The sequence below is a fragment of the Tenrec ecaudatus genome, chromosome 11 (assembly GCF_050624435.1).
Source record: "Tenrec ecaudatus isolate mTenEca1 chromosome 11, mTenEca1.hap1, whole genome shotgun sequence".
NCBI lineage: Eukaryota > Metazoa > Chordata > Mammalia > Afrosoricida > Tenrecidae > Tenrec > Tenrec ecaudatus.
Genome location: NC_134540.1, coordinates 2,341,916 through 2,574,562, shown reverse-complemented (window position 1 = coordinate 2,574,562; position 232,647 = coordinate 2,341,916). Strand labels below are relative to the sequence as shown.

Below are 232,647 nucleotides of genomic sequence, written 5' to 3'. Positions count from 1 at the left end.
CGGGGGACGGGGCGGGGCCATGAGCGGCCGCGTGCGCGCCAGAATCGGGGATGGTGAGGAGGGGGGCGGAGCCCAGCGGACGCGCGCGGGAGGGCGGCGGGGAATAGTGAGCGCTCGCAGGGCGGGGCGAAGAAATGGGCGGGCGCAAGATGAGGCGGGGCCAATGAGAATGGAGGAGCGTACGCTGGACGGGGCGGGGCCTAGAAAAATGGGCGGGGACGAGGTGGTGGGTGGGTGGGTCGGCGCAGGACGGGGCGGAGCTGAAATTGGAGGGAGCTTGCAAGATGGGGCGGGCAGTGGAGAATGGACAGCGCGCCGGGCGGAGCGGAAAGGAGATGGGCGGGCATAGGACGGGGCGGGGCGGGGCTAAAGTGAATGGGAGGAGAACGCTGGCGGGGCGGAGAGAATAAAGTGGGCGGGCATAGGGAATGTGGTGGGAGGGCGCCGGGAGAGGCTGAGGAGAAGCTGCCGGGAGCACGCAGGGCGGGGCAGGAGAAAGAAGGCAGGTCTGCGGTGGGAGAGGGGGCGGTCGCAGGGCGGTCGCAGGGCGGAGGCCGACTCTGGGGGGCGGGCGCAGGTGGGGCGGGGGGCGGGGCGCGGGCGGGCGGGCGGGCGCGCGCGGCGGTGCGCACGGCCGGCAGGGGGCGCTGCGCCCCCACGCCGCGCTCTGCCTGCCCCCGGTGCCGTCCTCGGCGGTTCGATTGGAGCAGCCGCCGAAGAGCGCTTGGCGCCATTTTGAAGCGGAGAGGAGGAGGAACGGCCGGGCTGGCTGCGGAAGGGGGGGGGAGGAGACGAGTGGATGCGGCGGCGGCGGCAGGCCTGGGCGAGCAGCGGCGTGAGCGGAGCGGCGAGGCGGGCGCCCGGAGGTAGGAGCGCCGGGTAACGGGCCTGAGCTCGCGTCGAGTGGGCGCCGCGCTCCCTTCGCCGAGGCCGCGCTGTCTGGTTGAGGCGCCGCCCGCTCCCCGGGCTCGGCCGCGGCGCTGCCCGCGGGGGGCAGCCATGGGGGCGGGGAGGCGCCGCGGGGGCAACTTGCCGCGCGGCCGGCTCAGACCCGCGCGGGGGTCCGCGGGAACAGCCGCCGCCCCTCCCCCGCGGCCCCGGGCTCCCGGGTCCCCCCGTTCCGGGCCCCTGCCCGGCGGGGGCGGGCGGCTGCTACGGTGCGGTCCCCCTTTCCCGGCTAGCGCCCGTGGGCTTCCCCCTTCTTGGGCGCGTGGTGCTGCAGTGGGGTCCCTCTTTCCCGCGGTGCCCCTGCGGTGCCCCCGCGGGTTCCTTCCTGTTCAGCTCCCCGCTGCTTGGGCCCCACTCCGGACCCACGGTGCTCCTGTGGGGTCCTCCCTCCCTTCCTGGGCGCGGGGTGCTTCAGTGGGGTCCCCCCTGTCCCGGGGTGTCCCTCAAGTTCTCCACCCCTCAACCTCTCGCCCGCCCCTGGGGCCCGTTTCTGGGTCTGCAGGGTTCCTCTGTCCCCCCCACCCCCAGCATACATGCTCCTGTGGTGCCCCCTCCCTTCCTAAGCGTGGGCTGCCCCCCGTGGGCCCTCTGCTCAGCTTCCCGCCGGCTGGTCCCGCATCCTGGATGCGGGGTGCTCCTGTGGGGTCCACCCTTCTGGGGGCCCCATTTTCCTGGGGAGGATCAGACAAGCGGGCTCTTCTGGTGGGGCCCTACCCATCTCGGGAGGAGGGGCACAGGGGGTGCTCTGTGGGACCTCCGCATGCAGTCATCCTGGAGGCAGGTCCCCCTTTCCTGCGGGGAGCCGCTTTTCACACCCCCTCTTTCCTAAGGTCTCTGGGCTGCTGGAGTGGAATGCGCCCCAGGGAGCCAGCAGGGTAGGGACCAGGGTTTCCCTGAGTTAGTGCCCTCCCCCTCGCCCCCTTTCCCTCAGTGGAGGCCGCTCCAGGCAGCTGGCGGGCTGGCCCATTCTTTAGGACGACAATGCCAGTGGGAGTGCAGTTGTGAAGAGCTCACACCTCCCACAACACTTCACAAATGGGCCAGGAGAAAAGTGTGTGTGTATGTGTGTCTGCAAGAGTCAATTCTGGGGCTGAATCTGAACCCCAGGGTGCATACCTTCAGAAAGTGGGTGCCACCACCCTCCTTAGTGCCCAGCGTGAGAGGCTACATCCCCTCCTCCCCGCATCCTGAGCATCCAGGCTTAACCCCTGCTGAGACTTTGAATAACGTCTTGTGCATGAAGTGATGGATGGACAGCGGTGTTGCGCATGACCCCACTCATTATTAAGTCATTTCCACTTGGGACTCAGCCCTTCCAAGGCCGGGGAATGTGGCCTGGAGGGAGGTGAGGGTCTTTGTGATCAAACTTTGAGGGGCAGAACCCAGCTGGCTTATCTAGGGAGGCTCACTCTACACAAACCCTAGCTGTCTGCTCAACAATGGGACCTGGCGAGGTGATCCACGATTCCCGCCTGTAGCTCCACGAGAGGGTTTTCTAGATTTTCAGCTGCTTGTCGTGAAGAAAAAGAATGGAAACCACAGCTGCTGAATGAAGCAAAGGAGGGCTACAGAGGGCCTTTCCTGGCCAGGGACCCCAGCATGCCTGTGGTGCGACTGTTAACCTTGTATCAGGCGCTGAGTGTAAAAACAAAACCCCCGAAACCCCAAGCCCATGCTGCCAAATGGATTCTGACCCATAGTGACCCATAGTAGGACAGACTGGAACCGCCCCTGTGGGTTTGCGAGGCTGCAGGCCTTTTCAGGAGAAACAGCCTCATCTTTCTACCAAGAAGCGGCTGGTGGTTTTGAACTGCTGACTTTTAAATTAGCAGCCCAACTTATAACCCACTGCTCTGCCAGGGCTCATCAGAAACCCTGTATTACATCACTGAGTGGGGAGGGACCAATGACAGTGATGGCCTACTGCCATCGGATTGTTGATGATGTTTAGTGACCCCGTACAGGAGCCCCCCAACTAAACTGTTAGGGAGCAGGCAGCCTCACCCTCCAGGGGAGGAGCAGCTGGTGGGTTCAAACTGCTGGCCTGACACACATGAGCCGCCCAACTCAGGCACCACCAGAAAGCCAAACTAGAATTCCTGGTCCTGGTGGTGAAAACGTGGGGGAGGGTTGCAATAGGCAACCTGTTCTGTTCCGATAAATTCAGTCTTGGAAGCAACGTTTAAAATGATTCCCACATTTTGTAAGTTTTGCGTGTATTTGTATGTGTATGTAAAAGGGGCACTTCAGGCAATCTTTTATTGCTGGAATGCGTAGGCTTTCCCCCCTTCCTGATTCTGAAGGTTTTGCAAAACCGTGTTTAGCTTGGAGGTGGCAGCATTAACTTGAGTGAGGTAGCTTGCCCTGCCCTGACTTTTTCAAAGACTCTGGAAACGCCCTTGCCTTCTTTTGTTGTGGCAATGCCCCCCTCCCTCGTGGTTGTTTCTCTTCCTGTGGCATGCCCTCCCCCTTAGCTGTGCCCCCTGCATGAGGGGCAAGCGGGTGGGATTCTTGGTGACATGCGGGGATTACGCTCGTCTGGCGTGGAATTCTGGGTGTGTGTCGGGTGGGAGTGATGTGGAAGCTTCCGTTGATTTGAAAACTGCAGTGCAAAGGCAGTGTTCTCCGGGGCAGGTCTTCTGACTTGGAAACCATGCCGATGAGGGACATGGTGGGATGGACCTGGCCCCAAGGGAAGGGCTGTTTGCGGAGAGGGCGTGCTTTCTGTGGCTCTCTCAGGGAGCTGAGGAACTTAGGGGGCTTCCACGGTGCCGCTTCACTTTGATTGCAAGTTCCCAAAATGAACGACAGAAGCACAAGCGCGAGGGCGCGTCCTGGGTGTTGCCTGGAGGGGGAGAGCGTGTGAGGGTGGGTTTTCCTAGCTGGGGTCTGAGACCCGGACGCAGTGGTAGATGGTTTCCAGCTCATGTAGGTTACTCTGGAGCAGTGCTTCTCCACCTTCCTCATGCCGCGACCCTTTCATACAGTTCCTCAGGTTGTGGTGACCTCCAACCATCAAGTTATTTTTGTTGCCACTTCGTAACTCTAATGTTGCTACTGTTATGAATCATCATGTAAATATCTGATAAGCAGGGTGTATTTTCATTGTTACAATTGAACATCATTAAAGCATAGTGATGAATCACAAAAACTGTGTAATTAAATACTGTGAGATATTTATTTCTAATTATAAATAAATGAAATTTTATTTTGAAGCATGGTGGAGCATGGGTAACAGTCTTCATGCCCCGTATGTGTAGGTGGGCGTGTCTGCATGTGGACGGACCCGCCTGGACAGGGATAGTGGAATGGTGTTTTGGTTCCTAAGACCCTCGGAAATGTTTTCCGAGGGCCTTAGGTGACCCCTGTGAAAGGGTCATTCGAACCCCAAAAGGTTGGAGACTCATAGGTTGAAAACTGCTGCCCTGGAGGAAAGTTGGTGTGTGTGTGTGTGTTTTGGGGGGAACATCGAAGCCAGATTGTAACGGAACCTATCTTCCCAAGGTCACAGGCATGGTCATGTGTGGCAGGCAATGCCCTTAGATCTTCTGGAAGCTTGGAGGCATCCTCCTGGTCTATTTAACTTTACTCAAGACTTGGGTCCCTGCCCCCTACCCTCTCATTTTCTGTTCATTCAACCCAGAGAGGTTACGAGTCTGGCAGAGACTGCCTCAGAGATTGTGTCAGCTGACAGATAACTTTTAGCGGGTCTGTCTCGGAAGTCCATCAGGCCACCGTGGTGTCTTGTGCCTTGACGTGGCCCACGTTCCCTTGGTGTCTGAGAGGCTAGTAAACCAGGCTTCGTCGGAAGAGTTGCTGAGTTTTATTGTGCTTGTGTGTATGAGGTGAGAGAGAGAGAGTGTGTGTGTATGTGTGTGTGTGCGTGCACACACAAGCTTGCTTTTAAGCTTAGCTTGCCACGTGTCACTTGACACTTCTAATCACAATAGATTTTGGACAAGACTTTGCTTGGCATGAATATTCCAGCTTGGGAGTAAGAAAAATTCCATAGAAACCTAGTTTGGAAAAACAAAGCCAAACAAAACTAGTACCCAGTAATTTCCCAGGGAAAGTGCGTTTTTTAAGCTAAATACATTTTTTTGAGAGGAAGCATGTGCATTTCACACACACACCCGTACTTCACCAGGAATGATGGTGGCAGAATGCTCTGGCTGAGTGTGAGTGATCTTTGCTGAAAGAAGCGGTGAATGTATGGAACTGTAACTGGTTCCAAGTTCTGACTCTGGGAGGGGTGGGCCGGGCCAGCCCTTTCCTGGCATTCTACTAAGAACCTCCGGGTTATAGCCATTTTCGACCCCCTTCGCCCCAGTACATCAGAATTAGGAATACGTTTTTGCTCCTGTGAGTCGCTTCCGTCTGCAGTTCTTCAGTATGGTAGTTACGGAGATCACGTCCATTCACCCCAAACCAAACCCCCTGGCCGTGAGTAGATTCTGACACCCAGTGTCCCCACGGGACAGGCAGACCCAGGTTTCAGAGGCTGTGTTTTATAGAAGCTGACTGTCGGGCCTTTCCCCCTCCCTGGGGCTGGTTTGGGTCCAAGCGCAACTCAGCACTTTAGCTACTGCACCATTGGGGCTCCTTCAGCATTACCTTGAGTGACAAATGACACCATCTCCCTGACTGTGCCCAACCCCCACACTTGGCTAACCTCCCCCAGAGAGTGACAACCTTGTATTGAATGAGTGGACCCTCCCTCAGTGGGCTTTGAGCTCCTTAACCATAGCCTCAAACCAAACAGGTTGCCCCTCGCGGGTTTCCAACTTGGTGACCCTATAGAACAGGGTTGCACTGCCATCTCCCCAGAAGCAGGTGCCCCGCTCGTGAATTCAAGCCACTGGCCTTTCCCTTGGCGGCTGAGAACTATCACCACTGCACTACCAGGGACTGCTCTGGCAAGTTTCAGTTGTAATCTTAAACCTATTAACCTGATTACTTAAAATGTATCTCTAGTAGATATTGTGTGGTAGTGATTAGACATTTCTTCCAAAACCCCAAAACCAAACCCACTGGTGTCGAGTTGATTCGGGCTCTCAGCAGCCACTTTTTATAGGGTTTCTGAGGCTGTAGATCTATACAGGAGCAGGCAGCTTCAGCTTTCACTCGAGGAGGGCTTGAACCATTGACCCTGTGGCTAGCAGCTCAGTGCTTAACCCGCAGCGCCACCAGGACTCCTTCTTGACTGTTCTACCTTGCCCCACAGGATCACTGTGAGTCGGCGCGGACGCGATGGCAGTGGGTTTTAGGGAGCAGTAATTGGAAGTACTTGAGTTATATCTGGGAAAACCTAACTGGAGGAGGGTGGGGTGGGGAGTGGAGGAAAGACCCCTGGAACGGGATTTTTTTCTGAGGCTTGGGCCCTGGCTTCACAGCAGGACCCCACTGCCTGACCCTCTGATGGTTCATACAATGACGCCCCCCCCCCCAGTTTCGCCCCTCTTCTTGCTGTGGGACACATTAGTAAGAGAACAGGAAAAGGGGGGCATTGTAATGGGCTGGGGTCTCTAGGGGAGAGAGGTGGTGACCTCTGGCTCTCCTTTCAGACTTCAGAGGGAAGCTTCCACCCCCACAGGGACTCCGGGCTGCTCTGAAAGTCCCCTGGGCCTTTCAGCAGATCGTCTTTGGTGGTGGAGTCGACTGGGCAAAGAGGGGTCAACAGTGCTAGTTAGGGTCTCTCTCTAAGGATTGTGTCAGACCAGAGCCACTGCCATTGAGCCAGTGCCAGCCCACTGCCTTCCGACGTAGGCTGTCATTCTTTACTGGAGCAGGCAGCCTCGTCTCTCTCCCTCAGAGTGGTAGGAGGGTTTGAAACACCACCCCTGTGGTTAGCTGTTCAATGCTTACCTCACAGCGCCCCCTAATTAAAAACGTGTGTGGTCAACAGCACAAACAATCCCTGGAACGGGGAATAGAAAAGGGCATGTAAGTTGCTCCCCTTCTTCCAGAGATTGACGGCTAACAGTTTGCGTAGTGTTGGTCATGCGGTCCCACCTGCATGCGTGTTCAGGAGCTCTGGTGAGGCCGTGGACCCAGTGTTGCCTGAAGGCTCATGGGTGGCTCAGACCCACCAGCTGCTCCTGGAGGGGCGATAAGGCGCTTGCTCCCATGCAGGTTTGCAGCCTTGGAAACCCTGGATGGGTTGCTTTGAGTTGGACTCAGTGGAGTGTCTTTTTAAATGTCCATGTTTACTTTTGAACAGTTTACACGGATCCTGTGACGTGCTATGGTTTCCTTTTCTTGCATTCCCCCCCTCAATCTGACAGAATGGTTTGCTTATTGGCACTTGTTGATCAATATAACACAACAGTTGACCATGGCTGGGGTGTTTTACTGTACGTTTACCGCTGTGGAGGCGATCCCGACTCCTAGCGACCTTCTAGCATAGAGTAGACCTGCCCCTGTGTGTTTCGGAGGTAGTCCATCTTTGCCTAGTCTTTTCTCCTGGGGGCTGGCCTCACTGATGCCATGGTGACATGGCTGTGCCCTCGCTGCCTTTATCTGGCTCCTGCCCAGTGACAGACAGTGAGATGGTGTGAATTCGCACCAGGCAGCAGTGTCTGAGCGCTGCTGCTGCATCTTGGTCAGCACTGGCTGGGCTTTGTCAGATGTGAACCCCCTTGCCAGGCTTCTACCCCCACCCCCACCCCCGCCCCCGCCCCCAGGTATCCCACAGGAGAAAGACGAGGCTGTTGGGTTCTATAGAGATGTAGTTTCAGAAGCCCACAGGCAGCTCGGCTGTCCCATAGGGTGGTTGTGAGTCGGAGGTTGACTGGCTGCGGGGTTGGTTGGTTGTGCTTTGGAGGCTGGTTCCATAAGGGAGGGATGCTTGGAGCATAGGGAGGGTCGGGGTGAGGTGGGGCAGGGAGGGGCTGAGAGAGGAGCATTGGTGCAGATGGATATGGTCTAGGGTCAGCCTTACTGCCTCCCCACCTGTTTCCCCACCCCCCCAGCCAGGAGGACTGCCACTGAGTTATTTTGCTTCCTGGAGGAGGTGGTTACCTAGCATAGTGTCTCAGTTCCTCCAGGGATGAGGGGTCCGTAGTTCCTGACATCATTAGTTGCTGGTCTTCCTCCAAACCAGCCACCCGGGTCCAGCCTCCTGCCCAGTGTCTTTAGCCCCTTCACTCGATTAACCATGCCAGTAGGACTCCTCCAGAGTCTGGGGTGGACAGGGTGAGGTGCCCAAGGTGCTGAGAAGCAGATACTCTGGGAGCCTGGGCACCTGCTTTGGGAGAGCAAGTCCTGTGCCCTGTGGCTAAAGGCCACCTGCGTCTTGGAGCACCTGAGACAGAGGCAGAGCTGGTGGGCAGGCAGGCGGGAGCGCAATGGCGGCCTGTGTGCGTGCAAATAGGGCCTCCAGGCTCATGGCCCTGTTGCCCTCTGCCGGCATGAGCTGTCCGTGAGGCCTTGTCTTGCCAGGACTCGGTGTGTCTTCAGCTGGAAAGTGGGGCATAGTAGCCAAGATCTCTCTCTTCTCCAAACGATTTTATTTAGGAGCTAGTCATGCCATTCCATGGTTCAATCAAAGATCTCTTTTTTAAATCATTATTGTAGCTTTCAATAATGCTTGGAGTTTAAAAAAAATCATTTTATTGGGGACTCTGACAGCTCTTAAAACATTCCATACATCACTTTTATCATGCATATTTGCACATATGTTGCCATCATCATTTTCCAAAGATCTCATTTTGAAAAGCAGCTTTCCTGAGGTCTGTCAGGCAGAGCTGCACTTCACCCACTTAATGAACTTGTGAAGCCCAGTGTCATCAAGAGCACACAGGTCTGTGTCCAGCCTAGACAGCTGCTGCCCTGTGAATGCAGCCCGGCTGGGCCCCTGGGCCCTCATTCCCAGCCCCTCTGACCACGAGTTTTTAGGATGAACCCTGAACCACTGTCAACGAGCTCGTTCCGGCTCCTCACAACCCCCTCTGACAGAGTCAGACTGCTCCCTTAGGTTTCCAGGTCTGGGTATCTTGATGGGAGCAGACTTGCTGGTGGGTTTGAACTGCCGACTTTGCTGTGAGCAGCAAGTGCTTAGTTCACAGCTCACCGATTCTTAACCAGTGCCCAGTCATGGGGTGCCCAATAAAGAGCGATTCTAATGGGCAGATACCCGCCTGGGTAGTGTGTGTCCCTCTCCAGAGCAGGGGAGACTGGTCGGGCCTGGGATGGTCAGTCCGGCCTGCTGTCCTGAGCGGGGAGCAGTCCCACTGCACAGCACTGGGCTACACTCTGGTTTCAAGTGGGGTGTGGTCCCCCTCTCCCCACTCCCTGCATCTCAGGAGCCCACACTGCTCATGATTGGAAGTATGTTCTTTTGTCTTGAAGGGCTAGCGCCTGTGGGCCTGGTTTTTAATGTTATTTTGAAATCTTAACATACTGTTTGTCACACTCTCCCCCATACACAGACTCATACCCTTGGAAACCCTGAAATACATGCAGGAGCTTCCACAAGTTCATGGAAAAATACTGTCACCTTTTAAATCCACTGTCCCACAAACTTCCTGAAGCTTTTTGTACATGTGTCAATCCCAGATGAGAAAGACAGGTAACGGATAATGGAGTGGTAGGGTTGCTAGGAGTTGGCATCCACGTGGTGGGAGTGAGGTTCTTTACTGACTTTATTGAGGCGTAGTTAAAATGCATTGATTGAAACGGGCAGCTCCTGGGCACTCTCTTCGAGCGGAGCAGTGATACCCTCTCAACCCACACCCAAAGGGAGGCACAGACCCTTTCTATTATCCTAGAGAGCCCTCCGTTCACCCACCTTGACCCCCCACCTTCTTATTTCTGTCTGCATAGAGCGTGTGTGCTCTTGCACCAGCTTCGTGGCTCCGCGCATGCACGGTAGTTTGGGGTTCTTGGTGTGAATTTGTTTTGATGGCTCAACAGTATGCCACTGGACAAGTGGGTCACAAGTTTCCCCCCTTTGTTGGGTTGAGGGGCATTTGTTGGGCAGAGTCCAGCATTTGACTGTCAGGAGCAGGGCTGCTGTGACACAGTGCACAGTGCAGGTGCTCTCACTTCTCTTGGGCAGATGCTGGGAGCAGAACTGCTGTCTTACAGCCAGATGTCCCTTTACTTTCTGAGAGATGGCCCTGGAGTTTCTTAGAGTGGCCCTTGCATTTGACAAGCCCACTCCAGTGGACAGAGCTGATCACCTCAACTCTACTGGCCTTTGGGAAGTCAGGCTTTTAAAAAATTAACCTTTCAGGTTGGTGTGTGGTGTGTAGTTGGGCTGCTGACTCTAAGAGGAGGCTGCTCCCGGAAAGATTCACAGCCTCGGAGACCCAGTCTAGGATCGCTGTGAGCTGACTTGGACTCCATGCAGAAATAGCAGTAGCTGTGTGTGTGTGTGTGTGTGTGTGTGTGTGTGTGTGTGTGTGTGTGTAGTGGGGTCTCCTTGTGGCTTTACTTTGGTTTGCTCTGATGAAGCATTGCTGTGAGTCGGAATCGCCCTGGTGGCAGAGTCCCCATGGCCTCTCGGCTGGCAGTGAGCCTGGACTCTGATTCAGGATGCTCTGCCCCTCTCCACAGGCTGGTCAGCAGTGAGAGCATCCCCTTGTAAACTACCTCCTTCAGACTTCTGCACACTGAACAAAACGGGCTGTTTGTTTATTCTTGATTGGTGGGCATTCTCAGTATGGTGGCTTTCTTTTTTTGGTAATCACTTTATTGGGGGCTCTTACCACAATCCATACGTACGTCCATGTGTCAAGCACATCTGTGCTTATGCTGCCATCATGAGCCGTGTGCACAGGGTGTTCTGTTCCGTCTAGTGCTCGTTCTTGTCCTTCATGGCATCTTCCTGAGCTATTCGTTTTATTTCAACATAGCACTGTGGTCTTTTCTTTTTCTGTACTGATAGTGCCCGTGAAGCGTTTGTAGCTAAAAGTCACAGGAATGTGCAGCACTTGCTTATAGAGGCTCCTAATTTTGGTTTATACATAAGGGGTTATGATCAGTGCTGGGCGTGGTTTGAAGGAGGGTTGAGGTTTATTTTTTTCAAGTGCTTATATCCAGTTGATCTAGTACCATTGTGTGGGGAAAACATCTTTATAGCTTTTGTGCCTTTCTGCAGAATTGTTTGGTGGCTCAATGGGTAAAGCTCTTGGTTGCTAACTGTAAGATCAATGGTTCAAACTCGGTAGCTGCTCTGCAGGAGAATGATGAGGCTGTGTGCCCCCGTGAAGACTTACAGTCGTGAAAACCCTACGCAGGACTGCTATGGGTCGGGGTGGACTCGAAGGCTGGGGTCTTAGGTGTATAGTAATGGAGAGAAGGGAGCCATGTTGACACAGTGGGTTATGGCTTGGGCTGCTAAAGTGACCACTTTGAAACAGTCGGCTGCCCCAGGGGAGATAGGTGTTGAATATTGTCAAATGCCTTTTAAAATATGTATTTATTGAGGTGATGGCATGTTTTTTGTTTTTTACTGTCATCTGATGAATTACATTTACTGATTTAAAGAAATCTTTTACAATATTTTATTGTCCTTTTGGTGAAAGGTCCACAGCAAGTTAGGGTCACCTGACTGACTGACTTCTGCATGACCAGGGGCACGAACTGCATTCCGCATGGTCCGTGAACACCCCGAGGCTCCTTCCAATGGCTCCCTTTCCAGCCCTCCCCTTCCCTGCCTCCTCCTCAGTCTCCCAGGCATGACCTCTGACAGGAGAGCAGCAATCTCGGGCAAAATTGTTGGTTTTACAGGACGACTTGGTAGTTAGCCAGAAGGTGACCCCACAGAAGTGGTGTTGCTTCATGGTTTAAGGAGAGTCCTCTATCTAGCAGGCCCAGTAAAGCTTCTACAATTTTGAGCTCTATTAGATACTTTGCTTTTTTTGGTTGTTGTTGTTGTTGTTGCTATTCTTCTATCAGGATCCATCCATGGTATGTATACCTGATCAGGATGGTAGGGAGTGGTAGTCAGCATGATTATTGGATTTGGAATATTAAACCAGCCCTCCATTGCTGGAATAAACTCACTTGGTCATGTATTGTTTCTTTGATCTGTTTTTTTATTTGGTCTGCTAATGTCTTGAGGCTTTCAGTGTCCATGCTCATAAGACATGCTGGGTCTGTGGTTGTAATCTCTTATAATACCCCTTACTGCGAAAGCTCTGCCAGCTTGTGAATCCCATTTGGGGAGTGTTTGCTCTTTTAAGAACAATTTTATATAAGATTGGTAACACATTTTTAATGTTTGATAAATATCTGGGCTTTTCCACCCCTGGTGGGAAGTGTTTTGATGTGGTTTTCTTATCATAAACACATTGTTATATAGATTTTGTGTTTTCTTTTACATTTCTTTGAAGAATTTATTTCATTTAAGTTATCAGCTATATTGGCACAGAGTTAGTAATTTCCTTGGGATTCTTTTAAAAAAATCATTTTATTGGGGGCTCATACAACTGTTATCACAATCCATCCATCTATTGTGTCAAGCACATTTGTACATTTGTGGCCATTATCATTCTCAAAACATTTTCTTTCTACTTGATATCATCACATTTTCTCCCTCCCTCATGAACCCTTGATAATTTATAAATTATTATTATTTTTTCATGTCTTAAAACTGACCAATGTCTCTCCCTGGGAGTCTTTCGAAGTCTGTAGGCTCTGTAGTGATCGCTCTTGTTTCCGAGATAATAGTTTGTATTTCAGTCTCATCTTTTCTTGATTATTCTTGCTAGGGGTTTAGCAGTTTGTTTCTACACCGTTGTCTCCACTCATTTATCTTTATTGAGTTTTGCTCTTACCCTGATTATTTCCTTCCTTCCTGTGGACTTTGGGTGTGATCTGCTCTATTTGTAGTTTAAGGTGGACATTTTGATCCTTCAGTGTTTTCTTAATATAGGCATTTAAGTTGCTAGCTTCCTCTAAGTTTACTTAGCTACATTGACGTGTTTACTTTTATTGTTCAGTTCAAAGTATTTTCTAATTCTCGTGATTTTTTTCCTTTGATTTGTGGATTATTTAGAAGAGTGTTGCTTGCCTTCCAGATATTTCAGGTTCTCCCAGATACCCTGTTGTAATAGATTGCTAATGCAGTTCTTTAGCCAGAGCACATACTCTGTGAGATTTCAGTCTTTGGAGCTTTATGGCATAAGGGGTGAGTAAGTTCTGCGTTGGCCTGCTGGCTAAGCATGACGTGAGCAGTTGGAAACCATCACCTCTGGGGAAGAGGCAGTAAAGGTGGCAGACTCAGAAATCCACAGGGGCGGGCAGTTCTGTTCCCCACCTAGGTCCATGTGGGTTGGAATCAACTCAACAGCAGTGGATTTGGCTTTGTTTTTTAAGGATCCCTGGTGGTGCTGTGGGTTAAACATTGGGCTCAAATCCAACAGTTGCTCCTCAGAAGAAAGATGAGGTTGCCTGGTTTTATAGAGATTTACAGTCTTGGAAACCCACAGGGCCAGGTCTGCTCTGTCCATTTGGGCACTGGTAGTTGCAATAAACCCGGCAGCTATGGGTTTGTTTTGGTATTTTATGGCATAGTGATATAGTGAGTTTTATTTTGGGCTGCTAACCGCAAAGTCAGCAGTTCGAAACCACCAGCCACTCCTTGGGAGAAACATGAGTTACAATCCCATGGAGGTTTTTGTTGTTTTAAAATATACATGCTCGTACCGATGAAGAACACAGCTTTCCCCCAGATCCTGGATGCTTCCTCCCCCCAACTACCATCATCCGAATTCTACCTTGCAGGGCTGGATAGGGCTGAGGTTGTACACTGGTACATATGAGGGCTTGAGGCACAGGGAATCTAGGGTGGATGATACCTTCAGGACCAAGGGTGTGAGGGGCGATGCTGGGAGAGTGGAGGGCGAGTGGTTGGAAAGGGGGAACTGATTACAAGGACCCACATGTGACCTCCTTCCTGGGAGAGGGACGGCAGGGAAGGGGGGGAAGGGAGACTCCGGATAGGGCAAGATATGACAAAATAACGATGTATAAATTACCAAGGGCACATGAGGGAGCGGGGAGTGGGGAGGGAGGGAAAAAAAATAAAGAGGACCTGATGCAAAGGGCTTAAGTGGAGAGCAAATGCTTTGAGAATGATTGGGGCAGGGAATGTATGGATGTGCTTTATATAATTGATGTATGTATATGTATGGATTGTGATAAGAGTTGTATGAATCCCTAATAAAATGTAAAAAAAGAAAAGAGAAAAAAAAAGAAAATGATTAGGGCAAAGAATGTACAGATGTGCTTTATACAATTGATGTATGTATATGTATGGACTGTGATAAGAGTTGTATGAGCCCCTAATAAATTGTTTAAAAAAATAAAATATACATGCTCTGTCTATCTGAACATGAGTTTTTGTTTGTTTATAAAAATTTTAATGTATATGATTGATCCTGTGAACATTTGTGGCCACTCGCAGTGTTTTTCTGCCGATGGGTATGGTGCTGTGGACGTAGTGCTCAGGTCCATGTTTGCTGTGAAGGGCTTGCAGGGACGGGTAGGCGTGTGGGCCGCCCAGTCACACTGCTGCTGTGGCACAAAGCAAGCTTGGGCAGTCCGTGGGGCTTCACCAAACCTTCCCTGTCTTGTACTTCCTCTTCCCACCCACTTTTGGAAGCCGCCTTGGATGTGAATGAATGGGACAGGCTGCGTTCTGATAAAACTTTTACTTACAAAAACAATCAGAGGGCCACAGACGGTGGGCTATAGCTTCCTGGCCCCTGGTCAATTCTCAGCAGAATGACAGGGTTACAGTCTTAGAAACCCACAGGGCGCAGGTCTACCTGTTCCTGTAGGGCCACCAAGTCATCATCAACATGATGGCAGTGAGTGAGTGAGTGATGTCTGTTCCCAGGGAGCGCTGAGGTCGCAGTGGGTGAGCCTGAGGCCACTAGCCCAGAGGTGTGTGGTTCCAGCACTTCCTCTGATGAGGAGGAAGAAGGGCTGCTGCTGCTGGAAAGGTGTGCAGGCTCGTCAACGCCGAGGGGCGGGTCTGGTTTTGATTTTCCTGTGATCTTCTCTGTACAGCTTGCCTTTGCCTGTGCAGCAGTTCTGCAGAGTGTGCAGAGCTGGGATGCGTGAATTCTCCACTTAACTCTGTCACAGTTGGCCAGATACTTGCTCAGGCAGCTTGTGCCTTGAACCCTCAGATTAAGAGCTTTCCCGTGAAGGGTTTTTATGTCCTCTCGGTGAATGAATTGTCCTTTGTACCTCTGGTAAGTCTCTATCTTGAAGCCCCCTTCGTCCTATGACAGTAACAACCACACCAGGGTACTCGTGACCACTGTGCTTGGTGACCAGTGTTAAAGGCCAGGCCTGCGTATCAGTGGAAAGTATGGCTCCTGAAGGTAGTGTGGTGTGGGTGGCCCTGTGGCATCTGCTACAGAATCCTCTCTGCTCTTGAGTGAGGCAGCGACTGCCACTCTGCCTTTGACGTTTGTGTGCTGGCCCTCAGTCAACTGTGTGCTGTGTGTTCTCTGTCTGGTCTCTTGACTCTTCCTTCACTTCCAAATACCATTTTAATGTTCTATTTAAGGTTTCTGCTGGCTTCTTAGGCAATTCCACTTTCTACTTGTGTGTGTGTGTGTGTGTGTGTGTGTGTGTGTGAGAGAGAGAGAGAGAGAGAGAGAGAGAGAGAGAGAGAGAGAGAGAGAGAGATATTGCTTGCCCTAGGGATCCAGTGCTCATCATCAACTTGCGCTGTCTGTGGAGCACTCTGTATGGAGAGAGAGAGACCTGAACAAAGGTGGTCCATTTTAACTTCTGTGCTGTTTATTGGCAGGCTGTGTTTGACTTCAGTACTGCACCATTTTTGCTTTAAATAGCTCCCTTTTGATCAGGAATGTAAGAGGAGAGAGAGAAAGCCAGCCTTTGACATGTGCTCACGGATGTACTGTTCCTGGGTTTCTGCTGCAGCTGTTGATGGTTGATGGAGGACTAGTTTAAAACAGGAACTTGTTCCTTCAGAAGGTGAAAGTACTAAAAGCAGAATGCTTTGTAGCTCACCCCTCAAGTGTGGCCAGAAGAAAAGTTAGGTGGGTGGTACCCGCGGTATTAACCTGCATCTTCATGGATTGAAGGTTATAATGCACAGCCCAGAGGTGACAGGTGGGCCCCTTCAGTCCTCTCCACGTGGCCTAGCCTCGAATGACACCTGTGTGCCTGGAGTTAGAGCAGCACAACCTCTGGGACTGGCACTTGGGACTTGCAGTGCCAGCTTCCACCCAGTGGCAGGAGTGGTAATGTTGATGCGGGGCTGGCACCAGCAGGGCTGGTCAGTCTGAGGCCCCGAGGAGCCTTGGAAACTCAGGGAAAGGCTGGCGCTATGGGCATCCCCTGGAGCCTGTGCTGACAGCAACGCTCTCTTGCCTGTCAGATTTCTACCTGTGCTGGAAACCAGGCAGCAGTGCCCCACTCAAAGATGGTAGCTGACTGCCTGCTCTGAGTGGAGAGCTGCATCTGTTCAGCCTAGCTGGCTGCCATCTTTGAGTAGGGCACCCCTGCCTGTTCCCTAAACCAACCCAAACCCTGCCCACTGCCGTTGTGTCAGTTTTGGCTCAGAGCTACTCCATAGGACACGGTGGAACTGCCCATTGGGTTTGTGGGACTAGGAAGGCAGACTGCCTCAGCTTTCTGGAAGGTGTGGCTGCTGGATTCAGACCACAGTCCCTTCTGCTTGGCAGCTGAATGCTGTAGCCTCTGCAACACCATGGCCCCCTTTGTGCCCTCCTTGGGGCCAAATCCCAGCCACACGGGGTTTGGTTGCCGTGCAGCTCGCAGCTGCCCTTGTTTCACCGCACGACAGACCCCTAACACGGTTTTGAAGTCTTGTCCTTACGGGGGAGATGAGTTGTTCATCTTTGGCTGATGTTCATTTCCCTCCTGGCTAAAGGGAATTTGCCACTTAATAGCTCTCCGTTCACTGCCAGGAGATGAGCATAGGTGGCCGGCAGAATGGGTTCATTTAACACGCACTTTTTCCTACCAAAACCCAGGAGGAAATGCACGTAGCCACTGGGAGGGTGGCGCCCCGTGTTAATGCCCCCGGCTGTGTCATGGTGGCTACAGTTGTCATTCTAGCCACCTTTCCAAAGGATAGTCTGGCAAGCACCTCCCCCAGTCTGCTGGGGGCAGTGGGTGGGGGACAGAGCTTTCTTTCGTGTCCATGGACTTCCGTCACTATGTGACAGTGCCCAGTAGGTGCCTTGCTCCCTGGTCAGTCTTACTCTACCCATAGTTCCCTGAGGGTTAGGTCTGCCACCCTGTCAGGCCTGTAACAAACCCCCTTTGCTGGTTGAGGCATTGGCATGAAGAACCCTAAGTGACCAGGTGGCACTCCTAGCTTAATGGGACCACTGTTGTGTCCCTCGGTGGAAGCAGATGCCCCTTGGGCCTGTAAGAAGTTAAAAGGATGGGAGAAGCAAGGAGGAGGGGAGGAAATGGAGGTGGGTACAACCAACCTCCCCCACCTCCCACTCCCCCAGCTCACTGCCATCAAGTTGATGCTGATTCATCTCAACCCTGTAAGAGAAGGTAGAACTGCCCTTTTGGGTTTCCAAGACTGGAACTTATTGTGGGAATAGAAAGCCTCATCATTCTCCCGAAACATACCTGGTGGGTTCAAACTGCTGACCTTGTAGTTAGCGGCCCATGTGGTGACCCACTCCACCACCATGGCACCTGCAGCCCACAGCAGCACACTTTTGTGCTGGTGGGCACAGCCGGGATGAAGAAGACAGGGAAGGGACAATAGAATTGCTAGCACTGTGCCCTTTGTGCTCATGCATGCAGGGTTGGCTGTGTCAGGAAGTGGGGGCTGTTCTTCCAGCACGGAGTGTCCAGGTCAGAGAAGTAGGAGGCGGAGATGTCCATCAAGAGGGAGCATGGCCTGATATCAGCGAATATCATTCTTTTTGGTTCTTGGGCATTAGTGGAGATCCCTGCGCCCAGATCCGTGCCAATGTCAGAAGTGCAGCTCCTTGCTGGCTTTCATTCTCCCACGTGCCATCGACTGTTGCAGAACAGGACTGCTAAGTAATCCTGAAGGTAATGAGATGCGTCAGTTCCATCCCTCACCTAGGGGTGTACCACAGGGGCATTGCTAATTTGGAGGTCACACATTGTGTTCCTAAGAATGGGAGCTGGGAGACATGCCGCCTACATGTGAGTCTTAGCTGGACTGCTGGCCATTAGTTTCAGTGAGCAATGGAACAGCCCAACCCCCGCCTCCCAACACCCCATACCTCTCCCATAGCTCAGTGAGTGTCTGACTGCCCTGAGCATATGGACTAGCTGTGGTCAGCCAGGCTGCGGTCCTGCTGACTGGTTAGACTTCCCTCTCTGGGCAGTGGCAGATTTGCTTTGGGAAGATGAGCTGGTGGCAGAGCAGCTGGGCACATTGCCAGGGGCATGGATTCAGGTGGGAGAAAGAGAGAGAGGCCACATCTATAATCCTTGCATAAGACTCATCAACTCGATCTGCTTCCTCCCTTGTAAAAATGGTCAGATCAAGGCTACCTGCTTAAAGGAGACCGGAGGGATCTGATAAAATGCCCCGTGCCTGATGTAGTCTATGGACTTCTCAGCCAGTAGTAGTTCCTGAGAATATACCATGGACTGCCGGAAGATCAAACAAATCTGTCTCGCAAGAAGTACAGCCAGAACGCTCCTTAGAGGCAAGGATGGTGAGACTTTGTCCACGTCCTTTGGGCACATTGTCAGGAGGGCCCATTCCCTGGAGAAGGACACCACGCTTGCTGAAGTGGAAGGGTCGTGAGGAAGAGGAAGGCCCTCGATGAGATGGGTCACTAGAGCGCTGCACCAGTGGGCGCGCACACGAGAGCAGTCGTGAGGATGGCGCATGATCAGGTTGGGGTTCATTCTCTCGCACACGGGGCTGCTATGAATCAGAACTGACTTGATGGTGCCTAACTACAACAGGCTGTAGATACCACATTTCTCATGTGTTTGGACCAAGTTCACAACACACAGCAATCATGCTTGGTCAAGTGGCGGGTCAGAGAACAAAGTGACTGCAACAGGCGCTCAGACATCATGAGGGTGAGGAGGAGGAGGAGTGGGCAGTGTTTTGTTCTGTTGTACATGGGTTGCTGTGAGCGGGAGATGACTCGACAGCTCTTATAACGACAACAAACAACAACAACACGTGTTACATTCTTACTCGAGGTGTTGTCGTAGCTCGGGGGCACTGTTACCATCTCTCCTCCTTACTGCTGAGGACACATACTGAGCTGCGTAAGGTACTAATGTGCCAACATAGGTGGAGGGCCCAACCTTTTCTTTTTGTTTAAAAAATGTGAAAAACATAATTCTTTCTGGTGGGAGTCCATGCAATAATTTAAAGTGCAGGCTTCTAGAGCTGAGCTGCTTGTGGCTGATTCCTCAGAGCTCATGCTTAGAGCTTTCATCAGTTGTGAGCGCTGTATCTCGTGTGAGGTAGGGGTACAGATGAAGTCGGTACAGATGAAGTCTTAATTATGCTGATAACCTGTTCAAGCACCCTGTTGAAACAACCATTTCCCTACATGTGTGGACATTCTTGTCAAAGTGCAATTGACTGCACATGTGAAGGTTTGGGGCTCTCATTTCTTATGTCTGCTTCAGGGGGTTGTGGTGATGGTTTCAGAGAAGCATTGGAGCAATAACTGCAGTTGATGGAGGCTGCCTGCTCCCGTAAAGGTTCCCAGCCTTGGAAACTCATGGAGGGTCACTGAGTCGGAATCCACGGGATGGCAGTGAATGGGCTGTGTCTTTCAAGCGAGAGCCATGCTGTCTTGACCATGCAGCTGTGGAGTGCAGGAAGGGTTGAATCTAGTCCCTGTGAGTCCTCCAACTTTGTTATCTGGGTCAAGATTGGACTATTAGGGATCCTTGAATTTCTTTATGAACTTCAGCATCAGCTTGTTAGTATCTACAAAGGAGTCTGTGAGCCTGAAGCTGAATTTTAATGGTTTACTCATCTGTCTCTCAAGTGTTTATTGGTGACCAATTTCTAACAGCCATCTTTGTTCTACAGGAGGGAATGTTTAGAATAGCCGAGAGGGTCAGCCAAGGTCAGGGCCAGGGGTCCCCAAGATGGGCCTGGGAGTTGTTCAAGGCCAGGGTCAGTGGCTTATGCCCAGGCCCTATGACTTGTGGCATCGGGCTCTTGTCCCCAGGCCCGTCCCCACTCGTGACTCATCTTCCTGTCTCTTCCTCTCAGCACCCATGAGAGGCCTTGAGAGCGCTTCTCCAAGGCCGTCGTAGTTCAGGGTCCCCCAGAAAAGACAGATTTGACTGGTGCTACTTTTCTCTTGCTGTTGACACATGTATACGAGAAACTCGTGAGGCGTTTGTGGACAGCTTTATGAGTCTCTACAAGATGAACCGGCCATGCGACCACCATCCAGAAAGCACTGCCACCAACAGCCCTGAAGCCAGCCTGGTACACCTCCCAGGGGCTGTGCCCTCAAAGGGTTCCTGCTGTTCTCACACTTAGACTTAAATACATGGGGACTTCAAGTCCGTGGAGAGAGCCTGTTATTTTCCCACAGACTTCTGGGAGCCTCTGGTTCTGTCAGTGGCCTTAGGCTTTAGGGCCTCTGTGTGTCTGCTAGGCACCACTGGATTAGGTCCCCGTGAGCCTACCTCCCGCCCCGGCATCACTCAGTCACTCCAGTGGAGGGAGCCATTTACTAGTGCCACTGAAGCAGAGCTGAGCTTTGGAGTGAGAAGTGTGATGGTGTGAGCAGGGGGACAGAGATGGGCTGGGGCACTGTGAGAATTCATGACACACAGCCCTGGCGGCCCAGTGTCTTAGGCTCCTAATGGAAAAGTTGTCGGTGGACCCACCAGCTTCTCCGAGGGAGGACGAAAAGACAGTCTGTTCCTGGAGCCCCGTGGGAGAGCCATGCTTGGGGCCGCCCCCCATTAAGGCCCTGTGAGTGGTGATGGACACACAGCAGTGGGATTTTGTTTACCGATTGCATGGTTCTGAGTAGACAGCTTCTACCCGGACAGACTGCACTCAGTCACTTTGTATCTTCCTGTGGCTTTTAGTATGTGGTGGCATTTGTGTAAGGAATCTGATGAGAAAACCAGAGCGCTCTAAAAAATAGGACGGAACATGAATTCTTCTTGGTGGGAGGAGGTGATCAATGTGGGCTTCTGGGTGAGCTGTGGAACTGGGTCCAGGGGATCAGTTAGTAAGTGGACCGGCCATGCAGTGGTGGTACTGCTTCTCTTTGTCTTTGAGCCTGGGCACTGCTTGTTGACAGCTGCTCTTGGGACGAGGAAGGCTTGGTTCTTGACACTTCACCAGTCCATGTGGGTTTTGTGGGCACCCTTTCTTGAGGGCACTCCCTTCTACGTGGGCATGTGCCAGGGCATAGCTTCCCAGACTTATTTGGCCTACCACCCCTTTTCAGAAAGACACTACTGTGTAGCTCCCTAGCAAGTAAAAACATTTAGCCCATCATCCAGAAGAAAGGGTTGTCTCTGCTTCTGCAGCCCCTCGGTCAGTCCAGGGCTGCCTCCCAGGGGGCAGTGTTGTCCACTGTTGGAAGCGCTACTGTAGTGCTTTGTTGGTCACTTTGCTTCTGGGAAACTCTGCTGATGAAATTCAATGTTCTTTCCCAGATTTGCTCCTAGGGGTTGAAATCCCCCTTTGGGATTGAGAGCGAGTGGCAGGTCTTTGGCTGCTGTGTCCGTTTGGTGCCGTGTTGACGGTTCGCACAGGAGTGGGATGCTCGGACTGGCGCTTCACTTGATCCTTTCCCCAGAGAGGAGCTTCCGTCTAGGCTTACAGGTGACCTGAGGGCAGTAGTTTCAGGGCTTCATCCAGCTTTCATGGCTTTGGTAATTCTGCAGTCTGTGAGATTTTGGGATTAAGTTCAGCATTCTCCTTCTTTTGATCAGGATTGTTCTTGCAAGCTTTGATCAAAACTCCCAGTCATGGTGGCTGGTCACCATCAGATCTTCCTTCTGGTCTCATGGCACAGGACCCAGTCATTCATGAGAACAGTTAGCCACATGGTCTGAACCCTTCTCCTGTGGCCGACTCTCCCCTGCCTCTGTTGTCCAGGTGAATAGGGGCCAGTTGTGCGTTAGAAGGCCGCCTACAAAGTGTTCAGACCCTACCCAGTGCTACCCAGGGAACTAGGAGGTAGAGCCCAAGCACAGACCATAATGCTGTGTTAACTGGGTGGATGTCCAGGAGACCCGTGAGAGGATCAGATCCCATCCGGTTTTTAGTTTCACAGAAGCAGCCTCAGTTGTGGTGGTCATCATTATTGTGACTATGTTGCACCACTTTTGTCAGTTCAACGTTTTACAGGGGGCAACCCTACCATTCAATGATGCCATTTTCCCATCACCTTCAAAACTGCCCCCCCTTTCCCAACTTCCTGCCCCGATAGCCACCCATAAACTTTGTTTTCTGTTCATTTGTCTTTTCACATAAGTGCAACATCTGCCCTTTTATCGTTGATTTGTATCTCTCAGTATCACGTCTTCCAGCTTCAACCACGCTGCACAAGACTTTGTCGCCTCCTGGCGGAATGGCACGCCTTCACTGTATCGCCCCGGTGTAGCCCCTGGCCTACTGCTGGGTGTTCAGGGTCTTTGTACCTTTTGGTTGTTGTGAGTGGCGCTACAGTGGACACTGGTGGGCAGCCTCATGTTGAGGCTCTGCTTTCAGCGTCTTTGGTTACATACCTAGGAGTGAAATTTCTGGGTCACATGGTAGTTCTTTCAGTTTTCTGAGGGCCCACCACACAGCTTTCCACAGAAGCTGTACCATTATGTGTGTACTCCCACCGTCTATGTGTAAGGGTTCCTGTCTCCCCACATCCTCCCTACCATGTTACTTTCTGTTTAAAACAGCCACCACCACAACAAAATTACCTGTGCGAGTGGTCATGAAATGACGGTCTTTGTTGTGGTTTCTAGTGTTCTCTGATGACAAAGGAATTGAGTGTCTTTTCTTGTCTTTGGCAGCATGTGAATGCTTTATTAGTGAAATGTCTGTCCACATCCTTCTACCATCTTGTGATTTGGTTGCCATTTTGCTGTTGTTGGAAGTTGTATTTATCTACAAGGGGCTTCAAGAAGTCTGTGGGAAACCTCAGTTCTCTCCCAGCCCATTTCTCTGTCAGCTTTTTGAAGGACCTCCTCCTGGGCTGGTTATTAGATTCCTCTCGGGGTGTGATTTCTAAGGTGGTCTCCCAGGTGGAGGTGGGTTGTCTTTTTTCACTTTTGTGGTCAGTCTTTTTGATGAGCAGACATGATATTTTTATGGGCCTCTAGCTGTTGTGCTTTCTTACCACAGTAGGCAGTCCAGTGCTGCAGTCCGACAGTGCCACCCTGCTTTTCCTTCTGCTTTGTGTATGGCGTGAGGCAGGGATCCTGCTCCATTAACTGTGTAAATTGAATACTCAAAATTGGGGGGGATGACGGCATGAAGTGGTTGGTTTACAAACTTTCATAGGTGGGGGAACATATTCAAAGAAGTATAGGATTAAGGTGTTATTTAATTGCTATCACGAAGCCGAGGAATTATGTACAGGTGCCAGGTTGGCAAGGGGTGGATTGAGGTAGTTTATTGTGCCAACCTGGCTGATGAATACATGTGAGGTTAATTGAAGGTCAGAGGGGTAAATGGCTCGGTGAGCCTCGCCTTTCTCTAATCCTCGGGTCTCTAGCTTTGTGATGGTCAGACTAGAGTGGAGCTGCCTTAGCCAGTTCCCTGCTTCAGCTGGCAAAGCTCACTTCCTGCAAAACATCCCTAAGGAGAAGCCACATAAATGTACCTACCCCAGTGCAACCCTGGGTGCCGGAACAACCGTGTGGAGACCCCTGCCAACGCTGAGATGCTTACACATTCACTGATTTGGCTTTCCTCCTGCAGTCGGCATCATTGTGTGTGTTTTGTGAGATGGAGGAGGACTTTGTGGATTGGTGTTGGACATATGGGTTAATGTTGGACTTGTGGGCTTGGGCAGCACTGGGTTGGGATGTTTTCTTGATGCGTACTTACCCTTTATATAAAACTCTCTTATACATGAGTTTCTGTGGATTTGTTTCTTTAAAGTACCCAGACTAATGCAACTTGAGTTTACACATTTGGGCCTTTAACTGTTTTGAAATTTGCCTTGGGTATGGTCTGAGGCAGGGATCCTCTTTTTATTTTTTATTCCGTGTGTGGAAATCTAGTTTCCCCAGCACCACTTCTAGAAGAGACATCTCTCCCCTATCTGATGGACTTTTGTTCAGCCAGCAGACCATAATATCAGTATATAAGAGAGCTTCAAAAAATTCGTGGAACCACCTCCCCCTTTTATGTGTGTTTTATATTTTTTATCCAGTAGGGCCTGTATTTTATCAAATGTGGTTTTAAAAATTTTCTACATTCAGTTGAGATAGTTTTCTTCATTCTACCTGGTGGAATTATACTGATACATTTTTTCCAGTTAATAAATCTTACATAATTGAGATAGGTTCATTTTTTATAGATTCAGTTTGATTGTGATAAAACTAAATAGTTCAGTGTAGTAATCATTAACCACATATAGGCATTTAAGTTAAAATAAATTAGATTTTAATTTAAGAAATCAGCTTCTCAGTCTTGCAAGCACATTCCCAGTGCTCGTGTGGCTGAGTTGGACTCCAAGCCACCCTGTGGGACAGAGCTGAGCTGCCTGGAAGGGTTTCCAAGGCTCCCGGTCTTTATGGAAACCAACTGCCTCATTTTCCTCCCATGGAGCGCCTGGTGGATTTGAACCGCCCACAGTTCACTTAGCAGTTACCACATAACTACCACACCACCAGGACTCCTGCCTCTATGTCTAGTGGCTGTTGTATTGGACAGTCCCCATTATTGGACCTTTGTGCCATCATGGAAAGTTCTTTTGGGTTCCACCGTGGATAAACTCTTTTTTTCTGCTGTAATTTGACTGGAACAGTTTGACGAAGTCATCATGTGCTTGCTCTTGAGTGTCGTTCTCATGTCATGTTGGTACGAGTGCTGCAGGAAGAAACAGGACCTATTCTCTCTCTTCCTGTTCTGGGGGAGAATGTGTAGGAGAAAAGCGCCCTGTTCTCTGTGGATCTGGAAGCGCTCGAGCAGCCTGATGATTTTCGGTGGGAAAAGGTTCACTCAGCTCCGTTAAGTCACTGGTCTGTGCAGTTTCTTTTCACTCTCAAAGTGGCTGTTTCCTGGGTTTCTCTGTGAATTTCTGTCATGGAGTGTTTGGAGTTACTGGTACAAAGCCAGGAGCCTGCAAGCTCTGGCCCTGGGGCTGCAGGCTGCTCTGGCAGCTTCTTGGCAAGCCCCACGCCACACCCACTCACCACCTTGGTGGTCAGAGGACCATTGTGACGGGGAAGGTATGAGACTCAAGTCAAAGCCATTTGTCCCTGGCACAGTTCCTGTGTCTTGAGGGCACATTCTTAGGAGTGGGAATTCTGGATCTGTCTGGGTTCTTCTGACTGTTTAAGGAAGCGCCATGCCGTCAGGCCCACTACAGCCCAGTCTTTGCACAGCCCGGCAACATTGTTTGTTTCCATTTTGCATTTTGGTGCCATTATTGTTTGGGTGAGATGGTGTCTCCCGATAGCTTCGATTTGCACTTCCTCAGCAGTGGGGCAGTAGGTTAAGCACCAGGCACCTAACGGAAAGGTTGGTGGTTCAAGCCCAGCAGCTCCTTAGCAGGAGTCAGCCTGGCTGGACGCCAGGCAGTGCCGGCTGGCCGTGAGTGTCTCTCCGTGCTCTTTGGGCTGGGCATCTCTATAGGTGGAGCGCCTGTCCTCATTGTCCTCTTCGGGGCTGAGGTTTGGCGTTTTCTGCATACTCAGGGACACCGCCTGACGGCTGAGCCCAACGGGCTTTCCTCAGAGCTTGCTTCACTTTTGTGCAGTCTCCACGTTCCAACAAGTGCGCGAACTACAACACTGTTCCCTCAGGTTTTAACTGTGCTTTCTGCGGCTGCTCTTGGCTTTATTCCACCTGCCCGCGCTGCATGTGCTGGTGGTGCAGTGGGTTAAGTGCTGGCCTGCTAAGGCTGGTGGTTCAGACCCACCAATGAGGCTGTCTGTTTCTGTCTTGGAAACCTGAGAGTAGTTCCGCTGTTCTATGGGAGGGGTGGTGGGGGTTTCTGTGAGTGGGAGCTGACTGGGCTGCGGGGGGCTTTGTTTGGGGGATTGGATGCTCTGATTCTGTCTGCACCCTGTGGGGACTCATGGGAGGTCTGTCTCTTAGACTTGTCTTGTCCTGATGCAGTTATCTCTGCTTGAGGCACCGGTGGTGGCCGGTGTGGGCCCTTGAACCAATGTCTCAGGTCTGGGCATCTTCTCCAGGTGACCCTGGAGTGATCCAGAAGTGGGCTGAGGCAGGCTTGTCATAGTTCGTGGCTGGGAGCATAACACCAGGGCTTGAGTCTCCCGCAGACAAATGAGCATGTGGCCTCCAAACCCCGAGGGACTGACTGCTGCACCCCCTCCCTCAACACACACACACACACACACACACCCCTCGCCCACCTGCCTGCCAGTGAGTTTGGTTTAGTTTGCTTGAGTTCTTGCATTGGGAGTCCACCAATTTCCAGTGCCCTGTGCACAGTGGAAGGAAGCACTGCCCTGCCATGAGCCAGCCTCGCGGTCTGCTCCGTGTGAGCCCAATGTGGGACTCACTGTGTCAATAGTGCGTCTCCTTCAGCACCCACCTTTTCTTTTAAGCCTGATGCCCTTCTCCAGGGACTGGGCCCCCATATCTCTCTCCCCCCCCCACACACACCTTTTCTTCTAAGCCTGATGCCCTTCTCCAGGGACTGGGCCCCCTGATATCTCTCTCTCTCTCTCTCTCTCTCTACTGGGCCCCCATCTCTCTCTCCCCCCCCTCCTCCCACACCTTTTCTTCTAAGCCTGATGCCCTTCTCCAGGGACTGGGCCCCCTGATATCTATCTCTCTCTCTCTCTCTCTCTCTCTCTCTCTCTCTCTCTCTCTCTCTCTCTCTCACACGCGCGCGCGCCTTTCCAATGACTGGGTCATTGATCTTGCAAAGTTCTGCCATGCTGCCCCAGTGCCACCAAAAGTCTTAATTTCCAGTGGCTGATTTGACCTCGTTTCCACTAATGAGGAGCACACAGACTGCATGTGTGATCAGTTTCAGGCACAGAGGTTGGTAAACTACTTTCCGTGTTTCCTCACCGACTGGCAGTCCTGGTGGGTGTGTGAAATTGAATAAGCCTTTCTTATTAATTGGTCTTCCATGTAGGCACGTGGCTGTTGCCCTTCACAGATAGCATCTCATGTCAGGCTTAGTCGTGAAATGTTCTTTTTGACGATGAATATGACACTACATTGCATCATTCTGGTAGAGTGGATGCTTGTCGGATTCAAAGTGGCCAGCACCAGTTTCAGCCCGCAAGCCTCGGATAGCGCCCTTTACGTGGTCTCTTTCCGTTCGACGACTTCCCGTTGTCCTAGACTCCCGCTTCTCACATTCCATGTGCTGTGCTGAGTGGGTGTCTGCAGCAGTGGCCTCCCCGCTCGGTCGTGCATCAGCAGAGGAGGGGCTCCATCCGGGGCATGAAGGCCGGTACCCCTGTGAGGAGACAGCTCTCTCCCAGTTGTGATTTGAGTGCCTTCAACATGTGGTGCTCCGTTCCTGCACTGTGTTAGACGGTGGTCTGCTGCTGGCCAGGAAGGTTTTGTTAAAGAAGTAGCTCCCCAGGCCCACCACGGCTGACTCTGCACGACGACCCTGCTGGCTTGTGAAATACCAGTGACATAGGTCCCTTCCAGCATCCTGGACACAGGCCAGTCACCCCAGTAGGACACTGACAGCCCAGCTTCCTGGCCAGGGGAATGGAGCTGTGAAGAGGCAGCCAAGGGCCACCTTCTGTAAAGCAGACACGCTTCCTTAAACAGGTAACAATACAAGGCAAAAAATAAGCCCTTCTGTTAGAATTATTGGACAAAACTCAGTTGAGATTAACTGAGAAACATACTAATAAGAAGCGAGAGCAGAAACTGCAGTAAAACCCTTGTTTGTGCCCTAAAGTTAGCCTTCACATAGCTGTGTACTATAGCCCCGATGCACTGTTGGCCTCGAGGCCAGCGGTTCAAACCCACTAGCCGTTTGTGAGAGAAAGATGAGAGAGTGCTCCTATGAAGGTGACAGCCTCGGGGGTCCTGTGGAGGGTGGCTGTGATCGGACTCGCTGCGATGACAGTGGGTTTTGGGTGTTGGGCACCTTCAGGTGCATTCACGCACCGTAGTGGCATCACTGCTGTGCTGTAGGACACGTGCCTGTAACGTTAATGAGGGAATTACTCTCTGGGAGACTTGGTGGTGTGGTGATTAAGCACTTGGCTGCAAACTGAAAGTTTCCCAGTTCAAACTCAGTCGTGACTAAAGGAAAAAAAAAAAAGACCCACTGAAAAGGACCCGATGATCTGCTCCTATTGCAGGTGACAGCCGAGGACTCACTCTGGGGCTGTTCCCCGGCCCAAAGGGCCACCTGGTCACCTAGAGCTGTAGCTACAGGTGGCATCTGCGGAGCCTGAGCAGGTCTGGCACTGGCTGGGGTGTAAGGCTGGGAGCCGAGCTGGGCACAGTGTATGGGGTAGAGATCAGGGCAGAGACTGGGAGAGGAGGAAAGCGGCCAGGTGTGCAGCCCAGCACAAGGCCCAGGGTGGCCAGAGCCCCACTGGATTACTGGGAGCAAAGGAGGAAGGGGAGAGAATGTGGGCTTTCCTTGCGGGGTGTGGCTGGGAGTTGAGTAGCTGGAGGGGTTTTGGGTGGTTGAGCAGCTGGGCTGCCCCATTCCCTCCCACTACCTCCGTGAAACCCTGCGCGGCATGTCTGTGTATGCTGTGCAGACAGGAGGAGCCCTGGAGAAGCCTGCAGAGGCTGGCGTTGGTGTGCCTTGGGAGGGTCATCAGTTCATGCCCACTCGCTACTGCTCAGGAGAAAGATGAACCGCTGCAGAATCCCACGGAGGCATCTCTGGTCTGCCCTCTTGAGTCACTCTGAGTCAGAACTGACTCTTTATGCTGGGCTTGGTGTTTGTGGCTCTGGTGGCAGGGCTGGGTTGTGATGTGTGGAAGGTTCCTTTCTTACAGTGAACTACCCCACGGGGTTTCAGACTGCCCGCCAGCCCTCTTTCTCAGGCAACTACTCCATTGGTTTGAACTGGTGGCTTTTCGGTTGGTAACTGAGCCCTTAACCACTGTGTCACCAGGGCTCCTTGCAGTAAGGTGAGCACATAGATCTGGCAGTGGACGTGTGAGGGAGTTAATGGCTGCAATCTGAGTGAGCATATACTGAGAGTGGGGTGTGTGTGTGTGTGTGTGTGTGTGTGTGTGTGTGTATTCTGCCTTCCATTTCCTTGCATTTTCCTACCACCTTGTGCAGCCTCCAGTATGTGCTCTAGGTTGGATATGCACAGTGAAGTAGGTAGTTTGTTCCCGAATGTCTCTGTAGGACAGAGTCAAACTGCCCTGTGTGGAAGCAGGCAGTTTCCTCTTGCTGTCTCAGAACATCTGGTGGATTTCAACCACCTAGCTAAGCACTGTAACCACTACATTCATCAGCGCTCTGGTAATGACCTTAAACCCAAACCAACTCACTGTCATTGAATCCATTCCGACTCTGAGCGACCCTGTAGGACAGGGTAGAACTATCTGGGTTTCCGCAACTGCTATCTTTACGAGAGTAACGTCCTTCTTTCAAGGAATGTCTGCTGGTTTCGAAAGGCTGACCTTCCACTTAGCTCAACTCGTAACCCACTATGACATTAGGGCTCCTTTATAATGACATTAAAAACCTCCCAACTCTCTGGCATCAAGTCGATTGGGACTCCTAGGGCCCCCATAGTACAGGGTAGAACTAGCCCTGATTTTCTGAGACTCGTCTTTCTTCCCTGAAGCGCCTGGTGGTTTTCAACTGTGGACCTTGCCGTTTGATGCTGGCCAGAGAGAGTGAGTGAAAGATGTGCACTCACAGATGGTCCACTCTCTAGAAGGCGTCCTTCCAGGGTGGACGGGTTATGTACTCCACGTCAAGTAACAAAGGGTAGTCCACGCTGAGCTGTGGGTCAGTAGCACACTGAGAAAAGGTAACTTGTGACTGATTTGCAGGAGCATATGTTAATGTGGTCCTGAACTAGAGGTGAGTCGCATAATGACTTTTCTTTCTGGTCTCAGCACAGCCCCCTTGGCTATCTAGTTCTCTCATGCCAGGAGTGTGCCATCCGCTGGGTCCTCAGACAGGCCCATATTTCCGGAGGGCACCCTCTGCTGGTTACACAGGAGACCAGCCGGGAGAGGCCTTCCTGCTGTGGTACAGGTCTGCCCGGCCCAGGTCTCCTCAGGCTTTCCCACCCCCACTCAGGCTGGAAGGAAGCAGGGGACCCGGGAGGATAGTGGGGCTTGATACAGACTTCACTGGACCACTTGTGGGTTTCCTTGGAAGGTCACTGTGAGAACGGTCACCCAGATGTAGCAGGACATCTGATGGCTCAGGCTCGATCCCAGGCTCTTCGTCAACCAGCACTTTGACTTTTTCTTCCTTCTCTGGAAGGTTCTTCAGCATCTCTCAGGAAACAGCAGTGATTCCACTGGTCTGTCCCTGCTTCCTCAGACTGTCAAGTCCAAACCGACAGCGGCCTGCCTGCCAGGGTTCCTGGGAGCAGAGCCGATAGCTTGAGCTTGCTCCCACCAAATGTTGGTGTGGTTTAGAAGGCACTGGCCATTTTATGTGAATGTACGCACGCATGTACAGGGTCGACAATGCAGCAGTGAGTTTGGGTTTTTTTGAGTGGTGGTGGTATAAGTGGTTCAGTCTTACAATATTTTCGGGCGTTTTACTTCTTGCAAAATAGATTCCAAAAGTGGGGAAATTCTAGGTCCTCACAGGGCAGGAAGGGGCCTCCATTGCTCTCCTGGAATTTGGTGTTAGGCGTACAGTGTGCCTGTCTGAGTGATACACAGGTTACCTGGATGCAAAGTTCATTCTGATGCAGAACGCTTTTCCAGGCATTATTCTTTTGTTAAGGATAGTTCCCATTTTCTCCTTTAGGCCCATCTGCCCCACCTTAAATGTGAATGATTGAGGTGTTTCCAAAGCTGAAAGCAATTCCATTAAAGCACGACTCACCCTGACCTGTTCCCATGGATTCCTGGGAAAACGCCAAATCCCTCTTGCTTTCCTGTTCCTGGCTTTATTGTGGCCTTCCCTTTCTCCGCCCACCTTCCCCTCCTCTCTTCTTCCTACTACCTTGCTCTTAGGTGGGTCATTCCCCCAAGGCCAGTCAGAAGAGATAGATAGGGTCACCTACAAACTGTTTACTTCCAGGAGATTCAATGGGTGTGCTATCTGGGCATTCAGTTAGAAATTGGGGGGTGTTGAGATACCCCAGACAAGCACCATCATTGGAGTTCTTCCTTTCCAGCCTGCCTCGACTCTCATCTATGTCTTCATGGCCCTCTCCCTCCCCTAGCTGACCTCCAACCCTTCCTTCATTGGTCTGGGAGACCCACAGAGGCACGGCTGCTGCTGCTACCAGATGTTTTCTGGCCTTCACTTATCTTGTGAACGTCAGGTCTACATCTGGTGTGTCTGTCTGGGAAGCATTACAGCCAGAACGCTCTTTAGACTTCTGCCATCTGTCTTTCCCCGAGCTGATCTGTCTTTACATGGGACTGCCATGCTTGTGTGATCTGTTCTTGGGTGACCTGTTATATTTCCTTAGGCCTTGTTGGCCTTTTTCTGCACCTACGTCATGTTATCGTCCTAAGTGGTTTGCTTTTTTTAAAATAATGGTTTAGTTGCTTACCGCAATCAGGCTTCACGTTCATTTTTCCTTCTTCACCTGGCTGAGTGAGGCTGGGTTGTCCAGGGAAACAAAACCAGTGGCTCTCATGGATGTCTGAAAAAGAACTGTACGTCAAGAGGGCATCCCAGTCCGTCCAACTCAAGTCCGTGGGTCCGAGGTTAGCTGGAGCCCTCCTCAGACTCACATAACTGCAGGCCGATGGTGTAGAAAGGTGAAGCAAGTGGGAAGCGGGGAGATCATAGGCTGGTGGGTGCAGAGTCACGTGGATCCAAGGTCAGTGATGGGAGCTTGGCAGGGTGCTGACTGCTCTCCAGGCCAGCCGGCCTTGTGGGCAAGGAGAGAGAACAGGCCACGCCTCCAAGGAAGCAGCACCAGGCTATCTGATTGACAGGTTAGACTCCACCCTTACTTTTTGATGCAGGGTCTAGTCAACATAAAATGGAATTGTCACACTGGGCTGTTGCATTTTGTATTTCCATGAAAATGGTATTTTATGCTAATCTACACAAACAGCATGTAGCAGCATTCCATCCATTTATGTGTCTCACGTGATGCTAAGGGTTACAGAAAGGCTGGATTCCACGGGAATTCCAACTTCTGTACTGCACTTACCCTTTAGATCAGGATTCTTTATAGAAGCTTTGCTCAGAACGTTGAGCTGCCCACCACCCAGTTCTGGTCTTGGGGCAGAGCAGGTTGTTAGCCACACTCCCACCGCCATGTCCTGTCCTGTCATGGACCCCTCCTCAGTGCCGTAGGAGGACAGACCAACTGTTAGACTGGGGATGGCTGCTGGTGAGCTTTGTTTTTCTTATGTGTGAATAATTTTATTGGGGCTCTTACATCTCTTACAACACTCTACACATCCGTTGTTATCAAGCACATTTGTACATACATTGCCATCATCATTTTCAGAACATGTTCTTTCTACTTGAGTCTTTGGTATAAGCTCCTCTTTTTTCCTTCCTTTTCTCACCCTCCCACCCTCGTGAACCCTTGATAAATTATAAATTGTTATTATTTTCATATGTTTACACTGTCTGGTTATATGTCGAGCATTGCGATCGGTTTCCCCTTCCCTCTCTCCCCCTACCCTCATGGTATTGCTACTCCCATTACTGTTCCTGAGGGGTTAATTGTCCTGGATTCTGTGTGTCTAGAGCTCTTACCTGTACCAGTGTACGTGCTCCTCTGGTCTAGCCGGGTTTGTAAGGTAGAACTGGGGTCATGATAGTGGGGGGAGGAAGCATTAAAGACCTAGAGGAAGGTTGTGTGTTTTGTAGGCGCTATGCTGACTTGTGCCTTCCTTGTGACCCTTCTGTGAGGGTATGTAAAGTTGTCTACAGATGGGCTTTGAGTCTCCACTCCCCCCCTCATTCACCTCAATTGGATTGTTTGTTCTGGGTCTTCTGATACCTGATCCTGCTGACACCTCATGATCATAAAGGCTGGTGTGCTTCTTCTATCTGGGCTTTGTTGCTTCACTACTAGATGGTCCCTTGTTTGACTTCAAGACTGCTGGCAAGCTTTTAAGACCCCAGGTACTATGCAGTGAACATATTTATTATTAGATCAGTTACTTGGGAGAGCTAAGGAAGCCGTGACCCAGACGTCCAAGCCAAGGAACCAGATCCCGCGAGGCGCTGGGTGGTTCGGAAATCCGCAGCCTGTGCAGTGGCTCTGTAGTCTTGTGGTTGGTTTCCTTTTTGCCGGTAGAACTTTTTATAGGCACGAAGCTTATTGACAGTGAGTACAGTACTGAATCAGTCAGTCAGTCCCCCATTTCCATCACCTTAAACAGAAACCCGTGCCCTGCACGCATCAGTTCCCCCGTCCCCCTTAGGTGCACACGCACATGTGTTGTTCTGATGATGGTTCCGGGTGACTTTTCCGTTCTCATTTGCATTGCCTCCTATCTTAAGTGTCTGGAAATGGTTTATTTGTCACTGAGAGTTGTCAACGGGACCAGTACACAGAGGTGTACAGATGTGACAGCAGCAGCGGATTGTGGGATAAGATGTACTGCTAAGATCCGACGATCTGAAGTGTGGTGTGAACATGTGGCCATTTGGGGACTCTGGGGGTGGTATGTGTCTTTTGGGCAGAAAGTACCTTTTGGGTCAATACAGACAGGCAGTTTCCTGGGCTGCGGTAACAAAGTACCACAAAGTGGGGCTTCAAGCAGGAATGCCCTTGCTGGAGGCTAAACCTTGAGACTAGGGGTGACAGTTGGGCTGATGCTTGCCGGGGGAAGGCGCTCTCTTGCCCGTTCCCACTCCTGGTGGCTCCAGGCCTTGTGGCTGGCCCTGCCATTGGACTCCACAGACCTGCTCTCCTCCTTTTCTAGGTTGGCTTCACGTTCACCCTCGGACCCTGTTTACAGACAAAGTCCTGTTCACAGGCTTGCAGGCCAGGCCTCCGGCTTATCTTTGTGGGCACACAGGGACATCTTGGTGTGTTAGATGGCTTTGCACCAAGGCAGGTCTGTGTGTAATCAGACACGCAGCGAGAAGTGGGGCATTGCTCCCCACAGCTCCCCGCCCGCGAGGTCCAGTCACAGCGGAGCCTCGAGGCACCTCTTCTGTAGCTGGTCCCTGAGCAAAGACAGCACTTGTAGATCCCAGCTCGGGCTCCTGTCTGAGTCCGCCTTTGTTCGCTCCAGTGTGTCCCCGGGGCCCTGCAGGGAGGCGACCACCCTTGGAGTCCTGGGTGGAAGCGACTCGTGACCCAGGCTTCTTTTTGTTGTGGTGTGGGTGCTGTGCTCCACGGAGCAGTCCTGGTGGCTTAGTGGGCTGCTCATTGAACTGCTAGCCACAAGGTCAGTAGTTTGAACTAAACAGCTGCTCCAGGGAGAAAATGGAATCTGCCTGCACCATAAAGATGTAAAAAGTCTTGGAATCCCCCAGGGCTGATCCCCAGTATCCTGTGGGGTGGCAATGAGTCAGAATTGACTCGAAGGTGGTGAGTTTGGGGTTTGTTTGAGGCACTACTCCAGATTCCTGTTTTACCTCGGCTCCAGCTCATTTTGCCTTTGAGCTTTCTCTAGCTGTGACAAGCATGCTCAGTGACTTCTAATTCCCTTCTTGTGGTTTGTCATTTTTAGTTCTGTCTTTTCCCTGAGTCTTCTAGTTTACTGCTTATCATTTCTAATTTACTGCACACATGTTCAGCCTGGCCTGCCCCGGCTTTAGGATGGCAGGTGTGGGAATACTACGCTCTGTTTGGTAGTTTTAGGTCTCTGTGAGGGCTCTCTGTTGGTGGCTTTGCTGGTCTGACCTTTGGGATGGAGGGGCCTCCTGGGTAGAACCTGAATGGACTTGCACCTTCACTTCTGGGGCCCAAGCCAGGTCTCATCAGGCCCATTAGGCATTGTGAATCTCAGCAAACTTGGTGGCATTTGATCACCACCCCACCCACCCATTATCTGTTCTGCCATAGTATCCCTGCTTCCCTGCACTGAAAGCCCCTAAGCACCCTTCCTCGGACTGAGCCCGCCTTCTCTGCTGCCCCTGCCTGCATGGGGAGGGCTCAGGTTGAGCTCTGGTGCCCCTTTTTCCTTGCAGGTGCATTTAAGGTAGGGGTGTGTGTGTGTGTGTGAAAGAGAGAGAGAGAGAAAAGAGAAGAGGGGAGAGGAGGAGAAAAGAGGAGCGGGAGAAAAGAGATAGCATAGCATTCTTTAGTAGCATCGGGAGGGTCTCCTAATTTCCCTTCTAACTTGACAAATTCAGATGTCTCTCTTTCCCCATGAAATCCCCAAACAGAACTCTTGGCTTGTCAGGATTGGCCAGGGCACTGAGGGCAGATGTGGGCACAGTACCTTGGGGTGGGCTCCACTGTGTCTCTGGGCTCCTGTCTCTCTCAGAGTTTGACCTGATTGGTAATTAACTTAGATGCCTTAAGAGGAAACTTTTTTTGGTTTCTCTCTCTCTCTCTCTCTCTCTCTCTCTCTCTCTCTCTCTCTCTCTCTCTCTCTCTCTCTGTGTGTGTGTGAGAGAGAGAGAGAGAGAGAGAGAGAGAGAGAAGTGCTTTTATTCTTTTCAGTTGGAAGGTTAGTAATGACTAGAAATAAGATGGAGGGTTTTCTCCTTTTTCCTTTTGGGGAGTAGGCTCCCTGGAGAGGTTTCCATCAGGGAGCCGGTGTCTTGTGGGAGCGGCAGCCAGCAGTGGGGTTGGTGGCCTAGGTTGCGCTCCGTGGTTCGCGCTGACTGGCTGACAGCCTCTCTGTCCCTGTTTCAGGGGAAACCACAGTTCCACCATGGCTCATTCAAAGTCGAGGGCAAATGATGGGAAGATCACGTACCCGCCCGGTGTGAAGGAGATCTCCGATAAGATCTCCAAGGAGGAGATGGTGCGGCGTTTGAAGGTGAGTGACGGTGGGTCCACTTCAACCTGCCGAGTGAACTATCCACAGCAGCCGAGGAGCAGTGTCAGGGACTGGGCTGAGATGAGGTGCACTGGGGCTTCCGGGTCAGACGTCCCACTACTCTTAGCCTCTTTTCTAGAGAGAGCAGCAGGATTCAAAGTGGGGCGATGCTGATTTTGGGCATACCCTGGTAAATGTGTCAGGTGTGTCAATTACAAGTACTGATGAACACCAAGGCGGCATTGGTTATGGAATGTCCAGTGGCCCTGTGACATTTTAGCCAGAATAGTCTGAAATCTCTCACTCTATTTGGAAGGGATTCTAGGTAAAGAAATAGTTCCTTGAGCCCAGGTATGGTTTTTCCTTTGTCACCGTTCATAACGCCCCAAAGCCATTCAGACATTTAAAAGTAATAGGATGCACACGTTAGGGGACTCACCTAGAACTTTTTAGCCTTAAACTCATGGTCCTGCCGGCCAGGAAGGTTGGTCCACAGTGTACATGGGACGGGAAGTCTCAGGAAGTCCTCGAATTCTCCCAGTAATGACTGGTGCATGAGGCTAAGTTTAATTTAACATCCAGTTAACAGGAATCGTAGGACAAGGACAAGCAGTTTGCCCAGTGTTTAAAAGGACAGTCTTGGAGGGGCCTGGTCCTCTCGGACAGACCCTTTTCTCGGGCACTGAGAGCGGACCTGTGGGCATGGTTGGAGCGAGGCCTCCTGGCCAGAGGGTGCTCTTACCTGGAGCGGTGTCTCAGGACTGGATGAACATTTTGTTTGTGCCCTTGTTTGGGTAGATGGTCGTGAAGACATTCATGGACATGGACCAGGACTCTGAAGAAGAAAAGGAGCTCTACCTGAACTTGGCCTTACATCTCGCATCAGACTTCTTCCTCAAGCATCCTGATAAAGATGTCCGCTTGCTGGTCGCTTGCTGCCTGGCCGACATCTTCCGGATCTACGCCCCCGAAGCACCATACACGTCCCCCGACAAACTGAAGGCAAGTGCCGCCCACACCGCCCTGCACGAGACACTGCTTCCATCTGCCCGGCTTGGCCCCCGGTTGGGGCTGACGTAGATGAGAGGAGTGTCTGGCTCCGTTGCCCTTGGCTGTAACAGCCTCTTGGAAAACCACTTCTGGGTTTCTGGAGCTTATGTTTGGAAACAAACTTCTGATCCTGAGCGTAACGTGCGGACTAGTGTGGCGAGTTCAAGCCTTCCAGTGCTCTCTGTGGCCCTGGGCTCTACTCCCTCCGGCTTCCCTTTCCCTTCTGAACTTTTGTCCCGGGACAGGCTTCATAGTTTGAAGTAGCACAGTCAGCTGGATGCTAGATTTCTTTCTCTCTCTCTTTGCAGAGTCTGTAGAAAAATGACTGACTTGGAAATGGGATTTTTTGAATATATAGGTGCACCAAGTCAAATGTACTGCCATGGAGTCGATTCCAACTCATACATAGCGATCCTATATAGCATTTCCAACACTAACTCTTTAGGGAAGTAGACAGGCTCAGCTTGCTTTTGCAGAATAGCTGGCAGGTGTGAACCATTGAATCTTTGGTTAACAGCCCCATTCTTAACCCTTAGAGTGTCTAGGGCTCCTCTGATGTATGTATGTGAATATACATGTGGGTGTGTGTGCACAGATACATGCATGCTTCTCCCCACCCCACCCAATTGATTGCTTTCTTGTAGAATGCTCTCGCCTGATTTTGACCTTTAAACTTTACAAGCCCATCACCTACATTTCTTCTAAAAGAATCCATTCTTCCATTTTCATAATTTACTCAATGGCATTGAGCCCATCTCTCCCCGTACACACAGGCACGTGCAGTCAAAAACACACAGCAAGTAGGGGAGAGATGAGGGAGAAGCAAGTCAATATAATAGCTGAAAAATTTTTTCTTAGGGATTCTTTTAAAATAACTAATCTGTGTGACCGCTTGTCTTTACTTTTTGTTGTCCATGAGATGAAGGTTTACAGAGCAGATCATCCGTCTTCGTTCCACAGTTAAGCACATCTTGCTCCATCTCATCCGTTGCAGTCCATTCAATGCACCACATTGCTTATCCCACCTTCCCCCTGTTGAAGCTGTAAATTAAATTCAACTATTATTACTTTACAATCGCTACTGATTCGTGTCATTTCCCATTTCACAAAGAGTGTGCAGTAAGATGCACACGAGTGAGGCAGGGGGAGAAAACCAAGTGACAGCACCCTGTGTACCAACACACTTGCCAGTGTCACAGCGTGCTGTTGTGAAGGACATGAAATCTGCTCCGCGATGTCTTGGAAGCCTGAGCAAAAGGGAGACGTCGTGGATCATTGCAAATTAACCACCTTTCCACTTGTCTGTTTTGTTTTGAAATGTCAAATTTTCAAACATTGCCCTGCGATAGTGTTATGTGAGAGGCTTCAAGATGTCTGTGCGAAAAATTCCATTACGGTGTCATTGCATTTTTCCGCAAGCTTCTTGTCGTCTCTTCTCCTGGTCCGTATAGCTTGCTGCTCCGGCGAACCCGGTAAGGTCTCAGTGGCAGCGGTTTTATCACATCACCATCAGCCTCAGCAGACCTTCTGGTAGCCTTGTGTCCCAGTCTGTTCTTCTCGCCTGTTGTAAGCCCCGTGCTTCTTCCTCTCCTTTGCGGTCACAGCTGACGGTTTTCCCCTGAAGGCTAGTGGTGGTAAGACGTTTGCTGTCACTGTCATCCACGCGACAGCCCACTTCAAAACTTACAGCCAAACGCAATGTCACAGGCAGACACCCATGTACGAATCTGCACATATACAGCCTGCGTCCCCCGTGTGCTAAGTAATTCATGATAACGGCATGTGAGTCTTAGATGAGCTTTGGGAGTCTATTTGTGTTGGCGATCTGACCATGGCTTTGTCTCCTCTTCTGAAGGATATATTTATGTTCATAACAAGGCAGTTGAAGGGGCTGGAGGACACAAAGAGCCCGCAGTTCAATCGGTATTTTTATTTACTTGAGGTAAGTCACCCTGTCAATCCTGAAGTAACTGATTTTGGCGCCTGGATCTTGTCCCTCCTTGGCATGCTCACCGTTGGTTCCCTTCTCTATCTCCCTTCCCTTACAGAACATTGCCTGGGTCAAGTCCTATAACATATGCTTTGAGTTGGAGGACAGCAATGAGATTTTTACCCAACTGTATAGAACATTGTTTTCAGTGATAAAGTAAGTCTCTTTGACCAGCTCTGTAGCATTTTAATAATCTGAAGCATTTCTAGCTTACAGATAGGAGCCCTCAGGGCGCAGTGGGGTATGAGTCGGGCTGCTATCCACAAAGTCAGCTGTTTGAAATCACCAACCTGCTCCTGTGAAGGGCTCCGAGGCCCTGTAGGGCAGCTCTCCTCAGTTCTGTCGGGCCTGGGTGGCGGGGAACAGTGGTTGCTTGCACTCCCAGTGACCTTGCTGCTTTGACTTTCAGCAACGGCCACAACCAGAAGGTCCACATGCACATGGTCGACCTCATGAGCTCCATCATCTGCGAGGGGGACACTGTCTCTCAGGAGCTCCTGGACACCGTGCTGGTGAACCTGGTACCTGCCCACAAGGTAAGTGGCAGCCTGTACCGCACCAAGAGGTGTGTGCTTACCTGCCCCTCAGACCTGGACTCTTGAATGCCCTTCATTCTGCTTTTACTTCCCTTCTAGAGAATTCCTTCTACTGACTTAGGTTAGTAAATCTTTGTGCTTAATGCGCATGAGTTACTAACTACGGGAAAAAAGACCAGTCACCGTTTGAGCTGACAATCCACGTGCAGAAAGTCAGATTCATATCGGCGCATTTCAGGGTGTGCATGCATAGCTACTATTATGGTGCATGTTTAAAGCGGCATGCGCTTGAGCTCACAAGCACACCAGGGAAAAATAGGCAAGGGAAGCCTGCCTTCAGGTCCCTTGGGTTCCAGGCCGTGGCTAAATAGACCAGCAGAAACCTTCGGCCCTGGAATTGTGTGGAGAACCAGAGGGGCGGCCAGTCTCTGCAGGCAGCCGGGAGGAAGGACCGAGGTTGCTGGCTTTCTTAGAACAGGCATGATCCTTGTCCACAGTCCAGCGTTGAGCTCTCTCCCGCTTCTGATAGCACTGGCCATCCTGGTTCTCTCTGGCTCCTAGACCACGCCACTCCCTCTCCTCTGCCTGTGGCTCTGGTCTGTTCAGAGGACGCCACTCTTGTCACACTAGGACCACCTGCTCCAGTAGGACCGCCCTTCACTGGTAGCTTCTTCAAAGAACCGCTTTCACAGTAAGGCCCTGTTTGCAGGTCCTGGGCTCTTGGCCTTCAGCACATCTTCTGGGGGAAGGTGGGGGGCTACAGTTCAGTCCCTGACTGAGGGCTACGCTTGTGTGTGTGTTTAGTTTATTTGTACCACAGTTGTTGTGCTGGTGGGTGTGTATTTTCAAACAAACGGAAAACAAGTATGTGCTGGGTGTTGGAAAGCCTCTTTTCATTGGTCCTGGGGATTGGCTTTCATGAGCAGAACGTTGTACATGGAGATGTGTTCTCCAGATTAAGAGCCACCACCCCTGAATCGATTCAGACTCCCAGCAACCCTGCGCGACACAGTAGAACTGCCCCTGGGCTGTCCGTCTCCATGGGGGCAGACTGCCACGTCTTTCTCCTGCGGAGCAGTTGGTAGGTTTGAACTGCTGACTTTGTGCTTAGCTACCACATCACCAGTGCTCCGGGAGGTGTGCTGCAGGGAGAGAATTGGAAGATGTTTTCCTCACTGGTACAGTGTTCTCAACCTTTCTCATGCTGCGACTCTTTCATACAGTTCCTCATGTGGTGGTGACCCCCACAACCATAAAATTATTTTTGTTGCTACTTCATAACTGCAACTTTGCTAGTTATGAGTCAGGCAACCCCTGTGAAAGGGTCATTTGACCCCCAAAGGGGTCATGACCCACAGGTTGAGAACTGCTGCTCTAGCACAAGTTCTCGTTTTGTGGGAGGGGTGAGCTGGCCGAGATGTGGATGGCTGCTGGTTGTGGGCTGTGACTGGAGTTGGCATGAGCATGAGTTCCCTGTAGCACCTTGGCTCTGGGTGGGCAGAGCCAGGCTTCAGTCATTGCTTCCCCCTCGCAAATGCTTGTGGCGCACTTGCTCCATTCCCGACCAGGTGCCTGATGGGGGGGGGGGCAGAGAGAGTAGCACCTGCTGTGCAGGGGCAGAGGATGAGCAGGGGTGCCCAGGAGGTCCTGTGGATGCAGCGAGGGACCCCACAGCCTCCCAGCGAGGGAGCACCAGGGCGTGATGCTCAGAGGGGACAGGTGACCGTCATCCTGAAGGTGGTATGGAAGAGTCCTCAGACTGACAGGTGGCGTGGTGGGAAGGAGCAGAGGCTGATGGAGAAGATGATGTGCAGAGATAGGAAACATGGGTTGGGGATTGTGTGGTCAGAGCTAGAGCGGCGTGGACAGGCTGCTGCTGTCCCAGGAACCCCGGGCTCCCCTCACTACGGCCCTGGAGAAAACAGATCAAGCTGGGGGTGGTGGTTCCCTTTCAATGGGCAGGCATGCGATCCAGCCAAAGGACATGGTCACAACTGTGTGATGAAGGTACCCTGGGTCCCACATGGGGATGCTAATGGCAAGGCTGGCTGTTGAAACCCAGCAGCTGTACCTCGGGAGAAAGCTGAAGTTGTTGCTCTCTGACAGATGCAGTCTCAGAAGCCTATGGAACAGTGCTCCTATCCTGTAAGGTCCCTGTGAGTCAGAATCGACCTGACAGCCGAGAGGAGGTGTTGTGAGATAATTTTAAGGTAGAGATGGCCTGTGTAGAGGCAGGCAGAGGTGTGGGGCTGTGGGGCTAGGTTTTTTGAGGGGTGGGCAGCGTCTAGTTCATGATGGGCAGGCTGGCTGGTTGCCTGGTAACTTGGCAGCCCATGGGTACACATGCAGTCTCCACTGAGGCCCTAGTACCACTCTATTATATTTGACAAATCACAGCCTTAACTGTTTAGTTAGAACACCTATTAGCTACAAGATATATACCTTAAGACAGCAGTTATCAACCCGGGAGTTCTTTGAGGGTCGAATGCCTCTTGCACAGGGGTTGCCTAAGGCCATCGGAAAACACACACGTATTTCACAATGTATAATTATACATTGTTTTGTGATTAATCGCTATGCTTTAATTATGTTTCATTATGTTCAATTTGTAACAATGAAAACACATCCTGCATATCAGATGTTTACATTATGATTCATAACAGCAAAATTACAATTATGAAGTAGCAACAAAAATAATTTTATTTTTTTGGGGGGGGTCACCACAACTTGAGGAACTATATTGAAGGGTCTCAGCATTAGGAAGATTGAGAACCACTGCCTTAAAAGATTTAAGGGCTTAATGTTCAAAAAGAAGACTAAAACAATTAACTAGACAGTATAAAAAGGGGAGATTTTATACAAAATTTATTAGAAATGAGAACTGGTCAGTGAGATTATAGTTTTGAGATTAGCTCTGACAGCGATTGGGAGAACCAGGAGGGGGAGAGGAGGAAGCCCTGGGGGCAGTTCCCCCTGTCCCATGGGACCGTGTGAGTCAGAATGGCCGCGTGGCTGTGAGTTTGTGTTTGGTTTGAGCAGTTTGTAAACCTGAAATAAACCAACCTCACTGCTATTGAGTTGACGCCAACTCTTTTTTTCTCTTCGATGCCAACTCTTAATGACCAATTAGGGCAGGGTAGAATTGTCACTGACTCTTTCCATGACTGTCAGTCACTCTTGAGTGGCATGTGGTTTTGAACTACGGACCTTGTGGTTAGTACCTTGGGTTGGGGCATTGGGACAGGGTGGGAGGAAGGTTGAGGGATTGCTTTTAAAGGTTTGGTTCTCGGGAAGATAATCTGGACTTGTACATTCAGATTTGTATAGATTTGTTTGTTCCATTAGTTCATGATATATTCAGCATTTTTCACCAACACTATAGTTCAAATTCATTCATTCTTCTGTGGCCTTTCAGCCTTCACATGCATGTGAGGCTATTGAAAGTACCATGGCTTAGGTCAGATTGCCCCCTCCCCCCCCCCATCCTCAAAAAGACATCTTTATTTTTTAAAATCTTTTGCACAAGATCCACCAGTGCACTATGTTGTTAAATTTCCTTACTTCTGCTTTCATGGGTATTAATTGTGAATATAAGTAAGATGAAATTCTAAACAACTTGCGTCCTTTGCTTATTGGTCCAGTGTGTAGTGCATCCTGAAAGCTCTAGCCTTTCTGTGATCATCATTAACAAGCGCTTCAAGTCCCTCCTGCTTTCAGCAAGCAGCAGTAATGTCTGCACGGTGGGGACCAGTACTGAGATGCCAAGTGTCTCTCTGTGCAGTCCAGCTTCCTGGGCTTTCTCAGCATGTGCATCGAGGAGGCAGGACAAAGAGATAGAGCCCTGACACACACCTTCCCAGTGTCCATCTGCGCAGAGTCCCCTTGCTCTGTTCTAAGGACTTCCTCTTGGTCCATGAACAGGTTCCACACGAGCACAATGTGGTGTTCTGGAATTCCCGTTCACAATGTTACCTGTACTCCTTGTGGTCCAAAAAAGGGATGAGTGCTTTTGTCCTTAAGACACAGGCAGTCATCTTTCTTGTATTCTCGCCTTGTCAGCAGTGACAGCCCTCGTTCACCTCATTTTCTGCGTCCACTTTGGATCTCTGGTAGCTCCCCGTCGGGGTACTGCTGCATCTGTTAGAGCATTTGCAATTTAGTGTGTCATTTTAGCTCATGTCCAAGTGATCACAAATCTTGTAGGCCAGATGTTTGTAAGAATATTGATAGGTTGAAAGTCAGAACTAACAATCTTTAAAAAAATTTTTTTTAGGTATTTATTTTGAAATGGTTTTATGTTCTTTTTTGTATTTTTAAAAAATAATTCTACTGGGGGCTCATACAACTCTTATCACAATCCATACACACATCAATTGTGTAAAGCACATTTGTACATTTGTTGCCCTCATCATTTTCAAAACACCTGCTCTCTACTTAAGCCCTTGACATCAGCTCCTCATTTTCCCCTTCCCTCATGAAGAGAGCTAGCAATCTTATTAGCAAACAATTGGCCCAAAGAAGAGGCCACAATGGCAAAATCTGTATTTATACATTATACATTTAATATTTTATGGGATATAGTGTGTCACAGCTTTTTAATGTAGCCTTGTGAATTGTCCAACTTAAGAAGTTAACCCCCATTTTTATATGTGTGTGTAGGAAGGTAGAAAATAATGAAGCAGGAAACAGTGACATTTCCTCCAAACCATCAATTGGTCATTTGAAAAGGGCATTCAAGGGACAAACTCTTGGCAAGTTGAGACAAAAGAGGTGAGTGTATCAAACGGTAATTTCTGAATGAAATTTGGGACGTCCTCTGCTCACAGTGACCCTGTAAGGTAATGCTCTGCCGAAAGCTTCTATGAGAAAGGCGGCAGTCTCGAGCTCTCTACCTTGTTGTTAGCATCAGTATGCCATCAGGGCTCCTTGAAATTGGGAACAGGAAACATTAGAGAAGCATCAAAAGACAGTATTTGCAATCAGTCCAAAAACAAATAAATAGAAACCTGGAAAACAAACCCTGCCAAATTTGCATAGATGCACCTATTTAGTGTGGGGGTGCATTCACATCCACTGAGGGTGACACAGTGGCAGAGGGATACAGTGTGGCATAAAGCAATGTGGATAATAACAGAAGGACTTTCAGGAACACCAGCGTGGCTTAACAGTGGGCACTCTGAGCAGTAGAAACACTGCTGGTTTGGGTGTAAGGCAGGAGTGGGGACCAGCCAGCCTGAAAAGCCATCAATACCAGCTAATTCACCCGCCTCACCAAAGAGAAGCCGTTCCTACCATCACATTGGGGCTAATTTAATGAAATGTTTGACCAGTCTCGCCGAAGGATGATGTTATAAATATTCACGTTGCCCTTGGCTGAGAAAAGGTTTCCCATCCTGGTCTAAAGTAACAATTATAGAGCAATTTCCTTATGTGCCAAAAAAAAAAGCACTGGGTAAAATTCAGTGTCCATTTTTGATTATAAACTCCTGCCCTTGGAAGCAGACAGGGACTCACTGAGACCCACAGGGATGTGCTCAATGCGGTGCCTCCTTGCAGGCGTCCAGCTCCAGCCCTAGTGGAGTTAGGAGGAGCCACACGCCCACTTGTCTGGTTTTTAGCGTTGGAACATTTTACTGTTAGCAATACGAAGACGCTTCAGAAAGGTCATGGAAAAATTCAGTGGCTCCTAATTCCGTCCTTGAGCAACGTTGTGAAAGCGCCATCGTATTGCAGTGCATGCTTACCCTGTGGGCGTTATCCTGTGTGAAAACCGATTATGCAGTCTTGCCAGCCCTGGAGCCGAGATGGAAGTTACGAAGATACGGAGATGCAAGGTTGAAAAAATGAGACCTCCGTAGAGAAAGGGGGTGTTTGACTTGGGTCAGGACTGACTTAGGTCTGAGTTCCCCAGATGGGCGTCTGTCGTAAGTCGGGGTGCACAACGATGGCCTGTTGGCGTGGGGCCGTGGCCGAGAGGAAGGCAGTGTGCTGTTGCTGGTCAGCATCCTGCCGGAGGTCTTTGGAGTAAAGCTAGACAGACAGAAGATACTGCAACAGGACTTAGAGGACATGGAATCGCAACAGTGTGTAGATGGCTTGTATGGAAAAACACTAAAGAATGCCCAGATGAGTTATTGAAACCAGACAGAGGTGTTACAAGGTTGCTAGACAAGGGAGCACTTTTCACAGTCTGTTGGAAGGTGAGGGCTTTGACAGTCTGTGTTCTTTGATGTAACACAAAGTGTGCTGCAAAGAATGAAAGATCAAGTCGAACTTCTTATTGTTGTTGTTATCTGCATACTAAGAAGTAATCCAGCCAAAATAGTAGCTCTGAGTGTGTGTGTGTGTGTGTGTGTGTGTGTGTGGGCGCGCGCCCACATGTGTGTGATGTTTGACAAGCTGATTATAAAATTCACGTGACAGCAAGTGACCGATGATAACCAAACAGTCTTGAAGACAAATAAGGAAATAACTGGGTTTGGTGGTGGTGTAGGTTTGGTATATGTTGGTCTGCAATCCACATAGTGGGCAGTTTGAAACCACCAGCTGCTTGGAGGGAGGGAGAGAGCTTTCTACTCTTGTAAACAGTTAGTTTTACAACAGGTAAAAACCCCACAGGTTAGTCAGCTTAGCTCGATGGCAGTAAGTTTGGTTTGGTTTAGTCTACCTGCAGGAGGCCTGTGGTGTAGTGATTATGTGTTGGGTAGCTAACCACAAGGTGTGCAGTTTGAAACCACCAGCTGCTCCTTGGAGAAAGACAGGACTTTCTACTCCTGTAAAGAAGAACAGTGTTGGAAACCCACAGGGTCGGTTCTACCTTGTCTTAATCAGGTTGCGGTGAATCAGAATTGACAGCAGTCAGGGCTTTGTTTGTTTGTTTTTAAATTCTACCAGGTGTCGCACATGCCTCTTTTACTGTAACTAGACAGTGATGGACAAAGGGACGGATAGACTCTTGAGAGAAGATGGAAATGTGGAAGCGTGAGAATGTATGATCAGCAGTTGGGATGGCTATAGGACAATTGACCTTCCGTAGTAACCGAACCCACAGTCCTGCAGGACAGCGTGGGGCTGCTCCTTAGGGCTTCCTCATCTTTTCCCCAAAGTGGCTGTTGGGTTTGACCCACTGACCTTGCAGTTGGCAGTGCATCCCCCCCCCACTTAATTTGTTGTGCTACTAGGACTCCTAAATATACATATATAGAAAATAATAAAATCAGATGTTTATTTTATTCCTTATGTAAGAGTAAACCATAGATGGAATAAAAAGCTAAATCTGCAAAGCAAACCCGAGACGGTTTTATTTGAAAATAGTAAACCGCTCTGTAGCCTTAAGGAAGGAAAGCACGTCTTAAATACACAACCAGAGCACAAAGCCAGAGAGGCTAAGACTGCAACGTTGTATTATGTTACACTAAAGTACTGTGTCTTTTGTGAGACATAGGTATACCAGAGACATGCCGTCCATTCCGACTCAAAACCACCCTGTGGGGAGGGAGAGCTGCCCTGGTGGGTTTCTGAGGCTGTGACCTGGTGCTTTTGAACTGCCGCCCAGTGTGTAACCACTAGGGCTGGAAACCAGGAGGGAGTTCAGCATGTCTACAGCTGACAAGGGTTTCGTGCATAAGACCTCTAGAGAAGGAAGGTAGACCAGCCCAGCAGCCAATGGCAGGGAGAGAGTTCTTTCTTTCTCGTGCCCTGGGGGGCGAGAGTAGACACAGGTGCATGGAGCGTGAGTGACTGTTCTCTAGGCTGTAGTGTAGTATGCGGTCCAGTTTGCAACAACAGCCAGACGTGACTGTCACCATACAGCACAGGCGCCACTGTCAGTGTCTCTCTGAAAGTAATGTTGCGTAAAGGACGCTGCATCCCACAGTGACGATCTACAGCAGCGCGTCTCAACCTGTGGGTCCACAACCCTTTGGGACCCTTTCACGGGGGTTGCCCGATTCTTAACAGTGGCAAATGACAATGATGAAGTAGCATCAGAAATAATGGTGTGGTCTGGGTGGGGCCGTTCACCACATGCGGAGCTGTATGAAAGGGTCGCCGCGTGAGGTAGGTGGAGAAGCGCTGAGTTCAGGTGGCAGTGACACTTTTGGATCCCTGGTCTTGATTCTTCCTGTTGTCGCTGTCATCACGTTTTCGTGTGGCTTTGCTTTGTGAATTGGGTGAGCGTTTCCGGAGCCGATCAGTTTCCCACCTGACAGACAAGTCATCCACATGGTGTCTTGTCGTACTGCCTGTAATGCTCTCCAGGTAACAGCCCTCGCCCGCTGTTCCCGGTTCCTGAACTTTGAACTCCGGTGGGTGAATGCTGTTCTCCTGGGGGGTGGGGGGGGGGGATGCTGGCATGATACAGAAGGGGCTGCAGAAGCAGAAGGCTGCACTTGACCCTGGGTCGTGGGCTAGAGGAACAATTCTAATTGCCTAGAGTGCACTGGGTCACTCATTTGGGCTCCCCTGAACAAGGGGATGGTAGGCAAAATAAGTTGTGAACCTGTGTTCTAAGGCAGAGATGGGCACCTTCTTTCTGCGAGACCATTTGGATATTTATAACGTTGTTCAGGGTAAACTTGCCCCTCGTGTGATGGCTGGTGAGGTGGGTGATGTCAGCTGGTGCTGTTCATTTCCCGGGACTTCTAGATGCTCCTCACCTGTAAGGGTTTTAAGGTGAGCCTACACCCCCCTGGGGTGCAGGATGGGGAGTGTCCCCTGGTAGACCTGTCTGTTGTTGGGCTGTACACAAACCTGAGGGTACGTTCATTTATAGGCGTGAAGAGTGACTAAGGCCATGTAGTCTCTGGGCTCCATCAGGGGCTCCATCTGGCCAGTTGGCCTGGCGTTTAAAAGTTTTTCTTTCATGAGTTTGACTTTTAGGAACTTTTTTTTATGTTGTGTTTCTTGTTCAGGGCTTTGCTCTGCTCTGGCACGTGCTCGATTCAGTCCCTTTCCCACAGACGGCCCTCCTCTGCCCTGAGCCCCCAGGCCACTCCCTCTGGAGCTAGGCTCGTCCTCCTAGAGAGGAGCTGTGGGTCCGGTGGGGTGTGCACTCAGCAGACTGATGCTGTGATGAGTCACCTCCCCAAGGGGCCCTGGTGGCACAGTGGGTTCCCCGCCGGCTATGAGCCAACAGGTCTGCAGTTGGACTCACCAGCCGATCCGGGGGTGGGGGGAAATGATGTAGAGCCTCTCTGTCTCACAGGTCACTCTGGGTCAGAATCCACTGTGGTCTGGCTTCGGTTTTCTCTGTGTAACCCACGTTTGCTGGCCACTGTCGAGAAGTGACTGTCTGGGAAACCCACAGGGGCAGTCCCGCCCTGGTCTGGAGGGCTGAGTTGACTGGAGGCCAGTGGGTTCTGCTTGGCTGTGAATGAGATGTGAAGAGACTGTCATGTCACTGCTTGGAGGCCCTTGCGATCCAGTTACTGGCCTGCCAATGAGTCTTCCAGAGAGTGCTTTGCCTTTCCATTCCACAACAGCCCACAGGCGCACCTCCTCAAGCTCGGCTCCTTCCAGGGTTTGCTTTTCGTAGATAAGGTATGTAATATAATGCCCACCCTGTTTTATGTGTTCCAGAATTTAAACAAACAAGCCTACGATTTGGCCAAGGCTTTACTGAAGAGGACCGCCCAGGCCATCGAGCCGTACATCACCAACGTGAGTCTGCGGCACACTGCTTGTCAGAGGTCGGAGCCTCGTGTTACTGGGTGCCTGGAAGCCGGGGCTCTGCAAGCAGTGGCCCTGCCTTTCATTTCGTTTTGTCTTGCTTCAGTTGTTAGGTAACACGCCTCTCCTCCTCACTGTGCTTGCATTCTCGGCTCATGTTTCCCCGTCATTTAGGGAGCTCCCCCCAAGTTGGCTTGTCCTTGGTGTCTTTCGAGGGCCTGGGGCCTAGACTAGTGCTTCTGTGTTGGTGAGCAGGGTGCGCTGCTCTGTGTCTGGGGTTTGGAAGAGGGTGGAGCGGCACGTGCTTAGATCAGACACATGGAACTTGCCCTGAGCCTTTTGGGGAGGTAGCTGATTTGTAGCGGAAGAAGGTAGGAATCAAGCTCGGAAACGAAGGGCCAGTAGGACTGGCAGGAGTGATTTGGTGAGCGGTGCTTCATCTGCTGCCGATGTTACTTATAGCGAGACAGAGTCCAGTGAAGGTATCTGCCTCCCTCTTTTTGGAAAAGAAGAGAATTACAGTGAAGTGGACTGTCTCCATTTGTGATTGGCCTCCGGTTGTTTTCTTTGGGAATCTCGTTAGGGGCTCAGTTCATTCTGAGGAGTGTGTTATCGGCCTTCGTTTCTGGGTACACTTGTGCTGTACCCAAGTTAAAACACCAAACGAAACAAATACACCAAACCAAGTTCCCCACTCCTCAAAGAACAAAATCAATCATAGTAACACAAACACCCACTTGCCCCTTCCCTGGTGTGTATTGGAGGAGAACCTTGCCTGCCCCTTGCAGAGATCAAGCTGCCTCGAAGGGCAGATGTACTCTGCAGTGTATCCCTTGGCCCTTCCCAGCGTGAAGGGCTCTGAGTTAAGTCCTCACGGCGTTGTTTTAAGGACTTGGTGTCTTAGAAAACTGGGTTCCACGCGCAAAGGACGCTGTCTGGGGCGGGCACTGCCACACCTTGCATCTGTTGTGTGTCCATCTCTGGCCCACCACAGCTTGGCAAGGAGCTCCCGCTCTGTTGATGTCCGGAGTGGGGGTGGGGTTCCTGACTGTTGCTGGTTCGGTGGACTTTGAGCCTCCTTGATCCTATAGCATGTGACCTGCGCAGACCACCCTCCCTCATGGGGGGCGGCCCTTCTTCTTGCTCTTGGTCCCCAGACCCTCCTGTGTGTAGCTCCTGCTGGCCGCTGTGCACATCGTGGCTGCGGCATTCCAGGCTGGGGGTACCTTTCTGTCCCTGGCACGAGGAGAATCAGAGTGGGACGCTGCTGGGCCTGGGAGGCCAATTGAGCAGACGAGAGACCCCAGGTAGAATGAACGGAGGTTTGGGAGCTGGTCCATTATCCAAGTCTTTCCATTTTGTGTCTGTTGGGAAATAATGAGAAGCTTGAAGAGGCGCTTAGTCTTCCTGGGTAAATTGTGGGGACAGTGCTTCCTTGTCTTTGTGTTCCTTCCTGCCTGCGGCCGTGTGCCCCCCACCCCAACCCCACCCCCACTCTTGTTAGGTCATTATCAGGAGGGGAGACAGCATGAGTGCCCATCTTTTTTTTCCTCGTCCCTCCCATTCCCTGCCCTGTGTCAGATGGGAGGTTCCCCAAGACGCCACAAAGAAGGACTCTCCTCACAGTCCTTCAATTGCCTTACAGAGTCTCCTAGTTTCTTAAAGTAGGTTTGTTTCTCATTTGACAACCCAGAAACCAAATGATGTGCTGGGGACCCGGAACCCCCTGCAGTACCTCTGTGAGGGCGCATGGTCAGCTGTTCTCTAGAAGATCTGGGCCAGGCCCTCCGTTCTTCTCGAGATGGGCTCAGGGGCTTGTCTCTCGGGACCTCAGTTTGTGCCTGTAAATGGAGGCTTGAGGGGCTTGGCAAGTGGTGGCACAGCCGGCGGGGCTTCGGGAAAGTGCTAGAGGTGCCCTTGTGAGGGGGCACTGTCATGGCCTCTCCTCTCTTGTGGGGGAGACAGAGGGCTGTCTGTACACGATGAGTTCATCAAATCCAAGCTTGGGCCTCCTCTGCCCCAGATGTCTGTCACCACGTGCTCATGCTGGTACCAACTGTGTACTGTACCCGAACCTGCTTCGAGTCAGGTCTGCACCAAGGCCAGGAAGCCTAGCTTGGGTTTGGCTTTTGTGGGCTGACAGTGTCTTAAGGAACCGCTTTTAAGATACTGGACCAGGAAGTGAGGCAGGTGTGTGCTTGGGTTTCGCCATTATAAACTTGACACACATGAATGTGCCGTTGATACGAATAGGTAGGGGTTAAGTAGGGAGAGGGTGTGTATGTTGGAGGGGGAGGGAGGCATTTTCCATTAAAAGAATTCAAAATATTTTAAAGCTAGACCTGATTTCTTCTTTGACTCATGCAGTGCTTTAGTTTAGCTGCTACAGGTGCCCATCTTTACGAATGTGACAAGCTTGCCCTGAGATGGTGGGCTGGTAGGGATCTTCTAGGTGGGCACCACGCCTGTGTGAGTGAAATAGGCACCTGGCCTGGCTGGGCCCCAAGTGGTCACAGGGGACTTGACGAGCTCCCTCAACGCATGGTACCTTGTCTTCCTCTCTGCAAGTTCTTCAACCAGGTGCTTATGCTGGGGAAGACGTCCATCAGCGACTTGTCGGAGCACGTCTTCGACCTGATTCTGGAGCTCTACAATATCGACAGCCACCTGCTGCTCTCTGTGCTCCCCCAGCTGGAGTTCAAGCTGAAGGTACACTCGCACTGCGTGCCGGGGGTGGGCAGTTGCTCCCGCGGGTGCGTGCTCCCTCCCTGGCGAGGTTCCCAGCCAGTAAAGACTACCATGGACAGGGCTTCCCCAGCTGTCAGCTGTACAGAAGCAGGCAGCCTCTCCTGTGGAGCGCGCACAGTGGGTCTGCACTGCGGACACAATGCTGACTTGACTCGCTATACCTCCAGGGCTCCTCCTGGCTAGCAAACAGTAGTTGCTAAATTAATGCTTGCAGAAGCTGTAATGCCTCCATCTATAGGTTCATTACACACAACTATAGATTCCTCAGGTCAGAATTTAAACTATCTTTGAATAATGGTTTTGTTATTGTTGCATCCTTGCCCAGAAACGACCACATTCGGGTGTAGGCAGGGAGTGCATATTCCCCTTATGCCGTGTCTGTTCTGGGCGGGAAGCCAGTTCTGACTCATACAGCCACCCATGCGACAGAGCAGAACGCCCTCACCGAGGTCGTCAAAGCCACGCGTGCCCCCCCAGAACACCGCAAGTGCAGAGAGGTGGCAGATGTGCACACGTGTGGGAGGGACCGCCGGCGTTGCATGCAGCGGTGGGGACGGATGTTCAGGACGGAGGTCCTGCGTCAGTCTGAAGTGGTCTGAGCACTCGTGGAACATTTCAGTTTGTGAGGAGGAGGTCGGGCATCTCCGTGTATGGAAGTGGAGGTGAAGGGAATGGGGCAGGGTTTGAGGATGAGCCACCTTCTGCAGAGCCCACCTGGTGCGATGCTGCGACCATGTTTGTTTCAGAGCAATGATAACGAGGAGCGCCTGCAGGTGGTTAAACTGCTGGCGAAAATGTTTGGGGCAAAGGACTCGGAGCTGGCGTCTCAGAACAAGCCTCTCTGGCAGTGCTACCTGGGCAGGTAGGTGCCTCGGGGTACCAAGCTTGTCACCTCGCACGTGCCCTTTTAACAACGTACTGCTCATAGCCACGCCACACCACACTGTGTCTCTCCAGTTGGGAGCGTGAAGGTACCATTCCCGGCGCTGAAGTTGGGAATGTTCGTAGCAATTGACCATGCTTCCAGGCTCCGTTCTCCTTTCATCTTACTTTCTCCTTTGGACCTCTTCTGAAAGCACCTTTCAAAAGCTACCCGACAGAGTCTTGCAGCCATGAAATTAAAGCGTATTAGTGCAAGGCAGTGTGAGTAATTCCAACGGAACAAGCAGTGCTGGATGCTACAGACCCTGATGAAAAGCTACACCTCATTAGATTTGGGGGGGACACACATACTCCTCTTTTTCAAGCCAGATGTAGGTAGTGCAGGACCCCACCCCACAATTTGTGACTTGCTCTTGACTTAAGAATATGTTGAAGAACATGTTCTCTTCAGATGCAAAATGAGGTTCATGGCGTCCCCCTGTCCTCCCTGTACAGTGTAGAGGTGTACCCCCCCACCCCACCCCTCCCACCCCAGTGCTGGTGACAGGAGAGCTCCGTTCTGGGAAGAACATGGGCGCTGCTCCCTGGGCTCCCTGCCTGCAGGGCACCATGCAGCGGGTGCACTCTTCAGTGGTGTTTGCTGTGCTGGTTCTCTGCACCTGTGCTTCCCACGCGGCTGGCAAACCTGTGTCCCCACACGTATGTGCACACAGGGAGACCGAGGGGTTTCAGAAAGCCGGGGGAGGCTCCCTGGTCCAATTAATCCCTGACTCCCGAAGCCCCCTGGAATGGGGCAAACCAGCTGCCTTTGCGGGGACTCGGGCCTTAGGCCCCATGGGTAGGACTGTGGCTATTTGGGAAGCAGATCACTAGGATCCTTCCCAGGCACCTCTGGGTGGACTTGAAGCCGCAGCAAGCGTGGTCATTGTTAACCCAGAGGCTTCGGTGCATTTGCGGGGAAATGGAAATTTTGAAGAGCAGCCTTTTGGAGCCCCTTGTCTGTGTCATACTGAATCTTACTCTGGAGCCACATGTGTATCGATGACACGTATTTGTCAACATTAGTTGTCAGAAGAGAGGGCCCTCGTGTAGTGTGGCCCCTTCAGTGTCTTCTCCCACCACAGGGCAGTTGAGGCAAGTGCACACGGTCTGGTGCCCTTCCACTTGGAATGACCTCTGTTCAGAGCAGCAAGTGGACACTGGCTTTTGTGCAGATTGCACAGACGGGTGGTCACTTTGTGTTTGATGTTTGGTTCCTCAGGTTTAATGACATCCACGTCCCAATCCGCCTGGAGTGTGTGAAGTTCGCCAGCCATTGCCTCATGAACCACCCTGACCTGGCCAAGGACCTTACAGGTACTGTGGCTGGGTGCCGTGCTGACGTGGTTTCACAGGGAAGTGGATTCTGTTTCCATGGTGAGGGGACGCACCTCTTTGACAGTCCCTTGTGGAGGCAGACGGCACAGCCGGTGCTCCTGCGGTGGAGCCGTGTGCAGGAAGCTGGTGCCTTTGGGGCCTGCGTGCAGTTCTCCGTTCCCAGGCAGAGAAGTATGCTTGTCTCCAGGGCTGCCACTTGAGCAGGGCTTGGCGTGGGGAAGACAGTAGGACTGGAACGTTCTCTAGGACTTCAGGCTGAGTGTCAGTCGGGAGCAAGCCTGGCCATTCCCCATGGAGGCCCGACTTATTCAGGCCTCGACCTTCTCAGATCTTCTGCGGTCTCCCTGGGCCTGTGCGGGTTGCAGCTGCACACTGACCAGGCCACCTTGCCTTGCAGAATACCTGAAGGTGCGCTCACATGACCCCGAGGAGGCCATCCGGCACGACGTCATCGTGTCCATTGTCACAGCTGCTAAGAAGGACATCCTCCTGGTCAACGACCACCTCCTGAATTTCGTCAGGGAGAGAACGTTGGATAAACGGGTGAGTTGGCAAGATCCAGTCATTGCGGCGGCTGGTTCTTTTTTGAAACTCATTTTATTGGGAGTTCTTATAGGTAGCATAACATTCCATAGTCCAGTCATACAAGTAGTATTGTACAATTGCTAGCACAATCCATTTTGAAACATTTTCTTCTTGAGCTCCTTGATATCAGCACCCCTTTATCGCCTCCCTCCTGTACCCTTTCATTCATTCATTCATTCTGCTGTATCTTCCACCATCCAAAATAGATTCATGCACATACAATTCTGCAGTTCATTTCCTGCGTTGAGTTATGCAGCCATCAATGCTGTCAGCTCCTCCCCCTTCCCATATGACTCCTGTTGCTATTTCTGAAGAGTCGCCCATCGTGGCTTCACACATCGAACCATCTCAGTTATGCAAATGAACACGCGACAGTCTAACGTGATTAATGAGGGAAGACAATAAGACCGTAATAGTAAGGTGAAGACATGCTGGAGAACTAGAGGATAGTTTTGTGGTTCATTGGGGCTATCCGGCCTCCTGGATTTCTCATCCCTGCTGTGTGGCCCTTCTGAGAGGGACTTTGACGGCAGATTCTTGGTGTCAGTCTCGGAGCGTTACCGGCATGGGAGGGGATCGAGGGGTAGATGCACAGAGCCCTTTGGGTGTGGGCGGCATTTGAACATTTAAATCTGTGTTTTGGTGGCTTCATGCTAGGCTTGGTGGCCAGTCTCTTGTGCTGCTGCTGGCCCTCTCCTCCTTGGAGAGAGTTTGGGCTGCAGTTGGCAGCTCTGGAGCTGGGTGGGCTGGTGGTTCTGCAGACTGGAGTACAGGCTTGTGGGCCAGCGTGGTGAGGCCGGCCCCACAGACATGTGTCCAGGGATCTGTCGGGAAGGCTCCACATCCTCCTAAAGGAGCCGCTCCAGCTCCACTCATCTGCCCTCGACAGTGTCTCATCTTGAGTTCCCTCAGTCTTGGAGCTCCCCTTTGCCCACCTCCTCCTACCAGTCAAAGCAGCAGTGGTTAAAGTGCTCAGCTGTTCACCAGAAAAGTCAGGCCTGGAGCCCATCTCCTGGTCCCAGGTGAGGCTCTCCGCTCTGGGCTGCGTTGAACACTCAGGACCGAAAAGCTGACGAGCTGTTTGAGAACATCAAGAACATCACGTAGGTCATTAAAGGACAGGAAGGAAGGAAAAGATAAAAGTGGACGCCAGAAGAGACTCTGAATCAATAGAGTAGCTGAGGCAAATGGAAGAAAAGATGAAGTTACAGAGCAGAACAGAAAATTTCAAAGGGCAATTCCCGAAGACAGTGTTAACATATCAAAACGAAACGTGCAAAGACCTAGGGTTAGAAAACCAAAAGAGGAGAACGTGCCCAGCATATTTTAAACTGAAAGAACTCAAGAAAAAATGTAAGCCTTGAGTTACAATATTGAAAGATTCTATGGTCAAAATATTGAGCAATGCAGGAAGCATCAGAAGAAGGTGGAAAGGATGCAGTGTCACCGTGCCCAAAAGAGCGAGTCAGCATTCAGCCACTTCGAGCGGTAGCACACGAGCAGCCGATGGTACTGAGGGAGGGAGCCCAAGCTGCCCTGCAGAAGGCTCCAGGAACTGATGGTGTTTCAACAAGCTGATGAAGCACTGGAAGCCCTCACTTGTTGATACCAGGGCATTGGGAAGACAGCTACGTGACCAACTGCCCAGAAGACATCTGGATTAGTGCCCGTTCTAAAGAAAAGTGGCACGAAAGTAAAACTTTACTGAAGATCATCCAACACCAGCTGCAGGAGGACAGTGACCGGGCTGTGCCAGAGGTTCAGGCTGGATGGATTCAGAAGGGGACGTGGAATGAGGGATGTCATTGCTGGTATCAGATAGATCTTCTTTGTGCTTTATTGACTATGCCAAGACATTTGACTGTGCGGGTCATAACAAAATGTGGATATCCCTGAGAAGAAAGGGAAATCCCAAACACTCGATTCTGCTCGTGTAGTCTATACATGGATCCAAGAGGCAGTTGTGCAGACAGTGCAAGGGAAACACTGCGTGGTTTGAAATCAGGAAAGGCATGGGGCAGGGTTGTGTCCTCTCACCATACTCATTCCGTTTGTATTCTGAGCAAATAACCAGAGAAGCTGGATTACATGAAGGAAAATGTGACATCAGAATTGACTCACTAACAACTTGCAATATGCACATGACCGACCTTTGCTTGCTGCACGTAGGGAGGACTTGAAGCACTCGCTGCAGATCAAGGACTGCAGTATGGATTGCAACTCAAAGGAAGGAAAACCAACATCACCACAACTAGACCAGTAAGCAACGTGATAAACAGACAAGAGCCACACTGAAGAGGCCAAACAATGCCCTGCATTGTGCAAAGTCACTCATGAGCCCCCCTCTAAGGTGCTGAACAGCAGGATGTTAGTTTGAGGACTAGCCTGTGCCTGACCCAGCCATGGTGTCTTCCTTTGCCTCCTATGCCTGTGAAAGTGGGACACTGAGTGTTGAAGGCCAAAGAAGAATCCATGCGTTTGCATTGTGGAGCCAGAGAAGAGTGTTGAACTAACCATGGACGGACGGCCAAGTGAACAACCAGGTCTGGTCTGTCTGGGAAGAAGCACAGCCAGAGTGCTCCGCAGAGGCAAGAAGGACCAAACATCTTCTCAGGACTCCGGCCAGACATCGTGCCTGGTAAAGCCGAGGGGCAGTGAAGTGGAGGATGACTCTCCACTAGATGGACTGACCTGGTGGCTGCAACAGTGGGCTCCCACATAAGAACGCATGTGAGGAGGGTGCACACAGTCTCTGCAGGCTGAGTCGACTGGACCGCCCCTCATCACAGCAGCATCGTCCATAGAGGCGCTGCACGGCCCGAGCCCCTCCAGGGTTGTGAGGGCCCGAGCCCCTCCAGACTTGATGGCAGTGCATTTTGGGTTGGCTGTTTAGAATCATCTTCACTGAACACCCCATCAGTGTATTCCGTGAAGAAATGCACAGAGAAGGAAAAGGGGCTTGGCGCCCTGCCTAAGACAGCAGTCCCCTTATTGCAACGTCAGTTGCCGCTTAGTGTGACACAGACTCCGAGTCGGGTCGTTGGGCAGGGTCAGCATCCTGATTGCCATGTATTTGGGACCATTGTGTTGAGCCCTTGGTTGGCTCACCCGGGTAAAGATGGACAACCCAAACCAGGGGAATACATCCATGTTTCTGGTAGTCTCAGAAGATAACTTCACTCTTTCATTTTTAACACAGTGTGGCAGTTACAAATTCTGTCAACTTATAAAAGGGTGGAGTCTAGCCTGTCAATCAGGCCATAGCCAATGAGGTCTCCATGTGGGCATGGCCTTCTCCTGAGGATTCAGGGAACTCCTGTATTGCTCCCTGGAGGCGGGAGAGTCTCTCTGCTTGGTCTTCCTGCTGATAAGCCACATGGGAGTTAAACACTGGTGCAACCAGAGCTCTGGAGCTGGAGGAGCCACATGTAGACCCACACCAGCACTGAGATGCTTCCACCACCGCCACTGGATCCACAAGACTTTCCACCCACTGACCTGTGATCTTTCAGCATTCAGCATCATTGCATGTGCTGCGTGAGTCTAAAGAGGACTTTATAGAGTACTATTGACATATGGGGTGATGTCAGACTTAAGGACTTGATCTGGACTGGGTTGGGATTGCTCTTTGGAAAAAAGTTCTCTCTTAGACTTACCCAGAGTATCTCTGGATTTATTTCTCTAGTCTATCTGGATTAAGACACAGACTTAGAGATTCAGTTTTTCCAAAGAAGTGGAATTCTTACATTATGAGTAAGACTTAGCAAAGTCTTCTATTTTCAGACAGCTGAATGGGATGAAGACTATTCGTTGTCTGCTGTTCTTAATTCAAACTACACAGTCGAGGGTGGGAGCTGGCAGAGAAGTCACTCTGTTCTCAGAAACTCTAGGAGAGAACAGTCGTCTTTTTTCCCAAGGTCCAGCTAGTGGGTTTGAACCACCAACCTTGCAGCTAGCAGCCCAGTGCTCAACCAACTGTGCCACCAGAGTGTTGGTTGAGAGTGTTGTTGGTGAGAGTGTAGCATTTATGTAAAGTTTTTAAGTGTAGATGCATTTTAGAATCACAACCCAGGAAAAACTCACTTCCATCAAGTTGGTGCCAACTTATAAGTGATTCTATAGGGCCGGGCTTCCTAGGCTGCAACCTCTTTCCTGCAGCAAAAAAGCCCTGTCTTTCTCCTGGGAAGTGACTGCTGGGTTTGAACTGCTGACCTTGCAGTTAGTAGTAGCCTAACACGTTACTACTGGTGATGTCACACTATTGTTTAGGTAGATCTCTGAATACATTTCCTTTACTGAACCTGACCTGAAGTCCCTGACGCACAGTACGCCTCATGGTGGGGTCTGACCTTCAGGCAGCCTCGTCAGCCCCTGAACCAAACCCACTGCCACTGAGTTGATTTGGACTCATAGGGACCCTGCTCAGCTTTCAAGATTGTGAATGTTTCTGAGTGCAGTTGCTCGTGGCTTTGAACTGCTGGCCTTTTAATTCGTCTTGGCTTTTGAAATTTGGCAGCATGCTTTCCTTTCCCACTTTTCTGTGGATCCTAAAAATGTAGAGATTGTGATCATCTTTTAAAAAAATTGATGGGTTTGAGATGTGACAGTGTTAGAAGTGTTAATGCATGTGGGTGAGTTTACCGCTTTGTATGTAGGAGATAGAATATTGTGAAGAGTGTTCTCCTTCATAAATCTCTAGTCATCGCCGACTGACACTCTAAACCTGGGCTTGGAAGAACTCCAGAAAGCAAAGGAAATGTAAAACGTTGAAAACGTGTTAGGTGCCGTCCAGTGGCTGAGACCCATGGCAGCCCCTTGCACAACCGCAAAGCTGCATGGCTCTGTGCCATCTCGTCACAGCTGTTGTCACGTGTGAGCCCCTGGATGCAGCCACTGTGTCCGTCCTTCCTCTTTTCTGACCCCCCCTCCCCCACCTTACCAAACACTGTGACCTTCTCCGGGTCTTGCTCTCTCCTGAAAACATGTCCAAAGGACATGAGACGACGTCTTGCCATCCTTGCTTCCAAGGAGCATTCTGGCTGTTCTCCTCCTAAGATGGGCCTCCTTTATAACGGAGCATTGTGAAGCTGTGTCCGTGTCCCCGGGAGAGGGCGGGGGTACAGAAACTGCCCAGGGAGAGACGCCATTCCTCCTGGGAGATGGTTAGAAAGAGCGCACCAGCCTTCTTCATTTTAATTATTCAGGGGCACTGGGTGGGTTTTTTTCTCCAAAAGAGGGCAGTCATCTGAATCCATTGAGGATGTTTCTGTTCTTCTTAGTGGCGAGTGCGCAAAGAGGCCATGATGGGGCTGGCTCAGATCTATAAGAAGTACTCTCTGCAGTCGGCTGCGGGGAAGGATGCCGCAAAACAGATCTCCTGGATCAAGGACAAGCTGCTGCACATTTACTACCAGAACAGCATCGACGACCGGTAAGGCCTGGGCCTGACCTCCAGCCCGTGGCCGGGGGATCTCGCGCCTTTCCTGTAGGGGATCAGAGTGAGAGCGTGAAGAGCCCCGAGATCATGCTCTCATGGTCAGAGCTACACCACGAGAAACTGCGTCCTTGAGTTCTCAGTGTGGTCACTGCTTTCAGGAGTTGGACGGGGGCCAGCCTCCGGAGTGCGTGCAGGGAGATGGGCATTTTGAAGAGAGAGCCTTTCGTAGGAGTTGATGCTTGGAAATGCCTACTGCACTTTGTCCTTACCCCTTTGTGTCCAGATCAGGAACCCAGGCCCCGCGCAGAGGTGTTGGTAGGGTGTTTCCAGCCCACCCGGCAATGTCCTCGTCTGCCTTAGGAGAGAAGGTTCCCCTGGAGGCCTCAGCAGCCCCCAGAACAGCTGTTGGCGGGGCTTCAGAGAGTTGGCAGGGAAATTCCACCACCTCTTCATTCCCTTCCCCCAGAGGTCGTGAAGCGCCCTCGAATGTGTCTGCCATGTGGTTTGGGACCATGTGTGTGCGTCTGTGAGAGCACAGCGGCACGGTGACTGTGTGTTCTGTTGCAGGTTGCTCGTCGAGCGCATCTTTGCTCAGTACATGGTCCCCCACAATCTGGAGACGGCAGAGCGCATGAAGTGCTTGTATTACCTGTACGCTACGCTGGACTTGAACGCGGTCAAGTATGTCCGAGGGTCACGTCTTCCTTCTCCATCACCCGCCCAATGGGGGCACGTGGGAAATAAGCTGCTTGTGTTTGCGTGGGGAAGCCCCGTTCACGGGACTGTTGCTGCGGGCTGTGAAGCTAATGCCCCCTCCCGGCGACCCCATGTGACGGAGCAGAACTGCCCCTCAGGGTTTCCTGGGGACGATTGCCAGGTGTTTGCCCGCACAGTCGAGGGTGGGAGCCACAAGGCTCGTGATTGGAACCTAGGGCGCCTCAAGGAGGCCTTGCTCGGTGTTAGAGAGCAATGAGATCCTTGGCAGGTCCTTCCCAGCCATCTGCTGCCTGCGTCAAGCAAGAGAGCGAGCTGCTCAGCTCGGCCTTTTTGCGGATTTGATTTATTTTTTCCTTCCAGATTTTTATACCACTGGTTCTCAAATGTTGCCAGTGTCCTTGTCCACTCTTTGGTCTGCCCCCACATGCACCTTCTGATTCTGACCCGGAGGCCTGTGGGATAGGAGTTTCTGGGCTGCTCGGCCTCGTCCCAGAGCAGGGTTTGGCATGAGGGTTGGTACAAATATATTCTCAGGCGACATGTCGTCGCTGGTGGCTCTCAGGTGGGAATCATAGCTTTGGACCTAGAGGAGACATGGCCCGCCTAACGGAATCCCAACGAGGGCTCTGAAGCTGGGCTGTCTTAGAGCTGGCTTTGCTCAGGGTGAGCCGTGGTGATGCGGCCTGCCCAGTTAAGGCATGGGGTGTGAGATGATGTTCAGAGCAGCGTGCGGCTGGCTGGAATCTGAGACCCTGGACCCTCCCGTCTCTCGGCTTTCCTGTCCTCATGTTTCTGTCTTCTGCAAAATAGGGCCTCGAGGGCGGGAGGGCACGCCCCTGACACCTCCGCTCCAGCCTCGGGAGTGGTGGGGTGGCAACGTTGCTAGAGTGGGGCAGCGTTCTTTCGTTGTAACTGAGTCCGTGGGGCCCTCAGCTCCCAGAAGGAGCTTGCCAGGCAGTGTGCTCTCCCAGTCCTCCACACAGTGCCCTGCAGGCCGCAGAGCCGACTGACAGTGCCAAACCGCACTCGCTGCCAGCCTGCCAGTGCCGCCTGCCAGCCCAGTCGCCCTCCACTGACTCACCAGGGCTCCTCGACAGCCTGCCGCAGAGCCCTAGATCAGTCGAAAGCAGAGCCCAGGTCTGACCCAGCTCTTCTCCACGGCACGAGGAGATACGTTAACCCCTGCCCTCAGTCCCTTCTGACTTGCAGTGACCTCAGTGGACAGAACTGCCCGTAGAGTGGCCAGGGCTGTCATGACTACAGAAGCAGACGACCTCTTCTCTCCTGGGGCTGGTGGGTTAGAGCAACTGACCTCTTGGTTCACTATTGAGCACTTACCCACTGCACTACCAGGGCTCGCTCGTCCAGCAGCGCCTTGTTAATCCTGGCGCCCCTTTCCCTGCACGTGCCATTGCTTGCTCGGCTGGGCGAGTTCTCCCTCATCCCCGTCATCGCTTCTCCAGTGTGAGCTCTTCGTTTGCAGATGCCCTGCACCCGGAGTGCTGTAGAAGGGTGTCTGTTCTGTTCTTTACGTTTATCTGCGTGTGTTTTCCAGAGCGTTGAATGAAATGTGGAAGTGCCAGAATCTGCTCCGGCATCAAGTCAAAGACCTGCTTGACCTAATCAAGCAGCCCAAAGTAAGTTCTGCTTCCAGGAGGCGTCGCCGCGTCTGCTCGCTGTGGCGTGCAGTCCAACAGCGTATCTTTATTGACTGTGTCCTGCTGCCTGTCTGTGCCGGACAGCCAGCGAAACCTTTCAGCGACTGACGCCCTACCTGAGGAGTCAGAGTTGGCACTCCGCCTGGGACAGGTGGTGCCCACAGGAAAGAGCGTGTGCTTTCAGGGGCCCCGAATTGGGGGTCTCTGGCTTTTGTTTTCAATTTTAAGATGAAATAATAGCAATAGTAATTCAGCATTATCGAAAGCATAAGAAGTGAAATAAATGATGCTTTCACATCTTGCCACCCCAAGACGCTCCCATCATGAAAAATCCTGGGCTCGTAGAAAGTCTTCGCCCTCATGGTATTTTAATATTTGTACTTAAGCTGTTATGGTGAATATTCAGTGTAATGATCCCTCAGTGGTGCTTTTCATCCAGTGGCTGTGTTAGGTTTTGTCCTCGGGCATTGAGAAAGCAGGGTCGCGGTGCATATGACGTGCACACACATGTAAAGCACATCTAAGAAAGCCGTCTCTAGCACATGCTGCCCGTGATCATACGATCCAGGTCCCTACAACATACTGTGTCCTGGTTCCCATGGGCCCAGAAGTCCGTCAGATCGTGCCGGTTCGTGCTGGGTTGAGAGCGACCCTCACTCCTCCTGTAACAGTGCATTTCACGCCCCTCTGTGTGGTGGGCAGGGCATTGGGCTGCCACATGCGAAGTCAGCAGTTGGACCACCAGCCACTCCTTGAGAAAGAGGCCTTCTCTGTGGGCATCACCTTTCATGAAGAGTTCCAGTCTGGGAAGCCCACAGCAGTCGCTCTACTCCGTCCAGTATGGTCGCTGCGACCGGCATCCACTCCATGGCCGGGAGGAGTGCCTGATTGAAACGGACAGCCAAGTAGCGTTTCGGTGTTCAAGCCTCATGACCACCTCTCTGTTTCTATGAGAAATGTCCCCACTGTCCACATTCCAGTGAGTCCACGGTCCCTGTTTCTGCCCCGTGGGGGGAAGCTGGAAACCTCGGTGCCAATGAGAGCCTTTCCCCGTCTGTCTTAGTGCGTAAGTTGAGCGAGACGCCCCGTTTGTTGTGCCAGAGGCACACTTACTTTCCGGGAAATAAGGGGGAAAGGGCTGTTGATCAGTGGATGTGCAGGGCGGTCTCGGAGTGCCACAGTGAGGTGTGTGACTCCCGCGTGCTCATCGTGGTGAACTCCTGAGGAGTGAGATCTCATTAGCCAGACCTTGGCTTTTGGCCCGTCCAGTATCTGCTTACTGGATCTTCCTCTTACCCATTGATGGGTATAGCCGGGAGAAGAGTCGCATGACTTTCCTCCTGTGTCTGAAGTGGAAATCACAAAATGCATTCTCCGTGAGCTAGGAAGGGATGCTGAGGCCTTTCCTGCCTTGTGGCCTCTGCTTCTGCTCAGCCTGGCTGCCTGCCTGCCGATTGAATGGCCCACACTGGAGAGGGAATTCCCAGGAAACCGGGCAAGGGAAGATGGTGCCCTAAACTGGGATTCTCATGTGAGGCGAGATGAGGTGAAGCCCCACCCCAGGTGGTGCAGTCACTTAGGCAGCTTGGCTGCTGGTGGTGGAGACACCTCGGAAGAGAGGCCTGGCCCTCTGCTCCTGGTGAGTCAGCTGTGGAGGAGTCTGGAGCAGGTCAACTGTGACCTCAGGTGGCGTCCCCCCCACCCCCACCCCCACCCCGGGCAGTGTGTGGAGGGAATGGCTGCTGCCTGATGACTCTTCATTGACTCTACCAGGAATGGTGGTGGGAACCGTGGCGTGGAAGTTTCGACAAATAGCAGAAATCCCTAGCTGTTTGCACAAGTGACTAGTTCCTATAATTGTGCTTGGCTTGGCTCTCTTTCTTATACACAATTTTGCATGAGGATCAGCTTGAAACCTCACCCCCACCCCACAACCCCCCCAGGGAAGGACAAGGGTAGAAGTCTGGTGTGTGTCCAGACAGACCTATCCACATACCTGAAAGCACATTTCTGAGGCGTCATGGGCGTGCACAGTGGTTAGCCCTCGTCCATGAATGAAGGCAAGCCACAGCCTTGAGGACTCGCCGGAGTCTGTCTCAGCGACTGCTGAAGAGCACGGTCCCTCTGAGGTGACTCCTTCGCCTCATGTACACAGGCAGTGTCACTCACGCTGTCCGCAAGCATGGTGGTCGCACTGAACCCTGGCAAGGAGTCCCAGGCTCCCATCGTCAGGTTTTCACTGAGATTGGGATAGACCCCCCCCACCCCCACCCTAGTCCCCGATGTTTGTGGGTTTCTACAGGCAACCGGCCTTTCAACGCTGATGAAGCCAGCCTCCTGGTGCCCGTAGCCTGCTCGGCAGCTGAGGGAAGACAGGGAGGTCGGGCGGTGGCCTCATAAGCGCACGGAGGATGAGTGGGGCCTGTGCCGTGTAGGGGACACTTGGAGATCGTGACTCCATAGCTGTTGGAGTGGCATCGGCAGGTTGGGGGAGAGTGGTGGTGCAGCCTCTGACTCACAGGCCAGGGTTCTAATTGTGCCCTTTTTTGTGTGGTTTGCAGACGGATGCCAGCATCAAGGCCATATTCTCGAAGGTCATGGTTATTACCAGTAAGTCGCCCTGAACCGCCCTGGTGCCGGGAGGGGTGGAGAAAACCCCTCATGGGCCTGGGCCCTGGGAAGGAAAGACAGGTGTCTGGGACTCATCCCTGGCCCTTCCCCTCGCTCCTGGAAGTGGTGGCGATCGTAGACGGCAGAGTGCTTTTCCTCAGGACCAGGGCCTCGCAGCAGCAGCAAGAGCTGGGGAAGGGAAGCGTTTGGCAGACTTATTTCTGACGTTTAAATTGTTACAGTGACACCCGCGAGAGCCAAGGCTCAGGAGGTGGCACCTCCTTGCTCTTGAGGGTCAGGAGGTCCCCGCGTGCCGTTGCACTGTGGAGGGCCATAGCAGCAGGTGGGTGGGGGCTGCATGACAAGAAGGCCAGTGTGAGCTTCAAGCCCACCAGCTGCTCGGGGGAAGGTGAGGCTGTCGTCCCCTTGAGATGTCCAGCCCAGGAAGCCCTGTGGGGCAGTGCTGGGCTCGGCTTTGTAGGGCTGCTGAGTCAGAATTGACTGGAAGGCGGTGTGGGGTTGGTCTCCCCACCTCTCTGTCGGCGCCTGGGTGCTCCTTCTGAGACAAGTTTCTGCCTCACGTGGGCTGTGGAAAAGCAGCCTGCGGCTTGAAGATTAGCTGACCACATGTACGTTTCACTTAGCACCAAGTGGCTGATCTGCCTAGTCACTACAAGATGGGTTCTTTGAAAAGCACGCAAACTCTAATTACAAATGCAGGCTTACTGGGGGGCTTCTTGCTCAGTAACTGGGCGGGGTTCTTTACCCGGGGCTGCAGCGGGCATGCTGGTTCCTCCTCCCACCACCGCAGAGGCCCCTGTGGCTGGAGAGGAGAGTGGGCGGAGGTGACCAGGCTGCGAGGAGGAGGGCCCCAGAATATGCGACAGTAATGCCAAATCTGGGTGGGAGCTAGTACCCCTCGGGGTTGGGTCCCACACAGAGTGGCAGGAGGGTCAGTGCCAGTAAGGGTTTTCCAGGAGGAGTTTGGTGGCATGGGCACTGCGATTGGAGAGCAACCCACTAAAGCTGGGACTACTTCTGTTCTTAACACGTGGGGGTACAGCCCACAAGCGGCAAGAGCTTTGGCTTAGTCTGAAGACCAAATAGATGGTTAGTCCTGGTCAGAGGCAGGGGTAGGTCAGCACCAGCGGGTTCCAGTCCTTTGTGTGAGATTCTGTGGTTCCAACTCCCAGGACAACTGAACAGAGGGAAACCCTGCCTGGCCCTGTGGCACCCTTGCAGTCAGCGTGGTGCCAGAGCCTGTGCCGCAGTCGCCGTGGGCGTCTGTTACGTGGAGGGCCTTCCTCTTTCTCACTTGGCTAGAAAGCTACACACCAGTGATGCTGTGCCCTGGCTGTGTCTCCTGACTGCCTTCTCTGAGGTTTGCCAGTGGACATTGTCCCCGCGGGAGACGGGGCCCTGTGAGAGAGCAGGCCCTGGGCTCTGTCGGCTTTTTGGTGCCTCTGTGCCCCCTTATCGTCTCTTCTTTGTTTTCCATTGCTCCTTAAATGGTAGGCCTGATGCTGGCCTGTAGTACAGGGGCTTTTCCCGAGCACAGCGACACCCCAGTGGGTGGCTAATGGCGCTCACAACGCGGGTTGTGCAGAGCCCCACAATGACACACCCTGACCTTGGATGCTCCCCGACTGAACACATGGTTTCTCTTCTGTAAGCAGCAGAGCCAGGTTCCTCTCTTGACAGTAGATACATTGTCATAGAAACGTGCCAAGCCCATGCAGCCAAATCTTCAGGAGGCTGCTCGCACCCGCCGGGCCTCAGACTAGGCACGCAGGCTGGTGTGCCACTCTCGGGAGTGGGGTCACTGCACCCTGGTCTTCAAATGCACTTGTGTCTCTGCTGCTCGCATGACAGGTCCGACTCTGGACAACAGAAAGGTTGGCGTCACTTGGGCAGGTGTTGTGTCAGCGCTCAGGAGTGGTTTGCGGTGTGCCACATTAGCAGGCCAGTGTCGAGACCATCTTTGAGCCTGCAGACACTGATCCAGCTGTTCTTATGTGGCCATGAGGTGCCTGGTGACAATGTGGCTTAGGCGTCCAGCTGCTTCCCCAAGGCTGACAGTGGGAACCCGCTGGCCACTCAGGAGAAAGATGAGGCTGTCTTCCTGGGAGTGAACTTGACGGCAGTCAGTTTGTTGGTGTTCACACCCAGCAGTGGCACCGGGAGACGCTGCCCAGGGGATGTTTCTAAAGGCCTGAACCACGGACGCAGCTGTGCCTGGGCGAGCAGGAAGCTCAGGCTGCTGTGTGAGGAGTGAATGCTGCCCTCACGCCGTCTGAGAGGGACGGAGAAACAGGCCATTTCCTAGTTCCCCTGCGTGCATTCCTTTAAAGGGGTTCACAGTCTGTGTCCTTGACCATGTGTGGCAGTGTTAAAGGAGATTGAACATGGAAGGAAGGGGCACAGCGCAGCCGAGTGGGCAAGGTGTGCCTTTCCTCCTCCGGAGAAGCCTTCCTAACAATGCGCTTCCACTGCATTTGCAGGGAATTTACCAGACCCCGGCAAGGCTCAGGATTTCATGAAGAAATTCACCCAGGTCTTAGAAGATGACGAGAAGATAAGGAAGCAGCTGGAGGTTCTGGTCAGCCCCACGTGCTCCTGCAAGCAGGCCGAAGGCTGTGTGGTAAGGAGAGGGCGTCCTTAGAAAGTTAGCCCCACCAGCATGCAAATCAACGACCAGCCCGCAGGGAGTGCTGCTGCCTGCCGTCCCAGAGCACGGGCTGCTGTACACTCGGCGCTGCAGCGCACCGACGGTGTACCAGCTCTTCACTGACGGTGTGGCACTCAGAGAGCCTCACCGCCTACTGGTGAGGGTGCACAGAGCCCTCCTGAGCTGACAGCCCGGGGCTGCAGGTGAATGCTTGCTCTGCTCGCTGCTGCCTCGAGAGTGAGCGCTGGGGTGACTGTCCGAGAGCTGAGCACGGGTGCGCTCTGCAGATGGCCGCCCCGCTTCTAGGAGAAGTCCCCAGAAGGGCAGGAGTGTGCATTAAAGGCCAACTGCCAGCTGCCCTCCCCGGCTGACCTGGGGTGGTAGCAGCATAACACTGGCAGTGTGCTTCACTGCAGATGGACAGCTGGTCCTGCGGGTTGTTGGTGTGCCAGCCCACCCAGAGGTGCCTCGGAGGCCACCCTGGTGGTCTATTCCCTGCCCTCAGGGCACTGGCAGAAGATTGGTCTGCTAACCTCCAGATCTGTGGTTCAAAGGCACCAGCCGCTCTGAGGGAGAATGACAAGACGGCTGCTGCAAAGATTGACAGCTGTGGACACCCTGTGCTCTGCACCCTGGGGCCACCACCAGCCAGTGTCCTCTTGTTGGCAGCCAGTAGCACCATCCATGTGGCTGGCCCGAGTCTCTGTCTCTCGGGAGGGGTCAGCTGACGGCTGCGATGGCTCCTGCCCCTATGGTCCATTGGCCATTTACTTGCCTTCCGTGAGACAGGAGTGTCAGCAGCACACTGCTAGCTCCCAAGGCCGGGCCTGGGACTTTCACTGTGTGTGGCGGGCGCCCCGTGACCTCAACTCCACTCTAGGTCACAGATGTCGTGTTCCCTGTTTGTGCTTGCTGGTGTTACTGTGTCCATTACCAGACGTAGACGGGGGCTGATGGCCAGCTGCAGTGTTTCCGTGGCCTGTCAGTGGAAGCGTGTGCTCTTCCCAGTGTGTCTGGATCTCTTACCCAGAGAGCCTCCCAGGTGCTCACAAAGTGTCTCATGGCCTCTCCGGGGGGTGTGTCCATCAGAGATGGCTGGCTATCTCCTTGGGGACAGCTTGGTGTCCGTCAGGTGTGTGGTGGGGACCGAGCTTTGTCTGGCCAGCTGGGGTTTGCGGCATAGGGCGGGGCGGTCTCTCCTCATTCCTGGAAATGCCCCTTCCCTCTATTCGGGATTTCTACTCCAGTCTTTTTCTGGGTTTGGTCAGTCCCTGTGGGTTTGCTGCTTCAGGCACTAGTGCGGCAGCATGGTTTTAATCATGGTAGATTCTTCTTGCACCTTTCGAGGTGGGCAACTTGTTCAACATTGTTTTGTAACCATGTTCTACATGTCTGTGTTACAGCGTGAAATAACCAAGAAGTTGGGCAATCCCAAGCAGCCGACAAACCCCTTCCTGGAGATGATCAAGTTCCTGCTGGAGAGGATCGCGCCGGTGCACATAGACACGGAGTCCATCAGGTGCGTGCACAGGTGCCTGCCTCAGACACGGCACGCACCAGCTGTGTCCCGCGCACTTCGTGTTCCTGGTGGGCTTTCAGTCACTAGAGACGGTCAGGCTCAGCGTGCCCCGGTTTTGCAGCAGCCCCCGTGACTCAGCCTCTGGCGTGTGTGAGGGTGTCCCTTGTGGGTTTGCTGACGAGAAGTGCCCACTGTCCTTGTCCTGCAGTGCCCTCATCAAGCAAGTCAACAGATCCATAGACGGCACCGCCGACGACGAGGATGAGGGGGTGCCCACTGACCAGGCCATCCGGGCGGGGCTGGAGCTGCTCAAGGTCAGTGCCCGCCCCACCAGCGCCATGCAGCACTGACTGGTCCGTGCTCGGGGCTCGTTTCGCTATTGTGTTCGGGGACATAGAAATGGTGCCTTTCCTGTAAAGGGTGAACTTCAAGTTTGAGATTGTGTAGTCTTCAGTTACGACATTAAAACAGCGGCATCCAAGTGGAAGATGGGCGAAGACCATGTGAGCTGATCCCGAAAACTCCCTTTTTATGTTTAATGTCATTGGATAAAAACTATGCTTCCTTTTAAACATTTTTGATGGGTTGGATTTTTATTGTTGTTCAGTCTATCTTTTACTACTTAGAGAAGTCCTAGGAAATTGAAAAATAAAGGGAAGGACGCATATCCCTGCTTACATAAGCAGTGTTCCCTTGGAATCTTTTCAGAGGACACATGTCTAAATCGCTGAGCACACACAGAACATAGCATTCCTGGTGTCCAGTCCTGGTGGGACTGACCGTGCTTTCTGGTGGCGTGCGTGGGGTTGATGTGAGTCAGAACTGACCCGGCAGTGCTGAGCAGCAGCAGCTGAGCCCATTCTCAGCATTTTCCTAAGAGTGCCGTACGTGAGGACTGTCACTCCCCAGCTCTGTGTACCGTTGGGCAGTGAACGGCTCCTGCTGCCTTTCCTGCCGTCGGCATGTGTTAGACCAGGCTGAGTAGAGGAGCAAATCCAGACACGCCCGCGTGTGGGGGAGAGCTTTATACCACAGTATCGTTGTCTAGTCCTTCAGTCAGACATTAGCCCATGGGTCCCATACTAGTCCCTAAATCCCTCTTCAGACTCATGCAGCACATGCAAAGATAAAAAAGGCAGCAGGACCACAGGCAAGCGGTGCAAAGTTGTGTGGATCCGGTGGCTGTGGAAAAGCCTCCGGGGCTCTGGAAGGTCTCAGTGTGATGCCACATGGCTTCTCAATAAGGGTTTTGAAAGCAGAGAGAGACAGACCAACTGACTGACCAACCGAGACTGGCTTCGGAGAGCCATTCATCTCAGTTGTCCTTCAGTCAGGCTGTGACCTGATTGCCAGGCTAAACACCAGCCCCTTCACTCTTAAAAATCCTCACATTGGAAATGAGATGACATATATACTCGTGTATAAGCCGAGTTTTTCAGCACATTTTTATTGCAGTTTTTGTGGTTAAATTAGGTGCCTCAGCTGATATTCGGGTCAACTTGTACTGGAGTATAGACAGTGTTTAACTACTACAGGAGGCTAGGGGCAGGGGGTGAGTGGGGGCAGGCTGGACACTATGGACAGGATGCAGTCATGCGCTCTTGTAGCGCACGCCTGGCTGGCGTGGAGGGTGGGGCACACCAGATAGTAATGGCCACACACAGGACCTTGTGCTTTGTCCTGGTCAAACACCATACCTTTAATGGGAGCGCCTGTTCTCTCAGTCTCGGTCTTTAAGGATTCGGCTGAACTTTTTAATAGCTGTAACATAGAAACTGTGTTTTGCTTTAATTGCTCTGCTATTACTTTTGGTTGTTTGGGAGCAGGGGGAAGGGTTCTTTTTGATGCACAGATGTTAACATTTTATTTGGGCCAAATTCAATCCTGGTTGCCTCTGGGATTTTGTAGGATGTGTTTGATGTGTAGGCAGAATGTAGCACATGCTGTTAAGGGCATGCTACGAAGTACAGCAAGAAAGCCACACTGGTGACAGTGCCAAAGAATATGAACCCCTGAAAAAGGACAGAATCCCGCCAGCCCTGTCCAAGTCCTGTGGGTGGGTCCCTCCACCCCCATCTTCTGGCCTCCCGGCGCTGGGGTGGGGGGCACTGTGTTGGAACGAACTGTTGGTTTACAGTTCAGTGTCCACGTGTATCTGCCTGCGTGTTTCTCTGGCTGTACATCTCCATAACGCCCGACATTATGCATCTAACAGGTGCTCGCGTCGCCGGTTTATGGATTCTGTAAATAGGGCCTTAGCGTGTCTGTGTGTTTGTGCCATTTGCCCTTTTACTGCCTACATTTGGTCAATGCTGACCACATTTAAAGTCTTCTCAAAGAATTGTCATCTGAAACAATGACCTCTCTGAAATTTTATTTTGGGAGCGAGGATGTAATTGATTTTCTCTAGGTGACTAACCACTTTTCTTTAGAGTATTTTATTTTAAAATTCCATTAGTTCGGTTGCCCCATTATAACTGAATAGAGTTTATATTGTCTTACTTCATACACATGCTAGGATCCATTTAATGGTTGACTTTTTTGGGGTATGATTTTTCCAGGTGTTTACCAAGCTGATTTGTTTACTGTAACTTTGTAGTCTCCTTTACTGCCTGCTGTGTGTTTACCCCCTACTCTTGAATGCTCCATAAAAATGTTCTTAGCTGGTTCATGTAGAAGCATCAGGACGTTTTATTAACTTCGCTCTCCTTGTCCCTTTCCCCAACTCTCCATCAGCACCCTCCAAAAAGAAAACACCCCAAACCGAAACAAGACCCCAGTGGCTTTGCTCAGAATCCCTCCCCTTAGGCTGTCCTTTCATTTCCGACTGTGGAGTCGCTGCCTCCAGTGCGTGTGTGAGCCTGGCGGAGCATGCCCTGTTGGTTCCCACTCAGTGTGGCCCGCAGGAGACGGTTCCTCCCTGGGCTCTTGGTTCTGCGGTGGAGCATCAGTGCAGATGAGCCGGTCCCAGCCTTGTGTGTGTGTGTGTCCGTGTGCTCTCTCACGCGCAGGTCCTCTCATTCACACACCCCATCTCCTTCCACTCGGCGGAAACTTTTGAGTCCCTCCTAGCCTGTCTGAAGATGGATGACGAGAAGGTCGCGGAAGCTGCCCTGCAGATTTTCAAGAACACAGGGAGCAGGATTGAGGAGGACTTCCCGCACATCCGATCGTGAGTCGGCTACGGTCCTCCCTGCTGGAGGGGCTCCTGCTTTGCATCCCTGTCCTCAGGGGCGTCCTTCAGATGTAGATGGACACTGAAGCGCCCAGCAATCCTGGGCCTGTGCTGTGTGGACGGGGCTCCTGGGACTCGGCGTTCTGGGCTGTAGGTTGTGCTTAGATTCAGAGATGGTACCTCGGGTTGTGCCTCAGAGTAAAGCATGTGGGTTGGGATGGGGGTGAGGCAGCAGGCTGGCCCTTCTCCTCTGGCTGGAGACTCGGACTGTCACGCTTTCCTCGCACCCACTCAGGGTTCCTCTCTGCTGTGGAGACCCGGCCTTGGGGGGCCTTAGCCTGAGTGCTCACTGCCTAGGAGCCCCCCCCCCCCCCCAAGACCACAGGTCAGGTCTGTGTCCTCGTCAGGGCGTCAGGGAAGGCCTGCCCACTATGGTGATGAGAGGCCACAGGGTGGGTGAGGCAGCGCTGGATGGCGGGGCTGCTGGCCAGCTCCATGTTTGGGAGCCGCTCCAAGTAGAAGAGGGCTCTCTGGGCCTTTTCCTCAGCGAGCCTGCTCTCCTGCACAGCCCACTGCTGAATGGGGCAGAGGCAGGATCTCAGAGTGAGGAACCTTAACTGCTCGGAGGGGATTCTTCATGTTTAAGTGAACCCAGATTGGGGCTTTCTGTGTGGGGGTGCGTGTTTCTACTTAAGAGGAGGCTTCATAAAGTGTGTGGGGAAATTTGTTCTCTGTGTTGTTTGAACCTGAGTTGTGAGTGAGGTGGAGGTTGAGAGTTGGTCCTGTCTGCGTTTACCGGTTCACCCACATTTTCTTTCGACGCGCTTCTGCTGTCCCCTCCGCACACCCATTCTCACCTGGTTCCTGTTCCTGTGGTCAAAGCCTATCCTTTGGATTTCGGACGGCTGGTGATTGTAATGTGGAACCCGGTCTCTGTCCGACTGGTGAGCTTAGTCTTTGGTGTGACTTCCTTCCCCTGGGATCCCCTGCAGAGCAGTTGGTAGTGGTACCTGGGCACCATCAAGCTCTTCCTGTCTCAGAGTTGTGAGGACGGTGCTTGTCCGCACTGAGCCCTGTGTGTCCCTACTTGGGAACATGCGCCAGGAGCCATTGGAAGGACAGTGCTCTGAACTCAGGCAGAGTAGAGCCACTGTGTGGGGCCTGGGAGACAAGGAAAGAGCACCCCTTCCTCGCTCCTGGCCACTGGTGTGTCTGCTTGCTCTGGTCTGGCCCTCCTCAGTGTCAGTCTTGGGCTCCAAGGCCCAAGGCTGCAGGGTTGTTGTCCATAGTGTTCCATCTGATCCCGTGGGTATCTGTGCCCATCCTCCTTGCCGGAAGTCCTCTGCTGTCTCCTACAGCCGGTTTCCCACCCACTCTTGGAAGCTCCTTGTCTGACTGTACAGTTCACAAACAATCCACTGGCTGTAATAAACTCACCCAAACTTGCTCACAGTCAGGGTCCCTGTCAGAGGCCTGGTCCTTGCGCTCACAACAGGCTCTACTGGACTTGTTCGTTCCTTTCCATCTGGGCTGCCTTTCCTGGTGGTCTCGCCAGGGTGAGAGCCACCACAGGGTCAGCTTGTGGGAGGAGGACGGGAGCGAGGTGATGGGGGTCCTTGGGATTCCTCCTGGCCAGGGGAACGTGCAGCTGCCGCAGCGCAGACCAACAGAGCCGCCTCCATGCCTCCTCTGAGGGAGTCCCTGTGGTGCCACACACCTTGTTCCATGCGGCTGTGCTGTGCTGCAAACTCTGACCCTGGGAGAGGATTTTGAGAGACGCTGATGAATAAAGTGGACATTTATGAAATTGTCTTCCCCAGAAGAAGTCACCCAAAATGAGGTTGTCCCTCGTCAAGATGGGTGCCTGTGTAATAATTGTGAGGGCGCAGGTCCCGGCGGGGTTCTGTCCTGCTGGATGTGGGCTGCTCTGCGCTGAAATGACTGGCAGAAGTCACCCAAAGGAAGAATGCGTAGAGTGGAAAAAGAGCTCGTGCATTGGTCATTGGTGTGCTGCACGCTGGGCTCCAACTACAAGGCCGGTGGTTCAAACCCATGTGCTGATACAAGGGGAAAAGATGAGGCTGTGCTCCTGAAAAGATGGCCGGCCTCAGAATCGTAGGGGGGTTCTGGCCTGCCCTTTAGGGTCACTATGAGTTGAAAAACACTTGGTAGCAGTGTTTGGTTTTTCAGTTTCAAACTGGATTTAATGGATGCCAGATGTAATACCAATCAGATTGAAGTGGACATTTGAACCGCTCACCTTGTGGTTAGCCTCACACTTAATATGAAACCTCTAAACTCAAACCAAACTCACTGCTGTTGAGTCCCATGAGCCTCTGAGAAGGAGTGGAGCTGCCCGGTGGGTTTCTGAGACTGAATCTTTATCAGAGTCGACAGCCTCATCGTTCCCCCAGGGAGCGACTGGTGGTTTCCCACTGCAGACCTTGAGGTTAGCATCGCAGTGCATAAGCCATTAGGCCCCCAGGGCTCCTCGTCGAACTATTTCACATGCACAAGAAACGAGGAGTTTGAATCCTGTATAGTCATCCAGAGTATTGGAGTTGGGTGGGGGCCCCTGTTCAATTGATTCTTGTGCGTTTGGGGGTGGGGGAAGCGAAGGAGGACTGAGCCTCCTAGGGGCTGGCAGCTGATCTGCCTCTGAGCTGGCTCCTGAGGTGGCTCTGGTAGGTTAGAAAGCAGCTGGCAGTCTTTAGCACTGGACGTCCCCCCACAAACCCAGAACTTAAGATCAAGCGTAATATCGATGCAGAAACCATAAGGAAGATCTTTGCAAAAAGTAGCTTCATTAAGTGTAAAGCAAGAACATATCATGGCCAAACACGACTAATTCCAGGAAGTTGGATTGATATTCCGGAACCTGATACTTTGTTATAATCCATTATTACAAAACAAAATCCAACCCGCCAGGTGCTGTGGGGTCAGTTCCCTTTCCTGTTCCTGTAGCGCTATGCAGGGTTCCAGGGGCTGGTCTTTCACAGTGTTGGTTTGGCAGGCCTGCCTTCTAAGGTACCTTGAGGGGCGGGCAGGGAGGTTTAAACCAGAGTGCGAACTCTCCAGCCACTGGCTCACACCCAGAGCCCTCTCAGGGAAACCGGCGGGGCGTGGTGGTTCTACTCTGGGCTGCTACCATAAGGTCAGCAGTTTGAAACCACCAGCCTCTCTGTGGGAGAAAGATGATACTTCCTACTCTTTTAAAAAAATCACTTTACTGGGGGCTCTTACAGGTCTTGACATTCCATCATTCAGTTGTATGAAGCACACTTGTACGTATGTTGCCATCAATTTTCTTTCTACTTGAGCCCTTGATATCAGGCCCCTCCCCCGATCAATTATATATTGTTGTTGTTTACTGTTTTACACTGTCCATTTTCTCCCTTCACCCACATTTCTGTTATTTGTACCCCTGGTGGAGTGGGCTATATATCCAACCTTGTGATGAGTTCCCCTTCTCCCTCCTGCCCTCCCCCCATCCCCCTGATATTGCTACTCCCACTACTGTTCCTTAGGGTCTCACCTGTCCTACATTCCATGTGTCAGGAGCTCTTATCTGTACCAATGTGTGTAATCTGGGCTAGCTGGATTTGTAAGGTAGAACTGGGGCGGGGGAAGCATTCAGGAACTAGAGGAACGATGCGTGTTTCATCAGTGCTACACTGCACCCTGATTGAATTGTCCCTTTTAACTCTTCTGTGTGGGGATGTCCAATTGTCTACAGATGGGTTTTGGGTCTCCACTCCAAACCCCCCACCCCATTCGCATTGATATAATTGTTTTGGATTTTTTGATACCTGATCCCGTCAGTACCTCATGATGTCACAGGCTGGTGTGCTTCTTCCTTGTGGGCTTATCTGCTTCCCTGCTAGATGGCTGTTTAACTTCAAGCCCTTAAGACCCCAGATGCTGTATCTCTTGATAGCAGGGCACCATCCACTTTCTTCACCACATTTGCTTACACATCCATTTTGTCTTCAGTGATCGCGTAGGGAAGGTGAGTATCAAAGAGTGCTGGATTATTAGAACAAAGTGTTCTTGCATTGAAGGAAGACTTGAGTAGAGGCCCAAAGTCTGTCTGTGCTATCTTAATACTTAACATGTAAATGTATGTATATTGGCCTCTAACCCTTTAATTATTAATTAATATATACATGCCTATAGCTATACTTTTGCTTTCTACTTACTTTCTTTATTTCTTTCACCTTCCTCCTGTTCCAGTGTCACGCTCATCCTCCATTCAGCCCTCAGAAAATCCTCTGGGATATATTGTACTTGCTCAAACCCCACCAGCCCCCTCTCCATCATTTTTAGATCTCTTGTTGTGACCCCTCATCTCTTGAGTTTGTTGGCTCCCCGTTCCCTATCCCTGCCCTCCGCAATGTCCCCCCAGCACTGCCGGTCCTGTCGTTTTCTCCTCGGGATTGTTTGTTCTGCCTGTCTTATAGAGCTAGACAGAGTGAAAGAAACAAGCAACAACAAAAACGATCGATGCTTCCTACTCTTGGTAATAAGTCTTGGGAACACACGGGCAGTTCTGCCCTATTCTGTAGGGCCGAGATAAGTTGGCATCTACTTAAGGGCAGTGAGCTTGCTTGTTTGGGGCTAAGTGGGCCAAAGGGGGAGAGATCATTTTGCTTGATGTTGAAAGGCCTGCTGATTAAAAAAAAGTGTTCTTAAGGAAACAGTGCAATGGGATTAAATCCCTTCCTCACAGGATCTCCCTTAAACCAAGGGCTACCACCAGGTCCTGAGGTGCCCTCACGTTCCTGGGAACATGAGCAGGTGAAAAACTGCAGCTTCCCCCCCCCCCCCCCTTCTCCACCACTGCTCGGGGAATGCCAGCCCTTGTGGCTGTATAAGCACGGAAGCGATGTTTTTGTTTGGAAGGAAGAAGCAAAATGATTGTTTTTCTTGGAAAGGCCAAGAGGAGCCCAAATAAATACCACACCAGGATGTTTTCCTCATACGCCACTGGCAGACTTGGCACTTAGCAGAGCAAACGTTCAGGATCTGCAGAACTCAGCCAATAGGCCGCCTTGTCGTGGTGGGCGTGGTAGGCTAGCAGCCAACACAGAAATTGGCCGAGACAAGTGAGAAGATGCTGCAGTGACAGCCTGGGGAGCCAGCCCACGGGGGGTCCTGCCTGCCCTGTAGTATCTCTCGGGTGGGCATGGCCTCACTTGACTGTGGGTTTCTGGTGTGACAGTCTGTTTGCATTAGGGTGTGAACGAGGCTCTCGTGAGTGGCTGATAGGCCCTCAAGTGTGTGGCGTGGAGGAAACCCCGAGTTTCCCTGTACCTCGCAGTGATCTCCAGGCTTCTCCCTGGATTTCCTGTGAGAATCTGTAGTTGCTGTTGTGGCAGGCCGCCTCTGGAGGCGGCGGGCGGGCTCTGGCTCCAAGTTCGCTGAGCTGGGTGATGACCGCAGCTGCTCATCCTTGTCCTCAGAGGCTGTGGGTTTCTCTGCCACCGCCGCCTCCTCCTCCGGCTACATAACGAGGACACCCTCCTTGCTCTCTGGTCACCGCGAGACCTCAGCTGGCTGCCTCTTCTGTGTTGCTCCAGAGCAGGTGCGCTCACACCTTCGGAGCTGCAGCACTGGCCACACGCACGTGCGCTCTCTCTGGTGGTGGGGGAGGGGGGCTGCTCACGATGCTGGCTCAGCCTGCCTTGACCTGGATCCAGCATGCCTGCAGAAGCCACCTGCTGTGTGAGCCAGAGGGCCCTGCCTTGGAAACAGGACTAAAAAATGAGTTTGGCCTGAAGTTAGACGGGACCTCCAATTCTACACCTGACTACAGCGGCCTTACTGAGCCATGTCTGCCCGTTTCTCTGGCAGGGACTGCATAGCTTGTATCAGAGCCCCACCAGACTCAGACAGCAGCAGCACTCTCCCCAGTAAGGAAGGTCCTGGAGCCAGGCCTTTGTCCTTGTATCCCTGACTGGGTCTGCCTTAGGGTTTAGCAGTCAAGTGATTTGGGATCATTCCTTGCAGGGAAGTCAGATCACAAGAGGAGAGCTTCTCCTGCTCATTTTCCCCCCTTTCATTTTCTTTTTAGAGATGCTTTATCAAGATTTAATTTTGTTTATGATATGAAATATTCACTTAAATCTGCAGTCATTTTGAGAAAAGCAAGATGTCTTCTAAGGAGTCTAGCTTCTGTCTGAGACCAAGTCCCGCCATCCTTGTCTGAGGAGCATTTTGGCCTTACTTGGTCAGGCAGACGAGCATCCAGGAAAAAGCACTCTAGCGTGTGTGCGTCTGTGTGACGGTGTGGCCGTGTGGGCCTGACATCACCCTGTGGACCGGCGGGCACGATGCACTAGCCAGACTTCCTCCTTTGTGCTGTGTCCTCGTCGCACTAAGCGCTGGCTCGCTGAGGCACATTTGGAACGTGCCCAGTGCCTGTGGATGTCCACTGGGGCGGCTGGAATGCACGGCAAGTGTGTCTCTCTGGGGTTGCCTGCCACCCCACCCCTGTCTCGCCCGTGGACTCTGTTTGTTGTTCAGCCTTTGGGTGTTTGCCAACCTGATAATTCTGGAAGTCTGGCTGGACGAGTGCTGGGAGATGTATGCGTATGGTGGTGGGAGGGTGGACTCAGAAGGCTATGGAATTCTCCCACAAACTTTCTGTCACCCCTCCTAACCGAGTAACAGCTGCCCTCTCTGCAGGGCTGCCCCTCTGCTGGAGGGGCACCCGCCGCCGCTGCATGGGCCCATCTTCCACAGAGGCACTGCCGGGTCCCTGCCACCAGCCTTGCTGAGCTGAGGATCCAAAATCTGCTGTCACTGCCCCACAGACTGCCACACATCACTAGCGTTGGTTTCACTCTGTTCTTGTAGGATTTTAGGTCAGTGGAACCGGGCAGAAGCTGAGTGCCCACAGCGCCATGGAGGTTCCCCCCAGGTCACCCAGCGCATGTGCTGGGCTCACCTTCCCTGTGGCATCTCCGGGCACACAGTTGGGCAGTTGTGAACAAGCCTCTGTGTAGACACTTCTTCTGTCTCTGGGATAGTCGCCAAGGACTGGGAAGGCAATCTCGTCCTGTTGAATGATCCTCGAAGTGGTGAGAGTAGACATCCTGGCTCTTCCCCACCTTGGACGGTTTCTGACCACTGTGGTCTGTGTAGACGCCGAGGGTCAGTGTGAGGAAGGGTTTTGACTTTGCTGGATGAGGTTGATCTTGGTCAGATGTCTTTCAGCATCCGTTGGGATGGCCCCATGGGCTTTCTAACAGCAAGTCCCGCTCCCTGAATTAGTGCCTAGAGGCTCCTAAGGGCTGGGAAGTACACTGCCCTATCTCCTGCTCTGGTTCCTGGTTCTACTGCTGCTCCTCTGAAGTCCCAGCTGCCCCCTGGATTGAGGCCGTTCACGGTGCCAGGGGTCTTGGGGCCTAGAGGATGCCCTCTACTCCTGGCTCTTGCTGGTGGTGAGTTCCCCTCCTGCTTCTCAGAGGGCGCATTTTCTACCAGCAGCACGGTGAGCCTATGCCTTCTGCTCAGTCATTGTCCCCTGCCATCTTCTCATCAGACTCCTGCAGGGAGACTGTGTGGCAGCACTTACTGACTTTGGCTACAAGAGTCACAGCAAAAAACCAGTTCTGCTCCTGCATGGCCCTGTCTGCAGGTCTCTGTCCTTTCGGGTCTGAGTGGCAGCAGACTTCACACATGGACACTGTACACGTGGCTCTGGTCCCCTGATAGGGAAGTGTCACGAGGTGGTACTTGGGGCTTCGGTGGTGCTAGGCACCCGGAGGCTTCATTCCAGTCTCTAGGCTCTCTGCCATCATGGGGCAGTGTGAAGGGTATGGCCAGAGGGTAGGGGTTCCTCTTAGGGCCTGTCCCAGGACTTTTAGTTAGTTCAGCTGAAGTGACAGCTGGAGGAGAAGGCTTCTTGGAGGGGAGGCATTGAGGCGAGGTGTGTGTGTGTGTGTGTGTGTGTGTGTGTGTGTGTGCGCGCGCGCGCGCGCAATGTTTGGGTTTTGTTCTGAATGTAGACGAGGGTGGAAGGAAAGTCATGGCTCGAGCACCCTTGGGCCCGTGCGGTGCCTGTGGGGCTGCTCTGACGGCTGCCCCTGTTTCCCGCAGAGCCCTGCTTCCTGTGCTGCATCACAAATCCAAGAAAGGACCCCCGCGGCAGGCCAAGTACGCCGTCCACTGCATCCACGCCATCTTCTCCAGCAAGGAGACCCAGTTCGCGCAGATCTTTGAGGTAAAGAGGGGAGACACCGTGGATGTGGCCGCCGCATCAGCCACCTGTCCCTGTGTAGTGTTGGTTCCGCACTGGCAGCTGCTCGGTGTGTTTTGATAATTGGCTACAAGAGGAAGAGATCTGATTGTTCACACGCTATGCATACCCGGCACTCGGATCCAGAGCACCAAGGACTCGCCCCTGCACGTGCACTTAGTCGTTGGAGTGTGTGGTCGTAGTTAGGGTTCTCTTTTTCCTCTCTGAATCCTGTTGCCCACTGCAGTGGCTACACAGAACTCGGCAGATGAAACTCGGGATGAAAGGGTTTATGAAGGAAGTGACCACGTGGTAATGTCAATGAGAAAGGCTCAGGGTGGACTTGTTTGTCAGGACATGTGACAAGTTCTCTCAGGTCCTCTAACAAATCCCCAGAGAGCACACCACTCCGAAAAGCCAGATTAAGTGCCCAGAGGCATCCCACTCTAGTAAATCTTAGCCTGAAGGCACACAGCTGCACTTCCACGGGTCAGCAAGCCCCGTTTCCCCGAGTAGATGCCAGAGGTACCCGCTCTGCAAGCCAGCCTCCTGCACTCAAGCTGTGCTTGCTCTGTGGCTCGGGCAGCCCACTGCTCTGCCCCATGCTCTGGCTCTGGGTGCTATTGCTGCGGCCACTCGGAAGTCACTGCGCAGGGACCTCCCTGACGGTGAGAATCCTCTCTGCTGCTCAGAGGACTCGTGTTTTACGCATAGCAGGATGGCACTCCAGGGACTCTTGTTCAGAATTACTCACAGGTGAATCCTAGGAGCCCCTCCCTCTTCTTTCCAGACCCATGCAGGATCAGGTCATTTGGTGCAAGCTGGAGATGTTGGCTAGAAGAACCATGTTAAATAACCCACTGTCCTGGCATGGAGGTTGTTTCTGGTTAACAGGTAGTTGCACCTAAAGTCAAAGGCGTCAGTAGCAGTGGTAGGTCCCAGATGATGGTTCTGTCTGGTTTTAAGGTATTGGCACGTTTCTGAGATGATGCCGAAATGGGTAGTGGTTGGTAGGTGCTGGTGAGTTGGCAGCTGCAAGGCAGTGCGTTAGGAAAGCAGTACTAATTGGGATGTAAAACAGGTATTGATATCTCTGGCCTCGTTTTGTGTCAGCTAGTACGTGTGTCCTCTCTCCTGGGTTTCAGTTATCTGCCCTGTAAGCAGCCTCTCCCTTCTGGAAGTGTTGAGCAGACTGGCTTCTCTTGTCCAGGGTGGTGGTTAGTGCTGTTGGCGGAGAATGTGCAAGCCAGCGCGCCCCTGTCGTCTGGGGCTTCCATGAAGCCAATACAATTAGAAAATTGTGCCAACGTCTCCAACGACAAAGGCTCTCGGACACTTCTCTGTCCAAGAGACATGGGCCGTTGTGGTCACCTCTCCAGCTAGGCCGGCCACACGGTTGCCTCATGTCCAGCAGCTGCGAGAGGAAGAAAGGCTATTTTCTTGGACCATCTTCAAAGGGCAGCTTTGCTCTGCACCACACATAAGTTATTGTCTGTCTTAGGTGGGGGACGCAGTGCTTCTGCATAGGTGCCTGCTACACATGCGTGGTGGCTCACGAGAAGCCTGTGCTGTGTGTGACTAGTGACCTGCCTTCCTTCCAGTGGTGAGGAGAGGAAGGCACCGCTGCTCCGGTGCTTGCCTTGGAGGGACGCTGAGGTGTATCCCGCGTCGTTGCACCTCTGAACCAACCCTCACGTGTCCTCCTTAGGTAGCAGATCAAGTGGCTGGCTTGCTGAGAAATGACTTCATAGAGCAGCTGGCCGCCCATCCCAGGTCTTGTCCGACCCAAGGCGCTGCGTCAGTCCTGGAACATGATGAGCATCACTGTCATGCGCTCATGGGCAGTAACCACCCGCTTCTAGCAGCCTGCGGTGGATTGGGCTAAAAGCCAGCAGTTTGAGCAGGAAAGACGAGACTTTAAACCCACCCGGTCTGCTCTGCCCTATAGTCTCCCTGAGTTGGAATCGACCCCGCGGCAGTGGGTGTGTGTCAGGTCTTGGCTATAAGGAACCCGGCCCTTGGGTAGGTGTCCAGTGGAGGGAAGTCACCAAGAGTAATGACAGGAGCCAGGCTCCCTTGAATCTCACTTGTGCCTGGGTGGGAACCGCACACCCCCATCCTCCAGCTGGGTAACTAATAGCCTCATGTTGTTTTTCAAGCTCAAAACCCTGGGTGTTCAGCATAGCATTTTCAGAATACAGAATTTTCTTGTAAACAGTGCATGGGCATTTTTAGTAAGTACCATGTTTCTGTATTTTCTTGTTTTTAAAGTCAAGAAAGACGGTGTATCTTTAGCACCAGGCTGCACCCTCCCCCCACCCCCTATGGGTTCTTGGTAGGACTTACTGGGTGTTATGTTCTAGCAGTTCCTGCTTCATCCACCCACACTCACACTCCTGAGGGAGCGAGGACATCCCTCTGAACCGCTATCCATGCAGGCCGCACTGCGAGAGAAAGGGCAGCCCTCTGCCCCTGCCTCCGCCTCCAAGACCGTGTATCTGCAGCTTCTGTAACGAGTGCTCAGAGTGTGCGGTTTATTGTGAAGTGCAGTCAGGACATGTTGCAGAAAGAATTCTTTTCAGAGCCAGACTGCAGATGTGTGTGCGTGATGGCACCTCAAAACAGAACACCTAACTGCTGGTGGCTCTTGCACTCACCCCTCTGGGGTGCCAAGACTGTGGCTCTGTACAAGAAGGAGCAGAGTGCCTCATCTCTCTCCCTTGGAGTAGCTGGTGGATTCAAACTGATGACCTTTTGGCTAGCAGCCTAAACACCTAACCACCCTCCCAGCCTTGTGTGATAGTTAGTGTGTCAGAGATGGAGCCTGCATGGCATCTCTGCACGCATGGAGACTTGACCCCACAACTACTCCCCCCTTCCCTCTCTTCCAGCCTCTGCACAAGAGCCTGGACCCAAGCAACCTGGAGCACCTCATCACACCGCTCGTCACCATCGGCCACATCGCCCTGCTCGCGCCCGAACAGTTCGCTGCTCCGCTCAAGTCCTTGGTGGCGACTTTCATTGTGAAAGACCTGCTCATGAACGACCGGGTAATTGTTTGTAGATTTGCCCGTTCTTCACCCCGTCTGCTTCCGTGACCTTGTGCCCCAGCTGAGTGGGGCAGGGCAATGTTTCCCTCAGCCCAGCGACCGCCTCTGCCTCCCTAAAAGTGAAGTGAGCGGAACACGTGTGATTGCATGTTGGCACGTGGCCTGACTGGTGTCCCTCGTGACTCAGCTTCACCGGGTGGCCTTTCTGTGATGACATGGTTTGTTTTATTGTGACGCCCTCACACATCCATTCACAGCATGGCTGTTGGGATAGTACTTGCCTTCCCTCCCTCCTTCCCTCCTTCCAGGAGAGAAAGTTAGAGCTCCAGGAGGGAAGAACGAATGCGAATGGGTTTGTCCGTCATCCCGTTTGTTTCTATGAGAATTGATTCCGAGATAGTCACGTGACATGTCACACACATGTACTTGTGTTTCGCACACATGCATAGACACACATCACCTTCAGTGGGCAGCCAGCATTTTCCTGCCTCACCTTTGAGAGTTCCTTCTCTGACAGGATGCCCTAACTAGACATGTAAGCGCTTTACCACATCTCTCTCTCAACAGTTGCTTGGTTGGGCGTGTCTCTGAGCTTTATAGCCGCGTCCTGTTGTCAGGCACAGTCTCGAGCACCCGGCTGTCCGCCCCTCCCCCGGGGACTCTAGAACTCTGCTGGCTGGGCAGCCTCGCCGAGGTGCACTTCTCTCATGTTCCCCATGGCTCCATTGGGGCCATTGCTGGGCCACAGGGACCCTGGTCGGCAGGGAGGGACTGCCGTGTGGGTTTCTGAGACCATCTTTCTTTCTCCTGCAGGGCAGCTGGTGAATTTGAACTGCTGACCTCATGGTTAGCCCCTCCGTTATGGGCAGCAACTGGTACATTTTTAAATTCTCCCAGTGGGACATTCAAAGTCTCTCTGTTCTTTTGTTGGTAGTGCTGCTGGGATGTGTGTCTGGAGAACTCCAGGTGCATGTTAGCAAAAGTTCTTGTGTAAATCTCTGATATTGTGTCAGATTACCTTTCAGAAAGAACTTGGAAACCATTTTCTTGCTGGCACTGTATGACTTTTGCTATTGTCACATTCCTTCATGTTTGCACAGTAGACAAGGAGCCCTAGTGGTGCTGTGGGTAAGGTGCTGGACTGTCATCCACCAAGTTCACGTTCAGACTCTGCTCCCAGAGAGACTGGCGGCCCTGGAAGCCTGCACGGCTGCAGTCGGTCGGAGTAGGTTTCGAGAGCGGTAGTAGATGGGCAGGGCATTTCATTCGGATCCTAGTGGAGCGCGTGGCCTGCTCTCTGAAGACTCTTCCGAAATCTTTTCCCGTTTTTATTCCAGGTGGTTTGTCCAGCAGGTCATTTCAAACACACTGCTCCTTTGTCCAGTGTGTGGTGCCGTCTCCCACCCCAGAGCCCAGAGCCTCCTTTATGGTTCAGCTGGCCACTCTGCAGTATTCTTCCAACAAAAGTGTGTGTGTGAGAGAGAGCGCACATTTTACTGTGTTTTCAGTGAGAAGGTTACATGCCAAATTTAGTTCAAAACGTTACTCATTGTGATGAACAAAACCCGTGATGATTTTCTCGTGTGGGGATGGTTGGTGCTCCAGCACCATGCAGGCTCTTGCAGACTTTCTTCATAGAGCGTTTAGCTTTCCTTTCTCATGTTCACACTGGTCTGTCTGGATCTGGCTGGTTGGCTGTGGGGTTCTGAGATGGAAAGATTCTATTTTTTACTGTTCTCCCGAGAAGACAGCCACGTTCCACAGCACAACTTCAGGAATAATCCCACCTCCCCCAGCTGTCTGCGCTACCCCGGCCGTCTGCCCAGCTCCTGTCTAGGGCTGCTAGCCTCACCGCCTCCGGCCCATGTTCACTCCGTCCCTCACTCACCCGGCACTGTCTGAGTCTCCTTACACAGGAGTTTCAAAACATTGATGTCAGACACTCCAGCTTTCCCAATTGTTTGTTCTGTTTCTGGTCATTTGGGGTAAGTTATTTTCTTTCTTTAAATCATTTTTATTGGGAGCTCGTACAACGCTTATCACAATGCATACATATACATTCTTTGTGTCAAACACATTTGTACAATTGTTGCCATCATCATTCTCAAAACATTTGCTTTCTACTTGAGCTCTTGGTATCAGCTCCTCATTTTCCCTTCCCTCCCCGCTCCACCCCCTCTCATCAACCCTTGATAATTTATAAAAAAAATTTTTGTCCAACATCTCCAATATCTCCCTTTACCCACTTTTCTGTTGTCCATCCCCCAGGGAGGAGGTTATATGTAGATCCTTGTGATCGGTTTCCCCCTTTCTACCTCACCTTCCCTCTACCCTCCTGATATCACCACCCACACCACTGGTCCTGAGGGTTTCATCTGTCCTGGATTCCCTGTGTTTCCAGTTCCTATCTGTACCAATGTACACCCTCTGGTCTAGCCGGATTTGTAAGGTAGCATTGGGATCATGATAGTGGCGGGGGAGGAAGCATTAAAGAATTAGAGGTTGTATGTTTCACCGTTGCCACACTGCATCCTGACTGGTTGGTCTCCTCCCCGAGACCCTTCTATAAGGGGATGTCCAGTTGCCCGCAGATGGGCTTTGGGTCCCAAATCTGCACCCTCTCCTTCATTTACAGTGATAGGACTTTTTTGTTACTTGATACCTGATCCCTTTGACACCTCGTGATCACACAGGCAGGTGTGCTTCTTCCATGTGGGCTTGGCTGCTTCTGAGCTAGATGGCCGCTTGTTTACCTTCAAGCCTTTAAGATCCCCACATGCTGTATCCTTTGATAGCCAGGCACCATTACCTTTTTTCACCACATTTGCCCATGCACCCATCTGTCCTCAGCGATCGTGTCGGGAAGGTGAGCATCATGGAATGCCAATTTAATAGAACAAAGTGTTCATGCATTGACGGAGTACTTGAGTCCATCTGCTACCTTAATACTAAGTCTGTGAATATGGAAGTTATTTTCTTGATGGGCTCTTTTAGCGATCTGTTTAAGACAAACAGCAGTGTGAAGGTTCTCTGATCCACGCTGTTCTTTCTTCCTCTCTATTTCTGCGGGTGTCCGTTTCAGGGGCTTACCTTTCCTACTGTGGTGCTGCTGTTGGAGGAAACGCCCTCCGGGCTTGCGCGTCCTCATCTACTGGGTGTCAGCGGGCGGCGTTCAGTCCATCGCTGGTGCTGGGCGGCACCTCCTTCCTTAGTGTCTGTCCTGGGCCCATGGATGCTCTTCTTCAGGTTCTGGGGTTGTTCCTGCCCCCCAGTGCTCGTCTTCCAGAGCCTTGGGTTGTGGTTGTGGATTTTCCTGATGGTTTCTCCCAGCCTTGAGCCGCTTAGGGCTTTGTTTTCCATCTGTTAGGATCTTAGGGCTGTAGTGTTTGGTGCTTAGTGTCATCTGGAGTAATTCTTTCTAAATGGACGGGCAGTCTGGCAGCATGTTCCTTGCCTTACATATTTTGAAAAACGTCCCCTTCCTTGAGTACTGGTGCCCCGGGTACAGGAGTTTATGCCTCAGGAAGGTTACAGCACCTGAGGAATCATGGGTGACCAATTCTCCCGGAAGTGTGTGATTGCGTTCACACACCCCTAGGCCTGACCGTGGTCAGGAACTGATCCAGTAGACCCCCTTCCTCTGGTCTTGCTTCTGCTCCAAGCCTCTTCTCACCAGTAGCGTCTTGTCCTTGGGCACGTGTGACAGGTCCTCTGGAGCATCAGCAGAGGATCGATAAGGCCGCCCGTGTCTGTGTTCCAGGCTGCCACCTCTGCACACCCCGGGGAAACCCTGGGGTCCATCTCAAGTGTGCTACGATGATTCATTGAGGCTTTTTCACAACTCACTGCACTCCCTGGCTGCTCCCCCAGCACCTCCAGCCTGTCCTCCCAGGATGGCTCACTTCAATCATGTTTAGCTTCCAGGTAAAAAGACGACCAAGCTTTGGGTTCCTGATGAAGAGGTTTCCCCTGAGACAATGGTCAAGGTGAGTCACCGGCCAGCACTTGGGATTTGATGTGCTGTTGTCCCGAGGTCCCGGGAGGCTCAACTGAAAAGAGGCTGGCGATCAGAACTCGCCCAGCAGTGCTTTGGAAGAAAGGGCTGCCTGCCCGCTGCTGTCCACTCATAGATGTTCTGTCACATCAGGGGCAAACAGTGCTTCTGTTTAGTTCTGAGTATCCCCACATGAGGGTGGTGGTGGTTCCCATTCACTGTGGCCCTGCACCCTGTTTTGTGTCACTGATTGACACCCCTCAGTGTCCCATCCCGCACCCCCACTCCTCCCCTCCTGAGCCCTGTCCGAGGTCAGTGCCGTGCTGCCCTTTGGAGGGCCAAAGGCCAAGAGGTCTGCTCTCCAGGGAACTGCCCTGCATCTTTCACTGCCCCTGAAACAGAGAACAGTTGGTCTAGGAACAGCCGTCTGTCTGTCCCTGGCTGAATGACTCCCGTATCTATCATCATCTGTTGATCCTCTCTACTGCCATCGAGCCAATTCTGACTCAGAGTGGTTTACAGGACTGCCAAGAACTGCCCCTGTGGGTTTCTGAGACTAACTGTTTCTGGGAGGAGAAAGCCTTGTCTTTCTTCCACGGAACGGCTGGTGGTGTCATATTGATGTTGCATAACCACTGTGCCTCCAAGGTTCCTTATTTGTATGCACAATAAATGTTCTCTCCTTGAAAGCAAGAACCCAACCCCCTGTCGTGGGCTGATTCTCACTCTCATTGAGGGCAGGGTGGGACAGGTGGGGGTGCCCGCAGAGTCCCCAGGCTCTCAGTTTGCACCACGGCAGACTGCCTCTTTCCCCTGCCTTCAAACGGCTGGCCACCTCACTACCTGCCCAGTGCTTTAGCACTTAACCCTCTGCGCCACCAGAGCTGCTTTGCCTTCAGAACTCTTAAAACGTGGCGAGGGGTCTCAGGGGTGTGTCTCCTGCTGCTCAGATCCAGGCAATTAAGATGATGGTCCGATGGCTCCTGGGCATGAAGAGCAATCACAGCAAGTCAGGGACGTCCACCTTGAGGCTGCTGACCACCATCCTGCACAGCGATGGGGACCTGACGGAGCAGGGCAAGATCAGGTACCTCGAGGCCCCAGGCGGGCCACTCAGGCCTTGGCCAGTTTCTCACGGCCCTTCTGTGATCCGGGTGACCTGTAGCGAGCGGGGGTAAGCTCTCTTCCTCCCTCACAGAGTGATGGACAGAACCTGGATCCCAGGGCTTCTGCCCCTGGGGAGAGAGAAATGGACCCTGGCCATGGGCCAGCCCTTGTGGGTAGCAATAACGGTGCGGAGGGGATTGTCGGAGACCAGAGGGAGAGGACGGATGAGGTGGGGGGGACACGTTTGCTGCGTCCTTGCGTGTGATTCTTGGGGCGGCTTCTGAGGGCTTCTGTGTCGTCTCCTGGGGCTGGTTCGAGAGGCTCAGAGTGGATGAGGTAGAGCTCCTGCATGCTGGCAGGGACCCTTTGTGGAGGGGCGCCACAGAGGCTGCACGCAGGGGCAGGTGCTCAGAGTCTGTCTGGGACCCTGCCTGCTGAAGCATAGCCTGGGGCGGGCGGGGGGGTGGGGTGTCAATGAGTACAGGGAGAGTGGTAGTTTAGAGGACATGGTGACCTACATTTTGACGTGCTGCCTCTGAAGGACTGGCACCATCCCCTCTTGTAGGCCGTGAGGCCGAGTCTGGAGCAACCAAGTGCCTGGTGGGGGCTGAGCACTGGTGGCACCTGACTGGGGCCCTGCGCGGTCACCTGCATCTGCCCATGTCCATAACCAGTGAACCACACCGCCTCCCTAGTGGTCGTTCCTCCTAGTGGTCGTTCCGCCACAACCCTGGCGGCCGAGCAGAGCCTGACTCTTGGCCAACGGGTCACAGTTCCTCCGAGCTGCCCATCTGTACGGGATCCAGCGATCACCACTTCCTTCCGAGGGTGGTGGTGGCCTTTCACTGCTGGCCAGCTGGCCACTTTTTCCCTTGCGCCTTGGAACTCTCAGGAAGTAAGAGGAGCCAGCGCTAGGACAGGTCAGGGTGTGGGGACTGGCGCAGTGGTCTGGTGCACGGGCTTCAAGCTGCTCTTGTGCGGTAGGACCCCCTCAGCTGGGGACTTTGGCCCCTCGGCCCCTGGCTTTCGTACTAGCTGGCTTCCGGGTGTTGCACCTCCAGCCCCTGGGAAGGTGTGATTTGAAGGAAAGACTCCTTGGCTTGAAAAGGGGACAGTGGAAAACAAAAGCCCACAGGAACCAGCGACGTGGATGGAGCATGTGGAGGTGCCTGCTCCCTGGGCCGCGTCTGCCTAGTGGCCCTGCCTGTGTCGTTCTTGCAGAGCTGGTGGCCTCGGCCAGCTTGGTCGTCATCTTTCTCTCAAGCCCTCCTCAGTGCTGTGGCCCTGACAGCGAGCTTGCTCCTTGACCGTGAACCGCGGATACACAGTGGGGAACCCTGCTCCTGGGCTCCCCCAGAGAAGCCCTCACTGCCCCTCGGTAGGGCCTGTTGGTAAGAGCGAGCAGTTGCAAACAGCTGCCGTGTATGGAAGCCTTCCCTCCCGGGGCCAGTGATCTTCTGACTGCCTGGTGACGACCCTCAAACCAGGGTGCTTTTAACCCTGTGTCTGTTGGAAACTACCTGCAATGGAAGACAAGACCCGACAATAACAGCAATGAGGAGGCCTTAAAGTGTTCATGGGAAGATGGAGTGAACAGACCGTGGGATTTGAAGCCCCCGCATAGACTTGCTATGCGGGTGGCTGCAGGCTGGTTTGTCACACGGCTCTCAAGGTGCTGCCAGAGTCTCGGATGCCAGGGCTACTCGTAGGGCTGGCCGTGCTTGTACACATCAGCAGTGGTTTGCATGGTGCCCCCACATTGCGGGGAGGGGTCCCTGGCCGTCAGGGTAACGTTACCTCACTGGGTGAACCAGAAGGAAAAGTCCTGAGTCACCGCTGCCTCTCGCTTCTTTTCTAGCAAACCAGATATGTCTCGCCTGAGGCTGGCCGCCGGGAGCGCCATCGTGAAGCTGGCGCAGGAACCCTGCTACCACGAGATCATCACCCTGGAGCAGTACCAGCTGTGCGCACTGGCCATCAACGTAAGGGCAGGGGCACCCCTCCTCCTGAGGGACCCAGGCAGTACCAGGGAGCTCACTGGCCATCGGCGTAAGGGCAGGGGGCGCCCCTCCTTCTCAGAGGCCCAGGCAGTACCAGGGAGCGCACTGGCCATCGGCATAAGGGCAGCAGCTGCTCCCCGGCAACAGGCACATTGAGGGCACCCCTCTCTTTCTGCACCCCCTCAGAGTAGCCCCCAGTCCACAGTACTTAGGAGCCCTCACAGGCCCATAGAAGAGAGCCCTGCAGGCACAGCAGGTTGGGTATTGGTCAGCAGTTTGAACTCACTCACCGCTCCATGGAAGAAAGAGGAGATCTTTTGCTCCGGTACAGATTTCTGTTAGGGAAGCTCGCCCTGTCCATGTAGTCTCGCTGGGAGTCGGAATGGACTTGATGGCAGGGGGTTTCACTTGGGTTTTTTGGAATGGCGCCGTGGTGAAGTGCTCCCCCGCCAATGGGAAAGGCAGGTGGTTCAAATCCACCCACCCCATCGAGTGGCTGGAGTTGGCAGTGACTTGATGGCAGTGGAGTTTGCTAGTTGATTAACAGAGAAAAATACAGGAAGTTCTATATCTCTAATGACGTTTTGTATGAATTTCAGGTCAAACCAGAAACCGTCCCTGTTACTGGGTGGCTTAAATGTGGGAAGGGTTAGCAATGGTCCTTGTGTAGGTTCTCAGGTGGGAGTGACAGTACACCGGGCTGAGGTGACACTGCCAGGTGGGTGGGAGCAGTCGCTCGTCCTGTGGAGGTTTTTTACGTAGTCTTCCTGTTCTTCTCCAAGCAGTGATTTATCTGAATGCTTTCGGGGCCCTTGTAAGGCCTCCCTCCCTCCCACTGCTGATGTATGCACCGGAAGCCCATCGCTTGTCTATTGTTTGTGTTGTGATTATGCGCTCAACTCCTGGTGCTTCAGTTTATACAAGTTTATGATTGACGCATGTGTTCTTGTTGCTCAGCTATTCGTGCACTTTGAGAAGCGAGGCAGTTCCTGACCAGTAACGTCATGGGGCAGCTTCCCCACGTAACCTGGGGGAGAATCATATTTTGTTAGAAAGAAACAATCGGCTAAAATTCGAGTGTTGAATATCTCACAAGAGCCAGTCGTACAGTTGGTTTTTTGTTTTGATGTGTGTGTGTGTGCGTGTATGCACGCGTGTTCGGGGGATGCACGTTGCTGTTTCCGTGTGTATGTGCAGATATCAAGTCACCGTACTGCAGTCTTGGCGATACCTGCAGCCGACTCGGGTTTCACATGCTTGTCTTAGGGTTCTCTTGCTGCCCTTGAAGTCCTTACTTGCTGTCCACAAGGTGGAGATGGCTCAGAGGGGCTGGGCCGTGATTGGAACCTGTCCTGTGTGATGGGTGTGGACCTGCCTCCAGGGACCTCGGGGGTTGACACCTCTGTGCACGTCGTAAGATGGCTCTGAAGTGCTCGGTCACAGGAGGACCCCGGGCAGGACAGCGCAACTCCAGCATCGCCCATGAGCAGACACAGGGCGTTTTCACCCGTCTAAGGACCGCTGCCCTCTCTGCTGTCCCTGCTGGTCATGGCCACCCTGCTCTCCTGAGCGCTGCTCCCGGAGAAGGAGAGTCTGTTGGCGTTGCCTTTCCCTGTGTCCCCTCACTCCTCATGCTTCCTCCTGTGTCCGTGTCGTCCCTGCAAGTGCTCTAGGGAGACCCCAGCCCCGCCACGCGCGTCTTCGTCTTCCTTGCCGACTCCCTGGCTTCTCACCGACCCCTCTCGTTGTTCCCGTGTTCTGCACCCTCTCCCCTCTGGACTCTCCTCCTGGGCCTCGCAGGCGCAGGTGGCCGGAGTACTAGCTGGCTCTGAGGAGGGATGGGGTAGTGGGCTGGGCTGAGGGGATCCAGCAGCAGAGGACAGGGACAGCCAGGTTGTCTGACTGGATTGATCAGTAACCTGGCAAATCTGTGCACTTTGATCTGAATGGAAACACTGACTGCCCTGAGTCAGTTCTGACACCCAGTGACTTGGGGCTCTTAAGTCTTAACGGGAGCAGACAGCCTCTTCTTTCCCCCAGAGGGGGCTGGTGTGTTCAACTGTCCAACTTGCAGAGAGCAGCCCGATGCTCTCCCTGAGAGCGCCATTCTGAGCCGTTCCTTTGAAGGGTAGCATAGAAGGCGGCTGTCTGGGTGTCTGCCCTGCTCAGGGAAACGGCTTGTGTGTGAGCTTTTGGGCCCCACATCCTGTGTGTAGGGAGGGTGGACTCAGGTGGACCGTGTTGTCCACCCTTTGTCATTCCTGGTCCTGAAGAGAAGAGCTGGGTGGGCCTCACCAGCCAGTGTTGTCTCTGCAGGACGAGTGCTATCAGGTGAGGCAGGTGTTTGCGCAGAAGCTCCACAAGGGCCTCTCGCGCCTGCGGCTCCCTCTCGAGTACATGGCCATCTGCGCGCTCTGCGCCAAGGACCCCGTGAAGGAGAGGCGCGCGCATGCCCGTCAGTGCCTGGTCAAGAACATCAATGTGCGGCGGGAGTACCTCAAGCAGCACGCAGCCGTCAGCGGTGAGCACGGGCGGGCGGGGCTGGGAGGTAGCGGGCGGCATTAGTGGTGATCCTGGAGCCCGATGGAGTATGCAGGGGGCAGCGAACGTAGGGCAGGATGACCATCGGCAGTGAACACTAGCCACTGTGAGCACTGGGCTGGTGGCTCCCAGCTCTCTCTCACCACCCTGCCATGTCCACACCATCCCCTGACCAAGGTCACGTGTGAAAGTGGGTGTCCAGTACTCCGTGGACGAGGCCCACCAGGACTGTGACTTTGCCTCAGCACGAGTGTCTGTTCACCCCAAGTTGCTCCCGCATGGGTCTGCATAACGAGAGGGCTACAGTCGCTGGTCACCGGTCTGGCTCTGGGCCTCTCTCTAGAAATCGCCTCCCCTAGTGCTTCTGTGGGTGAGGTGCTGGGCTGCTAACCGCAAGATCAGCGTTTCACCCCCAGCTGCTCTGTGTTAAGAAAGAAGAGGCTGTGTGTCCCCGTGAGACCCCGGGCTGGGGGCCTCTGAGAGTGGGATTCACTGGAGGGGTTGGGTCACGGCAAGTAAGCAGGACCAAGAGCCAGGGGCTGCACCCTGCCATCTCACCACCTCTACGGTGACTTTGTCCTGCTTCACCTTGGAAGGTGGGTGCTATCTTGGTGCCAGTGCTTGGCTTCTTACTGGGAAAACCAGTCTGCTGTGGCCCTTTGCAGATGGTGGGTGTGGCGCCTGGCTGGATGCCACCAGCTGTCCGAAGAGGTTGGTCCTCGGGCCTGTGGTTCCAGCCGGCCCAGGATGGAGGAAATGCTGAGCCACGCCATGCTCATCTTTAAGGAGTGGTGGGGACCTGGTAGTTGGTAGTGGGTTCCCAGCGGGGCTGCCAACACCAGCATCTTCCGATAGGAAACCACCTTACCACTCTATGCTAAAAAGACGAGGCTGTCGCTCCTGGAGTCTCCCACCCTCAGAAGCCCTCTGGGACCACTCTGACTCTGTGGCAGAGGGCTCGGCTTAGTTTGGTTTGATTCTTCTGTGCCTGCCCTGAAGGAGTGGTACTGTATACAAGCCATTCTCTTCTGCCGCAGTTCTAGAAAGGAACTTGGTGACTTAAAGAGGCCCATAGGTGCCCCAGGGACACACTGGTTTAGCCCTTGGCTGCTAGCCAAGAGGTCTGTGGTGGCCCCCACCACGCGCGCTGGGAGAAGGATGCAGCTTTCTGCTTCCATCAGTGTTTGCAGCAGTGGACGCCCGTGGGGCGGTTCTGCTCTGTCCCAAAGGCCTGCTTTGAATTGGGATTCAGCTCGACCGCCATGGGTTTGGCTTTTACTGAGGATGGGGATTGTTTGTAAGGCGGTCCTTTGCTGAGCTCAGCTGGGCTGGCCAGGGGCACGCTATTCTCGAGCTGACTGTAAACACAGAAGGCGTTGCTGCTTGCTTAGTTTTTCAAAGTTTCCCGAAGAACTCGTTCTGCCCGTGCCTGTGCGCCTGCTCTCTCACTAGAAGAACATCCATCGTCGCTTCCTATTTTGGGTGGAAGTTTCTCATTTTGCTCAGTGGCAGTGAACATGCTGGACAGAGGGTCCCCCCAGCACCGGCAAAGGCAGATGTGCCAGCTGTGGCCCTTGCAGGAAGCTCACTGGCGCCTCCCCTTGCACGCTGTCTGTCACGGCAGCTGGGTGGGGACACAGTTTGGTTTAAAGTCCCTTGGCGCTGCATGTCCTCCTCCGTAGGCACAGGAATCAGGTGTGCCGGGGGCTGAGCAAGCACTCACGACGAGCTTCTCTAACCGGCTGTCCTGAGGGGGTATTCTGTTTTCTTCAGAAAAATTGCTGTCTCTTCTCCCGGAGTACGTGGTCCCGTACACAATCCACCTTCTGGCACACGACCCGGACTACGTGAAAGTGCAGGACATCGAGCAACTCAAGGATGTGAAGGAGTAAGCCCCGCCCGCTGGGCCTGTGCTGAGCAGCCAGACTCGCCTTAGTGCTAGATGACCTCGTTTCTGTGGGGCCCAGCAGTTCTTAGTTCCTGGGTCCTGGATTGGCTCTCTGGTTTGTCTTTATGTCCCCACTTTGTTTAATTCCTAGCATGTTTCCTCTGAATGGCTTTTGCTTTCAGATGTATTTCTAGAGGCGCCTGGGGGCGTAGTGGTGACATGTTGGGCTGTCAACTTCGGTCAGCATTTTGAAAAACTGGGCTTTCTACTTCCGAAAGTGGTCTCAGCCTCAGAAACCCTCGGGGGAGGTTCTGCCCTGTCCTGGTGGGGGCTCTGAGTGGGCGTCACCTCGGTCCCCGTGAGCGCAAGGAGAGCCTCTGGGCTCATCTTGATGTGTAGAACAACCGTGTCTGTGTCACAAGGGGCCCTTTTCCCTCCATGTTCTTTAAAATTTTTTTTTTTAGATGTCTTTGGTTTGTTCTGGAAATTCTAATGGCTAAAAATGAAAATAACAGCCATGCATTTATCAGAAAGATGGTAGAAAACATCAAACAAACGAAGGATGCCCAAGGGCCGGACGACTCGAAGATGAATGAAGTATGTGGCTCTGCACGTGGCTGCCCCGTGGTCCACACCTGGGGTGGGCAGCTTCCCTGGTGTTTGCCATGCCCGCCTCTCCTTCCGGCAGGCGTCCACACTGACGTCTCTTTTCCTGGGCTTGCTAGTCGGGCACGCGCTGGGTGCGGGCTCTAGAGTCACTGCGATTCGCTGGGCCCTGGTGGCCCAGGGCCGTTAGAAGAGGAGCTCTGGGGACGGCTAACCACAGAGTCAGTGGTTCAAACCCACCAGCTGTTCTGTGGGAGAAGGAAGAGGCTTTCTTCCTCATAAAGATTTTCAGCCAGGGGGACCCACGGGGAAGTTCTACTCTGTCCATTGGGTCCTGTGAGTCAGAAGCACTGACTCAACAGTGAGTTTGGAAGTTTGGGGGGTGACTTGGCATCAGCTCAGTGGCCTTGGCTCTGGCCCCTGGTTTCCGACTCTGTCTGCCACCCGCCTGCCCTCCCGCCGCTGCAGAAGCTGTACACGGTGTGTGATGTTGCCATGAACATCATCATGTCCAAGAGCACCACGTACAGTCTGGAGTCTCCCAAGGACCCAGTGCTCCCCGCGCGCTTCTTCACCCAGCCTGACAAGGTACGTACCAGGGCTGAGTGAGGAGTGGAGCAGGGCCCAGGGCCAGCCAGAGACTCCTTAGGGTGCATGAGAGTTTGTAGGCTGGCGGCCCTTGGTCCCATGTGGGAAGGGTGGGCCCATAGCCAACCAGTTTGCGGTGGTGAGCCTTCATAACTGGGCCTGGGACAGGGAGCCTGAGGCCAGGCCCACAAAGGTGTCCCCTGCCCCTGCCAATGAAGTCCAGGTGCTCTCCTGAGACCCCTGTTCTTTGATGTTTCAAGCAGCATACTGGTTAGGGTCTTGCAGGGCAAGGTGGGCTGTCAGGTAAGTTTGGACAGCAGTCCTCAAAGTCAGTGGTCCCGGCCCACTAACTGCTCCTTGGGAGAAGGGTGAGGTGGTCTGTGCAGAAAGCCTTTTGAGGGTGGCTGTGAGCAGTCAGAGGCGCCCTGGTGGTGTGGTGGTTTATACGCTGGACTGCCCATCACAAGGCCAGCAGTTGAAAGCTCCTTAGGAGAAAAGGCTCTTTTCTTCATCAGGAGTTACAGTCTCAGAAACTCGCAGGGGCAGTTCCACCACATTCTAGAGAGTGGCTATGAGCCGGCATCAGCTCTACAGCCATGAGTTTTTGAGTGAGTGAGTTGGAATCAACCCAGTGGCTGTGGCCGTGGTGTCTCAGTCAGCAGCACCTGAGAGACTGAGGACAGCCTGTGCCCCTGGTAGGAGCAGGGCAATCATAGCCTGCCTCGTCTGGTACCCGGAGGGGGTGGAGCTTCTGCAGGTTCTCAGCTGCATCTGGTCACCGTGGTCACTGTGAGCATGATAGCCCTGAGCTGGAACGGAACCGAGTGATGCTAGCTGTTGGAATAGATGGGTGGGGTACAAGCCAGCGTCCCTCGTGTCCTGCTGCCTGTGGGACGGCTGAGCGGAGAGTTCCGATCTAACTGACGTCTTCCTTTTCCCTTGCTTGTAGAACTTCAGTAACACCAAAAATTATCTGCCTCCAGAAATGAAATCGTTTTTCACCCCCGGAAAAGTACGTCTTGACCAGCGCCTTGCCTTTGCTGTGTGGGGTCTGTTGGGCGCTGTGCTCACGGCATGATGATGTGTGTTGTTGGGTTTCCCTTAAACGTGTGTGTCTCCTGGGAGGGGAAAGACGACGCCTTGTGTATTTTATTTACTGCTTCAAAGTTTTCTATTATTTTGTTTGCTGTACATACAAGCTAGATGCAAGCGGATAGACACAAACTTTTTTTTAAATGTGTTTTTTGTGAATTAGGCGGGGGCTTACATTTCAGATAATTCTTTATTCAACAACTTATCAAACCTCCCAATAGCTTGCCCTGCCCCGCCTCCCCTTTCTTTCCTTCCATTGGTAGGGTATCTTCCCTTGTACTCAAACTAACACTTGTCTGCCCTCTCATGTACTGCGCCCCATCCCCGCTGACGCTAAAGACTGCTGCCTTTGCTGTGCAAACCTTGACCTTGATTCCTGCGTTCTGTATCCGTGGCCTCAGACAACACTGGTCCCTCTGATTGGCTGACTCCACTCAGTGCCACGTCCTCTCGTGCCTCCCTGTCACGAGGTTTCAGACTGACCAGCTGGGGGGTCAGTGCTGGAGCCCCGAGCAGCAAAAGTGGGCCTTCTCCCACCTTCGTGGTGAGGGTATGTTTAGCATGGCCCCAAGTCAGCATCTTTTCAGAGTTCACCAGGGCTCTGGACACACTGCCACCATTGCTTCTGGTCTGTGCGTGACCCTTAGTCTGTCCTCTTGGCTTTGCTTCAAGGACAGAGTGTCCGTGGTCCGTATGACCCTGCTGTGATACATCAGGTTCCTATGTTTTCACTGAGGGAGTCACGCCCTTCTCGTTACAGCCGAAAGCCACCAACGTCCTGGGCGCCGTCAACAAGCCACTGTCGTCGGCCGGCAAGCAGTCACAGACCAAGTCCTCCCGCATGGAGACCGTGAGCAACGCCAGCAGCAGCTCCAACCCCAGTTCTCCCGGCAGGGTCAAAGGGCGGTGCGTGCCCAGAGTAGTGGGTGGGCAGGCTGGCGGGCATGCATGGCGGGGAGGTGGCCCAGTTACACGGCTTTGTGCCGGCAGACTCGACAGCTCGGAAATGGACCACAGCGAGAACGAAGAGTACACCATGCCCTCGCCGCTGCCCGGGAAGAAGAGTGACAAGAGGGACGACTCGGATCTCGGCAGGGTGAGGCCCCCATCGAATCTCGGTGCTGGTGGTCAGTGAGATCTGCAGCCTTTCGTGTCGAGGCCTGTCTGGGCGCACCAGTGCTTGTTTGGGGGTGGGAGGTGCTTGTTGGCACTGCTGAGTTTGTATTTCGCTAGAGCCGGTGAACTGGGCCTTTCGTTGCCTTCGTTTCTTCTGGTTGAACCTCTTGTTCCTTAAGCCCCGTGGTTTACGTGTAGTCCCCGTTCCATCTCCTGTCCAGGCTGTTTGGTAACGTCTCACTGCCAGAATGGAGGCTGGTGCTGTGGCCCCCACGGGGCCTGGCAACCTGTGGGTGTCCTAGTTAAGCTCCTAGCTTTGTTGGCAGTGGTAGGAGGGTCTGCCTGGCTGGGGAGCTCGATCAGATCACCTAGTTGTGCCCCCCTAGGAAGTGGTGGCCGTGGCAGCTGCTGTCCTGATTAATGATATGGTCGGTGGTTGTCGTGACAGCAGGAGAGCCCGTGTGTGGGCTGTGGAGCATTACTGATGAAATCATCACTTCTCCCTCGTCCCTTGCCCCGTCGGGTCTGGCCTCCCCAGAGGCTCGCTCTGGCTGCATTCTGCCCTGGTGGTTCTCTTGTCCTCGGTCCGTGTCTCTCAGAACAAGCAGAAACACTGAGCACTCTGAAAGTCATGGTTACGGGCTGTGTGTTGCGGGCGTGGCCAAGAAGCAGTCCTGTAGCGCATCTTGGGAGGTGCGTCCTTGAGCTGGGAAAGGTGGAAGGCATGTCCCCGCCACAGGCTCAGGGTGGGACTGCCTTCCCTGTCTGTTCAGGAGAGGGCTCCCTGCCCTGGAGAAGAGGCCAACTCTCAGCGAGCCAGCTGGGCAGGGACCATCTGCTCCTGGGTGTCTGTGAGTGTCCGTCTTTACAGGAGTAGATGGCCTATTTCTCTCCTGAAAACCAGTGGTTTCAAACTGCTGCTCTTGTGTTGAGCTGCCCACTGCATAGTCCGCTGCTTGGAAGCAGACCCCTGGTGGGTCCTCTGGTGCAAGGCCACCGCTCAGCCACACCCACTCACTGGCCCCTGGAAACCGCCAAACCTGGTTTTTATTCTTTCTCTTCCTGGTGTACAGCCCTTTAAGCCCCCATGGAGGCCCTCCCCTAGGAGCCCTGGTGGTATAGTGGTGAGGAGTTGGGCTACCTGCCTACGTCAGCAGTTCAAAACCAGCACCAGCTCTGTGAGACGAGAATGAGGCTCTGTGCTCCTGCAGAGAGTGGCAGTGTCTGTGCCCACAGGGGTGACGGCAGTGAGCCAGGTGTTTGGAGCAGTGGGCACCCTGAGCGTCCGTGTGTGGTTGCAGTGGGGGACGCCTTCTTCCTTAAGGCAGGGAGCGTGTCCTTGGATGCTCTGTCAGGAAGACAAGTGCCTGGTGGGAGAGAGCAGCAGATGAGAAGAAAAGGTAGCCCTTGTCTCTCTACACCGTGTTCGGGGACCCCTCCCTGCCCGGGGCTCTCCATCAGCTCGTGGGCCTCACGACCAGCGCCGTTCCCCGGCTCCTGGCCCCCGTTCAGTGTTGCCTCTCGTCTTTGCCTTCCTTCCAGACACGTGGGGATTCAGCTGCCCCTCAGCTCTTGGGGTGCCACGAGGACGGGGCGTTTGGTTCGGGGGTGACTGTTTCAGTTCCCTCCAGTTTTCCTCTGAGTGGCAATGGTTCCTGCTTCCCTTACGTACACATTAGCCACGCAAAGGCGATGCTGTTTCACGCGGGGGGGAGGGGGGGTTCGTGCCAAGAAATCTATTGGTTAAATGCAGCACGTGACTGTGCCTTTCACTAACGGTGGCCTCCGACCATGCCAAGGAGAACACGGAGCTGGCTCCAGAAGAGTAGCAAGTGCCTCCGTCCCAGAATGCTACCGTCTCGCTCTCTGAGTAGTCACTGTCAGTCAGTGTGCTAAAGGCAGAACTCGTGGAGCCGCCTGATTGAAACCAGGCACCAAACAAGCATGCCTGCTCTGCTGCACCGCTGTTGTCGGAAACAGCTCTGGGGCGTCTGGCAGGAAGTCGGGGGACGGCAGCGACAAGGAAAAGACAGGCTGTCGTGTCTCTTGCTGAGCTAGAGGGAACTGAGAATTCAGCACGACGGGTGAAACGTTATTCCTGTGTGTGCGCCCTTAAGACTGCTCTCGTAATTTTTTTTTTCTTTTTTGATTAAAAGATTATTTTTTTGGGGGTTCTTGCAACTCTTATTACAATCCATACATCGATTGTATCAGGCGTGTGTGTACATAAGCTGCCATCGTTCTTTTCTAGACAGTTTCTTTCTCTTTACATATATAAAACTGTTTTATTAGGGTCTCATACATACGACTCTGACCACAATCCACACGCACCTCAGTCATGTAAAGCACATCTGTACATTCATTGCCCTCCTCATTCTCTAAACATGCGCTCTCCTAGACATTTACTTTCTATCAGCTCCCCCCGCCCCCTCGACCCCTTGCTAGATTATAAATGATTGTTATTTTCATACCTCACACTGACTGCTGTGTCCCTTCCCCCATGGTTTCTGTTGTTCTCCCCCCGGAGGGGTGTATATGGTTTTGTGTTGATCGTGGAATTCGGTTCCCCCTTCCTCTTGTCACCCCACACCCCGCTCTTCCCACCTATCCTCTGTGTGTTATCACTGTTTCCATTCCTGATCCTGGATTCTGTGCACTGTGAGCCCCATCTCATCTACACCTGTGTATAGATGCTCCACTGTAGTCCGAAGTGAGAGGCAGTGCTGGCGTGAGGAAGCCTGAAGGAACCAGAGGAGTACTGGTGCTTCACTGCGCCTTGCTGACTCATACCTTCCTTCCCTGTGACCCTCTGTGGGGGGTGTTCCATTGTCTGAAACTGGGCTTTGGGGCTCCCTTTAGCCTCACCATGCATTTTTCTTTGTTTGTTATGGGTATTCTGGTGCCCATTACCCGGTCGGCTGGTGTGCTTCCTCCATGTGGGCTTGTTCCTTCTCTGCTGGATGGCCGCTTGTTTGACTTGAAGCCTGTAAGACCCCAGGCGTTGTATCTTTTAATAGCCAGGCACCATCCTCTGTCTTCACCACATTTGCTTATGCATCTGCTTTGTCTTCAGTGATTTCTGTGAGGAGGGTGAGCCCATTTGTTAAAACAAAGTGTGTGTGTGTGTGTGTGTGTGTGTGTCTGTCTTGTGTAATTTGTATATGTAATCGTAGACTTCATCTTCATGACTTTCTCCATTTCCTGTCTCTGGTCAACCCCCTTCCATTCTCTAAGTTTCATTTAAAATATCACAGTCTAGATTTTAAACTGCAGGGTTCTTCAGACTTGTTGATCGTCAGTTGTTCCCTGGGAAGCAGCTGGACTCTGATTCAGAAATCGTCCAGACTTTGGAATAATGTGTCACTGTGCTCCACATCTGTCTCTTCCACTCAGACGCACAGTAAGACTGCTGCTTTGAGAATCGGGCCGTGCTTATGCCTGATGCGCCCTTGATAGTTTACATCTGTGGCACACACTCGGTGGTGGAGTTGCTTGAGTTGACTTTTCAAACTGGTCCTAAAGCTTGCTTGGCCCAAGAGGATTGGGCACCGTACTGCACAGGGCACTCTGCTCACTCAGTTGTGCTGCTCCTGAGAACTCAGTTTCCGTTCGAGGAAGTCTGAGAGACCCTCCCCTCCCCACGCAGCGGGCCCCTAAAGAGCAGCCTGGGAGTAAGCTCAGCCAGGTGAGGGCGCTGCCCAGGTCAGGCTGAGAAGCGGGCTGAGGCTGGCATGCCGCTGGCCTGCACTGCTGTCACCGCCCTGCTTCTTTGTCCCCACAGTCTGAGCTGGAGAAGCCGAGGAGCCGCAAGAAGACTCCAGCTGCCGACATGGAGGGGAAGCTAGGTGCCGACGACCTGAGCAAGCTCGTGCCTGAGGCCAAGGGTAAGGGTGGGTCTCGCAGCCGCAAGAGGGGCCTGCCGGCTTCTGAGTCGGACGAGCCACCATGGCCCGAGGAGAAGCGGCTCAAGGAGGGCCTGCTGGAGAACGAGGACGAGCAGAACAGCCCGCCCAAGAAGGGCCGGCGCGGACGGCCCCCCAAGCCGCCAGGGGGGCTCCCCAAGGAGGAGCCCCCCATAAAAACTTCCAAAAAGGGGAGCAAAAAAAAACCAGGACCCCCTGCAGCCGAGGAGGAGGATGAGGATGATAGGCCCATTGGGAACGCAGAGCCCAAGTCCAAGAGCAAGCAGCACCGGCCAGCCCGGAGGGCCCAGCACAGGTGAGTGAGTGAGTGAGTGAGTGAGTGAGTGAGTGAGTGAGTGTAGTCACTTGTGCGGTCATGCATTGTGTGACGAGATTGTGTGTGTGTGTGTGTGTGTGTGTTTGAAGTCACTTGTGCGGTCATGCGTTGTGTGACGAGATTGTGTGTGTGCGTGCACTCGCACATGTGACCCAGCCTGCATCCAATGCCCCACAGCAGAGCTGAATCCCCTGAAGGCAGTACAGCTGAGTCCACGCCGTCCACACCACAGAAAGGACGTGGGAGGCCATCGAAAACGCCTTCGCCGTCACAGCTGCCCAGGAACGTGTAAGTGGGCGCTGAGGGTGTCGGTGTGCTTTGCGTTGCTGTATCAGCTCCTGGCCGGGCCCCGCCCCCCAGGAAAGCACGTTTCATTCCACAAGCTGCTTCAGCCTTGGGGAGCGAGTGGGTGAATGCATACCAAGGAGCGGTGCCATGGTTGAACTGCTTGGCATCTAGCCATCCCTCACCCCCACTGTCTCCCTGACGATGGTGCTCTCTCAGACCAACCTGGGCACCTCTGCTCTGACCTGAGAGAGTGCCTGGCAGGGTCCGAGGGTGGGCTTGGGTCTCTGGGAGATTGGTCGCTGAGGAAGGGAAGGTGCTGGCCCTGCTCAGAACACGCAGGCAGGGGCCTCTGCACACATCCCCAGCCCCCTCGCATGTCCCCCGGCAGCCTTTATTGAAGTAAAACTTCCCTGCTGGTTCCTTGATCTTGCTTGTTGCAAGATCACAGCCCACAGCCGTCTTGGCCTGGTGCGTGCGGGTCTCAGGTTCTTGGTGTTCCGGGGGTGTTAGGTTTCTAATCTCATCCACTCGTCTCTGGGTATAGCTCAAGTGTATGGTGGCCGCACACTTGGAGGCCAAGGACACGGTGGGTGCTCTGAAGCTACCGGCTGGGAGAAAGCTTTTACCACCCTACGAGCCCGTGTCCCGCCGAGCTGCTGGGAGTTAGCAGTTCCAGTGTGGCTCGGGGGGTGCGCTGCACAGGTGCGTGGGAGGGAGGAAGATAGTGCTGCTCCCTTAAGATTTGCAGCCCGGAGACCTTCGCCCTATAGCTGTGCTCATTGTGCGTCTGAAACCACTTGTTGGCTGTGCCACCCCTACCCCCCCCCCCCCGCAACCCCCCCACACACACTCACGTAGGAGAATTGCAATAACACAAGATTGCACATGTGATGGGAACAGCAGTATAATTTGTAGATGGGCTTTATTTTCTTCACTTAATGTAAACAAAAAAAAAATCTTAATGACCCTATAGGACGAAGTAGAACTGCCCCTGTGGGTTTCCGAGATCATAACTCTTTACGGGAATAGAAAACCCTGTCTTTCTCTTACAGAGTGGCTGGCGGATTCAAACTGCTGGTCTTGTGGTTAGTGGCCCAGTTCTTGGCCCACTGTGCCACCAGGCCCCCCTCTCTTAGGAAAGTGGAAAAATCTAGTGTTAGGAAGGAGTCTCCCGCGCTCTTCCTGTGAGTGAGCCCAGGCTGCAGCTCATCACAGACTTGCCCTGCCGCGTCTCCAGGACACCCAGGAAGGACTTGGTGGCCTGTTAGAACCCCGGGCCACCTCTGCAGGCCTCTCCCTCGGCAGAGAGGGAGGGAGCGAGGAGACTGATGTCCTTGGCAGTGATACAAATGCCATGGTTTCTAAGCAAAGGTTCTTGATTTGTTTTTAACAAGAAAATAGTGGGGGGGGGGTGTTTGGGGGGTGGTAATAGGTGTCAAGCTCAGAACTTTAATTTGTGTAAATTTCAGCATCGTGAAGTCAATGGCAGCTTAAACGCTTATTGTGATTATCTAATAAAACTCGACGCACCCTTGTGAGAATGTAGAAACCAAGCAAGTCTGTCTGTACAGGACCACTGGGAAAGGCTTCTCTGGCCCATCTTGGCCCTGACACCTCCCTGGGCATCTTCTTCCACAGCCAGTGTGGTGATGTATGTATGGGAATTTGTCAGTTTACTCATCCTGCCCTCCATGGAATTGATAAGATTAATAGCAACCTCTGTTGTTCCTGTGAAGGCCAAACCTAGTGGAAGCGGCTGAGGTTGAGTGTGGATGAGACTTTAGACGGCTCGTGGTGTGTGTGCTTACTTATCAAGAGGGTGTGTTGGGTCACACGGGGCTGCTGTCGAAGCCCTTTGGCCATCCCCTGGTCGCAGGATTCTAGGCTCTGGGGCCCTAACCTGCCACGGAGCCACTCTGACTCCCACAGACCGGAGATACGGTTCCTCAGTTGAGCAGCAGCACCTCTGACCTTGGGAGTTAGCAGGTGGCTCTGGTCCCCGTGGTTCTTTCTGTCCCTACGTGTGGGAGCCCGAGGGGCGCCGTGTGCCTGGAAAGATTCGGGTGCTCCACCAGAACATGCTAAGAGGAGGACTCTTCCCTCCTTAGAAACAGAGAAGCAGCTGTTTCCTAGAGAACGGCAGCTTCACCCAGGACCCCTCCTTAGATGGAGTCCCTCTCCTCTCCCGAGCGTCCCTCTCCTGGAGGACTGACTGCCTTTTACGTCCACGTCTTTGTCTTTGGGGCTTGGAGCAGGCATGCGAACGTGCATGCACTCTGAAAATCTGGACAACACAGGAAAACCGAGCAAGGGACTTCTTTTGGGGAGGGGTCTTTCACTGTAGGTTCTAGTATGCAGGGGGGAGGGGGGTCATGACAAGTCCCAGGAGCTGGAGGTGCTGTGCAAGGTTTGCGGGTTAAGGTTTTGGGAAAGGAGGAGAGGAGGGGGGGGGGGTGGATGGTCTGCAGCCAGTAAGGACAGTGGACATGGTCTCTTTCAGCTCAGCTGTAAGGGGCACATGGACCGTCAGTCAGTGGTGGCCAGACTCACACTGGCTCTGCTTTCCTGGGGGTCTTGGTCCTGGGACTCACCACACCAGAAATGCTAGTGAGCTCTGGCGGTCACTGATCCTGTCCCCCGTCGGGTGGCACCACATCCCCATGCACTGATTGCGTGGTCAGCTCCCTGCTCTCCGTCCCTGCAGCCGTGCTGGGCGCTCCAAGCAGGCCGCCACTAAGGAAAACGACTCGAGTGAGGAAGTGGATCTGTTCCAGGCCAGTTCCCCGCTCAACGACGACCTCACTCAGGAGGACACAGAAGAGGAGAGTGTGCCTGCCGTCAACGTAGGTGTTGAGGGGCCCCTCCGTGGGGGTCGTGCAGGCTGGTGTGGGGAGATGGTCAAGGGGCGGGACCACTTGGATGGAGGCCACAGACTGGGTGGGACTCTAGATGGAGACAAGGGAGCACCACTGCAGCAGGGATCAGCCGGCCTCCTGGCTGGGTCTGGGCGCTGTCACCCACAGTCCTTTGCTGTCAGTGTGTCTGACTCCCAGGTGTGATGCTGCACATCGCCAGGGTGTCCAGGGCCTGCAGGGAGACCCCGTTCTCTGGAGCCTCTGATCTACGCTCTGTTTGAAACCCCTTCAGCTGGGCCGTGTGGTTTCACCTACTCCACCACCCCCCTCAGAAGAAAAAAGACAATGACCACCGAGGGCATGTGTGCACAACCTCTCAGGGCAGCACCGTCCTGGTTCAGGATTTGGGGACGGTTGGTTCAGTGGGACATCACAGCCCGCTGGGCTCACAGCGCTTTTAGGGTTTCTGGCTAACCAGCTAGCTCACTGGGTTGTGCCTTGGCTTGTTTTTTTTTTTTTTTAAATGCTTTTATTAGGGGCTCTTAATCTCTTAACCCAACCCATACATTCCGCCAGTGTGTCAAGCACATTTGCACATATGCTGTCATCATCATTTTCAAAGCATTCTCTTCCCACTTGAGCCCCTGATATCAGCTCCCCATTTCTCCCCCTCCCTCCCCCGCCTTCCCTCCTCACAAACCCTTGATAAGTTATAGATTATTTTTTCCATATCTTACATCGTCCTCCGTCACCCCTCCCTCACTTTTCCGTTATTTATCCCCCTGGGAGCGGGTTCTTGGTTGATCCTTGTGATTCCCCCTTTCTCCCCCAACCCTGGAATCTCTACTCTCCTTGTTGGCCTTGAGGGGTGTATCTATCCTGGATTCCATGTGTTGTGGGCTCTTATCTGTAGCAGTGTGCATGCTCTGGTCTAATCCAACTTTTAAGGTAGAATTGAGGTCATGATAGTGGGGTGAAGGAAGCACCAAAGAACTAGGAGAAAGTTGTGTTTCATTGGTGCTATACTGCACCCTGATTGGCTTGTCTCTTCCCTGTAATCCCTCTATGAGGGGATGTCCAGTTGTCTACAGATGGGCATTGGATTGCCATTCCATCTGCCCCCCTCTCCCCCCCAGCCCCTTCATATTGGGTATGATTTTGTTCTGGGTCTTAGATGCCTGATACCCGATCCCATGGATACCTTATGATCACACAGGCTGGTGTGCTTCTTCCATGTGGGCTTTGTTGCTTCGCAGTTAGATGGATGCTTGTTTATCTTCAAGCCTTTAAGACCCCCCGACGCTATATCTTTTGATAGCTGGGCACCATCAGCTTTCTTCACTACATTTGCTTGTGTACCCATTTTGTCTTCAGCTATCGTGTCAGGAAGGTGAGCATCACAGCATGCCAGAGTTAGAACAAAGTGTTCTTGTGTTGAGGGAGTACTTGAGTCAAGGCCCAATGTCCATCTCCAACCTTAATTCTTAACATGTAGATATAAGTATATATTTCTATTCTCATTATATATATGTATATTTATGTACATGCCTGTACTTAGACCTCTATAAATGTCCTTTGCCTCCTGGTTCTTTCCTCTATTTACTTTTTACTTCCCTTTTGTCCCACCATCATGTTCGGCCTTCATTCAGGTTTAGCAATTCCTCACTGCTATATTGCATGCCTTGACTCTTAAAAAGCCTGTGGACAGCCATCAGGCACAACGGGGCAGTGGCCGAGAAAGTGGCGTGAGGAGGGGAGGGGCCATGAACTTGTGGCTGATGGCCTCCAAGCCCATTTGCCTTCTTGGGCGGTGCGCAACTATTGTGACTGGACATGGGGATTAGAGAGCCTATAGAAGCAGCCCATCAGGGGGCGTACAAAACAGAATGTCAGCTTCTCCTGGGGTCAAGAATTTCTCCATCAGTGACAGCGGGGTGACCTACATGCTCCGTCCACAAACTGAAGCTGTCCCTGCGGCGTCCTCTCCATCCAGGATGTCTGCGAGGAACTCTGCTGCTCAGCAAAGGGTCAGTGTGGGGTCAGCCCAGCTCTGACGAGGGGCTTGGGCAGTGCATCCTTGCCAAGAGCAGTGTCACCAATGTCACTGACTGAAGAAGATGATCCACATACCACACACACACACGTGGATCCCGTGATTCGATGGGATGCTGATGCTGATGCTGACCTGCTTTGAGCTGCAGCACCAGCCTGCCCTTAGGGGCGCCAGCGAATGGCCGAGTGTGGAAGGAAACTGTGGCACTTTGACCCCCGTCTCCCTCAGACAAGGAGCGCTAACTCGGGCATCTGTTTGTAAGCCTGAGATGGCCACTGAGACAGTGGAAAGCTGAGCAGAGGGACCGCTGCCACTCCCGCCCCCTTGTCACCGGGCTGGCCGGAGAGACAGCAGCTTCTCTGCCTCTGCTCTGGAAAGGCCCATCTGATGGGACCTGTGTTTGAAACACCCTGGACCACCACGGGCTGGGGGTGGGGGGTCCCTGTGTCCTCTAACGCCCTGCGTGCCCTGCAACCTATCCCCAGGTCCGGCGGAGAAGCTCCAAGCGGGAGCGGCGGTGAGCATGGAGCCGTGGCCTGCTGCTGAAAGCTCCGAAGACCACTGCTGCCCCGGCCGGCTGGCCGGCCGGCGTGAAGCCACCAAGAGCTGGCTGCCCTCATGGGACTGCCGGGGCGCGGCGCCCCCACCTGCTCGCTCCAGCCATGTGCCTCGCCAGGACATGGCCGGGCCTAAAAGCGTGTGTGGGTGCAGCGGCTGTGCAGACAGGAACTAAGAAAGACCCTGTAAATAGCCTCTTTTTTTTTTTTAGTGTTTCTGACTTCTAAAGTGCTTGTATAGCTTTCCCGTGGCTCTGACCCCAAGCCCGTGGCAGGTGGAGGCATGCTGGCCAGAGGGGCGGCCGCCAGCTCGTCCATCCGTCCGTCTGTCCATCCACGTCCGTGTCCGTGTCCTGCGACTTTACTGTGAATCAGAAGTTCCAGTGGACAGCGTCCCACTTCTCTCGGCAGAGAGGCGCCTTGGGCTGGAGAGCTCGTGTCCCGCTCACCCCTCTGCTACACCCATACCCACCCAGTGTTTACTCCCCGGCACCCTTTGGTCGCCAGAGGTGCTAAGTTGTCTGTGCCGCCCAGTCCAGCGCGCGCCATCTCTCTGGGGACATGGGACATGGGCGCCCGCCACCTGGCTGATGGTCAGCGTCCCTCCGTTGGTCAGCTTACTTTACAACCTCAGTATTGGCCCCAGAACGCTCGGGCCTTCCACAGCAGTGGAAATTTTAGAAAGAGAGATTTAAAATATTTTAATTTTAAAGAGTGTGCTATAAAATAATGTACTGAATTCTTTATATCATTTTATCATCCTTTTTCAGTTTTTATTAATCTACTGTATCAATAAAATTCCGTAATTTGAATGAGTTACCAATAGTCTAGAACGTTCTTGTGTATAGCAGTTGCCTCTGGACCCCTACGTTCGGAGGATACCCATGATTGCTGTCATCCTGTGCACGTTAGCAGAGCGCCAGCTCTCCGGCCACTGGAAGTCGGGTCAGAAGGGAAACGTACTGATGCAGTGTGTCTTTATAAAGCTGTTCTCGAAAGCCAAGTGTTTTGTATTTTGATAGTGAGTTGCATGTTTACAGGAGGGAAACAAAGTTCTGAACGGGCTGTGCTCTTTTCTGTAACTTTCTATTTAGCCATCATATATGAGAGATTGCTCCATAACTTAGTTTTTCACCAAGAGTTTATTATTGTACTTTATTTGGAAGCCAAAAAACCTTTGTGGGTTGGGGTGGGGATTGTGGGGTGCCAGCATGGAGTGATAGATGCATGCACCCACCTCTATTAGCTGCTGTGGGTTTCACAGTCCTACAAACGGAGTAAATCTGGGCGAAGTGGAAACCTCCTTGGATTTAGAACAGCATCAGCCTGCCTCGGCCCTCCGCAGGACTTGAGAAACAGGTTCCTAAGGCAGTAGTAGCCTGCACACAGTTGTATGAACTGTGCTTTGAACCAAAACAGAAGCCCCTACTTACGCTTCACGAAACTCACTTTAGTACCTCAGGTGCTACTTTTGTCTTGTTTTTGTTCTTTTGGCTTCTCTGTGACTGTCAACATCTGAAAAGGAGATCCTCTTCTAATTTGATAAATTTACTGCGTCCACTGACAGCCTTTTGTAGGACGCCCCGTGCCGCGCTTAAGGAACCGTTCTGAGCCTGGCGATCGGAGAGTGGGACTGCCGTGAAGAAGTCACTCTCCGGAAGGTGACCTTTTTTGGTCCCCAATATGTAGTGACTTGGTGTGGGTTGGGGGCAGGGATTTCTTTGTTTTCTCGCCTTTGGAAGACTTCTTCATGTTTGTGAAGCAGCTTTTTCATTCTTTAAGTTGGTTCTGCGTCTTGTCTTGACCTCTCAGTATTTTATTACACTTCATCTGAAGCAACCCTGATGCCGTGGCGTTTGGAGGCTGCTGGGCCCTGGGCACCGGCGGACGCGCGTCTAGGTCCTCCGGTTGTTAGCCCGTCACTAGCTCAGTGCTCCCCAGTGCTCTCTGTCTAAGCCGTGCAGAAACGACGTATTTCTCAATCTGTAAATCCGAACAAGAAAGGAAGCGCTTTGAGTTTTTGTTGTTGACCAAACTGCACCAGAAGTGCTTCTGAAAGCGAGCCTACAAGACTGTTGTTAAGAAACGGGGTCAGGGGTGAGGAGTGGGGGGAGAGACCTGGCCTCAACACCGATTGTGCAGCATCTCCGTGTGCATGAGTATAGCGGCCAGTCTCGGTGCATCCCAGTGCCACGCGTCCTGATGTTGACAAAAGGTGTTCCCTGTGGATGATGCCTTGAAGCGTGTGAGTTTGCAACCTGTCTGTTGTCCATTTGGGGGGTAGGGTGGGGCATGCAAACCATGATGTAAAATTTCCACCGTTCTGTAGAGAAACAAGACAATTGGTGCAATAACGATCCAAGTTTGGATGTGCTGAGCCTTCCCTCATAGGGGACCACCTGCTGCTGCCTCACCAAGTGGAGCGCCTCACGTACGGACGACATCTGGGAGCCCCGCACTCTGGCTAGAGTAAGACAGTCTCTGGAACGTGAGTTGCTGACCCTGGTCGACAGATGGCAGTGACGGTGTCCCTGTGGAAAACACCCAGAGGACCGTGAAAGAAGCTGCACCCTGTGGACCCCGCCTCACCCCCAGGAGGACCCAGCACCCCATGCCTCTGTGACCGCCATCGCGTGTGTACAACCCATCCCAGGGGCTCGGCTCAGCTGCTCTCTGTATCCTTCCGCTTTCTAAGTCTGGGTTCTGAGGTCTCCGCGCCCCCTGCCCCCGCTGGACGCCACCCGGGACTCGAGTCTGTTTGCCTGGGGACGTCTTCCACAGTGGACGGTGTCCGTCCAGATGAACAACCAGTTTTCCAGACACATCTTTGGGTTCTCTGTGAAGCTGAATAAATCTGAGCGTTGCTACACCTTGTGCCGTGTGTGGTTTTCAGTCGCTGGTCAGTGAGGTGTGTGCCAGACACAGAGGAGCCGCGTCTCGGTGATTCTAAGACTGGACGCCTTTGTTTTCAAGAAGCTTTTCCCGGTAATGCTTGTTTTCCTTTTTAAAAAAAAATCTTATTTTTAGGGGCTCATGTAATTCTTATCACAATCCATACACACATCCGGTAATGTTTTTCTAGCATTGTATTTACTTACTTACCTTGGTGATAGGAGCTGACAAAGTCCTGGTTATATTAAAGAACTGCATAACTGAAAATAGTGAACCCCACTATAAACCAACACCACCACCCAAAAGAAACACACACACACACACACACAGAAGAAATAAAATTGGTTGCCGGTGGCAGTTTTAAAAATCTGTTTAGCAAACATTTATTGCCATCCCTGGTGTGCCGGGCTACTTTGAGACCAAGGATGGAGTGTGATCTAGATAGGTGGAACCCCCACCCCAAGGGGGGGAGTAGTAAACATTAAACATTAACAGCAGATTGTGAGGTTTGGTAATGTTAGAAGGAGGAAAAGAGTCAGGAGAAAGAGGCGACTGAGGCAGAGCTACCTCACCGCTGTGTCGCTCCCTGTGTCAAGTGCAGGGTCGCTGTGCCTTTGACCAGGTGGCATCTACAAGCTGGCCGGCTGCGCGCTCCCTCGGAGAGCAGTAACAGCCGCCGGTTGTTCGGTGGTAAAGTGTCTGCCTAGCCCAGGGGCTCTCGGCCGGTTTATGCCCTTATGTGTCAGATAGCTTGAACTTGGACTTTGTCCTCTAACTAGAGCATTTAGACCCCTTACCGATGACGCAGCTGCGCTGGCTCCCATCTTCCTTTGTGAGGGCGCTTGGAGCGGAGCTGGGCCGGTGCTGCTGGGGAAGGGTTGGGCTGCCGACTGCAAGGCCAGTGGTTCAAACCTAGCAGCTAGTCCATGAGACAAAGACGAAGCTGTCTGCTCTCGTAAACACTCCCTCCCCCCGAATCCCTGTGTATGGCGTCACCGTGAGTCTGCTTGCAGTGCCTCTAGTTGTGTTTGCGGGCAGCACCCTCTTCTGCAGGAGCTGCTCTGGGCTGTGGGGTCCGGAAGGGACTGTTTGACACTTTAAAGGTCTGTGTGTTGCATTGTATCTACCGTCAGGACGCCAGCTGGCCCTCTTAAGCTTTTTAGGTAATTTTTCTCCCCTCAGACGCTTTTAGGAGTCTCTGGCCACCTTCTGAAGTTAGTCGTTTGGCTGCACTGTGCCTCACCCTGGTTTTATTGCACCTGCGCTGCTCGGAGCTGACTGGGCTCCAGTCTGTGGCTCAGTCCACATCCCCGTCAGCTGGGGCACTCCTTAGCCGCCTTCCCTTCCCACACTGACATCGTCTGCCACCTGCCTTCATGGCCTCAGCGGTGGACAATGACGGGACCTGGGCAGTGTGTCCTGCTGCGGTCACCAAGAGGTGGAGCTGACTCGACTCCACCACCCACACACCAACAACCACCCGCCACCATACACCAACCTTTGAGATTCTTTCCCCTCTGCCGAGACCCCTCTGACCACTCACCAAGCCTGCCTCCGGCTGTGTCCACTCTTGAGTTAACCCAGCAAATTAGTTCGATACTGTTCCACTCCAGGATATCTGGTCACTAGTCTGTATGGATGGATGTGTCCTGGTTGGAAGTCTGTAGCACCCCTAACACCCCTCATCTGTTTCTCTCACACAGTTGCATTGTTGAGGTCCACCGCTGGTTTCTCCTCTTCCTGGCAGCCAGGCCATGCTTCCTCCCCTCCTTGGCGGGCCGTGTCTCGTTTATTGTGGCGCTTCTGTCCTTGCAAACTCGAACCCACCGCTCTTAGCCAATCCAGTGCACAGCTACCCTGCACAGGGTCTCCCGGCCTGACAGCCCTTGCTTCCTGCTGCCAAACTGGTGGCTTTGAACCCCTGACCTTGCAGTTGGCATCACCTGTCCTGCAGCAGCCCGCCTCTCTCACTTGCATGCCGAGAGCATCCCCTCTTCAGATGGCTGAGGGCAGGGCACCTGCTATGAGGAACATCTAGCCCAAGGCAGTGAGCTGTCCTCGCCGCTCCCAGCAGGAAGGCTTCTTTGAGGGGAGCTTTCAGGCATGTGCCCCTACCCCCCCATGGGGTGGCCAAGCTGGTGGGTGCCTAAAGACAAGCCAGCAGCCAGTAGGGAGCTAGGCGGCAGGAGTGAGCAGGAGCCAGGGCAGGCCTGGGCAACGTGGGGGTGGAGGTCCGGGGCGTGCCTTCTCACATTCCCGGGGCTCTTGAGTAAAGAATGGATTCCAGTAAGGTGCAAGAGGAGAAGCCCAAAAGAGTTTGTGATGTTGGGACAATTGGACCAATCCCAAACTTGCAGTGAGTTCAGTTCTCACCCATTCCCACGGCCCACGGGGGGGAGGGGGGGAGTTCCTAGGTCTAGACGCACCTTGGCTTCATCTTTCTCACTTAGCCACCCGGTGCGTGCAAGCTGCCGGTCCTTCCGGTAGCAGCCCAGCCCCTCAGCCACCGAGGTGCCAGGGCTCCGTGGTAGGGCCGTGCCGGACACACTACCATTGAAACATCAGTGGCCTAGTTTCCAACATCACAGCCACACATGGGCACCACAGTGCGACAAACTGACAGACGAGGCAGCAAGACCCTGTCAGGTGACCTCCATGGCCTGCCACAGAGGGCTTCCACGTCACCCTTGTGAGGTGCAGCAGGGCTGGAGGGGGATTTGAGTGGCCCTGAAGGGCAGGGCAGAACTGCCGGGGGTGGAGGCACTGTCTTGGGAGGAGCAGGGTCATGACTAAGCAGATGGACTCCCAGCCCACTTTTGTCCCACCACCGTTGGCTTTCCTGACCATCCATGCAGGAGGGGCAGGGGACAGGCTCCAGGAAGGCATGTAGACAGGGACACGGTAGCTACCAGGGCGCTATGTAACCTCCGTGAAGTTAGTCACGTAATCATCGTGGGTGGCGTCACCCCTCTGACCGTGCAGAGGAGGAGCTGCAGGTGCAGAGAAAGCAAGTCGCTCAGTCACACCTACACTCGGACACGGCACTAACGCCTCCCCGTCCCCAGGGCCTGGGCTGCCGCTGACCTCGAGGTTTCCATGGACCAATGGCTCTGAAGTGGACAGCCACGTCTTTCTTCCGAGTCTGCTTGTAGCCCAGAACCTCTGAGCACAGAATGTCCGATTGTTAGAACAAAGTGTTCTTGTGTTGAGGGAATACTTGAGTTGAGGCCCAATGTCCATCTGCAACCTTAATTCTTAACATACAGATATGAGTACATAGTTTTATTTCTCCCTTGATATATATATATGTGTATATATATATATTTTTTTTTCATATGCACATGCCTGTATTTAGGCCTCTGTAAATGTCCTTTGCCTCCTCGTTCTTTGCTCTATTTCCTTTTTACTTCCCTCTTGTCCCACCATCATGTTCGGCCTACATTGGGATTTAGTAGTTCCTCGCTGCTACATTGCCCTTGATTGAGCCCCACTAGGTATCCTACGACCTTCCTTCCATTGATTATAGTTCACTGTTGTTCCCTCATTCCTGGGTTGGTTTCCCCCCTACCCTCCTCCCACCCCCACCCCCTGCCTTCCTTTCTCCTACCTTCTATTCTCCCATATCCCCCTGGAACCATCGGTCCAGTTCTTTCCCTCTCTGAGTTACTTATCCCTGCTATCTTAGCTAGATTGACATGGAGATACATTAATAGTGCAAAAACCAGGCAAAGCCAAACAAAACAACGAAGTCCAAACCAACAAAACAATAACAGCAAAAAACAAAAGCAAAATAACAATAACAAAAAGAAAGCCACTGAGAAAAATTGAAAAGCCTATAGTTCAAGTCCTGTTTGTTGGCTGAGGCTGTGACTCTCAATGGAGGAGAAAGCTCCGTCTTTTCCCCCTGGAGTAGAAAGCCTCGTTTCTCTCCTGAGGAGCAGCTGGTGGTTTCAAACTGCTGATCTTTCAGCTTGCAGCCCAACACGTGATCCCTACACCACTAGGGCTCTTGCCTTGTGGACACGGCCTGGGCTTTATCTACCCCAGGCCCCTGGGCGCATGGGCTCACCTGCAGGCATCCATGTTGGGGTCCCAGCAGGCGTGGGCGGTCAGAGCAGACTGGGAAGTGTGCCTCCGGTCCCAGCTCGGCTGTGACCTTGCACGTGTGGCAGCCATCTTCGGGAGGCACCTTTGCTAGGGACACTCCCCGGCCTCCCTGAGGATTTCCCGTGTCTGGGGGGGTGGACGACGAAGGGGCGCTGCTGGGGGTGGGCATGGCTTTAACTTGCATCTCTCTGAGGGCTGATGATTAGACTCTTCCTGAGTGTCTGTCCCCTCAGGAGACCTTCGGCGAGGTGTCTGGGTGCGTTTGCTCTGTTGGAGCTCTGGATGCTCCAGCCGGGGCCGCCATGTTGGTTCCGCTGCATAACAGCCAAACACTGCCGGGTCCTGCGTGTCCTCGCACTTGCTCTTGGGTTGGTTGGGGCCACTGCCCTGGCCACTGGGTTGATCTGTCCCCTCGAGGCCCTTCCTCTTTGTCATCGCCGGGACATGCCCCTGTTTAACCACGTCTACACGCAAGGCTCCGGGACTCTGGGGGCGTCCTCATGTGTAGCCGCTCGCCCTCTTCTGGCTGTTCCTCTCACGTGACTGCGGGAAAGCTAGGCCATGACCGTGGACGGCCCGAGAAGAACAGCAGCATTTGGACGGCGGTGCTGGAGAAGGAGATGGAAAGTGCCCGTGGGCAGCCAAAAGAACAAGCAAGCCTGTTGTGGAAGAGGTACAGCCAGCATGCTCCTCTGAAGAGAGCCTGGTGAGACTTAGTCTCACCTACTCTGGACCAGTCCCTGGAGGAGAGTAAGGGGTGCTTGTGCAGCTGCAACAATTCCGGAATGTTCTGTACTATACCTCTCCCCCCCACCCCCACCCCCCGACACCTTTGGACCAGGATTCCCCCATAGATTCTTTGATTACAGAGAATGTCTAACAAGGTTTCAATTTCCTGTCCCTCAGATGTAGTATGAGCATGCCATGGGTATGTGTGTATGCCATGGTCTGGAGTCGGTATTCCTCTCGACCTTAACAGGAGATGCAACCTGCTTCCCCAGCCCCCACCCTGTGTTGTGAAGGCTGCCACAGATGTGCCCCCACGGGCCTGGGGTGGGTGAGTTCCCCGAGGGCAGCGGCATCAGTGGTGGCAGAGGGTTGTCAGGGGTGGTGTTAGGGTCAGGATGAAACAGTCCAGAGTCCCAAATAGAGGAGCCTGGGGTGCTGGTGCCGGGAAGAAGGCTGCGGGGTAATTAGAGACCCGCCTGGGCTCTAACGGGAAGACCAGGATTCTTGAAGAAGATGGGGTTCTGATGGGGAGACCAGAATTCAGAGGAAGAAGGAAACTGAAGAGTCACAGAAACCACTGGGTGACAGGACTGAAAGCCCCACAATCCATTGCTTCCTCTCACAGGAGACCAGGAGAGCTAGATGGTGCCCCACTACCATGACCAGCCACTCAGGGGCACAGCAGATAGACCCTGATGGGAGTGGGGGAGGAGGGCGAGTGGAACAGGACCCCACACTCCTGGAGAACCCATCGAGGCTGGAGGAACCCTGAGGCAACTGCCGTGGGGTCCCCTTAACATCCTGAACTCAAACTGTCCCCTGGAGTAATCTTCAAACCGCAGCAGCAAAAAGTTCAGCTCCAAAAGTAATGTGCATAAGGGCCTTTGTAAAAGTATCTAGATGAGACTCTGGTCATTACATAATTTCATATCAACGTGAAGAGACATGAAAGTGTGGGGCAGAGTCTTGCCTGTCAGGCCACAGCCTGATGGTGCCTCCTTGTGGGTGTGGCCTTCTCATAAGGAGGGTCCTGGGAACCTACTTCACCCCTCTCTGCCTTCACCTTATTACTGGTGGACTCTGTCCACCCCCACTAGATCCACACGACTTTGCAGCCACTGGCCTGTGATCCCCCTGCATCACTGCACGTGGCTGCGTGAGTTAAAAGGGGACTTACGGACCAGTATAGGACTTAGTACTGGAGTTGGACTGGGCTGGGACGTTTTCCTGATATTCTACAATGACTGCTTGATCTAATGCTCTTTCTTAGACATAGATAAGTGTCTCTGGTCAACCCTGGCCCCACACAGACACCAAACTAAAACTCACTGCTCATAGCGACCCCCTGTGAGATTCTGAGACAGTAACCGAGGGGCTGCTGGTGGTTTGAACTGCTGACCATGTGGATCGCCGCCCAAAGTGCTACCACTGCACCACCAGGACCCCTTATGAGACCCAAGGGGCAATGAATCTTAGATGAGAAGATTGGGGGACAGTGCGTCTAAGGTACTAGGTGAACAACCTGAGGGGAAACAGGGGATGCAGAGTCATACTGGGAAGGCAAACGAGGGTGTGTGCTCATTTCTGATGTGTGGCGTAATGGGCAATGAGTTCACCTGCTAACTCTAAGGCTGGCAGTGTGAACCCACCTGCGTCTCTGGGGACGAGGCTCTTTGCTCCTGTCAAGTCTTTTGAAGTCCAGGAAACTCCCAGGGGCTGTTTCGCTCTCCCCTGCAGGGTCACGCCGCGTCAGCAGTGACGGGATGGCAGTTAGTTTGCCTTGGACCGATTCACTTGAAATAAAATGACCCGTAATCTAGGACCTTGTGGCCCCCGCCCCGCCCCACGGAAGTTCCGCCATGCAGGAGGCAGAAGGACCTGCTTCTGTTGATGCTTCTGGAAGAGCCCGCTGCGTGCCGTCCTGCCGTCTCCTGACTCACAGGGCTGCTTTGTGTGGAATGAGAAACGTCTCCTCACCTTTCTCTCATCTGTCTGGGATTTAAGAGCGACCGTCCTGGTGGTGCAGGGAGTTACACACTGGGCTGCTAAGCCCTCAGTCCGTGGTTCAAATCCACCAACTGCTCCCCGAAAGAAAGATGAGGCTATCTACTCCGGTAAAGGTTTAAAATCACGGGAACCCGCAGGGGCAGTTCTCCGCTGTCCTTCAGGGTCTCTGCGAGTCAGTGGCCTTCCTTGATGGCGGTGGGTGTTTTGGCTTAAGGCACAGTTAGGCTATGCCAGCACGCCTTGGTTGCTAGGTCACACGCCCATGCTGTGTTTTCCGAGCGGTTCCGGCAGCATGATTTCTGCAATCACTCAGGAGATTGGTTTAATCGTGTATTGTCTGAAACAGAGAGAAGCGACTAATTCTAGGCTGTTTGGAGGAAACAGACTGATGAGCTTCCTCAGACACCGGCGGTTCCACAGCCGCTGGAGAGGAGACGGCGGAGCTTCTCACAGGCAGTGAGCTCACCGCAGCCTCTTCCCGCCACTGGCCAGGAGAACACACCTGTTCAGGGAGCTTTCTAACAAACCAAAGGGTCCCCAAGGGGAGAGTAAATCCCCCCCCCACCGCCCACCAAGTCTCAGTTTCTTAATACTGCGATACTAGAAGTAGCATAAAGAAGGTGGTGTTAAAAAAAAACAGAGATGTGTTTTTTCTCTGCTTGTTGAGTTGTTCGACGCAGCCTCTCGTTGCCCCCCTGTGGCAGAGTGATTCTGTCATCTCTGCAGGCAGAGGCACACAGCCAGGTCTTTCTCCCGAGGAGCTGCTGCGTGGGTTCAAAACCCCAACCTTCCCAAACGCTTAACCATCGAGACACCGGGACTCCTCCCACGTGCTTCAAAAGACCTCACTGACACTGAGGTGATTCCAACTCACAGTGACCTTGTGCAGGGCTTCTGAGGCAGTCGGTCTTTACAGCAGCAGACAGCCTCATCTTTCTCTCTAGGAGTGGCTGGTGGATTTGAACCACTGACTCAGAGCTTAGCAGCCCAGCACTTACCTGATGGACCCACCAGGTCACCTCCCACATGCACAGATAGTTCCGAAACCAAACCCACTCCCATCAAGTCCATTCTGAGCCTAGAGCGACTCTACAGGACAGGGTAGAAATGCCCCCGAAAAAAGCTTCTAGGCTATAACTCTCCATGGGGCCGAAGGCCTCATTTTACTGCAGGCTGCCTGGTGGTTTGGAACCGCCGACCTTGTGGGTAGCAGCCCAGCGTATCTCCCACCGCACTTTCCGGGCTCCATTCAGTTAGGGTGAACACCTGAATCTTGAGAGCTTGGTTGGCCGTGGACAGTAACATCCACGACTGTATTGATTCAATAAGTACAGGTAGCTTTATCACATGGCAGGGACAGATCCAGGTGTTTGAGGGTGACTCCTGACCCCACCAGGACTCCTTCCCACAGGCAGAAACCCAAACTCACTGCCACTGAGGCGATGCTGGCTCACGCAACCCCAGAGGACAGGGTGGAACTGGCCCTGCGAGTTTCCAAGTAACTCTACCGGAGTAGAAAGCCTCTTTCTGCCGTGGGACTGCTGGTGGTTTCGAACTGCTAATTTTGCAGTTGGGCAGCCCAATGCTTATCCACTACACACATGTTTTTTTTGGGCACATAATTCAGTTCATAATAAAGAAAAATGGATTTTTTTCCTGGTAGCTTGAACACTGAATTTATCATGGCTGTGACTCAAGTCCTTGTAGGCAGGACAGATACCGGGCCCAGGGTCACTCCCGGAACAACATGTCTGTCCTGCTTGCAGACGGCATCAAATGGCTGCCACGGGAGCGTTCTGATGCCTGCAGAGGAGCCTTGGAGCAGGGGCCAGCGGCTGGACCTGGGGCCTCTAGTGCAGCCTTGCCGATGAGTGTGGTCTGGGCTGGGCCCACACTCCCTCCGTCCCTGCCCTCTTGCTGGGCCTGTATCCTTCCCTCGTGTGTGCTGTGAGCCAGATGGCAGCCAGATTTATTGAGTCCACCATGTGTAATCAGAAGCCATCTTGATGAAGTGGTTTATTGTGGATGCCGGGTAACATCAAGTCCAATCCGATTCATGGCGACCCCACGTGGCAGAGTAAACCTCCCCATAGGGTGTCCTTAGCCGCCATCTTTACAGGAGTGGGTGCCAGGGCTTGTTTTCCCAGAGCCGCTGGCTGGGTTTGAACCACCAGCCTTCGGGCAAGCGTCTGAGTACTTAACCATTGTGCCACCAAAGTTCCTCAGCACGTAGGGAGGCACCCGGCTGATCGGGTGACCCTCTAGCGGAGAAGTGGATGGCTCACATGACTAGGTCGGGTGGGAGGTTCCTTCTGCAGGCTGGGCGCCCCACTCAGAGGCAGAATGAGCTGGGAGGAGGCCTGACTTCTGGGGACATATCTGTGTTAGTTGGGAGCCAGACACGCCCAAAGACACGCCCCAGTTTGCTCTTCAGAAACTTCCCCCAATTGGCTGAGGCCCCTACCCCCCACACTGTGGGTGGCCGTCTGCTTCACCCAAGGCCGAGTGACTTTGTTCCATGCAGCTACAGGACGTGGGACATGGGATTTACGGTCCTAGGAATCCACAGGGGGCAGTTCAACCCCATCCTCTTGGGTCCCCGTGAGTCAAAACTGACTTCATGGCAGTGAGCTTGAGCTAGAACTACAGTCCTCTCACCAAAGGTTCGAGGTTCAAACCCACCAGCTGCGCCTCGGGAGAGAGTTGAGGCTGTCTGCTCCCGTCAAGGTTATAGCCTCAACAAAGATGGCGAGACTTCATCGCATGTACTGCGGACACGCAGTCAGCAAGGACCGGTCCCTGGAAAGGGCGTCATGCTTGGTCACGTGAAGCGGCAGGGAAGGAGAGGACGGCCCTGCAGGTGACGCACTGGCTGCAGCAATGAACTCGAACATAAGAACAAGTATGAGGATGGCCCCGAACCAGGAGGTGTTTCCTTCTGTGTCTGTCCTTCCTGTCGCTGTGTGCCAGAACCTACTTGATGGTAGGCAGCACCAGCAGGTGGCGCTAGGACTGAAACACAGCCACCATTGGCCTTCCTGTTCATGCTGGCCGGGGAGGGGCGGGTCCATGAAATGCCACGGCTTTGGCCACGCTCATGGCTCATGTCTGTCTGTCAAGTGATCAGTTTGGTTGTGAAGACTTTAAAGAGACCTTTTGTAGATGCTCCCAGTGCAGCAAGTTGCTTGATTCTTTAGGGCTGTTTCCCTAGGTGTTGGCAGTGAATCCAAATAAAATGAGACCCCTGAGCACTTCAAAAAAAAATATTTACAGCCTCAAAACGATCAAGGTTGCTCTGCGTGGGAATCGCCTTGACGACAGTGGGGTTCTGCATCCTGCTGGCCCTGTGGGGTCTGGGTTGGATTGCTAACCCAAAGTCCATCAGTTCAAACCCATTGGCTGCTCCATGGGAGCGGGGTGAGGCTGTCTGCTCCCATAAAGATGGGCAGCCTCCCTTCCCCCAAAGGCGGAGCAGAACTGCCCCCATGGGTTTCTGAGACGGTAACTCTTTTTAATCATTTTACTGGGGGCTCTTATAGCTCTGATCCCAATCCATGATTATATCCATCGGGTAAAACACATCAGTACATATGTTGCCACCATCATTTTCAAAAGCTGGGAGCCCTTTACAGGAGCAGACAGCCCCGTCTTCCTCCCGCGGAGCAGCGGGTGGTTTCTACCTGCCGTCCTTACAGTTACCAGCCCACCACGTTCCCACTGCACCGCCAGGGGTCCTGGGTGGGCTGGGGTTAGGTGCCGCCTGAGAGCACGCTGTCGCATGTTGACTCAAATGCTGGGCACCCCAACTAGCCCAGGCAGCCAGCCCAGCTGATCATTACCTCGTGCATGATGGACATGCGTTTGCCAGGCTCACCAGAGGATGCCAAACGACCTCACCAACCCCTTACCTCTCTTTAGAAAAATATCTTACGGTAATACCTTGATGAGTGAGTCACGCTCTGTGGCCTGGTTTGGTCACGCCCACTCTGGCGGTGCGTGGTTGCCCAGGTGACCGAGCTGAACTGCTGCCTGGGTCTTCAAGACACTACGTCTTTCCACGGGAACAGACGGCCACATCATTCTCCCCTGGAGCGGCTGATGGGTTCGAACCTGTGACCTTCCAGTTAGCAGCTGTCTGCTGCTCCGCTGCATCAACAGAGACCCCTGCCCTCAGCAGGGGCCGTTTCCAACAGATGGTTGGTTCAGAGAGTGTCTGTCAGGAAGGTTCTAGGACCACAGCTGGGAAAATAGGCACTGTCAGATCCTTCTAAGGAGGCTGGTGGCCCAGGAGCTGTAGGCAAGAGGGACATGCTGGCGACAGCCTCCCAGTCTGAATGTCCAGAGCTTGCTGGGGCCCCAGGCAGGCTGGACACATTCTGGGCAGGTGCAGTCCCCTGAAGCAGTCCATCTATGTTCTCTGAGTGTGGTTCTGGGGCCGGGAGCCTTGTCAGAACCCCAGAGAAAGACTGCAAGGACCCCAAAATGACCTTCCTTTCTGCTTTCCCCACAGCACCTCACTGCCCCGACTCTGCCCAGTGGACCTGCTGATCGCTGGCCTCTGACCTCTCTGGCCTCTGCTTGCCCAGGCCCCTGGCATACTCAGAAGCAGCGACTTTCCCCTCAAACCACTTCCATTTGATTTCCCCAAGTTCTTTTCCGCAGCGGTCACTTCACCATGGACCCCATTCCCTTCCCTCTGTGTCCTCCCACCGCCTGCCCTCACAGGGCCCTGCCCAGAGTATCACTGGACGGTGCGAGCAGTCAACTGCAAACAGCAAGGTAATCGGTCTCAGTCCACCCAGAGGTGCAGCAGCAGAGAGGCCTGGCATTCTCAGAGAGCAAGTCAAAGAGCATCATTAGGACACCATCAGGAGCTTTCTCAGCACGACCTCTGCCCTAGGCCTGGCTACATCTGCAGGTAGCGTTTCCGGTAGCGTTTCCGGTTCCTTAACGAGTCCCTGCCACTCACCAGGGGATGATGGGACCCTCTGCTCCCATGAAGACCTCCCATCTCTCTCGGAAACTCTGTGCAGGGTCGCTGTGAGTCGGGATTGACTTGAAGGTAGAGGTGGTAGTGGGAACCCTCTCTGCAGAGTTCTGGGCTTCTATACCCTCAGCGGGTCAAAGCAATAGTCTGGGGGCCCTTGGCAGACTTGGACACTCTGCCCCATGTCCTTCGAGTCTGCAGGGCAGGGCTGAGTCTGAGGGGCGATGGAGGGGATGGTGTAGGGTTTCCCAGGGAAGTTCTTGAAGGGCAGCCCTTGAGCCCTCAGAGAATAGGCGGGTGGATTGCATGATGGGAAAAAATCCACCAAAATTCTCAGCACGTCTTGGCCGCTTTCTGTTCTTTTAAAAACTTCTTCGGAAGAAGACTGAGATAGTTTATTGTGCCAATCTGGCCGATAAACAAAAGTGGGATTAATTGAAGGGTGGAGAGATAAATGGCTTGGTGAGCCTCGCCTTTCTTGTCTCTCGCTCTTTAATCATCAGACCAGTGTGCGGCTGCCTTGCTTGTTCTGTGCCTCAATTTACAGGCTACACTAACTGTGGGACGCCTAGCCTGTGGGCTGTGTCACTGTAAGTTGAGGTCCCTTTAAGAGCACACGATTGAAATTTACATCTCTTGAGCTGGGGACTGACAGTTGGTGACCTGGCTGAGTGTTGGTGACCTGCCTTGCTGCTTGCTGCCTGTGCTGGGATAGCCTAGCTCTCTCTCTGCAGAGGACTACCTGGCGGCTCCCAAGACTTGAAGGACTGCTAGTGTCTCACAACTCTCTCACGGGAGTGAGTCGCACTGAGCCATTTGTACTGCTTTATAATGTAACTGTTCGTTTCCTGTATTATATATCTGTTTATAATTTAACTGTTCACTTCTTGTGTTATATATCTATCTTTATATGTATATAAAATTATCAGCAATCTGGTTTTATCTCTCTAGAGAACCCTGTCTAACACAAAGACTCTTTGATCATCCTGTATCCTTCAGGAAAATCTCTCAAGATGACTCCTATATGTGCCCCCATCCAAAACAGTTGCCATCACCCTCGGAGCCGATACCCTGTTTTTCCCCGAACTGGCCAGGAGCCCCCTTCCTTCCCACTGTCCCAGTTGAACTCTCTCTGGGCAGGCACTTCAGGGAACCGGGTCTAGTGTGAGCCAGAGAGAACCTGTCTGTAGCCGCCTACCGCTGACAGAGAGGTCAAAACATGTTTGGCTTGGACTGACCCCATGCGTGTGTCCTGTCGAAGATGACAGGCTTCATGAGAGAGGGGACTCAGAGCTCATTGCCGACAGCACCCACAGGACAGGTGTGCATGGAAGGTGTTTCTCAAAGAACGGAAGATCTAAAAGACCTCAGAGGCCAAGCGTTGGGAGCTAGAGGAGGAGGAGGCATCAGACCCAAGAGCCAAGAAAAGTCAGGATGGCAGCAGCTGATTTGTTCATCTGCAGTGCTGACAGGTCCAGGGGACCAAGTTGTCCCGTCCCCCCCCCCCCCCCGCCGAGGACTGGAGACTGAGTAAAATCCGGCACTATTGAGAAGAGTTGAAATTCAACACTGCTGGAATGCAGGAGGAGCATCATAAAGATAAGTAGGCACAGACCCATGGGGTTTTGAGGGGCTGGGGGCTTTGGGCCTACCTCAGTGGAAGCTGGCTGGGGTTTGACCTTGGCCCCGCTATTGTATCTGCCAGAGCCAGGACCATTTGGAGCCTGTAGAGGGGCTTGGTCTCAACATAGCCAAAAACTTTGCCCCCGCCTGCCTCAGGGCAGGGACACTGACCCTTGCAGCTCCATGGGCAGGGATCAGGTTCAGCTACATTGTTGCTTCTGTTTGCATCGCTGCTCTCTGTTCCCTCACAGCCCTGGAAGTCTGAGCAGGGGCTTTTTCAGGGCACAGCCACAGCTTGCCACCTTCCCGTCTGGGCAGGGACTAAACCCAAACCCTCATAGCTCCACGGGCAGGGATTGGGGTTCAGCTACATCGTTGCTTTGTTTACATCTCTGTTCTCTGTCCTCCGCCCCCCAGGGTCTTTGAGTGCTGCCCAGCGGCTTTCTCTGCTCAGCTGAGGCTTGCCAAGCTGCCTCAGGGCAGGAACTAAGCCCTTGCAGCTCCACAGGGCGGGAGTGGGACTCAGCTACATAGTTGCTTTTGTTTCCCTCTCTTCCCTATATTCCTGCTGTCTAAACAGTCTTACTTTTTAATTTTTCTCCTCTTTGTCTTTTTCCTGTTCTCTTACACTCCTCTGCTGACCTCCAGAAAACTCCTTTTGCCCTCGGGCATTTACTCCTGTACCACACCTAGCTAGGTGAGCTCCACCCTATACAGGTAGCCTGAAACTAAAGAAAGCCCCACTTTCCCTCCAGGGGATACTCTGCCCAACTTCTCACAGGGAATTCCTGCCTGTGTACTTGGGGGCATAACGCAGCTTGGCCAACACTTGTCAACATTCCAAGCTGTTTCAGGAACTTCTGCCCAACCTCCACAACACCAAAGCAGACACCCCACCAGCCTTCTGGGGCACTCCCCTGATAGGGAAGCCACAGGAGGATAAAGAGGTAGGTTAATCCCATAGTAAAATTAGCTGTAGGAAGTTCAAAGAAACATTCCTATAAGTCTCCCAGAAAGGGCCAGTGCTCTTCGACTCCCTGGAAAATGGCACCTGGCTCCTCTAAAACAATGCAACACAAACAACCATCAGCCCCAACGACCTCAATGAAAAAAAAAAAAACAGAAACAAAAGGCAATGACAGATGTCCTGAACATAACAACATACATAGAAGAAGCAGACATTGAGCTGCCACAGAAAGAAATTTTCAGAATGCTGTTTGGAGTCATACAGGATGTGAGGGAAGCAATACAGAAAAAGGATGAAACGATAGAGGAGATAAAGGCCATACACCAAAGGGAAATAGAGGAGCTTAGGGAGGAGATAACAAAAACCAGTAGCAGAAACACGGACCTTGAGACTCAACTGGAGGAATCAGAGAACTGCATCAGTGTCTTGGAGGACAGCCAAGCAGACTTTAAAAAATGTGAACAAAAATCTAATAAGATCATCAGAGAAGCTGAAGAAAACCTAAGAGTTATGTCTGATGCTATGAAGCGGAAGAACATTAGAATTATTGGCTTACTGGAGGAAGAAAAAACAAAGAAGTCATCTGCAACAATAGTGAGAGAGTTCTTGGAGGAAAACTTCCCCAGCTTAGTGAATGAAAACTAGGCAACCATTCAGGAGGCTGAAAGAACACCAACTAGACTGAATCCCAAGAAGAAGTCACCAAGGCACCTAATTGTTAAACTATCCAACTTTGAAGAAAAGGAGAAAATCATGAGAGCAGCTAGGGAAAAACAAGCAATCACATATAAAGGTTCCCACCTAAGAAGATGCTCAGACCTATCAGCAGAAACTATGAAGAAGAGGAGAGAGTGGAGTAACATATTCCAAAAATTGAAGGACAACAACGCAAACCCAAGAATATTCTACCCAGCCTGTTTATCGATCAAGATAGATGGAGAAGTAAGAGTCTTCCCAGACAAGGAAAAACTCAAAGAACACATTAGAAGAAACCCAGCCCTACAAAAGATCCTTGCCGACCCAGTATGGGCAGAAGAACAACACTCACCAAGCATAAATAAGAGAGTGCCACGTAGAACAACCTCACCCAGAGGGCAACAAAGAGAAAACAGACCCCAAGATAGCATTGGCTTAAGGATGGAAAGAAGTCAAGGATGATACACACACACACACACACACACACACAACACACGAATGAGAAAGGAAAGTAGGAAAACTGCCAACACAAAAGGTATAAGATGACATCACAGAGTACGCAGATGGAGATAATAACCCTGAATATCAATGACCTGAACTCAGGCATTAAAAGACTGAGACTAGCAGACTGGCTTAGAAAACACAACCCATCAATCTGCTGCCTACAGGAGACACATCTCAAGGCTACAGACAAAAATAGCCTGAGAATCAAAGGCCGGAGAAGGTCCTACCAAGCAAACAGCAATACAAAAAAAGCAGGGGTTGCAATCCTTATCTCGGATAAAATTGACCTCAAAGTGCAAACCATAAAAAGAGATAAGGAGGGACACTATATAATGCTCAAGGGAATGATAGACAATGAACCACTAAGCATTGTAAACATATATTCCCTGAGTGAGAGACTGCTGAATATGTCAACCAGACACTCCAAAAGATTAAAAAAGAAACCACAGTCGACAATTATAGTGGGTGGCTTCAACACACCACTCTCTAAGAAAGAAAACTCACAAGGAAAGAAACTCAACAAGGAGGCTAGAGAGCTAAACACCACAATTAGACATTTTGACCTGATAGATATTTACAGAGCTTTTCATCCAAATAAAAAAAAATTCACATTCTTTTCAAGCCCACATGGCACATATACAAAGATAGACCACATGCTGGGCATAAGACAAATCTACATAAATTTAAGCACATTGAAATAATACAGACCTCTCTCCGACCACTGTGCTATAAGGCTGGAAATCAACAAAAGGAAGACAAAGAAAACAAGCGCAAACAATTGGAGGATGAATAACTCTCTACTGCAAAAGGAGTGCATACTGACACAGATCAGAGATGAAATTAGGAAATTTCTAGAAACCCATGAGAATGAGAACATGACGTAGCAAAACTTATGGGACACAGCAAAGGCAGTCATCAGAGGAAGTTTCATAGCAATACAGGCACACCTGAGAAAGGAAGAGAGACTTATGATTGATATGCTGGCACAAAATTTACAACAACTAGAGCAGAGTCAGCAAGACAATCCTACTAATAGCAAAAGAAAAGATAAAAATCAGGGCTGAGATTCAGGAGAGGGAAAATAAGAAAGCTATGGGGAAAATTAATACAGCTAAAAGTTGGTTCTTTGAAAGGATAAACAGAATCGATAGACCACTGGCAAACCGAACCAAAGAAAGGAGGGAACAAATTTCAATAGCAAGAATAAGGGATTAAAGAGGGGTCATTACAACAGACCCTAATGAAATAAAAAGGATAGTTACACAGTACTTGAAGGATTGTACTCCAATGAATTCAACAATTTGGAAGGCAAATTCTTGGAAAAGCAATCCCTCCCTAGATCTCCCTAGACTATCCTCGGTCGATTTCAAGAATCTCAACAGACCCATAGCAATAGAAAAGGTTATGATTACCAACAAAAAAATCCCCTGGACCAGATGGCTTCACTGGAGAATTCTACCAAGCATTTAGGGATGAACTAACACCAATCCTACACAAATTCTTCCAGAACATATAAAAAGATGGCAAACTCCCGAACTCTTTCTATGAGGCTAGTATAACTCTGATACCAAAAACTGGGAAAGGATCCCACAAGAATCGAGAACTACAGACCAATATCCCTAATGAACACTGATGCAAAAATCCTTAACAAAATACTAGCCAACAGAATACAAAAGTGGATAAAAACAAATAATTCACCATGACCAAGGGGGATTCATACCAGGGATGCAGGGATGGTTCAACATACGAAAGACCATTAGTATTATTCATCACATTGACATGAAAAACTATAAGAACCACATGATAATATCGATAGATGCAGAAAAAGCATTCGACAACATCCAACACCAATTCCTGTTTAAGACACTTGAGAAGATAGGAATGGAAGGAAAGTTCCTCAAGACAATACAAGCTATATATGGAAAACCAACAGCCAACGTGGTAGTCAATGGAGAAAAGACTAACACAATCCCACTGAAAAAGGGGACCAGACAAGGATGCCCCTTGTCCCCACTCTTATTTAATATCGTGCTGGAGGTTTTAGCTAACAGCATAAGGCAAAGAAAAGACATCAAAGGTATTTGTCTGGGGAAGGAAGAGGTGAAACTATCGTTATTTGCAGATGATATGATTTTATATATGGAAAATCCCAAAAGCTCCACAAGGGGAATACTGGAAGCAATAGAGGAGTTTGGCAGAGTGGCAGGATACAAGATCAACAAATCAGATAAGACCACAGAAGAGGAGACCAAAAGGCGGTACCCTTCACAATAGCCAAATACAAATAGAAATATCTAGGGATATACCTGACTTAAAAAACAAAAGATCTATACGGGGAAAACTACAGAACACTATTACAAGAAACCAAGAGCGACCTCAACAAATGGAAGAATATCCTATGCTCATGTATTGGAAGACTCAATATAGTCAAGATGTCAGTTCTGCCAAAGGCACTATATAAGTTAAATTCAATCCCGACACAATTACCCTCCTCTGTCTTCAAAGAAATGGAAAAACTGATGACCAACTTCATATGGAGAGGGAAGAAGCTCAGAATTAGCAGAGAACTCCTCAAGAAGAAGGATACAGTGGGAGGGCTTGCTTTACCTGACTTTAGCACATACTATGCAGCCATAGTTGTCAAAACTGCATGGTATGGCTACAATGACAGATACTCAGACCAATGCAAAAGAACTGAAATCCCAGAAATAAAACCATCAACATGAAGACAACTAATCTTTGATAAGAGCCCCCAAAATATCAGATGGGAAGCAGATGCCCTCTTTAACAAGTGGTGCTGGAAAAAATGGATATTTACCTGCAGAAAAATGAAGCAAGACCCTTATCTCACTCCATGCACAAGGTGGATCACAGACCTTGAAGTTAAACCCCAAACTATTAGGGCCATCAACGAGGGAATTGGGACCAACTTGAGAACTTTGACATAGGAAATACACAGGCTATCAGAAATAGGGAAGGACACAAACACAGAGAAGGCACAAATTGACAAATGGGATATACTGAAGATAAAACACCTGTTTACATTGAAAGAATTCAACAAGAAAGTAATCAGAGAGTCTACAAACTGGAAAAACATCTTTAGCAATGACACATCAGACAAAGACCTTATTACTAAAGTCTATAATACTCTGCTAGCTTCCAAAAAGAAAAAAACCCTAATTGCCCACTTGAGAGGTGGGCAAAGGACTTGAACAGAAGTTTCACAGGGGGCAGAAATCCGAATGGCCAACAAACATATGAGAAAATGTTCCCGATCTTTAACCAAAAGAGAATTGCAAATTCAAACAACAATGAGGTACCACCTGACACCCTCAAAGGTAGCCCAATTAAAAAAATCAGAAAGCAATAAGTGTTGGAGGGGCTGTGGGGAGACAGGGACTCTCATCCACTGCTGGTGGACTTGTAAGTATGTATAGCCACTATGGAAATCAATCTGACATTATCTAAAACAGATGGAAATAGAGTTACCATATGACCCAGCAATTCCCCTACTGGGCATATACCCAGAAGAGGCAAGGAACAAACCAAGACCAGACATCTGTGCTCCAGTGTTCACTGCGGCACAGTTCACAATTGCTAGGAGTTGGAAGCAACCCAAATTTCCATCAACTGACGATTGGATTAAAAAACTGTGGTATATACATACAACGGAGTACTACGCATCACTCAAAAGCAGTGATGAACGTATGAGGCACATAGCGGCATGGGAAGAACTGGAGGAAATCATGCTAAGCGAAGTAAGTCAGGCACAGAAGGAAAAGTACAACATGAGTCTGCTGAGGTAAGCATTAAAAAAATGCAATAGGGGCATAGGGAAAAAGCTACTGTATACAAACATTCTTGGGGGGAGGTCCGTGTGGCAGGGACCAGATCAAATGCAGGGATGCACATGGTAGACAACTGGGGATGAGTTGGGGAAAGGGGAAAAAAAAGATGAATCTAAGGAAGAAATGGGTAGCAGGGGCATGGGGTGCTAACCCACCCAAAGGGAGGGTATTGTTTATAACTCCACGGGGAAAGAGGTATGAGACTTCAACCCGCTGCCCAAGGGTGAATGCAACAGTTCACTGTGGAGTAGGGAACCCGTGGAGAGGTCTGGGGGTCTGGCCCCAGGACTATATACTAAGTGGATGCCTGCTTCCCCCCAGAAGAATTTATTTCAAAGGATGGCATAAAATCTGCAGCTCCGGGAGAGGGACAGATCTGATCAGAGCACATGGAAGCAGCGAGAGTGGAGGCACATCCTGGCCCACCAGGCCTTGAGGACGATGACCCCAATTAGAGCAGCCAGTCCACAGAGAGGATCACATGGCCAGCTCCACTATGAGACATGATGTCCCTCACTGACCCATGGCCCTGCGTGGGACTGCACCAGAACACAGTGTGGGAATTGTGCCCGACCTGATCCCACCACACGGAGGCAAAGCACTGGGGGAGTGAAGCAGAACAGCAAGGGAATGGAGTGGCAAGTCCCCAGGGAATGCTGAAAGTGGACTTTGGGGCCAGGGTGTGGTGCCCCAACAGACTGGACTGGAAAACACTCTTAAAGGCCAACAAATGATCCTTGAACTAACTACAAGCTTTTCTTTCTTGTGTTTTATTTTGTTCTTTGTCAGTGGTTTGTTGATTTGTTTTATATTCTTGCTTGCTTTTGCTCTGTTTTGTTTTTGTGCATGTTATTATCTCCACAGATCTGTCTAAATAAGATAGGCTGGATGAACAATCTGGAGGAAAAACAATGGGACCAACAGTTCCGGGGGAAAATAGGATAGGGGGAGGTGGGGGGGGTAAGGAAGTGGTGTTAACAAACCCAGGGGCAAGAAAATAACAAGTGATCCAAATTGGTGGTGAGGTGGGTGTGGGACGCCTGGTAGGACATGATCAAGGGTAATGTAACAAAGAGGTATTGCTGAAACCCAGGTGAGGACAGAGCGTGATAGTGGGACAGGAGGAAAGTCAAGGGAAATAGAGGAAAGAGCTGGGAGGCAAAGGGCATTTATAGAGGTCTAGACAAAGACATGTACTTATACAAATATATATATGAGGATGGGGAAATAGATCTATGTGCCTATATTTATAGGTTTAGTATTAAGGTGGTGGAAGGACAATGGGCCTCCACTCAAGTACTCCCTCAATGCAAGAATACTTTCTTCTATTAAATTGGCATTCTATCATGCTCACCCTCCCGGCACAACCGCTGAAGCCAAAGCGGGTAAGTAAGTAAATGTGGTGAAGAAAGCTGATGGTTCTCGGCTATCAAAAGATACAGCATCTGGGGTCTTAAAGGCTTGAAGATAAACAAGCGGCCATCTAGCTTAGAAGCAACAAAGCCCACATGGAAGAACACACCAGCCTGTGTGAACACGAAGTTCCAAAGGGATCAGTTATCAGGCATCAAAGAACAAAAAATCATATCATTGTGTGCTCACCTCCATGATATGATCACTGAGGACAAACAGGTGCATAAGCAAATGTGACAAAGGAAGCTGATGGTGCCCGGCTATCAAAAGGTATAGCATCTGGGGTCTTCAAGGCTTGAAGGTGAACAAGCGGCCATCTAGTTCAGAAGCAACAAACCCACACAGAAGAAGCTCACCAGCCTGTGTGATCATGAGGTACCAAAGGAATCAGGTATAAGGCATCATCAGAACAAAAAATCTTTCCATAGTGAATGAAGGGGGAAATGCAGAGTAGAGACCCAAAGCCCATTTGTTGGCTACTGGAGATCCCCTCCCAGAGGGGTCTAGGGGAGGAGATGAGTCAGTCAGGGTGCGATGTATCACCGATGAAGAATACAGCTTTCCTCTAGTTCCTAAATGCTTCCCCCGCCCCCACTATCATCCGAATTCTACCTTGCAAGTCTGGCTAGACCAGAGGACGTACACTGGTATAGATAGGAACTGGAAACACAGGGAATCCAGGGCGGATGATACCTTCAGGACCAGGGGTGTGAGTGGCGATACTGGGAGGGTAGAGGGAGAGTGGGTTGGAAAGAGGGAACCAATTACAAGGATCTACATGTGACCTCCTCCCTGGGGGACAGATAACAGAAAAGGGGGTAAAGGGAGACGTCGGACAGGGAAAGATATGACAAAATAATAATGATTTATAAATTATCAAGGGTTCATGAGGGAGGGGGTAGAGGGAGGGAGAGAAAAGAGAGGACCTGATGCCAAGGGCTTAAGTGGAGAGCAAATGTTTTGAGAACGATGAGGGCAATGAATGTACAGATGTGCTTTACACAATTGATGCATGTGCGGATTGTGATAAGAGTTGTATGAGCCCCTAATAAAAGGTTAAAAAAAAAGGGTCAAGGTTGGTCTCAAAAACAGATGATCTTGGGAAATAGACAGCGGTGACTGGCTTCATGAATAGCGTTTTAAAATAAATCGAATCCTCCCTTCAGGGTGAGAAGTGGTTTGTTACAGAATCAGGACAGAGGTCGGGTATGTTGTGCGAAGGTTCAGCTCTCAGCTGCTCACTGCAAGGCTGGCAGCATGAGCCTATCTGCTGTTCCTCAGGGATCCGAGGAGGCCGCCTGCATCCAGCGAGCTAGGAGCCCTGGACTCGATGGGCTGTCCTACCCTATCCCTGTGGAGCGGCTGCGTCAGCCGCTTGGCTAGAAAAACGGATTCAGTGACACTCAGGTCAGTGTAAGAAAGAGCTTTGTATCAAGAAGTTTCAATTGTATATCAACTCAAGTTCAACCCCAGTCCAACTCAAGTCCGTAAGTCCGATATGAGTCCATCAGTCCCTCTTCAGACTCACGCAGCCACATGCAATGAGGCAGAATGCAGGGAGATCACAGGCTGGTGGGTGCAGAGTCACATGGATCCAAGAGTGGTAGAAGACGTGGTGTAGCAATCAAGGTGGCTGGACTGGCAGGAAGGTCAAGGCCCCCTTATGAGGAGGTCATGCTCATGAGGAGGCACCAGCAGCTGTGACCTGATGGACAGGTTGGCTATCCCCTCACTTTTCTGTCTTCAAGTGGACATGAAACGATGTAACCACTGTAGTTGCTATGTGTCGGAATGAGCGCTACAGATCCCAGCCACCACAGCAAACTCCTGGCGAGGATGGGCTTGATGGCAGGAGTTTCTGAGCGTGAGACCCGGGCCCTGCGCCATACTGCTGTCGATCAGCCAAGTGGTCTCCGTGGGCTGAAAGGCTAGGCCCTTCTTGGCCTTTCCCACGACAGGGTTTATCCAGCTGGAAAAATCCAATCACCGCCCCATGGGGAGTCTTGGTGTTCACTCTTGTCCACGATGAATTTCTGAATTAAAAAGAAATTAAATGCAAAGTCAGAGTTCCAGCCAAGGCGTTGGGTTTCCCTGCCTGGCCCCAGGGCAGACCCCGCAAAGTGAGAGCGCTGGGATGCTGGTCGGACACCAGGGGCTGGAGAAGCAGAGGGGCCGTGGGGTTCACTGCCCGGCATTCTCCACATGGAGGAAGCCCTTCCGTACCAGGGTCTGCAGTCAGCAGCTGGTTGTTGCTGTCGGGGACCATGTGTTGGTGATCTGACCCAGGTGACAGAGTAAAACTGCCCCATCAGGGTTTCCGGACCGCAAACCATGGACAGCCAGAAGCACAGACAAGCCCGTCCTGGAGGAAGAGCAGCCAGGATGCTCCGGGACGGCCCCTGTACTTGGCACTCCAGTCCCTGCAGAAGGCCACCGTGCCTGGTACCGTGAAGGGTCAGCAAAAGAGGAAGATCCTCGACAAGATGAAGGACCCGAGGCTGCAGTCAGGGCCTCAATGCAGCAGCGACTGGGAGCTGACTCAGGACCGGCAAGTGCTGGGTCCCGTCGTCCGTGGGGCCTCCGTGTGCCGAGAGGATGGCAGAAGGAGATTCAGCTTTAATGAATGGTTGGGCTCAGCGAGCTTTGTGTACTCAGAGGCCTCAGCGTGACATGCCTTGCTCGCTGCTGATACAGAAGTGGAATTTATGGGCGGACGAACTAAACAATGAGAAAGAAAAAGAAACAAAAGCCTGTCTGCTAGCTAATCCGACTGAGGCAAAGGTCGGAAGCAATAGGAACTTGTCTTTGCTCTGTTTCCCTTCACAAATCACGGGTTCCCCGCTGGTGGTGCAGGGGCTTCACGCTGGACTGTTATCACAAGGTGGATGGTTCAGGACCTGTCCGTCGCTCTGTGGGAGACACCGGGGTCTGTCTGCGTTCGTTGGGCGGCCCTGAGCTGGGATCCCCTCAGTGGCGGTGGGTGCAAACAGAGAAGGACCCTCTTAGGGAACCTTTCGGACCCCAAGCCCCTCGTTATGTTACCCGATTGAACGTGCGCTTCCTGCGTCTCCGAGGGTTGAGCGTCGTGAAACACCGTCATGTTCCGAATGGGAAATCTCTGAGCAGAGCAGGCATGGGCTGAGGGGGGCCATAAGGATCCTATGATGTCACGTATAAGCCGCCTATCTTATCTAGATAGACATGCAGACACGCCAATAAGCGCAGAAACCAGGCAAAGCCAAATAGAACCACAAAGGAAGTCAAAACCAACAAAACAAAAAAAAATCCCCAAACAAAATAATAACAAAAAGAAGCCACTGAGGAAAATGGAAACGCCTATAAGTAGTTCAAGGTCTGTTTGTTGGCCTTTACGAGTGTTTTCCATTCGAGTGTGATGGGTGCCACACTCTGTCTCCTAAGTCTATTTGGGGTATTCCCCGGGGATTTCATCACTTTGCTCCCCCTGCTGCTCTGTTGCATGCCCTCAGTGTTTTACCCCAGTGTGGCGGGGTCGGCTTGGGCACAATTCCTGCACTGTGTCTCCAGTGCTGTCCCCTGCAGCGCTATGGCTTAGTGAGGGATGCCGCGTCTCTTGGTGGGGCCAGCCCTACGGTCCTGTCTGTGCATTGTCTGCTCCAGCAGGAATGTGTCCTCAGGGCTTGGTGGACCAAGATGTGTCCCGCTCCCTCTCCATCCCTTTTTGTTTCTCCCGTGTGCCCTAATCAGACATGGCTCTCCCCAAGCTGCGGCCCCAGTGCTGTCCCCTGAAGTGCATTCTTCTGGGGGAGGGGCGTGGGCGGTGTCCACATAGATGGGGATGGGCCCAGCTGCGCAGACCTTTCTACTGGTTCCCTGGTACATGCCGGTATGTTGTATTCATGTCTTGGCGCATCGGGTTGAAGCCAAGAGTCCACTGAGGTAAGCTTTAAAAAAGTCCCCCCCCCCAAAAAAAAAATGAGGCATAGGGGAAAAGTTACTATATGCATACATCTCTGGAGTGAGGTCCAGCAATTATGGCAGGGGCCAAACCCCATCCAGGGTCCAGGGATACATACGGCAGCCAACTATATAAGGGGAAGGGGAGGGAAAAGAGACATGGGTAGGGAGGAGCATGGCACTAGCCCACCCAAGGGAGGATATTGTTTATATCTCCTCCCCCGCTTTCAAGGTGAACGTTTGGGTGTTTTGAGGTGGCTACTGCTGTCTGTGAGGGGCCCTGGTGGACAAGCACCTGGTCCAGCAGGTTCACAGGAGAGAAGTCCCGGCCAGCTGCTCCCACAGAGACAGCGCTGATGGATGCCCCAACGGGCTGTTGCATCTGTGCCGATGTGCAGTTCCCCACGGGGCAGAGCAGGACTGAGATAGGGCTTCTCAGGCTCTCGTCTCGTGGGAGCAGACGGCCTCGCCTTTCCCTGCAGAGTGACCAGCTGGTGACACGCCCGCTCCTTGGTTCTCTCTCCTTCCTCAGCGGTGAGGCTGGAAGGAAAGCCAAGGATCTAGCGTGCTTCAAGCTTTTAAAAGGCGGTGCTGTCCAGAGGAATATGGGGAAGAGATGGAATGTGGAGTGTGTGGCCCCCATGAGCTCCTGTCTCCTTTTCTCTGAGAGCAGAACTTGGATGGGGCCCAGCTTCCTCCACTGGATGCGATGGTCGGAGATTCTATGCAAGAACGGTGGGGGATGTGGAAGAGAACTTCATAGTCTCCTGGAACGTACCGGCTGCGCAGTCACGGAGACTGGAGGAGCTCGGAACTGTCGCCTCGTGGTAATTATAAAGATGGCTTTAAACCAAACCAAACCAAACCCAAACTCACCCAGCTAGACCCGCGGTGGTTGTGGCCATTCTGATCCATAGCAAGCTTGTCTAGACCGGGCTTCTTGGACTGAAGTCTTTCCCGGAACAGACAGACGGTGGTGTTCAAACGGCTGACCTGGTAGTTAGCAGCCCGGTGTGTAACCACCATTTCACGGGGCCCTAGCACGATGGCACAGGGCAGGTCTTTGTGTTGCTTTGCGGGGGGGAGGGGGTCACCATGGATGCGCTCCAATCCCACAGCAGCTAGCATCCATAGCACCCTGAAATGAATTAACCGCCACCCTTGCCTCCCCCCGCCCCCGCCAGGGTTGGTCGCCACGATTTCTCACGGCTTCTGTCGAAGTAGTTTGTTCTCTGCAAGGGCCCCCTCTCCTCCTCTCTGTGCATGAGGCAGCCGCTCACCTTACAGCTCCCCTTTGTCCTTCCAAAGCCCACCCCTACCTTGACGCCTCCCCTGCCTGGGCTGCCGCCTAATGTCATGGCTGCCAGACCCCATGTTGCCTGGTTCGCAGCCCGGGGATGAGTGACTATCAGAGCTTTGCAGAGCCCATCCCCTCTGACCCTGATTGGACGGTTCAAGGTGGGACCTGGGACGCAGCACCCTGTCATTGACTCGATTCTGACAGTGGAACTGCCCCTGTGGGTTCACATGCCTGACAGTCTTCACAGGAGCAGCAGCCTCATCTTTCTCCCATGGAGCAGTTGGAGGGTTTGAACTGCCAACCTTGAGGTTACCCGGCCCGTATCAGGGCTCCTTCACTGATACCTACCAAAAAAAACCAAACTCACAGCCATGAAGTCCCTGCTGACCCAGAGCGACCCTACAGGACAGGCAGAACCGCCCCTGTGGGTTTCTGGGGCTGTAACTTTATGGGAGCAGAAAGCCTCATTGTTTTCCTGGAGAGCGGATGGTGGGTTCGATCCATGGAGCCTGGCGTTGGCAGCCCAATGTGTGTGATGGCTGTGCCTCCAGGGCTCCGCCACTGATGCCGGGGCCCTGAGTTACAAATGAGTATTGTTTTAACGGTGCTGGCAGGGCCCCGTTACAAAAACCAAGTGGGCAGCAGAGGACGGTCCAAGAGTCCGAATCGCGGACAGAAACCTCACCAGGAGAGGCAGGCCGCTGAGGAGAGTGGTGGGATTCCCCCCTTCCAGGCATCAGGCACATCCACAGCCGGGACCGTCTGCCCAGGGGGCTTGTGGTGGCTGTGATGCTGAACATGGGTCAGGGGGCTCGACCTGACAGCTGGCCGCTCAGCGCTTAACTGCCTCCTTCTCCTGAGGCTCACGTCCCCCCTGCCATGACCAGAGCCTCTGAGGGAGGCAGGGGTACCGGATGCAGGCACCAAGGTCATGAGGTGCTTCTGGAATGCCCGTGGGATGCGGCTGGCAGAGTACGCACCTGGTTGCCTAGCACCAGCGCGCGTGACGTGGCGTTGCTAGGCAACCCCCCAAGTCTGTAGGACAGCCTCCGTGGCCCTGCCTGGCCTCCTGCCTGGATCGCAGCCCGCCGCCCTGCTGGGGCTGCAGGGTGGACCCTGGGGCGGCGGGTGTAGGGGAGAGCCCCATGACACCCAAACTACGAAGTCACCGGAAGTGGGTTTGTGTAAGCGTGCCTGCAGGTGGGTGCTGCACCCCAGCTGGACACGGCCTTGGGGTGCTCTTTCTCCATGCAGGCAGACCCCACTGCAGGGGGGCAGGGCTGCCTGGGCGCAGACCCCTCTTCCCCGGCCCTCCCCAGAGCGCGGCCAAGCTAAGGAGGTGTTGTAGAATACAGCAAGCGTTCTTGAGCTCTGAGAACCTCTCCAGAGGCAGGAATGGCCTGGCTTGGTTAGCGCCCGGCTCAGGACGGTGCCTGCGCTGAGGGAAAGATGTCCACACGCTCAAGCCCTTCCTGCTGTTCTCACTCTCTCTGACGGCCACCGATGGGTGCCGAGTTCAGGGACCCTGTAGACAGGGCAGAACTGCCCTCACCCCCATGGGTTTCCCAGACTGTGACTCCTTATGGGGTTATTGTTGTTGGGTGCCAACCATGGGGGCCCCACGTGCGGCAGAGCGCAGCACCCCCCGCCCCCCAATCCTTGGTCTAATGTGAGAGCCCATTGTCTCAGCCTCTATGTCCATCTCTCTCCTGGAAGGCCGCCTTCCCTTCTGCTGCCCTTCTCCAGGACCGGTCTCTCCTGACCACACGTCCCAAGGACATGAGACAAGTCTCGCCATCCCGGCCTCTTAGGAGCACTCTGGCCGTCCTTCTTCCAACACAGGTGTGTTGGTCCTCATGGTGGTCCACAGTGCTTTGGCATTCTTCTTCTCCAGGACCAGAGCCTGAATGCATCGATTCTTCTTGGGTCTCCCTTATGGGTCCCTCCCTGAGATGGACACGGTGGCTGCAGCAGTGAGCTCAAGCCTGGGGACAAGTATGAGGTGGCACAGGATTGGGCGGTGTTGTTCTGCTGTGCAGGGGTCCCTGTGGGCTGGTGCAGACTTGATGGCACCTCACAACAACAAGGACAACAACAATAACATATTCCAGGTCCAACTTTCACATGCGAATGAACCAATTTAAACTACCATGGCTTAGATCGAGGGCACTGTAATCTTCAAAGTCATCCTGCGCTTTTCAATGCTTTAAAGAGGTCTTCAGCTAGCACTGAAGCTGCAGCTCAGGGAGAGGGACGTGTCTGATCAGAGCACACAGGAGCACATGAAGGGGGAGGAAGGGAGTGGAGCACATCCTGGCCCACCACGCCCTGAGGATGATATCCCTGCTCAGAGCAGCCAACGCACAGAGAGGACCATAGGGCCGGCTCCACTATGAGACATGATGTCCCTCATGAGCCCATAGCCCTACGGGGGACAACGCTGGAGACAGTGCAGGAATTGCACTTGATCTGACCCCACCACACTGAGACGAAACACTAAGCGTGCAACAGAACAGCAAGGGGAGCAGAGCAATGAAGTCCCCAGGGAAAAAGAGAGGACCTGATACCAAGGGCTCAAGTAGAAGGCAAATGTTTTGAGAATGATGAGGGCAAAAAATGTACAAATGTGTTTGACACGACGGATGGATGTATGGATTGTGATGAGTGTATGAGCCTGGGGGAGTGGGGAGGGAGGGGAAAAATACGGAGCTGATGCCAGGGGCTTGGGTGGAGAGCAAATGTTTTGAGAATGATGAGGGCAATGAATGTACAAATGTGCTTTACACAATTGATGCATGTATGGATTGTGATAGGAGTTGTATGAGCCCCCAATAAAATGATAAAAAAAAACAAACAAAAATCCAACAACCCCCCCAAAAAAGCGGTGTGCAATACAGTTGCATACAGTGTGCAGTGAATTCTCAGTTCTCTATACAAACGTACCTGGCCTCTGTCCTAATGAAATGAGAGGAAAATGTAATTGACAGTTATCTTATGAGTTTCATTGTTATGCACATGATGATATAATAAATCTGGTTACTGGGAAAAATGATTAAAAGAGGTTTTCTGCAGCAGATTTACCGAGTACACTGTTTACAGGGGTAGAGAGCCCCATTTTTCTTCTTCAAAGTGGCTGGTGGATTTGAACTGCTTACCTAACGGCATCCAAGGCCAACGAGCCGTGAGAAAATGCATTTCTGTTGCCGGCAGGAACCTCACTAAGACACCGCCTCTCGGCCGGCACCACCTTCAAAGGCATCTTCCGATGAAGAATATCGGAGGTACCGTGGACCGCAGGGAGAACACGACGGCACACAGTCCTGAGAAGGGAGGCAGGAGAGACCGCCGCTCCCGTGCTCTGGACATGCTGTCACGAGGGAGCAGCCCGTGGTGGGATTCACCAGGTCTCAGCCGTTCGGCAGAAACAGCACCGGAGTGCTTGTTGAGTTGGGTGAACTGGTTGTTGCAATCGCTCTCGCCATCAGGCTTGTCTCGGATCCGATGTGGAAATCACACACACACACTCTTACTCCCTGCAAACATCCATCTACTGTCTGTCGATCCGCTTCGCAGACTCATGGATGAAGTGCTTTGGATGAAGTGCTACATTTCAAACAGCCAGAGGGGGGGGGGGTGCTGTCACGTGTCCCCGCTCTGTGTGACGCCCCCCATTCCCATGAGATTTTACGGGTGCACCGTGCGCTTCCTGCAAGTGTTCAAAGAGCTAAAATCGCTCAGAACCGCTGCCGTGAGCTCCGCAGACACGGAGAGGAGTTTTCCAGAGACGAACATCACGTGCGCAGAGAAGAGAAGTCGCGTGTTTCTAATAGATCAATGGCTGTTGTCTAATCAGGCTGCCTCTAAAGGAAGAGGGACCCCCCCTGCTGTGCAGAGGTGGTGAAGGGTGAGTCACACGCCCACCATGCTCGGGTCAAAGCGAGGACGCCCATCAAGATGCACTTGGAAGTATCTTAGATAGCAGTTGTATTGTCTTCTGCCAGGACGGACACCGTGGCTGCGGCCATGGGCGCAGACCCAGGGGCTGTCCCTTCTGAGCCCACAGGCTTGCTGGGGTCAGGACCCACTTGAGGGCACCCGGCAGCCAAAACAAGAAGAAGACACAGAGGCACGGGCTCCTGAGGCTCTTGACTTCTGACTTGTGTCTGCCGAGTCGGGAGCCCCAGACCGGGGACTTGAACACAGCTGCATGCCCGCCCTCTCCAACGCCTGCCCCTTCTGTACTGGGGGTCATCTCTCCTTTCTTGATGCCCCGCGATGCCCCACACCTGCCCCTCAACGTCGTCTCTTCAGTGCCTGGTGGGGGTGGGGGTTAGCTGCCCCGCGGTTGGTGGTCACTCATGCCAACTCAGCACACAATGGAGCAAAGCTCTGCTCCACCCTCCGCCACCCCCAGTGGGCTGTCCCTGACCGCTTTTCCGGGAGTAGGACCAGGGGCTGCTAACAGAAGGCACGAATGCTACCACGGGACCGCCAGCACCCTCCAGTGTCCCTGGTGCTGCTCCTGTGGGCTGCCGAGTAGACGCCGACTCCCGACAAGGCCACGACGGTGGACTGGCCCGTAGAGTCCCCAAGCCCTGAGCCCATGAAAGGGTCTGGATGAGCCAGAGTCCAGGAGATGGCAGTGGGGTGGGGGGCGTGTCTTGGTTAGGGGATCTCTCTGGGAGTCGATCACGTCTTTGTCCATGGACCTCCGGGGGGCTTGGACCCCTCACCCTTCCGTTTGCTGCTTTTGCATCACCGGACTCCCCCAGGTTTCCCGGGATCCGGATGTCCACACGGTCTTTCCTCTCGTTTGGAAATGCGCACCATTTCGGAGGTCATTTGTGCTCTCGTTCGAGGGAGTTGGAAGCGGGAGTGTGTGGTTGGCTCCCTGGATGAGCCTGGAGGAGGGCCTGCAGGGAGTGGGGTTGGGGGAGGGTGAGTGGAGGAAGGTGCTCCCGGGCTTCCCGAGTCTTGTTTGGGGAAACACCTGAGCTCAGATTCCCTTTTGGCGGTGAAACCTGGCAGCAAGGGTGAAGCTGGGCAGAGCTAGGACTTCAGACTCCCAAGTCCATCAGTGCTGGCAGGCACACTTCCACCCCCGACCCCTGCCCCAAGCCTGGGCCGAAATGGAGATAAACATTAATCCCCACCTGGATGGACATGCTCCCCAGCGGAGACCAGCAAACAGGACGTCAAGTGGCCCTCAGAGGATCAGAGGATCAGAGGGATGACTGTGGACGCTGTCCAGGCAGCCAGTGGTCTCTGGTCTCGGTTCGGACGTGGGCGGGGCTCGATTTGGCGGTGGTGGTGTGGGCCTTCCAGTGGACTCTGACTCACGAGACCTGGGAACAGGGGAGAGCTGCCTGTGCGTGTCCTGTACTGTCATTTTCACAGGACAGACAAGCAGGTGTGTGTCCTGCAGAGCATCGGCTGCGTCCGGGCTGCCACCTCTCAGTGAGCAGCCGGGCGCCGACCCCTTGCATCCCCAGGGAGCCAGCTCCTGTGAGCAGCTGTCTGGAAAGGCACCACCGCTAGTCCTTCACTTTCCTACTCAGACAGCACACGCACGTGTACACATGCACAAACAGATGCTCACACGTGCACACAGGTACAGATGTGCACACACGTATACACAGATTATGTGTGTACACACACATAGACACATGTCCACTAACAAATAGCTGCACATGGACACGGATACAGGTACACTGACAAGTGCACAAATGCATCCTCAAACACATGCACACAAACACACACAGGTGTACACATGCAACATACACACATGGACCCATGCATGTATGTGCACTCAGAAATCTACACACATGCACACACATGCACACGTGTGCACATATAAACCCACACACATGCACACTCACAGATGTGCACACACAGATACAACACATGTACGCACAAACATGCATTTGTATGTGCACATGCATGCACATCTCTACACATGAAGGCATACACACACAAACAAGCACACACACTCATGTACACAGTCAAAAACCAAACTCGCAATCCTCCAGTCAGCTCTAAATCACACATACACATATACACACGTGTACGTAACACACATGTGCACATCTACACCACACACCTGCACACAGACACACACATACCCATGACTTGACATGCAGAGAGGCACTGGAGATTTTGACTCTGGATGTCGGGGTGGGGCTCTGCTGGTTCCCCAAGCTGCACTTTGAGACTCAGAGGGACCTCAGGACCCCTGGTCCTCTTGACTGCGAGAGGCCACTGGGGTCCAGGCTCAGTCCATCTGAGGCGCTCTCTGTTATCTGTCCCTCTCCCCTCTGCACTCTCCCCGGTCACAGCCAGGGTTGAGTGGTGGGTGACCGGATCAGGGGTGGGGTGGGGTGGTAATTCTTGTGACCTTTGCCCCTGCCCTTCCAGGCGGCTGCCCTCATCTCCTTTCCTAAGTGAGGACACTGAACCCTGGCTTGTGGGTCCCACCAGCCCCTGTCTGCAGACCTGTGGTTGCCCCCCAGGAGCCCTCGTGGACACTGCTTGTTGGTGCCACTAGCTGCCATCACACGTGTCCACCTCGGGGCGATCCAGGTGCAGCAGACAGAAGCCCTGCCTGGTCAGCTCGGGTCCCTGGCTGTAGCCAGCACGTGCCTTGTGCCTTCGCTCTCCGGGACTCACTGGTCAGCGCTGCCGCCGACACCGGCACCCTCAGGGTTTTTGCCGGCCAATTGCTGAAAAAGCATTTTCTTGTGAATTAGGTGTGTGTATGTGGTGGGGTGGGTTGCCTTTCAGACCATGTGTTTAGCACTCAACAATTAAGCGACGAATCAGACCTCTGTGGCTTGTCCTCCCTGCCCCCTTGTTTGGCCCATCTCCCCTCCTAGAATATTATCTCCCCCTGAACCCAAGCTGACACCTGCCCGCCGGCTCACTTATTGCGCCCCTGCCCGCCCTCGCCCAGCAGCCCTGGCCACCACCCCAGTCTGCTTCCTTTTTACGAACATTGGCTGATTGGGGGAGGTAGGCCGCTAGGCCTTTCTTCCCAGCCCGTCCTAGTCTGGAGCTCCACTGAAAGCTGCCCACTGTGGGCGACACTGCTGGACACAGAGAGAGCTGGCGCAGCTTCCAGCTTCATGCGCGTGGACACACACACACACACACACACACACACACACACACACACACACTGGCAGACGGGCGGGGGGCATCTTAGGGACCCTGGACAGAAGGGCATGAGCTCTGCTGTGAGTCGGGATTAGGTATAATTTTTAGGGGGGTGGGAAAGGTCGGGTAGGGTTTGGCGGTGCCAAGGTTTAGCGCTCAGCTGCTACCTGGGAGGTTTGTAGTATGGACTCCCCTCCCCCACTCCTCCCCGTCTTCCCCCTCCCTCCCCCGGCAGGTCTGCAGGAGAACACCCATGCTGCTCCGAGGCCTGGGACACCCTCCGGGGCAGGCCTGCGCTGTCATGTGGGGGCGCTGTGAGTCAGAACTGCCCCATCCCCTCAACACCAGTGACAGTCTGTAGGCATTCCCCATTGCCCTCCCGGGTGGGCATTGACAAGAGGGACCTTCACGGACAGACTTCCTAATGGAATCGGGGAGGCTTGCTTCCGTGTGTCCCGGGGAGGCTGTGGTTGACCCAGCGGTGCTGACACCCAGTTGCCAGCCAGCTGCTCCAGGTAGACGGGCCAGGGCAGCGGGACCCCTGCTTCCCAGCGCTGGTACAACCGCCTTGCGGGGCCTGCAGCACCGCTGTTTGGAAAGACAAGCACAGGAGAGGGTTTGCTCCAAGGACGGGGCTGGAGTGTGGAGACGTGGGCGCGGGCGGGCGGGCGGGTGGACGGGCGAGTCAGCATGATGAACGCTGGTGTCTGCCAGACAGCTGGCTCCAGGGACAGATTCTGTGGCTGCTGGTGTTTCTCAGAGCCTCACTAATGGCTCAGGAGAGGCAGTCGCTCACAGAACTTTAATTAAATTCCTGCGGAATATTAAATTAGAAGTGACTGCGGGGCCGGGGAAGGCCAGGAGGCCGCTGAAGGGTCCAGGGTGAGGAAGCGCGAGGACACGAACAGATGGAGGGAAAGAAAGACCTTCTCACCAGGGCTTGTAGGGAGCCTGGGTGTGGCGGGTCCCCAGATTGCCGTGTGGGCTACAGGCTGGGCGAGCCCACTGGGCCCCAGGGCGCCCGTGTACAGCCATGTTCCTCCAACATGGGCTGGTGAGGCCTCTGCAGGCGGCTCACCTGGTAAACCAGTGAGCATTGAGCTGCTCACCACAAGGTCAGGGGGTCAGTGGTTCAAACCCACCCTCTGTTGCTGGGGAGGAAGATGAGGCTGCCCGCTCCGGCAAAGACACACAGCTGCTGGGCGGCTCTGAGTGGGAATCGACTCACTGGCAGTGGGTCTGGGTTTTCCTTGCTTGCTTATTTAGGAAATTTGTCCCAAAGGCAGCCTGTGGGTGTCATCGCTGACTAAATCCAGACATCTGGGCAAGAGGCCCAGGAGTCAGCATTGCTGTTGGCGGTGCCACTGACCGGATCGTGGAGGAGCAGCCCCACGGGGTTCCCAGGGCTGTAGTGTTTGCAGAAAGGAGCCCTGGCGGGTTAACCACAAGACAGGCGGTTCAAACCTCCCAGCCGCTCCCAGGCAGAGAGACGAGGCTGTCTGCTCGCCTAAAGAGCTGCAGCCTCAGAAACCCTGCAGGGCAACTCCACTTTGTCTCCCAGGGTCTCTGTGAGTGGGCATCGACTGAATACCAGTGGGCTTCTCTTGTTGCCCATCTTCACAGGAGTGGACAGTCACCCCCGTCTCCTACAGACTGGCTGACAGATTCGAACCTCCAGCCTTCTGGTTGATAGCTGGGTGCTGAGCCCCTGTGTCACCAGGGCTCCTGGTCAGCAGCTGTCCCACAGCCAACCTCCCTGCAGGTGATCGTTTCAAAGCTTGGGGAACTGCTAACTTTCAGGAGCCCCTTGCTGGCCTGGGGCAGCTGACCTTCCAGACATCTTGCTGTCCTTGATCTGACCAGGGAGCAGCGGCACCCGGGGCGGGCCGACCCAGGCCACACGCTCAGTGTGAGTGCTGGGAGCTGAGCCCAGGCTTTGAGCTCAGCGGTTGGTCCACTCTGCGCTGATGGACCCACCACCCCTCTGTCCTTTGTGACCCTGTGGTGGCTGGAAACTGTGCCAGGAGCCCTGCAGAGACCAGCAGGAGCACCCAGAGGGACAGGTTTCAGCAGAGCTGCCAGGCTGAAGGCAGACTAGGAAGTAGGACCCGGGGATCCACTGAGGAGGAGTCAACCCAAACCTCACAGGTCACCGTGGAATGTCCTCTGACACAGGGCTGGAAGACCAGCCCCCAGCATGCATGGAAGGCTCTCAAAATGGACAGTGGCAGCAACCCCAGGCCCAGCAACGATTGTGAGGATGGCACCTGAGCGGGTGTTTTCTTCTGTTGTGTGTGGGGGTCGCTATGGGTCGGAACGGACTCAATGGTGCTGGCGGAGGACCCCAGTGACCCTGCAGATGACACGGGACGGGGCGGTGTATTTCATCTCACTCCCACGCAGCGGGGCTCCCCGAGAGCCAGAGCCAGCTCAACAGCCACCGACAGCAACGCGGAGACACGCTGGCCGTGACCCCGTGTCACCTTGTATGTAAACAGTCCTCACAAAGCGTGGTCAGTTGGCGGGCTTTCCTCTGGGGCTGTTTGTGGGTCTGTGTGTGTTTTAAGAGGCCCTCAACCCTGCTCCCTTTCTACATTTGAAATAATGAGTTGGGGGAGATCTCGCCATGGGCTCTGGCTGTGGACGGGAGCCTTTTCTGGAAAGGAGAGGGGTCACCGAGTGTGTGTGCCTCCTGGACATCTGGGATTAATCTTTAACGTATCCAAATGGGTTTTCCAAAATAAAACTTCCATCTGGCGGAGGAAACAGGGAGAAGAAGTGGGGGGTGGGGGTGAAGGCCAAGGCCAAGATGGAAAAGAAGAAGGAGACAAGACCAGGAGGGGAGGAAGGAGCGGTGGCGGAGGCGATTCCAGCGCCTGCTTGGTGGTGTGCAGCGGGCTACGCATGAGCTGCACCGCTAATGCCAGGCCAGCGGTTTGGAAACACCAGTCCCTAGGGGGGAGAAAAACCGCTTTCTGCGCCTGTAAAGATCCACAGCACAAGAAGCTCAGAAGGGCAGGTCTACTCTGTCCTGTAGGGTCGCTCTGAGTTGGCCAGGAAGTGCGTTTTGTTTTTTGAGAGAGAGACAATGAAGAGTTGCTAACTTTATGAGGGCAAAGCCTTTCCTATCAGGCAAGACTAGAGAAGAAATGCATACACACGATCTGAAGGATTTGGAATATCAACGTAAAACTCTTACTGCCGTCAAGTGGATTCTGACTCACAGTTCAGAGATCAGAGCAGAAACATCCTTGGGGCTGTAACTTTCCGAGCTTGTAACTTTTTAAAAATCATTTTGCTGGGGTCTCCTACAGCTCTAATCACAGTCCATCTATCCATCCACCCGTCGTGTCAGCACTTCCTACCTATGCCGCCACCATCATTTTCAGTACACTTTCTAGTTCAGCCTTTGGTATCAGCTCCCCATTTTTTCCTTCCCTCCCCCATGAACCCTTGATAAATGGTGATTTTCATATCTTACACTGTCCACTGTCTCCCTTCACCCACTTTTCTGTCATTGGTTCTCCTGGGGGCGGGGGTTATATGTCGATCATTGTGGGTCGGTTCGGGTCTTTCTCCCTGCAGAATGGCTGGTGGTTCTGAACTGCTGGCCTTGAGGTGAACAGCCCAGTGGGTAACCCAGGACCTAGGATGGAAACCAGGCAGATCCAGGGAGCTGTGATGCGCTAGAAACAGTTGCCGAGAGGAAATGCCGCCTCCTCCAGCCTCAGTGAATTCTCCCCGGTTTCTCGTCTGAGGACACGGCTTCTACCACCCCTTGGATTCTGATGCTGTGAGCTGTCACCTAGTAGCCGCCCCCCCTGCACACGGCGACCCTGTGCATAACGGAGGGGCATGCTGCCCAGGCTCCGTGTCCATCCCCGTGACTGGGGAATGGAACCTCCAGTCCCGAGATGTGGCAGAGCCACCTGGGGGCACAGCGCAGCGGGCACGACAGTCCACCCCCTGCACCTCTTGTACCCCTTTGCTTGCTGTGGTTTCTGGGACCCTTTCCCCAAAGAGTCTCTCCTCCTGAGGACAGCTCACAACCCACCCACTGCCCACGGTTTCGCTGAGTGACGGTAGAAAACCCCCCGCCCCCCCGCGAGTTTCTGAGACGGTAACTGCACAGCAGGTCAGAAAGGAGGAAGGTTCATGAGAGCCACTGGTCTTGAGGCTGCTGCACTTCCGTTGTCGCTCTCATCTGCGCCTCATGCTGGACCCCCTTCAGCCTCAGCTGCCCCTCTGCTGGCCGGAGGCCCCCGTGGAGGGTGATGCAGGCATGTGCTCCCGAGGGACGTCAGCCCTTGTTTGTACTCTCTACTCAGGCCATGGCGCTCATACTTGGGCCCTGGCCGTCCAGCTGGCCAAGGGCGAACTAAGACCCCCCCCCCACTTGTATCAGCAGCTTCACCTCCTGACAAGCAAGCCCACTGTCTGTCGGATGCTGGCCATTTCCTCTTACCTGCTGGTCACCTAGTCTCAGAAGCGCATGTTCCCTGGGTTAGATGTGCCCCTTCAGTTCCCTGAGATTCTTGCTGTGTCCACTGGGAGGGGTCCCTCTTGAGAGCCAGACCTGTTAGCCTTCAGAGCTGAGGAATCCCAGGAACTAGAAGCATAAATTCCTCCAACTGATGGTAAGTGGGGTGCTCCTGCACCCCGTCCCCAGTTTCAGTGCCCATGAGTCTTTCCCACCAAAGACAACTCACAATCCCACTGCCATCGAGTTGATGCTGACTCACTGAGACCCTATAGGACAGGGCAGAGCTGCCCCAGTGGGTTTCTGAGACTCACTCTTTATAGGAGTAGAAAGCTCCGTCTTTCCCCGAGGAGCCGCTGGTGGTTTCAAACTGCTGACCTTGCAGTGAGCAGTCCGATGTGTGACCACTGAAAAAGGAAAAAAAAAAAAAAAAGCTGGCCCTCCTAGTGAGGAATTCTGTGTTCACAATGGGGTCCTTTAGCGGGTGGGTAGTTCTACTGGGTGACAAGAGGACTTCAGGGAGAAAATGTTTTTCTCTCTGTTTTTAGTAGAATGAGTTGTATAGCCACATTCAGAGTGATTTTGCTGCTGATAGTCCACTTCGGACAACACCCCTCAGGGGTCTAAGTGAGCATTTTGAGATGTGTTGCTGGCCTTGGGGCTGGTTACTGTCCAGTGTGCTACCCCAAAGGGTTTCCTCGGCCGAGGTGGGAGCAGGAAACCCAGGGAGGAGGTAAGAAGGTTACTGAGTTCACGGGTGCTGCTGCTGCTGTGAATGGCCCTCTAGCTGGCCCCAGGGCACAGGGATTCTGTGGACAAAGGACCAAGATGTGGCCTGGTCTTGAGCACATGACCCACTGGGGAACTAAACCTTGGGCTCTGTTGGGCTTTTATGGGTTGATTTTCTGATTTTTGGGTCGCACGTGACTAGAGTTCTCTTCCAGCATCACACAAGGTTGGGGTGGTGTCGAGAGTGGGCACCTTGTTCAACCTGGCCTGCTGCCCACTGGGCTCCTCCCCTGCCTCACCCGACCTGGCACTGTGTGATGCACGGGTGCCTTCATGAAGAGAGCGTGCACACTTGATTTTCTCTAAACTAGGAGGTTGCCCTTGTATGCTGCTGGGTGCCGCTGTGAGAGTCGGATGAACTGCCCCTCAGGGTCCCAGGGCTGCCGTCCTGGTGGGAGCAGATGGCCAGGTCTCTCCGTGGCCGAGCTCTTTGCCCGTCTTTCACGACGTCCCTGGGTGACCTTGACGTGCCGACTGTTTGGTGAGCGGCTGGGTGCCTTAGCCAGAGAGAGGCGGCTAGGAGAGGAATAGGTATCCACGTTGGGTGTGACCTCTGAGAGCAGCCATGAGCTGTGGGACAGTGCTGAGGGGGTGCAGGGCCACATGGTGCGGACCGTCCTCCCTGCTCTGCATCCACCCATTTTCTGCTCGGCGCACCCCAGCTCTCACAGAGGCGGGCAGACTGCCCCTTAGGGTTTCCTGGGGCATCCTCTGTAGGGACGCAGATGGCTAGGTCTCCCCACAGGGTCACCGGCTATTGTCAGTGGTGTTACCAGTCGCTGTCCACCAGGACTTCCTGCTAGAGAAGCTGGACAAGTTCCAGAGAGAGGCCCGATTCTTAGGGCCCAGCCTTCAATGCAGCCAGCAAACACTACCAAGGGCAGAGTCCTGGAATACTATCTACTGACTGAGCTGTGTGTGTGTGTGTGTGTGTGTGTGTGTGTGTGTGTGTGTGTATACAGCTTGATGACCACATTTGGAGGTGCTAAGGAGATAAATAGTTGTCTGGAGGGGGACACACACTCACTCCCTGTGAGACATTCCTGTTGAGAAGCCACACCGAGCTGTACTGATGCAGCCAGAGTCTGGGAGCTGGAGAAGCCACGTGGAGACCCACGTCAGTGCTAAGATGCTTCCACCGCCACTGGATCCACAAGACTTTCCACCCACTGGCCTGTGATCGTCCTGCTTTTGGTGTCATTTCATGCATTGCATGAGTCTGAAGAGGAATGTACAGACTGGTACTGGACATATGAGCTAATATCAGACTTATGGACTTGATCTGGGCTGGGCTGGGATGTTTTCTCAATATACGATTGCTCTTTGATATAAAGCTCTTTCCTAAACAAATGAGTGTCCATAAATTTGTTTCTCTAGTCCACCTGGACTAAGCCACTGCCTCTCCACCTGAAAACTTGCCACTTAACACCTGTGACCGGGCGAAGGCCTCTAGTATGGACACACAGCTCTCCTGACCACGTGTGCAGCAGGGAGGGCTGACCGAGTGAAGGGATCAGCTGTCTTCTGCAGCGTGAGCGGCGTGGTGAGAACACGCCCACAGTGGCCTGGTGGGAGGTGATGGACACACGGTTGGTGCTGCTGCTTTCCCCGCAGGGGCAGCATGCCCGAGTCCTGGTGACCAGCTGGGACCGGAGGCCGAGGCTCCTCAGAGCCCTCCAGCCCTCCACAGGTGGTGTCCAGTGAGCAAGGCTCTAGTGGACCAGTGGATGGAAGTATATTTACACTCAACAAACGTGGGCCCAACTCCTTTAGTCGCATGTGCCTGAGGTTTAGGCCCTGGGCCCAGCCCCTCCCAACCACAGCCTGTGCACCTCGCCTCCTCTGAAGGCCACGGAACCTGCTGGAACATTCGACACGGGGCTTCTCTTCTAGGGAAGTCTGTCCCCCTGGCTTTGCGCTCCGCTCTTGGTGACAGCGCCTCTGGGGGGCGGGGGCCCGCGCTGTCTAGCTCAGCGACGGGAGCGTCTGGAGTTTCTGAAATCGCTTAAGAAACTCCACAAACCCGATGCTTGGAAGCAAGTGCGTCTCAGACGGCGTGTGTCAGCAGGGCGCAGTTTTCATTTCAGAGGTGACGAACGCTGGAATTAAGAACAAAACGAATACCCTCCCACCCACCACCCACCCCCAGGAAACAAAAAGACCCCAAACTCGGAAAAAAGCTTTTGAAAATCTCCGACACTCAATTTAGCTCTTGGACGTAAGTAACAAGCCTCTGAGGGGACTGTGGCTGGAAGCCCAGGAGGAGGCATGGGTTACATTTTGCGCCCCCTCAGTCTTTGTGGGGACCCCTACTTGTGAATGCCTTCCCTGGGAGAGGGATCCTTTATTCTGTTAATGAGGCCACTTCACTGCAGGGTGAGTCTCAAGCTTAATCACGCAGAAGTTCCAAAATTCAGCCAGTGGAAACTGGATCCCAAGCATGCAACCCACAGCCAATCACGGGCGGGGCAGACGGGGCAGCTCTGTGTCCCCTTACACATGGGGTCGCCAGGTACCTGCACTGGCTGGGGGGCGGGTCACCGAAGAGCAACATGATTTGTATACAGCTCAGATCCTGCAAGACCACACGGAGTTGGCGGAATGGTCTCTGTGGAGAGATCTTCAGCCGCCTGGGGGTACCTAAGGCATTGAGACTGAGGTCACATAGAGAAAGCTCTTCCGTCGGAGGCCTAGGGATTTGAACTGCGTGCTGGTGGGGACGATGACAGCATGGATGTGTCACTTCTATGAACGGATACGATTAAAGAGTGGGTGGAACCATCCAAGACTGCATCATTCCTATTCTCGGTCCCGCCATGAGTCTGTTCTAGGGTCTCTGTGGATTGAAATCCACTTGATGGCGATGTGCTGGAGAGTTTCAGGAAATGGATTTTTAAAGAAGGCCCGAGGGCGTGTGTGACAGTTCAGGGCTCAGCTGTGACCAGGAAGGCTGACGTTTGGACCCCCCGCCCCCGCAGGGGCTCCACAGGAGCAATACCTGGGGAGCTGCTCCCGCAGTGATGGCCGTCACCCTCCTCACTCACCTCCACGGGGTCCATGCTGACTCACGGCCACCTCTAGGTCAGAGTAGAGCTGCTCCTGTGGGTTTCTGTAAACCTTTACGGGAGCAAAAAGTCTCATCTCTCTCCCCGGAAGACACTGGCGGATTCAAACCACTGACTTTGAGGTTAGCAGGCTAACCCACTATGCCATCTTATGCAAATAACATGTAAGCTGGGACCTCTCAAGAAGCAAAACCTAGGACAATTCTCTATATCTATCTATCTATCTATCTATCTATCTATCTATCTATCTATCTATCTATCTATCTATCTATCTATCTGGAATGGGAGACACCTGTACTGAGCAGGTGGTCCGCACAGCTGCAGAAGCAGGTATGTGCAAACTAGTTCAAGTCTGGGTCAGATATTGAGCTGCAGGCTTTTCCTGACTCCTGTGGATTCCAGGGCTGAAGAACCAAGAAGCAGGAAGACAAGGGATGAATACAGAGGTGGGTGAACAGCAGATCAGATGGCTCCCAGGGTCCGCAGACTTGTGGCCGTCGGCTCAGGTCAGAAGAACCGGAAGTCAGCGAGCCAGCCGCAAGATCCAGACCAGCAGGAAGCTTACCTGGGAAGACGCCCTTCCCCGGGCCCGCTTACCTGGGAAGAAGGCCTGCACCTTGGAGGAAACACCACCCCGGACCGTGGCGAGCGTTGGAGATTGCACTCTGATGTCCCCGCAACTGCTTGGTTGCTCACAGCAGATCCCATCGCGGAGTGTATCCCATCCTGTTAGATCACATCCTGAGGGGGGGGGCCTCAGCTACCGAGCTACTGGGAATCCTGGCCTTGCCCAGTTGACATGGAGCCTAATGATGACAGACATGTGCAATGTTGCTCACGGCAGACTGTGGGGACCGGGAGGGCGTGGCCCTTGGCCTTCCTTTTGAGGTGCGTGAGTCAAGGCTGGGGTTGGTGCACCTTGGAGGGCTGATGAGTGACTTTCTCGATTCCCTGTGCTGCTGTAGGAGAAACACGGGGGGGGGGGGGGTGGGAGGTGGGTGGGTTCACAAACAGAGTCTATTCTCTCACAGTTGAGGAGGACGAAACTTCCAATTCGAGGGAAAGCCTTTCCATGTCAGCTCTGGGGATGGCCAACCTCTTTCCAGCTTCTGTTGCCAGTTCTGTAGAGATCTGTGTGGCGTGGTGCCCATCTGTCTCTATCTCTGACGCTTGCTCAATCATCGCTTCTTATCTCTCAGCAGAGATGGACTTAAAGGCTTCTGTCGGCTAACGAGACCTCATGCCATGACAGAGAAAAACCAATCTCAAATGGGATTATAGCCATTAGTGCCCAGAACCACAAACCCACTGCCATCGAGTCATTCCGACTCAAGATGACCCTCGGAGACAGAGTGGAACTGCCCCCAGAGGGTTTCCAAGCTGTACGTCTTGAACAGAAGACACTCTAGTGGGACTCTGGGTTAAGCACGGGGCTGCTAACTGCAAGGTTGATGGTTCAACCTCACTCGTGCTCTGACGGAGACAGCAAAGGCTGTTTACTTCCACACCGATTCACCGTCTCGGACACTCTAGAGGGCAGTTCCACTCTGTCCTCGTGAGTTGCAATGGTCTGGCTGGTGCGACATTGGGTTCTGGTTAATCTTCACAGAAGCAACGGCCCGGGGCCTCCAACAGCCAGCCCTTCAGCTTGATCTAAGGAACCCAACCACTGTGCCCACAGGGACCCCGAAACACAGGGTGAGTGGGGAGGATGGACAGCGTGTCCTTTGGGGAGACAGAGTTCAATTTACAATAGCTGCCTGGGGCAGCTGTCATCACAGGAAATGACCACAAGCGGTGACTTCAAAGGATAGGGCTTGTGTGTCTCACAGTTGCCCGTGGCCCGGGCTGTGTGTTCTTTGCCGTTTCTCAGCATTCCTGGTGGCTCGGTGGGACCAGGACATGCTGGTCTGTGTCCAGGAGGATGGCCGGTGCTGCGCAGTCAGTGCCCACTCGCAGCAAGTACAGGTACCACAGGCATGAAGCCTGCCCAGGCCTGTGCCATCCCCACAATTGTGGGGTACAGAAAGGTTTGTCCCCAGGTTGTCCCTGCTTGCTAGCACGTTGTGAGGTCACCTGCTTAGAAGTTTTTCCCTGCGGGCATCATCTGTTGTCTGGTTGCTGTAAGAGGGCTCAGGTCGAGCCCACTCAAGGAGGACCAAGGTTAGGCTGCCATCTTGAGTCTAGGATCTGCCCGTCTTGTCACATGTGTGTCCCCAGTTCCTCCCTTTCCTGTTGAGTGTACACCCCGGCAGCATCCCCTTCCTGTGACGCGTACACCTGTTGGGCAGCCCCTTCCTGTGACGAATGGGGTGACCTGTAATCAGGCGGTCTTGCACACCTCTAAGTATACATAAGCCGTGGTTAGAAATCTACCCTCCCTCGTCTCCCCCACCTCCACGTGGACCACCAAGAGGGGCTGAGGTGAGCATGCTCCCATGAAATGTGGCTGACGCCTTCATTTGATCTTCTCTCCCACCTCTCCTATGTGACTGTACTATGATCTCTATGTACTGTCGCCGTGCGGCTGTTTCACTCGGACACGCAGCCATTGCCGCTTGGAGCCCTGGGTTGCAGCCGCTGTGTCCAAATCCACCTCGTCTCGTCGAGGGTCCTCCTCCTGTTCACTGGCGCTTGCTGCGAAGAGCTCAGGCACAAACGCTTGCAGTGCAGCTGCTCAACCTGTGGTCAACCTGTGGGTCCTTTCTCAGGGGTCGCCCAAGACCCTCGGAAGACGCATGCTTCTGATGGTCTTAGGAACCAAGACACGGCTCCTCTATCCGCCTCCAGGCGGGTCTGCCCACATGCAGATACGCCCGCCTACAGCACCCGGCGAAAAGACTGCATGCTTCAAGACAACATTTCATTGATTTGTCATTAGAAATCACTGTTTCACAATCTCTAATGACGTTGTTTTGTGACTCATCACTATGCCCTCGTAACAAAGAAAACACATCCTGCTGTACACTGGCACAGATAGACTCCAGGGCGGTGATCCCTTCAGGAGCAGGGGTGTGAGGGGCGATACTGGGAGGGTAGGTTGGAAAGGGGGAACCATTACAAGGATCTACGTGTGACCTCCTCCCCGGGGGACGGACATCAGAAAAGGGGGTACTCTCCCTCCCAAAGGTGAAGTTGGCAAAGAGAAGTACCTAAGTGGCTCCCAGGCCTAGATCCTGGCCCCTGGCTGGTGTGTTAGGCCGGCCTGTGTTGAGAAACAAACCAAGGAGGCTCATCTTGTATAAGAAAGAGCTTGATCTCAGAGGCGACAGGACACCAAGAAGGAGATCCGTCCGAGCTAAACTAAAATCCATAGGTCCAGTGCTAGCCAGGACCTTCCTCCAGTCCACAGAGCTGCAGGCTGTGACACTGGAAGGTGAAGTGGGAAGCAGGGAGATCACAGGTTGGTGGGAGCAGATCCGAAGTCTGGTGGAAGAATGGCAGGGTGCCGACAGCTCTCGGGGTCAGGGGGCTCACGTGGGGCCACTTCTGGAGGCAGATGAAGCGGGCCAGTGGAGGCCCAGCGGGGACGAAGGTGAAGTGGCAGAGATTGGTTGAGCTGACTGTCTGATCTTGTTTTTATACAAAAGGCCACAACCCAAGGGCATGTGTCCAGCCACCACTCGATTGACAGGCTAGACTCTGCCTCTAGCTAGGAGTGTCTAGTTGACATCATCTCTAACCACCGCAACCGGTGTTCCGCAGGCTGGGCTCCCAGAAGGCTCCAGAGCACCTCTGGCCATGAGAAGGACGTTGGGGGGTCCGGGAGGGCCTGTAAGCCTTCCACTCTCCCTCAGCTGAGTTCCAGTGTCTCTGGAGTTGGGGAGTGTGGCTGGCCCATCCTCTGAGGACAACAGATTCTGCAGCTGGAACCCTGCATCCTGGAAACACCAGTAGAGTTGGCTGAAGCGAGACCTCCCAGGAGGCAGCCAGCGCCTCTCCCCATGGGGGCGTGATGGTCCTTCTGCAGAATGGCTACATTCCGGGGGCCAGCAACCACCCCCACAGATGCAGCCGGCGGGAGAGCAAGGTGTGCCACACCACGGGGAAAGGGGCTGCAAAGACCGCTCTCAAGAAGGACACCAGCACAGAGGTCACTCTGAGGACTCCACCCAGGGTCTTCTCCGTCACCTCACACGTCACGTGACAGCTCAGCCGGGAGAGTCAGGAGGAGCAGAGGGAAGGGCCACCTTTACATCCTGCTGAGGGCGACAGTCGGCAACCAGACCGAGGACTGCCGAAGAACAAACAGGTCCTTCTCAGGAGAAAGACGGCCAGCACGCTCCTTAGGCGCCGAAGTGACAGGACCTTCTCTGCTTGTGTTGGGTAATGCCATTGGGAATGTTCCATCTGTGGGACAGGACGGGATGGGCTCAACCGGCCCCCGGGAAGGAAGTCTCTAGGGAATGTCTCACGGACACACTAGCTACAACCATGGGCAGAGCCACGCCTGCGCTGCGAGGACGGCAGGCACAGCTGAGTCCCTTCCGTCACACAAGGCCACCGCGAGTCAGACGGACGCGACAGGAGGAGGCTGGAGGGCACTGGCTGCAGCTGCTCCTTCGAGTTTTGCTTTATCAGGTGGCTGGTCCAGGTGCTTCCAACCTGGAAAGACACTTCCAAGGGCGAGCGTTGGGAATCACACTCTGTGATTAGTCATTGGATGCTCTGTTCCCGACAGATGGACAGCTCCACACGGGGTTCCCACTCCCACGCAACGGCTATCTCCTAGGACAGTATGTCTTCCTTTGCTTTCGGGGATGATTTGCCCAGCCGCAAGGACCCAGACACACCTTGCCCGGGGCCTGGGTTCGAACCGGCTGCGCGTCTGCCTCTCCGGCCTCTTGTTTCTCTGCCTCCTCCCCGTCCCACCTTGGTTTTGAAGCCACCCTGGGGCTGTTGACCGTCTGGTCTCCTCTAGGGCTGTTTGGTTTTACTTTCCAGGGGGAGCACGAGTCATGACAAAGGTACAGTAGCACATCCATTTCACCCACTTAGACTGAACGCTGCATTCTCCTGTTACATTTCTCTAGAGCGGCGGTGCTCCTTCCTCCTGCCGTGACCCTTTCATACAGTTCCTCATGTGGTGGTGACCCCCCAACCACAAACTTATTTTCGTTGCTACTTCATCACTGTCAGGTTGCTACTGTGATGAATCCGGCGACCCCTGTAAAAGGGTCGTTCGACCCCCACAGGGGGGTTCCACAGGCTGAGAACCGCTGCTCCCGATGCAAAGGGCAGACAGACCCGTAGCTGCATCGTGTGTTGTGCGTTCACGACAGACCCAACTTTTCCTTACCTTTCCCCAGTGCTGATTTCTGACAGTTTCATTGGCACTTCTTCCACATAGCACTCAATCCCAAAGTTGAGTCGTAGCAACCAGAGCTGTGCAGTCCCCACTGCCATCGACCTTGGGACACTTTCCTCTTCTGCACTCATGATGGGTGCAGTCAGCATTGGCTTTAACACGGCAAAGATACACGGCGGGGAGTGGAGGGCCCCCAACACAGCATCACAGGGCCGGGAGGCGCAACTGTACAGTGAGAATAAGTAATGATTATAGTAGAGTCCTAGAGAGCCTGAGAGACAGAGGAGAGATAGAAATAATGGAGTCAGACACATTTCATAGTAGCATGCTCACCTCAGCCCCGCTTGGTGGTCCTCGTGGGGGGAGCCTGACTGCTAGAGCATGAGAGAGCCCCTTTATTGCTAACCAAGGATTATCTCTCCTTAGGGGGGCACAATTATAGGTAACCACACGTCACAGGAAGGGGCAGTACAATAGGCATACATGTCATAGGAAGGGGATGTACGATAGGCATGAGCGTGACAGGAAGGGGATGAGCTAGGGGTGTGCCATAGGAATGGGAGGGTCTAGGGGTAGACATGTGACAAGATGGGCGGACCCTAGATTCATGATGGCAGCCTAACCTTGGATACGCTTGGGTGGGCTTGTCTCCTACAAGGAAACAGACAACTACTATCCTTATCAGAAGGGAGTGGGTCCTATTTGTTGTGGGTTAAACAGTGGTGTCTGCTTGCTCTGGATAGTTGATAGCTCTCAGGGAGAATAACCCCTGACCTACTCCTGATGCCCTCCAAGTGCATAGTCATTCGCAAGCAGCTAAGTTTGGTATATATTTGGGGGAGAGAACCTGGGAGAAATCCTTCTGTTTCCCACAATACACGAAACAAAGCATTCTCCAACCAACACCTACTACGTGGATCATACTTCCCGTGATTGCAACCATAATCTGCGTCCTTTTCCAAGTGATTCCACCCCTGCTCACATACAGTCAATGCCCCCAGCAAGAACTCTTCCTCCTTCACCCATGGTAACCATGGCTGTATCCGATTTATTTTTTTTAAGTAGTTTTTTAAAAAAACATTTTATTAGGGGCTCATACAACTCTTATCACAATCCATACATATACATACATTAATTGTATAAAGCACATCTGCACATTCCCTGATCCAATCATTCTCAAAGCATTTGCTCTCCACTTAAGCCCTTTGCATCAGGTCCTCTTTTTTTTCCCCTCCCTCCCCGGTCCCCCCTCCCCCATGTGCCCTTGGTAATTTATCCATTGTTATTTTGTCATATCTTGCCCTATCCGGAGTCTCTCTTCCCCCCTTTCTCTACCGTTCATCTCCCAGGGAAGAGGTCACATGTGGATCCTTGTAATCAGTTCCCCCTTTCCAACCCACTCGCCCTCCACTCTCCCAGCATCACCCCTCACACTCTTGGTCCTGAAGGTATCATCCACCCTGGATTCCCTGTGTCTCCAGCCCCCATATGTACCAGTGTACAACCTCTGCCCTATCCAGTCCTGCAAGGTAGAATTCGGATCATGGTAGTTGGGGGGAGGAAGCATCCAGGATCTGGGTGAAAGCTGTGTTCTTCATCGGTACTACCTCGCACCCTGACTGACCCATCTCCTCTCATAAACCCCTCTATGAGGGGATCTCCAGTGGCCGACAAATGGGCTTTGGGTCTCCACTCTGCACTTCCCCCTTCATTCACTATGGTATATATATATATATATATATATATATATATATATATATATATATATATATACATACATACACACAAACATATATATGTATATATATATATAGTGTGTGTGTGTGTGTATTGCATGATGCCTTATACCTGGTCCCTTGGCACCTCGTGATCGCACTGGCTGGTGTGCTTCTTCCATGTGGGCTTTTTTGCTTCTGAGCTAGATGGCCGCTTGTTCACCTTCAAGCCTTTAAGACCCCAGACACTATCTCTTTTGATAGCCGGGCACCATCAGCTTTCTTCACCACATTTGCTTATGCACCCGTTTGTCTTCAGCGATCCTATCATGGAGGTGTGCAGCCAATGATATGATTTTTTGTTCTTTTATGCCTGATAACTGATCCCTTCGGGACCACTCGATCACACAGGCTGGTGTGTTCTTCCATGTGGGCTTTGTTGCTTCTGAGCTAGATGGCCACTTGTTTACCTTCAACCCTTTGAATAGTTAAGTAGTTTTCTTGATATCAAATCCACATATCATGTTGTTAAGTCACTTTTTTTTCCTTTTTAAAAATTTTTTTTATTTTAACAATTTATTGGGGCTCATACAATTCTTTTCACAGTTCATACATATACATACATCAATTGTATAAAGCACATCCGTACAGTCTTTGCCCTAATCATTTTTTTCTCTTTTCTTCTTTTACATTTTATTAGGGACTCATACAACTCTTACCACAATCCATACATATACATACATCAATTGTATAAAGCACATCCATACATTCCCTGCCCCAATCATTCTCAAGGCATTTGCTCTCCACTTAAGCCCCTTGCATCAGGTCCTCTTTTTTTCCCCCCCTCCCGTTAAGTCACTTAAAAAAAATTTTTTTTAAGTCACTTTAAACAAGAGTTGTGTATACATCATCATCCTTCCCCAACCCCCCACCTGCCCCAGCCCCGCTGGACCATCAGTGACTGTCTCTGTGCACCCACTCTGTCTGTGCTTCCTAAACTGGGAAACCTAACAGCAACAACATGCAACAGAAATAATAATAGTACTAGAAAGGTAAAAATAAAGCTTAAGAAAGGAAAGATCACCCACAACAACAACAACAAGCCAGAGAAGAAATTTCTGTCCTGGAACAAGTGAGAAATATTTGAGCCCAGAACAAATTCACGTTGGGTTAAGAGGGAGGTCAACTGATCAAGTATCCTGTTATTCCGCGATCCTATCCACCATCATCAAGGTCAGGATAGCGCGTCTGAGAGCAGAGCTGTCTGGGGCCCTTGCCTGTGGCTAGTGGGGATGTGCTAGAGGCTCGGTCTGTGGATGGACTTTGGGTTCCCACTGTCCTTAGCCTTCTGCAAATTGGGTGTTCGCGGTGTAAGCTCGGACACCCTCCCCTTCACCCTGTTTGGAGTTTTGTTACTGTCGTCTTTGGATCACACAAGCTGGTGGTATTGCTTCGTGCGTGTGCACTAGTTGACGCCTCACTTAGATGGCTGCTTGTTTGAAGACAAGCCTTTAAGACCCCAGGCGCTGTTCCAATTGATAGCCGGGCACCATCGGCTTTCTTCAGCACACTTTGCCGTGGCACCCTATCTTCAGCGATCTCTTCATGAAGGCGAATATGGAGCAGGGCCATGGGATCAGGACTAACTGTTCTGGGACTAGGACTAGGGCCCATCTGCTTGTCCACGGGTTATGACTGACGCTGGAGTCTTGGTGGTCCTTTGTGCTGAGTGAGAATCACGCTGGAAGTGTAGGGGAGCCTTCTCTGTGGCCCCTCTGTGCCGGCCTCTGTGGAGTCCTTCCTGTGGGTGTCTTTTGCCGCCTCCTTGTGCTTCCTCCTCTCCAGTGTTTGTGGACCTGCGTGGTTCAAGGGCCGCCTGTTCCTGTACCGTATGGACGATATTTTTAAGGAGCACAGCACTTACTGGTGATATTCATGGAACAACATTTTTTTGATGATTTAATCTTTTTAATTCTTAAAAATGTTCTACAGAGGTTTGCAGAGCAGATGACAGTCTTACAGGCAACACTTCATGCCCATTCTGATTCAACTCATCCATTGCAATCCCCTCAAGGAACCATCTCATCCTCCTTCCTCTCTGTCTCCTCTTTCTGTCCCTCCTCCTTCCCTAATCCCTGGAATTTCCTCTTGACTCAGAGGGCTGCTTATTTCAACTCGGCGGTGACTTGAGTTTCAGACCTGAAGTATCAAAGCCATAGCTTTGGGGTCCCACCAGGATTTACCCAGCCTGGTATCCTTTATTATTTTGAGTCTGTTCCATAGCCCCCCACCTCCCCATCCCCCACCCATTTTTCCCTAGGACTTTCCAATGCGATCCAGTCCAGAGCATTTAGTAGTGGCCGTTGGGTGCTATCTAGTACTTCTTGGTTTAGGTTTGGGGAGCTACTGTTTGTGCGGTCCATTGGCTCACTGGACTAAGTATTTCCACGTCACCTTCTAATTTTCTCACTCTTCACCCCTCCAGGTGGGAAGAGGCCACGGGCTGCACCTCAGAGGGCCGCCTGGGAGCTTTCAGAACCCCAGTTGCTACTCGCAAAGTTGGACACTGTGTTTGTGGACGATGTTATGCATGTTCAGTATTCTGAACCATTAAAAAAATTTAACTACAAGGTTATCTTGGGGATAGTTTCCATTTAAGATTTACAGCATAGCAAAGTAGTGCGTCTTGGGAGTCCTCCAGTCTACACCAGCCAGTAAGTCTGGAGTTTTTAACAACTTGGGCTTCTGCCCACAATTCCTTCCATTCGACCAGGGTCCATTTCCTGTGGTCCTGGTCAGAAGTGGCGCCCAGTGGTTGTGGGCACCATCCAGTCCTCTGGTCACAGGACAGATGCAGCCATGGCTCATGCACACAGTTAGTCCTGTAAGCTACTTTCCATTTCGAGTCTTTGGTTTCCATTTCTTTTTTTTTTTTAAAACAAACAACCCCAGAAAAGAGAAAAACCCAACCTGGGAGCTACTTCCAATCCATAGTCATCCCACAGGACAGAGAGCAGCTCTTTCCTAGGGTCCCAAGACTGCAAGTCTTCATGGGAGCAAATGGCCTCAGCTTCCTCCCTCCGAGGGGCTGGTTAAGAACCACTGACCTTGTGATTAGCCTGCCATGAGACGAGGCTCCATCAATCCATGTCAGGTAGATACTCAAGTTCAAGACCCTGACATTTCATTCTCGATTCTTCCTCCAGCCCAGTGCTGCCAGAGGTGTGCTCCACAGACACGAGATGACCACAAACCAGAGACAGTGTCATCTCAGGTGTGATGAGCAGAAGAGTCATTTACACCTTGAGCTTCTCTGTCTCCTGTAGACGCTGGTACAACCAGCGCATCAACATGCTCTCCAATCTTTCCAGATGTTCCTGCCTCATGGGTCTGCCTGATCTTATTCATATCCTGTGTATTCCTTTTTGGTTTCAGTCTAACACAGTTTAAGGAAATTTACTTGTGATCCAGACTGTCAACATTTCAGTGTGTACAAAGTGATCGCCGTTGTGCTTTATTTATTTTTTACTTTAATAAATCATTTTATTGGGCCCTTACAGCTCTAATAACAATCCACGCATCCATTGTGCAAGGACATTTGTACACAGGTTGCCCTCATCCGCAGTGCTTCACTTTTGAGCATTTGCAGAAAATTACTCTTACTTAAATGTTTCCTTAACAAAGGCCAAGTAGCGAATTTGATAAATTCGTGCACTGTGAAAAAGAATCCACTTCTTTTCACTGGTTTATAGAAATATCCCTACTCTCTCCTTAGGCACGATTGTGTCCTCTCCTCAGCTGTGAAAATCCTTTCCCCCGCTCCCCAGGAGTCTCTTCCCATGACTCTTGGCTGCTGTTCGGAAGCCATCCAGGAGTTCTGACTCGGAGCCACTTCAGGCCTGGTCCTGCTCCATCCTCACAATTGCAGCCACGGGGTCGGCCGGTCCTCCCTGATGCCCCTCCTCTGTTCGGTAGAGCCCCACTTCATCAAGCAGCATGTCCTTCTCTGGTCTCTTCTGGGGACATGTCCCAAGGACGTGAGGCAGAGGGCACTCATGTTTAGAAACCGCCATTCCGTATCTTTTAAGGAAACTCACTGTTTTTTAAGTCTAGCCTTTTCTGGTTAATGAGGCAGTGGGTTGAGAGCGGGTTCACGCTCAAGAACTCAGACACATTTGGCTTTGATTCAGCCATTGCCACCCCCACCCAGTTGCATCCTTCATCCCACCTCCTTCTTGTTCCTTTTTCCATTTCTCCTTCTTTCCCGACACCCTGAGCGTAGAGCTGGCTCAGTGCTGCCCTTCTGAGCTCAAACCTCATGGAGGTGCATTCAGCTCCAGACCCCAAGTGTAAGGAAGGCCCATCATCTGGGCCGAAGATTCCTGGGGTCCCACCACCTCCACACAACCACTGAACCTGGTCTCTTTTATAACGTTGAGATTCGCCATCATCTTGCTCACTCATTGTTATCGGCCATACACATCCCGATCTTGGGTTCTTGCCCCTCACCGCAGATGGGATGTGTTCCACATGTGCAGCTCCCAAAGCCTGGCTGGCGCGGTGGGTTACGGCTCCCACTGCTAACGGCAAGGTCAGCAGTGTGGACCCACTAGCTGCTCTGGGGGAGAAAGAGGAGGTCTCAGCTCCCATAGAGACTGACAGCCTTGGAAGCCCACAGCAACAGTTCGATTCCGCCCATAGGGAGCCTGTGTATCAGGGATGGCAGCCCTTAACAAGTCATCACGGTGCAGAAGGCACAATTGTACGGCTATAATATATGTATACAGCTATGTATATATGTGTGTATTTATATATGTGTACATATGTATTCTAGTAAAGTCAGAGAGACTAAGAGATAGGGGAGAGAGTAAAATAAAGGAGTGAGACACATTTCATGGTAGCATGCTCACCTCAGCCCCTCTCGATGCTCCGCGTGGAGGTGTGATAGGATGAGAGAGTGATTTATTTCTAACCAAGGCTTATATATACTTGGGGGAGGTGTGCACGCCCCTTGATTACAGGTAACCACATACGTTGCAGGAAGGGGTTGTACCATAGGCACTACAGCAATGGGAGGGGGACAATATAGTGTTGTACACACAATAGGAAGAGGAGGGATTAGGGGTACACATGTGACCAGATGGGAAGAACCCTAGATTCAGGATGGCAGCCTAACCTTGGCTGTCACTGGGTTGGTTTGCCCTGTTCTGAGCTCTCCATCAGGAAAGCAATGCGCTGTCCCTAACAGCAGGGCGTGAGCCCCACCTATGTTGGGACAGTAAATAGGGTCTGACTGCTCTGAATGGTTGGCTGCCTTCAGGGAAAAATTCTCCAAGCATCGGACCTCCCACCACACTCTGGCAAGCAGCCTCTGAGGTTTGGCATACTGTATTTGGGGGAGACAAACTGGGGAGAAGCCTTTTTGTTCCCCAGTGCTATGAGTGAGAATGAACTCAAAGGCAGTGAGTTGGGTTTGCTTTTTACATGTGTGGTTAAGGGCCCCTGGTGACGTGATGAATTAGGCATTGGGCTGTTCACTTCAAAGTCGGTGGTTCAAACCCCCAGCTGCTCTGAGGGAGACAGATGAGACATCTGTCCCAGTCGAGCTTTACAGCCTTCGGAGCCACATGCAGGGGACCCTGAGCCAGTATGGACTGGGTGCCAGTGGGCTTGGTGGGGCCTTTCACTCTTCTGGCACTGGGCTTCTTTGTGATGCTCCTGGAGTGGGATTCATGTAAATCCGTCTCCTTGGAGATACAGAGGCACAGACTAAGCAAACTGTTGATAGGTGTCGTGCAGCCGGTTCTGACTCACAGAGACCCGTGCAGAATAAGACCGGGCCCCTCCTCTCACTAGTGATTGTGTTGAAGCCCACGGTCACAGCCACGACTCTTTGTCAAAGACCCTCGTGCAGAGACTCCCAGCCTGGGAAACCCACAGAGGTGATCCTACCCTGTCCCCCAGGCTCCCTGGGAGTTGGGATGGGCTTGATGGAGCGAGTGAGTGAACCATAGGAGAATGTGCTCCATTATTAAAACTGCCCGTTGGTGGCGTTTGCCTGAGAGCGACACAAGGGAACTGAGAAAGCATGAATTTCCGGGGAGACGCAGAACAAACACACAGGAGCCTTCCTCCTCCTCTATGTGGGAGCGAGGTGAATCAGCTGCTTCCGCAGAGAGAGCGGCCACAGACCCCTTGGGGAGCAGTTCTGCTCCATCGTACTGGCTCATGGTGAGTCAGAATCGACTCTGTGGAAATGGTTTTGGGTTTGGGGCTTATCTGTAATTCGGAAGGCTCTGTTGGCGCCCTGGTTAAGCACTCAGCTGCTGAATGCAAGGTTAGTGGTTCAAGCCCACCAGCTACTCCGCAGGAGAGAGACGAGGCTGTCTGCTCCAGCAGACATTTCATCTCCAGAACCAGATTCCGCTCTGTCCTAAAAGACGGATGGCTACGGGCTTGGTCTCATTTTCTGTTCCTCTCCTTATTTAAGACACCTCCTGTTCAGCTTTCATTTAAAAACATGCACGTGCAAGTCAGGTTTCTCTTTCTTCAATTTCCTCTGCTCTCTATCATTCTCCCATTGTCTTCCTGAGACGCCTCCGGATGTTTCTGTGAGTCCCTGTGAGATGGAAAGACCCTGTCCCATGGTAGCATAGCTGTTCCGAGTTGGGCTGTGGCTGCAAGGCCATCAGTTCAAAACCACCAGCTGCTCCTCGGGAGAAAGACGGGGCTTTCTACTCCCGCAAAGAGCCACAGTCTCAGAAACCCACAAGAGCGGATCTACCCTGTCCGACAGGGTTGGTTTGAGTCGGCACTGACTGGATGGCAGCGAGTGTTGACATTGTAATTTTAAGTAGGGCCTCCGGGGTCCTGGCGGCATAACGGTTACTTGCTGGGCTGAATCCACAGTCAGCTTTTCCAGACCACCTGTGCACTCCCCAGGGGCCAGGTGCAGCGTTCGCCTGCCGTAAGGAGTTGCAACCTCAGAAGCCCACAGGGCAGTTCCACCCCATCGCACAGGATGGATGAGAGTCAGCATCGACTCGACGGCGGTGTGGTCGGAGCTTACGGAGGGACCAGGAGTCGGAAACGACTCCATGGCAGTGAGTCTGATGACCTGCATCTGCTTCTGGCCCGTGTGTTTCACCGCTCCCTGCGCCCGGCCTGCTTCTTCTGCGGCAGCTATTCCCGTGAACTGGTGCGTTGACGGAGACAGGACGGCCTCTCCTCGTGTTCTTGTCAGTCGTCCCCACTGTGTTTGCCCAGCGCCCTGTCTTTGGGCCCCGTGGAGGTCAGCGTCCTCTGTGGGGTCACCGTTGGGTTGTTGCTCAGTGGCTTCCTCGAGCCTGCGCTTCGCTGGTTGAAATGCGGGCCGGTGAGAAGGCGGCTTGAGGTCCCCCCCCCCCACCCGCTAGGAATTCCCAGCAGGCACTGGGGGTGGGAGACAGAAGGTCCTGGCTGGGAGGTTCAACCCTCATCACAGGGGAAACCAGGAAGTCCTTGTGTTCCCACAGGAAGGGCGTCAGGACAGGGATGAAGAGAGGGTCAGCGTGTGGGTGATGGACACAATAAACCGGAGTAAATGAACAGACACAGGAAACCCAAGCCAGCTTCACCAGACTGATTCTGACTCATGACCACCCAATCTCCGGATTTCTGTGTATGCATGCATGATGCAGGTATGCAGCACACATGAATGTATGTATGCATGTGTGTGAATGTGTGCATATGATTTGTGCGTGTATGGTGCATGTATAGAGGATGTATGTGTGCATGTGTGGTGTGTGCATGAATGTATGTTTGATGTATGTATGTATGAGGGGGTACCCCCCCAAACCCGGAGCTTTCATAGTACCTATTTTTCCCACGGGGTGAGCTTTGAGCAACTCTCTCAGTGTACCAGTGGGATCGCCTGGGAAGGTTCTCTCTGGTCACAGTGAATTTTTTGATTGGCTATTTGTATTTTTCTTATTAAGGGGGTTGTCATTTTCTATAGATTTCTAAATTGATATGCTCTTTTCTAGGCTGCTGATGGATTCTGACTACCGGGCTCAATTCCTGCCCCAAACAAGGTCCTTGATGACTCAGGACCCTGATGTCAGGCCTGCTGCTGGGGAGAGAGCGGCCAGCTGGGGGAGTCGAGGCCCGTGGGAGGATAATCGCCCCCTCTGAGCCCTGAACCGAGGACCCAGGTCCTAATGAACACAAGCAGCGGCCCACATTCTGGGAAATGGCAAGCTTCGCCTTGTATTGTGTGACCAGTGCGTTGGTGTTGTGATCCCAGTGGGAAGCAGGTCACAAATGACAGGCAGTTAGACCCAGGGATAGAGATGCCACAGACCTGCAGCAGGGACGTGTGTGTGATGCTTGGTTGTTGGGCGCCGTCAGCTGATTCTGAGTTCACGTGTCAGAGTAGAACTCGGGGTTTCCCACGTGGTCATCCTTACGGAAACAGATCAGCAGGTGGGTCCAGACCACCAGCGCTTCAGTTACTACAGAATGTTTAACTATTTGCGCTGCCAGAGTTTCTTGGGGTACTTGGGACCGATGAGGTTGGCAGTTACTTTAAAGTGGGTGCTGAGTCACACGGGTCACAAAGACAGTGCCCAACATGCCACTTGGGTAAACAGCAACCTAAAAGCGCATGAGCAGTCATGTAAGGCCCACCATTGGTGTCCTCCTGTCTGGAGGGAAGCATAATGAGGACAATAAAAATACACACGGAAGCCATTCGTCCTACGGCCTCCGCAGCCCCAGACCAGAAGAAGTAGATGGTGCCCGGGTGCCACTGCCAGCTGCTCTGAGAAGGATCCCATGGGAAGGGGATCTGGATGGAGTGGAGAAGAATGTGGAACAAGACTCGAAGTCATAAAGGAGACCAGGTGTCCTGGTCAGATAGGGACAGGGTGGGGTGGGGGGCTCTCAGGATCATGCCCCGGGGTCACGGCCCAGGTCTGGAACTGAACTCAGTCCAGTGCTAGAACGATCAACCATTGACGATGAAGAGGGCAGTAGTTGCCCCAGGACAAATTCCAGAAGGGAGAGGACTGAGGGAGGCAGGAAAGGCAAGGCAGGGAGGACGTGGGGTAAGCAATTGGATGCGATGGACTGACTGACGATGCGGTCTGAACACCTCCACACACTGCGCCACGAAATGTTTTCACGAAATGAATGCATCGGTGCAGGAGGAAGGGAGTCTCCGTGGCCTTCTCTGCTGACCCTTTGGGAAGTTCACAAGCGTGGAGATTTCCTTTTCACAGTCACTCAGTGCGCCCACTCTTGGGGGTTCACACCAGCCCCAACGCACTGCCATCGAGTGGATTCCGGTACTCGCACCCTTGTGTACGACGGAACGCAACACTGCCCATTCTTGTGTCCACGTGTTCTCACGCTTAAGCTCCTGTCGCAGCCACTGTGTGAACTCGTCTCGCCCGGCTCTTCCTCTTTTTCTGCCGCCCCTTGACTTGACCAAGGAGCCCACCCCTTGACTTGACCAAGGAGCCCCACCCCTCGACTGTACCAGGGAGCCCCACCCCTCGACTGTACCAGGGAGCCCCACCCCTCGACTGTACCAGGGAGCCCCACCCCTCGACTGCACCAGGGAGCCCCACCCCTCGACTGCACCAGGGAGCCCCACCCCTCGACTGTACCAGGGAGCCCTACCCCTTGACTGTACCAGGGAGCCCCACCCCTCGACTGTACCAGGGAGCCCCACCCCTCGACTGTACCAGGGAGCCCCACCCCTCGACTGTACCAGGGAACCCCATCCCTCGACTTGGCCAAAGCATAGAGGTTTCAAGTTGGGTTGCTAACCTTGAGGCCAGCAGTTCAAAACCACAAGGCGCTGTCTGGGAGAAGACGGGCCTTTCTACTCCTGAGAAGAGTTATGGTCTCAACAATTCCCAGGGCAGTTCTACCCTGTCCTGGTGGGTGGCTGTGGGTCAGCAGTGTTGATCGCAGTGAGTTTTGGCTTTTGGGTTTTTTTCTACTTTACCAAGCATGAAGTCCATCTCCAGAGATGGGTCTCTCCTGACACATCCAAAGCAGGTGAGACGAAGTCTTGCCGTCCTTACTTCTAAGGAGCAGGCTGGCGGGACTTCTTCCAAAGCAGACCGGCAGTGCCAGAAACCCACCAGGACAATTCTGCTCGCTCCTCGACTAGAGGGTCACTGTGCGTTGGAATCAACTTGATGGCAGTGGGTTTGGTTGGTTTGGAATCACTTCTCTCTTTTTTTTTTTAAACAATTTATTAGGGGCTCATACAACTCTTATCACAGTCCATACATATACATACATCAATTGTATAAAGCACACCTGTACATTCTTTGCCCTAATCATTTTCTTTTTTTTTCTCCTCTTTTCTTTTTTTACATTTTATTAGGGACTCATACAACTCTTATCACCATCCATACATATACATACATCAATTGTATAAAGCACATCCGCACATTCCCTGCCCCAATCATTCTCGAAGCATTTGCTCTCCACTTAAGGGAATCACTTCTCTTGACTCATCCCTGCAACTCTGGTTCTGGCCCTGTGTCCATCACATCTCTGAAAAGTGTTTGTCTTATATGTGAAGTTCAGTCACAACTGAGACAAGTAGATTACCATTGTAACTTTTTTTCCTTCCTTTTAAAAAAATTGCTGAGCTTTTGCTTACACTCTTGTTAGGCAACATCAGGTGAAGTTGCATCAGGTGCACATCAGCCTGCGAGATGGGGGGTTTCCAGGCAATCATTTTTCCAGGGAGCAGAGCCCCAGGCCTTCCTCCTGCTGGGCCGCTAGGTAGATTAGAACTGTCAACCTTTCCATTCACAGATGAGCACCTCACCAGTGTGCCACTGGGCTCCTACTCGAGTCTTGATCTCCCAGCAAGATTGGGTGGACCATCCGCTGCTCCTTGGCTGGTTTGCTCAGGTGCTGGAGGACCCTCTGGGAATCCGCCACCCTCCTGCTGGAGTCCAAGAGGTTGACCCGGTGAGCCGCTGCCCAGAAACTCCCTCGAGGCTCCCCTGCTGGCACTCCTACTCCCTGGTGCCCCCGGCTTTTACTCTTTGGGTGCAGTCCTTTGTTTGGGAGGAACTGGGTTCCTGGGTGGTGCCAACAGTCAGCATACTTGTGGGTGCAGAGAGAGGCGGCAGGTTGGGGTCCCCTAAAAGGCACCTCAGAAAAGGCCTGGCAGTGCACTCTCTGCCACTGAATGCCCCGTGGGACAAACCGTGCATGGCCACACAGGGGATTTCCTGTGGATCACGTGTCTGCCACTGCGATGGTGTGTACTTTTTGAGGGTTTTGATCTCTCAAAATGCCTAATCCCCATCCTACTTGGTGATTAGTTTGGTGGGATATAGACCTGTAGGTTGAAAAATCAGTCGTTTCCCCTGAGAAGATGGGCGATCTGGATCCCTGGCTCTCCAGTGTTCAGAGTGCCCCAAGTGGTTTCCAGAGCGGTCCTCTTTACTGGTGCCGGTCACCAAGCATTTCCTCCTGTGCAAGGGCAGGGGCGTTCGACCCACCGATGTTTCTGTTAGCAGCCAGCCTGGCACTGAACCACGGCGCCACTGAGAGTCGGCACCGCCTGCACTTACTTGTGCTCTGAAGCGTCTTGGGTCTTGGTCCTGTCGGGAGGTGTGTCAGGTCATTTATATCTTCCGTGAATAACTCACTTAGCATTTGTTCCTTGCGTGGATTTCCTTAGGGCCGTGGCAACACATCAGAGCAAATTAGGCGGCTTGAAACTGCAGATATTTATTGCCCCGGAGTTCTGCAAGCCCGGAGTTGAAAACAAAGGTGTTGGCCCGGACACGCCTCTCAAACACAAAACCAAACCCACCACTGTCGAGTCGATTGTGACTCAGAGCAGCCTCTAAGAACAGAGCAGAGCTGCCCCGTGGGTCTCTAAGACCCTCTTTATGGGAGTGGAAAGCCTCACCTTTCTCCCGAGGTGGTTTCGAACTGCCGACCTTCCGGTTATCAGCCCAACAGGAAACCCACCACACCACCAGGGATCAGTCTTCCCTCTGCCTGCGTGCTGTGGCCCCAGACCTTCCGGGGCAGCATCACCCTAAGCTCTGCCCTGTCAGTAGGTGCTGTCTTCCTTCTCTGCGACTAGGAAGACACTGCTCCCCCTGGAGCAGGACTCACCTAAGGACCTCATATTACCTTGATGACACCTGCTTATTTCCACCCGAGGTCACCCATGGGGACTTCAACACACATCTTTTTTGGGGAACAAAGTCAGTCCCGCCTTCTTTGTTTTTGTAAACTAACGCCTCTCAATGCCATTGGAAACATATAGGTCTTAATCCCCCTCCTTGTGGAGGCTGCCTTTTGATACTACTCTGTAACTGGTACCGTGGGTTGGGTGCAGGTGGACAGGCAGATCGGTTTTCCATTCAATAATCGATACACGTTTTGTTTCATATCATTGATTGCTGCCCCCACGGTGTCCTATCACGTAGCCCACTTCCTTCCGGTGCTTCCTGTTTTCCTAGCCCTCTGAACTTTGTCCTTGGGTGAAGGTCGCCCTTTGATCCCAAATGGTTGATGATTCCAAGGAGTGAGACCCTCCGTAGCGTTACCATTCCCCTTAAAAAGAAACCAAACCAAACTCACTGCCACGACTCAGTGCTGAGTCCCAGCCTCTGCCTGTGGGTTCCCAAGACTGTACCTGTTGATGGAGGTAGAAAACCCAAGTTTTCTCCCGAGGAGCTGCTGGTGGTTTTGAACTGCGACCTTGTGGATTGGAGCCCAAACTCATAAGCACTACACCACCTGAGCTCCTTTACAGACCTGTCTATTCTATTGAGCCACAGAGGTGAGCTAAGTTCCAGACACAAAGGATCTTGGGGCGGGGCGGCGGGGCGGGGAGCGTCCTACAGCTCTCTATCTGATCAGTAAGCCTGGTCTTGTACGAGTTTGAGTTTTGTTCCTCGTTTCTCGCCCACTCTATCCAGGACCTTTTAATGGGATCCTTCTCAGAGCAGGCGAGGGTGGTAGCCGGGCACCGGCTAGCTCTTCTGGTCTCAGGGCTGTGGGGAAGCGGTGTTATCTCTTGGTCTCCAGGATGCTTCTGTGCGGGTATTTCTGGCGCTATCTTCACAGCCCTTCCCCCCTCTGCATGGGGAGACATCGACAGTCCACCTTGGCGAGCGGTTCATGAGCTTTGAAGACCCACATGCTACTCACTGAAGTAGCACACGGGACATTGTCTTTGTCGGCTATGTGATGCCAACGCACCACCTGGGTGGCCCCTGATCCTCACGGCCCGGCGCCTCATGACCTCAAGGTGTTGGCTTATATCTGAGGTATTTTACCTTTCCTGAGCTCCGTCTGGTCACTGTTGCTCTGCCACCGTCCCATGGTGGTCCTGCTGAGACCCCCTTCCCCGCCCTCCTCCGTTCCAGCCCATCTTGCTCTTCTGTCATCTTTTGGCTTCCCGCTTCGCATCTTGGGAACTTCAGCACCTGCAAGCAGTGGCCTCAGATCAGACCTGCAGGTAGGACGAAGGTTTGCTTCCCTTTCTCTCAGTTCTGCTGGAGCCGCCTTCTCTGTGCGCACGTAGGTGCAGCGATGGGGACACCGTCCAAAGCCTTTCCTCTGGATGCTGCGAGCCCCTCAGGTCACCATTCCTTTCGCTGTGTCTGTCCAGCGAACAGCTTCTGAGAGGGGTGTGCAAGTGTGGCCTTGAATTTCTCACCTCCCACGGACTCTCCTCAATGCCTCACATCATCACCTGGCACCAGCCCCCGTTAAAACTAGAAAAATCTGTCTTTGGGGTCACTGGGTGAGCTAATTCCTAGGTCAGTTGCCTTTTCTTAACAAGCTGATTCATCCGTCCTCTCTGGAATGTCCTCCTCCTCATCCAGTCTGGAGAACACTTGGCTCAACGGAAACTTCTGGGGCCTTCTCTGAGGTTCTTCTTCCTCATGAATACGGGAGACGGAAGAAGAGTCGATGTCTTTGAATTACGGGTTGATGAGGAATATTGAACAGACCACAGAATGAGCGGCTCTGTCACGGACGAAGTACAGCCAGAATGCTCCTTAGATGGCGGGGACGGTGAGATTTTGTCTCAGGTGCTTTGGACACGTTGTCGGGAGGGATGAGGCCCCGTGGATGCTCATCCTGCTTGGCAAAGTAGAGGGTCAGCAAAAAAAAAAAAAGACCCTGGACAAGACAGACGGACACACTGGCTGCAACCTAGCAACCGTGGGAGATCGGCACAAGACTGGGCAGTGTGGATTTCTGGGTACATAGGTCGCTTTGAGTTGAGTGGATCGGGCTCCATCTCTCAAGAGGAAGGAGGCCCAATTATTTCCTGTGAACAGATCACACAGACTCCGTCTCTCCTTCCTCAGGCCCCTCTCACTGTCTAGACCTGCACCTTTTCACCCCTCCAGGTACGGGTCTCCCCGAAGTCCTCCCCCAACTTCCTGTTGTTATTTCCGAGTTGAGTAGCCCACCCCTTAAGGAGTCCCATGTATCACTTCCAACTCACCTGATCCGCTCCCTGAAACAGCCCTTCCTCTTTGCCATCCTGGCCCCGCTCCTCAAACACTTCCAGGGGTCCCTTGCTGGGCTGGGCCACGAAGACCTTTGCAGGGCAGAGCGCCAGCTACTGGGCCACACATTGCTTTCACGCCGTTTTGCTTGCAAACAAGCAGGGCGCGTGCTTGCGTACAGGAGGGGTCTTGGCTGCCCACCGCCTCCCCTGTTCCGGAGCTTTGCTTTGTCTGAGAACCCGCAGTGCCCAGCAGAGTGTGATGACTAATGAGTGCCAACAGGACTGTGACTCACAGTGGTTAGCAGGCGCTGGGATGAGGACTCTTCCGTACCACGACATAATGTCATCACTTTTCTGTGAGGTGACCTGTGTGAGCGGCCAATCGGTTGTAAGAGGCGTTTCCTTGACTCTGTCTGCGGCCCATGTCCAGCATGTAAATGGATGTTCTGGTAAAGTCCACTCTCTCTCGATCCCACACTCTCCTCATCACCTGACCTTTAGTTCTTGGGACATAAGTCTGCAGAAGCCTATGGCCTACCACCTGACCTTCAGATTTTGACGTTACCAATTCCTGCAAGCCAAAGAGCCAGCAGAGGCCCCTAGCCTACCTCCTGTCCCACGGGTGTGTGGATCTCCAGCCCCAACCATCCCATGGGCCATTTCCTTCATCTCGCTCCATCTGTTAACCCACACCGGTTCCTGGCTTTGCTCCTCGGAGTGTGGTGTGTTGGCACTTAAGCCACTCCACGTCGCACATGGCTCTGCGTTCCAGTCCCTGTCTCATCAGACCTACGTGAGGTCTCGGTGGCATAGGCTGGGCCATGGCTACCACAGGGCATTTTGGGGATGTCAAATACAATGCTGTTACCATGCCCCCTTCCTTTGCCCAGGGATGGCATGAGTAACCAATCACAGAGGCTTTGCGAAGCCAAAACCTGGCTTCAGAATCCTCAACCCTGCTTCCTAACCAATGGGTCCACTCCCTTGCCAACTGAGGAACGCCCAAGATGAACACGCAGTGTCCCAGGGGCTGGCGAAGCGGCAAAGACGGAGCCATCGGCCTGATGTCATGGGACTCACCTCCTCAGGCTGATTCGACTCAGAGTCACACTGTGTGCAGGAAGGAACCCTGCCTGCTCCACACCAGCCTCGCAGCCACTGCTACGTTCGAGGCCGCCGCTGTCGCCTCTGGATCCCCCCATCTCACTGAGCGTCGGTCTGTGCGCTGCGCCTCTACTTTACCAAGCAGGGGGCCTTCCCCAGGGACGGGCCCTCTGGATAGCATGTCCAAAGGACATGAGACAAAATCTTGCCGTCCTTGCTTCTAAGGGGGACTCTGTCCGTACTGGCTCTCAGACAGATCTGTTCATTCTTTTGAGAGTCAATTGTTTCTTCCATGGTCTTAAGCACCCATTCTTCTTCCGTCGTCCTTATTCAGTGTCCGACTTTCACGTGCCTATGAGGCCATTGGAAATACCCTGGCTCCGTCAGCCGCACCGTAGTCCTCAAAGAGAGCGCTTTGCGTCTTCACGCTCTACAGGGACCTTCACAGCAGACTCGTCCAGTGGGACATGTAGTGTAATTCTCGACTGCAGCTTCCATGGGCTTTGACTGCAAATCCAAGCGAGATGAAATCCTTGACACATTCAGTCTTCTCTCTGTTATGCTACCGAGCATTGGTCCAGCTGTGAGATTTTTTGAGGTTTCCTGTATGTTGAAGTGTATCATTCCAAAGGCTAAAGTCATTGACATGGTTCTTCTTCTTTTATTTTTTTGGTAAACCCCCTGCAAATAAGAGATTAGTTATTTACGGTGCTTTGAATCTGAAGGTAAACTTATTGATATATCCTAGGAAATGAAGCATTTAAATATACTAGCTGGCTTTTCCTGTGGTGATACTTTTCAACAAGTGCTTTCTATTCAGTAAGACACTGCTAAGTGCAAGATCAGTGGTTCAAACCCACCGGCTGCTCTGAGGGTGGAAGATGAGGCTGTCCACTCCTGTAAAGATGAAAAATTTCAGAAAATCCTTCGAGTGTCGCTGTGAGTCGGAATCAACTTGAGGGTAGTGGATATTTTTATTTTTGGTGTAAAGGTCGTGGCACACCCATCAAGCACTCTGCTGTTAATCAGAAGGTCAGTGGCTTCATTGTCCTCAGCAGGCCTGTGGGGGACAGTCTGCTCTTGTAAAGATTAGCGTTCAGGAAGCACTATGGGGTAGCAGCCCTGCTGTCATGGGGTTGGGGGTGCTGTGAATGGAAACCGACTGGGTGACGGTGGGTCTGGGGGTTCCTGGTTGCATGCTTGCAGCCTTAGATGCTGCCACCCCGAGCTACAAATGTGACTGTGCCACTGAACGTCCTCATTGCTCATCCTTGTCCACCGCCTCATGTGTGTGTGAAAGTCGGGCACGGAATCAGGAAGACTGAAGAGGAGTGGATGCATTTGAATCGGGGCCCGGGAGAGGAATGCTGAAAGTACCAGGGACTGCTGGAAGGACACACCCAACTGCCCTGGAGGGGCGAGCAGAGTGCTCCTTAGTGGCAGGGCTGATGAGTTTCATCTTACCTACTTTGGACGTGTTGTCAGGAGAGACCAGTCCCTGGAGAGGGGGCACCATGTCTGATAAAGTAGAGGGGCATTGAAAAAGAGGAAGGCCCTTGAGGAGATGGGTGGGCACAGTCCACGAACTCAAGTACAGGGGGAACTGTGAGGCTGAAGCAGAACTGGGCTGTGTTCTGTCTTGTTGTGCTTGCGGTTACTACGGGCTGGAACCTACTAGACAGCATCTAACACAACACCATCAGCAACAACAATTTATCTCAAAGAAGCTAACTGCCACCCTGGGCAAGATCGCAGTGAGTCTTTGTTCCAGTCCTATTGATCGCACTCCATCATATCTGTGATAGGTTGGTTTGTTGTGCCAACATGGCCAGTGAACATATGTGAAGTTAGTTGAAGGGTGGAGAGATAAATGGCTCGGCGAGCCTCCCCTTTCTCTCTCTTGCTCATTGATCATTGGACCTGTGTGCAGCTGCCTGGCTTGTTTTGTGCCTCCATTTGCGAGCTACACTACCTGTGGGACACCTAACCCGTGGACTGTGTCGCTGTAACTTGAGGTTCCTTCAAGACCTGCTTTGCCACGCTACTGGAAGGTACATCTCTTGAGTTGGGGACTCTCAGACCCTGTCATCTGGCTGACTGTTGGTGACCTGCCTTGCTGTTTGCTGCCTGTGCCCAGATAGCCTGAATTGCTCTACAGAGGACTACCCGGCGGCCCTCAAGACTTGAAGGACTGCCAGTGTACTAGCTCTCTCATGGAAGTGAGTTGCACTGAGCCATTCGTACTGCTTTACAATTTAACTGTTTATTTCTTATGTTATCTATCTATCTAAATACATATAAAATTATTACTGTCCTGGTTTTGTTTCTCTAGAGGACCCTGTTTAACACAGTTCTCGATCATGTTCTACCTTATCCATCATGATACTAGAACCTAACTGGGGCTGGGCATGCTGAATAAGAAGCTGGCATGAATCTGGTGTGCTTAGCTTGTACGGACGGACAGAGGCCCTTCCCTGGCAATGCTTGACAGCGGCAGGGACTTTAAACCTGCAAGAGACAGTGCCGGGCTACACACTGGCTGTGAGTGGAATGTGCCTCTGTTAGGAGGAGCGCTGGCACTGGGAGTACACAGCCCAGGTGGCACACTGGTTAAGCACTCCGCTGCACACAGGAAGGTTGGTGGCTGGAAACTATCAGTGGTCCACAGGAGAAACATCTTGGTGCTCTGTGCCCTCAGCGATGACCGTCTGGAAATCGCCAGGGGCAGGTCTGCCATGCCAAAGGGGTCACGATGAGTCTCAAAGACAGCGTCAATCTGGGTGTTCAGTGTTGGAGAGACTTTGCCCCCACGTTCTCATGGAACTCACCTGCCTCTACGGAGGTGGGCAGGTACCCTCCCTTCCATCTGATGGGTGAGGACCTTCAGGCTTAGAGAGGCGGCCTTGCCCAGAGCCACAAGGTTGGAGCCAGGCCTCCCACCCACCCACTCCCGCCCAGCAGCATGCGGGCGGTCCATAACTCACAGGCCACTCCTCGGACAAACGGACCCGATGCCACAGCCCCATTAAAGGGCCCTGGGCGTCTGGGAAAGCCAGGGGTCCACTTTGTCGCAGGGGATGGATAGTGAGAGTGCTGGGGGGGGCAGCCCCTCCCTTGCTGGGGCAAGTGTGGGATCGGACCTGCACGCCCCCGTTCCCCGTCCCACCCCCGGAAGCCGCTGGGATGCGAATGAGGGTCGCTCCGGTGGAAACTTCTGGGTTTTAATTTCTGTTCTTGCGATGTTGGTTTTCTAACTGCGTGTTCACACGCACGCGCGTGGGTGTCAGAACCAGCAACAGTCATGGCTTGAAGTTTCCCTGGCTGGACTTCCCTCACATCCAGCCAGGAACGAGCCCCCCTTCTCCGCCCCGCCCCTCCGCGGGGTTGGAATTGTTCAAGGTAACCTCCAGAGGGGCTCCAAAGTCCCACCGCCGTCCAGAAACGCACCTCGCCTTCCGGAAGGTTTCTTCCCCAGGGCTTGCAGGACTGGGGAGGGCGGGGTGGTCGCCACGCGCGCCCCTTACCGAGAGGCTGTCAGAAACAGCGTCCTTACTCCTCTGGGGCCTGCTCCCTCCGCGTCGCCCTCCCCCTGCGCACACCTTCCTAACTCGATCCAGGAAAGGTGCTGGGCCTGGGGCCAAGGATGGGGCTAGCAGGTGCCGCCGCCAGCACCTTTTTATGAAAGGGGGGCCCACCGTAGAGACACCCCTCTTCCCCTCGCCGCGAGACTGCGCGGAAGTTTCTCGGTGGCCTCTCTCTTCTCCTTGGAGGACGAAGGCGGCGGAGGGGGTGGGAGGAGACGGGAGGGGGACTTCACGGGGCAGCCGGATCGCCTTCTGTGGTTGGTTCCAGGGCAGGGACCAGTTGGGGCCGGAGCTCCCCTACCCGGAGGTGCGCCAGCACTGTGCCCCGCCCGCCCCGCGCCCCCCGGACCCGGGTAATGATTGCCGGCGGAGGCGGGGCGCGCGGATAAAGGGCGCGCGCTGGGCTCCCGGCGCCGGCTCCGCGCAGCATGCCCGCCCGCGCCCTCCATCCGCGCGCCCCGCTGCGCCGCCGCCCGCTGGCGCTGTCGCTGCAGCTGCTGCTCCTGCTGCTGCTGGCCCTGAGCCGCCGCCTGCGCGCCGAGCCCGGCGACGGCGCGCGGACCTGGGCCCGCTTCGCGCGCGCACCGAGCCCCGCGGCAGCCGGCCTGCTGCACGCCGCCTTCCCCGACGGCTTCGCTTGGGCCACGGGCAGCGCCGCCTACCAGACCGAGGGCGCCTGGCGACAGCACGGCAAGGGAGCGTCCATCTGGGACACGTTCACCCATCGGGACGACCCCCAGCGCGCCGGCCCGCCGTCGGGGGTCCCCGCGCCGCCGCCGCCCCCGCCCGCCACGGGGGACGTGGCCAGCGACAGCTACAACAACGTGTTCCGCGACACCGAGGCGCTGCGTGAGCTGGGGGTCACCCACTACCGCTTCTCCATCTCCTGGGCGCGGGTCCTCCCCAACGGCCACGCGGGCGCCCCCAACCGAGAGGGCCTGCGCTACTACCGGCGCCTGCTGGGGCGGCTACGGGAGCTGGGTGTGCAGCCCGTGGTCACCCTGTACCACTGGGACCTGCCGCAGCGCCTGCAGGACGCCCATGGCGGCTGGGCCAGCCGCGCCCTGGCCGACCTCTTTAGGGACTACGCCGAGCTCTGCTTCCGCCACTTCGGCGGGCAAGTCAAGCACTGGATCACCATCGACAACCCCTATGCGGTAGCCTGGCACGGCTACGCCACCGGGCGCCTGGCCCCCGGAGTCCGGGGCGGCGCGCGCCTGGGGTACCTCGTGGCGCACAACCTGCTGCTGGTGAGTGCTCGCGGCTCGAGGAGGCGCCCCAGGCTCCCTGGCACGCGTCAGGCAGGTCTCCCCCACTGTCCCCGGCCCGCCACTGGAGCCCTACCTGGGGTGGGGCAGCGGAGCTCAGCGGGTAGCCTTTCCGCGGAAGGGGCGGTTTGGGCGGGGGGAGCCTTGCTGCAGGCGCACCTGTGAGTGCCCCGGGAGCGAGTGCGAAACAGGAACCAGCTTCTGGGTGGGTGGGTGGAGGCAGGCAAAAGGACTCTGCTCTGTGGAGTGAGGGTCTCCAGGCTGGGGGTAGGAGGCGGGGGGGTCGCGCGGGCAGACAGCCAGGAAGGCAGTGGAGGACACCGTGTGTCCTGCGTCCAGAACCAGACCCACCAGGTCAATTAGGAGTGCATTGTGGCTCCTCTCCAGAGGCGCCAGTTCACAGGCCCTCAGCTAGGCAAGCTAGGACCCCAGGCGATGAAGTTCTCTCATCTGTACCCTCTTCCCTTCACGTGTCTTTCCAAGAGTGACTGGGAAAAAAGTGAAGCTGGGCAAAGAACCATCCACGCTGGAGATCCTCCGGGCTTTTGGAAACAGTCTGGGGTTAAGTTCTCCTTGCGCACCCACAGCGCGCCAGGCTCTCCTGAGGGCAGCATGCAAAGACAGCGATGTAGATTGTGCGCTTCCTATCTATCTCTGAGCCCATAGCGCATGCTCGGGCTCTCGGCCTACCTAGTTGGGGGTGGGGGGCCCGCAAAGTCTGACCAAACAGGCTGCATACATTCTGACAGCAGGAAAGGTGGGAGCATGAAAAAGCGGCCCCCAAGGAATCCTTGCTCTTTACCACTTTTCACTTTGTGTCCAAATGAGGTCTCCCTTAGCTGGTGGGCAGGAGCCTGGGCTGCTAACCTCAGGGTCAACAGTTCCTATTCACCAGTTGCACCCCGAAGGAGAAAGATGAGACTGTCATTCCCATAAAGAATTACCGTCTCAGGCACCCACCAGGCAGCTGCATTCTGTCCTGCGGGGTCACCCTAAGTCAGAACAGATTCTGTGGCTGACAGCCGGTTTTGAGGGGAGGGAGTTCTTTTATCATGAGGGTGGTGGTTGGTTTCTATAGATATTTTTTTGTGCCAAGATAAAAGATTTGGTAGGCACGTGGAGCCTTTTCATTAGAATGTTTACATGTACAACTCTCCTTGACCGTGGTCTGGTGAGTTGTGGGCCCACCGAGAGACCTGGTTTTCAGACACCTCAAGTCAGTCTTACAACCGGAGGGCATTCCAGAGGAAGTCCAACCTCCAGGCGAGGGTGTGGAAGGGCAGAGAGAGGAAGGCAGGCCTTGCTGCCGGAGCCCTTTGGGGCAGGCACCCTGGGAACTGCAGCTGCTCAAGTGGGGGGTGATAGTGAGTGAGTCAGGTGATGCACCAGCTCCCCAGAGCCTCTGGTCCCCCACCCTCCAGAGCACCCACCGTGTTGGGCACCACAGACACAGGGTGATTTCCATGACTTTAGGCAGATACCTTCCTTTGCCTGGGGGTTCCGTAGAGCCGTGTTTATAAACATTTACTTTTGGCCTGTGAATCTTTCCAAGGATCAACCCAAACTCAAACTTCCCCACAGTAAGTGAGTCTAACTCATGGTGACCCTCTAGGACAGGACAGAGCTGCTCCCTGGGGCCCCTGAAGTGTTCTGGGTTACGGTCTGCCCACAGGGAGCCCCGGCATAGCAGCCACTGACCAGCACTTTGAACCCACCATGACTCTGAGGAGAAAGACGAGGCTTTCTACTCCCATAAAGGTGCACACTCCAGAGCCCACAGGGACAGATCTGCTCTCTTCTGTGTGGTCACTGAAAGTCAGAATGCACACCAGGGCAGGGCATGTGACGTCAGCCCTGTATGTGACTGAAAGGAGTCCCTTGTTTTTCTAGTGACTTCTCCGATCATTTCATGCATCAGGTAAGGAATTTGGGCTGCACGCACTAGCTGGTACCGTGATATTTCACTCATCAACAAGACTGCTTTCCAGCTGTATTTTACTCAACCCCCTGCCCCCGCCAGCATTGCCAAACTAACCCTCCTTCCCAGAAATACCGTGGACTTTGTGTCCCTCAGCAATGAGTAACAGGTGGGCGCAGGGGCTTTCTTTGCTGATGCTGCAAACAAGGTGCTAATTGCTGTAAAATATTAATTTTGCTTTCAAATGCCTTTGGGATTGGAACTCAGGCTCCCTTGTTTTCCACAAAGAGGTCACTTGCCATTCTCAAAGACGCTCCGTTTGGTTGGGGGAGAGATTTTCATCCTGTCTACACGATTCTTTCTGGGTGCGAGGAGGCGGTTGTGTGTGGAATTAGGGGTGTTTTGAGCTGATTTGAAAAGATTTAAAAAACACATCCTGTGACGTTTGGCTGTAAGACGTCTCAGTCTGGTAGTGCCAAGGGGCTTTGCTGCTGGGCCGCCATTCTCAGCTTCTAGCACATTCCTTCACATTTAGGGGTGCCATGCCGGCGAGGGGGGAGCTGGCCAGCACTCCTTTCTGTGATTCACATAATTTACAAGCGAGCCAAGGAGGCTGCGGGGGACACGGTATGCCTTGACCTCCTGACAGTCAAGGACATGTGAAATAATGCCTGGCCTGGAGGGAAAGGCCGGGGAGGGCGAGGTGGTGGGGAGGTGGAAAACCAAGGGTCCTGTTTGGAAAGGGGTGGTCTCAGTATTCTGTTGTGGGTTCCTAGTCCTGGGGTGAGCCTGACCCTTCCCTCTCTCATGCTCACCCTCCACACACATACTCCCTCTCACAGACATTCTCTCACACTCACACACACACTCACATGTGTACACTCACAATTCTCACACATACACACATATACAACACTCACACACCTTCGCACACTCTCACATGCACATATACACATAGCTCTCACACACATCACAATCGTCACACACACACACACACACACACACACACACACTCTCTCATGAATACATTCTCCCAGTCACACATTGTGTTAGTCTGGGTAGACTAGAGAAACACATTCATAGAGACACTCATATGGGTATAAGAAAGAGCTTTCTATAAAGAGCAACCGCACATTAAGAACACATCCCAGCCTAGTCCAGATCAAGCCCATAAATTCAATATTAGCTGCTGTGTCCAATACTAATCCATAGAGTCCACTTCAGACTCACGAAACACATGCAATGATGAATGCAGGAAGATCACAGGCCAGTGGGTGCAGTCTTGTGGATCCAGTAGTGTTGTAAGCATCTCAGCGCTGGCAGGGGTCTCCACGTGGCTCCTCCAGTTCCGAGGGCAAGGGGTCTATCATAGTGCCTTGCATCTTGTCAGTAGAGACTCTCCAAGGGAGTGAGCAGAGAGAGACAGTGTGACTCTCCAGCCTCCAAGGAGGAAAAACAGGAGTTCCCAGAATCCTCAGGAGAAGGCCGTGCCCACACAGAGGCCTCATTGGCTATAACCTGATTGACAGGCTATAGACTCCACCCCTTCACTCTTAATCCTCTCAAGTCCCAAATTGACACCAGATTATATAACTAACACACACACACACACACACACACACACACACTGTCTCATACACACAGTTCCTTGCTCTGGAAACATTTTCACTGGTGTGTGTAACATCTTGGGCCTCTGTTGACCATGGCCGCTTTACTCTCTGACCCCAGCCAAACCAAAGCTCTTATGGTTGAAACTTGGGGTCCTTATTTCCGTATTTTTAAGAATGATCTCTGTTGTGGTGGCGGAGAGTCTACGCAGTAGAACACACACCCATTCTGCCGTTTGGACAAGGACCATTCTGTGATGCTGATGATGTTCTTCCAGGTGTCCAGCAACTGTCCCCTCTCCTTTCTAGGTTGTTCCCCCCTCCCCCACTGGAACATAAGCTGCCCCCCAGCCCCTAGGGGAGCTCTGGCGCTGTTGTTGTCAGCTTGCCCCACAGAGACCCTGGGAGAGAATCGTGCACCAGGCAGACACGCGTTCTTTACCTGTCAAGTGAAACAGCTGATGGGCTCAAAGGAAACTTGAGGGGGATGTTTGGGTTTTGAGTTGAAAGATGGTCTCAGATCTGTCATTCCAGGGAGGCTTCACCCAGCACCCAGGGGTCCAGGAAGTCCAGGTTTGGTGAGATTTGATTCTGTATTTTCTCCATTTGATCTGGATTCCCCTACAGAGTATCTGATCAGAAAGTTCAGTCATGGTAGCTGGACACCGCCCAGTCTCCTGGGCTCAAGGCAAAGGAGCCGTTGTTCCTGGTGACCATGAGCCCCAGTTCTCTTTCTTCCGACTGCCTCTGACTCTCCTGCTGCTCCAGGCAGGCGAAGAGAGCACACTTGTGCCTTGGGTGGATGTTTGCCAGCTTTTAAGACCCCAGGCCCTTACACAACCTGCCTGGAGGCAGAACTGAACCACTAAACCTAACATCAGGCTGTTGCATGAAACCATGACCTAAGCCTCCCAGGAAACGAATCCCACGAGGTGTTCCTGCAGCAGCTGTCCGCGCTGTCTCTCCGCTGGTTATTGTAAATATAGCTATCACACAACTCCTTGGGGGGGGGCCTTATCCCTATCTGCTCTCTGCCTGCAATGTGCTCCCTCCCACCCTACCCCCAAGTCCACAGAACCGGCTCCCCACCTCCTTTAAGTCTTTGCCTCAACGCAGCAAACATGGGTGGTCCCACTTACAGCTGCCTGCTGCTCGGAGGGGCTCAGCATCTCAGGGCCATAGTCTTGGGAGGTTCCACCAGTCTCTACAAAACCAATAAGTCTAGTCTTCATGCTTTTGTTCAGGCCTTTTCTCCACTCCGTCCGGGACCTTCTGTGGTCCTGAAAAGTGTCTCGGTCACGGGAGTTGGGCACCATCTAGTTCTTCTGGTCTCAGGGAGTGGAAGGTGTGGTTTGATGGCCCATTACATCCTTTGGATGAAACGACTCCTGTGGGCTGTTCTTGCTTCACTCTTCTTATCTCTGGATGGGGAGAGACTGATAGTTACATCTTGACAGGTGTTCTGTAGCTCTTAAGACCCCAATTTCCTCCCCTGCCTAAAAAAAGCCCAAACGGCAGGAAGGGCAGGAAAGAACAAATGGAAACAAAACCTGTGAGGCATGGGAAAGTTGCCTCTGATTGTGGGACGGTAACCGATGTTTCACAGGACAAAGTGTGCATCAATTGTTGAGTGGAAAACTAACCCGCTCTGGAAACTTCCACCCAAAAGACAAGTTTTTAAAAAGATGAAGTTAATGAGAAAAATGGAATGTCAAAAAAAATCCCCCAACAAAAATGAACCACGTTGCTTTTGTGTGGCACCCAACCTTGGAGAAAGTCATTCTCGGTGGACAAAGACGTGCTCAAATCCGTGGGGTGTCACGCTTCTGGGAATGAACAAGCGTTGCCTGTCAAGAGCTCCTTGTCTCAAAATAGAGCCCCGAAGAGAATGGAAAACAAGCCTCCGGCGTCAACAGGCTATTGGAGGTGCAAGCTGAGATTCTGGCTGACACCCCGGAGAGAAGTTCCTTCTTTGGCTCAGTTGCTCATCACTGAAGGTTAAGAGATCCGTGGGCGGTCACAAACACTCCTGGCTGCATGTGAACAAGGCAATCCAGTCAAAACCTGGGAGAGCAGCATGGCGGTCATGGAGACATCTACGGAGAGTACTTAAGATCACAAGGTGGGGCTTGGGTCGGGATGGGCGGGAGGATGGCCAGTGTCCTCCTAAGTTGCTATCCCTGCCTGTCAAGTCTGTCACGCCGTGGTGGCTTACAGGCGGCAGTGAGGCTGCAGGCTATGGCACCAGTGGCCCCCACCAGCAGCGTCACCATGGCAGCAGGTTTCAGCGACTTGGGTAGACTGGGAAGAAGCCCGGGCACCTTACTTCTTAACGACTGGCCTGTGGAAAGCTGGTGGATGTCCATGAAGCCTGTCTGATACGCTGCCAGGAGATGAGGCCCTCGGGTCAGAAAACGAAAAACCCACCGCCATCGAACCGCTTGTGGCGAATTGTAGTGACTCTGCGGGGGATGGTAGAAATGCCCTGTGAGCCCCAAGACGGCAACGCTCCGGAACAGAGAGCCTCGTCTCCGTCAGCAGCCCAACGTGTGACCACTGTGCTATCCAGCTCCTGGGCTCGAAGGCGCTCCAAACAATGGCCGGGGAGGAGCTATTTCCTTAGAGTCAACCCCGGAATGCGATGGGCGGAGTGACACTTCCAGGATCTTCATCTGGGGTGTGGCTGAATGGAGAGGAGAGAGCATGCCCCCTGGGGTCGTGTGAGTCCCTGGTTCTCCGGAGTGGGGTGGGGTGGGCTGGGGGTGGAAGATGGGATTCTGTTTGCCTTCCTGTGTGCTCTGGATGGATGTAATTCGTTACCGGTTCCTGGAGACTGCACAGTGCAGAGGGGAACAGTGGGGGCTTCAGGCTGTGGGCCCTTTCAGAAGCAGCTCACCCAGCCGATCTCCTGAGGCACTGCGGGGTGTGTTCAAACAACCCCAGAACTACGTGTCCCCTTGGCTGGCCCATTTTGTGATGCGATGTAATGGCCCTGCGGGCTGTCTGTCCTCCCTTCTGCGATGCTGAGGCAGGCTTAGAGGAAGTTATGTGGACCAGGCGGGAGGCAGTTGACTGGATGGGGCTGTATCTTGGGCCCATTTCCTTTGAGTTATAAGAGATTCAACAAGTGAGCAGACACAGAGGGGCCTGCTACCATGGGAAGGAAGAGGCAGGGGCATTGCATCTGTCAGACCTAGGCTGTCTGAGCTGGGAACCTCCTAGACCCAGGGGAATGTCTGGGCCCATGGGGGTCTCTGAGGAACTGCAGGTCCACAGATTCTGAAAGGAGACAAGGACTCTTGCCAAAGTAGAGAGAGAGAGAGAGAGAGAGAGAGAGAGAGAGAGAGAGAGCCCTAGCTAGCTGAAGGCACAGCAAAAACCGGGAAGCAGACAAAGACGTGTCCCCAGACAGCGGGTGAGTGCTTCCTCTCGGGCTGCCACCCTGCGTCTGTCCTTGCCTCCTAAACTGTGGGAGAATAAGCTTCTGTCTGTCAAACCACCTCTCATGGCATTGCTGTGATAGCTGGGACAGCCACCAGGAGCTTGGACCTTGTGCCAGCCGCTGCCTCCTGCTGTGGGCGCCAGCACTTAACACCTGTAAGGGCCCATGTGCACCGGTGGAGGATTGACAGAGATACAGGTAACTCTTCTCCGATAGTGGCACGTGGCCTTTGTCTGTTCAGGTGCAACTCAAGGTTGTAACCCCACATACTTAACGAACGAGCTCAGAAATGCAAACTCGCTGCCAGCCGGCTGATTCCGACTTATCCCGCGACCCTATAGGACAGAGTAGGGAGCCCTGGTGGGGTAGTGAATTCACAGTGGACTGCTTACTCCAAGGGGGTGACAGTTCAAACCCACCAGCCGCCCCTTGGGAGTAAGATGAGGTTTCTTTTCCCTCAAAGTCTGAAATCCTCAGAGTCAAGCCGGCCCTGCCTGTAAGGTCGCTATGAGTCAGGATCAACTGGATGGCAGTGAGTTTTGTTTTGCACTTGATTTGGACTGTGGCCTACGTCTTGGCTTGCTATCTGCAAAGTGGGTGGTTCTGGCCCACAAGCTGCTCCGAGCAGTAAGATGAGCCTGTCTGTGCAGGCTCAGAAAGCCCCCGGGGCAATGCTCTGTCCTCTAGGGCTGTGAGAGGACTAGTGGGAGACAGGGGTGCTGGTGGCAACAGGTGTTTGTGGAAAGAATCCCAGCTGCTGCTGACCCCGCGACATCCTTGCTGACCTGCCGACCCACGGCTCAGCTGAGCTCTTTCTTTCTCTTCTCAGCGCTTTTTCTCTTCCTGCCAAATGCCCCCCGGCGGTTTCCTCGTGGGGAATTTTGCAGGCACGAGGAAATCAGGTATAGAAGACGAGAACAGAAGTGCCCGAGTCTCCAATAGGCAGGTTTGTGGCTCGTGGACCAGGGGCCCTGCTTACGAGGTGGACGTCAGGTTTGGGGGGGTTTGTGGTGATTCCGCGTGGAGTGGGAGGGTCTGGTTTTATTAAAAACTCACCCGTGGGGCTGTTAAGGGATGTGCCTGCTTGGGAGACATGCTCAAGTAACAAAGTCCCCAACTCAACTCAGTCTGAAGAGACTAACCTTGGCCTTTCCCCACCTGAGCAGCAGGAGCCCGTCCCTGGGAGACGGCCACCGTCAAGCCCGCCCAGGGCTCCTGGGGAGACGGAGGTCCCAGGTGGGAAGGCCCTGAGGCGAGGGTGGGCTCTGCAACTGGGGGTGGGGGTGTCGATGTGGGTTGCTGGCTAACCGATTCTGAGCGTGGGTGTGAGTGGTATGAGTGTGTGGTGAGTGGTGTGTACTGTGTGTGTGTGCACATGCACATGCAGGCGACCCACTAGAGGGCTTTCTGCTTTCTTTCTAAGGCCTCCCACACCCCACACACCCAAACACAGCACCCACTCACCACTCACACCAGATCACTCCCATACCGGAAACATGACTCACCACACACACACACACACATACACACACACACACACACTGTAAACCCCAAACCACCTGCACACCCACACAGCCCTCACAGCACATACACACCCACACCACTCGTACCCCACCACACACACGCACACCACACACACCACACATCACTCCCACCACACACACCATACACACCACACACACACCACACCACTCACCATAGACACTACACTATACACACACCCGCTCACATGCACACACCCTACCTGAGGGGTCTGCAGAGGGTCCCCTTGAGCCACAACTGACTGGGCAGAAGGGTTATGGGGTGCCCTCTCAGTCTGGGGGGTCCCTTCAACATGCCTTTGGGGAGCAGGACGTGGAGGGCCCCTGCCCCCACAGTCCTCTGCAGGCCTGGTGGATGGCAGCCCGGCTCCCGGGCACACGCTGGTGCGGTGTCCCTGGTCCCACACGTACAGGCCAGCAGCCAGCCTGTCGCCGGGGAGCGGACCCCGCCCCTGTCAGGTGGGCCCTCTGCGGGGACAAGTCGGCAGGCCTCTGGCCTTGGGTGGGTTCAAACCGGAAACCTGTGGTCTAGCAGCTGAGCACGTTCCCCCCTCCTGCTCGGAGGAGGAGGGGCACTGCCCACTCCTGGCCCCTTCAGCGCTTCCATACTGACCCACCACAACCCTCAGGGCGCAATCTCTCCGGGGAACCTTCACAGGAGCAGGACGCCCCTCACCCCCTGGGCCTTGTCTACCTTCGGAAGGAGGTCTGCGTGGATTCCATTGCCATCCGGGTGCTCCCCATGTGGGACCCCGCCACCGGCAGAGCAGAGTCGTCCCCTCCAGTAGAGAGGAACCTGTGGGCGTGTCTCCCCCCTCCCCCAGCTCCTGTGGAGCCCGCGGGTGGGTTCCAACAGCCGACCTTGCGGGAGCAGCGGAGGGCTGGACCACCAGGCTGGGTCTGCGCAGAGACGCTGGGATGCTGGTCAGCCAGCTCTCCTTCCCCCGTGGGCTGGGTGCGCTTTGCTTTCGCGAATCTTATCACTGTTTGAGAATGTTTTCCGGAATCAGACATCGCGATTGCTGACACCCTCTGTGGATCCAAGGCTTCCTTTCTGGGGTTATTTTGGGGATCATGCTTCGGGCGGGGTGTGCCTTTCTATACGTGTGCAACATCATGCATGGCCAGTCGGAAGGAGGAAGCCATGGCCACCTGCTCCTGCCTGTCCCTGCGGGGTGTGGGGGGAGGAGAGGTGGCTGTGAGTCAAAGGTCCCTAACTAATGGCAAGGGTTCTGTTAATTTCTAGATTCCTAGCACTCCTGGGCCCAGCACACAGTAGGCATTCAGTGAATCGTGGTTGCTTTGTAAGCAAGACTGGATGTCAGCACGGGAGTCGAGCCAGCCTCGTCCGGAAGCTGTTCTTAGGACCCCAAGCTAGCCCTGTGGGTGTCCTGGGCTGGCTGGCATCCTCCGGAGCACACCGCCAGGTCTTTCTCCCTCCGAGTGACTGGCGGGCCTACGCCACCGACCTTGCCCTTAGCAGCCCAGTGAGTATCGCAGCGGTACCACCACTGCGCCTAAAAAGCAAACAAAACCAGACTGAATCGAGTCCCTTTCCAAAACAAACCGGGCTTTGAGCCTGCGGATGCTGAGAAAGGGGGAGACCCCAGATGTGAAATAGCACCACCTCCCGGGTCCCTGCTTGAGGCTGGCTGTGCCGTCATCCCTGATCATTCCCCGTTTATTGCCTCGATCAACTCCGCTGCAGTGGTGCAGACTGATTGGATTAATGGCCCGATTTCATTACCCCTTCCTGTATCCTGTGTCGGCGGCGGTGGCGGCAGCTATTTCTGAAGAATTACGCATGGTGTTCATTCGGTGGTTGATTTGTGACTGAAATCCCATCTGAACGGACTGAGGCTCGTGGGACATGGTGCAATGCAGATGGGGGTGGGGGCCCAGGAGCCTGAGAAGAGGTCCTTGTTTGCTAATCCTCACCCAACTGTTTTGTGGGAGAAAGGGCTGGCCACCCGCTCCCATAAAGGCCGCGGCTTAGGACACCCAGGGGCCGCTCCCTCTGCTCCGCCACACCAGCTCAGCAGCCGTGGGATCCGCTTGACACCCTCTGCCAACACAGGAGGGAGCACAGGGATTAAGCCCCGGCTTTGATCTGCGGCACCGGCAGCGGTCCTGCAGGAGAGAGGCGGTCTGCTCCTGTTAGTGAGCAGTGGCCATGTGGGGCAGGTCCACGCGGTTACACTCCCATGGGATCACCGTGAGTAGGGCCCTGCAACACAGCAGCCTTTGTGCCATTGTGAGACCTGCTCTTGAAGTTGGGGTACGTCAACACCATCACAACAGAAAACCAACCCCCAAACTCCAGGGCTCCCGGGACTCCCTGTGGACTTTCGGTGTCTTCCCAAAGAGTGCTCCTTTAGTTGGCACTCGGCACGCCGTGTTGGGCCCTCTTGGGCGGGAAACTCAAAGCCAGATGCACTGCCATCGAGCCGAGACCCTACAGGACAGGGTGGAACTGCCCCTGTGGGCTTCTGAGACTGTGACTGTGCACAGGGGGAACGCCCTGTCTTTCTCCCGTGGAGCTGGCTGGTGGTTTGGAACGGCTGGCCTTTGGGTCAGCTGGCGAGTTGCTTCTTCTGCTTCCAGCTTCCCTCTTTAGAGACGACTGGCCACCGAGAGGCTGCTGACCTTTAAAATATCGTCCATTGCATTCCTGCCCGCCAGCCGTGCTGTCATTTTGTTGTGACGCTGGAAGCTGTTTCCAATATCAGCCGGGTCACCCAAGGTGATGAGGTTTCAGCAGAGCGTCTAGACTAAGAACAGATTATTAGAGGGCCGGAAGAGGAGCCCCTCCGGTCGGGTCGGAAGGGGCTGAAAATCTGGCACAGTGGCTACACGAGGGGATCAAAGGTCAGAACGATTGTGAGGACGGTGCTGGGCCAGGCGGTGTTGTGTTCTCTGGACGTGCTCTTTGTTGCTGTTGGCTGGAATCGAGTCGAACGCCAGCAGCAAGCCGCCCCACTAGAATGACAATGCTTAGCTGGTGGTCCACGGACGCAAGCACTTTCCATGCACCACTGAGTGTGTCCTCAGAGCCAAATGGGCTTAGCCGGAATACACGGGTCGGAGGATCAAGGGCCTACAACCCGGGGTCAGGGTTGGGCTGCTCATTGCAGGACCGGCCGTTCTAACCCACCAGCCACTCTGCGGGAGAAAGAAGAGGCTGTCTGCTCCCATAAAGACGGGCAGGGTCGCGATGGACTCGTTGGCAGCGGGCAGTAGGTCACAGTAAAGCCAGGGGCACGAGGAGAACCGGCACAGTAGCAGATCGGTGGGGGCGATACCCGGGGACTCTGACACCCCCCGTGGACAGATCAGCCAGGGCTGGCCCAGCCAGCTGCTGTCCATCATTTTCCTTTTCGGACTTTTATCTCCAAAGCAGAGTACTCACGACAAAGAGAACAGAGAACAATACCACCGGCAAGCTCACCCCAACTCTCTGCTCTCAGAAACAAGCCACAAAACTCACTGCCACTGAGGGACTGCTGACTCATGTCGGCCCCATCAAATAGGGCATCACTGCCCGGGGGTTCCCCACAGGAACTCTTTACAGGAGCAGAAAGCCTCCTCTTTCCCCCAAGGATTGGCTGGTGGTTTCAAACTGCTGACCTTGTGAGACACGAGGAGAAGTTTTGGCATCCTAAGGTTTCCAAGGAGCCGCCGGGCTGTACTTCTGAGACGGGTTTGTGGGTTCGTCTGGTCCGTGGGACTCTCCGTATTCTTCACTGGCACCAACAGTTGTATTTCTTTACCACGGCGACTCTCCAGCTGCCATGGAGTAGAAAGTCTCATCTTTCTCCCTGGGAGCAGGTGGTGGCTTTGAACTGCTGACCTTGTGGAACTAGACATGTCTGAGTCCTGCGTCCTGCTGGAGATTGCTGGTCATCTGCGGCCACTGCTGAGGCTGTTGGATGTACTTGGTCCAGTGTCCTCCCACCTCCCCAGCCCCCACTGGCCTTCTTCTTCACCAAACACACTGACCTCTGAGGGGACCTCTCCTGGTGTCAAAGCCAGTGCGGTGGGCAGTGCGCCCCTGTGACCCAGGAGAGCTCCGTGGGTTGACTTGGGGAAGCAGATCGACAGGCCTGTCTTCCTAGTCTGTCTTTGTCTGGACACTCTGCCGAGTCCTGTCCACCACAAACGACCTGCTGGTGCGTGAAATATCGACGGCAGAGCGTCCCAGCACAGCCACACACACGAGCCATTGCAGGACACGGGCCCAAACTATCCCAAGCCGGGCGTTGCGATGGTTCCAGTGCTCCTCTGTTCCAAGATTTGTCAGAACATGCTCGTTCAAAGCCTTCATCATGTCCCTAAATCCTTGTCGCTGGCTTGCTAAGTCCAAATCTTTACACCACAAGCCTGGAACAGTGAGAAATCGACCTGAGACCGTGTATCTTTTTGTTACTGGTCTTGGGCTGTGGTGGCGTTGTACTTGTCAGGGGAGGCTTGACCCACACCCTGCCTCATTGTATGCATGTGTTTTTAATTGTGTTTCTGGGGCAGTTGACAGCAAATTCTTTCTCCCTGACAATCCCTCCCCAGATGATTTGGCGTCGCTCACGACATGTTCTGCAACGTGTCAGCCTTCCCTTTCATGGCTCTCTGGTGGTTCCACTCCCATAATTCTATTGTCCCACCCTTTGAGCTTCTCGTCTTTGCTTTAGGGTGGGGGCGGGGACGTCCAGCCCCCAGGCTGTCTAAGGGCTGGGAAACCGTCACGCCCAGCCAACACCACACACCCCACCAAAGAGAAACAGGAGCAGCCATGCCGTGAGGGGTGAGCTCATGAAACCTGGGACCTGTGTGGCTCATGGACAATGTGAAAATATCTAGATGTCCCCTGACTGCTCTACAGTAACACTTAAAAAACATTATTAACTAGGATTTAATACATGTATCATCTCATTCCATAGTCCAATCACGTCAAGCAGAATTGTACAATTGCTACCACAATCAGTTTACAAACACTTTTTCCTACATCAGCTCCTTGACAGGGTCTCCCTTGTACACACACCCCCCCCCGACACCACTACAGGACCCCCCTCACACCTAGAGTAACTCGTTACCTTTGGTCTCATAGGGATTTGTTTTTTATTGGCACACCCCACTCGTGGAGACCTCCCCTCTCCTGCCCACCCCACCCAGGCCCTCAGCCACCCTCTCCCGGGCCATGATTTCAGGTTGAAGCCTGAACGCGCCGGGCTCTGCAGTGACACACAGGCCCTGAGGGTGAGCCAAGGTCAAATAGTGGAGCTGGTGCCTGAATTTATGACGCTAATTCTTCTTAAGGAGCACAAAGCCCGTGAGGCCAATGATTAGAGTTTTTACTTAGGAGAGCATCCAGTGGAAAATTCCCCGTCTCTTAGGACAAAAAAAAAAAAAAACCAGAATTCTTTTAAGAAAATCCTGGCACTTTCACCGATGGGGGCTCAGTTCTAAAAAGAGATTCCATTCATTAAAAGCACCTAATCCAAATTAAATTACATGGTAAGATATTATAACAAATTCTTATTTCACAAACTTCTGGAAATGCAGCACTGTGCCTGTGCAGGAAATTCACATGCATTGTTGTTAGTATCTATCTATCTATCTATCTATCTATCTATCTATCTATCTATCTATCTATCTATCTTCCCATTAGCTGCTACAAACCACTGGGAATCATTATAGTCATGGTGTGAGGGGTGTGTGTGTGTGTGTGTGTGTGTGTGTGTGTGTGTGTAGGGGGCGGTTATCCACTCCCAAGTTGCAGGTGATACTCAGTTTGTGGGATTAACTGCCCAGTGCTGTACAGTGACCTCTGACTCACAGCGACCCCCATGTGACAGAGTAAGGCCGGCCCCACAGGTGGTCGCTGGTGGTTCCAGCAGGGTAAGCCTGGGGTGAAAGATGGGTGCCCTGAACCCACCAGCCGCTCCATGGGAGAAAGAGATGAGGCTGTCAGCTTCCGTAAAGATGGACAGCGTTGGCACCCCCTGGGGGCAGTTCTGCTGTCCTGTGGAGTGGCTGTGAGTCTGTCTGAAGGGACTCAGAGCAGTGGGTTTGGTTTGAGAATCTCCACGGGAACAGTCATGGCATTTCCAGTGGGCTCAGCTGCGTGTCAGAGGTGCACGGGGACTAAGGGAGAGGCAAGAAAGATCCACCTGTTTGATTGATGGTGCTGGCAAAGTACCCTGGGGCTGCCAGAAGGACAAACCAACCTGTCTTGGGAGAAGGAGGGTCAGAGTGCTCCTTAGAGGCAGGGACGGAGAGACGTCATCTCACGTATCCTGGACATGTGGCCAGGAGAGACCAGTCCCTGGAGAAAGGCATTGTGCTTGCAACATGGACGGGCAGTGAAAAAGAGGAGGAGCCCCAAGCAGACGGATGGACACGGGCTGCAGCGATGGGCTTTGGACGGGCACCACTGGGAGGATGGCGCAGCACCGGGCAATGCTTCCTTCTGTTGCGTGGAGGGGAGCTTCACCCGCTGTGCCCACCGGGTCCCACGTTTTGGTCTGGTGGGTGATGAGAAACGGGGCCAGCGCAGGTGGGGGCCAGTCCCAGTCTCAGTCACAAGCACGGGCAGGCTCACCGTGTGGCTTGTTTTTTCCCGTCACAGGCCCACGCCAAAGTCTGGCACCTCTACAACACTTCGTTCCGCCCCACGCAGGGCGGCCAGGTGTCCATTGCCCTGGGCTCCCACTGGATCCGCCCTCGAAGAATGAGCGACCACGCCGTGGCGGAATGTCAGAGATCGCTGGACTTCGTGCTCGGCTGGTTTGCCAGGCCCGTCTTCATCGACGGCCGCTATCCCGACAGCATGCGGGGCAACCTCTCCTCGCTCCTGCCCGAGTTCTCCGAGTCTGAGAGGAAGCTGGTCCGGGGCACGGCGGACTTCTTTGCCCTCTCCTTTGGGCCCGTCTTGAGTTTCCAGCTCCTGGACCCTCACATGAAGTTCCGGCAGGCAGAGTCCCCCAGCCTGAGGCAGCTGCTCTCCTGGGTCGACCTGGAGTTCAACCACCCCCCGATTTTCATCGTGGAGAATGGCTGGTTTGTCTCGGGGACCACCACGAGAGACGATGCCAAGTTCATGTATTACCTCAAAAAGTTCATCATGGAGACCTTGAAAGGTAGGCCAGCCATGGAAAGTCTGGCTCCACTGGAGCAGGCCCTTGTGGCTGTGAGACCTCGTAGGGTCAGTCCCAACTCTTGGAGACCCCATGGACAGCAGACCGGACGCTGGCCATCCTGCCCAGGCTCACAATCGTCCATGGTCGCAGCCACGGTGTCCATCCATCCTGTCCAGGGCCTTCCTCGTTCCTGCTGCCCTCTACGCTGTCAAGCACCATGTCCTTCTCCAGGGACTGGCCTCTCCTGACAGCGCGTCCAAAGCCCGTGAGCAAGCCTAGGGTGGCCTTTCCTAAACAAAGTGCATGTGTGATATGATCGGAACATAGGGATTCATGTTGGCCGCAGTGTGGGGGAAGCCAGCCCCTCCACTATCATGGGTACAGCAAGCACAACTGTATGTCTGAGACATATAGGGATTATAGTAAAGTCATGGAAAATAATAGGAGGGATGGGAGAGAGTGAAATGAAGAAGTCAGACACATTTCATAGTAGCATGCTCACCTCAGCTCCGCTTGGTGGTCCACGTGAGGATGTGGAAGGTGGGAATTTCAGGAGAGAGAGCGTGATTTATTGCTAACCAAGGCTTATATATCTTTGGGGGTGTACAAGCCCCCTAATCACAGGTAAAGACATATGTCACAGGAAGGGGTTGTACAATAGGCAATGAGCAATAGGAGGGGGATATACAATGGGCATAAACGTAACAAGAAGGGGATGAGTTAGGGGTGTACATGTGACAAGAAGGGCGGACCCTAGATTCATGATGGCGGCCTAACCTTGGTCACCCTTGAGTGGGCTTGACCTCCCTGGACTCTCCTTCAGGGAAACAATCTACTACTCTCCTTATCAGAAGGGAGTGGGCCCTACTGAGGGTGGGACAGACTATGCAGTCTGATTGCTCTAGGCGACTGACAACCCTTCGGGAGAATAACTTCTGACCTACTTTCATTGAGCTCCAAGTGTATAGACATTTACCATGTGTAGCAAGCAGCTAAGTTTGGCACATATTTGGGGGAGACAACTTGGGAGAAACCTTCGTTTCCCACACCGCAGCAGGAATGTATCTACGTAAAACTTAGATAAGGACCCCAAGTGCCCGGCTGCTAACGGAGAGGTGGGCAGTTGGATGCCCCCCCAGCCGCCCCGTGGGAGGAAGGTGAGGCCGTCTACTTCCACACAGAGGACCCTTGGAAGTCTAGTGGGGCAGGTAGTCACTGTCCAGCATCACCTACTCAAGGCAGACATTTTTCTTATTTTATGTTTTTAGCATCTTTCTCACTTAGGCCTTGAGAAATTTCTATTGATTTTTTAAAAGTTCACTTTGCCGAGGAGGGACTGGGCGATAAGCTGTGGAGTTACAGGGCTTCCGGAGTTCCCAGACTAGATGTGTTGGAGTCTGTTGAGCATAAGGAAATCCCAAAGCAACAAGCTCTTTGGACACACCCTTGAGTTCTTGTGGCTCTTACTGAACACAAACACCTTTCACAGAACAAGGACAAGACCCTCCACTTGCTAGAGGTTACAGTCAGGATTGGGGCCGTTAAAGGCGTGGTTGATCGTTAAAGGCGTGGTTGATCGGGTCAGGCAGAGCTAGATGCCCGGACAGACACACACTCCCTGGCCCCGAGGCACACGGAGGGGCTGACAGATCAACCTTAATGCCCAGAAATCACAACTTTTAAATCGCAGACATTTTAAAATGAAAAATTAACGCCCTCGCCATCCAGCCCTTTCAGAGTACAATGCGCCCCGGGGGGTTTTCGACGGGGCAGCTTCTCAAAATTAGATTTTCCTTCAGGGGCTCTTCTCAGCAGCTTTGAGCCTTCCACCAGTCAACAGACACGTGCTTCGCTGGTGGTGTGGGGTACGCTTAGGTTCTGTAAGGCCGTTTATTTATCGGGGATCTGGGTTTGCTTAGGGCCTTTGCGATCAAGGAGGAAAAAAACCTGACAACACGTTGATTTGCCAAACAATTGAAAACAACAAAATTCACTGCTGTCGATTCTGAGAATCGATTGCGACTCATAGCAACCTGTAAGGCAGGGTAGAACTGCCCCTGTGGGTTTCCAAGGAGAGAAATCTTTATGGAAGTGGACAGCCTCCTTCTTCTCCCTCCAAGTGGCTGGTGGTTTTGAACTGCTGAATTTGTAGTTAGCAGCCCAGTGTGCTGCCAGGCTCCTGGGCAAACAGTCGAGGTCGTGTGTGCATCAGCCAGCAGTAAAACCCTCCATGCTGTGGAATCCTGGGAAGAACGTGCATCCAGGGGTCACCTTGTACCCGTCCTTTCTTCCCTTTGCAGCCATCCGACTGGACGGGGTCAACGTCTTCGGCTACACGGCCTGGTCCCTCATGGACGGATTTGAGTGGCACAGAGGCTACGGCATCCGACGGGGGCTCTTCTACGTTGACTTCCTGAGCCAGGACAAGAGGCTGCTGCCCAAGTCCTCAGCCCTCTTCTACCAAAACGTGATCGAGAAAAACGGCTTCCCACCTTTGACGGAAAACCAGCCCCTGGAAGGGGCCTTTCCCTGTGACTTTGCGTGGGGAATTGTTGACAACCACGTGCCAGTAAGTCAGCTGAAAGCCAGCAGGGGCCTCACCAGGTCCCCCTGATCACTGCCCCCACCCACTAGTGCTTGCTTCTGAGGCTGGCGGGGAGGGGCTCTCAGGTCACATGAGCACTGCTCTGCTCTCTCCAAACACCTCCTTAGCTGCCTCTGCTCTTTAAATCAGATCCAAAGGGCGAGAAATGCACAGGATTTAAGTGGTTAAGGTCTGGTCAGAAATCCAACATCTCACGTACGTGGGACAAGTTGTCAGGAGGGACCGGTCCCTGGAGAAGGACATCATGCTTGGTAAAGTGGAGGGGCGGCAAGCCAGAGGAAGGCCCTGAGCGAGATGGATGGACACAGTGGTCACACCGATAGGCTCGGGCATAGGGGCAGTTGGGAGATGGGGCCGGGCCGGGTGGTGCTTCACCGTTGGGCGTAGGATGGCGCTGAATCGGCGCTGACTCGATGGTACCCATCAGCAACAAGGAAGGGGAAAACCTTCAAGGTCTGAAGGTTTGACTCGGACTCACAGCGACCCTACAGGACAGAGAGCTTCCCCTGTGGGCTCTCCAGGTTGAAAATCCCCACGAGTCAAATGCCCCGTCTTCCTCCCAGGGAGCAGCTTGTGACTAGCAGCCCCCCTGGGCGCTTCAGGTCTGATGAGCATGTGAGGAGAGCCTGGTGGCGCAGTGGTTAAGTACTCAGCCGTTGACCACAGAGTTGCTGCTTTGAACCCATCAGCTGCTTCAAGGGAGGAATGTTGCAGACTGCGCCCATGAACCCAGCCTTGAAAACCCCATGGGGCCATTCTGATTGCAGTGTCGGACAATCTATGAGACCGTTCTGATTGAGAGGCTCACGGCCATCGAGTCAGTTCTGACTCATGGGCAGAGTAGAGCTACTCCTATGAGTCTCTGAAGCTGAAAGTGTATGGAAGCAGACAGCCTCCTCTTTCTCCTAAGGAGCGGCTGGTGGGCTTGAACTGCCGACCTTGTGGTTAGCAGCCCAATGCATAGGGCACCCAGACCCCTCTGTTCAGAGGACAGCCTTGGAACCGCTGTCTGCAGTTCTGTTTGCCCTCTAGGGTCACCATAAGTTGGCATCCACGCCTTTTTAGAGCAGGTGAGCTCTCTGGGGGACAGAGCAGGGCATTCTCAGCACCCAGAGGACCCAGATTCTAGTGTAGCTCGGGGAATGGGAGCAGGAGCTGTAGCCACAGTCCCGGGGAGGCGTAGCCACTGGCCACCCCAGCTCTGTAATCTCCCCGACAGCAGAACCCCGCCCCGTCGTCATGGAAATGGCATGGCAGCCCCTCACCAGCAGTCAGTGAGCCAGTGTGTGAGTCCCGGCAGACGAGAGAAACAAATCCAGGGAGACTCATGTATATAAGAAAGATATATATACAAGAGCAATTGGGTATTGAGAAAACATCCCAGCCTAGTCCAGGTCAAGTCCATAAATCCGATATTAGCCCATATGTCCGCTACCAGTCTATAAATTCGTCTTCAGACTCACGCAACACATGCAGTGATGCCGAATGCAGGGAGGTCACAGGCCAGTGGGTGGAAAGTCCTGTGGGTCCAGTGGTGGTGGAAGCATCTCAGCACTGGCAGGGGTCTCTACGTGGCTCCTCAGCTCCAGGGCTCTGGCTCCATCAGCGTAGCTCCATGTGTGTGTCTTGTCAACAGCAATGTCTCCCAGGGAGTCAGTCTGTGTTCTGACTCTCTCAGGAGATCTTTTTGTAGCAGATTTTCCCGGTGCACTCTGCAGTTCAATTTCCTGACTGATGCTCCCACAGGTGTTGATTTTAGATCCCACTAACACGAAATCCTCGACAGCTTAAATCGTTTTTCCGCCGAACACGATGCTGACTGGTCCAGTCGTGAGGGTTTCTGTTGATGTGTGGTCCACACGGAAGGCTGTAGTCTTTGATCTTCATCAACAAGGACTGTGGTCCCCTTGGCTTTCGGCAAGCGAGGGTGTGTCTGTCATCTATGTGTCGAAGGTTGTTCACAGGCCTCCTCCAGTCCTGATGCTGGGTTCTTCTTCAGGTGGTCCGGCATTTCAGAAGATGCATCCAGCACTTAAACTGGATAATGGGTTATGCAGGGTTCTCTAGAGAAACAAAACCAGGCACTTATGATTCTACATATGGGTAGGTTTATACAGCACAAAGGAATATAACTAATTAGTCCACACAGCAGTACAGAGGGTTCAGTTCAACTCACTTCTGTGGAACAGTTAATATACTGAAAGTCCTTCAAGTCACGAGGGGTGATGGGTCCAAGGTCAAGGAAGCAGACAGCTGAGTCTTCCCTAGGGCAATGCAGGCAGAGTCTGCTCACAGACAGCAAACAGCAGGGTGGGTCAGCAACCAGTCAGCTGCTCAGGAGCTTAGCAAAGCAGGCCCGGATAGGATATCAAGCTCAAGCAATGCAAGATGACAGGCTCCACCAGCCTCAAGCTCCAGCGATGTACACACCAGCAGCATGGCAAAGCAGGTCTCGAAGGAACCTGAAGCTCTAGCCACACGATCCACGGGTTGGCTGTCCCGCGGGTAGTGTAGCTCACAATTGAGGCACAGAACTAGCTAAAGCAGCTGCATGCTGGCCCAATCAACAGAAAGCAAAGAGGGAGGGGCGGGCCTTGTGGAGCCATTTATGTCTTTGCCTGCCAATCAAACTTCGCTCTGATTAATCCCACATGTTCCTTTTGGCCAGGTTGGCACAATAAACGTGCCTATCACACATAAGGATGGTGAGAGGATATGACCATCATTCTAAAATGACAAAATTCTGTGACTATAGATGACATTACTTGAAGAGAGACACTTCCTATGATGTCATTTGTAGGAGCCCTCATGGCGTAACCCATGAGCACCCACAGCCAACCGAAAGACGGGACGTTCAAACCCACCCCGCGACTCTGTAGGAGGAAGACCCGGCTGTCTGCACCCCAAACACCAGCTGTTGAAACCCTGTGGAGACTGGCGATCTGCTCCCACAAAGAGGGCAGCCTGGGGCTCCCTAGGTAGCAGCTCCTCTCTGCCCCCATTGGACTGCTCTACCACCCCAAGAGTCAGCTCCCTGCTCTGCGCTGACTGGGCCTAGTTAATTCCCGCTCTGAGGGGGCAGGGAAATGGAAAGTCTGCTTATGAAGAAGTCAGGGAATGGAGCATCCCACAGGCTCCAGGCTGTGATCGTGCTTGGCTCATTTCCGTTCACAAACAACATTTACACTGTATTTCTGGCAATACCGATTGTGGGACATCTGCAGGTTCGCTTAATTCGTAAGGTCTGTGACACCGAGCACGAGAAAGTCCCAAGACATGATAGATGCACAGCATCTCAGGGCCTGCTTTCATCATTAACCTCATACAGGACCCAAACCAAACCTGCTGCCATCGAGTGGGTGCCGCCTCACAGCAACCCTGCAGGACGGGGTGCAGCTGCCGCTGTGGGCTTCAGACTCGAATGCTTCACAAGCCTCACCTTCTGCAGAGCTCTCTGCCTGGTGGCTTGAACTGCTGACCCACTGTCGCCTGGGCTCCTGTCACTGCTATCGAGTTCATTCTGACTCATGCGGCCCTGTTGGACTGAGCAGAACTGCCCCTCTGTAACCATGGGAGCGGACAGCCGGCTCTTCTGACGAGCAGAGATCTGTAATTCGCCCCACACCTGTCCCTTCTGCACGGAAAGGCAATTGAGATTCCACTTGATTCTTTCTTGCTTTTTTTTTTTTTTCGGTAAAAATAATCCACCAATAAGTGAACGGAAGTTAAGTGGAATGTTGCCTGAAACTTAATTTCTGACTGTAGAGTGGGTATATAGGTATATATATATATATATATATATATATATATATATATATATATATATATATATATATATATATATAAAATTTACCCAGGAACATCTGTTTTTCAGATGGACTGACCGTAAGTTGTATCTTGGGGACAGTGATGGTAGCAGAGTTCTGAATGTAGTCAACTAAAAACACTATAAAAATAACCCCAAATTTTGCTTCCAGTGGGGACACGGTCCCTTCACATGTGACAATAGATACCATCACGTGGCAGAGCCGAGGTGAGGCCTGCAGACTGTGGCGATGGAAACCTGTACCCAGAGCAGCGGGGGTCACACGAGGGGCAGTCCTCCAGAAAGGGCCATGCCCCTTCGACACACCCGGTTTGCAATGACTAAATTAACACCCCGCCGGGCCTGCATAGGAACATGGACACAGCTCCTAACGCCCAGCTCAGCCTGCTGCCCCTGACGGGCGAGGCCTGAGGGCCCAGACTTCATCACCAAACCAGGTCGGGGCGGCTCTGACTCATGCGCCCTTTATGCCACAGCGAAGACGGCCCGCAGGGCTTTCTTGACTGTGTCCCATGAGAGACCAGTCCCTAGAGAAGGACGTCAGGCTTGGTAAAGTAGAGGGGCAGTGGAAAGAGAGATGGCCTGACCCAGTGGCTGCACGACGGACTCTACTGTACGATGCTGTTGGTGTTCTGCTCTGTGGTGCACCGGGTCCTATGAGTCAGCGCTGACTCAGCAGCAGCTAATAGCAGCAACACCTTTACAGGAGCCAGCAGGCTCGTCTCTCGCCCGTGAGCTGTGGCTGCTCTCAAACCGCCGACCTTGTAGTTGCAGCTGAGTTTGCATCCCACAAGGCCACCAGGCATCATCGTAGGCTTCTTATTTCTCTCTTCTCAACCTGCCTTTCTCAGAGCTGTTGCTGGCAGGTTGCACGCACCACAGAAAGGACCCCGCCCGGCCCTGCGCTGTCCTCACCGTCTGTGGTGTTTGCGCCGACGGCTGCAGCCGGGGCTGATCTGTTCAGTCCGCCATCGACCCAACCACAGGCAGCCACGATGCACCTTCACCTCGTCTTCCATCTGTGGCACAGTGGCCGGCGGTGAGCTCGGCTGCTAACCACGAAGTTCGAGGTTTGAGCTCATCTCAAGGTACCTCAGAAGACAGGCCTGGCCATCGCCTGGTGAAAAACCAGCCCGCAGTCCACCCCCCCCCCCCCCGGAGCACAGCTCTGTCCCGACACACGCGGGCTCGCCACGGCTCAGGCTCCACGCAGCTGCTGGTGACCACGAGGTGTTAGGGCTATCAAGTTGGCTCCAACCCACAGCGACCCCACGCACAACAGAACGCAACACTGCCTGGTCCCGCATCATCCCCACAACCGTTCCTACGCCCAAGCCCATCGGTGCAGCCACTGTGTCCACCAACCTGTGGAGGGCCTTCCTATTTTCCACTGCTCCTCCGCTTTACCCACCACGATGTCTTTCTCCAGGGACGGCTCTCTCCTGACATCGTGTCTAAAGTATGTGAGATGAAGTCTGCCCATCCTTGCCTCCAAGGAGGTCAGTTGGGTGTGGCCTTTCAGCAGACCCAGTACTTGCAGTAGTCTTCCCTAGGGTCGCAGTTCAGACGCATCCCTTCTTCTCCGGTGCTGCTTACTCAAGGTCCAGCTTTCACACGCACGCACAGCAATGAGAAGACCGGGGCTCGGCGCAGGGGCACCTGAGTCCTCAAAGTGACATCCCTGCTCCTCACCTGAGTCTTTAGTTTTCCTGCAGCGAATCTCCATGTAGAACAAGACTTTAAAATGAGCCCAGCTTTATTTCACTTTACTGCTTCTTCTTATAATCTGGGAAGAGCGCCCACAGCAGTAAACATCTGGGCATTTTGCTTTGGGACGTTCTCCATCGGTTTCCTTGTCGCCCCTCAGGGTCGTGGCACTAATCTTTCCCTCCCTCCTTGGTCACCACTCCTGGTCCTCTTCCTTTCCCGCCCCTCCCTGCCTTCTGAGATTTGTTTTGAGGGCAATTGCTGCCCCTTTTGGCCTCACGAGATTGTTCCAAGGAGGGCCTTCGTCCCTTGAGGGACTAAATGTCATTTCTTCTCTAGACTTACCTACTCACTCTCTCACTCATCCACCCACTCACTCATACACCCACTCACTCATCCACCCACTCACTCATCCATCCACTCTCTCACTCATCCATCCACTCACTCATCCACCCACTCACTCATCCATCCACTCTCTCACTCATCCATCCACTCACTCATCCACTCTCTCACTCATCCATCCACTCACTCATCCACCCACTCACTCATCCACCCACTCACTCATCCATCCACTCACTCATCCACCCACTCACTCATCCACCCACTCACTCATCCATCCACTCTCTCACTCATCCATCCACTCACTCATCCACCCACTCACTCATCCATCCACTCTCTCACTCATCCATCCACTCACTCATCCACCCACTCACTCACTCATCCACTCACTCATCCACCCACTCACTCACTCATCCACTCTCTCACTCATCCACCCACTCACTCATCCACCCACTCACTCATCCATCCACTCACTCATCCACCCACTCACTCATCCACCCACTCACTCATCCATCCACTCTCTCACTCATCCATCCACTCACTCATCCACCCACTCACTCATCCATCCACTCTCTCACTCATCCATCCACTCACTCATCCACCCACTCACTCACTCATCCACTCACTCATCCACCCACTCACTCACTCATCCACTCTCTCACTCATCCATCCACTCACTCATCCACCCACTCACTCATCCATCCACTCTCTCACTCACCCATCCACTCACTCATCCACCCACTCACTCATCCACCCACTCATCCACTCTCTCACTCATCCATCCACTCACTCATCCACCCACTCACTCATACACCCACTCACTCACTCATCCACTCTCTCACTCATCCATCCACTCACTCATCCACCCACTCACTCATACACCCACTCACTCACTCATCCACTCACTCATCCATCCACTCACTCATCCACCCACTCACTCATCCATCCACTCTCTCACTCATCCATCCACTCACTCATCCACCCACTCACTCATCCATCCACTCTCTCACTCATCCATCCACTCACTCATCCACCCACTCACTCACTCATCCACTCACTCATCCACCCACTCACTCACTCATCCACTCTCTCACTCATCCATCCACTCACTCATCCACCCACTCACTCATACACCCACTCACTCACTCATCCACTCTCTCACTCATCCATCCACTCACTCATCCACCCACTCACTCATACACCCACTCACTCACTCATCCACTCTCTCACTCATCCACCCACTCACTCATCCACCCACTCACTCACTCATCCACTCTCTCACTCATCCACCCACTCACTCATCCACCCACTCACTCATACACCCACTCACTCACTCATCCACTCTCTCACTCATCCATCCACTCACTCATCCACCCACTCACTCATACACCCACTCACTCACTCATCCACTCACTCATCCATCCACTCACTCATCCACCCACTCACTCATCCACCCACTCACTCATCCATCCACTCACTCACCCACTCACTCATACACCCACTCACTCATCCACTCTCTCACTCATCCATCCACTCACTCATGCACCCACTCACTCATACACCCACTCACTCACTCATCCACTCTCTCACTCATCCATACACTCACTCATCTACCCACTCACTCATGCACCCACTCACTCATGCACCCACTCACTCACTTATCCACTCACTCACTCATCCACTCTCTCACTCATCCATCCACTCACTCATCCACCCACTCACTCATACACCCACTCACTCATACACCCACTCACTCATCCACCCACTCACTCACTCATCCACTCTCTCACTCATCCATCCACTCACTCATCTACCCACTCACTCATGCACCCACTCACTCATGCACCCACTCACTCACTTATCCACCCTCTTACTCATCCACTCTCTCACTTATCCACTCTCTCACTCATCCATCCACTCACTCATGCACCCACTCACTCACTCATCCACTCTCTCACTCATCCACCCACTCACTCATGCACCCACTCACTCATGCACCCACTCCCTCACTCATCCACTCTCTCACTCATCCACTCTCTCACTCATCCACTCTCTCACTCATCCACCCACTCACTCATCTACCCACTCTCTCATCTACCCACTCACTCATCCACCCACTCACTTATCCAGTCACTCTCACTCATCCACCCACTCACTCATCCACCCACTCACTCACTCATCCACTCTCTCACTCATCCATCCACTCACTCATCCACCCACTCACTCATACACCCACTCACTCACTCATCCACTCTCTCACTCATCCATCCACTCACTCATCCACCCACTCACTCATACACCCACTCACTCACTCATCCACTCACTCATCCATCCACTCACTCATCCACCCACTCACTCATCCATCCACTCTCTCACTCATCCATCCACTCACTCATCCACCCACTCACTCATCCACCCACTCACTCATACACCCACTCACTCACTCATCCACTCTCTCACTCATCCACCCACTCACTCATCCACCCACTCACTCACTCATCCACTCTCTCACTCATCCATCCACTCACTCATCCACCCACTCACTCATCCACCCACTCACTCACTCATCCACTCTCTCACTCATCCATCCACTCACTCATCCACCCACTCACTCATACACCCACTCACTCACTCATCCACTCTCTCACTCATCCATCCACTCACTCATCCACCCACTCACTCATACACCCACTCACTCATCCACTCACTCATCCACCCACTCACTCATCCATCCACTCACTCACCCACTCACTCATACACCCACTCACTCACTCATCCACTCTCTCACTCATCCATCCACTCACTCATGCACCCACTCACTCATACACCCACTCACTCACTCATCCACTCTCTCACTCATCCATACACTCACTCATCTACCCACTCACTCATGCACCCACTCACTCATGCACCCACTCACTCACTTATCCACTCACTCACTCATCCACTCTCTCACTCATCCATCCACTCACTCATCCACCCACTCACTCATACACCCACTCACTCATACACCCACTCACTCATCCACCCACTCACTCACTCATCCACTCTCTCACTCATCCATCCACTCACTCATCTACCCACTCACTCATGCACCCACTCACTCATGCACCCACTCACTCACTTATCCACCCTCTTACTCATCCACTCTCTCACTTATCCACTCTCTCACTCATCCATCCACTCACTCATGCACCCACTCACTCACTCATCCACTCTCTCACTCATCCACCCACTCACTCATGCACCCACTCACTCATGCACCCACTCCCTCACTCATCCACTCTCTCACTCATCCACTCTCTCACTCATCCACTCTCTCACTCATCCACCCACTCACTCATCTACCCACTCTCTCATCTACCCACTCACTCATCCACCCACTCACTTATCCAGTCACTCTCACTCATCTACCCACTCACTCATCCACTTACTCAGTCATCCACCCACTCACTTATCCAATCACTCTCACTCATCCATTCTCTCATGCACCCACTAGCTCATCCACTCACTCACTCATTCACTCACTCATTCACACTCTCACTCATCCACTCTCTCACTCATCCACTCTCTCACTCATCCACCCACTCACTCATCCAATCACTCTCACTCACCCACTCACTCATGCACCCACTCACTCATGCACCCACTCACTCATCCAATCACTCTCACTCACCCACTCACTCATGCACCCACTTACTCATCCACCCACTCACTCATCCAATCACTCTCACTCATCCACTCTCTCACTCATCTACCCACTCACTCATCCAATCACTCTCACTCACCCACTTACTCATGTACCCACTCACTCATCCAATCACTCTCACTCATCCACTCTCTCACTCATCCACCCACTCACTCATCCAATCACTCTCACTCACCCACTCACTCATGCACCCACTCACTCATGCACCCACTCACTCATCCAATCACTCTCACTCATCCACTCATCCACCCACTCACTCATCCACCCACTCACTCATCCACTCACTCACTCATCCACTCACTCATGCATCCACCCACTTTCATTCACTCATCCACTGACTCTCACTCATCTACTCGCTCACATCCACCTGCTCGCTCACTCACTCACTCACTCACTCACCCATTTACCCACTCACTCACCCACTCACTCATTCACTTACTCACTCTGTCGTGAGATTATGCTTTTGCCCACTTCTTTCCTTTCCTAATGTGGAGTCTTCTATTGTTGGGGAATTCTTGAAAGGAAACTGTCCCCAAACACCCTGCTTATCACTTAACCCAGATGGGTGTTGCCACCTGGAGCCAACGCACCCGGATCGGTCTCTCCCTCGGGTACGGGGTTGGGAGCCCTGAGGTGTAATGGGTTACGTGTTGGACTTCGGAATGCTGGGTCGGCAGCTCAAAACCAGCTCCTAGGAGAAAGTCGGGACTTTCTGCTCCCGGAAAGACTTCCAGCCTCGGACACCCACAGGGACAGCTCTACCCTGTCCTACAGGGGTGGCCCTGGGACGGAGTTGACGCCATGGGTCATCAAGGTGACAGTGACAGTTCAGGCGTCAGGAAGGTGCTGGGTCAAACCAACAAGCTTAAGAGACAGGAGACGGTTCCCTTCGGCAAGGACTGAGGCGGCGGCATGGGGACCGCCCTTCAGCCTTCGGCCAGGCAGGCTGCGCGTCTTGCTCACCCAGCATGCTCACGGTTTTGTATGTGGGTGTTGAGCCGCTCCCCACACCTGGTGACCTCAGCAACAAGATCAGCAGTTTGAAACCTCCAGCCGCCTCTTGGGAGGAAGACGAGGCACTCTCCTCGAGTCAGGAGTACGGTCTGGGAAGCCCACAGGGGCCGTTCCACCCCGTCCCAGAGGGCCGGCGCAGAGCCGGAGTCGAATGGACGACAGGAGTCTGTGTCTGTAGGTTTTCCAGCCCTGTCTTCCCAGGTCCTTCTGGGTGGGCCCCCACTCCCAAATCTCCGGTGAGCCGGGCGCACACTGACTGTTTGCACTGCTGGGGGACACACACATAACCACTGGTGCTGCTGCAGGCAGCAGCCTTCGGGGGTGGGGTGGGGGTGGGGGGTGTTCCCACTCATGCCGCCCCATGTGTGCCAAGGGCGAAGTGCCCCACAGGCCTGTCCAGGCTGTGACCTGTGAGAAACAGATCACGCGGGTGTCCTCCAATGTGCCCGGGGTGGGTGCCCACTCATCCTCTGACCTGGGGTCGAGCGCTTAGCTGGGTGAGCTCTCTGGGGACCCCCCCCCACCCCACGCTGAGCTCCCGAGGTTGGCACTAACCGCCCATCTGTTCCTCAGGTGGACACCACCCTGTCTCAGTTCACGGATCCCAACGTGTACCTGTGGGACGTCCACCGCACCAAGGCCCTCATCAAGGTGGACGGGGCGGTGACCAAGAGGAGGACCCCCTGCTGCGGCGACCTGCCTGCCATCCACCTGCAGGTCTCCTTGGTGCAGGGCACGCAGGTCACCCACTTCCAGTTCTCCCTGGACTGGGCGCAGGTCCTGCCGCTGGGGAACCGGACCTGGGTGAACCACACAGCCCTGCACTACTACCGCTGTCTGGCCAGCGAACTCCGCCACGCCAACATCACGCCCGTGGTGGCCCTCTGGCAGCCAGCCGGCCCGCACCAGGGACTGCCAGCCCCCCTGGCCCAGCGGGGGGCCTGGGAGAACCCCCACACAGCCCTGGCCTTCGCAGACTACGCCCGGCTGTGCTTTGAGGAACTGGGCCACGCGGTCCACTTCTGGATCACGCTGAATCAGCCGCCGACCCGAAACCTGAGCTACAGCGCCGGCCACAATGTGCTGAGGGCCCACGCGCTGGCCTGGAGGGTCTACGACCGGGACTTCAGACCGTCCCAGGGGGGCCGCATCTCCATCGCCCTGCAGGCCGACTGGGTGGAGCCTGCCTGCCCATCCTCCCCGCAGGACCGAGCCGTGGCCCAGCGGGTCCTGGAGTTCGACATCGGCTGGCTGGCTGAGCCCATCTTCGGCTCGGGTGACTACCCGAGCACCATGCGGGACTGGCTGGAGCGCCGGGGCGATGTCCTGCTGCCGTACTTCACGGAGGACGAGAGGCGGCTGGTCCACGGCTCCTTCGACTTCCTGGCGCTCAGCCACTACACCACCATCCTCGTGGACTGGCAGAGAGAGGAGCCGGCCAAGTACAACGACTTCCTGCAGGTGCAGGAGATGACCGACATCACCTGGCTCAACTCGCCCGGCCAGGTGGCTGTGGTGCCCTGGGGGCTGCGCCGGGCCCTCCACTGGCTGCGGCTCAAGTACGGGGACCACCCCACGTTCATCGTGGCCAACGGGGTGGACGATGACCCCCAGGACGCGCAGGACGCGCTCAGGGTGCACTACATACACCACTACATCAACGAGGCGCTGAAAGGTGGGGGACCCCACGACAGGGGCCTTTGCAGCCTTATGCCATGGGACGCCAGGGTGGGCGGGCGGTCCCTACTCATGGCGACCCCTGGTGTCAATGTGGAACTGGGCTGCCTGGGCTTTCAGTGGACAGGGCTGGCTTTATGGGGGGAGTTCACCAGCCCTCTCTTCAGAGGCACCCTGAGCCTTCTGGGGAGGAGCGGAGCTTCCCTAGCCCACTGTCTGCAACACCTGCGGCAGTGGGAAAGCCCCTGATGGTGCAGAAGGGGATGTTCTGGGCTGCTTACTGCAAGGTCAGCAGTTTGACACCACCAGCTGCTCCTCGGGCGAAAGCCGAGGCTTCTACTCCTGTAGAGAGTGACCGTCTGGGAGCCCGCAGGGGCAGCTCTGCCCTGTCCTATCCTATGGCGTCGCCGTGAGTCGCCTTTGACCCGATGGTGGTGGCGGGGTTTGCTGTTTGGGTCTGGAGTTTAGATGCATAGGGACCCAGGGTGACAGAGCAGCGCTGCCCCACCCACAGGGCTCCGTGTCCTCAGCCGTCATTGGTACTGGGAGGAGCCATGGTGGCCCTGCAGGGTCAGCGTGGGCCTGCTTACCGCAAGGTTAGTGGTTCAAGGCCACCAGATGCTCCTCAGAAAAGCGGCCAGTCTGTCTGTTCCCATAAAGCCATGCAGCCGTGGAGACCCGCAGAGAGTGGCTGAGTCAGAGTGGGCCCGATGGCCGGCTGTTGGTTTGACTTTCCTGGTCTGCGGTCCTTATTTAAAGCAGACCGTCAGACCTTTCTTCCTGTCTCGGGGGTTGACCTGCCTGCCTCGCGTTAGCAACCCAGCGCTAACCAGGGCTCCGCCAGTACCGCCCAGACCCCTGCATCAGTGGATGTGGACCCCCGGTCACAAGGCTGTCAGTCTTTACCGCAGCAGAAAGCCTCGTCTCTCCTACGGGGTGGCTGGGGCTTTGAACCACTGACTCTTTGGTTAGCCGCCCAACGCGAAGCACTGCACCGCACAAACGAAGTCTAATTCACTCTGCAGTTGTGCTCCGCGACAATTTCCCCACAGAGAAGGGGCCGGGCTGCGGAAGGTGTATTTGCCGTGTTTTCACAGCGACCCCCGCCCTTCCCCTCCCTCCCTCTCTCTGCACAGCGCATGTCCTGGACGGTGTGGATCTTCGCGGCTACTTCGCCTACGCCCTGAGTGACCGCAGCGCGCCCAGGTTCGGCTTCTACCGCTACGCCGCGAACCAGTTCGAGGCCAAGCCGTCCCTGGAGCGTTACCGGGAGATCATCCGCCGGCGCGGCTTCGGGGCCCCCCGGGGGCTGGGGACGCCCTGCCCGGGGCAGCTGGACGATGTGTGCCCCGAGTGCGGCCTCTCGCAGAGCCGGAAGGCCCTGCTGGCCTTCATCGCCTTCCTGCTGTCCGCCTTCGTCCTGTCCCTCTGCCTGCTGTTTTACTACTCCAGGAAATAGTGCGCGCCCCCACCCCGCGCACGTGCCCCTTCCCTCTCGCCCCTTCCTCCCGCACGCGCACCCCTCCAACCCGCACGCATGCCGGCAGGGGCACGTGCCTTTCTCACGCAGAGCAGCGGATGGAATTAAGCCACCAACTAGTCCACTCGCAGCCTGGCGCTTAACCTTTGCACCACCACGCGCAGGTGCCTGTAAAACATTCAGTCATGTTCATGGTGATCAGGTGTGTTCTTTATACCCAGATCCAACCAGCCCCCACCAGGGTGTTGAGACGTTCAATCGTTATCGGAGCAGACAGCCCCCTGGTTCCCCCGGGTTCTCCTGGTGGGTTTGAATCGCTGACTTTGTAATGATTGGGCAAATGTCTAACCCATATCCTCACCAGGACTCCTTAAAAACAAACAGCACATTCCCTGCTGTGGAGTTGATGCAGACGCACAGTGAGCCTGCAGGGCAGGGTAGAAGAGCCCCTGCAGGTTTCCAGAACTTTGACTCTTGACTGGAGCAGACAGCCTCACCTTTCTCCCTCAGAGTGGCCGGTGGGTTTGATGCTCTGACCCTGCTAGGTTAGCAGCCCAGTGTGTGACCCACTGTGCCCCCAGGTTCCTTTAAATCCCCAACCTCACCCAGCCCTGCCTAGTGCAGTCCAGTCCTGGTGGAATGAGCAGAGCTGAGATCCTAGGGCTGCCTGGGTGTGATCGCTGGTGCTGCAGCACTGAGGCACGCAGCTACTGGCTGCAGTTGGCACTTTGAGCCCAGCCTGCAGATCTGCAGGAGAAAGGCCCGTCCAGGGAACCCTGCGGGGCAGCTGTGCGCGGTCTCCTGGGGCTACCACGAGATAGATGGACTCAGTAGTGCCTGGTCCAGCACTTGTTACAGAGTAGGTGGCCAGCCTGTCTTCCACCAACTTTTCAGGTGGCCGTTGGGTGCAAACCATTGTGCCACCCAGGGATCTGACACGGGTCTTTTAGGCCCCTTGTGACTGGCCTGCACCCAGGAGACTGACTCCCACCCCAGCCTGCAGGATGGCTAGTGTGGAGGGGGGAAGGTGGGTGAGGAGGCAGGCAGAGAGCTTGTCAACCCCTGAATCACAGTGGGTCTTGGGCTGGCAGTGTGCATGCCAGCTCCCATGTGATTCAATCCACTATGAACTCAAACCCACTGCCGCCTGGTCGGTCCCAACGCCCAGCTGCCCCGTAGGACTGAGTCAAGCCGCCTCTGGATTTCTGAGGCTGGAAATCTTTCTAGGAGCAGACAGCCTCGTCTTTCTCCCGTGGGTGGGTTTGAACTGTGGATCTTGCCATTAGTAGCCCAATGACTGACCCCCCTACACCACTAGGGCTCTGTCCTTCCACGATGCATCCGCCTCGGGACAAGGTGGCTTTTTCCAGAGGGGACAGGGACAAGAGAGTGGCGTGTCCATTTCTGGTCTCTGGAGGCCAGGGCTCCTTGGTTGGCTGTAGTCAGAGTCATTCCCTCGGCTTGGTAGTGCCGAGCCGAACTGCCCCCGGGGGGTTCTGAGATGATGAGCCGAATTGGCTCACTGGCAGTGAGTTTGGTTGTTTCTCGGGAACCCCGATGGGCTACAGAGGTCTGAAGGGACCTGCAGGTGGGTTTGGTGGCCCCCTGAGACCCAGCTGGTGTTCTTGCTATGCTTTAGGTGAAGGCAGCTCAAAGGAGGGTGTTGTGTTTGGAATGCCCACATGGGAGCAAAGGGCTCCTTCAGCCTGTGCTGTATCCCAGCCATATGCGCAGTCCACTGCCGTGTCAACCACTGACTCGTGGCTGAAGCAGACTGCTCCCACCTGTATGAGAGCACACGGCAGCCTCACCTTCTCCCCTCAGAGAGGTTCGTGGGCTTGAACCACTGACCTCGTGCCGTGGTTAGCAACCAGCACTTATCCAGTGGCACCACTGGGGCTCCTTTACTGCCCTTGACCTCAATCATGCTGGCCTGGAGGTGGGGGAGTGGGTCTCCTTCCCCGGCATGTGAGGATCCGGACAGTTTCCCACACAAGCCGACCTGGCACTACACCGATGAAGCCAGTGGGCAGATACAGGGGGGACAGAGGGCATATGACTCAGGCCTAGGCCTCGTCACCGGGGGCTGGGAGGGGGTGTCACGGTGCCTTTACTCATGGAAAAATAAAAAGCTTTTGCTGGAGTTCTCTACAAAACGGACATCTAATTAAAATCCGAAACTAGGCGGACGCCCCCCCCCCAGGAGTTTCTATATGTCTATTTTTCTGACTATGAGAGTAATATATGTTCACTGTTAAAACAACAAAAAGATATTTAAAGCTCAGAAACTGTGAAGAAAATAAAATGAGCTGTGATATAATTTCATAACCCAGAGGTAGCCACTGGTGATATCTTCCATGCGTATATGTTCTCTGTGCGTTTTCTAGAACTTTCCTGTCTGATCTCAGAGCCAAGACTTAGTGTCTATCCGTACGCACTCTGCCCTGTTCATCTTGACTGTGAGCAGTACCCGTGTAGCTACGCACCCTCGGAGGCATGGTTTTCAGATGAACCTGGGACAACGGACTCAACTATCCCACTTACTGTCAGTGACTGCTAACTAATGAATAGTGTTTTAAATACATACATTTCTTGTTGCAATATTCAGTGTGTGCCTTGATTTCACTGAGTGTAAACTCCAAACGGAACCCGTAGCTGCCGAGTTGATTCTGACTTGGGATGAGTGATGTGGTGCCAAGGGTCTCCAAGGGGGACTGTCAATCTTCATGGAAACCGGCAGCTCCCATCTTTTCCCACGGAGAAGCTGGTGAGTTTGAGCCCTTGACCTTGAAATTAGCAGCCAGGTGCGTAACTTGACAACATTCAAAGCCAAGCTGTGTTAGACAGGGTTCTCTAGAGAAATAAAACCAGGACACTTATGATATATATATATATATATGTGTGTGTGTGTGTGTGTGTGTGTCTATATATGAAAGAATATAACAGCCAATTAGTCCACATAGCAGTACAGAGGGCTCAGCTAAACTCACCTTCTCTTTTTTTGTATAAGAACGAGCTTTATATCAAGAATTATTTATCAACTCAAGTCCGAAAGTCCAATGCTGTCCATCAGTCCCCCTTCAGACACATGCAGTTTTGCAGCATGCAGGAAGACCACAGGCTGGTGGTGCAAAGTCCTGTGGATCCAGTGGCAGTGGCAACACCTCCAGAGCACTGGCAGTAACCAGAAGGAAGGTACAGGCAGAGAGAGAAGGGAGTGGGGGGGTTCCCAGGGCCCTTCTTATGAGAAGGCCATGCCCACAAGGAAGCACTCTCAGGCTGTGACCTGATTGGCGAACTAGACTCCCAACTCAACTTCATGGACCAGTTAATAGACTGAAAGCCCTTCAACTCACAGGGCCTGTCAGTCCAAGGTCAAGGAAGCAGACAGTGGAGTGTTCCCTCAGGCAATGCAGGCAGAGTCGGCTTGAAAGCAGCAGACAGCAGGAAGTTTAGCAGACAGGCCTGATTAGACCTGGAACTCAAGTACGCAGGGCAACTGGATCCACCAGTCTCAAGTTCAAGTTATGTACGCACCAGCAGGTGGTAAAACAGGTCTGGCAGGAGCCTCAAGCTCTAGCAACACGATCCATGGGCTGGCTTGGCCCACAGGTAGTGTAGCTCACAGGATGAGGCACAGAACTAGCTAAAGCAGCAGCACACTGGTCTGATCACCAGGGAGGAAGTAAGAAGGGGGTGGGCCTTGGCAGGTCATTTATCTTTGCCCTCCAATAATACCTCCACCTGATTAAGCTCCACCCTCACGTTCCTACTGGCCTAGTTGGCACAATAAACCTAACTCACACAAGCTGACTGCCATTGAGTGATTTCAACGGAAAAGAGCCGTGGTGGTATATCAGGTTATGGGTTGGGCTGCTTACCACTAGTTCCGGAGTTTGAACTCACAGACACCCCATGGGGAACAATGAGGCTGTCTGCTCCAGTCAAGACCGAGCCTCAGGAACCCTCGGGGCCAGCGCTAGCCTGTCCTGTGGGGTCACTGTGAGTGCGTCACTGGAGAGGGGAGCGGCGCTCCCTTGCTGTTTCTCAGCCTCTCTCGCAGCTAACAGTGCCCGTGGGCTCCGTTCTGGCTGATGGGACCCACATGCAATCTTCCCCGGTGACTCCCAGGAAGCACACTTTTGAATGTATGCTCATTTATAGTCAATTACAAAGTGAAGCGATATTCACAAATAGTTTCACCGCCTTCTTGCCTTGCTGCATTTGGACAGAGTGGCTGGGACTCCAGGGGTCACGTTTATGACCCAAGCCCGCTGCTGGCTAGCAGCCTCCCATGAGTGGAGCAGCCCCACAGGGTGCCCTAGACCCTTATCTTCATGGACTGTCAGTCTGTCCAGGAGCAGACAACCTCGTCGTCCTCCCTCAGAACTGGCTGCTGGATTGAACCACTGATCTCTCTTGTGACAGCCTGTCACGTTACCAAGCACCACGAGGCTCCTTCAGCCTCTACTGCCTCACAGTGATCCTACAGAGGGTGTCCAGGGCTGCGGATCTTTACGGGAGTAGACAGCCTCATCTTGCTCCCTTGGAGTGGCTGGTGGGTTTGAACCACAGACCTTGTGGTTAGCAGCTGAGTACCCCAGGAACATGTCACTGAGTGAAGTCAGTCAGTCTCAAAAGGACAAGCATTGTAGGAAGCCATTATTGTAAATGGGAAAACAAGATTGAGAGAAGGGGTGGGGGGAGAGGAGAGTGGGGGTGGGGGATCAGGGGCTGAGCTTCTTTGTCTACAAATACAATCAGTGAGCTCATCCCCTAGAAAAAAGCCCTTTCCATCTTCAGCAAACACTTAGCATTTGCTAGAAAGGCTAGCCTCCCCCCCACCCCCACCCCCACCGCCCCGAGTCATTTAACTGCTGTGTTTCCGTGCCTATCAGATGCAGTTGAGTGGACTGCTTCTGCCGCTCTTCATTTCCTGCAATATTTTTGACTCATAAATTTGTGGAAAGTGTCTGCTGCTGGAGACTCAGGAGGACACAGCCCACAACCCCCGCCCTCCAGAGCAGGCTTGGGTGGGAAGTGCCATACTGGATTCTTGATGATGTCTGGGTGTGGCCGAGTCGATTCTGACCCACAGCGCCCCCACGTGCCACGGAGCAGAACTGCCCAGAGGTCTGCCTGGGCCACCATCTTTATGGAAGCCAATGGCTTGGTTTTTCTCCCTTGGAGCCTCTGGGTAGGTGGGACCCTTCCACCTTTCACTTAGCAGCCGAGGGTTTAATCACTGCCCCACCAGGCTCAACAGGCATGCTGCTGAGACGTGAGTGTTCAGGGTGTGTGCAAAGCGAACGTGCCCACGCAGGACACCCGTTGCATTCATACAGACCTCAAAGCCTGTGGCTGTTGGGCTCAGGAACTCACGGTGACCCCTTGGGATAGGGTAGAACTGCCCCTGAGGGTTGCCCAGGCCACATCCTTTATTAATAAATCATTTCATTGGGGGCTCTTACAGCTCTTATCACCATCCATCCATCCATCCATTGTGTCAAACACATTTGTTGCCATCATAATTCTCAAAAGATTTTCTTTCTACTTGAGCCCTTGGTATCATCTTCTCATTTCCCCCCTCCCTCCCCCCACCTGCCCTCCTCCATCAACTCTTGATAATTTATAAATTATTATTTTTTTTCATGTCTTACACTGTCCGGTATCTCCCTTCACCCATTTTTCTGTTGTTCGTCCCCCTGGGGGAGGTTTATACGTAGATCGTTGTGATTGGCTCCTCCTTCCTCCCTGCACCTTCCCTCTACCCTCTTGGTAACTCTACTCTCATTATTGGTCCTGAGGGGTTTATCTGTCCTGGAATCCCCGTGTTTCCAGCTCTTATCTGTACCCGTGTACATGCTCTGTTCTAGTCGGATGTGTAAGGTAGAATTGAGATCATAAAAGTGTGGGGGAGAAAGCATTAAAGAACTAGACGAGAGTTAGATGTTTCATTAAACGGTGCTATACTGCACCCTGACGGGCTCGTTTCTTCCTTGTGACTTTTCTGTAAGGAGATGTCCAATTATCTAAAGATGGGTTTTGGGTCTCCACTCCGCATTCCCCCTCATTCACATCAATATGTGTTTTTTGTTCTGGGTCTTTGATGCCTGATACCTGATCCCATCAACACCTCGTGATCACACAGGCTGGTGTGCTTCTTCCATGTGGATTTTGTTGCTTCTCAGCTAGATCCAGGCCACCACCATTACAGGATCAGATAGCCAGGCCTTTCTCCCTTGGAGCTTCTAGATGAGTCCCAACCTCAACCTGTAGGTTAGCAGCTGTGCGCTTAACCACAGCGCCACCAATGACTGCTGGGTTAAAACCGAAATGAAGACCACTGCCATCTGGTCAGGTCTGACCATAGCAGCCCTTCCGGACAGAGAAGAACTGCCTCTGTACAGGAACAGCCAGCCTCGTCTCTTTCCCTTGGAGTGGCTGGTGGGTTTGAACCACTGACCTTGTTCTTCTGCTCAGTAACCTCCGTTCAGGGACATGGCTGGTTCCGAGGGAGAAATCTCTCCTCCCGTGTGCAGGGCCGGGGTTCAAGTCCCAGCCGTCACCCCTGCCAGCCAGCAGGTGGAGGCGTGTGGGTGGCTCCGATGGTCAGCAGGTTTCGCCGTGGCTTTCAGATCCAGGCGGACCAGGAAGAAGGGACTGGGGATCTCCTGCCAAATGATCAGCCCACGAGGATGCCGTGGATCCACACCGACGATGGGGCAGCGGTTCACGCCACTGTCCACGGGGCCACCACCCCACAGAACCAAGGGCTTTCACAGATCTCCCTGAGTCACTGCACCCTTGACTTTGCAGTTAGGGCACCGATGCATGTTGTTGTTGTTGTTGTCAGGTACCAGTGAGTGGCTCCCTGTTGGGAGCCGATAACCATTAAGACCCTGGCCTCAGCCACGTAGCAGAAACTTGGCTGCTTTCTAACAGCAAGGCTTTGTTTCCTGCTCAACTTCGCCCCCACATTCCAAGCTACGTACTCTGTAGCATGGGCAGTTGCGATAACTGACCTTGTTGCCATTGGTTAAAATACTGAGCACCCATTGGACTGCAGACATACCATATTAGGAACATAACGAAATTAGTGGTTCATCTGGTAAGCCTTAACTAGCATGCAAACGTCATGTTGCATGCCCTTTTTACCTTATTAGGAACATGTGCCTGTTTGGTTGTAATACAGTATGCTTCCTTAGAACATGTAGCCGATTGGTTGTCACACAGTATGCTTCATTAGACTATGTGCCTCCCACTTCCTACCTGCAGCTAATTGGCTAATGTTATTATGCTTCATTATAATACACATATTGTATTGGATGTTATGCAGTATGCCTCATTAGCATATACACCTCCCAGTTCCTATTTAATGTAAATATATACTCCGAGTTTTGACGAAATAAACAGGCTTGATCAGCACTTGTCTTGCTCCATGTCTCTGTGTCTTTCTTCCATCCAGGTTTGCCGCCCCTCCGGTCACCACGTGAGGGTCTCGCTGGACGAGACCCCCACAGCAACCGAACCAGCGTGTCCCCGTGCACAACAGGGAGAACCCTGCCCGGTGTGTCCGGTGCCATCTTCCTGTTTGTTCCTCTGCTGAAGCCCATTGTTGCATCCACGGTGTCTACCCATCTCCCAGCCACTGTGCCCATCCACCTCCCAGCCACTGTGTCCACCCATCTCCCAGCCACTGTGCCCACCCATCTCCCAGCCACTGTGCCCATCCACCTCCCAGCCACTCTGTCCACGCACCTCCCAGCCACTGTGCCCATCCACCTCCCAGCCACTGTGCCCACCCATCTCCCAGCCACTGTGCCCATCCACCTCCCAGCCACTGTGCCCACCCATCTCCCAGCCACTGTGCCCACCCATCTTCCAGCCACTCTGTCCATGCATCTCCCAGCCACTGTGCCCACCCATCTTCCAGCCACTCTGTCCATCCATCTCCCAGCCACTGTGCCCACCCATCTTCCAGCCACTCTGTCCATGCATCTCCCAGCCACTGTGCCCACCCATCTTCCAGCCACTCTGTCCATCCATCTCCCAGCCACTGTGCCCACCCATCTCCCAGCCACTGTGCCCATCATCTCCCAGCCACTGTTCCCATCATCTCCCAGCCACTGTGCCCATCCATCTTCCAGCCACAATGTCCATCCATCTCCCAGCCACTGTGCCTACCCATCTCCCAGCCACTGTGCCCATCATCTCCCAGCCACTCTGTCCATGCATCTCCCAGCCACTGTGCCCACCCATCTTCCAGCCACTGTGCCCACCCATCTCCCAGCCACTGTGCCCATCTACCTCCCAGCCACTGTGCTCACCCATCTCCCAGCCACTGTGCCCATCCACCTCCCAGCCACTGTGCTCACCCATCTCCCAGCCACTGTGCCCACCCATCTTCCAGCCACTCTGTCCATCCATCTCCCAGCCACTGTGCCCACCCATCTCCCAGCCACTGTGCCCATCATCTCCCAGCCACTGTTCCCATCATCTCCCAGCCACTGTGCCCATCCATCTTCCAGCCACAATGTCCATCCATCTCCCAGCCACTGTGCCTACCCATCTCCCAGCCACTGTGCCCATCATCTCCCAGCCACTCTGTCCATGCATCTCCCAGCCACTGTGCCCACCCATCTTCCAGCCACTGTGCCCACCCATCTCCCAGCCACTGTGCCCATCTACCTCCCAGCCACTGTGCTCACCCATCTCCCAGCCACTGTGCCCATCCACCTCCCAGCCACTGTGCTCACCCATCTCCCAGCCACTGTGCCCATCCACCTCCCAGCCACTGTGCTCACCCATCTCCCAGCCACTGTGCCCACCCATCTTCCAGCCACTCTGTCCATCCATCTCCCAGCCACTGTGCCCACCCATTTTCCAGCCCTGGTGTCCATCATCTCCCAGCCATGGTTTCCATCCATCTTGTCGAGGGCCTTCCTCTTTTACACTGTCCCTCTACCTTACCAAGCACGACATCCTTCTCCGGGGACTGGTCTCTCCTGACAATGCATCTCAAGTGCATGAGACCAAGTCTCCCTGTCCTTGATCTAGGAGCCCTCACAGCGTGGGCTCGGCACAACGGAACCGGCCGACTCAGCAGCCACTGACTGAATAGGTGCCAGCCTCCCTCCTCGGACCCGCCTTCTATGAGTGTAGAGGTGGCCACATCGGAAGACAGCACAGCAGAAGCTGCCCCTGGACCCGCATGCTGCATCGTCTGCTCTTTCCAGACCACCGGGGGCTCAGGCCCAACCCGGCGGTGTGTGCGCGTTTGTGGATCTCGCCACTGAACGGATGGGAGAGAGCTCGTTAATGAAACGAGGGGGGCTGAGTCTCTGCTGTGAGCATGATTGGTTTCCATGATGCTAATTTCACAGCGGCTTTCCACTGGCCTTGCTTGTTTGCATAAATGATCCATGGTGGACATGTGGCCTCTTAATGTATTGCTGGGCTCCGCTGTCCTGACCTTGGGAGGGCTGGCGGTGGGTGGGGAATCTTGCTTCCATTTACTGGGCTGTCTAATGACGGCTGGAGGCATCAGCGCCGATTGTTTAAGACCTGGCGTGATCGAAAGTGTTGGTGAGTGAAGACGCCCGTTGTCGGAAGGCAAGGAGCCCTGCTGACTCAGCAGGGAATCTGCTCAGCTGCACACTGAAGATTGGTGGCTCAAATCCACCCAGAACCCTGGGGTTGCCGGGGTGAAGCGCTGGGCTGCTGGCCTCTGGGCAGCAGTTCAAAACCACTTGTCTCTCTGCAGGAGGAAGACGAGGCTGTCTGTGCCCACAAGAGTCACAGTCTCAGGACCCGCAGGGGCAGTTCCATGCTGGGCTCCCCTGGGGGCGCTCTGAGTTGGAACCGAACCCATGGCAGTGAGTTTGTTTGTGTGTGTAGTGGCTCTCGGGGAGAAAGACCTGCCCGTCAGTCCCTGGGAAGCTGACAGCCCCGCTCTGTCCTGGGGGTCTCTGTGAGAGGAGTCAACTTGATGGCGTTGGGTTTGGCTTCTCTACTTTTCTTAGAAGGCAGATTCCACAGTTATTTCAGGGCCTGGGGCTGCGTCTTTATGATGCGATTGTCGTGTGACTTGTAGGGATCATGGCTGGTAGCCGAGTAGCCCAAGGGCTTCAAGACACGAGGTTTTAAGCCGCAGGCAGAATAGGTCCTAGTGGCTGCATTGCTGGGGGCCACCTTGCAGATGCTGACTCAGAGCGACGTGTGTGACAGCTGGGCTGCCCCTGTGGGGTCTGCTTGGCTGTCACCCTCGCCTGGCCTGATCGCCAGGGCTTTCCTACTGGGAGCCACTGAGTCATTCAAGCCGCTGACCTGGGTTAGCAGTCGAGCACTTGGCCACTGCACAACCAGGGCCCCTGAAAAGAGTGACCAGGAGGGTGGGTCGCTGCTGCAGTGGTGGCCACGTGGAGGGGAGCAAAAGGGGCCCCGAGGGACAAAGGCCCATGCACAGAGACAAGGTACATGCTGACCCCACAGGTGACCAAGAATGTCCTTTATTCCCTGTGCCCATTGTGCTCCCTGATCCAAGGAGCACCCCATAAACACGAAGACCACAGCCAGAAGACCACAGCTGCATCGGGAGGCCAATAGTGGTCACCAGGACCAAGGGACCCCTGGACGGCAACAGGGAGCTCTGAAGAGCCCTGGTCCAGGCTAGAGCAGGAGCTCTGGGCCCAGGGCAAGCTTTCTAAGTGCAGAGGACCAGCCCCTCCCCCACAGCTGCAATTTTCAGTGGTGGCCCTGGGGAGATGGGGGCCTCTGGGGTCTGACAGCTTCTGCTCTGGGACTCATTCGGCTGCGTGGCAAAGAGCCCTGGTGGTGGAGTGGTGAAGGGGGCAGTTTGAACCGGCCCAGTGGCGGGCTCCACAGGAGGGAGGCCTGGGAAGGCCTTGGTCACAGTCATCACCAGTCAGAACCTTAATCCTATAATCCTGTGAAGATGTTCTCCCACCTCTGGAAGCTCGTAGGCCAACCACTTCATGCCTTTATTCCCCTAATTTTGGGTATCCAATTTCTATTCTGCCTACAGACATCAACCAGTGCTCTGAGGAGACAATCATTTTTCGGTGTGAAGAATCTTCATTCCAGTTGGAACCTTATGAAGTCTGCATCCGTAAGCAAAGTCAAACCCACAAAGGCCATCCATGAAGTCAGCAACAATATACACCAGTTCACAGGCTCAAAAATCTCCATCTGGTCGGTTGTTAGTCTGGGTAAACTAGAGAAACAAATTCATAAACACGCATATATATATGGGAGAGGTTTATATACAAGAGCAATTGAACATTGAGAAAACATCCCAACCCAGTGCAGTCCAAGGCTATAAGTCTGATATTAGCCCATATGTCTGAAACCAATCTACAAAGTCCTCTTCAGACTCACGAAACACATGCAATGAAGCCAAATGCAGGACGATCACAAGCCAGTGGGTAGGAAGTCTTTGGATCCAGTGGTGTAAGCATCTCAGTGCTCTATGTGGCTTCTCCGGCTTCCGAGGTCTGGTTGCATCCATGTAGCTTGTCTTCTTCAATGTTTCCCAAGGAGCAGCAGAGAGAGAGAGGTATCTTCTGCCTCCAAGGAGGAAGTATCAGATTTCCCAGAATTCTCAGGAGCAGGCCATGCTCACACAGAAGTCTCATTGGCTATCTCCAGATTGACAGCCTAGACTCCACCCCTCAGCTCTTAAACCTTAAATTGACACCGGATTAGGTGACTATCACAGTGGACTGCCTCACTCAGCCTCCAGAGTGTGCCCATTGGTCACTTTGCCTTTAGATCATGGGCTCTCACCAATACTCAACAAGCCTAGCCCCCTCAGGCTAGGTCATGAACCTTAGACCAGTCAACCCGCTCTCATCTTCCCCTCTTTTTCCTGTAGACCAAGTCCACAGGTGTCAGTGACCAAACTCAATCTGTCTCTTTATTGCTGCATTTCTCTCACTTCCACTCAACAAGTAGATCCAGGTGGTCACCTAGCAAGCATCTCAGGCTGCTCACAGGCTCCCTTTAACGTTTAGTCCCAGAGAAGAGTTCACTTCATGGTTCCAGATGTTTTCCAGCTTCTGACAAAGGCCGTTGGTTCCTGAGCACTCCACAGCACTGGGTGGGGCATATCTTTTCAAAGCTTTCTTCGCAGGTGTGGCCTAAACCCATCTAAAGATCAAATTTTTATGGCTGAAAGTAAGTGAGCTTACAAACTTTCTATTTTTATATTTCCCCCAGAAAACAACTGAGTAAACAGTGTGGTTTTATCTGACCTCTGGCTAGACAAAGAAGAAAAGCTACCATGGGGGAGAGGTCAAACAAACATATCCTCTCCATCTTATGATTTGTTTCTCCAGTATCCCATCCCAAGGTACTATATAATGTATTAGTCTGGGTACTTTAGAGAAACAAATCCACAGAAACACATATGCATAAGAGAGAGTTTTATATGAAGGATAACTATACATTAAGAAAGCATCCTAACCCAGTGCTGCCCAAGCCCACAAGTCCAACATTAACCAATATTAACACCAATCCACAAAGTCCTTCCATCTCACAAAGCACACAAAGCAATGACACCGACTGCAGGAGGAAAGCTGAGTCAGTGAGCATGTAAGCATCTCAGTGCTGGCAGGGGTCTCCACACGGCTGCTCCAGCACCCAGGGCTGCAGCTGGGTAGGTCCATGTGGCTTCTCCTCAAGGATGTCTTGCAGGAAATGAGCCTTGCCAGCTGAAGCAGGGAACTGGCTAAGGCAGCTGCACATTCGTCCGACCAGCAGAAAGCAAGAGACTTGACAACTAGAAAGGTGAGGTTCACCGAGCCATTTATCTCTCCACCCTTCAATTAATCCCACATCTGTTTATTGACCAGGTTGGCATGATAAACTTTAACTACCCCAGACACTCTCTCCCTAAGTAAATGCTCAGTGAAAAGGGGGGTTTGGACCGGACAGATGGCTCTTTAAGAGGAGCTCGCTGTTCTGCCACTTAAACTCAAACCACACCTGCTGCCGTCCAGGTGATCCCGACTCACAGATTAGCACTGCTCCGTGGGTCTGCGAGGCTGGCAGTCTTGACAGGAGCAGACAGCCTCATCTTCCTCCCGTGGGGTGGCTGGCAGGCTCGAACCGCTGATGTTTGGGCTCATAGCCCAATGCGTAACACATTGTGCCACCAGCTTCTACTTCCCCCTCAGCTGTGACTCTGTTGCACCTTCTTATCTGGTGGTTGCTCCCCTGGGTGTCTCTTAAATGGCATCAAGGGTGACAGTAGGTGTGTTCATAGTGTTTTTTGCAAACACCATTTCAGCAGAGCTAATTCTGATGCCCAGGGACCCAGGGCTGCATTGGGGTAGGTCCATGTGTCTTCTCCTCAAGGATGTCTTGCAGGAAATGAGCCTTGCCAGCTGAAGCAGGGAACTGGCTAAGGCAGCTGCACATTCGTCCGACCAGCAGAGAACGAGAGACCTGAGAACTAGAAAGGTGAGGCTCACTGAGCCATTTATCTCTCCACCCTTCAATTAATCCCACCACCCCATGGCTTCTAAGGCTTTAGGAGGATGGACTGCCACGTCGTTCTCCTGAGGAGTGGCTGCTGGGTCTGAACCGCTGACCGTGTGGCTGGACACCGCTTGGGCTCCTTGCAGCGACTGCCCTGCGTGCCGTTGGGTTCAGTCTTCAAAGGCCTTCCTGCCTGCAGAGAGAGATCCTGCTAAGATGTTTGTTTCCAGGTCCCGGAGATTGGCCATTTTTGTGTATCACTGGGCCATCGATTTTCAGAGCCAGAACACCAAGCCGTGCTGGGAGCGCGCTGACCATTAATGGTCCTTCCACGAGGAGCTCATCCCGAAAGCAATTAGCCAGCGCTTGATATGTGTGAGCTAATCGGGTATTAAGCAGATCATTTATGTCTATTTGAAAGGCCTTATTCATCACACCATCACTAGATAATGGTTTCCTGTAATTAGCGCACAGGGTGACAATTAATCTGCTTCTCAGTAGCCCAAAGCAAAAGGATGGCTCTCTTAATATTGTGCATTCGTCATGCGCCACAAAGACCGCGTTCTACATCCTGCTCGGAGGAGCAGCGGCTGGGGTCTTTGAAGCTCACGAGCAGCCGCTAAGATGCAGCGATTGGTCTCCGCCCTGCCAGAGGGAAGCAGACTGAAGGGAATAGAGAGGTCAGTGGAAGTGACCAGTCCAGTCGACACAGGGACCACATGACTCTGAGACCTGAAGAACCACATGGTGTCTCTGAAAGGGCTCCCAGGAGAAGGTTCTGGATTGAGTGGGAGAGATGTGTGGAACAGAGTTCAAAACTGTCACAGGAGCCAGGCTTACTGACCAGATAGACACTGGTAGGGACCCACATGCCCCTGAGTTACCCTTCAGGGCTGGAATGGAATCTTCTCTCCTGTCAGAAGCATCAGCTCTCTGGGATCCAAAGAGGGTCAGGAAAAAGGAGGCACAGGGAGGAAGCGGGACCAGTCAGGCCTTGACGGGTTGGATGAGCCAGACCATTAGAAACGCCTGGTTAGTGTGGGAGGAAAATATGGACCAGAACTCAAAATCATAAAAGAGACCAAGCTTGCTGGCTGGACAGAGACCTGCATCCGGGACCCCTGAGATTACAGCCCCGAGTCACCTTGCAGGTGTGGAACTGAACCCACTCCTGTGGCTCAGTGTTTCCAACCAAGCATAGACGGGTCCACAGGGGAACCATATCTCCAGTGGGCAGCACACCTGAGGATCGTCACCTGTTTGAGCTCACAAGGGGGGCATGGACCCAAAGCAAACCTTCAGAGGGTCTGGAAGGAAGGAGGGATGGAGAAGGGACGCACAGGGAGGAAGCAGGATGAGTAACTGCCGGTACCTAATAGAGATGACAGTCCATGACGGAAAATCAAATGTGTATGGACTGTGGAGCGGAGTACTGATCTGCTCTGTCCGCCTTTCCCCATGTGGCAGTGACATCCTCTCTTGTCAACTTGAGTGAAGGGGTGGAGTCTAGCCTTTCAATCAGGTCATAGCCAATGAGGCCTTGGTGTGGGCGTGGCTTTCTCCTGAGGATTCCGGGAACTCCTGTTTGCCTCCCTGGAGGTGGGACACACATTCTCCCTGCGAGACATTCCTGTTGACAAGCCACATGGAGTCATGCTGATGGAGCCAGAGCCCTGGAGCTGGAGGAGCCACGTGGAGACCCACGCCAGTGCTAAGATGCTTCCACCACCACTGGATCCACAAGACTTTCCACCCACTGGCCTGTGATCTTCCTGCATTCGGCATTATTGCATGTGTTGTGTCAGTCTGAAGAGGAACTTATGGACTAGTATTGGACATATGGGCTAATGTCAGACATATGGACTTGATCTGGGTGTGGCTGCATTGTTTTCTCGATATACAATTGCTCTTTAGACCATATACTCTTTATGTCATTTCATGTACACAGATGCATGTCCATGGCCTTGTTTCTTTAGTCAGCCGGGACTAACACACCGAGTCCCAGGAAAAACAGCGGCTTCAAAGGTGCTTTGAGAAGAATTTATTTCGTTGCTGCTGAGAGTGTGTGCAGCAGAATCTGCCAGTCTGCAGGGTCCCACAGTGTCCTTGGAAGGGGTTCCCCCCCACTAATCATGGCTTCTATAGGTGGAACTGTCCGGTTGAGATACATAAATATTACATTAAAGTCACTGAGAGCATGAGAGATAGAGAGTCAAATAATGCAGTCAGACACATTGCATGGTGGCATGCTCACCTCCTGGATGGCCGTGATCTTACTGGCCAGGTCCGCGCACAGTGTGGGCCGAGGCGAGGTGGGGCAGGGACCCGGCAGGATGCTCAAGGACCCTGTTTATTGTGAACCAAGGGTTATATCTAATTCGGGGGCATGACTTCAGGTAACCACACGTCACAGGAAGGGGCAGTACAACAGGCATGCACATAGGATGGGGATGTACAATGGGCATAAGCGTAACAGGAAGGGGATGAGCTAGGGGTGTGCGCATAGAAATGGGAAGGACTAGAGGTACACCTGTGACAAGATGGGTGGACCTTAGATTCATGATGGCGGCCTAACCTTGGTCACCCTTGGGTGGGCATGCTCTCTCTGGAGTCTTCTACATGGAAACAGACAACTGCTATCCTTATCAGAAGGGTGTGAGTCCTACTTGTTGTGGGATAAGCAGTGGTGACTTGCTCTGGATGGCTGATAACAGGGGGAATAACCCCTGACCTACTCCTGATGACCTCCAAGTGTATAGTCATTCGCAAGCAGCTAAGTTTGGCATATATTTGGGGGAGAGAACCTGGGAGAAATCCTGTTTCCCACACCACAGTTGGCACAGCGCGTGCAACCAGCAGCCCGCTCTTCTTCTGAGCTGTCCCTCCCACCGCGCCTGGAGCCCCACCGGGCCCCTGGGGGTCCGCCGAGCCTTTGGAGATGCTCTGGTCAATTCCATCTCATGAGACCATATTTTACAGAGAGCGTAGCTTTCTATAAAGTTACCTGGAAGCAGAGTCGTCCATCGCACCAGTGCAATTCTTGGCTGTTCCATTCAAGGCAGCTTGGAGCCCCCTGGCTGGTGAAGTACTCTCTTGTTAAAATGTGGTCTAAACATACTTTGGGGGCCCTGCAGGGGTGGGCCTGATCTTGAGAAGCTGGTCAATCTTTGATCCCAGTTCTCCCCTCACCAGGTGCTCACACTCCTGGGCTTCCTCATCACCACCCCAATCATCCCATGACCTGGTACCCAGCAACAGGGGCAGCCCAGTGCCCCTGAGCCAGCAGAGTTACTCAAAATGTCCCATCCCCAGACGCCTGGGGCACTAGGCACGAAGCCCAAACCCAACCCAAAGCCATAGCGTGCAATCTGACTCACAGCGGCCCTACTGGGCAGGGCAGAATTGCTTCCCAGGGTTTCTCAGGCTGTAAACTTCATGGGAGCCTCATCTTCCTCCTGAGGAGTAGCTGCTGGGCTTGAACCACTGATCTAACAGTGAGCCAGGCCATACATCACCCACTGCACCACCTGGGATCCTTTGCCACACCTGGGCATCTCCTCCGCGCTGGCTTCTAATTCCTTGTCCTTGGGTGCCACCGCCCAGTGGGCCTCTCTCCCCACGTGGTGCTCAGCCTCTCCGACTGCCTGCAGCCGGCCTTCTCCTGATCCCAACTTGACTCTCATCTCTCAAGGCCCTTGCTGGGGGAACTGCCCTATCATGGGACCTTTGGGCTGAAGCACCTGCAGCCAGGTGGGCCACCTGCTCTCCTCTTGACCTTGCTTCAATTTGGGCTGGAATGGAATCCATGCCAGGAACGCGGGTTCTGGGTGACAGCTGTACCCCGGTTCTCAGCCTTGGTGAGCCATGGAAACATCCCAGGGAGCGTTAAGAAAGGCTGACGTCCTGGGGGCTGGGATGTGACTGCCTGCAGCGTGGCCTCCAGGCCAGGGCTCCATGCTGGGCTACTGCCTCTCTCCAGACCCCCCACCTCCTTCTGCCAGCCTCCACTCCCCCAGCTCCAGAGCAGGGGCTGGATTCTTGCTGCTGCTGCTGCTAGGAGGCTTCTCATGAGCCCCCGCGGGCCCCCTACAGCCAGTTCTCTGCACAAACCCCCAGGGGTATGCAGCCTCCGCCTGGCTCCTGCTCCCTTGTTCCCAGGGCAACACGGTCAGCACACTGGGCTGGTGGCTGAAGGATGGGTCCCCTCCGCAGCACGTTAGAAGAACGGCCCAGCAGTCAACCTCTGGTACACCAGCCGGGGAGCGCCTCCTGGATCCCAGCTCTACCGAGACAGAAACCGTGGTCTGTGTGTCACCAGGGCGCCAGCCCCGGGACTCACAGAGAATGGGACTATTGGGACCCGCTGGCGTTTCTTGGGCTGGCTGTTGGAAGTGGTTTGACAGGCAGGCCTTCCTTCCTAGTCTTAGCCTGGAGCTGTGCTGCAAGCTGCTTGGCCTCACCAGCATGTGCAGGGCCTCACCGGCATGTGCAGGGCCCCGCCGGCCGATGGTGGAGGCTGTGCGTGAGCTGCCCTGGCCTGCAGCTACTGTGTTGAGAGGAGGACAGGATTGTCCACGCCTGTGAAGAGTGACCGCCTGGGAAACCGGCAGAGGCGGTTCTACCCTGTCCCGTAGGCCACTGCGTGTCAGGGTAGAATCTACTCCACGACAGTGAGCTTGTATTTTTTGCTTTTCCGTTCGTTCTTTTTGGGTTATCACCTTGGGGTCTTGAAGGCTTAAGAGTTGGGTGTTGAGTTGCCACGTCAACAGTGGCGGTTCATGCCATCCACCGTGGTCAGACTCCAACAGCTGCCCTGGAGGAGAAACACAAGGCCATCTGCCCCGTGAAGATCCGGTCTCAGAAGCCCACAGGCGGTTCGACTCCGCCCCACGGAGTCGCTATGGATCAGAATCGGCCGACAGCGGGGAGTTTGGTTTTTTATTGGCCACTCTCATAGCTGAGACACAGCCAAGGTGCCTGCGGGCTAGCGGATGCTTGCTGGTAACCGTGTCCTTTGGCTGAGGAGCAGTTCATGGTAAATGGTCTTAGAACCAGGATTCCACTTCTGAGACAAAGCATTCAAAGTCTTAACTGGGTGGGGAGGAATGGTAGGAGGAGGTACTAGACCGCTCCATCTCAACTATAAGAACAGCAGTGGGGCATTTAGGGGGCTCACCTGCTGGGCATGGAGGCTGACGGCTAAAGGGTGTAGGAGTTGTGAGGTCGGTGGGACCCGGGGAGAGGCAGCTCTGGAAGAAAGGGGGACAGGACGGAGGTAGAAACCATTTAACAGACAGACAGAGAGATCCACCTGCTCTAGTCAGGATGCCTGTTAGACTGTGACTGCTGTATGCTGATCTATTTGTTTGTTTGTTCTTTTTGGTGTTTATCTGTACAAGATAGGCTGGATAGACAATTTCACAGAGACAGCAACTGGTCCGACGGTTCTTGGGGGTCATGGGGGGTGTTGGGGGGAGGGGGCTTGGGTAGAGGTGGGTGGAGAGCCAACAGGAAGTGTTCTAAAATGGATCGCGAGAAGGGTATAGTTTTTCTGGTCAAGTTTCATCAATCAGTTTGTATCTGAGAGGAATTACTGACAGGTGAATGACGGGTAAACATAATAGGGGAATAAGAAGAAAGAAAAAAGAAAAGAAATATATAAATATATGTGTATTTGTTTACATATGTATATATATGCAAATGTAACAAGGAAGCAGATAGGCTTCGGGCCTCTTCTTAAATTTTACCTCAGTTCAAGAATGGTTTACTCTAATAATGTGACAATGTACGATACTCACCTTCCGACACGATCGCTGAAGACAAAGCAGGTGCATAAGCAAATGTGAAGAAAGCTGATGGTGCCTGGTCATTATAAGATACAGCGTCTGGGGTCTCAAAGGCTCGAAGTTAAACAAGGGGCCATCTAACAGGGAAGCCACAAAGCCCACATGGAAGAGGCACACCAGCTGTGTGATCATGAGGTTGCGCCAGAATTTAAAAACATGCAACCAAATTGATGTGAAGGGGCGTGGATGTGCAAGATCATTGGACAGTCCCTCTTAGAAGGGTCACATGGAAGGGATGAGAAATCCCGGGTACAGTATCGCACTGATGAAACATATAACTCTCCTACTGATGTGGCTCTTTAATATTTCCTCCCTTACTATTAGGGTTTTTATTGTTTT

General features: G+C 53.3%; 2 protein-coding genes across 3 annotated transcripts; both read left to right on the top strand.

Moving 5' to 3' along the window:
• Window positions 1-709: 709 nt before the first annotated feature.
• On the top strand, window positions 710-111,845 carry PDS5B (PDS5 cohesin associated factor B). Of its 2 annotated transcripts, none has more exons than XM_075562758.1 (35): window positions 710-866; window positions 36,015-36,141; window positions 36,940-37,143; window positions 39,047-39,133; window positions 39,240-39,337; window positions 39,591-39,717; window positions 49,297-49,377; window positions 51,955-52,095; window positions 52,881-52,996; window positions 54,278-54,372; window positions 54,791-54,936; window positions 60,258-60,409; window positions 60,983-61,096; window positions 62,688-62,769; window positions 65,352-65,400; window positions 67,902-68,041; window positions 69,472-69,587; window positions 69,796-69,901; window positions 72,599-72,759; window positions 80,866-80,989; window positions 83,896-84,054; window positions 87,972-88,040; window positions 88,999-89,135; window positions 91,014-91,137; window positions 93,472-93,676; window positions 95,470-95,584; window positions 96,049-96,181; window positions 96,659-96,778; window positions 97,728-97,790; window positions 98,631-98,776; window positions 98,861-98,966; window positions 102,768-103,204; window positions 103,406-103,513; window positions 106,218-106,356; window positions 108,907-111,845. In XM_075562758.1, exons 2-35 carry the CDS (start codon window positions 36,034-36,036, stop codon window positions 108,940-108,942), a joined length of 4,344 nt encoding a protein of 1,447 aa, XP_075418873.1. In that variant the 5' UTR covers window positions 710-866; window positions 36,015-36,033; the 3' UTR covers window positions 108,943-111,845. The 2 variants fall into 2 exon arrangements, with proteins under 2 accessions (XP_075418873.1, XP_075418872.1); XM_075562757.1 differs by having other exon boundaries at window positions 103,403-103,513.
• A 68,276-nt stretch (window positions 111,846-180,121) lies between these two features.
• Window positions 180,122-212,938, top strand: KL (klotho). The gene is made up of 5 exons (XM_075563555.1): window positions 180,122-180,943; window positions 196,092-196,602; window positions 198,903-199,171; window positions 210,376-211,477; window positions 212,616-212,938. Exons 1-5 carry the CDS (start codon window positions 180,122-180,124, stop codon window positions 212,936-212,938), a joined length of 3,027 nt encoding a protein of 1,008 aa, XP_075419670.1.
• The last annotated feature ends 19,709 nt before the right edge of the window (window positions 212,939-232,647 follow it).

Excerpts from the sequence above, each read along its gene's own strand:
- PDS5B (XM_075562757.1), top strand. The coding sequence starts at position 36,034 with ATGGCTCATTCAAAGTCGAGGGCAAATGATGGGAAGATCACGTACCCG. Across the intron at positions 65,401-67,901 it reads GAAGGTCATGGTTATTACCA|GGAATTTACCAGACCCCGGC; the intron begins GTAAGTCGCCCT and ends CTGCATTTGCAG. Across the intron at positions 88,041-88,998 it reads CCCCTGAGACAATGGTCAAG|ATCCAGGCAATTAAGATGAT; the intron begins GTGAGTCACCGG and ends CCTGCTGCTCAG.
- KL (XM_075563555.1), top strand. The coding sequence starts at position 180,122 with ATGCCCGCCCGCGCCCTCCATCCGCGCGCCCCGCTGCGCCGCCGCCCG. Across the intron at positions 196,603-198,902 it reads CATCATGGAGACCTTGAAAG|CCATCCGACTGGACGGGGTC; the intron begins GTAGGCCAGCCA and ends TTCCCTTTGCAG. Across the intron at positions 211,478-212,615 it reads CATCAACGAGGCGCTGAAAG|CGCATGTCCTGGACGGTGTG; the intron begins GTGGGGGACCCC and ends CTCTCTGCACAG.